Source organism: Antechinus flavipes, chromosome 6 (genome assembly GCF_016432865.1).
Source record: "Antechinus flavipes isolate AdamAnt ecotype Samford, QLD, Australia chromosome 6, AdamAnt_v2, whole genome shotgun sequence".
NCBI classification, from domain to species: Eukaryota; Metazoa; Chordata; class Mammalia; order Dasyuromorphia; family Dasyuridae; genus Antechinus; species Antechinus flavipes.
The window spans coordinates 170,151,557-170,439,914 of NC_067403.1; the positions used below are offsets into that span (position 1 = coordinate 170,151,557).

General features: G+C 37.1%; 5 protein-coding genes and 1 long non-coding RNA gene across 22 annotated transcripts in view; 2 read left to right on the forward strand and 4 right to left on the reverse strand.

Annotated features, from left to right (window-relative positions):
* Positions 1 to 42,848: 42,848 nt before the first annotated feature.
* GRSF1 (G-rich RNA sequence binding factor 1) lies at positions 42,849 to 58,954 on the forward strand. Its single transcript, XM_051964535.1, has 10 exons — positions 42,849 to 43,468; positions 45,267 to 45,420; positions 47,098 to 47,253; positions 48,273 to 48,416; positions 50,577 to 50,712; positions 52,595 to 52,776; positions 53,590 to 53,711; positions 54,774 to 54,909; positions 56,515 to 56,597; positions 57,583 to 58,954. The coding sequence occupies exons 1-9, from the start codon at positions 43,115 to 43,117 to the stop codon at positions 56,562 to 56,564; spliced, it is 1,434 nt and encodes a 477-aa protein (XP_051820495.1). The 5' UTR covers positions 42,849 to 43,114; the 3' UTR covers positions 56,565 to 56,597; positions 57,583 to 58,954.
* A 1,041-nt stretch (positions 58,955 to 59,995) lies between these two features.
* Positions 59,996 to 185,155, reverse strand: RUFY3 (RUN and FYVE domain containing 3). Of its 17 annotated transcripts, none has more exons than XM_051964526.1 (21): positions 166,383 to 166,614; positions 166,103 to 166,161; positions 165,798 to 165,985; positions 141,318 to 141,371; positions 109,675 to 109,848; positions 106,875 to 106,992; positions 102,597 to 102,698; positions 100,662 to 100,785; positions 96,490 to 96,551; positions 94,758 to 94,823; positions 91,746 to 91,815; positions 84,006 to 84,098; positions 83,206 to 83,289; positions 80,790 to 80,957; positions 79,091 to 79,188; positions 73,032 to 73,151; positions 71,484 to 71,583; positions 68,228 to 68,307; positions 65,633 to 65,660; positions 64,418 to 64,486; positions 59,996 to 63,022 (listed from the first exon to the last, which is right to left on the reverse strand). In XM_051964526.1, the coding sequence occupies exons 3-21, from the start codon at positions 165,973 to 165,975 to the stop codon at positions 62,879 to 62,881; spliced, it is 1,932 nt and encodes a 643-aa protein (XP_051820486.1). In that variant the 5' UTR covers positions 165,976 to 165,985; positions 166,103 to 166,161; positions 166,383 to 166,614; the 3' UTR covers positions 59,996 to 62,878. The 17 variants fall into 17 exon arrangements, 13 of the variants coding, with proteins under 13 accessions (XP_051820486.1, XP_051820485.1, XP_051820487.1 ...); XM_051964525.1 differs by having other exon boundaries at positions 166,350 to 166,614; XM_051964527.1 differs by lacking the exon at positions 166,103 to 166,161 and having other exon boundaries at positions 166,336 to 166,615.
* On the reverse strand, positions 159,009 to 162,214 carry LOC127540015 (uncharacterized). The gene is made up of 2 exons (XR_007948082.1): positions 160,166 to 162,214; positions 159,009 to 159,608 (listed from the first exon to the last, which is right to left on the reverse strand). It is a non-coding gene; the product is annotated as an uncharacterized LOC127540015 (long non-coding RNA).
* Positions 185,156 to 215,223: 30,068 nt separating the features above from the next.
* On the reverse strand, positions 215,224 to 216,855 carry UTP3 (UTP3 small subunit processome component). The gene has a single exon (XM_051964443.1). It carries the CDS (start codon positions 216,736 to 216,738, stop codon positions 215,293 to 215,295), a length of 1,446 nt encoding a protein of 481 aa, XP_051820403.1. The 5' UTR covers positions 216,739 to 216,855; the 3' UTR covers positions 215,224 to 215,292.
* Positions 216,856 to 246,128: 29,273 nt separating this feature from the next.
* On the forward strand, positions 246,129 to 259,961 carry JCHAIN (joining chain of multimeric IgA and IgM). Its single transcript, XM_051964604.1, has 4 exons — positions 246,129 to 246,242; positions 251,307 to 251,439; positions 257,490 to 257,570; positions 258,760 to 259,961. The coding sequence occupies exons 1-4, from the start codon at positions 246,179 to 246,181 to the stop codon at positions 258,962 to 258,964; spliced, it is 483 nt and encodes a 160-aa protein (XP_051820564.1). The 5' UTR covers positions 246,129 to 246,178; the 3' UTR covers positions 258,965 to 259,961.
* A 17,495-nt stretch (positions 259,962 to 277,456) lies between these two features.
* The window catches only part of ENAM (enamelin), a 17,095-nt gene continuing 6,193 nt past the window's right edge, over positions 277,457 to 288,358 (reverse strand). Inside the window, exons 4-8 of the mRNA XM_051966722.1 lie at positions 287,850 to 287,891; positions 286,231 to 286,524; positions 283,943 to 284,005; positions 281,516 to 281,566; positions 277,457 to 280,306 (exon numbers count right to left, since the gene is read on the reverse strand). Of these exons, the coding sequence (XP_051822682.1) occupies positions 277,457 to 280,306; positions 281,516 to 281,566; positions 283,943 to 284,005; positions 286,231 to 286,524; positions 287,850 to 287,891 (3,300 nt within the window). The remainder of the gene's footprint in view (positions 280,307 to 281,515; positions 281,567 to 283,942; positions 284,006 to 286,230; positions 286,525 to 287,849; positions 287,892 to 288,358) is intronic.

Sequence of the window (288,358 nt, forward strand, 5' to 3'; positions counted from 1 at the left end):
ATTTTATTTTTCAGAGAGCATAAGCCTGTCACTGGGTATGAAGAATAGCCAGTATTTACATAGGTAATAAAGCTTTGCAAATAGTAGTTGATTTGATTCTCTCCTTTTTCGAGGGAGATGCTGTCGTCCCCATTTTTCAGATGAGAAAATAGACAGGCAATAGTCCCACAGTCACACCACTGGTGAGTGTCAGGCAAAATTTGAACTCAGATCTCTGGGGCTCCATTCCGCCTAGGTTCTGAGGAATCATCAGGAACTTGTCCTTTTTTTTTTTTCCTTCAAATTATAAACGTCAGGGCTTAGAGAAACTTACGTGAACTGATGCTAAGTGAAATGAGCAGAACCAGGAGATCATTATACACTTCAACAACAATACTACATGAGGATCAATTCTGATGGAAGTGAATATCTTCAGCAATGAGAATATCTAATTCAGTTCCAATTGATTAGTGATGAACAGAACCAGCTACACCCAGAGAAAGAACACTAGTAAATAAATGTGGACTGCTTGTTTTTCTTCCCAATTTATTTTTAATTTTCTAAATCCGATTTTTCTTGTGCAACAAGAGAACTGTATAAATATGTATACATATATTGTATTTAAGATATACTTTAACATGTTTAACATGTATGAGACTGCCTGCCATCTAGGGGAGGGGGTGGAGGGAAGGAGGGGAAAAGTTGGAACAGAAGTGAGTGCAAAGGACAATGTTGAAAAATTACTCATGCATATTGTGTGGTTCAGAAATGGTGAGGAGTCCTCATTTAATTAAAAAAAGCTGGAGAGATCTCTAGAAGCAAAGCAAAGTTTATTATACATTCTCGCAAAAAAGGCATTCCACCCATTGAGTAGACAATCAAAAGGGAGGAACCACTTTCTGGGGGGCAGAGTCAACACTTTTAATCCCTAATGCAAATACCCCCTCCCACCACTGACCCTCATCCTCATTGGCTGAGGATCTTACATTCTAAACGCAGGAACTACCCAAGAAATTGAACTTGACCAAAAAGTACATAGTTGCCCATATTTGACTGAAATAGGGAGACACTGATGTCATGGCAGGATAGCAGGAAGGTGACTTAAATATGCCCTTGACTCAATGCTCAAAAGTCCTTCAGGCCTACTCAAACTCTGAAGTAGATGAAGCCTTACTCGATTTTCACAACTATCTTGAAAGATCTCACCTCATTTTGTTCAATATGTTCTGTCAATAAAAAGCTATAATTAAAAAAGAGATTGTTAATTCTGCAAGAAAAAAAATTAGAAACTCCATGGTTAACATAAAACAAATTACAGGAGTCCTCAAACTACGGCCTGCGGGCCAGATGCAGCAGCTAAGGACAATTATCCCCTTCACTCAGGGCTATGAAGTTTCTTTATTTAAAGGCCCACAAAAAAAAGTTTTTTTTTTCCTATAGTCTAGTCCTCCAACAGTCTGAGGGACAGTTGTACCAAAGTTCCCTTTTAATGTCGTGACCCAGTTTCTCCAATTGTCCTATTTAGTTATTCTGCCTCAGGTTATAATCTTTCCCTCTTAATGTTTGATGAGATAAAGGTTTTATATCTTTAGGTTATAGACATTCCGTCTTAATGTTTGACAGGACAAAGATTTATCCATTTTAGACACCATTAGAATATCAGTAACCTCCCTCCATTGTGTCATCCTAGGGGCCTCCCTCTATTAGGTTATCTCCACCCAGGTACCTCCCCCATTGTGCCAAAAGGCTTGCTCGCTGAGTACTTCAGGGCTGGACTCTTTGAGATGATAGTCTCTTCCAGCCCGTGACCAACCATAGATCCATTGGTCCCACTATTTCTCTCCATTTAATAAACTATTGAATTGGTTTCTAATCTCTTGTCTTGCTCAGTTTCTTCGATTTTACACAGTGAACTGGCCCCCTGAAATAGGAGTGAAATCTTACCCCAAGCCTTTCACCCTTCACAAAACAGAACCATTGGAATTAAGGAACCACAAAGAAAACATATGTTTTTGTTCCTGCAAGCTTGATCTGCCAGCTTTGGCTCTGACTTTCTGCCTTCTATCTTTCCCTGTCTTTAAAATATGCTTCTATGCAGCATCTATGCTCCTGCAGCAACATTTAATCGTTAGCATTCACATGTTTGCAAAAAACTTTATACAACCATTTATTATTATAACAACTCTTTATGAACACCTTACTAGATTCTAGCTGTTGATGATATAAAGACATTGAATCTTCTATTTCTTTGTGTGTGTGTGTGTGTGTGTGTGTGTGTGTGTGTGTGTGTGTGTGTTACCTGCCTGAATTCCATCCTTGGTCAGCTGTCTATCATCCCTAGGTAACTATAGTCCCCAAAATCCTAATTCCATTCTTAACTAACCGGTTATTTCCCAAACGAGTCTTTTTTCTTTTTTAAATTCTTTGTCTCTAGATGACATCATTGAAGAAAACAACCCATATATATTTCTTTCATGCTCAAGATTTTGTCATTGTCAGGGGTACAATTGGGATCTAGAGGTCCAGAAATTCTCCTCTTAGTCTCAGCTGGGTTAAGAGAGGACAACTGCTATTGTGTTTGTTGGCAGATCTCCATTTTCTGCTTCTTTATTCCCACTTCCACCCTCCCATGCTATATGCCAGTCTGGAAGTCCAAGGGACAGAAAACATGGGAAAAGGATAAAGAAATAGGAATATTCCAATATGAATCCATATGAATCTTGGTCTGCAAATCAAAAGCTAATCATAGTTACTGTGAGACAGTAAGAAAAATTCCCTGTCATTTCTGTAAGAGAGTAGGACAAAGATCAACATCTACCAAAGGTGCCTGATTCACAAAAGTGCACACCTTGTAATTGTGTCAAATTCATTGGGAAACTCATTAAACAGAGACCTCTCTAATGTTTCCCTGAATGTCCCTGTAATAGGGAAATAAAGGGCAAAAGTGACTAAAAATAGCATTCCTGGCATAGGGGATACCTAATACAAAGATACAGAAATGGAGGGTGAAGCTATATAATCTGGCACCATCTTCCTTTTAACATTAGTTGCAGCAACTTAGTGCCCATTCCTCCTTTGGACTGAATTCATATAAGCATGGGAGAAGACACAGACCATGGCACAAGAAAAAATGTGGAACAAGATTTTGCAAGGGTGAATGTTGAAAACTATCTTTGCATGTATTTTGAAAAATAAAAAGCTAATTATTATTTTAAAAAAAGACATGAAGAGCAGAAATTGAAGGAAAGAAAGGATGGAAAATGATGTAATTTAGCTAAAGTATGTAATGAGGAGAGTTGCACATGTTTAACATGTTGGATTACTTGCTGTGTAGGGGAGGGGAAAGGTAGGAAGGGAGAGAAAAAAATTTGGAACAAAAGGTTTTACTAGGGATAAATGTTGAAATTTATCTTTACATATATTTTGAAAAATAAAAAGATGTTATTATAAAGTATGTAGTGAGGGGGAGGGGGGCCACATTATAACGTTAGAATATATAATGTTAAAAGAAAGATGGTTCCAGATTTTACAGCTTCATCCTCCATTTCTGTACCTTTGTACTAGGTATTCCTCATGCCAAGAATGCTATTTCTACTCACTTTTGCCCTTTATTTCCCTAGTTTCCTTCAAAACTCAGTTTATACATATATTTAAACATTTTTAATGCATTGGACTACCTGCCATCTAGGGGAGGAAGAGGTGGGGGGAATGAGGGGAAAATTTGAAATAGTAGGTTTTTCAAGGGTCAATGTTGAAAATTTTCCCATGCATATGTTTTGTAAATAAAAAGCTTTAATAAAAAATTTTAATTTAATTAAAAAAAAAAAAAAGACTCAGCTTATAGCTCACCTTGGGGGAAAACTCCTCTTCCAACTTCTTCCAGCTTCCACTGCAGCATTCCTAACCCATTTTGTGTTCTATACCTTTTGGCAGTTGAAGACTATGGACTTTCTCGGAATGATGGTTCTAAATACATAAAATAGTTATCCAAAGAAACCAATTATATAGAAATATAATTACCAAAATATCTTTTAAAAAACAAGGTGACAATCCTAATTATATTCTAGTGCTTTTCCCTTCTCCCTTCTGAGATTACCTTCTTGTATGTGTCCCGTTTATTTATTTACATGTTGTCTCTCTGGTTATAATGTGAGCTCCTTGAAAACAGGAATTGTTTTTGTTTTTGTTTTTTTAATCTCTAGTACTTAACAAAGTGCCTGGCACATGGGAAGCATTTAAGCACTTTTTTGTTTATTTGCTTATTTTGTTTTACTGGATCATTGACATGCCTTTACTGATTGACACTTGCCATTTTGACTCGGTAAGGGAGCTATGGCCATCTGTAACAACTGTGAACTTTTGCTGAATATCCTTTCCATGCTATCGTTTAGCCAACTTCCTTTTATTAAAGGTTTAATCATCTACCAGCGTTTCATTTCATACCAACCCTGAGCCTGGTTGGACTGAATCAGGCTTGTTTCACCACCAGGGAACTTGGGAGGTTGAAGAACCAGTTTAAATAACAAGCATATGAGTCACCTGAACAAAGGCTTGGAGATCTTTCCTTTTGCCAAGCCGGTTAAATCAGTTAAGGGGACCCAGAAAGGGACCATCTTTTGTTCCTTTTGGGAGTTAACTATTCCTATCTGGCCCAGTTAGGATGGATTCCCTTTTCAGTCAGTTTCCTGATGGGGACCTCTAAGGGAGGGAGGGAAATTCCTGAAAGAAATAGGTTTGTGGGAGGGCTTTCCTTGGCCCCACCCTAGCTTTTCAGCCTGTATGACCAGTTGGCTTCAGGAGCAATTGGATTCCACTTGCTGGGTGGAGCCCCACTAGGATGGTCAGGGCTTAGCCACAAGCCTCCCTCACCACCCAGGCGTGGGCAGATCAGCGGGTGAAATGTGAGCTGGACATGGGGACAGCAGCTGCAGCAGTTAAAGGGATGAGATTCTGCTCTTGTCATCACCTTCAGTAGTAGGCAGTGAGTAAAAGCACCTTCTCTTGGAAGGAGGCTTTCTGGGGAGGGCTCCTGAAGCACAGACAGGGTAGAAAAGGAGATCAGTGAAATTGTACTGCATCATTCAGGATTAAGGGCCAAATATGGGCCCCTATAAATAACGCCTCCCCAAGCATGAGCTATCCATCCTCTAAAGCTCCGGGCCCACTTGGTGATCTGAAGCTATGGAGGAACTTCTGGGATGAATCTCCCTAGGGTGAAGTCTGTGGAGGGTGTGTGAGATGGAGTCCTGAGATCATATGTCCAAGTCACACTGACCTGAAAAAGGAAGGCTCACCAAATATAATAGAGCATCTAGAATATCAGAGGACCCCCAAGGAGTCTATCAGAGTTTAGGAGGCAGACTATTTGAAGTAATAGACATCTTTGCTCAGGGTAGAATCCAAGAAATGGATCAAAATGAGAAATTTGTGGTCCACTAATAGTTAACAAAAGGACATTTACTTAGCCCCAGCAGGGCTAAGCCATTCAAAATAAGGAAAGAATGTTCATTGAAGATACAATTGATTCTTCTAAGCCCAACTTTCTAGCTATCTGGTTTTCTCAAGTAGTTTAGACAAGATGATCATTCTTATATCCTCTGAAATCTGACCTCTTGCCACATCGTTCAACTGAAACTTCCATTTCCAAAGTTATAAATTCCTGGCTAAATCTAATTCCAATGACTTTTTCTTGTTCCTGATCCTTCTTGATATCTTTGTAGTAGTTGACACTGCTGATTGCCTTCTCTTTTTGAATACTTTCCCTTCTCTCTGTTTCCTTGACACTCCTGTTTACTGGTTCACCTCCTATCTAGCTAACCATTCCTTGATCTCCTTTGTTTAATCCTTCATCCATGTCATTCCCATTTATATCTCTGCCTCATTTTTTAGCTAGCCTTAATTACTTTATGGTCATTGCTTCAGTCAAACTGAGACCTGTTAAAGACGTTGGCTTAAAAAGGTCGGGGTCTCCACAAACCCACACACCCCAGCTTTTGGGATAAGAACTCACTATTTGGCAAAAACTGCTGGGAAAATTGGAAATTAGTATGGCAGAATTTTTTTTTTTTACTATTATAGGTCTCTATTCTGTAAAACTTGTGAACTTTTTAAAAAATATTTTATTTTATTTTATTTAATAATAACTTTATATTGACAGAATCCATGCCAGGATAATTTTTTTAACAACATTATCCCTTGCACTCGTTTCTGTTCCAATTTTTCCCCTCCCTCCCTCCACCCCCTCCCCTAGATGGCAAGCAGTCCTATATATGTTAGATATGTTGCAGTATATCCTAAATACAATATATGTGTGCAGAATCGAACAGTTCTCTTGTTGCACAGGGAGAATTGGATTCAAAAGGTAAAAATAACCCAGGAAGAAAAACAAAAATGCAAATAGTTCACATTGATTTCCCAGTATTCTTTCTTTGGATGTAGCTGCTTCTGTCCATTCACTGATCAGTTGGAACTGAGTTAGGTCTCTTTGTCAAAGAAATCCACTTCCATCAGAATACATCCTCATATAATATCGTTGTCGAAGTATATAATGATCTCCTGGTCCTGCTCATTTCACTTAGCATCAGTTCATGTAAGTCTCGCCAGTCCTCTCTGTATTCATCCTGCTGGTCATTTCTTACAGAACAATAATATTCCATAACATTCATATACCACAATTCATCCAGCCATTCTCCAATTGATGGGTATCCCAGTTTCTAACCACTACAAACAGGGCTGCCACAAACATTTTGGCACATTCCCTTTCCCTTCTTTAGTATCTCTTTGGGATATAATCCCAATAGAAACACTGCTGGATCAAAGGGTATGCACAATTTGATAATTTTTTGGGCATAATTCCAGATTGCTCTCTGGTTGGATTTGTTCACAACTCCACCAACAATGCCCCAGTTTTCCCGCACCCTCTCCAACATTCATCATTATTTTTTCCTGTCATCTTAGCCAATCTGACAGGTGTGTAATGGTATCTCAGAGTTGTCTTAATTTGCATTTCTCTGATCAATAGTGATTTGGAACACTCTTTCATATGAGTGGTAATAGTTTCAATTTCATCATCTGAAAATTGTCTGTTCATATCCTTTGACCATTTATCAATTGGAGAATGGCTTGATTTCTTATAAATTAGAGTCAGTTCTCTATATATTTTGGAAATGAGGCCTTTATCAGAACCTTTAATTGTAAAGATGTTTTCCCAGTTTGTTGCTTCCCTACTAATCTTGTTTGCATTTGTTCTGTTTGTACAAAGGCTTTTTAATTTGATATAATCAAAATTTTCTGTTTTGTGATCAGTAATGGTCTCTAGTTCATTTTTGGTCACAAATTTCTTTTTCCTCTACAAGTCTGAGAGATAAACTATCCTATGTTCCTCTAATTTATTTATAATCTCGTTCTTTATGCCTAGGTCATGGACCCATTTTGATCTTATCTTGGTATAGGGTATTAAGTGTGGGTCCATGCCTAATTTCTGCCGGAAATTAGTATGGCAGAAATTAAGCATTGACTCACATTTAACACCCTGTATCAAGATAAGATCAAAATAGATTTATGATTTAGGCAGAAAGAGTGATATAAGCAAATTAGAACAAACGATAGTTTATCTCTCATATCTGTGGAGAAGGAAGGAATTTGTGGCCAAAGAACTGGAGTGCGTTACTGAATACAAAATGGATAATTTTGATTATATTAAGTTAAAAAGCTTTTGTATAAAGAAAGCCAATGCAGACAAGATTAAAAGGGAAGCAATAAACTGGGGAGAAAAATTTACATAGGAAGGGGACATTTTGGGTTGGTGGGGCTTGAGAACACAGAACAGAAACAGGCCATGCTTGTTCAGTCCTAGTAATTAAAGCCCTAATACCACTTAAGTGATAGAAGGCCCCCACAACAGCAGTGTCCAACTTTTATCCAAGGCCATTGCCAGTCATGCTGATCTATATCTGGTACCCAGATGGCTCTGGAGGGCAAAGTGAGACAGGTGAACTTGCACAGTCCTCCCTCACTCAAATCCAATTCACTTGCATGTCATGGCATCCCTTCCTTTACATTATGGTCTTCTTCATGAACAAAGGACAAATAACAACAACAAGAGACCTCTATTCCTACATAAGGATCCTTTCAGGCTGCATATTGATTTAGTTTTTAAATGCAATGCTATCTCTGCTTTATTGTATTTTTTATTTTGTTAAATATTTTTATTTTATTTTTTTATTTAATTAATTAATTAAATTTAATTTAGTTTTTTATTTTTATTTTTATTTTTATTTTAAATATTTTCAAATTACATTTCCATCTGGTTTGGTCCTTGTAGGCCACCATGTTTTGACACCTCTACCCTACTAGGTTTTTACTAGGACTTTTCCTGTAAGAGATGGAAGGTAAGAAGCAACATCTAATTTGGTATGGGAATAAGATTGGGAAGCCTTCTTTTTCCCTGAAAAGACAAATCATTTTCCAGATTTAACTAGTCCAGGGGACTATGATTTGAATCATTAAACCATTCTCTTCTACTCAAATGCTGAACTTTCCCCCCCTCCTTTTTCTTTTTTTTTTCTTTTACTTTTTTCTCACTTAATAGTATTTTGTTTTGTTGAGTTACATATAAAGATAGTTTTCAACATTTACTTTTATAAGATTTGATTTCCAATTTTTCTTTTTTTTTTTCTGGTCACGTAAAGCATAATCAGCATGTATCCACATCCAAAGAACTATGGAGTCTAAATACAGATCAAAACATACTATTTTCACTTTTGATGTTGTTTTTTCTTTGTCATGATTTTCTCCTTTTCTTAAGGTTCTTCTTTCACAACATGACTAAAGTGGGAATATATTTAATGATTGTACATACACAAGCAATATTGTACATATTATACATATGATTGTATATATACAAAAGCAATCAGATTGCTTGCTGTCTTAGGAAGGAAGGGAGGGAAAAAAAAGAAAAATTGGAAATCAAAATCTTATAAAAGTAAATGTTGAAAACTATCTTTACATGTAACTCAACAAAACAAAATACTATTAAGTGAGAAAAAAGTAAAAGAAAAAAAAAGAAAAAGGAGGGGGGGAAAGTTCAGCATTTGAGTAGAAGGTATTCCTCAATTCTGACAAATTTCCCATTTCTGTAGAAATCAACATGCTTCCCACTTCCTTTTTTAAAAAAGCTTAAGAATAGTTTATTTCTTTAGAGATGTTAAAGATTTGGTTAAATAATTCCTATTACTGTTAAGACATTTATTAAGTCTTTTAACATAAACACCAAGAAATGGACTTTGTATTGTTGCATTTATTGCTGAACTTAAGATACCTTTTGACTTGAATCCTATTATGACAAGAATGGAAGCCAAGAGAACTACACTCAAATGGACAAATCCTGTACCTGCTGATTATTGTCTCCAAGGTACCGTGAAAAAATTTCCTTTTGTTATAAGTCTGCAAGTATCTCATTTCTTCCCAAGCCAGAGCTAAACCAGCAGATCAGCCTTAGTCAGGCCCAATCCCAGGGTTTCGAGTATCATTTTTATGCAGGTGGTTCCTACATGTATATATCTGGCTCTAGGCACTTTCTTGATCCTGTAACTAACTAATTATTGGGTATTTCCAACTAGATGTCCTTTAGGCATCTTAAACTTAATATATTTAAAACAGAAGTCATTAACTTTCTCTACAAAAGACAGATGGGTAAGACAGCGGGAATACGCTGGGCCTGGAGATCTGAGTTTAAATCAGCCTCAGACAGTTACAAGTTATGTGTACCTGGGCAATTTAATTAACTTCAGTTCTTTTCAGATGCAAAATAGGGATAATAAGAGCATCTGCCTTCCAGAGTTGTGGTGAGGATCAAATGAGAAGATAACTGTAAATCAGTTAATGGGGCATCTGGCACATACTAGGCACTAATAAAAGTTTGTTCCCTTCCCCTGACAAACATAATGTCTACCTCCCTAACTTCCTTATTTCTCTTGAAGGATCATCACCTTTCCAATCATTCAGGTATGGGACTTCAGAAAGGTATTCTCTACCCTTTGATGTTCCTTAGTTCCAATGCCAATCAATTACCAAGCTTTGTCAATTCGATCATTACATCTTTCACATTCATACCTTTTTCTCCATTCCCGAATCCTTTACCTGGTTCAGGCTTGGATCCCTTCTCCCCTTATTTATTAAAAGTCTCTGAATTAACCTCCATTCTTTCCCCTTTAATCTGTCCTTAATAGCTGGAAAATTATTAGGAATTCATCCACCCCATGCTTAAGGAATTTCCTCTCTATAAGATAAAATAGGAGCCCCTTTGTTTGGCCATTCAAGCCCTTTGCAACGTGTCCACTGGCCTTCCTTTCCAGGACCTTAATCTACCTCATCCACTTGAGTTCAACCAGATTGATCTTTTCGCTCTCCCTTACATTCAACATTCTCTCTCCCATCTCCAGGCTTTTGCCTAGGTTGTCTACCATATTTGCAATCTACTCCCTCCTCTTCCTTCCACTTGTGAAAATTCCTAGCTTCCTTCCAGGGTCAGGTAAGTGTCTCAGCCTAAGCAAGGCTTTATATAAGTTCAATAGTCAATGGATTTCCTTCCCCTCTCTCCACCATATCCTTTGTACAGTTTTTGTGAATTTGAATCATAGATGTTGTTTACATGTAATGCCGGAGAAACTGAGCAAGACAGAGATTAGAGACTGATTTAATAGTTTATTAAATGGAGAGATATACTGGGACCAAATGGATCCATGGTTGGTCCCAGGGCTGGATGAGACTATCATCTCAAAGAGTCCAGCAGTGAATATCAGATAATAAGGTTTTTTATAGGATAACAAGGACAATGACATAATGGGGGAGATACCTGGATGGGGGTAACCTAATGGGGGAAGGCACCTAGGATGACGAGCAGTTTTGTTTTTAACTTTGTATTTTTAGTAAGGACTTAATAAATTCTTAATAAATGAAAGAAGTCAGGGAGTCATCAGGGCTGGACATAAAGATTTTGAAATCATCTGGGAGAAATGAACACTGAAGTTGGGAGGGTGAGCAAGATTGCCAGTGGAATAATTTTAGAGAAGGGAGCTTTGGCGAACACATTGCAAATGGCCTATATTAAAGAGGCAGAGATTATGAAAAGAGGACTCAGAGAAGGAGCTGTTGGAGAGGTCGGAGGAAAAGTTGGCCCAGAGCAATAAATTCTGCAGAAACTAGGAATATCTCCCGCTACTCTGATATAACTGCTTTTCATTCAGGGCACAGCAATAGAGCATAAGAACTGTCTCAATGTGAAACTGAGCTGGAAGAACAAGAAAAAAGTGAATACCCCACAGACCCCCGCCTAAGGCCAGACAGCCACATTCACTCACTGGGTGCACCACGTGGGGCAGAATCTCCTCCTCGGGCTTGAATCTCTACATTTATCATGTTTTGTTTCTGCTCACCCCCACTTTGGCTCAGACTCCTGAGGAGAAGTGAGTAAGATTGTCTGGATACTTACCTGGAAGATGTGGAACCAAGAGGACGGGCAGGAACCTAGCTTGCACGATTTTAAAAAGTGCATAGGAAGGGAAGGGAAATCGTTTGAAAATCCATTTTCCTTGGCACCATGAAGCATCAGGGCAAATGAATGTATTAAATGTACTCACTGTTCCACTACTATGCCATTATTAAAGCTCTTGTTCTTACCGCCTTCCCCACAAGAGCAGTCCCGGGTCCCACATGGGCTGTGTTCCATCTCAGGGCTGAGCCGGCCTGGAGCTGTTAAGGTGATCTATAACTAGGGCGGCCACTAGGTGGCAATGCAAGCTTGTTACACCAGCTCACTTTTAGACTTGCCCAAATAATACTTGCAGAATATCCCTGTCATGAGCAGCTAGCTCCCGGACTCTGTGCATGTGCAGATCCCACCAGCCAACCCAGCCTTTACACATTCTCCAAGGCACGCAAGCAAGAGTTCTTCATCTAGACGCAGGGGTCCTCAAACTACGGCCGCGGGCCAGATGCAGCAGCTGAGGACGATTATCCCCCTCACCCAGGGCTATGAAGTTTCTTTATTTAAAGGCAAAGTTTTTGTTTTTACTATAGTCCGGCCCTCCACCAGTCTGAGGGACAGTGAACTGGCCCCCTATTTAAAAAGTTTGAGGACCCCTGCTAGAGTCTGTAGATATGTATTTCAGGAGATCTATTAGATGAGGAAAAAAATAATTTTCATTTCAATGTGATTGGTTGGGACTTTTTAAAAATCCTATGTATTGTCCTGCCATCTAGGGGAGGGGGTGGGGGGAAGGAGGGGAAAAATTGGAACAAAAGGTTTGGCAATTGTCAATGCTGAGAAATTACCCATGTATATAACTTGTAAACAAAAAGCTATTAAAAATTAAAAAAAACCCTATGTATTTTATTCTATGCATTTAAAGACATTCTGAGACAGGGCTTCTATATATATTTACCATACTGCCAAAGGGAGTACAAAAAAAAGCTTAAGAATCAATGGTCCAAGGAAAAGGATATTTCAAGAATAAATTATAAATTTCTCATAGGAAAAGAAGGAAGAAAGGAAGGAAAGAAGGAAGGAAGGAAATAAGAAAGGAAGGGAGGGAGGAAGGAAGGAAGGAAGGAAAGAAGGAAAGAAGGAAGGAAGGAAGGAAGGAAGGAAGGAAGGAAGGAAGGAAGGAAGGAAGGAAGGAAGGAAGGAAAGAAAAGGGCTTCTATTTTGGGAAATAGTAAGAAATAGTAGTAGAGATACTAAAGGGAAAAAAAGGATGGAAAGAGAATAACCACATAATGAATTATTTTAAAAAATAAACAGAAAAGAGAAGAATCAAGTTCAGAAAGTGACACAGACAATTAGTACTACTATACTAAATTTGAAAAAAATTTTAAACCCAAGTGATATGTAGCAGAGATTCACCATTTAAATGCACTCTTTTTTTTGGTTTCTTTTTGTATGAGGAATGTTCATGTGATTTGTCAAGTTCATAATAAAAATGAAAAACAAATAGTATCAGACTGGACCCTACAAAGACAATGCACTTACGTCACTCGTTGCCCAATGGCCTGATGAAGGAAGGCAGGAAACAAAAATATTTGTGCTATACTCACTAAGTGATAGGCACTGCACTAAGTGGAGATATGAAAATAAATGCAAAAAAGAAAGACAGTTCTATTCTCAAGGAGTTTACACTATAAATGGTGAAAGACAACACAAGCATGCGAAAGGGAGTTGAAAAGTTGGGTAAGAATGGGTCAAGGGAAAGGGAACAAATACAGAAACAAGGTCTATGTTAAGTGTTAAGTTTAACAATTCTTTTTTAGACCCAAAGAAGAGTTAAGAAAATGTTTTTCCATTTTCCTGGGGACAATGGGCATGTAATAATATATGATCTGACACAGCTAATTTAGTCATTTTGTTTTACTATGTCTTTTTAAACAATCTTTATTATAAGAGATGGCTTGTTGAATAGAGCAGAAGAAATGATATAATCAGAAATGAAAGTGATGTAAAAACAAGATATATACAATTTTACAACTCTACTAACAAGATATTAAAGAATCTATTTTCCCACAAGCCCTTCAGCATCTATAAGTTTCCACTTTTGTCAACATGGCCAATCTGGTGACTGTGAGATAATACCTCAGAGTTGTTTAATTTGCATTTATTTAATTATTAGCAATTTAGGACACTTTTCTACATGGTTTTTTTTCCTCTGAAGAAACCTATTCATATCCTTTTACTTTTATCAACTAAAGAATGACTTATTTTTATAAATTTAAGTTTCCTATATATTTTAGAATTTTTTTTTCAGAGAAATTTGCCACTTTTCCCTCATTTTCTTTTCTCCCAATTTTGCTATGTAGATTTTGCACAAGCAAACCTTTTTTTTGGAGGGGGTAAAAAATTATCTATTTTAATTCCAATGAATCTCTGTCTCTAGATGATAAGTTCCTTGAAGGTAGGAACTATGTTTTGCCTATTTTTAGAACTCTAGCACTTAGCACAGTAGCTAGCACATTTGTTATCACAGTTAGCCATGTCCAATTATTCATGACCCAATTTGGAATTTTTGCAAAGATACTAGAATGTTTTGCCATTTCCTTCTCCAGTCTATTATATGATGAGGAAACTGGGGCAAACAGGGTTAAATGACTTCTCTGGGTCACACAACAACTAGCAAGTGTATATGGCCAGATTTAAACTCAGCTTTTCTTGACTCCAGGCCTGCTGCTCTATCCACTGTATACTCTAGCTGCCCTTGCCTGGCACATAGATGCTTATTAAATGTTTATTGATTACTTGATCATGAACTCTTCCCCTATTCACAGATCTGAGATAATTTCTTTCATATTCCACTAATTTCTTTATGATATACCTTTATGTCTATATCATGTGTCCATTTCTGCCAGTCTACTTTCTAATTTTCCCAACACTTTTTGTCAAATAGTGAGTTCTTACACCAATAACTGGGCTCTTTGGATTTCTCAACCCCCAAGTTATTGAGATTTTTTGCTTCTGTAGATTATGTTCCTAATCTGTTCTACTGATCAAGATTTCTATTTTTTACTCAATATCAAATTGTTTTAACAATTATCTCTTTGTAGTAATGTTTGAAATCTAATACTACTAGTCTCCCTTTCTGGTTTTTTTTATTAATTCTTTGGATATTCTTGACATTTTCTTATAATTTTGATTTAGCTCTATAAAGTATTTCTTTATTTTTAAATAATAATAGCTTGTTATTTTCAAGATATATGCAAAGATAATTTTCATCATTCACCCTTGCAAAACCTTGTGTTCCAAATTTTTCTCCCAGGTCAGCTAGATGGTTCAATGAATAGAGAACTGATTCTGGAGTCAAGAGGACCTGAATTCAAATCCAACTTCATTAATCCTAATTGCTTCCCCAAAACAAAAAAAAAAATTGCCTCCCCAAAACAAACAAAAAACAAATTTGTCTCCCTCCCTTCTTCCAATCCTCAGACAGCAAGCAATCCATCTTACGTTAAACATGTGCTATTCTTTTATACATATTTCCACATTTATCATGCTGCACAAGAAAATCAGATCAAAAAGGGAAAAATGAGAAAAAAACAAAAATTGAGCAAACAATAATAAAAAGAGTGAAAATATATTGTGATTCACATTCTGTTCCCACTGTCCTCTCTCTGGGTGTAGATGGCTCTCTCCATCACAAGATCACTGGAATTGATCTGAATCACCTCATTATTGAAAAGAGTCACTATGTTCATCAGACCTGATCATCATATAATCTCACTGTTGCAGAGTACAGTGATCTTCTGGTTCTGCTCATTTCACTTAACATCAGTTCATGTAAGTCTCTCCAAGCCTCTCTGTATTCATCCTGCTGGTCATTTCTTACAGAACAATAATATTCCATAACATTTGTATACCACAATTTATCTTATTTAATTAACTTTTGTGCTGAGGCAATTGGGATTAAGCAACTTGCTCAGGGTTATACAGCTAGTAAGTGTTAAATATCTTATTTAATTAACTTTTGTGCTGAGGCAATTGGAATTAAGCAACTTGCTCAGGGTTACACAGCTAGTAAGTGTTAAGTATCAAGTGTCTGAGACCAGATTTGAACCCAGGTCCTCCTGATTTCAGGGCTGATGCTCTATCCATTGAGCCACCTAGCTTCCCCTTCATAACTTATGGTGGGATGCTACAGAACTATCTGTAGCCATTCTCCAATTGATGGGCATTCACTCAGTTTCCAATTCCTTGTCACTACAAACATTTTTGCACATGTGGATCCTTTTCCTTTTTTATGATCTTTTTGGGACATGGGTCCAGTAGAGACATTGTTGCATCAAAGGGTATGCAGAGTTTTTTACTCCTTTGGGTATAGTTCCAAATTGCTTTTCAGGATGGCTGGATCAGTTCACAACTCCAGCAACAATGTATTAATGTCCCATTTTCCCACATTCCCTCCTATATTTGTTATTATGTTTTCTAAATTATTTCTTTAGTAATTCATTTGGTATATTACTGAATAGGTAAATCAAGTTAAGTATTATTGTAATTTTTATGACATTAGCTTGGTGTACTCAAGAACAATGAATATTTCTTTAATATTTAGATGTCTATTTGTGTGAAGAGTGTTTTGTAGTTCATATAATTTCTGTTTGTGTTTCTTTTGCAGGTAAACTCCAAGTATTTTATACTATCTGCAGTTTTCCAAGTAAAATTTCTTCTTCTATCTCTTTCTGCTGAGTTTCGTTAGTAATAAAAAAAAATGCTAATAATTTGTTGGGGGGTTACTTTACATCCTTCAACTTTGCTGAAGTTATTAGTTGTTTCAATTAGTCTTTTAGTTGACTCTAGGATTTTCTAAATAAACATTTTTATTACCTGCAAAGAATAATAGTGGAGGTTTCTCATTGCCTGTGCTTATTTCTTCAATATTTTTTTCTTGTCTTATCGCTGTAGCTAGTATTTCTAGTACAATATTGAATAGTAATGGTGATAGTGTGAACATCTTTTTTTCAGCCTTGATCTTATTGGAAAAGTTTTTAGCTTATCCCTATTACAGATAATGCTTGTTCTTGGGTTTAGATAAATGCTGTTTATTACTTTAAAGAAAGATCCATTTATTCCTATGCCTTGTAATGTTTTTTAAGAATAGCTATTTTTTTGTCAAAAGTTTTTCTGTGTGTATTGAAATAATTATATGATTAGGGAGATAATGCTCAGACATACAAGTGAGGGAGTGCTGTGGAAAGTCACCAGTCTCAATTTCCCTTTCAAAATCATCTGGGTCCAGTGGCAAAATACAGATTAGAGTGATGGGAAAAGATGCAGGATACAGTGGGAGATCTTGGCTTTTTAAAGCTAAGATACTTAACTAATTTTTCATTCTTATCGATTTAATTAAAAGTTTGTATAATATATAAGGAATAAAAAAATTAAATTATTTAATAAATTTATTATTATATGAAACTCATGTTAAGTCTCAATTTGACTGAGGCAATGGCCAATCAGGGATTAAAGCCAGGTAAGAGAAAACAAACAAACAAATAAATGAAATAAAAAAAGAAATATCAAGCTCTGTATGTGTCATGGGGTCCTTGATAGTTCTGTAGCATCCCACCTAAAAGGACTTGCTGGTCTTTTGAAGTACTGATGTAGTAGAAATCCCAATAATGGTAGAGATCTCAATACTTCTCCAGACAGCCCAGGCCACCTGACCTTGGGAATGATATAATCCAGGCTTCAGACTGTCCCACCTTAGGAATGTAGCTACTGGGAGTGATGTGGCCCAACCTTGAAGAATATGTGTGAAAGAAAGGGAGTTGGGCTTGACATCTTTATTCCACTAAGATCCTTCAAGAATGTATGGGTGGTCATTCAAGTCTGGGCTGCTATCTTTTGCCTGGAGCCAGATAATGAACACTTTTTAGTTTCATGAAAAGGGAAAGGGGGTTGCTGTTAGTTCACCCCCACTACCAAACTTCCCACCAATCATGTGGACCCCAAATCCCATGGTCTCATTATCTACTCTGTTCTTTGTTTTGTACTCCCCAAATCTCTATACCTGTTTGTTCTCCGCTCTTTGCTATCTTCTGTTAAAATTTGGCCTGCTTTAATTCACATTACAATTATAATAAAACTTTGCCTCTTCACTTAGAAATTACCTAAACTTCCAAATTTTGGGGAGACTTCTGCAACCTTGGTCTGGAATTCCAATATATTTTAAGGATTCCCCTGCACCCCTGAACCCTATCATCTGTTAGTGTTCTCTATATGAAGGGGATATGTGACTCTTGATTTTCTAAGAAGCTTTAAGGAAAAACAGAAAGGAGAGAAAGTGAATGAGAGATGAGAGACTCCTGGTTCTCAGTGTCTGCACCCCCAGAGGCTTCTCAAAACAAATCTTGAATAAAAGTATTCTCTTCCTGGTCAAAATTTCATCTTCCTCCCAGTTCACATGGTTCTCCCCCATTCCCTTTATTCTTACATATTCTATTGCCTAACTACTACTTCCCTAGTTAATCTTTTACTTTATTACATTTGCTTGTGACTTATGATTGTTTTTGGCCCAAGCATTTGGTGGGAGAACAAAGCTAAATGTGATTATGATAATTGCTACCCTCCAAGTTTAAGAATGTCCTTCTCCTGTCCCCCAATGACTAGGGAAAGTAGCTTTTAACTTGAATTCCAAACTAGAATTATACTTTTTGAATATAAGTATCTGTTGTATAATAAGTAGATATTGTTCATGTCTGATTCTCCCTTGAATATACATCAAGGAAGTGATTTCTCAACCTTTACAATCATTCTACTCCCCACAAGGGCAGAATCTAGTCTCACTTATAGACTAAGTCCCAAGGTTATCACTTCCTATTTACCATGGCCCTCTTATTACAGTTTCCTGTCTGAAGGGTCTTGAGGGGTCCTAAGTGCTGACCTAAATCTAAGTCAGATTTATAAGAATAAGGCATTCTCCAAATGATAAATTATTAAAGGATATGAATATGCAGTTTTCAGAGAAAGAAATCTAAGCTATCAATATCCAAATAAAAATACTCTAAATCATTAATAATTAGAGAAATGCAACAACTCTGAGGTTCCACCTCATATCCATCAAATTGACAAATTGACAAAAAGGGAAAGTGACAAATTTGGAGAGGCTAGAGGAAAACAGATATATTAATGCATTGTGGGTGGAGAGCTAAACTGGTCCAACCATTCTGAAAATCATTTTGGAACTATGCTCCAAAAGGTATTAATCTGAGCACACCCATCCTTTGATTCAGAAATACTTCTACTAGGTCTATACCCTTAAAGGGATCAAAGAAAGAGTAAAACGACATAAACACACACACACACACACACATATCTCTCTCTGTGTGTCAGCTCTTTTGTGACTTTTTTTAAATAGCAAAGATTTGAAAACTAAGAGTACCTGTTAATTAAAGAATGATTGAATCAGTTATCATATATGTATGTGATGATCTATTGTACTATAAAGCATGATGAAGGGGATGATATCATAGAATCCTGATGAGAAGAATAATTTATACAATTAAAAAAAACATCAAAAAGACAAACAATTTTGAAAGATTTAGGAAGTGATCTACATAATGATTCAACATAACATGAAACAGTATCTGTCCCCAGAGAGAAAACTTCTGGACTCAGAGTAAAATTTAGGACATTTGTGTGTGTTAAGGAGTTTTAAACATCAAATAGATGATTTTATATGAGGTTCTGGAGGTAATGGGGAACTACTGGAATTTGTTGGGGAATTACATAGACACACTTGTTCTTTACAAAGAGCATTCTGATAGCAAAGTGGATAATAATCTGGAGTGGGGAGAAACTTAGTGGTGGGGCAGTAGCGAGTTCTGAGGAGGCAATCAAGGTAGCAAAATTCTAGTCATATAACAACTAGTTGAAGAAATTAGAATTGTTTAACTTGGAAAAGAAAAGACTTGGGGGGCTGGAGAAGGGGTCAGTTGGGGAGAGGAGATATATAATAATCGTTCTCAAGCAGCTGAAGGGGGGGTCATGTAGAATAAGAACAGGACTTGTTCTATTGGACCTCCGTGGGAAGAATAAAGCAATGGGTGAAAGGTGGAAAAAAGCTAATTTGGGCTCAATGTCAAGAACTTCCTAACAATTAGAATTATCCAAATGTGGAATGGATTACCCAGAGACATAGACTGAGGTCTTCAAACAAATAGAAGCAAAATGGCCACTTGCTAGACATGTGATGGTGGAGACTCCAGTTCTGTGTGGAAGAGACTAGAAGACCATTAAGGTTCCTTCCAAATTCAAATACTCTGATGTTATAAATCATACTGAATTCAAAATCTGTCTCTTTTTAAATTATCAATAGGACTTCTAGACTGGAGCATTTGTGATAGACCATTCTTATTCAATTATTAAAAAGATTAGGGGGGGAAAGTATTCTGGATTCCAACACAATGAGGAATCATGAGAAAATGGAGGCTCTGCTCAAGTTTTATTGACTAGTAATGGTTCATTGACTAATAATGGGAAAGAATCTGCCAGATGAAAAAGCATATAGGATATTTTCTTTCTTTCTTCCTTTCTTTTTTTTTTTTTTGCTGAGGCAATTGGGGTTAAGTGACTTGCCCAGGGGCACACAGCTAAGAAGTGTTGTTTCTGAGACCAGATTTGAACTTCAGGGTTGGTGCTCTATCCACTGTGTTACCTCTATATAGAACATTTTCAAAGGGTTTATTATCTCTTTCAAATATTAGGGTCTTAGAGGAAAGAAATCAATGATTTCTTAATAATTGTTGCTCTATGAGTGGAAAAAATTTGCCTCTCAAGTAGTGCTTTCCTTGTCTGCAGAAATGACTGTTCTAATATACACTCAGAAAACCTCAGGACAAAATTCAATTCTCTCCCACACTTTCCTTCAGAGCCTCAGATACTGAGCTAGCTCTGGCAATGAGTGTGTCAATCTCATTATCAATATGGACATCCCTGGAAACTATACTGCCAAGGTAAGAGAACTGATCCACAGCATTCAAAACTTCACCATTTCCTATAACTGATAGTTGTGTTCAGTATCTCTGATGCTCAGTCCTTTACGGGGTTGCTTTCCATCTTTGGTGTCCACCTGATCCACCCAATTCTCACCAATGGCTCCAAGAAGCTGTAACACAAACAGCAGTCACACCTTAGGCTAAAAAAAACCCTATTTGGTTGAAATGAGGGTAGAATTCATAAAACAATCAAGCTTGCCAAATGTGATGGTATTCGCAAAAGAAAGTCAGTTAATGATTAGCTGAGTTCTTATCTCCTAGAGAAAACTATCAATAAAAACTCTCTTAATGGTCCAGAACAATTAAAAACAAAGAAACAAACCTGAATGTTCTTTATCCCTGTTCAAGTTCAAACCCTCCCACCCATTAAACAATGTCACTTTCCCTTAAAAAAAAAATTGTCAGAGGCAGCTAGGTGGTACAGTGGGTTCAAATCTGGTCTCAGACACTTAACACTTCTTGGCTGTGTGACCCTGGGCAAGTCACTTAACCCCAATTGCCTCAGCAAAAAAAAAAAATTGTCACGATATTATAGTTAATATGAGGGTTCTTCACCAAAAATGGGTATTATATTTATCTGCTAATGACTATGTTACAGTATTAGCACCCCTGGACTCTACTCCAATATACAGTCAAAAGTAGGAATTCTGAAAGTGCTACTCTCAGGATTCTAGGGGAAACCCTCTGGGGCTTGGCTTCTAACACTGAATTCACACTGCTAGATTTCTCATTTGGAGGTATCATGATACCATGGAAAGGATACTGGTTATGTCATCAAGGATCTAAGTTCTGGTCTTGTTTCTGGAACTTATTAGCTCTATGATCATAGACAAGTCATTTAACATCCTTGTACCTCAGTTTTTCCATCTGTGAGCAATTAACAAATCGATTCATCAATTCTAATCAAAAACATTTATTCAAATGCTACAACAAGAAGAGTTAATATAAAATATTCTTCCTAAATATCTGAAGAGTAGGGCAGAGTGGAACTGACGCTCAGAGCACAATGACATTAAGATGCTTGGTTGGCAAACATACGTGGCCAAGGTAATGCTCAACCTTAGTACCTCAATGCCCTTTTTCTCTCCTCATGAAGTCCACTGTAGGGCATGTCTTGGATTGCTCTACTGCTAGGCTGGGCTGGCTCTTCACAAGGTTTCTTCTGGATTTACTCTTCAATAGGCCCCTGTGATCTCCACACCCCACCATACAACTTTGTCCTGTGCTAGCTCTCATGCTCTAGCAGCAACCCAGGATGGCCAGGAAGAGCTCTGCTCCCTCAGAGATGTGACTATGAAGTTTTTGTCATCTTGGGCAGAAAGTGGTGTTGTGCCAGAGGTCCCTTTTGATGTCCTGATCCAGTTTCCCTAATTGTCCTATTTAGTTATTCTGCCTCAGGTTATAACCTTTCCCTCTTAATGTTTGATGAGATAAAGATTTTGTATCTTTAGGTTATAGACATTCCTTCTTAATGTTTGACAGGAGAAAGGTTTATCCATTTTATATGTCATTACAATATCAGTAACCTCCCTCCATTGTGTCATCCTAGGTGCCTCCCTCCATTAGGTTATCCCCATCCAGGTACCTCCCCATTATGTCATTGCTCTTATTATCCTATAAAAAAGCTTGCCCTCTGATACTTCAGGGCTGGACTCTGAGATGATAGTCTCGTCTAGCCCTGGGACCAAACATGAATCCATTGGTCCCAGTATCTCTCTCCATTTAATAAACTATTGAATTGGTCTCTAATCTCTGTCTTGCTCAGTTTCTCCGGCATTACGTGAAAGAGGTATAATCACTCCTTTTCTAGTATTTTTTCTACTTTTGGGTTGGGTTCCCTTACTAAAGGACATCACTCTAACTTAAATTTTTTATTTTTTTTAAATTTTGAACACTAAAAAAAAATTTAGACACAAATGGAAGAATATAGAATATTTTCAATGAAACCATAATTCTTGATTTTATACCACTTTTTAAAAAATTATATAATTACTTCAACAATAATACTATATGATGATCAATTCTGATGGATCTGGCCCTCTTCAATAATGAGATGAACCAAATCAATTCCAATGGAGCAGTAATGAACCTAACCAGCTACACCCAGCGAAAGAACTCTGGGAGATGACTAAGAACCATTACATTGAATTCCCAATCCCTATATGTTTGCCTGCCTGCATTTTGGATTTCCTTCACAGGTTAATTGTATAATATTTCAGAGTCCGATTCTTTTTGTACAGCAAAATAACAGTTTGGTCATGTATACTTATTGTGAATCTAATTTATACTTTAATATATTTAGCATGTATTGGTCCATCCTGCCATCAGGGGGAGGGGATGGGAAAGAAGGGGAAAAATTGGAACAAAAGGTTTGGCAATTGTCAATGCAGTAAAATTACCCATGCATATAACTTGTAAATAAAAAGCTATGAAAAAAAACCCATGTAATATTTTAACATGTAAAACATATATTGGATTGCTTGCTATCTAGGGGAGGGGTGGGGGGAAGGAGGAGAAAATCTGAAACACAAGGCTATGCAAGAATTAATGCTGAAAAATTATCTGTATGTATGTTTTGAAAATAAAAAAGTTTATATATATGTGTGTGTGTGTGTGTGTGTGTGTGTGTGTGTGTGTGTGTATAAATGGGGCAGCTAGATGGCGCAGTGAATAGAGCACCAGCGCTGAAGTCAGGAGGACTTGAGTTCAAATTTGACCTCAGACACGTAACAAAACTTCCTGGCTGTGTGACCCTGGGCAAGTCATTTAACCCCAATTGAGGGGGTAGGGGGGGAACCATATAATGAAGTGATATTTTTGAAATTGTCCTACTTGTCTACGTTTCCTTATGGATGCACTTCTGTGCATTGAAAAAAAATGTTTCAAGGCAAGGATTATCTCCACTGAGATGGTCATAAAATGGTCCCTTCCTCATTATTGGGCAAGATAGGGTGGTCTGAAGGTTAAAAAAAAGTTGGGGGACTTTCTTCACCACAAGATATCCCACCCATGCTGGATTTGGTTATCAGCACTCTTGTGGTTAGGCAAGTGGTAAATAAATGCCCAAGTTTGAGACCCACTATAAGAAAGAACGTATCATATCAAATTATCGTTATGTAATTTATGTAAAACATGCATTAATACATGTAATTCTTATATAAATATTAGTTGATTAAGTGGACTAAATATAAGGTAATATGCTAACAATCATTGCTTTTTCTAATCCAAAACTGCATGAGATGTCAGCTAGAAGTCCAAAGATAGTAGTAAAGAGGGCCAATGGCTAGGCAATATGTTTGAATTGAGTTGAGAATTGAATTTGAAATGAGTGTTTCTCCTGCATTACGGAAAAGGCCATTTACAGTAGTTTTCCATTTAATTTCTTGTCCATTATAGAGTTTGGTGTGAAACTTGGGGAATTTTTGGAGTAGGTGTGTATAGATAAATGTCTGCCTCTTATTCAAGCAGCTATTAGTTAGACGAGCCCACCTTGTTTTACTGGTGGCCATCTGGTACGTTTCCCAAACAAATTTCTTTGATGTGCAAATGAATGGTTAAGCCAAAAATACTACACCCCAGAGGCAAGTTCATTATTTCTATTGGTCTTTTCCTAGAAAGTTAAGCTACCCAAACTTCAGCTCCTGAGTAACAGGGTTTCTTAAACTTTTTCCACTTATGACCTTTTTTTATCCGAGAAATTTTTACATGACCCTGGGTATGTAGGTGTATAAACAAATAAACTTTTTACTGATAATCATCAATTTGTGGCCCTCTACATTCAGTTATGCAAACTCATGAGATATTTCCCCCTATTTCTCATCCATATTCTTAAGTTTTTATATTATTTACATTTAGATGGAATTTCTCTTTCTATCCCTTGCTGCTGGGTTTTGTTGCTGCTATAACGAAAATCTTCTTATACTCTCCAACTTTGTTAAGGTTGTTAATTCAAGAAATGTTTAAAATTGATGCTCTAAGATTCTGTAAGTATACTATAATATCTGCAAATAGCGATAGTTTTGTTTTTTTTCATTGCTAATTCTAATTCCTTCATTTTCTTTTCTTTTCTTATTGCTATAGCTAACATTTCTAGTGATGTGGCTGACATAGCGCTAAATGTTGTTATTTGGAAACCAAATGACCGGCTTTAGGAGATGCACCAAAAGCTGGGGTATGGTCACGTGAAGAATTCACAATGGCCATTCTCTTTGGCAAAAGGCAGGTTTATTTAGGGAAAATATTACAAACAAAATGATCGAATACAATAGTCACCAGGAATAGTTAAATATGAAATAGAATGGGAGAGCATATGAAAGACAAGCTTTTCAGTAGAACTCAGTAAATTACCCAGTAAAAAAGGAGCCCTCCCATGAGGTTGGGATATGTTTTTGCTGGCAGGCTAAGCCTGAAAGGGACTTAGCACCCCAAGAGTTAGCTGTAAGGAGGGTGTGTGGTTCAGGAATGGTGAAGGGTCACCATTTAATAAAAAAAAGCTGGAGAGATCTCTAGAAGCAAAACAAAGTTTATTATACATTCTCTAGAGAAGGGGGTCCCACCCCTCAAGCAGACAATCAAAGGGAAGAAGTTCCTTCGGGAGGCAGGATCAACACTTTTAATCCTTAACGCAAATACCGACTCCCACCACTGACCCTCATCCTCATTGGCTGGGGATCTTACATTCTAAACGAGGGAACTACCCAAGAAATTGAACTTGACCAATAAGTACATAGTTGCCCATATTTGGCTGAAATAGGGAGAAAATGATGTCATGGGAAGATAGCAGGAAGGAGATTTAGGTATGCCCTTGATGTAATGTTCAAAGTCCTTCAGGCCTACTCAAACTCTGAAGTAGATGAAGCCTTACTCGATTTTCACAACTGTCTTGAAAGATCTCACCTCATCTCATTCAAGGGAAAATGGGATTGGGAAGCATGGTGGAGTTAGGAAAGATGCCATGTGGCTTGCAAGGGGCAGGGTAAAGGGGGTACAAGTGGCAGACTGACCCATTAGGGAAGCCATGGACCTTTAGTTGTTTTTTAGAGAAAATTTAAACTCGAGGACTTGACATAACTTGTATTTTGACTAGATTGCCTCCCGAGGGTGGGACCACAGAACTGATCTGGATTATCTGAGACTTCTTTTGCCTCCATCAGGGAATCATTTTTTTTTTTTTTTAGTTTCTCTCTTCCAACCACATCTATCACTCAGGACCTCATGATCAGTACCTTAATGAATAATAGTGGTGATAATGGGCAGTCTTGTTTCACTCTGATCTTATTGGGAATGCTTCTATCTTATCCCATTACAGATATTGTTTGTTGATGGGCAAACTCCCTTTATTCCCATGCTCTCCAGTGTTTTTATTAGGAATGGGGGCTGTGTTTTATCAAAAACTTTTTTTTTTTTTTTTTTTTGCTGAGGCAGTTGGGGTTAAGTGACTTGCCCAGAGTCACACAGCCAGGAAGTGTTAAATGTCTGGAAGGTCAGATTTGAATTCAGGTCCTCCTGACTTCAGGGCTTGTGCTCTGTCTACTACACCACTAACTGCCCCCATCAGAAGTTTTTAAAGCATCTTTTGAAATAATCATATGATTTTTGTTGGTTTTCTTATTGATATAGTCAATTGTGTTGCTGGTTTTACTAATATTGAACCCTGCATTCCTGGTATAAATCCCGCCTGCTCATAGTGTATAATCCATGCTGTAATCACCTTGCTTGTATTTTGTTCAAATTTTTTTGCATCAATATTCATCAGGGAAATTAGCCTATAATTTGCTTTCTCTATTTTTGTTCTTCCTGGTTTAGTTAAAAGCACTATATTTGTGTCATAAAAGGAATTTGGTAGGATTCCTTCTTTGCCTATTTTTCCAAATAGTTTATATAGCATTGAAACTAATTATTCTTTAAATGTTTGGTAGAATTTATCTGCTCCTGAAGATTTTTTCTCAGACTTTGTTAATGACTTGTTCAATTTCTTTTTCTAAAATGAGGTTATTTGGGCTATTTCCTAATCTGTTAATTTAGATAATTTACATTTTTGTAAATACCCATCAATTTTGCTCAGATTGTCATATTTGTTGGCATATAATTGGGAAAAATATTTCCTAATGATTGCTTTAATTTCTTCTTTATTGGTCATGATTTCACCTTTTTCATTTTTGATAATGGATATTCTTTTTTTTAAATCAAATTAACCATACATATCTTATTACTTTTTTCATAACTAGTTCCTAAATTTGTTTATTGGCTCAATAGTTTGTTTGTTTATTTATTTATTTATTAACATTTAATCTTATTGATCTCATCTTTGATTTTCAGGATTTCCAATTTGGTGTTCAAGTAGGAACTTTTAATTTGTCATTTTTCAAATTGCATGCCCAATTCATCGATCTGTTCTTTTTTTTCATTTTATTGATATAAGAATTTAAAGAAATACATTTTCCCCTAAGTACTTGTTTGGCCACATCCCATAAATTTTGGTATGTTGTCTCACTGTTGCCATTCCCTTTGATGAAATTATTGATTGTTTCTCTGATTTTTTTTTTGGCCCACTTATTGTTTATAATTAGATTATTTACTTTCCAATTAATTTTAATCTATCTTTCCTTTGTCTTTTATTGAATGTAGTTTTTATTGAGTTATGATCCAAAAAGAGTATGTTTTATATTTCTGTCTTTTTACATTTGATTTTAAAATTTTTGTCCTCTATCACATAATCTATTTTTGCATCGGTGCAATGTTTTACCAAAAAAAAGTATATTCCTTTTTAGTGTTCTGTAAAAAATGACCAGCAAGATGATTTCAGAGAGGCCTAGAGAGGCTTACATGAACTGATGCTAAGTGAAATGAGCAGAACCAGGAGATCATTGTACACGGCAACAAGACTATATGACAATCAATTCTGATGGACATGGCCCTCTTCAACAATGAGAGGATCCAAATCAGTTCCAATGGATCAGTGATGAACAGAACCAGCTGCACCCAGTGAAAGAACTCTGGGAAATGAGTGTAGAATACAACATAACATTTGCACTCTTTCTGTTATTGTTTGCTTGTATTTTTTTTCTTCCCAGATTATTTTTATCTTATTTCTAAATCTGATTTTTCTTGTGTAGCAAGACAATTGTATAAATATGTATGCATATATTGTATTTAACATATACTTTAACATATTTAACATGTATGGGCCTGCCTGCCATCTCGGGAGGGGAGGTACGGGGAAGGAAGGGAAAATTTGGAACAGCAGTTTTTGCAAGGGTCAGTGTTGAAAAATTACCCATGCATATGTTTTGTTAATAAAAAGCTATAATAAAAAACAAGCAAACAAATAAAAACAATAAACATAGTCAAGCAATATGACACACACACACAAAAAAGAATATATTCCTTTCTGTTTCCATTCAGTTTTCTCCAAAGGTCTGTGATATCTAAGTTTTCTAATATTCTATTTACCTCTTTAGCTGTTATCATTTTTTTGGTTAGATTTATCAAGTTCTGAAAAGGGATAGTTGAGGTCCCCTATTAATAAAGTTAAATGGAATTTCTCTTTGTAACTCTAACTGTTGGGTTTTGTTAGTGATATATAAGAATGCTGATGACTTATGTGGGTTTATTCTGTATCCTGCAACTTTGCTAAAGGTGTGGATTGTTTCTAATAACTTTTTAGTAGAATCTCTGGGGTTCTCTAAGTATACCATTATATCATCAGCAAAGAGTGATAATTTGGTTTCCTCATTGCCTACTCTTATTCCTTTAATCTCTTTCTCAACTCTTATTGCCAAAGCTAGCATTTCTAATACAATATTAAATAGTAACGGTGATAGTGGGCAACCTTGTTTCACTCCTGATCTTATTGGGAATGGTTGCAGTTTGTTCCTATTACCTATGATGCTTACCGCTGGTTTTAAATAGATGCTACTGATTATTTTAAGGAAAAGTCTATTTATTCCTATACTCTCAAGAGTTTTTAATAGAAATGGATGTTGGATTTTATCAACTGCTTTTTCTGCATCTATTAAGATGATCATATGGCTTTTGTTAATTTGATCATTAATATGGCCAATTATACTGAGAGTTTTCCTAATATTGAACCAGCCCTGCATTCCTGGTATAAATCCTACTTGATCGTGGTGTATTATCCTGGGGATGATTTTCTATAGTCTTTTTGCTAATATCTTATTTAAGATTTTAGCATCAATATTCATTAGGGAGATTGGTCTATATTTTTCTTTCTCTGTTTTCAACCTACCTGGTTTAGGTATTCAAAGGACAGTTTTCAAACACAATAAGGGAAGGATGGAAAAACAAGAATTTATCAGGCACCTGTTATGTGCCAAGCAAGCAGGCTGTGTCCTAAGGTTGGTACAACAGTACTCCTTTGCCCCAGGGATGACAACATCCTCTGGCAAAATGTATTATTTGGACCAACCTTAGGTATTCACTGAGGGATGTAACTTTCCTTATTTCCCAGGACCATTCATTACCCATTCACAGTCCTTGTTCCTTGTCGATGAAAGGCACTCTACTCCTATGCCCAGCTCTGTGTCCTACAGGGTGGCCACTGCTCCCCAAAACCTGAGACTATGACTGCTCCCACGGGACCAAAGAACAACTGTATTGTCCCAAGAAATACTAACCAGGAGAACTATCTCCAGATCTAAGAATGATTGGATTGTGGGCCAATGTATATAAGTGTATATAAGTTCATGTATATAAGTCGCCCCAGAATCTATAGTGTGAAGTCCTCCTCCTTAGGAGTTGGGCATCTGTCTGCTGATGATATTTTTTTCACTCTGAAATGAATTAAACTTCTCTTTGTGTCCTGACTGTCCTATCTTTAGCCTGCTTTGTGTGGCTTGGGACACCCATAAGTTAGAGACCAGCTTTGGGCCAGTTGACAAACCCTATGAAGTAGGAGCTATTACGATCCCCATTTCATCGTTGACAGAATTCAGCTTTGTCCATGGTCAAACAGCTGGCATGTCAGGTCTTCCTGATTCCAGGTCCAAGAAAAGGGAAAAGCTGCAGTGCATTATTCTCTATCAATTTGTTGGACTGTAACTTGGATTTTTTAAAATTGTTATTGTTTAAGGAGTTAAAATTCATATAAGGACCATTATTGGTCCTTATTGGATGGGGGCAGTTAGGTGTACTCTAGAGTCAAGAGTTCTTAAATTTGATCTGGCCTTAAACACTTACTAATTTCGTGTGACTCGGGGCAGGGCATTTAATACAGATTGCTTCCAAAAAAGAATATGGGATAATGAATTGAGACTCAGTTTTGCAACTAATAAAAAAGGAAAGGTTGAGGGAGATGGGGCGGATGAAAAGAGGAAAAAAACATAAAGTAAAAAAAAAGTGAGCAGCAAAGAACAAAAGAGCAACCTACAAGGAAACAAACCAACCAAAAAAATACCATTTCTTCTACTATTTATATCCTTTCTTGAACTGGAAATTTATTGTTATATATTTTGAAACCTCCCTGAGGCTCTGCTGGGCACATGACAATGTACTGTTTTGTTTTGCTTAATTTTCCTTTCCCTTTTTTTTTTTTTTAAATTTTTTTAAATACTGATTTGGTTAGAGCAGCCAAGAAAAAACAAACAGGAGAGGAGAGTCCATAGGGATGGGGGGGGGGGGGGGGGGGAGAATAGCAAGGAGCTGACAAGAGCTGGGTGAAGAAATTGGCAGTGGGAGAGTCAGCTAACAAGAAGTCTGGGCCTCTCGTCCCTGAGCAGCGGGATGAAGGCTGACCCTCAAAAGGGGCTTGCTGCTCTCTGCTGCCCTCCCTGGTGTCAGAAGAAGCAGTAGAAAGGCCTTTGCCACTGATTTGCTGGTGGACTGGCTGGTTGGCAGTTGATTGGACCGTTGGATTGCCTGGCTGAGAGCTGATTGGATGACGCAGGGCACTGCTGGAATTTCGAGATGAATTTGCATCATCCTGGGCTGGGAGTGTCCCTGAATGGGACCTTTTCTGCCTGCTTTCCTGGGTTAGGAATTATCCTGGAAACTTGAAGTTGTTGTCATTTGTATGCCTTTCTTCAACTTCTTCCCCACCTATGCTAAGCGCATATATGGGTGCATGTCACTCAGGTTTATATGTGGACACGAATGCACTGATTATTCCTGTTTTTACTTCATGCGAAATTCCGAAAATATATTTAATGCAGCTAGGTGGCACAGTGCATGCAGGGGTCCTCAAACTACGGCCCCGGGGCCAGATGCGGCAGATGAGGACGGTTATCCCCCTCACCCAGGGCTATTATTTAAAGGCCCACAAAACAAAGTTTTTGTTTTTACTATAGTCCGGCCCTCCAACAGTCTGAGGGACAGTGAACGGCCCCCTATTTAAAAAGTTTGAGGACCCCTGGATAGAGTATCAGGCCTGAGCCAAGGAAAGCTCATTTTTATGAGTTTAAATCTGATCTCAGACACTTTCTAGCTGTGTGACCCAGGGAAAATCACTTAAGGCCTGGAGGTCTTCTAGGGAGCACAGTGAATAGAGAGTCTGGGCTTAGAATCAAGAAAATTCATCCTCATGAGTTCAAATCTGCCTCAGACACTATTTGGATGATCCAGGACAAGTCACTTAACTCTATTTGCCTCAGTTTCCTCATCTGTAAAATGAGTTGAAGAAGGAAATGTCAAACCTCTCCAGTATCTTTGCCAAGAAAACTCCAGTTACAAAGAGTTGGACATGACTGAAAACAATTAAACAACAACATCATATTATGTCATGTATGAATGACATATTCATATAATAGGAATTATATTAAAATTATTCCTTATTATATATTCCTTATATAATATTCATTATTATATATTATATATATTATTTTTTATGGAAGGTTTTTATTTTCAAAACATATGCAAGGATAATTTTTCAACACTGATCCTTGCAAAATTTTGTATTCCGATTTTTTTCTCCTTTCCCCTTCACCCCCTTTCCTAGATGGGAAGTAATCCAATATATGTTAAACATGGTAAAAATATATTATATATATATTCATTGTTAAATTTTTTAGTAAATGGTTTTGCTGATGATCTAATGGTTTCACCATTATGAGTGGCTGATTGAATGTTAAGCAAAAAAAATGCTGGTGGAGTCTCAACTGCTATTGAAGTGATTAGGGAAAGTGTATTCACCTCTAGGAACTTGAAAGAGTTTGAATAGAGAGAGATGGTGGTTCTCCTCTGAGAATTAATACCTGCCAATGTGATGGGAAGGCTGGGATAAGAAGTCAGCCCAGAACGAGAGTGACCAAGGCCCCATTTGAGAGCTTATATTGTGGGGTTCCATTGTTAGAGGCATTCCTTATATCTGTTATATTGCTATTTTCCATCTTTCCTAGAATGGCAGCCATTCCATTATCATTTAACAACTGAGTGTATTCTTCAAAAATGGATGTAGATTTCACTAACATAGCTATTTCTTATTTTTCCTTAAATGACAGCCATGCTGTTATCATCATTGTCATTTAACAAGTATTGAGTTTATTCTTCAAAGATGAATGTGCATCAGCAACAAGATTATGTGATGATAAATTCTGATGGACTTGACTCTTTTCAATAGTAGCTAAAAAAAAAGACAAAAATAAATGAATAATCTTAGTTGAAGAAATTAAAACCATTTCTAGTCATATGAAAAAATACTCTAAATCACTATTGATCAGAGAAATGCATATTAAGATAACTAAGGTACTAATACAGAGCTCTCAGATTGGCTAAGATGATAGGAAAAAGATGATAAATATTGAGAGGGGATGTGGGAAAACTGGAACACTAATACTTTGTTGGTGGAGTTGTGAACTGATCCAACCACTCTAGAGAGCAATTTGGAACTATGCTCAAAGGGCTATCAAAGAGTTCATACCCTTTGATCGAACAGTATCTCTACTGGGCTTATATTCCAAAGAGATCATAAAATCATAAAGGAGGGAAAGGGACCCTCGTGTGCAAAAATATTTGTAGCAATTCTTTTTGTAGTGACAAGGAACTGGAAGCTGAGTGGCTGCCCATCAATTGAGGAATGGCTGAATAAGTTATGGTATATGAATGTTATGGAATATTATTGGTCTTTAAGAAATAATCAGCAGGATGATTTCAGAAAGACCTGGAGAGACTTACATGAACTGATGCTGAGTGAAGTGAGCAGAACCAGGAGATCATTATATATAGCAACAAAAAGATTATGTGATCATCAACTGTGAAGGACATGGCTCTTTTCAACAGGGAGGTGATTCAGGCCAGTTTCAATGATTTTGTGATTAAGAGAGCCATCTGTACACAGAACTAGGACTGTGGGGTTTGAATGTAGATCACAATATAGTATTTTTACTTTTTTATTGCTGTTTTTTGCTTGTTTTTTTTTCTTTTTCATTTTTTCCACTTTTGATCTGATTTTTCTTGTGTGGTATGATAATTGTGGAAATATGTATAGAAGAACTGAACATATTTAACATATATTGAATTATTTGCCATTTAGGAGAGGGAAAAAATTTGGAACATAAGGTTTTGCAAAAGTGAATGTTAAAAATTATCTATGAATGTTTTAAAAAGTTTTTTTTTAAAGGGGAAACCAATGTATTCCTGGTTCTGTTTGTTTTACTTAGCATCAATTCATGTAAATCTTTCCAAGACTTTCTAAAACCAGTGTGTTCATTATTTTTTATAGAACAATTGCATTGCATTATCTTCATATATCATAGCTTGTTTAGCCATTCCCCAATTGATGGGCATCTACTCATTTTCCAATTCTTTCCTACCACAAAAAGATTTGCATATATTTTGAAAATAAAAAGCTATTTAAAAAACTTATTAGAAAAAAAATAAAAATTTAAGTGCCTACCAAAAAAAAAGATGGGTATGGATTTCAAAGATGGGGATCATCTCTTTACTATCACATATTACAACCCTTCTTTGATATAGAAGATGGTAAATTACTATGACCAAAGAATCCCTCACCTAGGTGCCAGTTTGCTGGTAATGAGTCTCTTCAAAGCAGTTAGATTGGTTCTCCAACTACAGAGCTTTTAGAGGAATTCCACTCAAAGCCCTTCCACCTCAGGAAGCCCAACCAGGTTCTTATTCAGGATTACTTCTATATTTCAGAGTCTTGAGATACCACAGTAGGACTAGAGTAGAGGATTAACTTATAGCATGTTATACCTGTGTTGTGAGCACTGCTATTGAAATGAGAGACTGAAACACATGATTTCAGGGTTCACCATCTTTGGAATTTGTATTTCTGGGGCTGTGCTTTTGAAGGATTCTGAGGGAAAGAAGCTGGAAACTAGAATGAGGAGTCATTCTAATTCCGCAGTATTGGGAGAAATGGGCAGGATCAAGAAGGATGCCAGCCTTTGAGCATCCCTTCTTTACAGGCTTTACAAACCCATGAGGAGGAGCTACAGGCAACAGGAAATGGAAGGTAGGGGTCATTCACTGTCTAATCTTTCTCTTACAGCCCCTCCACCCTGAACCACGGTCTTATTCTTCTTCCTCTGAAGAGCCAAACCTTTCCCCAAATCTTTAGGCATATTAGCATTAATCACACAAATAAAGATGAACACTCACTAGATTTTCTTTTAAATAAAGGAGACAATAAAATGATAGCTATGAAAAGATAGTGAGCAATAGGAGGAATAGTTCATTGGGATGTAAACAAGTGGCTGCAGCAGCTAAAGAGGAATCATCTTTTTCTAAATCTTCCAAGAGAATTCTTTCACTAACTTCCAGACATAGGAACTGTGAGCCAATATCCTTCTAACATGCGAATGGAGGGGAATAAACAATTCCCCCTATCAAATGATATAGTCTCATGAATTCTCAACCTCTAGGGTGGGAGGAGAATGGCCTTTGATCCCCAGTTTTGGATTTCTGTAGTCTTTGGCTGAAGCTCGATGAGTTGTAGATGAAGGAGGAAGGAGTCCCAGCCCCAAGAACTTAGGTACCCTACTCAACCCTGCCCACTTTCGTGATGAAGAATCAAAGTCTTGCTCACCTTGTCTCCTCTCTTCCAGAAACCCTCTAAAAACAATCTGAGGAATCCAAGTTACAAACAGTGAACTCTGGAATAACATCAACATGAGTCTCTCAAACAGCTGGCAGTTTGGACACTACAAGTTACTCTTGAGAAACTATCTAAATGGGAAGATGGTAAAATTTAAAAATAATCACCATGAAACTAAAAGAATCCAAACCATAATAAATATATGAATACCCAATTATAAGCATTAAAAAACACATACTAATAATAACTAGTATTTACCTAGCACTTCAAGATTTTCTAAAGCATTTTACAACTATTATCTCATTTTGTCCTCACTATACTAGGTGGTTATTCTTATTTTACAGGTGAGTAAACTGAGGATGGAAGAGATTAAATGACTTGCCTAGGGACATGTAGATAGTATCTGAGGCAGGATTTGAATTGGGGTCTTTTAAAGGACACAGTGAATAGAATCTGGGTTTGGAATCAGAGAGACGCATCCTCATGACTTCAAATCTGCTTCAGACACTACCTGGGTGACCCAGAGCAAGTCACTTCATTCTGTTTGCCTTAGTTTCCTCATCTGTAAAATGAACTGGAGAAGGAAATGGCAAATTGCTGCAATGTCTTTGCCAAGAAAGTCTTAAATGGGATCACAAAGAGTCGGACATGATTAAAACAACTCAACAACAACCATTTCCTAATTTCAAGTCAGGTCCTCTTTTCCTTTTTCACCACATTAAAGATATTATGGGAGATAGGTCAGACTTGAGGTTTAGGAGCCTATCTCTGTCATTAATTACCTTGGTGACTCTGGATAAATCATGAAAACCTTTCTTGACTCAGTTTCAGGATGGTCCCTTTTGCCTCTAAATCTATGATCCCATAATTGAAGATTGCAAAATCAGATAGGTTAAACCCTCCCCAGGTTTATCCATTACATCTTCTCTGCTTGTTTCAAGTTTCTGTATAAAGAATATCGATCACAAAGGTCTGTGCCTCCGTGTTTTTAATTGTTAAAAGAGGCTAACACCATTTGCTAGTTTTCTATCTGGATAAAACCAAGACCGTAAGAGATAAATTCTTTAAATTACGTGCTCCAACAGCCTGGATGATTTAATCTTAAGTCTACCGTATCATAATTTAGGAATGGAAAGGAACTTTAGAAATCATTAGGCAAAATGAAAAGATTCCGTAATACATCCTCAAAATGCACATATTATATATATTTTTAAAAGAGAGAGTGAATATATAGATGCACTTCATCCCCATAGAGTTAAATTGTCATCTGTCAGAGAAATCTGACTAGGAAGGGAGAGCAACAAGGAGGAAAGAAGCTCCTCAATAACACAGGCTTAGGAGAGGACTTGAATAAGAGGCAGACTATGGAGGTGCTAAACAAAATCCTTGAGCTTGCAGCTTTGCTGGATCTGTCCGTTATCAGATAAAAAGAAGGAGGTTGTAACTAGGTAATAAAATTCAATTCTTTGTCTTCCCCCACCACAATTGGTCTCTTCATTCCCTTCACCCTAATCAACTTCTCTCTTTGATCTTGGCTGATGAATAGTATTGGAGACACCTTAAAGGCATGCAGGGATTCATTACCATTTCTTTATGGTACCAGCACTTCTGTTCCCTTTCCTCTGGCCATCCCTGGCCAGTGTTTTTCAGTTTCTTTCAAATGCAGAAGTGGTGGAATCTGGAACCTTTTAGGATAATTTATCCTATGAAAGAACTCTGTGGTTCTATGTACTTCTCCAAATCGTGCAATGAAAAAATAATTGATGTACTATCATTATCATTCAAGAGTCATCAAAAAATGATTTTACATGTCTAACTCTGCAGGACATAACTTCATGTTTTCTGGAGGTTTCTTTGGGTCATTTCTTCCCACAAAAATTAATTTCTCCATCCCACTCCTACCATTCCTACTCCCTCCTTCCATCCTTCCAGAAAGTCACAGATTTATGATATCTCTTGTCTCTGACCTTTGGGAGAAAGCTGAAAATATACCAAGTTTCCACTACTGGCATGACTACATACTAAATGCTAAAAGATTAATTCTGATGAAAAAAGTGATAAAGAAAAGTTGTAAGTAAATTAAAGGAAGTCTTTGGTTATAGGGCTGTGTTTTTTTTTTTTTTTTTTTTTTTTGATCCACAAAAAATAAAAATAAAAAAAAATAAAATAACTTGCCTCTGGGCTGAAAGTAAGAAACTGTAGATGCCTGAGGGAGAAATAGCTATAGACAAGGAAAGATAAAAAAGTGACAAGAAAAAAAATTTCCCCCCTTTGCTTTCTAAAATACAAATGATTTCTTTGCTAACTATCTGAAGGAAAAATCATGGAAAATAGTTTTCCTCTAAGCCATTACAGAAAGCAATTTGAACCTATTTCTACCAAAAATAAAGCAAAACAAAACTATTAAATTGTTTGTGCCTTTTGATCCAGAAGTACCACTGATAGATCTACATACACTCCAAGGAGATCAAAGAAAATGGAAAGTGACACATTTACGAAAAAAAATATATATTCTGCAAATCTGTTTAAGGGGCGAAGAACTGGAAAGTGAGAAACTGATGCAGAGTGAAGTGAACAGAACCAGGAGAACAATTTATATCATAACAACAATATTGTAAAAACAAAGTTGAGACTTCAAAACTTGGTTCAATACCTTGAATTCCAGAGGACTCATGATAAAACAGGCTACCCAATAAAAGAGGTGATGAATTTAGTTTTCAGATTGTTACAAAATTTTGAACATGACCAATGTGGGAATTTGTTTTGCTTCATTATATCTATTTGTAAGAGGGTTTTTTTTTTTTTTTTTTATTTTCTCAATGGGTGTGGGGAGGAAGGAATAAAAGGAAGAGAGGATCTTTAAGGTAAATTATTTTTTTAAAACTAAAATAAAAAAAGTGTTTTAAAAAAAGAAAATGGATTTGCAAAACATTTTCCTACAAGCAAAATAATAATGAACATTTATATAGTACTTTAAAGTTTGTAAAACAATTTACAAGTGTTATTTTATCTTCACCATAACCTAAGACATAGATGTTATTACTATCCTCATTTTGTAGATAAGAAAAGTAAGTTTCAGAATGATTGAGTGACTTGATCAGGGTCACATATCTAGTAAATTCTGATGCCAAATTTTAAGTTAGCTCTTCCTGATTTCTAGAAACAATGCTTTATCCACTGTGGCACCACCTTATTACCTGAATATTTTAATTGCACATAGGTGTTTCCTAAACCCTCATACACTAAAGCTAGACTCTTAAATATCTTTGTTTTCCCATTATTTTTGCTGTCAGAATTTATATAAATGGTTCTGAACGATGCAGCACTGTGTTTTACTTTCTCTAGGTTTTCATTACACTCCTCTCTCCTGATTCTCCAATTACCTTTCTGAGGGCTTCTCAATTTCTACTGGGTCTTCATCCAGGTCATGCCCACTAATGGTGTGTCCCTCAAAGTTCTATTCTAGATTTTCTTCCACTTCTATACTATCACCTTTCATGATCTCAGCAGTTCCCATTATTTATGCAGATGATACACGAGATTGATAAATCCAACCCTAACCTCTCTCCAGTCATAGTCCCACAAAACTAATTGCCTTTTTAACCAACTGGATAACCCATTGACATGTCCAACTGAACATGTCCAAAACAGAACTTATCATCTCCCCTCTTCCCCACTTTCCTGTTGCTTTCAAGGACACCATCATTCTTGCAATTATTAAGTCTCACAATTTTTATGTCACTTTTGACTCTTCACACTGCTCTCACACATCCAACCTGCAATCAAATTTTATTTCCACCTTCACAACATCTGTCATGCAAGTCACTTCTCTCCAGTCCTACAATCACAATACACTCTACTTCCAAATTTTTTCCCCTGGGCTTGTGAGTTCAGAATTGTGACTTCTATATCTTGTTCCTTCTTACCTTTCCAATCTTATTCTTTAGATACTCTGAACTTTTTTTTAAGTGTCCAATTCTTTATCATTATTATTAAAACTTTTCAAAACATTTTTCATTTTATTTTCAAAACATATGCATCGATAATTTTTCAACATTGACGCTTGCAAAACCTTGTATTCCAAATTTTCCCCTCTTTCTCCCCCCTAGATGGCAATCCAATATATGTTAAACATGTTAAAATATGTTAAATTCAATATATGTATACATATTTATACAATTATCTTGCTGCATAAAAAAAAAAACAAATCAAAAAGGAAAAAAATGAGGAAAAAAAACAAAATGCAAGCAAACAACAAAAAGAGTGAAAATGCTATATTGTGGTCCACATTAAGTTCCCACAGTCCTCTCTCTGGGTACAGATGACACTCTTCATCACAAAATCATTGGAACTGGCCTGAATCACCTGTTTTCTGAAAACAGCCATGTCCATCAGAATAGATCATTATATTAATCTTATTGTTGCCACGTACAGTGATCTCCTGGTTCTGCTCATGTCACTCAGCATCAGTTCATGTAAGTCTCTCCAGGCCTCTCTGAAATCATCCTGCTGGTCATTTCTTACAGAACAATAATATTTTATAACATTCATTTGCCATAACTTATTCGGCCATTCTCTAACTGATGGGAGTTTCCATTCATTTTCCAGTTTCTTGCCACTACAAACAGGGCTGCTACAAACATTTTTGCACATGTGGGTCTCTTTCCTTTCTTTAGTATCTCTTTGGGATATAAGCCCAGTAGAAACAATGCTGGATCAAAGGGTATGCACAGTTTGATAGCCCTTTGGCCATAGTTCCAAATCGTTCTCCAGAAGGGCTAAATCCTGAACTTCTTGTATAACAAACACATAAAACAATCTCCAGACTCTATGCATTTGCACTGAGTTTCCTCCAAGCCTGAAATGTTCTTTTTCCTCACCTCCATGCTTCCCTAATTTCTTTTAGGACTGTTTAAATCTCCCCTTTTGCAAGAGGCCTTTCCTGGTCTCCCCCTACTTTTCTTTTGCTATGAGATTACATCCTATTTTCACTTTTTATTACCATATTTATCCTTTGGTCATTTGGAGCATATATGACTTTTCTTGATCCTAATTGGAGTTTTCTCAGCAAAGATACTGAAGTGGTTTGCCATTTCCTTCTTCAGTTCATTTGACAGATGAGGAAACTGAGGCAGATTAGGTGATTTGCCCACAGTCACACAGCCATTTCCTGAGGTTGGGAATAGACGTTCCTATGGTACCTGTATATACTGTATAGGTACATAGGTATTTGCATGTTGTTATATTAGAAAGTGAGCAACAGGACAGGAGTTTTTGCTTTTATTTGTCTTCTCAGCATTTAAGATGGAGCCTGGTGTTTTAGTAAATGTTTGTTGGCTGACAGATAAGTTATGTAATACAGCTTACATTCATGGGACCAGCTTAGGTTCTCAGCTCAGGGGTACCCTTGAACACGAATTACTTCAAATTTCAGTTTCTTCACTTGTAAAAGGAGGGGGTTTGCCTTTTGGACTGCTAACTCTAATTGCAGTTCTAGATCTATGGCATTCTTCTATGTCTAGGAGACCTTCTCTCCTAATCTCTGTCTCCTGACTTTTTTCAAGTCTTAATTAAAATCTTACCTTCAACAAGAAAATTTTCCAAATCTCTCTTAATTCTAATGCCTTCTTCTGGTTATTTCATAGTTATCTTGTATAACATATGACTAAGTTGTTTATAGATTGTATTACACAATTAGATTGTGAGTTCTTTAAGAGTAGGATCTTTGTATCCTGAGCACTTAGCCTAGTCCTTGGCCCCTCAGTGATTTTTAATTGACTGTCAAGTCACTTAATCCATTGATTCATTTCCTCCTCTGCAAAATGAGCTGGAGAAGGGAAGGGTCACTCCTGTATCTTTGCAAGAAAACCACAAATGGTGCCATGAAAAGTCAGATATGACAGAAATTTTGAAAACCAAAATAATTTAAAGAAGATATTGTCAAGAACAACCTTTGTGAGATTGACCTACTGGGGATCCAACTAGAATTCATCTTCCTTCCTTCTAATCAATCTTTCCCTTTCTTCTGTCCACCTATGTTATTATAACCTTATCTGCTCTGGCTCTGCCCAAAGGAATGTAAATTTTTTTGATCACTGAAACTTCCCAAGATATCTTGGGGTTTACTGGCAAGATTTTATTCTTTAGGAGCTAACCTTAAACTCAAATCTCTCAGACTTTCATAGATTGGTCAACAATTAAGTCCTAAACCAAGTCCCACTTGGTGCCAGACTGACTCAGAAAAAATGTAACTCTCAATTGTGTCTGTTTTGGCCAAAAACCTTGAGGATCTGCCCCTCACAGATTGGATTTTTTTTTTTTTTCTTTTTGGACTAGGTAAAAAGAGGCCATTCTTTGCCTCAATTCTTACCTCGTCTTTATCACAAATAGATGTTGCCTCAGTTAAACAGACCTATTAAAGGCCAAGGTCTCCCACAGCAATCAGGGCCATGTAGAAGAGCCCAAATCAGTCAACAACTCTCCCCAAAAAGGGGAATTTTTTTTTTTACATTAATAGGGTTTTCTAGGAAAATGTGTGATCACTTCAGTATGAAAGATGGGCTCAGAGAACCAAAACAGAAGATAAAATATAATCTGAGTTATCTCATCTGTGGTTCTTTATCTAGATTCTTCTCTCTTATGTAATTCTTCACTTCAATCAGTCAATCAACAGATGCTTATTAAACTCCTATTTTGCACTACTCTGGCATGGTGTGATTCCCAGGGAAACAAGGACAAAGACAGCAACAATTTCTACTCACAAGCCCTTTACAATCTAATGAGGCAGACAGCAATGGCATAAACAGAATAAATAGGAGGAGGATTTTATGAGGGTCTGCTAGTCAATGGAGATACAAATACACATAAAGAACAAAGAAATTTGTATTTCCAAGGTGCTTGCATTTTAGGGGAAAACAAGTACATGTAAAAATTGATATGTTATAAATAAAAGTGGATAAAAACAAATATATACAAAGCATTTAAAGTTTTTTTGTTTTATTTTTTCTGGTTACATATGTATATTAACTTTTTTTTTGTAAAAAAAAAAAAAAAAAACAAACAAACAAAAAACCAACCTAAGACCAAGACCCATCCAGAGATCCTCCAGAAAAACCATGGAAAAAGGAAAAACTATGAGAAAAAACAAACAGAAAAAAGAAGTGAATATAGCATATGTTCATTTACATTCAATCTCTATAATTCTTTTTCTGAGTGCAGATGACATTTTGATTTACATTCAATTGCTATAGTTCTTTTTTCTGGGTGCAGATGACATTTTCTAGCCAAAGTTTCTTGGGATTGCCTTGAATATACAAACTATTTAAATCCAGGTTATTTTGAGAAGGGAAGTAAAGACTGAGGCAATCAGAAAAAATTTTCATTTACTTCCTTCTTGGCCTCTGTCAAATTTGGGGATTGCCCCCACTCTCATTCTCTACATTAATGTGAACTGGCCCTCTCTGTTCCCCTCTCAAGATATTCCATTTTTGCTTGGCTGATCTGTGTCCCCAAGAATCCCTCTCCTCTTTTAGGGTGTCCACTTCTGGCACAATCTTCTCTAATTGTTATAATTACTCTTTTTAAATTGCATTATAAGTAAACTACTTTGTGTATATGTACGTGTATATATTTGTATGTTCACATTTGCATTTATCTTACTGCTGGGTATAATTCTGGGCACGTTTTGGATCCCCTCTATCACACCCCCAGCGCTTGGCAGTCCTCAGCATACAGCAAGGGCTTAATAAAAGTTCCATCCATCCATTCATTCAAATATAGGATCCATTCAGTTAGGCATTGTTTCACTCTTTGGGTTTGGATCTTACTCGTCCTAGGGTTCAATAAACATTTTATTCATTCCATTTATCAGACTATAAGATTCTTGCAGGTAGGGACTTTTGTTTCCTTTTTGGGCTTGTACCCTCAGCGCCTAGCACTCCTTTGCACACAAAAAACGCCTAATAAATTCTTGCAGATTGGCTGGTTGCAGACAGGCAGAACCCCCCAAAGCTTGTTATTTTTCCTCACTCCCTCTAGCCACCTGCAGGAAAAGGGGAGGCCGGGAAAATGTTGCCCCTCCCATCTCCTCAAGCAGCTTTAAGATAAGCGGCCCGCTCCGTGCTTCGGCCCCTCCTTTTTCCACCCACCCCCTCCCGCCCTCGAGGCGGAGCTAAGACAAGTCAGGCCGCGAGCTCAGTCGCTCGCGCCAACTCCTCAAGCCCCGCCTCCTCCGTCATGGCTCCGCCTCCTCCATCATGGCCCCGTCCCCTGACGGAACCAGGGAAGTCTGCGCGCGCGCGCGTTGAGTACGCTGCTCTGTGTTCTCACCAGTTCCCCAAACCCGGTACCTCCGCCTCAAATCCCGCCCCCAGGCGGATACGGGGCGGGACCACGGCGATCCGGGGCGGGATCACGGCGATCCGTGCCGGCGCGCGCGCGCTGGGGCCGCCGCTCAGTCGCTTACGCCAGCTCCCCCTAGGTCCTGCAGCGCATGTGCCCGGCACTCTCTGCCCGGCCCTGGATTCCGCTCCCTCGCAGTTTCCGCTGCCGCCGCAGCCGCCCGTAGAGCCCGTGCCAGCCCCGCCGCCCATGGCCGGGACGCGCTGGGTGCTCGGGGCCCTGCTCCGGGGCTGCGGCTGCAACTGCAGCAGCTGCCGGCGCACGGGCGCCGCCTGCCTGCCACTCTATACGACCGCTGGCGCCTTCCCCGCGGGTGTGTCGGGCCGCCGCCGTCTCCTGCTGCTGCTCGGGGCTGCCGCCGCCGCAGCCGCCCAGACGCGGAACCTGCAGGCCGGCCGCCTGGTGGGGCCCTCGCCGCCTCTTCCGGCCAGTGGTGCCGTGGCCGCGGCCGCCGCCTCTTTCCAGACCCTGCGCGGCCCCCTGCTGTCTTCCGCTGTCCCCGCCGCCGCGCCTTCTCCCTCGGCAGGCCGCGGCTACAGCCAGGTATGCGGCCCGCGCCGGCTAGGCTGGGGGTGGGGTGGGGAACAGAGAGGAGCTCCGGCCTGGCGTGGGGGAGGGGGGGAGCTCTGTGCGCGCACCTCGTTCTCGAGGCTCCTCCGTCCCCTGAGCGCGCCGGGCGAGCCGCCGCGTGCGGCACCTCTCTTGTACCCCCATTCCAGCGCGCTCCCAGGGCTGCCCGGCGGGGGGCCGAAGGGGGAGGGGCAGCGGCGCGTGGAGTTGGGGCTAAGGTCACGGCCTACCCTTCCCTGCCTGAGGCCCCGAGCTGGGGCCGAATCTGTAAACCTTACGGGACAAAGGGCCCCACGGCTACCCGGAAGCTGCCAGATGAGGGTGCTGCCCATACCTCTAGGACCGGGGGTTCCCCACAATGCCCTGGAAGGTTTTTTAAATTTTTTTAAATTTTTGCTAAATTCCAGGTGCATCACACCCCGTAGGATCCTTTATTCTTTTTCTGGGCCTTTGGAGGTCCTCCTGACCCTGAGGTAGTTGTCATACCTTAGGGTGTAGCGTCCTGGCTCCTTCCAGGAAGGAACTCCAGAGATGCATCCAGCATGACCCCTACCTTGGGTCGTGAGGTCACAGGTCAGAGCTGGAAAGAACCCCAGAGATGCATCCAGCATGACCCCTGCTTAGGGTCATGAGGTCACAGGTCAAAGCTGAAAAGGCCCTATGTATCCAGCCTGAGCCCTTGCTTAAGGACATAGGGGCCCAGGAACTTCAGGGGTCATCTCCTTCATTTTACAAGTGAGAAAACAGTTAAGTGACTTGCTGAGATCATACAAGATGTTGAAGGTAGGATTTGAACCCAGGACCAGTGCCTTTTCTGCTATTTCAGGTGGCTTCACTTGACCCTTAAAGCTAAGCATGGGAGAGAACAAGCAAGCTTGTTGCCTGACTTGGGAATGAGGTTCAGACTTGGGGCCTCCCACCTCCAAATTCCTGCAGGACACCCCCCTGCTTCCTCCTCACTGCTTTGGCTCTTGCAGAAGGGTTAAAAGGCAAAACCAAAAAAGGAAGCCAAGCATGGAGGTTCATGGCCCTAGGAAGAGCAGGGGTTGCACTGGCAGTCCTGGCCTGCCAGGCCTATGATCAATTGGGTTCGAATCTCCTTGGCATTTTGCTGTTGGGTCTTGGTGGGCTGGTTTTCTCCCAAAATGCCTTTCTAAATTTCTGGGACTGCTCTTGTCTTGGTCACTGTGGTGTCCTTAAAGGTCAAGGACTGTGGCATAATTGTTTTTTTAAAATGGTCTGTTCAATAAATGATTGAAGCTTTGCTTCATCCCCACTCCTTTCATGGACAGGTCCTTTGCCCATCCCCAGCATTTATGTGCCTTAAAGGTCAAAAGTGAGGCATATTCCTGCCCTTCCAGTTTGTACCTATTTCCCTTAATTTGCTGAGGTGTCAGGACTGTCAGGAGTATGGAGGGACGGAGAGGGGAATATGGCAATGGAGTTTCGGGACTGGCCCATGCAGCTAGTGAGTGTCTGAGGTTAGATTTGAACTCAGGTTCTGCTGACTAATGCTGATTCCCCATTTGTTGTACCACCTAGATGGTTCAGGAATATGGTAAAGCTATTTATTCCAAAACAGTCTGAAGTGAAATTGAGGCCATGTGTGATTTCATATGCAACAAATAATGAAACGAGGGAGAGAGAGATGTCATCTGTGTTGCCATTTTGTTTCTTGACCATTAATTCCATCTGTGATCTTTGATTTCCAGAAATTTGAGTGTAAAAAGGTTACTCAGAAACACTATACATTTTTCCTTTCTCTTTGAAGGATTCCAATAGCTATCTGGAAGACATCCCACCACTCTCTGAGTATGACCTGGCTTCATCCAAGTTAGGAGAGGAGGAGGATGACGTATATCTCATTCGTGCCCAAGGATTGCCTTGGTCCTGCACTGTGGAAGATGTGCTTAAATTTTTCTCTGGTATATTTTTACACCTGTTTCAAAGACATAATTCTGTTTAATTAGGTAGCATCTACATTGAGTTTGTACCATTAAAAACTCATAAATCTCACATGCCTTGAGACATGCCATTAAGTATTAACAGTACATGGGGGAAGGTGGTTATTCTCTTTAATTATATGCAGTAATTAAGAATTATCTTGTGTGCTATATAGTCATCAATTTTCAGAGGATTAGATTATGATGAAATTCATTTAAACCTCAACCCACATTTAACACTTGGTAAGTGAGAGGATATTTGGAGCATTATACAGCTCTGCATAGCAAGAATATTTGACAAAACTATCTCATGTTTGTTTCTCTTGGCTCATTTCAGAGTTTTTGGTCCTTGTGGCTGGAGGAATATAATTTAACTTTTTTTAAAACACTTCAGAAGCTGCTTTTGTTTTTTCAACAGCATCAATGTAGATATCACGATCTCTTCGGAAGCTTGGAAGTATCCATTTAGAGTCATTTTAACAGTCCTTTTCCTTAAGTTGCTACATTAGAAAAAAAAAAACTTAAAAAAACCCCAAAACAATTTCTTTTGCAGGGAAGGGTGCAATCGGGGTTACTGGGATTGACCAGGATCACATAGCTGGATTTGAACTCAGGTCTTCCTGACTTCAGTAGAGCTTTGTGTTCTGTCCACTAACTGTCTCATTACAAAAAATTAGTAGGTTTTCTTGGTAAGAAGAGAAAGTAGGTAAATTATTTCCCTTATAATTTGAAAAGGATATGTGAAAATATTTGAGGAAAGGGAGAAAATGTTTGTGCTCCTTTTTAAAAAGTGATTGAGAATTAACTTTTGAAGTCAGGGTCAGCTAAGAAGGCATTTTCCTTTCCCCTCTGTTGGAGATGGTTCACACGAGTTTATTTGATCTCACTGAGTGCCTCTGAGACTCTGCACACTTTTAGTAACATGGTGTATGGCACAGGGCAGCCTCCCCTCACTAGGTACATGTATAGCTTGGGTTCGTGAAGGTCATGGTAGTTGAGTGTAGTCAGCTCTGGTCCATTGTGTCAGGAAATTAAGACCTTTATATTGGTAGAGGAGGGTACTTAAGGAATGTTTGTTGTGTATTATTGATTATTATTATTTATGTTGAGCAACTGTTTCTTGTACAAGGACCAGAGGGACACATTCTCCCCCCCGAGCCTCCCCAGAGTTGAGTTCTTTTGGTTACAATTAATGAAACTATTACCAAAGCAGAAGGTTGGAGGTGCTACCCACATGGTAGGACCTATAGGTTTTTTTTTTTTTTTTTTTGATTACATGAAATTCATTATTTTTTTTATTATAGCATGGGTAATTTTTCAGCATTGATAATTGCAAAACTTTTTGTTCCAATTTTTCCCCTCCTTCCCCCCACCTTCTTCCCTGTCTCATGGCAGGTTGACCAGTACATGTAAAATATGTTCAAGTATAATTTAAATACAATATATGTCCATACAGTTATTTTGCTGTACAAAAAAGAATCGACCCATAGGATTTTACTGTAAATACAATTCATGAGAGGAAGGTAATCATTATTTTGGCTAGATCTCATTTGGAGTTGCAATTGTGCATGGGAGATAGGGATTAGATATAGAGATGGAACAAATGGTAGATTATTTAAGATTTTTTTCTTAATTTATATTATTTGGTCTTACTTTTAGACTGTAGAATCCGAAATGGTGAACATGGAATCCATTTCCTCTTAAATAGAGATGGGAAACGCAGGGGAGATGCATTAGTTGAACTGGAGTCGGAACAAGATGTAAAGAAAGCCTTAGAAAAACACCACCTGTACATGGGTCAGCGCTATGTAGAAGGTAGGAGAGATGCAGAGCCATGGCTGTGTGTGAGAGTGAGTAAGGGGGGGGGGGGGGGGTTGGGGAGGGACAGGGGTCCTTTGAAAGTACCTTCAGAAACCCCTTCTCTTTTGATTTTCCCAAGTCCCTGGGTCACATGTCACTAAGACAAGCACTGTGTTGCTTGTCCTCCTGATGAAATCAGGAAGGTTGAATATCTTGCCCAGAGTCCCAAGGTGACCTTTGGTGGAACAGGCACCAGAACTGGTGTCTCATTTCTTTTTCAGGGATTTTACTATAATCCAGTAGTTGATTATAAAGGAAGAAGAAAAAAGGAAAGTTGAGCAGAAACTTGTAAGAGGATTTACTTTAAATAAGCCATTCATTCATTTTTAATATTGCTATGATGGCCCAAATACTAGTTTATTTTTGGAGTCCTAGATGACTTGTTTTATCATTTTCTCTCCTTCCCAATCAGACCTATATTTCCATTGGTAAAAGGGGACAATTCCTAATGAGGAAATTACCTTCAAGAACATTTTGCTCTGCTACTTTTTAGAGAGTTGTCCAGAGTCCTGCGACATTAGTGACCCAGAGTCATGTAGTTAGTCTATATCAGAAGTGGGCCCTGACCCTGGTTGTCTTTTAAGCTGTGTTTTTTGTCCCTTCCTTGAGGACTTTGGTTTGCTCTCTTAATTTAATGCCTTTGTCTTTATAAAACATTGAGAAAGTTGGAAATTTCTGAACATCATGAAAAAATATGACATTCCCCTTTGTTTGTTATACTTGTTTCTACATAAATAGGAGAAGTTAATGTATGAGGCAAATAATCTTGTCTTGATTATTGCTGAATTTTAGTTTAGTCTACTTTTTGAATCTTTAAAAGTGGGTGAGAACCTATAAGTCTCAGAGCAGCAGAAATTGAGAATGTCCGATTTGGAGTTCTCCTGTCTGTGATTTGAAGAGCACAGACTCAATGGCCTCTAGCTTTGTTGGTGCTGAGTGTTTCTGAATCTCTTGTGACATTTTTTCCTTTGTAGTTTATGAAATAAACAATGAAGATGTGGATGCCTTAATGAAGAGCCTGCAGGCCAAGTCAAACCCTGTGGTTAATGATGGCGTGGTTCGCCTGAGAGGACTTCCTTACAGCTGCAATGAGAAGGACATTGTGGATTTCTTTGCAGGTGCCTTGAGTCCTCTCACCTTGTATCTAGGGCCTTATCCTGGTCTCATTACCTGCCTTCTCTCTTCATTCTCCATCCTAGGCGTTTCCTAGATGAATAGCTTATTTTCAGTAGGAATAATCATATTTGGTATTTCAGTTGCTTTTAGAATATTGGTCAGTTTAATTTTCCTTTGGAAATATTATTTGTTCTCATTATAAAATTGGGGTTTTGAATTTGGTGTTACTGCTTTTCATTCTCTCTGTTCTCCTACTACATCCACATTAAGGGGAAAAAAAGTATAGTCACACAAAGCAAAATTATACACAAAATTATATAGCCTAAAATTGTGTCTCATACTGCGTGCACCTTCAGTCCATTACCCCTCTGCCAGAGGTGGGGAGCCTGAATCATCCTCAGTTTTCTGAAGATATAGATGGTGAACCAGGCATCATTCTCAAGTCTTCCTTTAACCACATTGTGGTCTTTACTAATGGTTCTGCTCAATTCACTTTGCATTCATTCATCTAATCCCTCCTGGGATTTTCTGAATCAACCTGTGGTACAGTAATATTTGGTTATTTTGACATATTTCAGTTTGGTTAGCCATTCCCTAATTGATAGGCACCCAAGTTTTTTTGTTTCAGTGACAAGTCCCGCTATAGATTCTTTTGTGCCTAGGGATCTTTTTTTGTTTTGCTCTCTTGGGGTATATGCTTATTAAGGGACATCCTGGGTCAGAGGTGTTTGTGTACATCTTGGTGATTTTCCTGAATTGCTTTCTAGGATGACCAGACAGATTTGCAACTCTTCTCGTAGTGTGTTGGTACTTGTCTTTCCATGGCTTAGCCACCAATTGTCATTTCCCTTTTTGATCCTCTTTGTTAGTCTGATGGAGAGATAGTCTGACCTCAACATTGTTTTAATTCTTGTAGAGTTGTTTCTTGTGTGTGGGGGGGTATTTTTCTGTTTGCTTCAATTAGAGAAGAAATTGTTTGCACTGAGTTCTCACATTTTCTAAAATTTTTTCCATTCCTTTAAAATTACTAACAATGTATCAGTAAAAATCTAATAACATCAAGATACAAGGAAGTTTCAGGAGGTACAAGAAAAATGAGCCTCAAAGGTTCATGTAGAACTTATTAATTTTTAACTATATTTTAAAAAAGAAGTCTGCTGTGAAAAGTTATGATTTGAGAGTCTGCTTGTGTTAGGCAGAAGACTGAGAACATATAGTGCCTGCCTGTGTCTTGATATTTTGTAATTCAGAAGTGGCCTGCCATGTTTTATTTTTACCTTATTTTTATTCAAGTATTGATCTTTAGTTTCTACCCTTGCTTATTTCCCATATAACTCTCACTTATTTGAATTGGGACAGCTGCTGTATCTCCCTGGCTATTGACAAGGGAGAGATGAGAAGGGGAGAGAAAGGACACATAATCTAGTGGAGTGGAAGGGCCTTGGAATTGGTTAGCTGCATCCCCTCATGTCACAAATGAAGTGACTTGCTCTGGGTTACAGAGCTGTGAAAGTGTCAGACCTGGGCTTCAGAGAGCAGGCCTTTGTTCTCATCCACAGGCTGGCCTGTGGAGCCGGGAAGAGACGGCAGGTGGCAGGCGCCACATCCCCAGCCCAGCTCAGTTTCTTACAGGAGAGGCTAGCTTTGGATCTTGTTTGTTTTTAGCTTAAATGATTTGTCTTGTGGTACTGTGAAGTCACTAAATTAAGCATTTCCATATATCAGAACAGAAAAAAAAAGATTATACATACAGCCATGAGAATATTAGGTACAGGTCCTTTTTTAAAAATTCAGTACTTTGGATTCAAAAACATCTTGTCCCATCTGTCCTTGTCTCTTTTTGAGTCCTGTTTTCTTTTGTCATCCTTTGACATGCTACAGTGACTCTTCTTTTTCACCCATATTTTGGATACTGCTGTTGTCATTCTCTCCACTAAAAAAAAAATTCTGTAACAAATGAGCACAGCCGAGTAAAACCAATCCCCACTGTGGCCTTGTGGTAAAACTGATGATGGCTGCCCAACTGCCTTTTGGGTCTCCTTCCTTCATTAGACCATCGCTAGTTTTTGCTAACTTGTCCAAAACTCTATCCCATAATTGTCCTATAAGGTAGATACACAGCAGGGGCTTAAAGTAGATTGGAATAATTTCTTGGTTCTCAGGTCTGAATATAGTTGACATAACATTTGTCATGGACCACCGAGGGAGAAGGAAAACGGGGGAAGCTTACGTGCAGTTTGAAGAACCAGAAATGGCCAACCAAGCTCTGTTGAAACACAAGGAAGAAATTGGGAACCGGTGAGTGAGTGGGTCATAACCAGATGGGGAGGATTAAATAAAGAGATTCTTGGGTTTGAAAAGACATCTGGCTTTTAGTTTTGTCTTCGCAAGCTTTAGTCTTGATCTAAATATATTCAGTTGGTTGTTGGCTTTTCAAACAGCTCTTCCAGAACAACAAAAAAATGTGTCAAAGTACAGAGCAAAAGGGCAACTGGACCTGTAGCCAGGAACTGGGCAAGACATTTAACCTTTGTCTGCTTTAGTTTCCTCATCTATGAAGTGGGAATAATAACCTCTACCTCCCACTATTGTGAGGATCCACTGCAATAATAAATACTGATTTTTTTCAAACCTTAAAATACTATATAAATGCCAGCTATTCAGGACAGTAGGACTGAGATTAAATTTCATACAATGTTTTGGTCATATGTGGCCTTTTGCTTTTTTTTTTTTTCCATTTTAACTTTTTTTTTCTTGTTCACTGAATTTTGTTGCAAACCTCAGAAGTGGCAGGACAAGTGGCTTCAGAGAGCCCTTTGCACTTTGCTGAAAGTAGAAAGCTTTTAGCTAGGTATAGGTATAACAAAGATTTGCAGCTGGACAGGACCTTAGAGATCATCCAAGTCCAACTTTACTCATCTTCCAGAAGAAGAAGCCAGGACCCAAAGGTTGATGAATTGTCTGGGCTTACCAACAAGCATGGGTTACGGGATGTATTAAAGCCAGGTCTTACTAGTCCTACTCTCTGCCCAATGCTGTGTGGCCTCTTGTAATTAGAAGTCCCCAAAACATCAGTGGTGAGAAGGGAGCTGCCATTAAAGTGTTAATATCTTATATATGTAATGTTCTTGGACTTTTCCTTCTTGTCCCAGGACTTGGGGAGATGGGCTGGTCCCAAACCCTCCCAGATTTTTTTGTTCTTCCTAGTCAAGAAAGTGAGGTCAGCTCTGGATGGGCAGAGGTGGGTAAGGGAGTTTGTGGGCAGTGACTAAACTTGAAGTGTCAGGACAGAGGAGATCTGCTGTAGCTGGGGAGCACAGCTTGGGGATGGGATCCTTGCCTGATGCTGAGCGGTACGTTCATTAGACAACTGCACTGTTTGGGTTTCTATATTTATTTAATGAATACTTAGAATTGCTCTTCAGGCACCTGAGCTCTACTGCTGCCCTGGGATCAGTGGCCTTCTCTCTCCTCACATCTACCCCCCACCAGCCAGAGTTCAATCTACCCTGTAATGCGGGACCAGCCCAACAGGCCATTCACAGGGCTATTGCACAGGCTGCTTTTCTTTCTATCCAGACCATGGTAGATTTTGTGGCCAGCCCTTCCCTACCTCGATGATTATACTAATTATCTCCTCGTCTTCAGTAATATTGAGGCTTCGCTGACTGGGTTTAGTTTATTATTTTATTCTTGCTTGTGTTTATATGTAGTGTGTGTCCCAAAAATGCCCCCAAAGTGCCAGGACTTCTGGGACACCCACCTCTTTTATAAAGTAATCAACAAAAGCAAATAATTAAACATACATATAACATGAGGAATAAAATCTACCATTTCACAAAGTTGAATCAAACAAGAGAGCAAACAAAAAATACCTCCCTGTGTCCCCTTTCCAGGGATGTACATGTGTATGGTGTGTTTATGTATGTATGTGTGTGTATAAATATAGCTACAGGCTATCATCATGGTCTTAGTCTTTTAAAACCCAAAGCCACACGGGCCTCAGGGCTGATAGATATGGCTTTCTGGTGGCTCTGGTCCTGTGACCTCCCTTTTTGTATAAATCTTTCCCCTGTTCTCCTGTGCTCCTTGTCTTCCCCAGCCCTGACTTCTGTCTCCACATTTCAGGTAAAGCATCTTTTTATTTAATTGTATGTGCTCCTGTGGACTTTTGCATCAGGTACATAGAAATCTTCCCAAGCAGAAGAAATGAAGTCCGAACCCATGTTGGGTCTCACAAAGGGAAGAAGGCAGTGCCTTCTATGGCCAAGTACGGGACTGAACCAGAATTGAACTTTGAAGAACATGATGGGAGTGAGGAACTTCGACCTATCACAACCTTTGAAAGTGAAAAGGAAATGGGTAAGCCTTAGGGATCTTTTGGGTCTCTAGTTTATACTTGGTTGTGACAAAATTTGTTGCTCATGTGTGCCCTCAAAGGGACGGAAACACTCAAGTGTTTGTTTTCGTGGTATTGTAAACCTGGGTTCTTTTGGGGGATGATGAAGAGAATCCCTGAGTCTTTTGTTACCTCATACTCTTTAGCTACCCTCTTTTGAGTTCTTTCTCTATAAAGTGAGCAGGAGAAACCTGGGGAAGGTAATAGGATTCAAGGTTACAGCCTTGCCTCGTGGCCATGCTGGGGATGCACAGGAGATATGGCTTGAGATAAGCATTTCACATCCCTTTTAAGGGTGAACTTACTCATTTTCTTGCTGCCACTTAATAGTTCTTTTTATCTGACTTTTTCTGTTGTTAATAAACCAGAAAGTGTTATCCGCCTTACTCTTAACTCAGAGATAGCGATCCTGTTCCCTGTCATATCCCTATTGGAGAGGTGATCCCAAAATGGCAGGCCTGTGCTGAGTTCATTGACTTATAGAAAGTGGTTGAACCTGAACCATCCTTGGCATTCCTATGGTTTTTGGCAGACTGGAACTTTGAGGTTGCCTGCATTTCCTTCCTGGTCCTCTGACCCTTTTATATATTTATGCTTAGCAGTATTGGGGATTTTTATGTGAAGTCTCACGTCTGGGTTTCTTCCAGATTTTAGGTCTATGGTCCTGGGATGCTCAGACGTAATCCATCCAGTTTGGGTTTTTATGTGAGGGAGGTAAAGAATGCCTTGCTGGTGTTCTTTTGTCCTGAAATGACTGGGGATTTGTTTCTCCCCAGAATTACCCAAGGAGGCACCTGAGAAGACTCCTGAAGCTGCTGATTTTGGAACCCTGCCTTCATTGCATTTTGTTCACATGAGAGGACTGCCTTTCCAAGCCAATGCGCAAGACATTATAAATGTATGTGACAGCAAGACCTTGTCAGACATTTATAGGATTGAGTAACAGTGTTTCTTGGGGTCTTTGTTAGTGAGAACATTGGGTGCTGCCGTTGGGGACACACAGGACTCCCAGGGCTGGGACTTTGTCTAATTTTCTGTAGTTGGAAAGTAGTTTTGCATGGTATGTTTTGGGGGAGGGCGAGGCTTCTTTCTGCTCCCATACTTTTTTCCTAACACCCATTTAAATGTGGGACAAATTCAGGGGAGGGCAGGAGTGAAGGTAAGGAAGTAAATGCTTGGTAATTGAACCATAAAGTAAGTGAGATTTCCATGGGAGAGAGAAAAAGGAGAGAAGGAGCCCACAGACACAAAACTTTTGGGATCTGGGCCTGGAGGAGGCTGAGAGCACATGATAGTGTCCTGAGGGCAAGGAAGATGGGACTGGACTGTCCAGAGAGGGAAGGTTGGCTGAAGTCCAGAGAAGTCACGGAAATGTAGTTATTACTAAGAAAGCTATTTGGTAGCAAAGCCCTACAGTTCTCTCACAACATACCCTCTCATCTCCCTCCATGAGGACCTCTTCACACATACAACACAGAAATCATTTGTCACATTCAGTTTGTATGTGTGGTTGTTTGGCATTTAACTGGTGTGTGTATATGTGTATTTTCTCCAAGGACATCACAACTTAAAAATGTTCTCTGGTTGTGCCTTTCTGCTAGTAGTTAAGATGGGGGAGATGGGGACTTCTTCCTTGCTGTTGAACTTGATATGGAGATTGACCTTGGGTTTTGGCTTCAAGCAGTGAGAAGAGAGGTGGTGGGTGAGATTATCCATGTTGTTGAAAAGAAATGTCAGGCAAATGCAGCCATTTTTAGCTTCTGTGATTCTCACCTATGCCCTGTAGTAAATCTTTCATAAAGGACATATCCCCCATGGTTAGGGAAAAGCAGAATTACTGTCAGGCACCCAAAGCATGGGGAGAGGTGTTGAGCAAGTGTATAGACAGGTGCTATGAAGGTCTATGGGAAGGATGGATAGATGGATGCTAGCCTTCTGGTATCTTGTTTTTTCTATGTAGTTTTTTGCTCCACTGAAGCCTGTTCGTATCACCATGGAATATAGCTCAAGTGGGAAAGCCACAGGTGAAGCTGATGTGCACTTCGAGACTCATGAGGATGCCATAGCAGCGATGAGCAAGGATCGATCCCACGTGCGTAAGTGATGCTCCTGTACACTCTGGCAGAGAGGCTCAGGAGGCTCTCAGACCTTCCTCGGATGCTTGTGTCTTTTTTAAACTGTCCTCTTGGTGATACAGCATGGTAATTGTGCTTTCAAAAGCTTCATTTAATGCTTATATGTACTGCAGGTCAAAATTATATTATAACATTCAATTGTTTAAAGCTTTAATAGCTCTTGAGATTTATTTAAATTTTTGTGGTGTTGATAATCTTTTTTATATGTCAGCATCCATTAAAATAGAAAATCCTTCCCTGCCATCTTCCCTGGTAACTAAGAATAGCGGTCCCTCCCACCTCCTAAGAGATACTCTGCTTTGTCAGGGAACAGGCCTCATATCATGTACCCGTAGTGATTCCCCCACCTCAATCATCACCAGTAAAAGGAGGACAAAGGTCACTTTTGTCTGTCTTCCTGACCAGCCAAGCTTAGTTATCATGAGCACATGGTGTTTGCTTTGGAGCGTGGCCCAGACTTGCTTGACTGCTGCAGTCTGCCTGTGCTTCCTCACTTTTTGGGCTCATTAGTATTCTGTTAGGGTCACATACTACCTACTGTAAATTTTTTTAAAAGCCATTTCTCAGTCAACTTTGTTCTTAGCCCTTTGCTATCCAAAAAAGTGCTGCAGTGAATATTTTGGGGCTTTTTTGACCTCCTTGGGATATATATGCTAAGTATATCTTTAGGTAACAGATTATGGAAACCATAGTCATTTTTTAGTATAATTCTCAATAACTTTCTAGATTGATCAATCTATTTCTACAGCTCTTCTAATATCATTAACAATTTTGGTAATCTTTGCTGAGTATAGAGTAAAAAGTTTTATTTTGATTTGTATTTCTTTTAGTAGAAATTTGGAATCATTGTTCACATGGTTAAGTTTATTCTTTAGAACTGTTTGTTCATATACTTTGATCATATTTAACCACTGGGGAATTGCTTTTAAAAGATTTATTTTTGAATCTATTGGCAATTGTGCATATGAGGTGAAAGAGTATCTTATGAATACAGAGTCATTACCAAATTGGGAAATTTTATATGCTGATTGATAATTTTTATTAACAATACTTACAATTATATTTTTGCATCAGAAAATTTTCATATTTAAGTCTTTCATTTACTAGATAGACTTCGATGGAAAAGAAACAGTATAGTCATTATTTATGGAATAAAAACCCAGTGGCATTTATTGTATTACAAAAAGACTTCTGGATACAGTCACATATGTTAGTATAGAAAGAACAAAGTCTGCTATTATTAATAGAAATAATTGGTGCCTAGAATATATAAGAATCACTAACTATTTAAGGAGCCTACGTTGTAGTTAGCGGAAGACAAGTAAATTTACATACATACATATATATATACACATATACATATACATATATATATATACACACATATATGTATATGTATATGTGTATATATATAAGTATAATGTAGTTGTTAGTCCAGGTTCTCGGGAAAAAAATGGAGACGTCTTAGGAAGGTCTGGGTTGGTGAATGAACAGTGGGAAATGCCAATCTATTTGTCTTCCCCTTTTAATCATTGCTTTATTATTATTTTTTTGGGTGCTCCTCAGAGCATAGGTATATTGAGCTGTTCCTGAATTCTTGTCCAAAAGGAAAATAAGAGTTGCCAGGAACACCACTGAATCCATAGAAGGTAAATTTAAGACAGCTAGTATAAGAATATTTTCTTTTGTAACATAATCACGTCCATAAATTTGCACCAAGGTAAAAAGTATTTCTTTTTGACGAGCTCAATTAATATTGATTATTAATAATGAGTTCTATAAAACATGATGTTAGGGCAGAATCTTAATCAAACACTTGGATGAATGGTTTGTTACCAGTTGTGTGAGGTTTAGTTCTATACCATATTAACAATGTGAATGCAAAACTTACTTTCTCTTGGCAACCTGGTAGGGAATATATTGTGTTTATGTCATGTCCATGGCTGGATCTGTGATCCCTGTAGTGTGAAGGCAACTTTCACAGATGGAAATTGCAACCATTTTTACCTTCTGTGATTCTCATCCATGCTTTTTTAAATCTTTCATAAAAGATGCATCCCCCATGGATAGGGAAAAGCAGAGTTAATGTTGGGCAGAAAGTTATTTCGCAGGCACTTAAGGCCAGGGAGAAGTGGTGAGTGAGTAGTTAGGAACTATAGCTGATGGGGCATGAATGTGTCTTCTGGACCCTCCATTGGAATGGCCTCTTGGGAGTGAAAACATGGGAGGCAAGAGCTGCTTGATTCTTCTGGGCATAGTCAGTGTGCCAGCCAAGTACACTTGGTTACAAGAGATTTTTGATTTTAAAATCTATTTAATCTCTTCTCCTCCCCCAAAATTGTATTTTATAGTGCTCATTTTTAGTGTTGTTTGCTAAAACTTCATAAGCTTAAATTTTAGTCAGTATAAAAAATCTTTTCTATAAAAATTTTCTCCAAGGGCTGTCTAATCTTATATCAGCCATCAGCAGTAATAATACTGTACTAAGCACTTTACAAATATTATCCTTACAACAGCTTTAAAAGGGAAGTGCCACTTAATCTACAGTTTTCAGTTTTATTGATAAAAGTTTTAAGCAGTGTTTCTTCAATTTAATAAAGATGCAAAATGTTTTTCTTTTGGTTTTACTTTTAGGATGAAGCAAGAAGCATTTCATTTGCACACCTATCTTGGACATGGAATCCCGAGTTTTATCAGCAGCTTTGTCTAGGAAAAGTTTTTTTGGTTTTTTTTTGGGAGGGGGGATTAATAGCTTTGAAGAAAAATTCCATAGCTGGCTGTTTAGAAAAGAGAAGATTCAGTTTGGGATTATGAAATAAACCACACATTTAAATTTTTGTTTATATTGTCTAGGATCTGATTGAAAATCTGATTTTTTTTTTAATGCCCACACAGCTTAATGGGGAGAATTAACCTAACCCAACTACTCTTCATTTTTATTCATTTAACCTTGTTTTTATAACTTAGACAAAGGTTTTTGTTCTCTATGAATGGGCAACCCAGATGCAAAACTCCTAGTTTGAAGGCTGTAGTTGTAGCAATGTATTGACGACTGCAACCAGTTCACCAAAGCAGGGAAAGAGTTCTGAACTTGGGGGATACAGGGTGATTTTCAGGTTTAACAATAACCAGCAAGGAGGGGTGGGAACCAAATTGAAAATGTACCTGATTTTTAGTGGCGGCTGGTGGTCTTAGTGTAAATGTTGTGGTCCCTTAAGCCTTATGATATCTAACATTGGTGCCTGGTGAATTTACATGGTCATTAAGCAGTACTATAGATAGATTAAGGGAATCTTAACTTCATCTTAAAGGTGCCTGAACTCTAAAAGCGCACACCCCTGGTGGGTTTAGTTTTGAACCAATTAAAATGAAAGAAGTTACAAGGCCAGACCTTGGAGGACAGCCACTTCAGGGGTAGCCAGGCAAGCGAGCCCACAGTCTTCTGCGGGCCAGGTAGCCCCTCCTGGGCAAGGCATGCTTTAGTGTTTGCTCCCGTCCATCTGTCCCTCCTTGGCTCTGCATGCACAGGTGCATGTGTGTGGTCTCGAAGCTAGAGGTGCATGTAGCACCTGGCTTAGGTGAAAGTCGGATTTGATTAGTCCTAGGAATGGCTGGTAGACAAAACTGTCCCTCACACTGGCAGTATTTTCTGGTTTAGTATTTTAAGTAGCTCCTTCACTTCATCAGTTCAAGCTGCCAACTCCAGTTGTGTGCTTCACCTAAGTTGATGTGCAGCTGTCCAAGTGAATCCAAGTGCTGTGTGCTGTCCCCTTCCCCTTGCTTGCACCACCTCTTCTCAGGATGACAGTCATGTAGTTTACCAGGAGATGCAATCAAGTTTCTTTTGCAAGCTAATTACCCCAAGACTGTGGGAGATGGTGTCTGGAAGAGGGGAGTTGTCTTCTCTCACATAATACATTACCATATGTAATTACCAGCTAAACTATCAAATCACTGTACTGTAAAGTTAGTCAATAAATGAAGGCTTATTTCAGGCTGAAGAGTATTTATTCGTGGTGTCTTTGGCATATATTCAGGTTTGTCAGCTGAAGAAATAAACGGGCCCCCTCTTTTGTTACAGACATCATACTGCTTGTCATCACTTTTTAGACATTCATTGATAAATACATCACTTTGGAACTTGAATTCTGAACACTCAACCTAGTTGTGGATGCCAGGAACGGGGATTGTGCTACATTGGACACGGAACCCATCCTCAGCCTCCCAAGGCCTGATTCTGGGGAAGGGACAGACTAGTCAGTTCTTTTAGGGAGAGCAGACCACCAAGAAGCTGCTGTGGTCACAAGTGGCCCAGTTCTCAGGTTAGAATGTGGTGGGAAAAATAGGGTCTCGGCTGTAAGTGCCCAGGCATTTAGGGAGGGACAGCATTAAGCCCAATCAGTGTTAAGTTACAGTAGTTCACACTATTCAAACTTACATGTAAAAAAGGATGGTAACTGGTCCCAGCCCAGTGAATGTGTGCTGTTTAACTATGCAGTACTTAATTATGTCAAACAAATTCACACCACTTGCAAACACGTTTATCAAAAGAATGAAGTCAAATAAGGGCCCAAACTGCATGAGAGAAATTGAGCCCATTGTCCTTTTCTATTCTGGTTATTTATTTTGAGCAAGTCTCCTGTGAGATAAATGTTATTAATTCAAAAAGGTAAGTAACCTGAGTAATCCTGTAACTTGCCCTGGCAGTCTCTTAGGATAAGTGACATAAAATATATTGGTGGAACAGTCTCTTTTGAGATAAGACCTATGTTTGGTCTAAAGATATGGTGGCCCAATAAGGGATTGTTCATACTAATCTGTCTTCAAAAATGAAATGGCTTTTCATCCTATTTATCCAAGGGCATTCTGAAGTTAAAATGATTATATAGATGAGTGAAGTGTGTGTTTGGAACATTTTACCTTCTGACCTTAGAAAAATAACAACAGTCGTATAGACTGATTCTGAAAACTCCATAGGAGGCAATTTGGTTAGCTGAGGCAGAAAAGTAACAAATGTAGCCGAAAAAAAGTCAGCCAGCCAGAAAACTTGTTCACCAAACAAATTTATTTAAGAACAAAACCCCTTCCACAATCTTCAAATGCAAGGTAGTTTAGGGGAACACGATGCCTATCCAGGACCTAAATGAATCCTCACTGTTGGGGACCTAAGATCTGACTAAGCTGAGAGTTAGGTGCCTTACTTTACATGCTGGATATACTAGACCCCAAGTGAAAACCACTCTGGAAAATTAAATGAGACTGGAATACTGAAGGGCTGAGTTCATTCTTTTAATATGCTTTAACAAATTTTTGCAGTGACACCTCTGCATTACTTCTGGCCTGGCACTGGTTTTAAAGCATTCCCCAAAATTCATCCTATTTGTACCTTAATAGATTCCTACTCTTTCTTTAGAGACCTATTATTCTAGGACCACAAAAGCCTGCTTTAATTTTTCAGGAACATTGAAAATTTTTGGATTTGCAGTCCTCAGCCAACATAATTGGTGACTGAAAAGAACAAAGCCAATTTGTTAGAAAAATATTTTTTAAAGTTTATTTTGTCAATGCAAATCTGATATTCCTAACAAACTCAGAAATAGTGGATTTAAGGGTTAGGAATAGGGCTGTTTGTAAGAATAAATAAAAATGAAACTTTTCTGCAAGAATGCACTGGAGAGATTTAATCTGGAAGAAAGTTTTTCTTTAGAAACTCGGTCAACAGGGGCAGCTAGGTAGCACAGTAGATAGAGCACCAGCCCTTTAGTCAGGAGGACCCAAGTTCATATCTGGCCTCAGACACAACACTTCCTGGCTGTGTGACCTTGGGCAAGTTACTTAACCCCAATTGCCTCGGCCAAAAAAAAAAAAAAAAAAAGTTGACTGCTTCTGTATACAAAAGCAGGAATTTTCATTTTCCTTAACTAACTCACTTGATTAGATTGTTTTAATGCATTAGCAGAGGCAGCAGCAGGTAATCTTGTACAAAATGGAACTCTTATCGGATCCATGGAGAGATGCAGGCCACCTGTTAAAAGTTACAATGGACCACAAGTTTCAGAAATGTTAGCCTTCAAGCATCTGTTGTAAATGTTAACTTGGGGGTTATTTGCTCCACAGGCAAAGGACACGACTAAACTACTATGTATTCATAATGAAAAGCAGTAATGTTAATAATCAACCAACTTCTGTTAGAAGCTTCATTTTTTGAAAAAGAAAAACCTCATTGAATAGAACCCTGAACAATGAGCTAACTGTCTCCTCTTTAGGGCCGACAGATCCCAAACACCTTGCCATTTTAAAATAACTTACTTCCCAAGAAGCCTAGACAGAAAAAGCAATCAGTAATAATCACCTAGAGAAAAAACTGCTGGGCCATAGTTTATCTTCCCTCAGGAATCTTGAATGATCAAGTAGCACTACTAATTTTCTGAGGGATTCTCTCAACAATCCTTAACACCTCACTCTTCTTCTCAGGCCCCATATTCTTTCTAGCAAACAAGCATTAAAAAAACAATTATCATTGGACTAAATTTCTTTCTCCAGAGTTTTAAGCCCAAACAGAATGTTTTGTCAGATTGCAGATGGGGCAAGAAAAACTATTCTGTCTCACAATTCTCCCATAGAGAATTTTTTATAGGGAAAACATTTCATACCTTACCTCCCTTTGCTTTTCTTTCCACCCAAGGATAGTCTCCATGTGACATGTCAAAGGGGTCTATCAATGCCAAATCCTTATTTCTGCTATTAAAACATATTTATGGTTCTAAACTAAGGGGCAGCTAGGTGGTGCAGTGGATAGAGCACCTGCCCTGAAGTCAGGAAGACCTGAGTTCAAATGTTGCCTCAAACACTTAACACTTCCTAGCTGTGTGACCCTGAGCAAGTCACTTAATCCCAACTGCCTCAGGAGGGAAAAAATACATCTAAATCTAAATTCCTGACCCCGCATAGAGAAATGGCTATTAAAACTTCACATCCCAGTAATTTCAGAGTCATTCATTCTCAGCTGTGGACTTTTGAGATCCAAGTTTAATTTATGCTTGGTTTAACCAAGACTCGTTCCCTATTCTCAAGCTAAAGTCCTTGTACTCTTGACTCTCCCTACAGTTTTTAAATTGACGCGTTTTCATTTCGCCATGGTTTCTGAACGATCCCTTTTTTACTGCCAGTCCTCTTTAACAATATTAAGAAAGAAAAGCCGGCAGTGACTGATAGTATGTGTGACACTTCACATTGAGTGAAGTTCACATCGAAGGACTTTGTATAATGTCTAACATAACAAGTGCTGAGGACACTGGAAGCAACTATTTTTTTAATCCGGGACTGACCTATTAAAATTTAAATGGGACTTCAGGGGGATGAAGTGTAGCCATGTCTCTAAAGTTATCCCCACTTTACTTTTGCTCTTGTGGCAGTTATTTAGGCCAAAAGCAGGAAGGTTTTGGTGCTAAAAGTAGATTAAATAAATTGCCACCTTGTGTTAAATACATTCAGAATATATGACTGGTATCCCTGAGGTCAAGTTCACAGTTTGAAAAGGATGGTTAGAGGAGATGGAAGAACCCAGCAGCATTATCGTTTGTTCTTCTTAGCCTGCCAATTCAACAGGTCCTAGAGGAAACTCGACTGAACGCACCCAGTTCTTTCATGGTCTGGACGTTTCCTCCGTGAAGCGGCCCTGCCTCTGTTCCTAAGCTTATCTGTCCATCTAAAGTCACCCTAGATGCTAAATAGGCTCTTGAAGGGAGGGCACTTGGAAGAGGAGACAAAGGTCAACTCAACGTTTATTTGCCATCACTTGGAAGGAGGAAAGGCAGCTCTGAGAACTTCCCTGCCTGCTCTCTGTGACTTCGGTGATTTCCCTCTCCCAACCCTGGCTGACTCGGGCCTGCCTTTGCAGGAAGAGCCTCCTCCTGTTCTGTCCCCGGCCTTACGAGGGGCTGACCGAGTACTGTCGGAGCAGGCGGTCGTGGCAAGGGTTGCAAACTCGCTCCGGGTGGATGCTGGAAGGCAGGGGCAGCTCGCGGGCTGAGCAGGCCCCGCAGAAGACACCCCCGCAGTTCTTGCACACATTCTGCAATGAAGAGGAGAGGGGTGAGTCAGGAGGCAGACAAACAGGCAGAGGGCCCCGGGGGGACTTGTGGCTCCCTGACGCCCACTCAGACCAGGAAACATTTTGTCTGGCCTAGACCTGCTACACTAGTAGTCTCAGTTGTGCCATCTGCCAATGAAAGATGCACATGTCCACCTGATAGGGATAGCAAGGAAACCCTTTATCAATTTAAAAATATGATACACGGAGGCCTTATGGATGAGTAGAAAGAGCAGTACCCCTAAGCCAGGGAGACCAGGATACGAGCCCTGCTTCTGACAGACACTGGCCATCTCTGTGACCGAAGGCAAATCATTTAACCTCTATTTCTATTTCATAAACCAAAGTTGAGCACAGATGGGCCTATCATCTAATTATTACTGATTATTTCATGTTATTTTTACTAATAGCACAGTATAAACAGGCAGTTTACCTTTTTAATTTGATATTTTAATTCATTATACCTACTTATCCCCCCTTCCATTGGGGGAATCTAATTAGGTTTATTTTTAGTTAATACTAAAATTAGTTTTCACTTCTGAGCATATCAACTAGAGGTAGGAAGAGTCAGCCTACTAGTAGGGAATGAAATATTTGCCAAGGACAATCCAGGTAAGAGTCATCATGATTGAAATATTCAATACTTTCTTCAATGATTTAAATGACATGGTGGTAAAAAAATCAACCTTCAAAAAAGACCTTCAACCTAGAACAAAGGATTGATTCTAATGAGATAAAATTTAATTGTGAAAGTCTTCCTGAATCCAATATAATGAAAATCCAATAAGCTTAACATTAATACTTGGTTTCAAAAAGTTAAAAAAAAAATCCCAAATCAATCCATGAGTACAAGTTAGGGGAACATTTGTATAAAAAGATCTGGGGTTTTATTAAATGTGAGATCGGTATCAACAGTGGTTTTGAGGCCAGCAAATTTGAGCCCCGAGCAGTAACGTAATCTCCTTGGTGTTGAGAATAGAGGTCTGGGAAGCTGGCTACGCATGGAGGGACACTCAGGGAAGCCATTAACAGGCTGGAAAAACGTCCAAGGGAGGAATGGACGAAGGACTGGGGATGCTTGAGGGCTGGAGAGCAGGTGAACACGGTCCTTGTCTTCGGGGCCTGCAGAGAAGGTTAGAGCTGTTCTTGGCAGTTGTCAGGGGAGGAGAGAGGGTGACGCAGGGCCAGATTTGGGCTTGGAGTAAGACAAATCCCAAGTATCTGATCGGCTCAACAGTGAAATGGTTTGGCCAGGAAACAGCGAGCTCCCTTTTCACAGGAAGGCTCCGAGCCACCTTCCCTCTGCGTGTCTGGGGCCTGGAGGAGCCCAGGTCGGGTGCGCATGGTGCCTTGCCCGCTGCTCTCCGAGTTTGTTACCTTGGCCGGGCTGCCCTCCTCGCGGCACAGCTGGCACCTCTGTGGCTTTCCCAACAGGGACGGCTGATCCTAAGGCACCAACACGGACAGGGGTTAGTTGTTCTTGGATCCAAGATCACATCCCTTCTCTGCCTGAGTCAACCATTCCTGCTTTGTGACGGGCTCCTATACTAGGCCTTCTCAGCCACCCAATGGGTTGCTATTAGGGGAGGCAAAGTGTATGTTAACTATTATTAACTGAGTTCATCAATCCTTTCCACTAATTAAAACAACAGGCAGGATTTCCATAGGAAAAATCTTTTAAATCAACTTGTAAACTGCACAATTCCAATTTTTAAATATTCACCTTTCCTTTTGGGTGGTATTGCCCTTTCTACAACCCCACCAGGAATGGAACCATTAAGAGACCATGATGTCTTTTATGTACTAATACTTCATAAATCCCTTGCAATATATCAGGCATGGCAGCCCCATCTCACTCTGGGGTACATGCTCCAGGTCAGAAATTGAATCAGGCCACATAGATCTATTCTTTTCTAAAGCAAAATGCATGATAACCGTTTTAATGACTTCTCATAATGGCAATATAACAAATCTCTCTCCATCATTCAAATAGGCAAGTAAATGACAATATAAAGCATTAAATGTTATGTGTTTATTATATTATTAATTTATTACTTTTCAGTTGCCTGACTTTGTGACTGTATTTGGGGGGTTTCTTGTCAGACACTGGACTGCTTTGCCATTTCCTTCTCCAACTCGTTTTATACGCAACCGTGGCAGACTGGGTTAAGTGACTTGCCAAGGGTCACACAGCTAGTGAGTGTCTTGAGGCCGGATTTGACCTCAGCATGAGTCTCCCTGACTCCGGGCCTGGCGCTCGATGCACTGCGCCACCTAGCTGCCCCCATATTATTTTTAAGTAAATAATTTAAATAGCAAATGCTAAATAGTAAGTGTTCAAGTGGCTCAAGTGGCACAAACCAGTGAAATCCTCAGGGTTAACGGGCCACTTCTAGCAGGTCTGAGAGAGGCATTTTGCTTCATTCGGCTAACGTCCCTGACGTGGGGCAGCGGCAGTGGTCCCCGTGGTGGGCTGCAGTCTGTGTCCCCCTCCCACCCTAGTTTGCCTCCTGGCTGGCTCTAGTCCAGCCCACTTCAGATTTTAGCCAGAGTTGTGAAGGGCTCTTCATGGTCAAGAAATAAATGGGTTACCTGCTGATCATCAGAGTGAGGCTGCAGTCTAGAAAGGAAGAAACCCAAAGGGGAGTTAGCGCAACTTTGTTCACAGCAAGATAGCAGAGAAAAGCTGAGAAATGAGATGCTCGAAATTCAGGAGACAGGACCATGGTTCCTTCAGGCTAACCTCACCCACAGAGAAGCAACACACACACCCATATTCCACCTTTCAATCTGAGTTAATGGCCTACTCCCTTTCTACTGGCAACAATTTTAATCTTATCTTTCTCTCCCAATGGCAAGTTTTCTGTAGAATCATGGAACATTAAACTGGGAGAGAGGTTAGAGATCATTTGCTCCAATTCCCCTGAGGCCAGAGCACTCCAATGATCTAGTTCCAGCCCAGTAGCCAATTAGTGGCAAAGCCAGGATTAGAATTTGAGGCTCCTAACTTGATTACTAAGATTCTAGATTAAGGGGACTGACTTTTTTTACTTCCCTGGGGAGGCAAACACAAGGTCCCACTGAACAAGTCATCTTGGATACTGTTTTTTTCTGTTGACAAAGGATATAGAAAAGAATGAGATCTAGCACCATAGATAAGAGGTGGGGGATAGAAGGAAGAAAGGAGAATATTGAAATAATTGGATAAAAAAAATGGAATTTTAGGGTGAATTACTTAATCTGAAAAGATGGTCATCAAATTTTCTATTACCAGCTATCCTATTCCTCCAACTTCCATCCTAAAAATGTCAATCCTAGTGCATCAGCATATAATTTTCTCTGAAATAAAAATTTTCATCCCACTAAAGCTATTTTATTTGCCTCATGAAGTGGGGGGGGGGTGGGTGGAGTGGGGGGAAGCAATGAAACAATCAACCCAACTTGGTCTTTGAGGGGATTCTTAAATCCCAGTTCTTCTAAGGTTAACAAATGCACTTTCAGAACAATAAGTGAAATCTCATCAAGACCCTTCCCAAGGTTTTTATGAAAACATTCTGATGTTGTCTAACCTCAAAAGAAAAAAATAGAAAGCATTTCATTAGAAAAGAACTGAAACCTTGCTCACCAATAATTTTAAGAACCAGTAATGGGGATGAACTTGGATTATAATCTTTGACCAACTCTAGTGGAAATTTAGAAAGTTTTAGCTTTTTCTAACTTGGCTAAATCTAAGGAGAACCAGCAACTCTATGAGTAATGCCAATTCCATTACCCCCAGGAAAACTGGGCAGGTTCTAGGATCACTGGGGCTAGAGGCAGGCCCCCAAACACTACCTAGCTGTGTGACCCGGGGCAAGTCATGGAACCTGCTTGCCTCAGTTTCCTCCATTGTAAAACGAGATAATAGTGTCTGCCCTTCAGGGTGGATGGGAATATCAAATGAGCTCCTATTGTAAAGAGCCTGGCCCGTAACAGGTGTTCAATGCTAGGTATTATGACTATTATTATTATTACTGAAGTTCTCAGCCAGATCGGACCTTAATATGGATATCCTTATCTTGGCCTTGGCCCCACTTTGAGTCCCCTTGGGATTCCAGATAGAATAAAGGCCTTTCTGAATTCCTTCTCAATTATGCACTCCTCATTGCTTCAGAGGACAGGGTAAGATGAAGCCAAAGAGACAGATTTGGGGCTAGTGTTAAGGACTCTAGAATCAGTCTGGGCTATGAGAGAACAAAGGATACTTGGAGAAACATCATGTGTTTGATTGATTATTCACACAATGAAATTCTACAGATTAAAGGGGAGGGAGGGAGGGAGGAAGGGAGAGAGAGAAAGAGGGAGAGAAAGAGGGAGAAGGAGAGGGAGAGGGAGAGGAGAGGGAGAGGGAGAGAGAGAGAGAGAGAGAGAGAAGGAATAAGGGAAGGAAAAAGAGAGAGGAAAGAAGAGAAGGAAGGAGACAGAATAAGTACCCTATAACTTTGTCCTGCCTTTTGCCTTGTTTTTATTTTCATGACTGGCCCAGGGGCTCCCAAAGCCCACTTACAGTTTCTAAGTTTTCTTATAGAACATAGAACAGTCATGAAAAGCTGCCCTTGCTCTCTCCTCCCCACCAAGAGAAAACGATTATGCCTTTTGGTTGAACTAGATGGAAAGCCAAGAAAACAGAAGCAGCCTAGACCTTCTAGAAAGCTAAAAAGGAGGTGGGGAAGGGGAGCCACAGCCCGAGCACTGGCCCGCTGACCACATTAGAGCAGCTGTGTGTCTCAGACGAATTCCTTCACCTAAAGGCACAAGTGTCAGGCTCGGAGATCTGTGACCCTGTGGGCCCCAAACGGTCCTGAGAAGTTCCATCCTGACACCAGCTGAAGGTCCTTGAAGAGTTCTTTGGGGATAGCATAAAAATAAGCCCAGAAGCAGGGGAGGGGGGGGGGGTAGCCAGGTGGCCTTCTTGTCTCTTACAACCACAAAGAGGTGGTTGGTATGAGTGAGTACTGAGGCCTGGGGACCAGCTCTCGCCATTCTCTTGAGTTTGTTATTTAATTCCCACATCTCCAAAATAATTTTCTGGCTTATAAACATCTGCAGAAAGGTCAGATCTCAGTTTATTGCAAGAAAAACTATGAATAGCCCCCGCCTTCCATCCCAAACCCCCATTAGACAAAAGTTTTATAATTTAGTCAATACTTGGTAGGGAGAATTGTGTGGCCTTCTTCCAAGGGCTTTTTTAGTTTATCATTTTCCTCTTGGATTTTATGCTTCCCGTCCTGCCAAAAGAAAATAGCCAGTTTACCAATTAATCAGGACAGTACACAGTGATGTCGCAGACCTCTTTTACTTGTCCCCTATGTCTTTTAATCTGAATGTGAATTCAATCATCTTAGGACAGAAATCCAAAATCCAAAAGTGAAATCTCCAGAGCAGAGAGCAACCTACACTTGAGTTCATCCGTGACTATATCCTGAGAAATGCTATCACAACACTGAACAATCAACCCTAACTGAGCTGCTGAATGGAGGGAGAAAATATGGACCATCCGAGGAGTAAAAGTATAAGGTAATTTACAAAGCAATGGGAGCTGGAGTGCAGAAAGAGGCAGGGCAAGTGGGGGGATTCGGCAAGGCCTCTTAGAGAAAGTGTCATTTGTCTGACATCATTCGACAGAGAGCTACAATTATTTGCCATCATCCTGCTTCCCTTTCCGTTCTTATACTTATATACCTGGGGTGGTTCCCTTTTGATAAATAGGAGGGCTCAGTAATAAAAAGTTCCAATTTTTTTTTTTTTTTCAAAAACACTGGGAGCATAAGTCAAGATGTACATGCCCGGGGGGAGCTTGCAGAACTTCTATGCTTTTGGATCCCTAAAGTTTATAGTTTTTTCTAACTTGTTAACAAATTCTTCAGCAAAATATATTTCAGAATCGACTATCCCAATCTGTGCTCTGAATTCTTCCCTTCTCTATCAGGAGGTGGGGTTAGTATGTTTAGTCATGAGTTCCCTGGAATCAGGGTTAGTCAATGTGCTACTCTGGCCTCTGAAACCTTTCTAAGTTGATCATCATCGCAGTATTTCTATTACTGGGCACAAGGTTCTCTTGGTTCTGCTTACTTTACTTTACATCCATTCATACAAGTCTTTCTAGGTTTCTGAAACTATCCCTTCATTTTTTTTTCCAGCACAAGAGTATTCTATCACCTTTATATACCATAATTTGTTCAGCCATTTCCTAAATCATGCACAGACTTTTAAGTCTTTACCGCCACACATACACACAAAAATCCGTTTTAATGTATTTTTGTCTCTTTATAATGTGAGATAATATTCACTTTTGCTGGTTAGTCATTGCTTGTTACAAGGCTATATCTTCTGCCTTGCCTGCAGATTCTAAGATATTTGAGTGATTTTCCTTTATGATTTCTTGAAAGAGGAAGTCTAGGTTCTTTTTTGTTTGGGCATAGCTGTCAAGTAGTCTAATGATTCATCAATTATCTAGCCTTGATTTATTTTCCAAATTAATTGTTTTGCTCTGAAATACCTTACATTTCCACGCTCTCTCTTTTTGTGTGTGTATGTGTGCTGAGGCAATTGAGTTAAGTGATTTGCCCAGGGTCACACAGCTAGGAAGAGTTAAGTATCTGAGGCTAGATTTGAACTCAGGTCCTCCTGACTTCAGGGCTGGTGCTCTATCCAGTGCCGTACCTAGCTGCCCCATTTCCCCTCTTTTTAAAAAAAGTCTTTTGACTTTGTTTAAATATTTCTCATTTCATGAAGTCATTAACTTCTCTTTGGCTCATTTTCATACTTAGGCAGTTTGCCATTCAGGGCAGATTTTGTATTTCTAGGGCCAAGCTTTTCCTCTTCTAATTTTTTCCCCATAACTCTCATTTCTTTTATTTTTCTCTAGCATTCTCATTTCATTAATAAAAAATTAAACTCTTTCAAAAAAATTCTCGCTTCTGATGGCATACTTAGAGATTCCCAGAGAAACAACTGAAAAACTACTAGAAACAATTCACATCTTTAGCAAAGTTGCAGGACACAAAATAAACCCACATAAATCATCAGCATTTCTATATGTTACCAACAAAGTCCAGCAGCAAGAAATACAAAAATAAATCTGTAGATTAAATAAAATATTTAGGAACCTACCTACCAAGACAAAGTCAGGAATTATATGAACACAATTACAAAACATTTTCCACACAAATAAAGTTAGATCTAATCAATTGGAAGAATATCAAGTGCTTGTGGGTTGGCCAAGTGTTATAATAAAAATGACAATTCTACTTAAATTAATCTACTTATTCAGTGCCATACCAATCAAACTGCCAAAAAATTACTTTATAGAGCTAGACAAAAAATAACAAAGTTTATCTGTTAGAACAAAAGGTCAAGAATTTCAAGGGAATTAATGAAAAAAAATGCAAATGAATATGGCCTAGAAATTATAATAATAAAGCAGCAGTAATCAAAGCCATTTGATACTGGCTAAGGAGAGTAGTCCAACAGTGGAATAAGTTAGGTTCATAAGACCCAACAGTCAATTACTATAGTAATCTAGTGTTTGATAAACCTAAGGATTCTAGCTTCTGGATAAGAACTTACTATTTGACAAAAATTGCTGGGAAAATTGGAAAATAATATGGCAGAAACTAGGCATAGTTTCTATGCCTGCTTAACACCATATACTAAGATAAAGTCAAAATGGATTCACGATTTAGACATAAAGAGTCTAATTAGCCTCTAATTAGAGCAAATAAAAATAGGATAGTCTACATTTCAGATCTGTGGAGAAGGAAGGAATTTGTAGCCACATTATGAAAAACAAAATGAATAATTTTGATTAAAAAAATTTTTGTACAAACAAAAGCAATGCAGACAAGTTTAGAAGAGAAGAAAACCAAGGGAAAATTTTTACATTCAATGTTTCTAACAAAGGCCTCATTTCTAAAATATAGAGAATTATCCGATGGCTTGGGGAAGGGAAAAAGAAGGAAGGGAAGGAAAAAAAATCTGGAACTCAAAAATCTTACCAAAGTGATTATTAAAAATTATCTTTATAAATGATTGGAAAAAAATATTATTAAGTAAATAAAAATGGATCACACTTTGGGGAGAAAAATAAATACTATATTTCTGAAGACACAGTTCTCTAAATGTCCCAAAGTTTGAAAGTTCCACAACATTCCTGGTTTCATGATAGAGAGAAAGAGAGGACCCAGATAGGAATGGGATAATTCTTCATGAAAAGATTCTGAAGGGTTGCCTTCATACTCACGGCAAGAAAAAAGTTGACGACCCTGACTAGACACGCTGTACTCTCAATTTCCCTTTCAACTCTCTGGACTCTCCTCATCCTCACAGAGAGATTGTTAAAAAAGGCTAAACTTACGTGTTTAGCTAAAAAGCTAAAACATGAAGCTATCACTACAGGGATTACCATTTTGGGTACTGGCTTTGGTGAGACTTTCTCTGGACAACGTTGACTACTTTGTAATCTTCTTTCTCTTTCCTGTTTCAGCTCTTGCTCAAGCTGGTTCCTGGTAGAAAAGGAGAAAAAGGTTAGGATAAGAAGACTGGGTTTCTGCAGCTCAACAAATCGTGTTCATTAAAAAAAAAAAAAAAAAAAAAAACCCAAAACCAAAACCTAAAGATCATATTCACCTAACAAACTACACTCCAATTTCTTCTTCCATCTTTTTTTTCTACAATGAAAAAGAGTCTTCCCCTTAACATTCACATAGTTTAAAAATGAATTCTCTCCTTAGAGGGAGAAATTTATTATTTAGAAATGATGTGTTGAGGGCATTGGAAATAAACAAATCCATTCAAGCGTATCCTAGGATTTAGACCAAAAAAAAAAAAATTCTTAGTGCTAAAAAAGTGTATTGATTCTTTCTCTCAAATTGTGATTAGTACAATGAGTTTGCCATTAGCTACTTTTGCCTAATCATAGATTCTAAGGAGGAAAAAGTGATCAGAGACATATTAATAAATTTGTGAGAAACTTCTATAACTAATAGGAAACAACAAAATATTTACTGAACATTTAATCTTTCTTTAATGATCCAAAAGCCATTTGAAGGATCTCAAAGGGTTTTAGGGCTGCCACTAAACATCACCATGGGATAAAAAATGCAGAAGGTAAAGAAGCTTATCACTCAAGGGTTTTTAACACTAAAAAGAATAGACATGTCATCTGATGCAAAAAAATATATAGTTTATTTGTGATAAAAATCTTCATCTCACTATCTTTACTTTCTTTGGATTCTTATGGATTAAAATAAAATGTGCTGTGTTAATAAATGAAACTCAGTCTTTTGAGATATTATTAAATTTTCAGTCTTTAGTGTTAAATGGTGAATACAACCTTTCAAATAAATTTAATTACTATATTTCATCATGACTGGTTTCTTTTGTTAACCTATATATTTGAATTTTATTATTTTTGCAATATTCTGAGGTCTACAGATTTAACCAAATCACTAAGTTGGAGAGTTGGAATCATGACAGACACACATACACAAATTTGAGGATAAGAGCATATCTTATATATAACAGCATGTAGACCTTTTGATAAGAAAATAGCATTTATATCACTAAAAATTTTTTTTCTTAAAGAAATTTCTCCCCAAGAATTATATATCAAATACCCCAAATTAATTGTGTAGTTTGTAGCCCTGACCACAGGCAAAAGCTGAGACTCCCACTGTATTCTCATGTACATCTGACATATTTTTGGTTCTAGGAATATAAATAATTTGGCCATTTTTTACCCTTGTTTTCTTATATCTTTGCTTTCCATCGCTGTTGGCTAGATGCTAGATGAACAAAGAATACTGAAATCTTCTGAACTTGGAGAAAGAGCCTCCATTGCTCCCCGAACTGGACTGCACCCTCCTTCCATCTTCCCCTGACTCCCACTACCTTACCACTGACCTCCCATGGACCACCCTTCCAACCCATGACTCCAGATCCCTCTCTTCACCGCTGCCTGAGGAGTGCCTCCACTTCCAGCTGCAAACTGTTGATCTTGTCCCCAAAGTCCTGCTTGAAAAGGCGGTTGTCCTCCTCAGCAGACTGGCGGCCTCGCTCAGCCTGGCGCAATCTGGATGTGAGCCACATGAACTTAGATAAAAAACAAAAGCCATGGTGGGGAGGAAGACCAAGCACAGACCACAAAATAAAAAAACAACCCAGAGAGAGGGAAGGAGAGAAACAGAGAGTAGAAAAGGACTAGAAAGAAAAGAGGAGGAAGGGAGAGGGAAGAGAGGAGAAAAAGAAAGAAAAATAGAGAGAGAAAAGGGAAGGGAGAAGGAGAGAGAAAAGAAGAGGAGGAAGAAGAGGAAAGAGAAAAAGACAGAGAAGGAAAGAGGAGAAAGAAATCAGGAAAGAGAAAGAAAGAAGAAGGGAGGAGGAGGGAGAAAGAGAGAAAAGAAAGACAGAACAAGGTCAGGAGTCACAGAAGGGAATAAAGGATAAGTTATGGGTAAAATGAAAATAAAACAATGGGGAAGACGAAAAAACATTCTGAAGAAAGCAAGATATAGGTGAACCAGGCAGAAGAGAAACTGATTTTCCAAGAATTTTTTTATTCTATTACTACATTTTACAGCCATTAGATGATCAACAACAAAACATCACTTTAAAAAAATCCATATCCAAAGCAAACCTCAAATACACAGTAAAGTCAAATCTAAATTTGTTGTTTTGTTAATTTATTGTCTATTATGGTTCTATGTTACATTTCAGCTTTACAAGTGTAGGTAGAACTTGCAACACTAGGCGGCCCTCCTTAGACACTCCCACACCTAGATCCCAATCATCACACCTGGGGTTAACTTTACTGGCCATTCTATGTCAAAAACCTATAGGGCTGAGAGATAATTATATAAAGAAAGGTTCCGTCAGGAAGCTTGTTCTTTCACTGAAAAGGAAAACCCTTTTTTCACCCCTTAGAGCCTCTCCAGACCCTCTGATGAAGGCTTTTATTCTCCATTGGCCACAACTTGGACCTGAAGGGCACTGACTGAGGAGAGGTATCAGAGAGCCTATGCAATGACTGACTGAGCCAAATGCCCATCACCTTGGAAGGTTCACATGAAATAGTCTGTACTTTCAATGCTTTCTCTTCCTTGACTCCACTCCCCCCAATACTATACACTTCAAACTGAAGCTAATTTAAATTCACCACAAAAGGCTGAAGAGGACAACTAAGGAAATGAGTTTTATTGTAGTATCTAACCACCCCCCAAAAAAAAACACCCCCAAAAAACCAAAAAAAAAAAAAAAACCCAAAACTACAGGGATGAAATAAAATAAACTCAAGACCAAAGGCTCTCTCCCCCCAGAGGATCCTTCCCTTTCAATTGATACAACCACAAGTTTATGCCCATGGAATAACCTATGGGCCAAAACACTGGGGCATAAAAGAGCCTTTTCCCAATCCCCAAAGGGAGTTGAAATGCCCCAGACAAGGACTTCTTTTGTATTCTAGCTCTGTACAGCTCTCACTTTACATTCAGCAAAATCGGGCCAAGAAAAAATGTCACCAATACCGGCTGAAGGAATAAAACACCTACAAAAAGCCCACCCTAGAACTCAAACCACATTTCTCAAAGCATTCTGTTTATAGGATTATTAGAAATAAAAAAAGGGCCTTGGTCTGTGATCTTTTTAACATCAGAAGAGATCTGTTAATGTTCTTTGTGGAAACCTACTGGGAGTGGGGAGATTCTCCCACCTCCATCCCTGGTTAATAAACTTGGAAAAATGCAGGTTAGTGTTAAAACTCTGCAATTCCTTTTTTTCCTGTGTTAACATCTGAAATGTTTGCCTAACAGGAACTTTTGTTAATTTGCCAGGAACCCTAGCAAATTTCTATTTTTAATAGGTGACAGAAATTCAAAAGCAAAAAAGTAAGAAATATCTGATTGAAAGGCAGCAATGTCATTTCCCCTATAATTTGCCAGCTACTCTGAGACAAGGACTGGTGGCTTAATGGCCCTTCTTGAGGCTACAGTGGTCCTCCTGAGCACAGGAGAAATAGCAGAGAGAGTCTGTAGCCTGCCCCTTTCCTGGAAGAGGAGAATTCTGGTAAAAAACCCCCTCCATGGGATTCCTAAAGAAAGGAAAAACTGCGGTATTTCTAGAGGGAAGAGAGGTAGAAGGTGAGGCAAAGGTAAGAAGGGACTTATTGAAATTTCCATGTTCACGTTACTCTAAGACACCTAAGCTATGACAGCTTGTCTCTAAGCATTGTAAAGGAATGTTAAGGATGCTCTCCTTTTGTTTGTTTGAAGTCACTAAGGCAAAAGAGTTGCGAGCAGTCTTAGTTATGGAGGACAGGACTGTGGTGAGATATCTTACTCTTACTTGATTAAAGGTGATAAACAAAAAGCAAAAGCATAATGATTTAGGACACACGCACACACACGCACACGCACACACACACAACTAGTCCCAGAAACACTCGAGGCTCCAAATTCTCTATCTCTTATTTCATGACAAATGATGGGATGGGAGAACAGAGAAGATGAGTCGGGTTGTCCATGACCTGGCCTACCGCTCCTGACATGAACGCTGCACCCAGGATCTGATAACATTAGAGACTGTGTTGTCGGTGAAGTGCATCAACAGTATACATACAGTCTCCAATTCCTTATGCCTTATTTTGTTGGTTTTTATTTTGGTGTGTTTATTTACTGGCCAACTCAGATGTCGTTTAACAAAGTTTATTGACAAATAATCAGGGAACTTATACCAAATTTTCTAGTTGTGGAAAAAAAAAAAAAAGAAGAGAAAGAAAACCCAACCCAAAAAATTTTTAAAAATTCGATAAATCCCAAGTCAAGTTTGGATGACATTTTTACATAGGAGCTCCAAGTTTAAACTTATAACAAATTCTCCAATTTCCCTCATTTGCAACTAAGTTGTGTTGTGAGAGTTGTGAGGTGACCAGCTGCAAAATCCCTAATGATGATGCTTTGGAATCAGCTTACTGGCTGCACAATTTAAGGTTTTTGCCTGTTTCACCAAATCCTTTTCACTGGATTAGGAACAAATCATAATGAAAATGGAAGAGAAAAGGGAATATGAAAACGGACAAAAAAAGGGAAGAGGAAAAAAGATCAAGTCAGCTTAGCATTAGATGGAAACTTTCTTGTTATTCAGCTTCATCTGCTACATACCAGACCAAAATTGATAGGATTCAATAATTCAAGGCTATAAGATACTAAAAAAAAAAAATCAATCTGGTTACAAATCATATCCAGAAGCATCTTGTTGGTGAGCATTCAATTCCAAAGGATTTTCTTGATCTTCATGCCACTCACATTATGTGTTTCAAATTTCTCTACCAATTTGGGACTATTAGTTAAATACCAATGCTATATAAATCAACGGTCTCCAAAGTGGGGACAAATAAGACAACCCACTACCATGTGGGAAAGAAAATGTTAGAGCTTCTATTTTTTTTTTAAATTTAAAAGGACAACTCCCCCTTATTATTATTATTCTATACAGATATTTAATAAATTGACCCTAGTGACACTTTCAGTTTGTATGTCAGATGGTCATGTTTCATAAATTTAGTATACAAGGTAATAGGTAGGAAGAGTGAGATTTCCATAAGCAAAAGGGATCACCAGTAGTTCATTTATTTGACTATAGCATACTCTTAACATACCAATAAACATTTTACAATGTGAGAGTTAATTCACTCCCACAAGAATAAGATGGATTTTTATAAAAATGGTAATTTGAATGGTTAGTTTGAAAAATCTATTCAGAGTGATGGCTTGAAAGAAACTGAGTAAACTTTCTATCGTGATTAATAAACAGCTGGAAAATAGAGAGAAAAGAAGATGGAGGCATTTTCTTTCCTGATAAAACTATATTTATCTTTATGTTTCTAAGATGATGAAAAAGAATCTTAAGAAATTTTATTTATTTAGTATCTTGAATGAATTGAATGGTGGAACTATTTCTAGAAGAAAGGAGAAATTATTTCCAGCAGTATTGGTAAGAAGTCACACTAGTGTGATCATTCTCATAACTACAACATTGTAAATATTTATCTTTGTAGCAATTACCTCATTAAAAATTATACAACTAGCAGTGTTAATATTTATGAATTCTTAAGAGATAATTTGATTTTTTGGGGTTTTTTTTTGATAGAGATATATAGCTGCTGACAGGAAAAGAAATTTCTCCAGTTTGTTAAATAAACCACAGTTAATTAACAAACTGGAATGGAAGCCCTAAACTAATCATTAATTGATGGAATTATTGCAATGTAGTAATGAATATGGTAATGACTCAAGTAGCAGGTGGTAATGAATAAAGCAGCACATTTTAAGAAGTCAGGAATTAAGAGGTGACTTACAAATGAATGTAGAGAATTTTGTAAACCACATTAAGTAGATTTATGGTATCAGACATATGAGAACAATGTTGATTAGGCAAGGTCAGACAAAATTTTGAAGATTATTTTAATTACAGTTTTATCAACATAATTGTTAATAATGAACCTCGTTATGAGATTATGATTTGAGATATTAATGATTGACAGAATGAAGCTATAATGATTAGAAAAATGCTTAAAAACTAAGCTATGTGATTAAAATGTATCACCTATAAAAATACTTCATAGATACACACTTAAAAATGTAAGAAAACCTAATCTTCTAACCAGTTTGTGTCTACAAAAAGGAGTAGATTTTGAACTTATTTGTTAAAAAATATATAGAAAAATGCCACACCTTCCAATTCGTTTGTGAAAACAACTAACACAAAAGGTGATAGAAATTAACTAACTAAATTTCAGCTAAAGCTTATGCATGATTAGGGGATTATATAACAAAATCAGCATCAGTTTAAGATGTGCTTCTTCCATTTAAATCTATGTTTTTGAGGTACGACTGTCTTTTTTTTTCCAACTATGATACCATTAAACCACAAGCTGAAATTACAACTAGACTATTAAACTTTCTGTATCACAAAAGACTTCCTATTCAACCACATTGCTCTAGCTAAAATATAATGACATTAATATTTTTCATGAGAATCATTCATGTTTAATTCATCTTTGTCTCATCCTTTTAAAGTTTATTTTTTGGGTATGTTTATAAGGTATGTATTTGCATAATAATGCCATGTATATTTATATATTTACAAATAAGCATACATTTAACTGAGGGGGTGTACACAAATTTTTAAGAAAAATTTTTTTATCAGAAATATTTGGAGACTACTGCTCTAGGCTTCAAGCTGGTGAGTTTTATTCAAAGAAATATAAAGAATCTTTAACAACCAGCTTTTTTACAATCTCTTTGCATATCACTATTAATGTATCTCAATGTCACAGAACTGGAGAGGCAGCAACACATGGCTCAGAACATGGGCCAGAAACTCATAACCAGCCCCTGACACATTCTGGCCAGCAAACATAGAATAGGTGATTTAGTTTCTTAAATTGAGCTGCTCATTGATTTAGTAAAAGGAGTTTTCTCATGGGAAGGTGCGACATACCACAAGCCATTTTGCAGTGTGAGAAGCGACTCACTCTCACAAACTAGATATTGTTGCCTATTTTTAAGAATTTCATATGAATATAAATAAACAGGTAGGTTTCAAACTTCTCTGAATATTAACCATCATTTTCATCACTATTAGAGAAACTTTGGTCCCTTGAAACAAGTAGAAGCACTAAGTGAAACTCATTCCACCAATTAATACTGCTATTAATTATAGTGTAGAAAACATCCATGGATACATTGTTTCTTAAGAATGTTTTCAACAAAACCTCTTGGAGAAGTCACAAATGAAGTTTAAGGTCATTATCTTAATTTGTTTCCTTTGATTTAATCATTTGACAAATGTTTGACTTAACAATCAACCAGAATTCTCACACTTGAAATAACTTGTTTTGTTACTTTCTCTAGATCTTTGGGAAAACAATGGCTGAGAAATCTGTTTAAGTTTACAACCCTTCATTAACATGACCAATGAGCCCAGAGTATTTTGTTTTAGAAAAATCACTTTTACCTCTGTTCCAGTTGTTTAATGGTAGCAGCCATCTGATTGGTCTTTTCCTCCAAGCGACTGTTCAATTCACTTTTTTGTTTGACTCCCAAATCTGAACTCTGTTAATTTGAAAAAGAAAAAGCATTTTAAAAAAAGCTCTAGGAAAAATAAAACACTAAAAAATAAATCAAATATGCCTTTTGTACCGAATAATTACAGGAAAAGAGGAGATTGGATCTCTTCTTATGAGTAGTAAATTTACCATACTAAATGGTCAATCAAATCCAGACTAAAATATTGATTAAAAAGTACTTTTTGCAGTGGCACAGGAGTGGAAACAAAGATGATGTATATTAACTGGGGAATGACTAAATGAATATGAATGTGAAAATATTCTTGCAATATAAAAAATGATAACAGGGTATATATAATGAAGCATCAGAAGACTTCTATGAACTGATTCAGGATGGACAAAGAACCAAAAATCTATATCCATAATGATTTCAACAACAGAATGCAAAGAATAAATAAAAAACAATGTAACTAAAATGACAATTTGACCCTAGAGAAGAAAGATATTTCTCATATTTTTAGAGGTGAGGGACAAATTGTGTGAAAGATGTTAAGATGTGCTGGTTAATAGTTTTCTCAAATGCCTTTTTTGCTTTATTACAAGGGATGGTTTTTTGGTGAAGGTTAGAGAGGGGTCTCTATGGAAATAAAAGTGATACACAAGCAAAAGATAAATCAAAAAGAAAAACCAAAGCAATAAAAAGTCACTATGTTAAGTACCTATTGGGTGGTAGTTGGCTCTCCTAGGCAAGGGAGATATGGGATGATTAGTTACATTATGAAATAGGAGAGGGACTGGCAACTGGGAAGATCAGGAAAAATTTTATTCAGGTGGTGGGACTTCAGTCCATCTTGAACCCTGAAGAAGAATAGGGATTCTCAGAGGAGGTTGAGAAGGAGACACATTCTAGAAATGGGAACAATTGGGCCAAAGACCCAGATGGAGCTCTGGGGCTGAGGAATAACAAGAAGATTGGATCAGTTGGCTCACCCTGTGAATGTACAGTAAGACTGGAAAGACGGGCTGTAACTGGATCAAGTAGAACCCAAGCAGTTTGTGTTTAATCCCGGAAACATCGAGATGTACCCCCTAGAATTTGCTGAGGAGGGAGTATGAGTGCTCAGATTTATGCTCTAGGAAAAGCAGCTATGTGGAGAATGAAGGGGCAGGAGGAATGTGAAAGATTTTGTGGAGGAAGAAGAGAAAGGTGCAGCAAAAAATCGAGATGAGGTTAGACAGGGTTTCCTTATCTATGTTTGGAAAGTGGTCATGCGAAAATAGAAATATGGTCAGAAGAACTGCACATATTTAACCTATATCGGATTGCTTCCTATCTAGAGGAAGGGAGAAGTATGAGGGTAGAAAAATTTAAAACACAAGGTTTTGCAAAGGTGAATACAAAGGTGAATAATGAAAACTATCTTTGCATATATTTGGAAAAATAAAAAGTTATTAAAAAAAAAAAAAGAAAGTGGTCATGACTCTTTTAAAGTAATACAGGACTTTTTGATAATTAGTAAAATTTCTAAAGGGCTGGTCTCCTAGTGAGAATCCAGGCTTTCCTTCATAATTTATAATAACAATTTGTAGAGATGACAGGTTTCTGTACAACTGATACCGCTGTTCCTCTCTGGCCCTCTCCCTCACCTGTAACTTAAAGGAAAGCTCATGTTTGAGAGCTCTGAGATCATCCAACTGTTGCCGCAGAGAGACAAGGGCATCTTGCTTCTCACACACATCCTTCTCAAGCATCTTCATAGCTAGTTCCATCTCCTGTCTCATGCTGATCTGCATCTCCAATTCCTTTTCCACATCCTGACCAAAAAGTAAAGGCATTAATCCCAAGGCAAATAAAAGGGCAAAATAAGCAAATAGGTCCAGTGCAAAGAAGAGTCAAATCCTTGAGGAAAAAAAAGTGAGATTACAGAATAAAAATACAATTTATACTAGACATTCATCTTGTGATAACTAAATAGAATCCAAAGAAACTGCTAGCTACAAGTTGGAGCACTTGAGCAAGCAGTCAAAGGAGACCTATTTTAAAAAATAATTTTCATTCTTGGTAGTGTTCCCAGTAAGACTATCCCAGCTCATCTCATTCCTCTGACTTAACTTTATAAAATCATGTTCTTTAAGAAGCTTTCTCAGGCCTCCACCAGGAACTGACCTCCTCCCACCCTGAACTTTCATACAACTCTATAGTTTTCTTTCTGCATTTTCACATTGCAGCCTAAATTATGAGTCACTAGTGGTTATCTCTTTTTTGCTAGATGGGAAACCCCAGGAACAGAAGGATCCTCTAGGAATTACATCCTACTAGTTCTAGTTACATGATAAGGACTCAGCAGGTATATGTGGAATTCAAATGAATTGACAAGTTTAAAAACTTATACTGAATTAAGGATTATGTTTTCTGAGAACAGAGTGTATCTTGATGAACAAGAATGGTTGTTCTAGTTAATTGAAAAACCTTTATCAACTGTGAATTTTTGCTTTACACAATTGAGCTGTTTATTATCTTTTGGCAAAAAATTCTTGCATATACATACTGTCTCTATATCACAATGTGACATATACATTTATATTTAAAACTATCTACATAGAGAAACATATACATAGTGTTCCAAAAAATTTAGTGCAGTTTTAATTATTAAAAGCTAAAAGGAAATTATTAAGTGTAATTAAAAGGTATATGTATATATAGGTATAATTAAAATAAGTTATAATTATTAAAACAGTATATTAAATATAAATTCTTAGTTGATATAATATACTAAAATATAAATATAATTATGTAAGTATAATTTAAAATTATAAGTAAAAGCTATCTTATGTGTGTGCATATATATATGTGTGTGTGGATATGTACAAACCTTATTTACATATATATTCAAGGAAAGAGATATATACACACATATACATATGCATGTGTGTATGTACACACAAGCATTTTTTGGCAACTATGTTTCAGGCCCTGTGCTGAGCTACTATTATCTCATTTGATTCTCAAAATATCCTGGGAAATAGGTGCTATTTTTATCATCATTTTACATAGGAGAGAACTAAGACAAATAAAGAATTAAGTGTTTTGCCCAAAATTATCTTATTTTTCTTTTATACTTAATATTCTGTAGACTGTAACACAAGTAAGAAAAAAATGACTTTTTGGTAACTGAATAAGATAAGATCATTATTGTTTTATGGTTGTTAACTTTTTGGGGGAGGAATTTAATAATGTTATTTAAAAGGCCAATAGGTTATTAAAAAGAATGGCCATTTGACCATTTCTTTTAGTCCAAAGACAAAGATTTCAAGGATTTCTTGGAACTTATGAGAGGAAGCAATGTAAAAGGGAAAATGGAAAAAATGGATAATGCTTGACAAAAATCAAAAAGGGCAGAAGTCTTTGATATATGGCTATTAATTCTGATATCAATATGAAAGTGAAATGAGATTTTCATCAATAATGAAAAATCTATTATGACATTCTTATCACATAGTTAAAATATGTATATTACAAAATACAATAAAATGTTTATAAAAAACTATAATAATTTATTAAATATAATAAAAGTTTAATTTCATTTCTTAAAAAGTATTTTGCCCATGTCCCATAGTCAAGTGTTCTGGACAGATTTGAACTAAGGCCTTCCTGATTCAACTACTTGCCACCTCTATAATACATCCATTATATGTTACATGAGTTATAAATTACAAAAACATATATATATGTGTGTGTGTGTGTGTGTGTGTGTGTGTGTGTGTGTGTGTGTGTGTACATGAAATTCTTGGATATATACATATTTGCATAAATGTATATACTATACGAATATATATAATGTTAACAGACATTAATAGACCTATAAATGTATATTACAGTCACATTTTCTTCTCCATTATACTGTATAGAAAACTGTAGTAGAAAAAAAGCAAAATATGAAAAATAATTTATAAAAACAGAATACATGTATGAGCTCCCAGATTTGGACCTATCCAAAAGGCCTCTTGATAAGCTGTCAGACATGAACACAAAACTGAAATCTAGCAATCAAGTTTAGTTTACCAGTCGTAATTGTGTCTCCTCTTTTAGATGTTTTCTAGCTTCACTCAGTGCCTGCCCATCTACAGTTCTATCTTGCTTGGTGCCCTTGAAATTAAAAAAAAAAAAAAGTCAATGAACCAGTAGACATTAAAAAAATAGCAAGCAGTCAGAACCTTAGATCAATAACTCAAAGCATACAGACAGGGGTCATCATTCTAATGATGACAAAGATCACACTCAGATTAATGAAACATTTTAGAGCAAAGCTACCTAAACTTTTTTATATAACTGATTGTATCTTTGGCAATCTGATCAAGTCTACAATTTCCATCTCAAAATAATACTTTTAAATATATAAAATATATAGTATTACAAAGGAAACCAATTCAAATATAATTCTCCCTCCCCTCCATATACATTTATATTTATATTTATAAGTTTATGATGACTTTTTAGAGTCCAGTAAAATGATATATTTAAAAGATGAAAAGTTTTCTGCCATACTAAGATCCAAGGATAATTTGTCAGAAAAAAAAGAATTTCCAAATCAGGCAGTGATGAGAATATGAGCTGACAGCAACCTCTTACTTATCTACCTGATGGCATCAATGACTGTCTACAACATAAGAGAGCCATTTATTAAGCATTTATTAAGCAACTAACATGTTTCAGGCACTAAGTCCTTACAGTTAAACATAAAATTTTTCTTCTACTTAAATTAATGCACATGTATTTTATTTAGATTGTTCAAGTTTAAGCACTGCTGAAGTCCTCGAGGAACTAGAATTCTTTGTACATTTTATAGGTACCATAATACTCACCTTCCTATTAGATTCCAATATGTAGGAACTTTCCTCTTTGACGCGTTCCATTTCTTCTTGTAGTGTGATAATCCTGTTGTTGGCAACTGCCAGCTGTGAATGAAATCAAACAATTGTCAGGTAGAACATAGGTTAATCTGATGGTGCTCCTAAAATCTCATGTGACTTTGGGTATTAAAATTTTAACCATTTATCACTGATAAGATTCCTGGAGTTTGGGGTATTCTTTTTTTTTTTTTTTAATTATAGCTTTTTATTTACAAGATATATGCATAGGTAATTTTTCAGCATTGACAACTGTAAAACCTTTGGTTCCAATTTTTCTCCTCTTTCCCCCGACCCCCTCTCCCAGATGGCAGATTGACCAATATGTGTTAAATATGTTAAAGTATAAGTTAAATACAATATAAATATACAATTATTTTGCTGTACAAAAAGAATCGGACTTTGAAATAGTGTACAATTAGCCTGTGAAGGAAATAAAAAATGCAGGTGGACAAAAATAGAGGGATTGGGAATTCTAGGTAGTGGTTCATCTCCCAGAGTTCTTTCACTGGGTGTAGCTGATTCAATTCATTACTGCTCTATTGGAACTGATTTGGTTCATCTCATTGTTGAAGAGGGCCATGACATTTTGGGGTATTCTTGCATTCTCCAGCTCAGTTTAATAGAAAACTGGGGCAAGAAGGGTTAAGCGACTTGCCCAGGAAAATACTCTATTCATATCAGGGCAACTGAAAGACCTTCACCTGGCTGCCTTCTAGGACACTCTTCCTACTTCCTACTCTTAAACTTTTGACATCAAAGGACATAGTCCTCTGGATGAGATCTGTCCAGAGCACAGTGGCTGGGCACCTTCCTTTTCTTGGAAGCTGACCTTTTTAATGCAGTACAAGATTGAATTAGTCTTTTTAAGCTGGCACATTACTCTGATGACTCACAGAACTTGGCAGTCTACTCAACCCCCCAGATTTTTGTTTGTTTGTTTTTCAGATAAGCTGCATCCTATTTATGCCTCTTCCATTTTATACTTATGAAGTTGACTTTCTGGGTACACAATAGGATATTTATCCCTATTGAATTTCATCACATTAGATTCAGTCCAATGTTCTGGGCAACCCAGGTCTTTCTGAATTCTGAAGGTCAATCTCTTCAGCAAAGAAAATGGCAAAAGAAAAACAAGACAAAAATCAAGGAACTTGGCCATTTCTCTATTACTGGTTAACACTGTCCTATCTACACCAAACAAAGATCGCTTCCCTTCTCTGCCCCCCCATTTTTTCCAAATGAAGATTTTAAAAAAGATTTTGTTGTCCTTTGCCAAACCCAGCTTATTGTTTGCTTAGCATATGTTACTATTTTAATGGAACGTTACATCCTCACACTTATTCTCTGTTATCTGACCTGGATTCCATTTCCTGTACATTTCTTTTTAAAAATATAAATTGTTTGGTGAGTTTCCTATGCAATCATATTGGTCTTCTCAGGCATATTTTATTTTTTCCTCAATGGAATGAAATTCATTTTGTGCTTTCAGAATATCACTCTTAAAATATCTCACATTCCTCTTGACCTGACTTCTGCAAAATATTCATCTATGGAATTCTTTCTATCCTTCTTCTAGAGTAGGGGTGGGGAACATCTGGCCCGTGGGGTCACATAAGGCTGGGGAAATCATTTGGCCTAGCCCTGCCAAGGAAACCACAGATGGTAATGAACTAAAAGCTAGGTACAATAACCTTCCACTGCTTGAGTTTTTAAGTTGATAATTCTGTATGACTAGTAAAAAGGGTTCCCCAACCTTGTTCTAGACCCTCTGAAATCTGCTTCCCCAAAACCTAGATTGAATGTCAGACTATGTTTGAACTTCATCTCCTCTATCATAAACTCTAAGAGATTGTAGTCACTTAATTGCAAGTATCTTATCATTTCCATTCCAGAAATTACTTCTTCCATATGAGTGAGAGTAAACTCAAAAGAGAAGCTTCCCTTTTTTGTTCCTCCATTTTTAAAGACTGAATTTATTTGTAAGACAAGACAGGACATTTTTAGCCACTATGCATGAGAACTCCAATATATTTGTAGATAATCTAATTACCCATTATTCTCCTATGATGTCATTTTGAAAAGCCTGTTATTTGGTTCTCAACCTGCTCATCTCTTCCATCCTTCTATCCAGGTAGCCTATAGTATATTTTAATCATTACTCTTTCTTCCTCCATTGGCGTTCATCTAAATGTCCTCTATACCTCCAGGTCTCTAGGAGTTCCTAAAGAATAGACCATCTTAGGAAATTAGAGTAATCATTAAGAGCTATTTTGCCCAAATTTATGCCAATAAATCTGATAATGTAAGTGAAATGGATGAATACTTAAAAAAATATAGATTGCTCAGATTAACAGAGGAGGAAATAAATTACTTAAATCGTCCCATTTTAGAAAAAGTAATTGAACAAGCTATTAATCAACTCCCTAAGATAAAAATCTCCAGGGTCAGATGGATTTGCAAGTGAATTTTACCCAACATTTAAAGAACAATTAATTCCAATACTATGCAAACTATTTGGAAAAATAGGGGGAAAAGACATCCTACCAAATTCTATGACACAGATATAGTGCTGATACCTAAACCAGGTAGAGTCCAAACAGAGAAAGAAAATTACAGACCAATTTCCCTAATCTTAATCTTAAATCTTAAATAATAAAAATAAAAAAAAAATAAATAAAATATTAGCAAAGAGATTACAGCAAGTTATCACCAGGATAATATACCATAAGCAAGCAGGATTTATATCAGGAATGCAGGGCTGATTCAGTATTAAGAAAACTATTAGCATAATTGACTATATCAATAACCAAACCAACAGAAATCATATAATTATATTAATAGATGCAGAAAAAGTACTTGACAAAATACAACACCTATTCCTATTAAAAACACTAGAGATCATAGGAATAAATGGACTTTTCCTTAAAATGATAAGCAGGATATACTTAAAACCATCAGCAAGTATAATATGTAATGGGGATAAACTAGAACCATTCCCAATAAGATCAGAGGTGAAGCAAGTTTGCCCATTATCACCATTACTAATCAATACTGTATTAGCTTTAGAAATGTTAGCTTTAGCAATAAGAGAGGAAAAAAATTAAACACATTAGAGTAGGTAATGAGGAAACCAAATTATCAAACTTTGTAGATGATATGGAGGTATACTTAGAGAATCCTAAAGAATTAACTAAAAAACTACCAGAAACATGATATTTTGGACTTAGAGAATGCTAGAGAATCAACTAAAAAACTACTAGGAATTCACAACTTTAGCAAAGTTGCAGGATAGAAAATAAATTCATATATTATATAACATGTATACATACATATATATACAACATATATATATGTATACATACATATATATGTATGTATGTATGTATATAGCATTTCTATATATTACAACAAAATCTAGTAGTAAGAGATACAAAGAGAAATTCCATTTAAAATAACTGTAGATGATAAATATAAAATATTTGCCAAGATAAAGTTGGGAACTATATGAACACAATTACAAAACACTTTTCACACAAATAAAGTCAGATCTAATCAATTGGAAGAATATTAAGTGCTCATGGGTAGGCTGGGCTAATATAATAAAAATGACAATTCAGGGCTATATCAATCAAACTGCCAAGAAATTATTTTATGGAGCTAGAATAATAACAAAGTTCATCTAGAAGAACAAAAGGTCAAGAAAAGGAATTAATGAAAAAATGCAAAAGAAGGTGGCCTAACTATACTGGACCTAAAACCATATATATTATTATAAAGCCACAGTCATCAAAACCATTTAGTCCTTGCTAAGGAGCAAAGTAGTCAATCACTAGAATAAGTTAGATTCACAAGACACAACAGTTAATGACTACAGTAATCTAGTGTCTGATAAACCCATAGACCTCAGCTACTGGGATAAGAATTCACTCTCTGACAAGAACAGCTTCTTAAAATACAATGTTACTCGCCACCTTAACATTTAGGCATTCTTGTTTCCTCTGAATAGGGTAACCCCTCATTCAGAGCCATATTTAATACACATTTCAGCTGACTAAATCCCAGCAATCCCTCATCTCTGCCCTCTTGCCTTAGAACTGCTGTTTTGATAACCATACTATGGGCATTTGTATGAACATTTGAGGCCAGAGGTTTTACTACTGGCTTCTTTTTGGGGGGGTTCTATCTTCTGTGAACATTTGGGTAACTTATTTGCTCCTTTCTTCTTTCTTTGTAGCCACTTATTATGATATCAGATTTGGAGTTCAGGATCATCAGCAAGATTATATGATGATCCAACTCTGATGGACGTGGCTCTTTTCAATAATGAGGTGATTCAGATCAGTTCTAATGATCTTATGATGAAGAGAGCCATCTGCACCCAGAGAGAGGACTGTGGGAACTGAGTGTGGACCACAACATAGTATTTTCACTCTTTTTGTTATTTGCTTGCATTTTATTTTCTTTCTCATTTTTCTTCCTTTTTGATCTGATTTTTCTTGTGCAGAGAATACATATGTATGTTTATATTTGATTTACACATATCTTTACCATGTTTAACATATACTGGATTACTTGCCATCTAGGGGAGGGATGGGAGGGAAGGAGGAGAAAATCTGAAACACAAGGGTCAATGTTGAAAAATTATACTTGCATATGTTTTGAAAATAAAAAGCTGCCTGAGGCAATCTTTTTCCCCTTCTTTATTAGTTTAAGGCCTTTTGGATAAGATTCACAAGATTCTAGAAAAATGTACTCCTGTCACACTTAGCAAGTAGACTATCTCCAGCCAAAAATATTCTGTCCTTTATACACACACACACACACACACACACACATATATATATTTTTGGATAATGAAAAGTTTATTATTAAAAAAAAAACTTTGCAGATTTCCCCCTCATATTGATATACAAGATGTACAGAATGCTTTAAATATGTTAAATAATTTGATGCTCTTTTATTTTAAATATTAAGATGGCTATCCCTATATTTTAAGGCACAGTTCAGAGGACCAAATCCCATTCTCAGACAACCTTTCATAGTTATTTCTGATTTTTCTCTCAATCCTTACCTTCAATGGGAAATAGTAAAAAAACAAAACAAAACAAAACATATCCTGTACCACTATAGTTTTCACTTTCTTGCCCCAAAATTCATAATCTTTAGCAATGCTTTTCATGTTTATTGATCGATTCTGGCAGTATTTCTTATGTCCCAGTTATTTTTGAGTTTGATACTTCTTGGGAAGTTCTCTGCTGTATCACACCTTGGGAAGAAAACAAAGTTCTCTACTGTTGCTCTGAGGTCTACAAAGAGCTGTCTTGGTATCTTGGCACCAATAATTGCTGATTCTTTTCTTTGATAATTACTAGGCTACCCCACTCCCATCTTTCCATCCCTACCTAAATAATTTTACTTCATTTTTACCTCTTGAGCCTTCCTTCTTAATCAACTTTCATTTTTATAAAGTCTTTAATGACTTTTATCAAGACCTAATGAATCAAGAGACTGATTAAACCTTGATTCTGTTCTTTCATAAGACCCAGAACTGGAATGTAGACCAGTCTCTGCATTAGGAGATTATTTTTATTCTCCATCAACTCTCCCTCCTCCACAGTTCGCCCTTCAAAATTACTAACACAATTTCTTTGTGTTTCTGCTCAAATTCTTCTCTCCTTTTCCATTTTTTCTCATAGAAGTTGAAGTAGAATTCTTAATAGCTGTCCTGATGTTAGAAAAACAGATCTTCACAGAAGATAATTGCTTTTTCCTTACAACATAGTGGAAAAATACTATTCGAGCCTACTTTGATGATTTGGGTTTACTCAACCCAATAAATAAATGATAGAGTCACTATGTTCTGGCATGCCTATGCATGAACATTGCACAGAATATCACCAGCCTGGAAGTGTCTCAAGAACAAGGGAAAACAGAAATATTTTCACTAAACAGGTTTAAATGGTGTGATCTGTTGGAGTATAACTTGTGTCTCTTAATTCTCTGCCCCATAGAAGTTCCTTACTCAGAATTTCTAAGAGCCAGTCTCTAACTAATCTAAATTCTTCTAGGAAGGAAAACTGGCTAAAGACAGAAGAATCTACAACTGGCTTAGAGGAGATAATGGAACAAAACCAATTTCCTTGTTTCTGCCCCAGGGCAGGGGAGGAGAAAAGGATTGGGGAACTTTTTCTTTCTTGCAATGTTTCTATGTTTGCTTTTATAAAGTTAATAAAAAAGATTATTTATAAAGTTTAAATACATTCTCAAAATATACTTAATTTATAATAAATTTCTTTCTACTTTTTCTCCTCATGAAGAAATACAACCTACAATATTAACTCTATGCTAGTTACTTATTTGTTTTGGGAAGTTTTAAAAGTTTTTTTTTTTCCCTAAATCTGCAAACCATGCTGTTTTCTCCTTTTGTTAAAGAAGTGAAAAACTCAGAATAGAAAGGGTTTCATCATTTCCAAAGACCTCAGATGAATTTTTGTTCTTAATCTGTTTTCTTTCCTCCTTCTCCAACAAATCATAAAGACCTAATGAGGAAATCAAAGCACCCAAAATAGCTTCCCATTTCATTGGATAATTATTCCACGCTAAGCCCAGGAACAGGGAACTAACTCTGAATTTGAAATATGTGTCTCGTTGCTTTAATTAATAAAGCATGGGGCTGGCCAAAATCTTGATTCAGTCTTCAAAATGAAGACTATTTATGTTTGAGTTTCATTTTCCACGCTTGGAAAGTACCACTTAGATTCCTCTTCTGTATAAAAAAGCACAGACAAAATCTGGCATAAGAGCTTTTTGCTGATTCTGCATCACTCTCTCAGTTCACATTGTTAAGGCTGGGAGTACTTCTCTACTGCTATTTGTGAAAGAAAGATGGTATCCTCAAGACTGTAAAGTCTGGTGTATGGCATAGTTGATGTCAACACACTTGAATAGATTTCACTGGGCAGCTCCAAGTTTTCTTGCCAAAGAGTTTTGATGATAAAGCCAATCAAGAGATCATATTTAAAAAGCATATTAAGGTTGCAAAGCACTTTCTACACATTTTCTCAAGGGATCTTCACAACAAAGTATGAATTTTATGTGAATAATTATTCCCAATTTGCAGATAAGATTTTCCCAGAGATTTAAGTCACCTTTCTAGGGGTACTTTATCTCATAAGCCTAAGATTGAGAGAGGTTTATGAGGTTTTCTTTGCTGGGTGTGTGGGATTAATGACTAAGTGACAGAAAAGCTTCTAAAGTTCACTGTCATGTACTTTTTATTATTCATGGTTTCTAAAGTTCAATGTCATATATATTCTTATTATTACTCATGTAAGTTCTGACCAAAAGCATTGATTCAGCAGAAACAATGTTAGATCTATCTTGCATGAAAGTCAAAATAAATTACTAGTACTTCTCTTCTTGGCATGAGTATAAATACAATCAGCAGCTTTCAAATTGACAAAACTATTACATGTTCCATTGAGCCCATACACATGTTCTTAGATTGAAAAATTAAAATTGAACAAAATCTTCCTTTTTAAGTTCCACAAACTCAAAATTGACAAAAGGAGCGTAAATCTAACTTGAACCCACAAGGAATCACCTATACCTAGTTATCACTACATACTAAGGTTCTGTGAAGGTTAGAAATGCTTCAACCCACCTGCCCCAGAAATGCCTCCACACACCTACCTCCTCCGTCAGCTTAGTGTTAGACTTTTCTAAGGCATCCACTTTGGCCTGTAGGTTGTTCACTGTTGCACTGTCAAACAGAAAAGCAAACAGACAAAGCACACTTGAATGCTATTATTTGAAAAAACTATCATAGACCAGAGAGCATCACTTTATCTCAACACTGAACTTTCCACCCAATATCTTTATCTCAACATTCCACCCAAGTCAATTACAATATAACCAACCCACATTAGGGAAGAATGATCAATAAAGTCATTCAAAAGATCATGCCTATGTTTTCTACTAATAACTATTATCATCTCTTAAAAGTAGTAATGATTATTTGTGAAAAATTTGTCTTGAAGGATAGTATTCTGGAAGAAGCACTAGTGGAGATCTAGGTCACTCCATTCTAGGACATAATCAAAGTTGAAACGGAGCTACTGAATCTATTACTAAATCAATGTCCTTTCATTTAACATATATGATGACTATGCATATTATAAGGAAGGTGATAAGAGGTTGGTCTCCACCCTCATAGAGAACATAATTTAGTAAGGGGACACAATGAAACTCTATTAGGACCCTTAATAATCCTTTGAAAAGGGCAGGAAAACCACATATTAATTGATTTGACAAACCTAGAACTAGGGTGAAACAACAATGCCAGAGGGACTAAGTTCCACAGATGCGATTATAAAAAAGAAATGATTAACACAACAGACATTTACTAAGTGCCCATCATGTATGAGGTACTAAAGATACAAAGGAAAAAAATTCAACAGTCCCTTTTAGGGGATTCTATTCTATCAGAACAGACAACCTGTACGTTTTAAAGTATATTCAAGTATATATATTCAAAAATGAACTAAACACAAGGTTATTTTGAGAGGGGAAAAATTTTTTTAAAAGTCAAGATTTTTCCCTCTTTTAGTCTCCTTTAGAAGCTGTTGAGTGAAGGCAGTCTTCCTGATGCCTTTCCCTCTAGAGTAAGGTTTCTACAGAACTTCGGCAGCCATTCCCCTTTGCCTTGTTCCTCAATCACTAATGTATCTCAGCCCTATGGAGATGGTTTTACATCTGAACTTGCCATTCATTACCCACAAGCACTCCACACCTCCTTCTTCATGACTGCAAAATGCTTTTATCTAATCATTATCTTTTACCATTTCACCTTTCCTTCTGACCTTTGAACCTACCCATGTTTATGGCACCAGGACTTTCTCTCCCAGACCACGAGCCCTGCATGGGTCCCCTCTCTCACCTCTCCTTTCTTGGGACTCCTTTGTTCCACCTCTCTCAGATGAGAACTTTTCCCTCCTCTCCCCTTCTTCCTCACCAGAGTCACATGCCCTCTACCCCCCAGATCTTCCTTCAGCCCATCTCCATCAAACAGGTGGCCTTTCTCCCCCCCAAGGCAGTAGAAAGGGGCAGCCCCCTTCTATGTGTGCCCGGGTCCCGGCTGCCCCCTTTAGCACCCTGTCTCATCTCTTACAAGCATGCTGTCTGCCCACCATCCTTAAAACCTCTCAGATCCAAGCACTGGACTACTCAAGATCTCATCCCTCTCTACCCTTTCACGGCTGCTCTCAGTGCACTCTCTCATCAGGGCATCTGCTTCTGTTCCTCTCCCCTCTTCTCGGTCCCCTACAATCCAGCTTCTGGCCTGCTCTCTCCCAAGTTGCCAACCACTGAATGACTGAACCACAGGTCTTTTCTCGATCCTCATCCTCAGAGCTGCCTACTGATCACTTCCTCTTCCCTAATATTCTCTTCCCTCTGAGCTTTCCTGCCATTGCTCTGCTCTTCAGTCTCCTTAAATGGGTCTTTGATCTTCACTGCTAACTGTAGGGTCCTCCAAGGGTCTTTCCCAGGCCCTCTCTTCTTCCTCCTTTGGAGGACTCATCTCTTCCTTGGAGAACTCATCAGATCCTGTTGTGTTTAATCATCGTCTCTTTGATCTGTTTATCTCAATTCACTTGTATTTTCACATCTCCCAATGGATATTCCATAGACATCTTATGCTCAATATTCCCCCCAAGAACTCAGTATTTCCTCTCAACCCCTTGCCTCATCTTTATTTCCTTGTAATTATCAAGGGCACCCTCCTGCTGTTCCTGAGTTCCCTGGGCTTCTAATCTCATGGTTACTCATGAAGCCTCTTTCACCTCATCCCACAGACCCAAATCTGATGGTTTGTACCTTCACAATACCTCCTGTAGCCCTCAACAGCTGGGATTACTGCAATATCCTTATGCTTATCTCCCCACTTATTAAGGCATGCATTTGACTATGTCACTGACCCTACTCCATGCATGTTACTGGTTTCCTGGTGCCTTAACAGTCAAATACGAAGTCCTCTCTGGCTCTAAAAGCTTTTCATGACCTGGCTCCTTCTCACCAAGCGCCCTACAATCCAGCTTTCCCTTCCACAGGCCACTCCTCCTTTCCAGTCTGTCTTTTCATAATCCATTCCCCATGGCTTCCTGTCTACCTTCTGGCTCCCGTCAAGTGATCAAGACTGCAGCCTACCTTCTGCAAGAGGTCTTTCTGGGTCTCCATGTCCAATGCCCTCCCTTTGAAAAGACCTTCTATTTTTTTTTTGGATCTCATCTTCCCTGTTAGAATACTCCTGAAAGTAAGAACTGTGGTTTTTGCCTCTTTTTGGAGGATAATCTCAGGGCCTAATACAGTTCCTGGTATACAACAGTTGCTTAATAAATACTTGTTGACTAAATTGACCTGTTTATAAAAAATACTTAACTATTCTTTGTGACAGTTAACTACCAAAAGAAAAAAAGACTTCACCTGGGCTGAGCTAGGGACTGTTCCATGTATAATGGAAGCACAATTAAATCAAGAGTTCTTTGGAGAAATTACCAACAATAGTGAGATGCTTTTGGCTGGAGCACCTTTAAATGAGGAATGATCCATCTCTAATACCTTTAAGTCACTTATCTTCCCTTTCCCTCTGTTCTCTTCCCTCCATTAAATTTTAGGTTAAGGTAATATTATGTATTCATTATTTACTTCAAATGTCTGTTGAGTTCTTCTACATAGTTCTTCTGATCCAAAATAGCAGTAATCTGGCCATCTCTGGGAAAGAAAGAATAATAATAATATCATAAATAGTACATATAATAAATACTTAAAAATACAAGAGTGATGATTCCCCTCCTTCCTTTTCACAAAACAAAAAAATCGGGGAACATGACACAGAAACAGGTCCATAAAAGGGAGCTGGGTATCAGAATGCAATGCCCCTGTAGGTCCAGTGAACTAGGAAACCATACGCCGTAACACAAAACCATTGGCAAGATCTGGATTCAAGTCCAGTCTCTGACATACTACGATCAGCCCTATGTTGACAAAAGGGAGTTTCCACACATACACATAGAGTGGCCACAATTCATAAAATCTTTGTATTGTTTTAAAAACCTGAACAGTGTGGGTAGTTGGTTGATACCAGGGAAATATTCTCTAATTCTTTAACTGAACTGCTTCCTCCTAGCAAATATGGACTTCCATCTTGACAGGCACAATTTAATTATAGTCCATTTCCCACTTGTAATAAGATCTATTCTATTTTGTCCAATCAATCCACAAACAGTAAATACTTTTGTGCTAGACACTCAGGTTTATGTGATTTTTTTTTCAAGATCATCATTTACTATAATAATATAATGATGGTTGTTGTCCTTTGTAATCAGAGAGAACCAAAATGATATTACTAGATTGGGGTTCAGGTATAGTGCATCCAACTATGGATGAGTAGACCAATTCAAGCTAGGAAGATTCTACCATAAATCTAACACAAATAGTTCCTGTGAATATTTGGAATGGAAGTGTTTTTAAATTTGCATTAATCTCATGTTTTAATGCCCAAATTTTAATTTAGGAAAAAAAGAGCATCGTATCACTTTCCAAAAACACACAATGACCATTACATAATTTTAGAACTTCAGGAAAGAGACTCCGGAAATTGGCCATCCATCCTTCCCCATTATAGGGATGGAAATCAGAAAGGTTAGATGATTTATAGAAGGTCATACCTGGGTCATAATCAGAACCAGACTGAGGCTTTTCTATTATGATGGAAATGCCTCTTAGTTCTGACAGGGAATACCACAATAAAGCAGTTATCCCAACCACAGTGAAAAACATTTGTATAACTGTTTCACACCTATTAATTTATGAACTGAACATGGAGCACCTATTTTTGGTCTATTTCTATGCTCAAAATGTATTATTTGAACATAAATTTCAGAAAGTACAATAGTCTTTAAAGTCTAGTAATAAACTTTTATTACACTTTAATAATAAAAGGGAGGAGGGCACTGTCTTCTGAAATTGAGAAACAATTACAATCTACTAAGTAAACATATCTTTTTAAATTAATGGTTCTTCAAGTATGGTCCAGAGGACTGGAAACCTTTTCAAAGACTCCTAAAGGTCAAAATTATTTTCATAATAATCCTAAAACATTTATATTTCTAATATGGTAAATATCAATAGCTATGATCCACAAAAGCTCTGGAGGATTCCTTAATAATTGCTATGAGCACAAAAAGGTCCCTGAGACCACAAAGTTTGGGAAAAATTACAATTTAAATAATGCCCTTTAAATAAGAATTTAGTCATGGTTGCCCTTTCAATGCCCACTATTTTGAAAATGATCTACCTACCATGCCTTTTATGATGGATTCCCAACAACCAAAAATATTAAGAACAGAAAAAGCAAACTTTTTCTTGTACTACTTACCCTTCACTACCTTTAGTGCTGTTCCCATCCTTAAGATACATTGAAAAATCTATAACTCCAACCTGCAACAATAATTTCCAAAAATATGAAATTAAGAGTTTCCTAAGATCTAAATCAAATTTTAGCCAGTCATTCACTCATTTGATCAGAAAGCATTTATTAAACATACTCTAAAAAATTAGACTAGGTACAAGGGATATAAAAACAAAGAGGAAGCTGTACCTACCCTCAGAGAGTTTATATTACATTGGGAGGAAAAAGCAGGAACACACCAGATCTAGATAAACAAGTAGGGTTGCCTTCCCTGAGTCCCAAAAGAACACAGGGATTCTGTGATGCTGCAGCAAGCAGAAATTAAATATTTCTGACAAAAGGGATGGTTTAGTAAAGACACATTAGTGGACACCTGGCTTAGTGGGCATAATCAGTCATGACATTTACAATAAGCTCAGAAAGGTAAGCAAGGAGTACCAGACTATGAAGGGCTTTAAAAGTCAATCACAATGGTAAGAATTGTACCTCTGGTCAATGGAGGGTAGCATGCTGGGTCCTACTACCCAGGAGTAAGGGGGATGAGAAGGAAAAAAAATCAGGCCAACATTTAATGTCACTTTTCAAGTTTGCAAAATGCTTTACAAGTATCTCGTGTTTGGTGGATGCCGACCAATTGGGGAATAGCTGAATAAGTTATGGTATATGAATGTTATGGAATATTATGGTTCTATAAGAAACAATCAGCAGGATGGTTTTAGAGAGGCCTGGAGAGACTTACATGAACTGATGCTGAGTGAAATGAGCAGAACCAGGAGATCATTGCACATGGCAACAACCAGATTATATGATGATCAATTCTGATGGTCATGACCCATGTCAACAATGAGATGATTATGGCCAATTCCAATGATCTTGTTATGAAGAGAGCCATCTATACTGGAGAAAGGACTGTGGAGACTGAATGTGGATCACAACATTCACTTTGTTGTCATTTGCTCGCTTGTTTTTTTCTTTTTCATTTTTTTTTCCCTTTTTGATCTGATTTTTCTTATGCAGCATGATAAATGTAGAAATGTTTAGAAGAATTGCACATATCTAGTATATGTTGGATTATGTGCTGTCTAAAAGAGGGAGAAGGTGGGGAGAAAATTGTTTTGCAAGGGTGAATGCTGAAAATTATACATGTATCTTGAAAAATAAAAAAACTTATTATAAAAAAATAATTTAAAAAACTCCCAAACACTTAAGTATCTCATATTTAAAAAGTGTTTCACAAATATCTCATCTTATTCTGATAACAAGCCTGATGCAGGCGTTACTATTAGCCCTATGTTACAAATGAGGAAACTGAGGCAAATAGCAGTAAAGTGAGTGGCCAGAGTCAGAAAACTTGTATCTCAGAGGGAATTTGAGTTTAGGTTTTCCTGACTCCAGGGGTAAGCTCTATTTACTACACTGTCAGGCATGAGGAAGACTGGTGATTTATGATGAAAAAGATGTTACCTACTAATGAAATTCAGTCTACTTAATCAGTCAGGACTTCTGTCCTGATATATATATATATATATTTGTATTTGTATCTACCTATAAACACTGTGAGACCTGATATTTGTATCTACCTATAAACACTGTGAGACCTGAGGGAGAAAAAAAGTTGGGTGAGGAAAACTGAAATTTTGTTTGACAGAGAGGTGACTTCTCTATATAAACTTTACAGATGAAAAAGAGAGGGCAAGGACAAGTCAGGAAGATTTGATCTTTGTTCAGTATTCTTCTTGGCTTATTTCTTGACAAGCTTGACCCCCCATTCCATATTTTTTAAGATTTCTGTTTTTTTTAAAATAACAATAGCTTTTTTATTTTTAAAAACACATGCAAGGATAGTTTTCAACATTCACCCTTGAAAAACTTTGTGTTCCAGATTTTCTTCCCCGATTCTTGACTTTCTCCCTCCCCTAGATGGCAAGTAATCCAATATAGATTAAACATATGCAATTCTTCTATACGTATTTCTACATTTATACTGCACAAGAAAAATCAGACCAAAAAGGAAAAAGAATGAGAAGAAAACAAAATGCAAGCAAACAACATCAAAAAGTGTGAAAATGATATGTTGTGATCCACATTCAATCTCCATAGATCTCTCTCTGGGTGCAGATGGCTCTCTTCATTCATCCAAGTCTATTGGAACTGACCTGAAGATTCTCATTTTCTGTGAAAGATGGTCTACTCACACCAGATCTCAAACTGTAGTTATAAAGGTTATTATTAAAACAATCTGGTACTGGCTAAGGAATACAGTGGTAGATCAGTGGAACAGATTAGGTACAGATTACATTATGGTAAATAATCATAATAATCTAGTATATGATAAACCCAAAGATCCAAGCTTTGGGAACAAAAACTCATTATATGACAAAAAACTGCTGGGAAAACTGGCAGAAGCTAGGTATAAGATCTCACATTATCTACCAAGATAAAGTTAAAATGAATACATGATTTAAAGATAAAGGGTGAAACCATAAACAAATTAAGAGAGCATGGAATAGTTTATCTGTCAGATTTATGAATAAGGGAAGAATTTAAGACCAAAGAAGATATAGAGAGTATTAGAAAATATAATAAATAAATTTGATTATATAAAACTAAAATTTTGCACAATTAAAACCAATACAACCAAAATTATAAGGAAAGAAGAAAACGGGGGGGAGGGGAGGATTTGAAACAAGTATCTTCATTTATCAAATACACAGAGAGAATCAAGTCAAATTTACAAAAAATACAATTCATTCCCCAATTGATAAATAATCAAACAGGCAGTTTTCAGATGAAGAAATCAAAGCTATTTATAATCATATGAAAAAATGCTTTAAATTACTATTGATCAGAGAAATGCAAATTAAAACAATTCTGAGGTACCACTCTCACATCTATCAGATTGACTAATAGGACAAGAAAGGAAAAGGTAGGATGTTGGAGGAGATGTAGGAAAAACTGAGACAGTAATTCATTGCTGGTGGAGTTGTAAACTGATCCAACCATTCTGAAGAGCAATTTGGAAAAATGTCCAAAAGATTACAAAACTATGAGTACCCTTTGATCCAGCTATAGCACTGTAGGACTATATCCCCAAAACATCCATCCACTGAAGGGGAGGACCTATTTATATAAAAATATGACAGTTTTTTCTGTAGTAGCTAAGAATTGGACATCCATCAATTGGCTCAACAAGTTATGGTATGTGATTGTAATGGAATATTACTGTGCTATAAGAAATGACAAATGATGATGATTTCACAAAATCTGAAAAGAATTACGTGATCTAAGGCACAGTGAAGTGAAAAGAATCAGGAGAATATTGTTCATAGTAATAGCAATACTGTCCAATGAAGAGCTGTGAATGACTTGGCTATTCTCAGCAAAACAATCCCAAAGGACTAATAAAGCATACTATCTTCTTTCAGAGAAAGAATTGATACTGATTGAATACAGACTGAAAGATGTTATTTTTCACTTTCCTTCATTTTTTTTCTTTTATTCGAATTTTCTTATACAAAGTGACTAATATGGAAATATTTTACATAATTGTACATGTATAACATAAAAATCTGATTGCTTACCATCTCAGACAGGAGATGGGGAGAAAGGGAGGGATGGACAGAATTTGGAACTCAAAACTTTAAACAAAAAATGTTAAAAATTGAAAATAAAATCTCATTTCCTTTTATCCTATTTCTTTCTTTCTTTTTTTTTAAATTCAGGTCAGAGAAGTACCCTGTCTTCACTTTTAAATACTACCTCATTTCCTTCCTCCTCCTTCAATCCTGAATTCTCCTTCCTTCATGGGGAAACTTGAAAGTGATTCATTTCTAGCATTTTATTTAGCAGAGAAGATTTGCAACAATTCGGTGTAAATTAGGAGAGAGAAGACCATTTATCAAATTCTGGCTTTTAGAAGGCACTTAAAAAAAAATAAAAAGAGCCTTTTTGGATTCTATGTAGGATCCTTTATCTTTTATATTCATAACAGAATTAATTAAAGGATTTCTAATTGTGACTTTTTTCTTTATAACTCTTATAACACTCTTCTTTAATTTGACTGATGGAACCATGTTGACCCAGATACTGAGAGCATCATTTAACCCAGAATGATGTATAGGCTGTCTGTAGCTGTATACCTGGGAGTCCAAATCTTCTCCTTTCATGCAGAAATTAGCATCGATGACATTCAGACCCACTAACAATCCAGCGATGATTGCCCCTTCCTCTTCCATCATCAGGGCATTGGGTTCATAGAATTCACTGCAAGACAAATCCAGAAGCTCACATACATAAACTTCTCAAGAACTCTAAAATCTTAATTAAACCTGAGGTGGAAAAAAAGCATGCTGTTGAATCTGAACACTTAATTTCACCTAATTGTTTTATTTGTATGGAAATAATCTGAACTGGCCTGGATCTGATTTTCTTCTCTCTCTGTTCATTTAGCTTAGTGATTCTCCTTTAGCAAGTTGGGAAATTTCTGAAATTTAGCAATGCAAAAAAAGGGAGAAGAAAACAAAGGAAGTAACAGAACTCTAAACTGAATAAACAAACAGCTCCCTACACCAGTGAAGGGGAAAGTTAGTTTTCATTCAGTATTAAATGAACATTCTGTTCTTCAAATAACTCTTTAAAACCTGAATGATCAATCTACACATTCAGAAGTGGAGGACACCAGCATTAGCATTCTTGCCTTCAAAAACTAAGAAATCTTGACTCTGTCCTAGCTAACTAACATTACTGTATAGAGACTTCTTTTTTTCCCCCCCAGAAAATACAATTAAAGAGAGCAGAAAAATATGGCCAAGCCAAGAATCTTGAGAAAAGATCATCTAGCTTGAAACTTACATAGTTCCAATGATGTTCCAAAGTCAAGAAACTAACCTCCTATCTGTCACTGCTGAGGGATCTGCTCTAGGCTCACATCCAATTTCTGAATTTCTACTGCATTTATGGTGTGTATCATACACTACCACTATCAATAGTTTTTGGTGGTTAAGTATTTCCTCCCTAATTATATGTAAGGTTTTTTTTGTTTTGTTTTTTTTTTTTTTGCAAAAACTAGGAAAGATCATTGTTTTTTATCCCTCAGTGATTAGCACACAATAGGCTTCTGTATAAATATCTGCCGACTCAGTAGGAGGAGAATTATCTTAGGTGAAAAAAAAGAGTAAAGAGGGTACAGGAGAAGCTTGTTTCTGGACACCTGTAGATGGATCCTCTTCCTGATTCAATTCAAGTCAATGTTCTCAGAATAGAATATTTCCATTTCTCTACTGAGTGGCAGGCAGGGTGCTGGCAAGTGGGCCTGGGTTGTCCAATCTCGGCCGAACTTTCTCTAGCTCTAAGCCCAGGTGGATCCCCCAGGTTCTGGGCCCACTAGTACTAGGCTGCTCTGTTCTCTGGCCTAAATAGATGTCTGCTCAGTTCCAGATGCTTCTCTAACATTCTCTCAGCTGCCTACTTTTCTCAGATTTCTGAAAATCTTATTATACTGCCACCTATATAATGAATAGTTCCAAAAGCCTTTCTTATTCTAAGGTGAGAAATTTGAGGTGGATAACTTTTTTTAAAAGTCATTTTAATTGACATTTTTGTTTTTTATACAGCCTTCAATTAAAAATATGTCCTTTTCTCTTCACTTGCATAGGGAAAATCTAGATGAGGAAAGGAAGAAAGAAGGAAAGGAGGAAGGGAGGGGAAAGAGAAAGAGAAAAAAGGGAAGGAGGAAAAAAGAAAGAATGAACAAAGTAATAACGAATAAAAAAGACAGCAAAAAAAAAAAAAAAAGCATTTTAGTAAAATCAATTAACACAGCAACACAACAACATACCAGAGTCCCCCAAGTCTGCTAAGAAGGATAGGAAATATACTTTCTTGAGTCTTCACCAGGGCTAAGTGGGTCATTATAATTATATAGTGTTCAGTTTTGTTTTAAACTGAACACCTTTCTGTCTAGAGATGTGCACTGAAGAATGCCAGGCATATTGTGAATGAAAAGTACTTATTTCTGTCTCTCAGGTATGAAGTACCCTCAAAAAGAGCAAAGCTCTCCAAGGTGTGACTCTCACCTGAGAAGCTCCTTCTTATTGATCAGGGCTTTCATATATTCCGAGAGCTTCTTCTGCATTAATGCCAAGCGGAGCCAGGCTCTCCCTCTGCCCACAGGAGTCCTAAAGAAGAGATAAAAACAAGGTGAGAGGTATGTTACCATTCAGTCACCTGGGAGCCTGACTTCAGCAACTCCATCCAGAAACCACTGGAGGATAAGCATTCTCTCTGCAGTGCACTTCTCTCTGGTTTCCACCAAATAACTTAGAGAAGAATATTCTTCCTCTTTCAGGGACTGAGGAAGAAGGATCCTCATTGTGGAGATGGAGACTAGATCTGTATAAAGAAACCATCTGGCTCCAAATGTCTGATCAGAAGTTACTAGGGGGAGCTAAGAAAATAGATCTGTGTCACCTTGGAAGGTCTTTCTACTATTTTCTACTTATTTTAAAACAAGATTCATCAACACTCTTTTTTCCTTTTTAATTTTCGATCACTGTCTGATCAAAACACACACACACACACGTACAAGCATGCTCTCTCTCCCCCTTCCTCCTTTTCTCTCTCTGTCTTTTACAGATGTTTTCCTTAATGATATTTTGGTCTTCTGCTTTTGGTCAATTCACTCTGTATCAATTCATAGAAGTCTTGCCAGATTTTTTTTTTAATTGAACTCATATCATTTTTTATAGTGGAAAAATGTGCCATTACATTTCATAAATGACAATTTGCTCAGTCGTTTTCCAAATAATGGGCACACTTCCTTAGTCTGGAGTTCTTGGACACAACAAAAAAGTTTTGCTATAGGTATTTTTGGACATGTGGGTCCTTTCCATTTTAATTCTTTGGGATAAAACCCTAAACTATGTGATGATTTTTTTGGGGACAGCTCCAAATTGCTTACAAGAATAGTTGAACTACTTCATAGTTCTTCAACAGCACTGGTGTGCATGTCCTGCTAAAGCTCTGCCAACAATTGTTATCTTCTATTTTTGATCATTTTTTTGTCAATCCAGTAAGGGTGAATCAAACCTCAAAGCTATCTTAATTTGCAGTATCTAATTACTAGAAATCACTGCCTATGAAACAAGTTCATAACCTGGTTTTATTTCTTTTCTCTCCCCCATCTTCCCTTTGGAGAACTGCCTGTTCATATTCTATGGTTATCTTTTGGAAGGGAATCTGTTTTTCTCTAATTCCATATATTTTGGCTCAATCTTAATCTGAGAAAATTGCTGCAAAGATGTTTTCATCTAATTTTCACTGCATTTTATTTCTGAGAAAACTTTGAAATTTTCAAAGAACTGCTCATTTAATCTCCTGTATCCATTTAATCGCTACCCTTTATTCAATCAAAAAATTTTTCCCTCTTTATTATTATGAGAGATAGCTTTCTTTCTCTTTTAATTTGTTTATGTGACATTTCATGTCTGGATCACGTATCTACTTGAAATTTATTTTATTACATAATTTAAGATAAAAGTATAAAGCCAAATTTTTGATACACTGTTTTTCAGCTCTAGACAGATTTTGAGTTCATTCTTGAATAGTCAAAATCCTTAGATTTACTGAACTAGGCTACTAAGTTCTATTGCTTCTCAATCTCATGTCCCTAATCTGCTTCTCACGATCAACTTTTCTATTTTAACTGGTATGAGCAAAAAGTTTTCATGATTACTGCTTAGTAACTGAATTTTAGATCTGGTATTGTACTTCATCCAAAATATTTTTTTTTAAAAAATATCTATTGATATAATTATATCATTTAAATTAGTTGGTTATTAATATGATTTGTTATGCTTATAATTTATCTAATAGTGAATCAATCCTTTATTCCTGAGATGACATTGGTTAGGAACTCTCTCTTAATAGTCTTGATTCAGTCTGGAAGGAAAAGTCTACAGAGAATAAATTACTACTTCTTCCCAGGTGATACTTCAGATAACTGAAAGGGGGAAGGGGAGAGAGAATGGACGATTTTCAAATACTATTATTTCTAGGTGGATTTTTCTAGGTCTGAAGCAATACACTGTGGTCATCTTCAATTGTTATAATTTTGGTGTCTATTTCTCCCTGTAATTTTATTGACTTTTCTTTTAAGCACTTAGCTATTATGATAGGTGCCATATGAGTACACACACATATACACATGTATATTAAATAGTGATATTATTTCATTATATACAGTATCTTCCTGAGGGGAGTGGGGGACAGGGCAAAACAAATGATGTTAGCTGACTTGCTCAGGATCACAATGTGTCAAATACTGAACATATTCAGATTCTTTAAGCATAAGTTAGCTTTTGTCCTTATCTTTTAATGCCTTCTATTTCTCTATTTTATGTTGACATTGTGAGAGAAAATGACTGCTTTTTAAAATTTCTCTTAGGCCTAATAAATTTGGTTCCAGTCCTTCAATTGATTGCTCTGAAATCTTTAGGTTGGTATTTCTTACCAACAATACTGACATTTCCTGTTTTATAACCAATTCTGTTCCCTTCTGTTTTATGGGTGCCCATCCCAATGAAATATATTGTTATTACTATTAATTATCTATTTCCCTCTATCATGAATTTCCTTTTCCCACAACAGCCATTTCCAAATAAGAGGGTAGAAAAAGACAAGAAATCTAATTAATACTTTGTTGTGGGCTGTTCGATTTTTCAGTCATGTCTAACTCTATGAGACTCTATGAACTCTGTTCATGGGATTTTCTTGGCAAAAATACTAGTTTGCCATTTCCTCTTCCAGTATGTCTCCAACTTTACAAATGAGGAACTGAAGCAAATAATTGTTATATAACTTGCCCAGGTTCATACAGTTAGTAAGTGTCTGAGGTGAAGTCAGATCTTCCTGAGTCTGGGCATGATACTCTATCCAATCAATAGTGACCCATAATTAGAGTGGACTGTTTCTATTTTTGAACTTTTTTTTCCCCACCAAGCCCAGATTCTAACCTTTGATTCTGGGTAAAGTAGTACTAACTTTTCTGTACGAGATTATTTATTCTCTTTTTAATTTGTTTCTTCCCCAACTCATTTCAATTGTAATTTTCTTTTGAAATCTCATTTATTTTCTTATGGCTACTCTTGTAGTTTTTGAAACTGGTTCGTTTTTTACTCTGAAGGTTTGCTAGTTGTGTGGTGACTTTTTCCTTCCTGAGTCTCTCTGCACCTACAGCATTTCTTCCTTGTTTCTTCTTTCCACGGGCATTTTCAGTCTCAGCTGAATGGGGCTATTGCACCCTATCCATGAGCTAACCTGTCTTCTCCTTGGCTCTCAGGCCAGCAAAGAGTGAACATTCCAGCTCACCTTTTCATTCAATGAGCCACAAGGACCCATGTTCTGACAGACCAGGGCAAGTCTGGGGCCTTTCTGAGGGCTTGAGAGTCCCGTGTGCGAGGCCTGGCTGATGGTCTACAATTCTATTTGCAAGAGATTTCAGGAGCATTACTGGCTCAGTTCCTCTCTCACCACCTGGGGCTTCCTCATTTACTTGAATTAGGGTTGGCTACCTGGTGCAATAGTTCTCCCTGGATCCGCTGTTTTTTGGGCACAGTTTTAGAGTAGATGCTCCAGCTCCAGCTTCATTCTATTTCTTTTAGGATTTCTTTATTCCCTGATAAGAGTCTTTCGGGGTTCTTCTTCAGTATTTGCTGGGAGAGCTATACTTCTCTATCATGTTTTCCATTCCTATCTTGCCTGGAAGTCCAGTCAAGAGAAAATTTTAGGGGTTTTTCTTGGAATGACTCAGAATTTTTTTAATTATAATTTTTCATGTTCTTAATTTTCTGCTTATTGATTCTTTCTTTTTTGGGGTGAATCAAAATTTAATTTTTTTTACTGAACTTATGTTTTACATATTTACTGTGTTTCTGTGTATTTGCGGCTAGATTTTTTTGGTAGTCTGCTATTAATTCTTGGGCACTTATTTCTTATTTTTTTCATTAACCAGAAAAATCACACTATAATTCCAATTTACTAAAACTCACTGTTATTAATCAACAATCCACCCTCAAAATAGAAGGGTATCAAAGGTTTGACATGAAGACAATCTACTTGAACTAGAATGTTACTTTTTCCTCAAAGGCAGCAATCTGGTATTAGTTGTGGACATTATCAATTCCCTCATCCCCTTCTTCTTCCCCAACTGTCTACTCATAACAAGCATTCAACACTTATGTAGGGGTAATGATTCTGGCTAATGGTGATTACCAGATACTATCTCACTTTACAGCTTGGGAGTGAACAATTATAGATTTAATCTGGGAAAGTTAACAATATGATATTTTACTTACTTAAGGCCTGGAAGATCTTTGACACTTGCTGTTATCTCTCCAGCTTCAGGAACAAGCTTTTCCACCAGTTCCAGTGGGCCCCAGAAGGATTTATTTTGCCCAAGAAAAGTTTTCTTAGCTAAGGCAAACAGACAAGAAAAAAGTTTTTCCCCCCCCAAACATGTATTTTTTTTCCTCTAAAACACTGTTCTCAGCTAATCCAAAAAGTGAGCTAGCTTTCTAAAATTACTCATGTTATTTTTATCAGAGATATGGGATGAAGGTTAACTCATTCAATAATTTATCTATATGGAAAAGGGGAAAAAGGAAAAAGGGAGAAAGATTAAAAGAGTAAAACAGAAACAAAAATATAAAGAGATTTAATCAGTGCCTGAGAGCAATGGTTGGAATCAGAAAACCCTGAATTCAAATCTGACTTCAGGACATTTACTAGATTACAAGTCATTTAGTCCTCATCTGCCTTGGCTTCCTTCTCTGTAAAATGGAGATAATGAAACCCATCTCCCCAAGTTTTGAGAGGGTCAAGTGAAATAATATTTGGAAAGCACTTAGTATATAAGTACTACCTATTATATTCATTATTGTCACAATTATTAACTGGTTTTTAGTAACTTTAGTCATCATCCTACTCAATCTTCTTCCTCATTTTTGGTCATTTCCATTATTTAGTTTACTGTCTCAAGTATTTTTAGTCCTGCCAACCTAGACCAAATAACTTTTCTTTCCTAGTATTTACACCTAAAAATCTTTTCTACTTGTAAATCATAAATGATCAAAAAAAGTTCTCTTTTGTTTTACATTTTAGTTTGGAAATCAAGTCATTCACTTTTAAGTTACAAAATAATTTGTGTGTGTGTGGTAACATGATGTTTCAAAAATGATTACTTAATTTTTAACATTAAAAAAGTGAGTTTCAATTTCTTTCCCACCTTTTACAACCCACCCTCTGAGAAGGCAAGCAATGCACTATCAATCATACAAATGAAATCAAGGCAATAAAAAATTTTAAAAGGAGCAATAGCTTTTGAAGGAACATCTCTGCTAAGATAGCCGTTTTGTGTTTTTAGAAGACTCACTTAAAATTCAGAACCATTAAACAATCCATCATTTTGAAAAAAAGAAATGTTAGTTGTTGTATTCTTAATGTTTGATTATTTTAGAAGGAGATACTTCTTGAAAGATATCAATCTGATATTAAGATAACAATTTCAAATCCTTTGAAAAGTTGTTTACTCCTCTATTTGGTAATAGATGAACAAGAGTTTTCTAGGGTTAGGATATATTTTAACCTGACAGATTATATTAAGATTATATATATGCGCGCGCACGCGCACGTGTGTGTGTGTGTGTGTGTGTTTATATTTATATATATATATATAAAACTTTGGGAATAAAAGGATCCATGTCTGAATCATAACTTAGCTTTAGTCTCTTTCAGTCATAACTCTATGATCCTACAAATTTTTTTATTCTACAACCGTAGAACAAAATTTTGTGGTGAGCTTCACTATATTATAAGCAAAGTCATACCACCCTACCCTTTTACTAAGCTGTAGAAGAGACATTAGTGGTCACCCTGCCTAATTTCCTCAGTGCTTATGCTGGGCTCAGTCTATGGTGCTCTTTAACATCTTTTAACTCAGAACTACAAAAAATTAAAGACTTGTTCTGTACAACAATTGATGCAGGAGACAGTGCTTATCTGATGATCAAGAAGTTTCTAATGGCCTCTAACCAAGACATTTGAACAGGGGAGAGTCAATCCTTCAAGTATTAAATTTGTCAGCATTCATGGCAAATTAAACCTATGTTTATGGGCATGTAGCTGGCACAGTGAACAGAGTACTAAGCCTGGAGTCAGAAAGAATTGAGTTCAAATCCAATTTCAGGCACTTCCTAACTGGATGATCTTGGGCAAGTCACTTAACCCTGTTTGTCTCAGTTGCTGTAAAATGAGGTGGAGAAGAAAATAGCAAAGAAATGCCAATAAAATCTAAAATGGGGTCATGATATACCAAATACAACTAAACAACAAAAAAGATTTCTACAGTATTTTAAGGCTTGCAAAGCTTTTTACGTATTTGATTTTATTTGATCATCATAATAATTCTACAAAAGAGGTGCTATTATTATTATTATTCCCATTTTACATATGAAGAAACTGAGGCACAGAGCAGCTAAGGGACTTAACCAGGGTAAAGAAGTATTGGAGCAGGATTTGAATTCAGGTTTTTTTCTGATTCCAAGTCCAGCAATTTATCCATCATGCCATATTATAGAAATGAGGGTATGGAAAGAATATTAGATTTAATCAGAGGATCTGGGTTCAAATCTCAGTTCTACTGCTTAGTAAATGTGTGATCCTGAATAAGTCCTCTGGGGTTTAGTTTGTCTAAAGTCCATGAAAGTATGTTCCCAAGGTACATTTTATGTAGCTAAAGACAGGGCTTCATTCCCCAAGAAACCTGAGCACTGAGCTTTAAAGCTGGTAATCATAAGTTGAGATTGCATTCATGTATGTATACACACATATGATATGGATATGTATATACATATATGGATGTGTATGTATTCATGTAGGTAGATATACATGAAGAGAGAGAGGGAGACAGAGAAAGAAAGAGTGGGGGGGAGAGGGGGAAGAGGGAGAAACAGAGACAGAGATAGAGACAGAGAGAGAGAGAGAGAGGATCCACAACCACAGAGATAACTGTCTAGGCAGGACTGTAGGACTTTCCCATCTCCCAGAATGTCCACTCGGTCTTTACAGAATGGAACTTCGGCTCTCTCCAGGCCCTACCTTTTAAGCCGTGCTTCAGACAGTGTTCCATGACCACAAAGAACTGCTGGAGAGGGGCGTAGTCTGAGTCCAAGGTTCTGCCCAGGTTCAGCGCCGACTCGATCAGCCCTTTTATACTCAACTTAGCCATGTTCATCAGGTTCATCCGTTCATTGGCCATCAGATAATTGGGATCTGTAAACAAAAGAAGGGACATAGGACTTGGTGATCTCAAAAATCATAAAAAGCCAGACACTCCAGCAAATGCCCATTTTTCAATGGGCTTGCTAGAAACATACAAATAACACTCACTTTGCTTCCTTAACATTTTCCCATAATGCTCTGAAATCCTTAAGCAGAAATAACATTTTGACTGACTGGCAATCTTGACAAGGCACACATGGGCTAGGTTTGACTCAGTCTGGTGTCCTCGTAGTTTATGTTTGATGTCAGAATGAAATGAGACATTTATCCAAACAGTTAATAAAAGATTGATTTAGGTGTGACAAGAAAAGGCTATGCAACAAGGACAAAGCATGACGATTAGGGAGCCAAATCCCTTGCCAGAATTGCCTGTCCTCAATTCTGGTGCTCCCCTGGATTGAATACTTCTAATTTATCTGGACTCTATCTTGTTATATGTGGCTGCCTCCCCCAATAGAAAAGGAGCAGAGACTGCCTTTTGCTTTCTTTGTATCTCCAGAGGTTAGAACAGTGCCTGGTACAAAGTAGGTGCTTAATAAATGCTTACTGACTAACTGGTCTGTCAAGGATCACAGTAAGTCTGGACCTCCTATCCTGTGCACTAAGAAGGCATGTCAACAATCTGAATCTTTTAGTCTCTGGGCCAATCAAGTTTCAGGGTCTATTATGTATCTGGTAAGGAAAAACTAATCTAAAAGGGGAAAGAAAGCTATTGTTCTGACTATAGCAGCTTTTCAGTAAAAATTCATTTTTTTTCAAGGTCAAAGAGTTCTAAGATTTGGACATATGTATTAAAAGCTGCCTAAGATGTATAGGTCAAATAAGGGGAAAAAAAAAAAAAGATTGTTAAACACATAGAAATATTTATATTTGAAAGTTCCAGAATATTTTAAAAACTATTATTAACATTAAACTTTTCAGCATGATTTTTACATATAGCACTTTTAGGTTTGCAAAGACAAAAATTTTACACTCATTTGGTTCTCATAACAACCCTGTGAAAAAGGAGTTATTATTATCCCAATTTTACAGATCAGTAAACTGAGACTGAAAGAATGAGTGACTTGCTCTGTCACACAGCTGATTAAAGTGAGGCAGAATTCAAACTCAGATCTTCCTGCAATTCATTTTACTTGCTATCTGTTTTCTCCCATAGATCATAACCCAACTGAGCAATTATTTACTAAACACCTACAACGTACAAAGCCAATGCCAAAATCCTGCTCTTCAACAGATGGAGATGATGTTGGATTCTCTAAGGTTATGGAAGAGCAGTACCATCAAGTGGGATGAGCTCTGGGTCTACCCCTACCTTAGGACCAGGCCAGCCAAGGATGGAAGGCACAAAATAAGCAATTGCTTACAAATGGCTGACCGCTTTGGCCACAGTAGCCAATGGAGTGAGCACAAATGGCCAACCTTCTGTCCTGGACAGCCACCTTACAGCTCCTCAGGGATGAGAACAGAAAGGCAGATCGGTGCAGAGAGGACAGAAGGAATCATTCCGTTTCCCATCAGCTACAGACATTCATTTAACTTCAAAGAGGAGCTCCTTATCCAGTGACCAGTAAATCGTCCACAGCTGGGTAGAGTGAAACAATCCAACTAGCAAAAATTCACTATACACCTGTTGTATGCCAAACACTATGATAAACGCCAAAGATAAAAAAGGGAAATGACAATCACTTCCCTCAAGGAGCTTGGAATCTAACTACTACATCAGCATTCTTGCTGTATGTAAAACCAGTAGACAAAGCAGTTAAAACGCCATCTACCAACCAACTAATCAACTGACAAGGAATAATTAAGTTCTGACTGGTTCTAGGTACCAGCAATACAAAGAATGAAGCAACCTTTACTTTCTAGGAGTTTACAACTTTTGGTGGAGAAGAGGATACAACAAGAAGACAGGGATACCTTAGATTATATAGAATACACATTTTAAAGAAGTAACTAAATATGAGACTGTTAAAAAAGGAAACACTTGCTGGTGGGGGGCAAGAATCAGGAAAGGCTTCAAGAGGAAGAAAGGAAGGTAGTAATTAAGTTTGTATCTTAAAGATCAGGTAAGGAGGGGTGTGCATTCCAAGCAGAGGGGGATGATCACTGCCAAGGCAAGAGGATGAGGTAAGGTGTGTTAAATCTGAAAGACAGAGAAGAGAGAAGGCCAATTTGATTGGATCACAACATATTGGCAGCAGTATGCAGGTTGGATTGTAGTAGGGAAAGAGTGAGGGAAGGAGACTAACTAGGAGACTGTCCAAATAATTTATTCCAGAGGTGCTAAGGTCCTAAACTAAAACTACTCACATTCAATAAGGTGTTAGTAGGATTGGTTTCATTATTCCCTTAAGACCAAGAACCATTCTCCAAAAGTTAAAAGGAAAGCAGTTTAAAAAAAAAAATTACAAAAGGCTATCAATAGCCATATGAAATACTGTTACAACTTATTATTTACAAAAGGAATTTAAATTGAAACACCTGGGATTTTATCTTATGTACAGCAAATGAGCAAAGTGACAAAAAATCAGGATAGGCAATATCTAAGAGGATGTGAGAATATACTACGGGTCAACTTCTCAAATACTCTATTCATTCTAGAAATTACTTTGGAAAAAAGTTAACAAACTATTAATATTTTTTGACTCAGCAATCTCATGATTATAGATATATAATTCAAGGAGGTTAAAAATAAAGGCAGATCATTTCTAAAATATAGAGAATTGACTCAAATTTTTAAAGAATACATGCCATTCTTCAAATCATAAATGGTCAAGAGATATGAAGAGACAATTTTCAGGCAAAAAAATTAAAGCCACTTCTAGTTATGAAAAATGCTCTGAATCACTGCTGATTAGGGAATGCAAATTAAGACAACTCTGAGCTACCACTTCACATCTCTCAGATTTGCTAAGATCACACACACACACACACACACACACACACACACAGATAAATGTTGAAGGGGATGTGGAAAGACTGGGACACTTCTACATTATTGGTCGAGTTGTGAATTGATCCAACTATTCAGGAGATTCATTTGGAACTATGCCCAAAGGACTATCAAACTGAGCATACCCTTTTATCCAGTAGTGTCTCTATTGGATCTGTATCCTAAAGAGATCTTAAAGGAGGGGAAGGGATCCACATATGCAAAAATGTTTGTGGCAGCCCCCCCCATCTTTTTTTTTTTAATAACTTTTTATTGCCAGAGCTCATGCCTGGGTAATTTTTTTTTTTACAACATTATCCCTTGCACTTACGCCTGTTCCGATGTTTCCCCTCCCACCCTCCCTCCACCCCTTCCCCCAGATGGCAGACAGTCCTATACAAGTTAAATATGTCATGGTGTATCCTAGATACAATATATGTGCGCAGAACTGAACAGTTCTCTTGTTGCACAGGGAGAATTGGATTCAGAAAGTAAAAATAACCTGGAAAAAAAACAAAAATGCAAGCAGTTTACATTCATTTCCCAGTGTACTTTCTTTGGGTGTAGCTGCTTCTATCCATCCTTGATCAATTGAAACCGAGTTAGATCTTCTCTTTGTCAAAGAAATCCACTTTCATTAGAATACATCCTCATACAGTATCTTTGTTGAGGTATATAATGAGCTCCTGGTTCTGCTCATTTCACTCAGCATCAGTTCATGTAAGTCTCTCCATGTCTCTCTGTATTCATCCTGCTGGTCATTTCTTACAGAACAATAATATTTTCATAACATTCATATACCACAATTTACCCAACCATTCTCCAATTGAAGGGCATCCATTCAATTTCCAGTTTCTAGCCACTACAAACAGGGCTGCCACAAACATTTTGGCACATACAGGTCTCTTTCCCTTCTTTAGTATCTCTTTGGGGAATAAGCCCAGTAGAAACACTGCTGGATCAAAGGGTATGCACAGTTTGATAACTTTTTGAGCATAGTTCCAAATTGCTCTCCAGAATCAGCTCTTTTTGTAGTGGCTAGAAACTAGAAACTGAGTGGATGCCCATCAATTGGAGAATGGCTGAATAAATTGTAGTATATGAATGTTATGGAATATTATTGTTCTGTAAGAAATGACCAGCAGGATGAATACAGAGAGGCTTGGAGAGACTTACATGAACTGATGCTGAGTGAAATGAGCAGAACCAGGAGATCATTATACACAACAACAAGATTATACGATACTCAATTCTGAGGGACATGGCTCTCTTCAACAATGAGGTAACTCAGGCCAATTCTAATAGACTTGTATTGGAGAGAGCCATCTGCACCTAGAGAGGACTGTAGGAACTGAATATGGATTACAACATAGTATTTTCATCTTTTTTGTTTGCTTTCTTTTTTTCTCTGTTTTTCTTTATTTTTGATCTAATTTTTCTTGCGCATGATAAATGTGAAAATCTGTTTTAAAAAACGGAACACGTCTAACCTACATTGCATTACTTGCTGTTTAGGGGAGGGGGGGAAATGGGAAGGAAGGAAGAAAATTTTGGAATACAAGGCTTGCAAGGATGAATGTCGAAAATTATCTTTGCATGTATTTTGAAAAATAAAAGGCTATTATTAAAAAAAAATAAAGGCAGAAAGGTCACAAAGCTCTCCAAAAAAAATATTTATAGTAATATATTTTGTGGTAGGAAAAAACTAGAAGCAAAAGTCCATCTATTGACAACTTGATAACCTGAAAATTAATAATTATTTTACAGTAAGAAATTGGAAACATAAGGAATTCTGGGGGGAAAGGGCAGATTTTTGAGTACTTATACAAAATAAAACAAGCAAAACCAGAAGAATGTATATCAAAAATATAAATAATTTTTAAAAAGTTAACTTTTTAAAGTGGGGGGGAACCAGCCCCAGAGTGTACAGAAAAATGGCTGAGTGCTTATACCATTAACCCCTAGAAAGATGAAGATCACCAAATTGACTAATAATTATTAAATCCAAGGAGAAAGATCAGTAAGTGCATTTTTTGCCCCAGATTCACAAAAAATCCATGGACATTAAGAAAAGACTTTGGGCCAGAAAACCTAGATCCAGAAGATTTAACACAGGGAAAACTCAGTCTATAAACTGGAAAACCTGGAGATTGCAGCTATGGACCCAGGGAAGGAATCTATTCTACTCCCCCTCCCTCAGCCTATCCCCTACCCCTCCAAAAAACCCCACACTGCCAGAGAGTGCAGCATAGGGAAGACTTCCAGGAAGTAGACCAAAAACTGGCTAGTGAAACCAGACATTTGCAGTAGGGTTCAAAAAGTCAGTATTTATTAAGAACCTACTATGTAACAAGCACCAGGCTAAGTGTTGGAATACAAGAATGCAAGTGAAAAGCTGCTGGAGATCCAACCCAGACCTGCAGAATGGATCTCCGTGTGAGAGCATGACACAAGGAGACTGAGAGGCCGTTGGGGTGTCTCACCTCCCTCCAATTTATTTTCCCAGTCCACAAGCAACACCCGTGTCAGCAAAGGCTGCCCGGCAGCTCCTTCAGACGGTATGACCCACAGCTGTGGAGGCTCTCGGAGAATTGACCTGTCCCTTAACAGGTGAGCACTAGGTATACAAGGAAAATCGAAATCCAGTCCCTACTCTCCAGGGGCTCACAATCTAATGGGGGAGACAATAAGCAAATAAATAAGGACAAGAAAGCTAATAGGGAGTATGAATAAAAGAGAAGACACTAGAACTAAGGGGCTTGGGGGAGGGTTTCTTATGGAAGGTTGGGATTTTAGTTGGGACTTTGGAGAGGCCAAGAGGCACAGATGAGGAGGGAGAGCATTCCAGGTATGGAGGGCGCTGACTAAGTGCATGGGAGGGGGAAGGGAGGAGAAAGGCCTGAGAAGACTTTAGAAAGGTCAGACAGGGAAAGGTAGGTCATAAAGGGCTTTAAAGGAGGAAAACTTTGTATTGATCATGGGAGAGAGAGGAACACTGGAAATCTGCAGTCCCTAGATTCTCCATGACCCTCTATAGTGCTCAGGAAGAGGAAGGGGAACCCCAAAGCCAATATGGCCTCTTGCCCGGCGTTGGCTTCCAGACGGGCCAGCCTCGGGGAGCCAATTGCCCCTTCTCTCGAGGAGGCCGTCTCCCCGCGGCGGCGGCGGCTACCTCCGGAGGGACCGGCCGCGCCTCAAGGCACCAAAAATCACAACGAAGACGCGCAGCCCTCCGATTCCTCTCCAAGGCCGCGAGCAGCCCCAAGTCCCGGGCAGGACCTAGCTGCCTAGCCGGCGGAGGAAAGGGAAGAAGAGAAATCCCTCCCCGAGAGCTCCGCGATACAAGCGAAGGGGAAAGCGCTCCAGTTTTCTCCCGCTCCCAATCTTTCCGGAAGTTCGACGTGAACATTCTCACGATCTCCCGTTTGCTCTGGGAACGAGTGGTGGAGAAGTGGTTAGAGAAAAATCTCTAAGGCAAACTTAGACTACAGGTCAAACAAGAGAAAACAGCAGGGCAGACAAGCCCCCAATTTCTGAGCAAAAAGGCATTCCTGAAAGGGACATTGCAGCATCAGCTGGAACACTTTTGTAAAAGAAACTTTTGTGGAAGCGCCGAGTTCTGCCAAGTCCGCCAAGTCTCTAGTGTGGTTTCTCGGCCCTTTCTTAGAGAAATGGACCGGAGTCCGACAAATTTAACAGCTGCGCAAGAGTCAAAGTCTCCCGAGGGTGTCAACTTCTAAATTCCTCCAGCAGATCGAGGCTAACAGGCCGAACAAAGCTCCGCACAACCAAGTAACAGACCGACCAAATCTATGTGCTGGTTCCTTGCCCACAGTCCTCAACTAGCAAGGAAGGAAAGTGGGTGCATTCTTGGATTTGTTTTGGAGGGGCAAGTTTGGCCATTTTAATTTCATGACATTACAATCTTATTTTTTCTTGTTCTTTCCATTTATATTAACGTACTGTGTTGATGACTTAATGAATAGAGCCCGGGCCTGGACTCAGGAGTTCAAATTCGGCCACAATTCCCTTAAAATAAGAAAAACAATTTGCACAAAAGATTTTTTTTTGTTGTTGAAAAAAGTAGCATCATCTCTCTTCATGTATCCTTGTTACCTGACACAAAAATTACCTCTCCCCTCTCCCCCTACCTTTGCATATGGCAGCTGTTACTTACATTTTAAAAATGAAATTTAAACAATAATTCTTAGAGTCAGGATTAAATAGTTTTGTCAAGAGAAATATTTGTGGGTCAGTTTATTCTATACCTGAAACTGTTGGAGAGTTCTGTATTTTTAAGGAAGATTTAAATTTTAGTCAACAATATTTAAGTCAGGTTCTCATGTGGGGTGCATGCATAGATACAATACTATACAAGCCATTAAATAAGATGGGGAGGGGCAAAAATCAACTTTATTCTCACTAACCTCCAACTGAAATTTAGCATTTCATTCTGTTATAAACAGAATGCTTTTTCTGAGAAAAAGCATATTTTATAGGGGATATGAGAGGTGAAAAGGGGGGAGAGGAGGTGGTTGCCAGAGATTCATGACACAAAAAATGATGATGAATCCCTTATTCAGAACCTTGTTACAGAGGGTGCTAAACTACAATAAGTGAATAACTGAAGACTACCAGGGAAGCTGATGATCCACATTTAACTGTTTAAAAAAAAAAAAAAAACTTCACAAAGAAAATCAATTATGTATCATTATGTAGTTAATAGAATGCTGTTCTATAAATTCTGGAATTTAAAGCTGGGTCCATATTTGTAATACTAGTATTCTGATCATTAAATTAAAATATTATATAATAGCAATTGGGAATTTACCTGTCAAAACACAAAGATTAACTATATGAACATCATTACAGAACACTTTTCACACAAATAAAGATAGATCTAAATAACTGCAGAAATATGATTTGCTCATGGGTAGGCTGAGTCATTAAATAAAAATTACAACACTAAATCAACTTGCTTAGTGCCAATCAAATTACCAAAGAATTATTTTAATGAGTTAGAAAAAAAATAATAAAATCCACCTGGAAGAATAAAAGATCAAGACAATCAGGAAATTAGTGATTAACTAAAACAACAGAAAAGGAAACTGACAAATGCTGGAGAGGATAATGGAGTTATAAATTAATCCAACCATTTTGGTTAACAATTTGTAACTACGCAAAGAGCTGAAACTGTGCATAGGATACTATGACCCATAAATCCCACTATTAGTTCTATGTTCCAAAGAAATCATAGAAAAAGGAAAAGGACCAAGATATACACAATTATTTAGAGTTGCAAAGTGAAGTGAGAATCAAGGCAACACTGAACACAGTAATAGCAATACTGTAATAATGATTAACTATGAAAGATTTAGCTACTCCACAAAATTACTGACAATTCCAAGGGGTTCATGATATAAAATACTATTCATGTCCATAGAAAGAACTAATGAACTGAGTGCAAAACATTTTCTTTCACTTTCCTTGTTTTCATGGCTGTGTAAGTGTTTTGCATGACTGCACATGTATAATGGGTATCATATATTGCTAGCCTTCTCAATTAGTAGAGGTGTGTTTGGAGGAAGGTACAGAACTTGGAAATGAATTTTTTTTATTATTTTGAAAGTAATTAACCAAAATTATGGCAACAAAAATTAAAATTTCATTTTCTACTTACTTGAGGAAGTACCTGGGATCTTCCCCAAGCCCACCCCGCTTTGATAAGTACTTTACTGATCATTTCATTTCCTTTTATTAAATTATTTAGTAGGTTCCAGACATTTTTATTTCTTCCCTTTTACTTTATTCAATTTTATTTTCTCTTCATCTCTTTAATGAAGTTAAAGATTTATCAATTTTGTTTAATTTTTCAAAGAACTAGTTTTAATTCTATCAGTTCTACACACTTCTAATTTACATATTTCTCCTTGTTTGTTAAAAATTTTCTCTTTTGCTTTTAAACTTGAAGTTTGACATTGTATTTTTTCCTAAGTTCCAGATTAATTCTTCTGTTTTGTTAATGCGTGTTTTTAGGGATCTAATTTTTCTTTTGAGAATTGTTTTAGCTATGTTGTATACATTTTTGTAGGCTGTCTCACGGTTATTCTCTCACATAGAGCTACTATTAACTTTTTTCTTCCATCCCCTAAGGATATCATATTAAATCTTCATCTTCTATCTTTTGCTTGTGTTCCTTGAATTGCCATTTTTATGGCTTCTTAGCTATACCTAGCATTTTAACTTCTTACATTTAAAATTTCTTCACACTCTAGCACATGGCCTTTTTTTTTCTTTTTTGTAAAGCTACTATGTGGTGCTCAATATGTATATTCTTTAATGTTTTCCTTTTAGTAATCACCATATTTCAGTTCTATATTCTTCAGTTATTTTAAGTCCTGCATGTCCCCTTTTGCTTAACTTTCTGTTGAGAATTCTAGATTCTCTGAGAGGAACACTGAAGTTTCTTTCTATTACTGTGTTATTTACCTATATCTTTTTTGGGTCTCATGAGAGATTTTGATATTGTCATTTGTTATATTTGCTTAGTGCTGATACTGGTTTATTGTGAATGGTTCTTTTATGTGTAAGATTCTCCTATACTATAGGAATTATTTCTATTGATATTGTAAATTTTTATTTTATTGCTGTAAGATCTATTGATGTGGTGAATTTTTATTTCTTACTTTGCCAGAGTATGATTACAATTCTTGTTTAGAATCATTTAATGTATACAACAAACTGGAGGGTTGTGTCCCCATTATCCAGACTATTACTCTTGTTAAATTTACCAAATTGTTTAATCCATCCATATTCATGGATATGATTGTTAGACTTCTATTTCTTCCCATTTGTTTATTTAGTATTGCTTTTTAAAAAATTCCTTTCTTCTTTTAAGTCAGTACTACAGGACTAAGTATCACTAAGATCCTTTGCCTCACGTATTCTGTAATTCTGTAAATGAGAATCATTTAGATGGATAGAAATAGTTCATTCTAGAGCAGGGCTTCTTAATCTAGTCCATGAACTTAATTTGCCTTTTTTTTTTCTTAATAACTATTTATATGTAACTGACTTCCTTTGAAATCCTGTCTTTTATTTTCTGCACTGATTTATTTATAACAATAGCTAATAAGAAACTGAGGCCACATTTGAATGTGCTATATCCATTGTACCATTTAGCTGACTCTTGTTTTTAAAAACATAATTCTAAGAAGGGATCTATATTATGAGATTGCCAGCTAGAGGGGATCAGGACATAAAAACACTTTGCTCTCTAGGCTGAAAGCCAACCTGCCTGGCATAGTGGACAAAGGAATAGCCTTAGAGGTAGGAGATCCCATGTTCCAGTTCTGCCTGACACATACTAGCTCTGTGATCCTTCCTCTTCAGTGCCCTAGGAAAACCTTCTAAGATTAAGTCTTCAGATTAAGTCTTTAAATTTATAATAATAGCTTTTTATTTTTCAAAATATATGCAAAAATAAGTTTTCAACATTCACTCTTAAAAAACCTCATATACCCATTTTTCTCCCTCCTTCCCCATGACAGCAAGTAATCCAAAACAGGTTAAACATGAGCAATTCTTCTAAATATATTTTCATATTTATCATGCTGAGCAAGAAAAATCAGAAGATCAAATCTTATGATAAAAGCATCAGAAATCCATCTTGATAATATGAGCTTCCACATTAGGCCTTTCCTACCCGGATGAAATCACAGAGCGATATAACCTCACCACCATCACCTCATCCAGTAATTTTGCTATGAAGCTTCTCTTCTTGAAGAAGAGTACAATTAGAATTCTCTGCCTAATTTTAAAATTAGGACATTGAGGTGGAGATAGAGCACCTCATCTTCCCAAGTTCAAAAGTGGCCTCCAACACTTCCTAGTTGTCACTTAATCTTGCTTATTACTTCAGTTTCTTCATCTATAAAATGAGGTAGAGAAAGAAATGACAAACTGTTCCAATATCTTTGCCAAGAAAACACCAAATAGAATCACAAAGAGTTGGATGTGACTGAAGAAATTGAATGATGGATGTTACAATTGCCCATTTGAAAATGTACATTTTGACACATTAGTTGCATGGGCAGGATGATTTTTCACATTATAGCAAGCCTGAACTACCCAAAAGATGAGTCAAGAGAGCTTCCATACAAAGGAATAGTGGGGTTTGGGTCATTTCCTGGGTTTTTGTGATAACTGATCAATGATGCTATAGTAAAAATTACTTTAATCAATTTTCTATAGAAATGCTTACAAAATGAAAGTTTTAAAAAGGTCTGACTTAGAAAGTTACTACAGATGGGGCAGCTAGGTGGCACAGTGGATAGAGCACCAGCCCTGAAGTCAGGAGGACCTGAGTTCAAATATGATCTCAGACATTTAACACTTCCTAACTGGGTGACCCTGGGCAAGTCACTTAACCCCAATTGTCTCAGCAAAAAATAAATAAATAAAATAAAGTTACTATAGAAACAGGTTCTTGAGAAGAGAGGAGATTAATGTCACCCTTCCAGATCACCATCAAAGTTCATGGGGCAAACTTGGTTTTGTTAAGAGAGAAAGGTAGCAGAATACTGGGGCTGTTCCAAGAGCCCTCCTAAAAGATTTGCTTGAATGGGGAAGTGGGGGGGGGGGGAGGAGAGAAGAGGAATAAGAACCACAATCATTTTGTGATATTTTGATTAACAACATAGAGATCCCTCCAGCCACTCAAACTGGGGACCTAGAGATAAAGTCCCCATCTGCTAAAGAAGAAGAAATATAATAGGCCATTGTCAAGGATACAGTTGCTGTAAAAATCAATTGTTATCCTTGGAAAAGAGACAATTGCAGTCTGCTCTAAAGAGTTATTCCAACTCTGCAATCTTGGTCAAAAGGACCTCTTTCATAATTCAAAAAGTACTGGTCACTGCCTCCTCCCCAGTCTCCTGCCCTTGAACAAGGATTATCTTCTTATTCTGATAGCAAACCATGTCAGCTGCAGGAAAAATGTTTCCCCAAAAGCTCCCCCTTTCTCCCTGGAATAATCTCCCCCTTTTTCTATCCCGGCCTCTCCCGTGAAGGAGAATGCTGCTAATTAATGATATACTCGAAGTAGGCCTGAAAGCTAGATTCGATAGAAGGAAGCTCTCTCTGTGTTCTGGACATGAATAAGATCAAGATCAGTACTGGGTAACAACCACTAAGCTACCTCCAAGCCCTTACAGAATGGTTCCATTCAAATTCTGTAGTGCCAGAGGTTGTAGGTGAGATGGTTACACAAAGCGTATCAACTAAGCCTCAAGAATTTTTTCTCTAATTCTGAAATTTTCTTAAAATGGTAGGAAAAAACTGATATTTTGTAATTTTTAATCAAAAATCCTGTGGTTCCTATAATAATATAGATGGTTCAGGAGACAGCACATTTGGAGTCAGGCAGACAGACCTGAGTTCAAATTTAGCCTCAGACACTTATTAGCTGGGTGACCCTCGACAGAGTGTGGCTGCTTCATCTGTAAAATGGAGTTATTTCCTTTTCAATGTTGTTATAATGATTAAATGAAATCAGACATAGACATAGTGCTATATATACATACACATATACCCATACACACATACATGCACATATATTAGGTAATATTTTATCAGCCAAATATATTATAATTAAAAGTTACAAATAACAGCATAGTATTATAAAAAAAAATTTTCCTGATAGAGTTGGCTAAAAGTGCCTCTATGGGTAGTGAACTCTCCAAACAGAGGAGAGATGTATGTCTACTTGTAAAAGAGATTACTGTTAATTAAGATACAGTTAGAGTTTGTTACTTTCCCCAGCACAGTCTAATCTTACATCATCACTTGAAACAGCTCAATCAATTGAAACAACCCCTCATCCTTACCCTATCTTCCAAGGGGTATGTGAAGAACACTGAAAAAATAAATCTTATGAATTCCCCTTTAAACAATAATAAAACCAAATAAACAATCACAGTCTTTGTAACTTTTCAAACAGGCCGGCATGTAAAGATTCCAATTTGAATAATGTATTCTAGGGAATATTTTGAGCATAAAGTGAATTTTCAACTTGCTTCTGCTCAATTTACTAAAAATCCCGAGAATTGAGAAAAGTGCTCCCTATAGAGTAACTCATGAGCTGCAACCTTGGCCACTCTGACTAGCAGATTTCAGGTCTTTATCTATGCAAAGCTGGTGCAGTAGTGGAGTGCCTAGAAGGCTGGGGATGCACACCACCTGTGCCCCTTCTGCTGTGATTTTCCTCCCGTGCTCAGAGTTGCCCTAGGGTATTACTGCTTAACCATTTAACATGTATAAAACCAGGTTTGCAATTTTATTAGGTTCCTACCTATTAGTGTCTGGGGGAAACTGGATGGTACAGTGACAGAGCATTAGGCTTGGAATCTGGAAGACCCGAGTTCAAATCTGAGCTCAGGCACTTCATAACCTGCTTGCCCCTGGACAAGTCACTTAACTCTGTTTTTCTGTTTCCTCCTCCATAAAATGAGCAGGAGAAGGAAATGGCAATCCACACCAGTATCTTTGCCAAAAAAACCTCAAGTGAGGTCACCAAGACTAAGATACAACTGAAACAACCCAGAAACCTTTTTTTTTTTTTTTTTTTTTTTGCTGAGGCAGTTGGGGTTAAGTGACTTGCCCAGGGTCACACAGCTAGGAAGTGTTAAGTGTCTGAGGCCACATTTGAACTCAAGTACTCCTGACTTCAGGGCTGGTGCTCTATCCACCCGGCCACCTAGCTGCTCTCCACCCAGCAACCTTTTTTATGTTTGTCACTGTTAAGAGTCTTTGAGCACTGTGCTCCTGACCCCATTTCCCCCATAAACTCTGTGGTTTTTAATTATGTGATTTGTATTATTTTTTTGAGAATGCATATGTCACGGTTACATCAGATATCTCTGTAATAATAAAGGGTAAAACAAGCATTAAGACTTTAGGGACATCCTGTATTAGAGGAAATGGAAGTTTTCACAGAAACCAAAAAGGGGGAGGGGGGAAGGTGGAGAGAGGGGAAACATCTTCAAATGAAACCAGACATTAGAGGGAAAGGAAAATCCAGTACTGGATTAGATATAAACACTCTGCTTGCTGAGCTGGCTTAATAAAGTTCTTCCAGCTCTTAAGAAGTTTATGGACTCAACAGAGCGGAAAAAGATGAAATCAAATGCCTGATATTCCTTCTGAGAAGGAAGAGTACAATCAAAAATTATTTAGTTTTATGGATAAGAACTTATTCTAATACAAGCCACTAACGTACTGTCCTTTTTTATACCCACAGATGAAGTCACTGACCTAATGTCAGCCAGATGTGTGCACTGAATTATTGTGGGCCTATTCATACTCTGGGAGGGCCCCTTTTGATCTTGTCTTCTGCGAGACTGAGTCTACTTATCAATTGTTCTACATCTCTATCTAGGTAGGTAGATGGATGGACAGATAGGTAGATAAAAGAAAGACAATCTCCATGGCTGCATTAGTGATTTTCTTGGCAGAGTCACCATTTCCTTCTTCAGCTCACTTTATAGATGAGGAAACTGAAGCAAACAGGAGTAAGTGACATGCCCAGGGTCACTCAGCCAGTATCTCACTCAGGCACATTTGAACTCAGGTCCTCCAGACTTCAGACCCACACTTTCTCCACTGTGCCACCTGGCTACTACCTCATTTTGTGCAACTACATTATGTTTATATGAAATAACCTGATTTTATACGCTGTCAACACTATCAACACTGAAAACAGTGAAAATAAGTTAGAGTTATTATTTTCCCCAGGACTGCAAGGTCTTTGAGGGCAGGATCTGTTATTCTTTTTTATTAACTGTATCTGCAGTATTCAGCCCAGTACCCACTGCATAAGAAGCACTTATTGGATTAGATCAATGTAAGGTAAACCCAAATAAAAAGAAAAAGGGGTTATGAAAAGCCCGGGTGGTAGGGAGCCAGGAGAACAATTTCTGCAAAGATTATGATAATGCATGAGGGGAGATAACTTTTGAAAGATAGCAGAACTCCAACCAAAGCCCAAATGATGATAGCAGCAATTCCTTCAGAAAACTGACAAACAAAAACTGTCTGGCTCCAGAAAGTTCCATCTTTTTCAGACAAACCTTTTACAGGTGTGGTTACACTATCACAGAGGGCAAATAAGCGGCACATGTTGTGTGGGCTGGCTATGACACATTACCAAAAAGGACTGAAGAATAATAGCCAATAGTATTTCTCTAAGGATAACAGTAATGGCTACCACTTATATAGAGCTTTTTAAAGGTTGCCAAGTACTTTACAAATTCCTCATTTGTTCTTTACAACAACAATAGAAGACAGGTGCAACGATACCCCATTTTATAGATGGAGAAACTGAGACAGAGGGTGACTTGCTGAAGGGTCACTCTGTGAAGACCGAGTAGCACCCTGGATACCTTAGAATCAGTGGGAGTCAGGATAAGCAAAAGTCCTTGGTCTTTATTCTTAGTCTTTAGGGGTAGAAGTGAATTGGATGGAAGCAGAATCTCCTTGACCTTACCTTCCTTCTTCGCCTCCTGCCCAGAGTGACCCTGGCTAGTCTTACTTCACCCCCTAGTCCCTCCCACAATTCTCTGTATACACCAATTATCAAGCCAGCTTAGAATAGTGGGAAGGGCCATTTTCCAAGCATATGCTAATAGAATATTGTCCAATCGATAATTAGCCTTAAGTGCTTGGTTGCGTTGTCCCACCCTCAATGCATCAACTGAAGAGTTTCAGCCCTTTACCTCACTCAGCTAGCCCCTCAGCAGGTTGAGTATACTATCTACAATGTTACCAAGCTGCAACATTCTTTCTAGATTTCAAGTAACCACAGGGTGTCCCAACCTTAGTTCAATTCTAAGCTATGTTATAGATTTACATAAGCTATTTAGGCTATATATATATACACACACATACATCTATATCTATTTGTTTATATGCTATTTAAGCCACATATAGAACACCTATATAATTATAAACAAACTATTTGCGTTACATAAACTTAAAGCTGCACTGAGACTTTGGGGATCATTCTGGATTTATTTTCATGGGGGGGAATTTTTATTGTATTATTATTATGAACAAATGAAAGGTCAATGGTTAACTATAGGAATTGGTTGTAACAGCAGATTTTTCTTTAAACTGTTTCAGATGTAATCTGTCAAGCTTAAGATGAAGAAAGAAATTTCTCGTCACAGCCTATGAAGGAATTGTGTTGTCTAACTATGTATATCCATTCCAAAGGTTTTTTTTTTTTTTTTTAAATTTAATGAAGGGGATAAGAGGAAGACAAAAACACTTGCTAACTGGAAAAAAAAGTGCAACATAAAATTAAAAACCCCTCAAAATACAAGCTACTTAGCAGACAATAATACACAGTATTATTGTGTGAATGCTGCTCCCTGTGATTTTGTTCACATCATACTTTTATTCACAAAAATCATTTAAGCCAGAAAAGTGATAAATGGACAGAATGAAATAATTACATTCTAAGTTAATTTGCCTCAAAATTAAGGGTTCACCAACTTTATAATAGCTTGAAGGACATTAATTCCAATTCTCTAAATTCTTCCCTTAAGTCTTGGTATACTTTCCAATTTAACACTCTTCAACATAATTTAAATTCAAAAGTTTAAATCAGAGGGATAGGAGGTTCACAGATCAGAATGTGCTGCCCCTATTTTAGGATTTTCCATTACATATATGTTATTTTAAGTCATGATACATATACCTAAGTCTTTGCATTAAATCAGTATGATTTCCTGAACTATTTCCTGAACTGATATATCAAAGATGTTGATAAAAGTTAACTACTTACACATTTGAGTCACTAAACACAGAAAAACAGCACTTACTGAAACTTTAAATATCTTATCCCTTTTTGCCTGAGTACCCAAACTTTTTATGATTATTAAAAATAATTATAACAGGATTATAAAAAACAATTATAAATTTCAATCCAGCTCTCTTTTTTCCCAGATGAACAAACCAAGGTCCAGAGAGGAGATAAAATGCAGAGGCAGGCCGTTTTCCAAACCAAGGTTTGAATCTAGCCTCTTTCTCATTATATACCATGATGCCTTCCCCTTCTGAAATGTTGCACTGGAGATGAGAGAACTAGTTTGAATTGTCAATAGTGCTGAACTGTGAGAGGTGGAAAGAAGGCCTAGTCTTCCTTTAAACTAGGTAGAGAGTATTAGTTTAAATCAATAGAATTGTTCATTTCTGCTATCATTAATGGGAACTGTCCATTTAGTTAATTAGGAATTACTGTTGACAATTATGCTAATTAAAAGATTTTTGTTTCTATCTCACCAGGTAGATGAGATTCAAGCTGGGAGAGTCAGTTTTGGGGTATGATCATTACATGTTACAATGTTAAATACTTTCTCCTTCATGAAAATTTTACTATTTGGTTACCATGGGCAAGACACAAATCCCAATGTGTTTTCATGGTGGTGATTACTGACCTAATAATCCTCCTTATGACAGAGCACACAGTCTGAGGTAGGGATCATGAGACAGGCAGAGCAATGGAATATTTTACAAGTTATCTAGGTGTTTGCATAGAATTTGACAGGATCTCTCTTGCTGTTCTTCCTAAATAGATGGGAGTATAATTAAGTTTGGAACAGGAAGTTGGATGGATGAACCCAAAGGATATTCATATTAAGTGACCTGATGTCAACCTTGGAAAAACTTTTCCAGTGGAATTGGGCATATTTTGCCTGAAGAAAATAGCTCCAAGAACCCTCTAATCATTGGAACCCTAGGGCAGAGGGTAGAGATAAGTTCAGGGCAGAGGAGATCTTGAAGGATTAAGTGGGTTCCAGATGAAGTATGAGACAGAGAAAAGTGTAGTCTAGTGGGGAAAAGAGGTGGTTGTCCTGGGGTTGTTTTCCTTAATTGGAAGTTTTAGAAGGAGCTCCCTGCTCTGCCCTCTAATCAGAGGTGTCCTCCTTAAAACTTCAAAATACAGACCCCAAACTATTTCACTGGATATTACCTAGTAATGGGTGTATTCCCATCTGTTTCTGATTTTGTTGTTAAGAAAGACCCATAGACAACTTGGATCAAAATATATTCATTAAGAGAAGACTGGCCGGCTCTGGGATGATTCTTCTTCTTTAGTGCTCTTTCATGGATTGTAGATTGAGAGAGCTTTCCTGAGAGTCAAGGGAGAAGGACTTTTGAAAAATTAGAAGGAAATTGTTCCCATGGAGGGTTAATGATAATAATAATAATAAACATTTACTGTGAGCCAGGTATTGTGTCAAGCACTTCATAATATTAAGCCCATTTGATCCTTGGAACAACCAGGAGGTTGTTATGATCCCCATTTTACAGAGGAGGAAATTAAGACAAGTCAGGGGTTCAGTGACTGAAGTCAAAATCAAAGGCTGGATTTGAATTCCCTCTACCTGGCTTTTTACCACCTGGATGACTCTTTTTCTGCTCTTTGTGCAAGGAAATGTTCATGTGTGCTGGCAAGGTCATAAACAAAAACCCTTAAATGAAGAACCGGAATGAAAGATTCTCGCCTAGAGACAGAGTCCCACTAGGGAAGTCTGCTGAGACCAGGTGTCTTATCATCTTAAGGAAAAGGGCTCTGAACTAAAAAGGGAGGGGGAGGGGACCCCCAGACAGCAGCAGGAGGCTCAGGGAAGCCAAATTCGCAGGAGAAAAAACTGAAGGAGGAGCCAGTTCCTTAGCCTCGGATCTATCCACAAATGCTCACACTAAAGCAACAAAATAATAACAAAAATCCTAGATGACCAATACAAGGAGGCACTTTCATCTCCTGAGTATTACTGACTTGTAGAAGGCTATATGTAATCCAGAAGAGGACTAAAGAGAAGGAGGAATGGGGTAGCACAGGATATTTCCCCTTCAATCAACTTTCCCAGGAGCCAATCTGCCCGTATTTCCTTGCCAAATGATCCTTTCAGGACCCCCTCAGCCATCCAGAGACAGGATAGATTTGTGCTTGGGGGTTTGATGACACCTGCTATTTGCCTTGGCCCTTTCACATTCAAGAATTTACCTTCCCCCCCCCCCCCCCCAATGCAATTCCTCTCTTTGGCTCCCTGGAAAATATACATTTATGTGGCTTGCATTATCAATAATTCTATAATCAGGGATTGTAGAAGGGAAATTGGGTGAAGGAGAAACAGAAGCTACTTTGGGAAACATATTATATTATAGCTGACATGAAACTGTAATGATGGATAACTTATGGGATTGAGAACACATGGTGAAGGTCACGGAGGAAGAAACAAAAGCAATTTTGTTTTCAGTATAGACTCCAGGTCACCTGGAAAAGAAAGAGTGATTAGATGAAAAAATCTGGCATAAAAAGTAGACCTAGTAGGGATAGGTGGCTTCAATTATCCAAGCATTTTGTTGAATTCTCCCTGGGTAAGAAGCAGATCATTTCTTGACTTGCCTTAGTCACAACTGTATCCATAAAAAAATTGTTTTTACTGTTCAGTCATTTCAGTTTGGTCCAATTCTTTGTGATCCCATTTAAGGGTTTTCTTGGCAGATACAAGAGTGGTTTGTCACCTCCTTCTTTAGCTTGTTTTACAGATGTGGAACCTGTTAAGTGACTTGCCCAGTGTCTGAACTTAGGAAGATGAGATTCCCTGACTCCAGGCCTGTACTCTATGCACTAAGCCACCAAAAGACAAGAGGAACTAAAAATGGAAATTTTATTCTAGATCTGATTCTTACTAACAAAGAGAAACAAATTGCTAGGGTGGGAATGATGAGAATCTCAGGAGGAAATGACTACACCCTCTTAGGTTTGTACCAAAGAACTTCAGAATTGGTTGTATGACCTGGGAGATACTGGCTCAGGACCTCTCATCCTGGAGAACCCTCATCAGAAAGGTGCTGTGCCCTATGAGCCAAGCAGAATTAAAGTAGCCCAAAAGAAATATGAGATGCACAAAGTTAGAGAAACCCCCAAATGTTCATAGGGACTATTTGTGCTCAACCTGTGGCAGAGCACTCTGAGCTTGTACTGGTCTGCTCAGCCATAGTTGGACACGCTGTAACTCAGTTCCAATACAGTGACGTCATTTGGTCCTCTTCGAGAATGAAGAACCACCACCAGCCAATAAAAGTGGTCCAGGCTGACAGTCTGACAAGCACCCCCAATTTGGAGGAAACATATTTCAGGGGTTTCAAAAGAAGGTTAAATAGGATTCCCGAAGCTAATACTCAACAAGGAAGTCAACCCAGGAGAGATGAAAGGTGCTCTAGAATGAAATTCTGGAGACACAGAAAGGAAACAATTCTACTCAAAATAAAAGGGTATTTTTCTTAAGAGACTGGTAAAAAATTATTGCGAGCTCATTAACTAACTTACAATTCTAAAAAGAGATATCCAAAATATGGAAGAAAGGTCAAGTAGCCAGATCCTGTAAAAAAAAAATTATCAAGAAATGTCAAAAATCAGAATGGGCTAGCAAGAGAAGATAAAAACCATAAAAAGTCATATTTAGCTATATTAGTATAAAAATCAAGGAAGGGATAAGACCATTTTCTGGAATGGTTCTAATGATAACTGAAAACAGAGAGAAGGCTGAGTTCAATAGTTTTGTTTTCTCTGTCAAGAGTAATGACACTTGTGCCTGAAATGAGAAGACAAAAAATACAAAAATTGGAGCGAATATCAATATGATGAATTCAAGTCACTTAGTCCAGATGAATTATATCTTTGGGGCCTGAAAGAACTGAGAGGCTGTGATTGCTAAATCAGTAATATCTAAAAGATTGTATAAAATAGGAAAATAACCAGGAGACTGAAGGGTAGATGTCCTAATTTTCAGAAAAGAGAAGAGAAAGGATTCTATCTGTAAGCTTGACTTTGATCACTTGGAAAATTGTACAATAGATCATTAAAGAGATTCTTTGAGTTAAAAATGCTAGTGAGTAAAAAATATAGAAAAGGCAAGTTAGCTTCCCCACAAACACTGCAGCAAAGATAGAAAAGGGACCTTGAAAAAAACAGTAATCTAGAAAACCAAAGAGCAATAGCAGGCTACACCATCTAGCATAAGGACTTTTATAAGAGGCCCAAGACCATTGTAATCTGCAATATCTGTGATGATGGGATCAATTGAGAACCATGCAAAGAGGAGTCAGAGAAGCAAAGAGGTCAACAGAGGAGGCAGAAACCAGGAATAGGTGAAGAGTGGGCCTGGACTGGTCCCAACCACCACATTCAGAATTACAATGGCAGCCAGAACTCAGATTTCAAAGGAAGCAGAACCAAACAGGGCTTACATACATAATTCCATCCAAGAGTAAAGAAGAAGTAAAGGCCTAACCCTAGTACAAATTCTCAATCTAGAAAGGGAGATAGGAAGAAACAGCAAATGCCAATTTTAAGAGAAACCCAAAAGGTAAATCCAGAAGAAAAAATGACTATACAAAAAAATACAAGTCTGAGAAAAGAATAGTTTAACATCCAGCCATTCTGGAGAGCAATTTGGAACTATGCTCAAAAAGTTATCAAACTGTGCATACTCTTTGATCCAGCAGTGTTACTACTGAGCTTATATCCCAAAGAGATCTTAAAGAGGGAAAGGGACCTGGATGTGCAAGAATATTTGTGGCAGCCTTCTTTGTCATGGCCAGAAACTGGAAACGGAGTGGATGCCCATCAGTTGGAGAATGGCTGAATAAATTGTGGTATATGAATGTTATGGAATATTATTGTTCTGTAAGAAATGACCAGCAGGATGATTTCAGAGAGGCTTGGAGAGACTTATATGAACTGTTGCTGAGTGAAAGGAGCAGAACCAGGAGATCATTATACACTTCAATACTATATGATGATCAATTCTGATGGACCTGGCCATCCTCAGCAATGAGATGAACCAAATCAGTTCCAATGGAGCAGTAATGAACTGAACCAGTTACACTCAGCAAAAGAACTTTGGGAGATGACTATGAACCACTACATAGAATTCCCAATCCCTTTATTTTTGTCCACCTGCATTTTGGATTTCCTTCACGGGCTAATAGTACACTATTTCAAAGTCCGATTCTTCTTGTGCAGCAAAATAACTGTTTGGACATGTATACTAATATTGTATTTAATTTCTACTTTAACATATTTAACATGTATTGGTCAACCTGCCATCTGGGGTAGGAGGTGGGGGGAAGGAGGGGAAAAATTGGAACAAAAGCTTTTGCAACTGTCAATGCTGAAAAATTACCTATGCATATATCTTGTAAATAAGAAGCTATAATAATAAAAAAAAAAAAAAGAATAGTTTAGTTACAAAGATTATGAGAGTGGCTAGAAAATATAAATCAAGATATAAAGAATATTCTTTCTCCCCCCCCCGAGGCAATTGGGGTTAAGTGACTTACCTAGGGTCACACATCTAGAAAGTGTTAAGAATGTGTCTGAGGCTAGATTTGAACTCAGATCCTCCTGACTTCAAGGCTGGTGCTCTATTTACTGCGCCACCTAGCCACCCCAGAATATTCTTTACAAAAATATAAAAAGTAATTGGAGAGATCTAACTGATCATAATTGGGCCATGCAAATATAATAAAAATAGTTTCCATGTTTTTTAATTATGACTAACTATGACTGTATTTGGGGTTTTCTTGGTAGATACTGCATTTATTATGTCCTCCCTCAGTTCATTTTATTGATGAGGAAAATGAGGCAAGTAGGGTTAACTGGCTTGCCCAGGGGACACAGGAAGTAACTGAGACCAGATTTGAAGTCAGAAAGAGTGTTCCTGACTCCAGGTTCTGGATTCTACCCACTATAACACCTAGTGTCCAAAAAATAATATTACTATGTAAATAAATTTCTAAATTTAGTGCAAGCCGAACCATAGTGGATTACTCTACAGAATTACACAAAATAGCAATAATTTCATCTGAATATAAGAAAAAATCTAAAGGAAAAAATACAAAACAGAGAAAGAAAGGAATATAACAGTATCAGATCTCTACATTACAAAGCAGAACTCATCAAACTATTTAGTACTTTCTGTTCTTTAAAATAAAGCTGATCAGAGGAACAGACCGACTATACAAGACTTAGAAGAATCGCACATGGTAGAATGCTCTCAAAAACGCAAACTGCTCTTGGATCTCATCAATTTCAGAATTTTCTTCCAAAAGCACATGCTGGTCCAAACTGAGACTCGTATCAGAGCCCTCACAGCTCCCGATAGGCTACAAGTCTTCCTTCTTTCCTCCCAGCAGTTATTCCTCCTCCTTGACATAAGAATCACAAAAAGACAAGGGCGCCATCCTTTAAGAGTGCTCACAGGACTGCCTGAGAGGAGGCGCCCATAAGGAAGCCAATTGGCCCTTCGTGCCTGCAGCCAGTAGCTCCTCCAACTCACAGCTCCTTCCTAGCTTCAGATTTCAGTCTGCTCTCACCTATCACTGCCTCATGTGCAACACTCAGCGATAGGTCTGTTAGGTGATGTCCCACAATTCAATGTCATGTAGTTATGGTGAAATAACAGTATTAAAAAGATGGCCAAGTAAACAGATCCATGAAAACAATGTATACAGTGACTACAACGCAACTAGAAAGAACAACAAAAATCAAACCTGAGTTTTGTCCATAATAACCAACCTTGGCCCCAAAACATAGGTAGAACATGGCACCTTCCCATGCTTCTTTATGGAGAAAGGGGACCACGGTACACTGACTACGACATCAGGTTATTCTGGGAGGTGATATATAGTATAGTTCTGCTGGACTCTTTTTACCCTCCTCTTCAGAAGCTGGGGCCAAAGAGTTTTACAATGTCCTGAAAGGATTCCTGTTCAACTCTGAGCTCACCCCATTTTCTATCTGTATTGTTTATTCTAGATATGTGTGTGTGTGTGTGTGTGTGTGTGTGTGTGTGTGTATTACAGATATATATGTCAGTGGAAAACTTCCATAGGACATCCATTCAAATGAATGTTGAAATTTAAGCAATGGACATTTTTCATCACTTGGTTTTTCCTATTATGAATGGACAAGCTAAACTCCTTTGGTGATTACAGATCTCTTCTAGAAAACCCTGTAACATTCTGGAGCTTGACTTAATCAGCAAAATGTCATCCCCAATTGGGAGCATCTGTACAAACTTACCACCCACGGAAATCTCTTTGACCTTGATTCTGTGCTGGATCTCCTCCATCATGGTAGCAAATACCTTTGGCAAGCATGTCTCCCTGTTTAAGTCTCACTTCAAGTTCATCAGCAGAGGGTCAACAAATGGGATTGTTTCTACTGTTACATCTTCAAAGGAATTTTTAATGATCTTGGTGGCAGGCAGATACTTTGTTATAAAAGAGCTGGTAAGCCCACATTCTGTTCTAAGTCAAATATTTTCTCATAATCAACAAACAATAAGTGCAACCAGACCTTATTTCTCTACATCTTTTGGGTAATTGTGAAAAAATAAAGAGGTGGTCCATTGTTGAATGTTGCTTTAAAAAAATCTGCATATTCCATATTAATACACTTATCAAGGCCTACACTTCAACTGGTGGAACTACTATGCTACACAGAGAAAAGTGATTATTGCTTATGAAAGTAATTTTTTCCAGTCTTTTCCTTTTTTCTTCCATTTGTAATCCTCCTATTTTCATCATTAAATGTCCTTGAAATGATTCTAAGTTGGATATTTGACATGCCTTAAGTTAGTTTTCCATTCCATTGTTTCTATTTTATTTAGAATGGTACTGCACATAATAGTCTATCTTCCTCCTAAAACTTTAAAGTTTATATTGTAAACTAATATTGCCATTGGCAGCCATCTTCTGCATCTGGCAAATAAGTTTCATGTTTGCTGACCAAGATGTTTTCTGGCCTCTTGGCTCCTTGGCTAACTTGGTTCCACCAGTTAGACTATATCATAGTTACAGTTGTATTTAAAGCTGCTCTAAATAATATAAAAGATGGAAAAGGTAGCAGCATTCTATGAAATAATTATATGGAGAAGGTGAATGATAAAGGTTATAAAATTGTGGGGGTATTAAGGGACTGATTTTTTAAAAGGAAGAGGAGAGGAAGATATCAAAGACATCAAAAAATCTCAAACCACATTTAAGAAAAAAAAAGTGACCAAAAGAACATTAATAATTACTGACTTATGCCTCCTTTCTCACCTATACAGAATCTTCATGAGAGTCTTAAATTGAAGGCCTTGATTACCCAATTACCCAAAAGATATGGTTCCTAGATATCAATTTTATACTGATTAAACTTCTGGATAAAATAAATATAATCAGCAACATTGCCATTTATGTTGTCCATTTTTCATTTTTATTTTAACTCTGATAAGTCAATAGCCTTCCCATACTTAAAGATAATTCCCACATTAAAAAAATAGCCTTTGCTTTTTCAATAGGTGGAGAAGAAAATTTTGAATTCAAAATTTAGAAAAAATGAATGCTAAAAATAATTTTATAAAAAATGAATTAACATTCGGTCAAAATCAATCAATTTTGTTCTTTATGGTGTTACTTTGTGCTTGCTAGATTCAGGGCTAAAGGATTCATGACAATGATAAGGAGGCTTCATGGCCTTCTGACTGCTTTCAATTCCTTTTTTATAAACAATATACTTTTCAAAATATACTTCCCCATTCTTATCTTTTCCCACCATTACAATGAAGTTACAAACTCTCAAGTCTATCAATTTGGCCTGGAGGTTTATTTTCAAACCGTTCATAGGAGTTTTCTATCACTTCATACTTAGCAACTGATACTAGAATGTAAGCTGCAATTATTTTCATTGAAGGTGTTTTAAAAAAAAAAAAAATAGGTAATAGTCAAATAGCCCATGAAATGATATTTTTTGATGAACTTCTGGAGTTATAATAAAACACAATCTGCCAAATCTTTTGCTTCTCCAAAAAGTACATGTGAGCCTTCCACTCACTGAGCTGCAAATTCTACCTTCATTAATAACAAGAATGTCAAAATGGATAAGATTCAGTACCTACAGCAACACACAACCTTCCATAAGACTGAGATCTCTTTTAGAGTATCAAAAATCAAACTGAATTTTACTGAGCATCTAACAACTGTGTGACTTTCATGTCGTGATACCACATATTTGTAGAAGCTAAAGGACATGTAGCCCAAAGGCCACATAGGACAAAAAGATTTTATTTATTTATGTATTTTTAAATTCCCATTTCTGAGTCACTGTGGCCAAGAAAAATTTATCAACTGACTAGACAACTGGAAGAGTGCCTCTCTGGGATGGTCCTCAGGAAATAGATTTGCTCTTTTATCAGGAATAAAGCCCTTGCAGACCACTAGAAACTGTTGGAGTCAATTTTTCTGTAAATATAGCCTTACAAGAAGCAAAGATCATCACATCATGATAAGAGAGGACACATCAAAAGGACTTTGTTGATGTACCATAAAGTATCTTAGGACACCAACTAGGAGAATGAAAAAAACTTTTTGACAGAAATTTCTGGGAAGAAGAAAGCATTCAACATCTTATATCATATACCACAATAAGCCCCAAAAGGCTACATCACCTAGATATAAAAAGTCATATCATAAAGAAATTACATATAAAAGATCACATCAAATATATCTTTCACAAAGACAGACTGAAAAGAGTTCTTGACCAAATAAATGACACAGGATCATAAAAGATAAAACAGACAATTTTTAATATATAAAACTTAAAAGCTTTTTTTGCACAAGCAAAATCAAAAGTTGAGTTAAAAAAGAAACACTGACTATAAAAAATAAAATAAATCTTTCCAGCAAGTTTCTCTGATAGCTAAAGCTTTGATGTCATTGATTCAAATACATAAGAACAAGAGCTATTCCCTAAAAGATAGGACATAAACAAGCAAAAATAAATAACCATTTTAAAAAAATGTATCAACTCATTAAAAAAATAAAATAAAGTAAAACAATTCTGAAGTTTAACTTCACACCTATCAGATTAGTGATGAAAACAGTATTTGTTGGAGAAACTTTAGGATGACAGCTACCCCTATCCTGTTGGAGTTTAGAAATGGATTTAGAATGGAATTTAGAAATATCCATTTCTAAATACAACAAGAATTCTACAAAAGCACTTTGGAACTACATTGCAAAAGTCACTTTAGTGTACATATATCACTTCTAAGCCTATATCCCCAAAATAATGAAGACAGAAAGAAGATATGGGTATAAAATATTCACAGCAGTACTTTTTGTCATATATAGAACAGGGAAAAACATGGGGAAAGGTAAGGGAAAGGTTAAACAAACTGGTGCCATGCAAAATAATTTTTAAAAAATGGATTCAAAGAAATTTGGGGAGACACTTATGAACTGATATTAAAGTGAACTGAGTACAAATGAGAACAAGGATGCAAAGAAAAATAATTTTCAAAGAATCAGATCAATCCAATGGCTCATTCTGACTTCAGTAGAGTGAAGAAACATGCTTCCTACCTAATGGAGAGAGAGGTGACAGAGTGGTGATGCAGTATCAGACATACTTGCCAGATAAAGAAAGTGATTTTTCTCTTACTTGACAAGTGGAAAGTTATCAAAAGACAAAAGAAAAGAATTTCAATGAATTCATATGGCTTCATCAGAAACAGGTCACATGTCATATTTTGCCTAACTATATGTACTTATAAAAGGATTTTTTTTTCTTGCTTTCTCAATTGGTGGGAAAGGGAGAAAGTGTAAAGGAGAAAATGCAGACATGAAAATAAAAATTTAATTAAAAAAAAAGTTTTATTAGAATGCTTCATTTTTTCCCCCCAAAAGAATTACTAAATCAGTAGGAGAGAGTAAATTTGTGGAGATGGTTTGCCTAGATTTTTGCAAAAAATATGGAAATACTTCATATTATTCTTGTGAAAAAGATGGAAAGTTGTGGGCTAAACAATAAAACAATCAAATAGATTTAGAGCTGTTTGGATAGCCAATCTCTCTCTTTTTTTTTTTTTAATAACTTTTTATTGATAGAACCCATGCCAGGTAATTTTTTACAGCATTATCCCTTGCATTCACTTGGATAGCCAATCTCAACCATTAATGAATGGGTTGCAGTCAACAAGGCAGGTTTCTAATGGAATACCCCAGGAAAGTGTGCTTTGCTTTGCAATCTTTACATTTTTAATCTATGACTTGGAAAAAGGCATGGATACCATGCTCACTAAATACTGATATGATACAAAGGTGGGAAGGCTAGCTCACATACTGACAGTCAGAAACCCATATAGTCTAGGCCATTGGACAGAATCCACCAACAAGAAATTCAATAGGGCAATAAGATATATAGGGTGCGTATAATTGCATATAGGGTGTTAAATTTAATTTGGCCAATACAAGATGAGGAAAGTATGGTTAGACAGGCAGTTCTTTGGGGAGCAACTTGCTCATTTTAGTGTGAGCAACAAGCTCAACTGAGTGGTGAGATGTGATAGTCACAAATGCCAAGGCAATCCTTAATGCAAAACATTAAGAGTCCTACTTATTCTTGACTTGGAGCCCTGTCTTCAATGCTGGGGGCACTATGTAAGAACAACACAGAGAAGCTGAAGAATTCAGAGGGAAGCAATCAGGATGGCTACAAGTGTTAGCTGAATGAAGCAGGGATGGTGAGCATGGAGGAGAGAAGATTTTGGGGAACAGGAGAGCTGCCTTTAAGTATCTGAAGCATTCTCAAGTGGAAAAGAAATTAGACTTCTATTTGGCCACAAGGGACAGAATTAGGAATAATGAAATCTTTTAAAAAGAGAAATTTAGACCAGAGCTATTGGGAAAGGTTATCTTGAAAGGTAATGAGTTTCATGAGTATAAAAATATGTGCAGTAGCAAAAAGCTCAAAACTAAAAAGTTGACAATCTACTGAGGAAACAACTACTCAAATTATGGTATATAAATATAATGGAATATTACTGTACCAGAAAAAATGATGAAACATGCAGTTTTGGACAAAACTGGAAGAACTATATGAACTGATGCAGAATAAAGTGAGCAGAACCAGAAGAACAATTTATGCATTATAAAGAAAAACATTTTTTAAATGATCAATGCAACAAAATGATATACCAAAAAACAATTCCAGAAGCCTAACAATAAAGCATGCTACTTGACCTAAAAAGAGATACAACGAGGTTCAAGGTACAAAACAACATATATAATGTGAGAATTTGTGTTGTCTGACTATGCATATTTGTTATGAGGATTTTTTCCCTTTCTTTAGTTGGTCAGGAAGGGAAAGGGAAATAAATGCTAGTTAATTAAAATAAATTAAAATTTTAATTAGGAGAGATGTTGGGTTTGCCCTCCTTGTAGATTTTCAAACATGGGCTGGATGACCATTTATTGGTTATGGTATTCTCAGGACTCCTTTTGTGTATGAGTTGGACTAGATCGCCATTGACTGATGTCCCTTCTAAGTCTCAAAATCTACGAAGTTACCTAATTAGCACCGTCCCTTTTTTTTTTAGAGATAAAGAAACTGAGACCCAAAGCACCTAAACTATTCATCAAGTTCATATAATTAAAGGAACTGAGGACTTAGACCTTTCAAATCCAGTATTTTCTCACTGTATCACATGATTTATATATACAAAGACCTTTGCACTACATGAAAAGTAAGCAAACAATATTCAGCAATGGCCAATATATTCTTTTGGCTTTTAGAAAACCCATTTTAAAAACTACTTTTCTCATCAGAGCAATTTTGGTCACCTTGTTTACTAAATTAAAAGAGATAAAACAAAAAAAAAATATTTTGCCTTTAGGAAACACAGTAAATGACTAGCTTAACATTTCATAAAGAACAGCTCTCAAGAGAAAAGACATAAAAAGAGAAAAGTTTCTGGCATGAATGAAGAGGTATAATCAGAGGCCCTGTGGTCAATTGAGATACACAGTTACTAGGAAGTTCAACCAAGAATACTTGGCTCTCTAGATCTAATCTTCCTAGTAGTGAGCCCACAAATACCCAGAGGGCCCAATATCATGGGGGACATGGAGAAGCATCGACATGGTAGCTGACAGTCTAGAAAATGAGACTACACTGTCCCACATGAAACTAGATAGTAAACCTGAAAAATTTCAGTGAGGTAGCAATAATAAAAATGATTTGCTATTGTGTTCAGCTGCTTCAGTCATGTCTGACTCTCTGTGACCCCATTGGAGTTTTCTTGGTAAAAATATTAAGAGTGGTTTGCCATTTCCTTCTCCAGCTCCTTTTACAAATGAGGAAATTGAAGTAAAGAGGGTTAACAGACTTGCCCAGGATCACATAGCTAGGAAGTGCTTGAGGTCATATTTGCCCTTAGGAAGGTCAGGCTTCCTGACTCTAGGCCTGCTACCTATTCACTATACCAAATGCATACAGTGTCTTATATATTTTGATTTCATTTGGCTCTCATAACAACATCGAGGCAGATAATCACCATTTCATAGATAAGGAAACTGAGGTAGAGAATGACTGAGTGACAATGATAGTGAGTTTCTGAATCAGAATTTGAACTCAGATCTTAACTGACTCCAAGCCCAGTGCTGCATCCAATAAGCCAGCTAACTGTTCCATCTAAAGGCTTCCAAAAAGAAGAGATCCCCATGGCCTAGAATAGGGAAAGATGGTTTAATGGAGGATATGGAACTTAGGCTAGACCTCAAAAGATGGACAGGGTGTGTAAATGGGGGAAGGCATGCCAGATGGGGCAAACACTACAAACAAGACACATGATGGGCATGAGCATTGCACGTGTGAAAAGACCAGCTTGATTGGAGCAGAGGATTTGTGCTGGGCCACCTTCAAAGAAAAGGCTGCCAGGATAGAGTCATTTCAGCTTCTTCAGCAAATACGGGAAGGATAGAGCTGAACTCCAGGCATTTTGTTTCTCTGTTTCTTAGTGTCTCAACAGAAATTAATTTGTAAGATCTGTGAGGAGTTTTGAGTTCCTCTTGATATGGCATCCAAATGCCAAGTTTTAATTCCTTAAGGGCAGGACCTTCCTGCTTTCATTCTCTCTTGGTATTATTACTACTTATCTCACCATTTATGGGCTTTGCACATATTTATCTGCTTGAATTGCTTGATAAAAAATATGACTTTCACATGGACAATGAAAAAATTTGCAAATTAGGGTACTAGAAGAGTGTTAGTCTAACCTCATTTTACAGTGACTTGCCCAAAGTCACAAAGCTGATGATTATGGTCTGAGGAGAAAAGGGCTAAGGAAAAATTAGGAAAATTTGATCTCAGGCTCTGAAAGCAGCACCCGTTTAAGACGGGACTTGGACATATATCCAAAAAGCAGTACTTCCCAAAGCTTTAAGGCCTCTCTTGGAAAGTAAGGAACAGACAAGAGCAGACAGGTTAGATAAGAACCCTGTGACCCAATCAGGCCGGCGGTGTGTATCAACAGCTCCACTGCCACTGGAAGCAACACCTAAGGCAAGGACGCCCTCCACTAGAAAATGAAACAACAGCTGGAAAGATGTTGGCTGTGGCACGCACCTTCTGTATCGCCACGTATTTGCTCCACCAACTCTGTCAAATCCTCCCAAGAGTCTTTGCAAACGGCAAAAAGAAAGGAAAAGAAAGATAAAATGTCATGCAAGCTGGGATTCAAAGAAAACTGCTTTAAAGAAAGAAAAAAAAAAGTCAAAGCCTGAAACTGGAAACTGAAACAGGAAGGTTCTCAAGACTCAAACTTCATTTTAGGTCTCCCATCACCAACTGTCTTCTAAAGGACTGAAAGTTTAATTTAAGAAGTCACATAAATCTAGAAATTAACATTGGTAGAGCTGTATATTGTGCATCTAAGAGAAATGTTTTTGATTCAAGGATTAATAAAAGAAAGGTTGCCCGTTTCTCCTAATAAGAAAAATCAAAACACAATTACATTTGTTTGGTTTAATAATGTCCTGTTAATTTAGAAGCATAGGATAGAATAACCTTGACCTTCAGGCATCATCTCTCTCAATTAATCCCAGAGGGAAGAAAAAATATAGGCAAAGTAGTTTTGGTGCCTGGGTCCAACACTGGAAAATGGGAAACCCCAGACCATTCCCCTATAAAAACCCACATATCTCCCCATCTTCTTAACCCACCTAAACAGAAGTAATTTTTAAAAAACAATGTTTTGGAGGCAACATACAGACTTTATCATTAATAAGCTTACTTTACAACAACCCATATTAATAATTAAATGAGATATTTGTACAAGTGCTTAGCAGAGTATCTGTCACAGAGTAGGCTCTATAGGAATACTGATTTTCTTTCCTTCCCTAATTTACAATTTTCTTTCAACCAAAGAACAATCTTTTCAGTTCAAGTAAAGCTAAAAAGAACACTTCATTTTTTCTTAATTTGGCATACAAAGTATTCAGGGCCACAATGGAATGAGTCCAAAGACAGGAAAGCTATTCAATTGCCTCAAAATGCAAAATAATATAATAGCTAACATTAATATAGCACTCACTGTGTAACAGGTGCTGTGCTAAGAGCTTAGTAATAATCTCATTTGATTCTCACAATTTTGGGAGGTATATGCTTTTATTGTCCCCATTTCATAACTAAGGAACCCAAGGCCCTGGGTCTTACAACTAGAATGTGACATTTGAACTCAGGTCTTCCTGCTGCCCCTGAACCATAAGTTCTTCATTTCTTTTGTATCCTGAAGCCATCTGGAGAATCCTACAGACCACTTTTCAGAATAAGGCATAAAATGCATAAAATATATATTTAAATTACTAGATGTCCCCTAAATTTTAATACAGTTTTAAATTTGCTAGGATTAAAATCTCAGTAAGACTTTGGGGATGCCTGACATATATACATATGCATAAAATAAAATGCATAGGGATTACAAAGTCTGTTAAGAGTGCAAGATGATTATTAAAATAAAAACAAGTTACACATCCCTGAATATTGATTCTTGACCACCTCCAGAATGTAAACAAAACTAGCCAACATGGCGTAAATGAGGTTAATTATCAAAGGTAATTTATCTTGAATGTCATGAATTTTGTTTTTTTAAATACTATTTTCCCAGAGTAAAGAGGAAGCTTTTAGAATAAGAAGTAGAAAATAAAGGGGTTTTTTTGTTTTGCTTTGTTTTTGTTTTTTTAAGGGAAGCAAACCTGCCTTCAACACTGGCCAAGCTGGGGATCTTGAGCCAGGAATAGAGTATAGCTTGTCTTGTTACTCAGAGCTTATTTTGCTGAAAAGCTTTTTTTCTTTCCTTTTCTTTCTTTCTTTTAAAACTCTTTTGTTAAAGGGGTTGGGGAAGGGACATATGTGGACATGAAATAAATGAAAGAAGAAAAAGACATTATTTATCTATATGTGTGTATATAGTATATGTATATGTGCGTATGCACACACACACACACACACACACACACACTTTGACAAGAAGCTGAAACTGACTCAAGCACCAGTTTAAGAAAAAACACTTGAATTCAGCAAGTGATTTGGCTCCACCCCAAGCCTCCCTCCCTTTTAGAATTGTATAAACAGGAAATCTGGAGTGATTTTAATCAGGCCATGATCTGCTTACTGAAAGCAGACCTAGATTGAAATGCCTGCCTATCACAGACTGGCAGGGAGACCCTACCCAAGTCACTAAACAAGCCACAGAGGTTGAAGGCAGGAAATCAGAGAAGATTTTAATCTGTCTCAGTGGCAGGACTTTCCTAGATTAATAAGATTATAAGTATAACTCCTCTCCCAATCCTTAATTAACCTGGAAGCAGGATAGTACCTGGCAGGCCTCTATCAAGAGACTATGCCCTTAGAACAAAGCTTCTTAAACTGAGGGTTGAGATACCACACCGGGTCTGAATTTGAGGGTGATGTAATTATGATCATCAGGAAATGTTTTGTTTCTCTATTTTACATGGAGTCACGTAAAAATTTCTGGGGCAAAAAGGGGTCACAAGTAGAAAAATTTTAACAAGCCCTGTTCTAGAGAATATGAAAATTAAAATAAATTCCAAATTCAGAGTAAAACAGGAGTAAAAAGTCAGGATAACAGGTCCTATGGTATACAATATCGCACTTCGGAAAGTGTCTATTTAGGGGCACAGCTCAGACTGCGAGGGCAGGCAAAGATGGAAGATCTATCATGTAACTACTAAAGCTTTGGAACTGCCACACTCCTTTAACCACTGATTTACTAAGCAGGTTACAACATTACAAAAAAGAAAAATAGAATTTAATTTCTGGCCTTTACTACATTGTTACATTAGTTTCCTCCTATGTACTGCGGCAACAATCATGCCTTTTACTTATCTGCAGTTTTTAAAAAGTACTTTCCCAGGGACCTGTATGCGCAAAAATGTTTGTGGCAGCCCTTTTCATAATAGGAAGAAACTGGATGTTGAAGGGATACCCATCAATTGGAGAATGGCTAAGTAAATTGTGGTATATGAATGTTATGGAATATTATTGTTCTATAAGAAATGACCAGCAGGATGATTTCAGAGAAACCTGGAGAAACTTACATGAAGTGATGCTGAGTGAAATGAGCAGGACCAGGAGATCATTGTACATGGCAACAATACTATATGAGGACCAATCCTGATGGACATGGCTCTCTTCAACAATGAGAGGATCCAAAACAGTTCCAACTGATCAGTGGTGAACAGAACCAGCTACACCCAGTGAAAGAACACTGGGAAATGAGTATGGATCACAATTTGCACTTTCTGTTGTTTGCTTGCATTTTTGTTTTTCTTCCCAGATTATTTTTACCTTCTTTCTAAATTTGATTTTTCTTGTGCAACAAGATAACTGTGTAAATATGTGTGTGCACATATATATATTGTATTTAACATATACTTTAACACATTTAACATGTATGGGACTACCTGCCATCTAGGGGAGGAGGTGGAAGGAGGGGAAAAGTTGGAACAGAAGTGTTTACAAAAGTCAATTTTGAAAAATTACCCATGCATATATTTTGTCAATAAAAAAGCTATATTAAAAAAAAAAGTATCTTCCCACATGGACAATAATTAACAAGCATGCTTCTGGCAGTGATTATGATGCCAATCACACTGAGCTGCCCCTGTCCCTTTTCCTCTTGGGTGTCCCCCTTCTCTTCATCTTTATATCACCCTTCGGGGCAGAAGAAGTGCTTCTTCTCCAAGAGCCCAGGGCCCTACAGGGCTGAGCTCCTCTGCCAGGCCCTTCATCCTCTGCTCTTGATTTTCCTCTAGTCTCTTGGTTCATTTTCAGCTGCCTACACACAAGTCCAAGTCTCCTCATCTTGTGCGGAAATTGCTGTGGTGGTTTCCCTCCACTAAGACCAAGCCCATCAGGAAGTGCTGACTTCAGAGAGCGAGGGCTGAGCAGCCACCAGCTATACTCCCTCCTCCAGAGCCATCTGGATCCAGGGGCCAGACACAGGCCAGAAAAGTGGAGATGGCTCTGGGTGCAGGGGGAGAGCTTGAACTTCCTTGACCCTCCCATCCATCTGTCCCCTCAAGCTATTATCCACTAACTTGCAAGATGTAAAACATGAGAGTCATCTGTAAAATGGGGATAACGACAGCACCCACTTCCCAGGGTTGTTGTAAGATTAAGATGAGATATTTGTAAAAAAAGCTTTGCAAACGTAAAGGTCTACATAAATGTTAGTGAGTCTAATGGCCAGCATTATTTTCCATCCCTTTTTCACAATCCAACTCCTTAGAAATGCCTCCTACTCTTGTTGCCCGTTTCATTTTTTCTCAATCCTTGGCAATTTAGTCCTAGTCTCCCCAAATGAAACAGCTCTCTATGAAGTTTCCAACAATTAATCTTTCTTTTTTTTGACCACTCTTCATCTCCCTGTCTATTCTTCCTCTCAGTATTATCATGACTCCTCTCCATTTAGATTCTCTTAACCATGTCTTTCCAATCTCCCATCCTGGATTGACATCCCAGTCCCTCTAGGAGACTTGGCTGCAGTCACAGACCTCATCATCTCCATCTGAAGGACTCCCACATCTCTATGTCCACCTCTAGTCTCCTGTACTCCAAATGTACCCTAAGATGCTTGGAAGGGGCATCCTTTAAGGACTTCAACACAGTATGTTCCACAATTGCTCCCTTTATATATACACTAGAGATTTCCAACTGTATCAAATACATAGTTCTCTGTCTGGCATTAAGAGCCCTTCAGTCTGACTCTAATCTACCCTTTTCCCTTTTACCATGTATCCAAATGACTGCCCTTTGTACTCTGGAGCCTTTGTCACCCCCTGCAGCTCATTTCCTATCTCCACACTATCTCAATGAGAGGACACAGGTTGTACCCCCATGCCTCTAATTCAAGCCATCCTCCCCTTCCTTACCTATGCCTGGAATCCCTGGTCTTTTGCAGTTTAACTCAAATTTCACCTTCCATGTGAGAATTTTGCTAATTCCCACACTTGGTAGTACCTCCCCTGTTCTAGTTATTTTGCATTTTATGTATTTTTGTAGACTTTTGCATCTGTATTTTTGTTTTCCTCACAGCAAGTAGGATGCTGATGGTTGGAGCCTGGTTTTTCTAATGCCAGAGCCTAGCAGAATGCCTTCTGATTAGCAGATTGAGTCCCGATAGCCTGGTGCATAAAGGACTGTACTTGTTCTACTCACAGAGTGAAATCACCATCTAATATTTTCCTAACATATTCAGTGAGGAATGCTTAGCATGCACCCTGAAACCTTAAGTGATTAAAAAAACAAACAAACATGTTTACTAGAAAAAGCTTCCTATGGCAAATTCTCCTTGAGGGCAGGATGTAGCATAATCTAAAATTATTTGATTGAAACATGAGATGATTTTTAACAGATCAAATTATCTGTCTAATTTGTTTACTTTTTGGGGGAGAGAGGAAGGGAGGAGAGTGGTGAAACAGACCTATGATTTATTGGCCCAGGAATGTCCAACGAGTAAAAATTCACGTTAGAGCTGAAGGCTGCCTCGTTTCTCTGTCTGGAGGACTGTGACTTGAGTGACTAGTCAAGGATCACACAACCAGCAGGTGTTATAGGCAAGACTTGAACCCAGCTTTTCCTGGCAATGAGACCAGCTTCTCTAATGGCCTCCGTTTTAGTTCTTTTATTTAAGTTTTTATTAATTTTTTAAAAAAAATTGTTACATAAACACTAATCACAGATAATGGATGGAAGAAATCAGCCTAAGAGCTGGTAAAACTACTTGGACTGGGATAAACAAAAGCTAAGGTTAATTCAAAAATGGGACAAGGGATAAAAATCTTTTTTTTCCTTGTACAGAAGTACAGATGAGGAAATTCCTTTTCAATGCAGATCCGCAGTGTTTTGCAACCTAGTTTTGGAAAGCTGCCTAGTACACTGAGATATGAAGTGACTTTGAACCTTTGCTTCCTAACCTTGTGGCCAGCTGTCCTTCTGCTAGGTCAATTCTCCCTACAGTATAAATGCAGTTGCAACAGCAGCTTAAGAAGATAACAGTACAACAAAAATGGCCATTTCCATGATGGAGCTAAATAGACTTAACAAGTCTGAATTAAACTGAATGCCAAGGCTAACCAGACAATTATATGTCAATTACATGGTAGCTGGGCCCACATTAAACATATTTCCTAAGAAAGAAATACATGTTTTAGTAGTCTAAAAAGTCAGGAATATAAGAAATATCTAATTTCTTTTTTTCTGACAGAGTTACATAACTGGTAAATTAGGGGACTGCTATATAGTTTACCAAGATTTTAGTATTAACATTTAACCATTTCCATGACACTCCTGGGAAGTGGAAAGAGCTGATAATTAGGTGGATTGTGAACTGGATGAAAGAATGGTCAATATTGACTTGAAATAAGGTCTCCAGGACAGTGTCCCAAAAGATCCAGACTTACCCCTAGGCCATTAAAAATTTCTAATAAAATGACAAAAGACACTGAAAGCATACACAAAAAATTTTCAGATGACACAAAGCTGGGAGGGGTAGCTAACAACTAGATGAAGGTCAAGATCCCAAAAGATCATGACATACCAGAGTCCTCGACTGCATCTAATGAGAATTTCAATAGAGCTAAAGGTATTGGAGAACAAAAAGATATTCAATTTCACAAGTACAAAATGGAGAATACCATTAGGCACTTAAGTGAAAAAGAACTTAATAGGAATCAGCACTGTAACATGAAATCTGTTAGCTATATAATATTCCTGCTAGATAAACAATCAGGATCATGACGGGTATTCATGCTATATATATTTAGGCTTGTCAAGAAAAGTCTTGAAAGGCATATGGATGTCCCTTGACACCCATTTAAAAGGAAGTTCCATAGAAATGGGGTTATATCTGTTCTTGGTCTTGGGTAAATCAAATATCTGTAATGCCAAGGAAGCAAATTTAGACTTGAGATGAGAAGGAACTTTTATTAGACTACTGGAGTGCTCAAAAAAGAGGCATAATAATACATAAAAATAAACAACAATGAAATAAAGCACTTGCTATGTTCCAGGCATAGGGGTAAGCTCTTTGTTATCATCATCTTACTTGATCCTCATAAGTCATAAAGAAATTGAAGCAAACAGGATTAAGTGACTTGCCCAGGGTCACAAAGCTAGTATTATTAAGTATCTGAAGCTCAGGTCTTTATGACTCAAAGCCCACTGCCAGTACAAAGGGACTCTGTAAAGTGTGTGTACTTAATTGAGGCTCCTTTCACATTTTCGAATTACTGTCTGATGGCAAGAGGTGACAAATACTAATTTTTTCCCTTTGGGCTTCTTTTAACATTATATAATACTGCACATTGGACAGATCTGGACTTTAGCAAAGCTTTTGCCAAGTCCCTAGTGCTGCACTTATAGAAAAAATTGAAAGCACAAACCCTACAATTAGGTAAATGCAGAATTTTAAATGCTTAAGAAATGAGTGTATCCAACAAATCAGATCTGGAATTCCACAAACCAATTTCCCTGCAAACATCATAGCAACCAACAGAACACAATTCATAGGATGAAAGAAAGCGATAATAAACAAAGAAAATAAAGGTACCATAAATAGCATTAACACCTGCAGCAGCTGAATTGCTCAAAATGATGCATAACATAATCAGGGATAGAAAATGCTGCAGCATTTCCGAGGATGGGAACAGAAAAACAGAGGGACACACTAGCTAGCCTCTTGCTCTTTCTGACAGTAAAGGGACACCATTCAATTCAATCCAACCAATATTTATAGGCTAGGTTACTTACCAACTGTCTGTCCCCTAGGGCTCTGCCCTGGTCCTTTCTCCTCCTCCTTCCTATACTATTTTACTTGGAAAGCTCATCAGCTCCCATGAATTCTGTTCTCATTTCTATGCTGATGATTCTCAAAATCCAGCTCCAACTCTATTTTTTTATTTCCAACTGTCTTTTAAACATTCCAAACTGGAAGTCTCATAATCACCTTTTTAAGGAATGTCCAAAATTCAACTGACATTTTCTCTTCCTAACTTCCCTATTAGCATCCTCCTGGATATACAAGCATACAAGCTAGCTGTCAGCCTCTACCCTCCCCCCACACTGTATCCAATCAGCTCCCAGATCTTGTTAATTCTACCTTCACAACATCTCCTGTATCCATCCGACTTCTTCCTGACTCTGCCACCATCTTCGTTTCATCATTATTCCAACAGCCTGTCCATCAGTCTCTGTGCCTAAAGCCTCAGCCCACTCCAGTCCACCATCTTCTTCAAGGGACCGTGTTAACATCTTACTCAGGATGTTGCTCCCTATTACCTCTGGATCCGATATAAAATTGTTTGCCTTTTAAAGCCCTTCCTTTCCAGGTTTTCCTACATGAGATCCCTGGTCTCCAAAGTCCAGCCACTTCCATGGGCAGGCTCTCATGCCTGGATTCTCTCCCTCCTCATCTTTGCCTCCTTTTAAACCCCAGCTCACATCCTATCTTCTCAAGAGGACTTTCCCGGGCCTCCTTAATCTTAGTGGTTTTCCTCTAAAACCACCTCCAATTCATCCGGTCTAAATCACGTCTATGACATTTATAATGACATGAATCTCATAAAAGAACTCCATGAAAACTGGAAGGGTTGGGTTTTTTGGGTGATTTGTATAGAAGATTACGAAGCCCTTACTAACTGACTGGGGTTCCTATTCTCTTGGGCTGCCACCTAACTCTATCCAAGCGGGGCTGTCACTCTTCTTAGTTCTGATATCAAGACACAAAGTTCAGTCCTGGCTTTCTCACTGGCTGAGTGACTTTGAGCAAATCACTAAATTCTGTAGGCCTCAGTTTCCTCATCTGTAAATGTAAAGGACCAGACAAGGTGACAGACCAGGGCCCTCTCAGCTCATGATCTGAGACCAACTTTTCTTTTTTTTCTCAAAATTATTTTGTTTTTTTTCAGTTACATGTAAAGGCAGTTTTCAACATCCTTTTTTGTCAGATTTTGAGTTCCAAATTTTTCTTCCTCCTTTCTTTACCTCCCCTTTTCCCAAGACAGCAAACAAAATGGAAGGAAAAAAAAAAAAACAAGAAAAAGCAAACAAAAGTAAAATGTGAAAGCAGTATGCTTCAATTCACAGTCTCCATAGTTCTCCCTCTGAAGGCAGATATCATTTTCTATCCTAAGTCTTTTGGAATTGTTTGACCAACTTTTCTAAAGGAAGGAACTGGAGGCCATCCCAGGAGCTCACTTTTTAAGGGAGCCTCCAGCCTAAATGGCAGGGAAACATATGTCTCCTCTCAAAAATACCAGTGACATAGGGGCTGGCTCTGCCCCTACTTGAGAGAGTGTCACTCAGTTCACAGTGGGATAAGACACAGTGAGAACTTCCAAGGCCTTTTTAAAGGAACACATCTGCAAAGACATTTTTTGGAAAGTTCTGGTTTAATTACAACATGGGTGACAGTCTGAAAGAACACTGGCCAAAACTCAATGACTAAAGAGTGGCCACCTTTAGGGGATTAGTGCCCTATTTAGCAACAATGAAAGAAGGGGGAAGCAGACCTCCTGATTGCTTCAGAGTTACAAAGCATTCTACATCCATTATTTTTGTTATTGTTCAGGCATGTCCAACTCTTTATAACCTCATTTGGAAGCAGCTTATCATTTCCTCCTCCAGCTTATTTTCCAGATGAGGAAACTGAGGCAGACAACCCAGTGTCTTGAGCAGGGTCATACAGATAAGGAAATATCTGAGGCCAGATTCCAACTTCTCCACTCCAGGTCCAGCACTCTCTCCACTATACCCTCTAGCTTCCCCATAATTATTTTTGTATTTATTAAAAACACTTTTCATTTTCAAAGCATTCTATATGCCTCAGTTCATTTGGCTCTCATAAAAATGCTATGAGCCAAGTACCACAAGTACTAGTTTAGGAATGAGGAAGCTGAGGCTAAGAAGGCATAAATGATTTGCATGACCTAACAAGCTTTAAGCTGGCTCTTTCTATTTTATTCTATTATCTATTTTTGACGAGATGAGACGCCTCTAAAAATAAATTACTTGTACACACTAGTTTCCCTTCAAAAAGGTAAAATTCAAGAGAAAGTAAAGGACAACTCAGTGTGTCTTACCATGTGTATTTCTATTATACACTAAATAATGAGTAATAATAAACTAAATATGGAAACATATTTTGCACAACTACTCATATACAATATCAACTGGGTTGCCTTTTCAAAGACAAAGGAGGATAGAAGAAGAATTTGGAACTCAGAATTTAAAAGAAAAGAATGTTAAAAATTGTTTTTACATATAATTAGAAAAAAATTTAAAATTTAAAAAAATAAGCTAGCATTTACATAGCACTTTTTAAGATCTGCAAAGTGCTTTACAAATATTATCTCATTTAATCCTTATCACAAGCCCTAGGAGGTAAATGCTGTTACTATCCCCATTTTATGGATGAGGAGATTGAGGCTATAAGAGGTTCTAAAGATTACAGAGCTAATAGTTTGTAGCTTTTTATGTACCTACACACATACACGTGTACACTCCCCCCCCCCCCACACACACACAACAATACCTCTCTGGGATGGGAAAGAGAAAGGATAAGGGAGTATTTCAGAGATCTAAAAAATTCCCAGCAGCCAGAGACATCAGTGAAGAAACTCAAGACTTAAAAAAAAAAAAGTCATTTAAAGCAAAGGTACAAAAAACAAAACAAAACCCACTTCTCAAAAAAAAAAATATTTGGCAGAAGGTAGAACCCTCTTGAAATGCTTATGAAAGAAAGGAATGGGCAAGGCAAAATTAGGCAAAGGAAGCATCTTTCAGTTATGCTTCTGCCCCCCTCCAATAAATATGCAATGCATATGTTTATACCTGCATATATAAACGTATGTATTCATAGACACACACACAATAATGCAGGCCCTGTTCTCAAGGACTTTACATTAAACAAACCTAATTCTTTGAGCATATAATAAAAACATGCGTTACTACCTAAAAAAGATATAGAGAAGCCATGTTGTAGTTTTATTTTTAATGAGAAAGTTAATAATGCCTCATGATAGAGTACCTTCCTGAGGATTACACGAATACAGATAACCCACTTAGCTGGAGAAAAATGAGTAGAAGGTTTTTCTTAAAGTAGATGAAAATCCATACTGGCTGGCCCAGATTCAACTTAGAAAGTCACAAATTAACATTCATTATGTTGTGATGTATTTTTATTTATTTTGCTAAATACTTCCGAAATTTCATTTTAATCTTGCTCAAATCTAGGATAAATTACTAACACTAGAGGTTGACAACCCCCCCCCCCCAAAGGGTATAGAAAAACACTGGCTTGTAATCCTAGATTTACAGGGGGGGGGGGAGAGAATAGTATAGATTTAGTTTTAATAAAAGTTCCTTTTTTCTATACTTACACAAAAAGCTAAAGACTGAAAGAAAGGGTGCAAGGTTTTTCTTATGTGACCAGATCAATTACAAATCACAAGTATTGGTCAGGCATCAATGGCAAGAAGAAAACAGGAATTAGGAGTGGGGCTAACAAGGGTCAATTTTAAGTGTTGCTGTTTACTAATCACTGAAACTTGTCCTAAGAAAGTCTTTTTAAAGGGATGATGAATAAATTTCAAAAGTTCATTTCAAAGTTTTTAACTGGGGATCCTTCTAGAATCCTCTTGTACCTGAGACTTCCCATCTTATTCCTGAGGCATGTTAATATGAGCAGGGGCAGCCAGGCTAGAAATGTCTCATGAAGATCCAGCAAGCAACAAGGAACACTACTCCCCAGGTTTTGCTAATGAAACAAGTACCTTACAAAGTCTAAAAGGCACTGAGAAGTATATGGTGAATATAGTATAACTCAACTAAAACTGCCAGGAGCCTGAAATCAGAACCCTTCTTAATATAGATAAAATGGCCTATGACCTTGAAACTCCCCCATCTTGGCTGGCAGTCCCACATATTCCAGGAACCCTATCTTGGGAAATTTAGAAAGATAAAGGTGACTTTATCCAGACTCACCCTCCCCAAGAAAACAATATTCCTGAGATATTATGAAGAAAGATCATAAAGGTTTATCTATTCTCCATTCCTTTTTCTCTTTCTCCCTTTAAATAAGGATTACCAAGACAGGGTTAGATTTTAATTCCTAAAGTATTTTTTTTTTCTCACAAGAACCTAATCCAAGGAATAAATAGTTGTAAAATCTGGTTTGGGTTCTGTCACCAGGCCAAATCGCTATTTTGTCTCTCTTTCCTGATCCAGGAGAGCAGGGATACCAAGAATCAAATTTTCCAATGTAAATAAAGCCACACCGTACCTCACTGTGCCCTGCTTTAATTAAGTTCTTCATACATAAAACAAATACCATGAATTATCTGCTTTATTCACTGAGTATTTCCTTTAATAATTCACTTAAAACTTCCTCTAAATAGCTTGTTTTTCCTGCTGCCATGGATTTTTACCTATAAAAATGTGGCCTATTATGGCAGCTACAAATTCTGATTATCAACATCATAATTAAATCGTATAGTTGGGCCAAATTGTCCTTGCTACTCCTTATACAAAATTCTCAGGGTCTTTGCACAAGCTACAGCCCCTCCCCACTTTCTTGGATGCAATGTCAGTCAGTCTACATTTATTGATGCTCCTATGTGTCAGGTACTGTGCTAATGGTGAGGCATTCCTTTCTCACGTCTTGGAACCCCATCTCTTAAAGACCTTTCCTGATAGCTCTACAATTATTTCCTAACCTCTCATCCTCAGGGAAAAAATTACTGTATCTTTTATACATTTTTGCTTTCATATGCATACATTAGTGAAAGAATGCAAGGTAATCAGTCTTTATCTTTAGATCCTTAATAGAGTGAAAGAGCTCAAATCTGGCCTCGAACACATCTGGTTGTGTAACCCTGGACAAGGTCACTTATTTGCCTCAGTTTCCTCATCTGCAAAATAGGTATAATAGCACCAAGGACAGCTAGGCAGCACAGTGGATAGGGTCAATCAGGAAGACTCGCCTGAGTTCAAATGTGTCCCCAGACACTTACCGTGTTTCCCCAATAATAAGACCTATCCTGAAAATAAGCCCTCTCTTTACTGCGTAAGATTCCTCTAAAATAAGCCCTCCCCCGAAAATAAGCCCTATTGAGATTGCTGCTGTAGTGAAGGTGATCCCCTGCGCTACACGCTACATTACGGTAACCTCTGTATGCAACGTCCGTCCCTCTCCCCCCGGTGAAACGCATGCCGCGCTCCGAGCTGCATCCAATCAGAGCTGCAGCAGTGAGCGCATCATCCTGTTCTTCCCCAGTGAATTGCTGGCGCCATTGAGAGCAGTGCCGCGGAGGAGAGCTGAGGCAGGACAACATAAAAACCCGGTATGTAAGCAGGAGTGAGGGAGCATGATGGAGGATAAAAGAACTCAGGGGGCATGATGGAGGATAAAAGGGGCATGATGGAGGATAAAAGAAGAACTTCCTTGCAGAGAGAAGAATAGATCAAGTAATGATTTCTGCAGGAATGACTGCCTATCTCCAGGCCCTTGATATTGCAATAAACAAGCCATTCAAGGACCGGTTGCACATGGAAGTCAATGACTACATTGAAAATAGAACGGAAAGAAATCAGCATGGAAACTTTGTGAAGGCCTGTCTGCAAGATGTCGTGACTTGGGTGAAGAAGTCATGGGATAAAATGACTGACAGCTGTGTCGCCAAGGCATTACGAGCAGGTTACCTGGACAAGACATGTTCATTTAAAGAGAGCTATATTGCTGGACATGACAGATTGGGTCTACTTCTTCTGAAGGAAACAGAGGCGCAAGACATCCAGGACGGAATTCAGGATATGGACACTTCTGATGATGTTGTTGAAGAAGATGACATGATCATTATTGAATAAAGGTACTTTTTTTGGTTCACATTTACCTGTTTATTAAAATTGCTGTCAATGTTCATTAAAATAAGCCCTCCCCTGAAAATAAGCCCTCTGGTGGGTTTTCTGTCCAAAAAAAATATAATAAGACAGCGTCTTATTATCGGGGAAACACGGTACTACCTTTATGTCCCTAGGCAAGTCACTTAGCTCTTTTTGCTTCAGTTCCTCATCTGTAAAATGAGTTGGAGGAGACGACAAACTACTCTGGTTACCTTTTCCAAGAAAACCTCAAATGGCGTCACAGAGAATAAGACACGACTGTAAAATGACAACAACAAATTGCACCTACCTGCTAGGGTGGATCAAAGAGGATAGATAATACCTACACAGAGGTTATTGTGCCTCTGTGTGCCTGGCACACAGCTATATAAATGCTAGCTATTATTATTGTCTAGCACTGTAGCCGATTTGCAGAGGCGGCATTTATTAAATGCTTGTTGTTTAATGCTCATGGCATGTCACAAAGCTCTGAATCTATTACATATAGTTCACTTTTACTATTAAGTATAAGTTCAATATTTACGTTCAAAGGCTTCCTGATGATTTTGCACTTATTTTCCTAATAATGGGAACTAGAGAATTCAAATGCTCATTTGAATGACAGGGATTTAAACGCCTTAGATTATGGGGGAGTCGGAACACTAGAATGGGAATCAGTTTTCAATTCCAACCTAGACTAACTACCCACCAGCTGAAGAACCTGAAGCAATCAAACAATAATTACTCCCCAAGTGCTAGTCACTTAGGGCTCTGGCTGAAATGGATCTTAAAATCCTAGACTTTAGGTTGCAGGTGGTTTTGATTTTATAGCCTTTCTTTGGAAGTGACTCTTGTAGATAAGAGTGGAAAAAGCCACAAATACCAGTTAATGGGAGCTGCAAATTAACAACGAGTGCTCATTAAAAACACTCATCCTTTCCTCTTGGCCTCATCAAACAGCAGCCCCCCACCCCTGAATGACTCATAATTTCCATTTCATCAAATGGAAGTTCAGACCTGCTTTTAACACCCTCCTTCCTTATTACAATACCTATGCTCAGGCCTCAGACCGGAGAGCATGGCCTCAGGTTAATCTTGCGTTTTATAATCTTGCTGTAGTATTATTATCTTAGTTCCTTAAGTAACTAAGTTTTTATAATAGAGTAAGAAAAGGATGGAGGAGGAAGAATCAAGAGCTAGCAAAGCTTAGCTGTAAGTCCTCAGTACCTTGCTTTCTTCCTCCCTCTTTAGCTCTTCCTCCTCCTCCCCTTCCCCCAAATCTAAACTGCAAAACCTACAGACATTGCTACAAACTAAAACATCTTTTACAGGTTTATTTATTTAAGCTCCTTCATTAAACTATTTAATAAAATCCTTGAGAGCAAGGATTGACTTTCTGAGAATCCTAAGAGTTGGGACTACAAAAGACTCTAGACTTTTATTTTAAAACAAGGAAATTGGCCTTGTAAGCAGTTTATCCAAATTCACCCAAGTAGTACCAAAGGTTGAAATGTGCATCTTCAGAGTTTGGGACTACCTTCACCAGATGGAAATTTCAAATGGATTTAAGCTAACTTCTTAAAAATTAAAGAGATTCTCCCAATGTGACTTCAACAGCTTTATAGACAGGTCTCCCTATTCTTGGAGGAGGGTCATTCCCCACTATTTCTGTGGATTTCTTTTTGGTAGAGGTTGGACCACCTGACTGTTGAGATATGATAAAATTCTGTGATTCTTTGACCACAACCCCAGTACTCTTTTTACATGTTCCTACTGGTAAGACTCAGGATCTTCAGGACACTGTTTATTCCCATTCACACTGGCATTCCTCTTTCTACATAGGTCAAACATGACATGACATGCTCATATTGGGCAACAGTCCCATAATTAAACTGAATTCCATTACCTATCCCATTTCAACACAGGGATGTTGGTGCCAGCATCACTGACTTTATTCAACAGTGTTTGTGTAAGCATGTTATCAATTCACATGTTTCCCAAAGCCATTCTGCTTATCTTAAGCCTGTATTACTAATAACAAAAACCATAGGTTTTTTTGAACAGAAGTGAGACATACAGAACAATGTAATTAAGATTATACACAGCACCACTGCAAGGAATGATTTAAATAAGGGAAGAGACTAGAGTTATGGAGAACTTTGAGTTCACTCAAAATTTAAGTATCACTAAATAATCAGGGTAAGAAATAACAAAGGCTAAGGAAAGAACAGTATGATGTAATGTTAGAGAAAGGAAAGAGTTGAAGGCCACATCAAGGTTTCAAGTGGAGGAAAATGGGGAGAAGCTTGTATCATTCATCAGAAACAACGGTGAATCTGGGAGAAAGAGGAAGAAAAGACGTTCAGTTTGAGGAACACTGACTTAAGGATGTTATAGAGACCTCCAAGTGGGGACACAGTCAATGGGAAATAAAAGGCTAAGGATCAGACTAGAAAGACAGATGTAGCAACTGACAGTATTAAGATGACAAGGCATTAATGAGTAGATGATACTTCCAAGGTAGAATCTGTAAAAAGAAGGGGGTCAAGAAAAAAACTGAGGATTGACCACTTTTAAGGAGAACAAATGAGGACCAATAGGATAAACATGCAACCCAATTTCTAACACTAAACCTTTTGAATGGAAGAACACAATATCTTTTGTCTTTTCAAAAGCCAATACAATTATTATCAATACCAAGATATTTCAGGATTTCCTTCTTTATAGCATCTTAAAAGAAATTTGAAAGAAAAAAAACAAAACAAAACAAAACAATTTAAGCTCCCCCCCAACATACAAATTGCCAATTAGAGCTAAAGGACTAATTGGGTGACTAAATCATTCTAATTGAAGTTTTCTGGTTTATCATTAGCTAACACAAAAGATCATACGACTATATGAAGAATGAATGAAAAGGCATTTTATTAAGCCTGTGGGGATACACATAGAAAAGGAAGGCAGTCCATGCTCTCCAGAAGTTCACATTCTTGTGGGAGGGAAGGGTGCAACTACAAGGCAGATAGTGGGGTCCCAGGCCCTTGAGAATGGTAGGAAAGAAGCCCCTCATGCCTCTGTTAACGTGCTTTTCACTGATAACAAGCTAACTATTTCCATTTAATGTTGGTGACTGTGGTAGGTAAGAATTCTTTTCAGGGTCTTCAGTAGCTGTGATTGAAACATTCACTGCTACTGGCAGTCCCCATCTCCATCAGGGTCCTGAACACGACTGGTGGGCACACTTGACCATCTGTGGCAGATGGTTTGTTGAGTGGGGGGAAGAGGTCAGCCTTCTCCCCAGTCCCTTCAAGTGATGGTTGCAGGGTCTGGGAAGAACTGCTATTCCCAAGGCTCTGGAGTTATCTCCTCTGGGTGTGAAGGGGAATGGTGCCAGGGGTTTGACTCAGCTGGCAGACACTACTTCCTTGGGGTGCCCTGCTGAAACTGGACAGGCTCGCCCTTGGCAGGAGTGACTAGCCCTGTTTCCTGGTATTAGAGAGAGAGCTGGAAGGAACCTCAGAGGTCATTTTGTCCAGTTCCTCATTTTACAGATGAGGAAATTGAGCTCCAGATGGGTTAAAGAGTCTTGACCAGATAGTCAAGTGGTATTGCCAGGATATGAACCCAGGCCTTCTAATTCTAAAACCAAGATTCTTCGTTCATTCACTACACCACTCTGACTCTGTTTTGGTAGAAATAATACCCAAAGCATCACTCACTATGAAATCCCAAGGATGAAGATTTCTTCCTCCACCCCCATGTTACACTGAGAAAATTTTACTCCAAGGAATTCAATTGAAAATCAGGTTCCAACTAGCAAAAAGTCATAAAAATTTCATTAATTCATGTTGAACTCAGTTTTAATCTCAGCAATGGTTTTACTACTATATTTATTGTATGGCTCTTTAAAGATCAAAATTTCCCCATTTTTCACATTCATAAAAACAAATAATAACAACAAAAATTCACAGACTATTTGGTAGTATCAAACAGGCCAGAGTTCAGATTAAAACATAATTGGAAAATATTTAACAAAACAAATAAAAATAAATGAAGATAAATAAAAATACACAGAATACATTAGAACAGAAATAACATTACATTTTAAAACTAAGTCAACATTTGCCCAAAGGGATTCTTATATAAACCAATTAGTGGCCCTTTTTCTTTCTATTTGAGTTTGAAACCAATGTTTCAGAAAACCACCAGCTGTTATTTCTACCCTGAAATTACAATATATCCCTATGTTCAAAAATTGTTTTCAAAATTTAGAAAAAGTATATATATATTTTTTTCTTTTGAATACATTGTAATGCAATCTGTTTAATTAGAAACATACATACATAATACTGTGATAAATTGGATATAATTCAAATTTCTCTTCTGAGTGGTATGAACTGATACCAAGAGGGACTTGGCCATCATGAATATGAAGTCCTGGGCAGATGTCACCAAAACCTAAGGAGAAAAGGTGATTTCATTGCTTCTAGCTGAAGGCTGGATTTAAGAAAGCAGCAACTGGGAACGAGACAGCTGCTTAAGGTGATGGTGTCAAAGAGAACAGGATCTGGAATGCAGGACCAGGGTTTAAGACACAAACATGATGGGTGCTTGAGCTGATATGAAACACCTCTCAAAGGGAACATCAAAAACATTTTTGCTTGAAGACTTGTAGATCAAAAGGGCTTTAACTTGAAAATGAAGCAGAAGAGAAAACCTCGGCCATAACAGTTTCTGAATAAGATAATCACATGGAACAGCAGGCATGAAATGGGAAGAAATGTGAGTGGAGGAGGCCAGGAATTCACAGAAGACAATATCCAGGAAAAGGGGCAATTATAATACTCATGGCCTCAGATTTCTATACGCATTCATGTAGAGAATACAAATGCGTATAGAAATCTGAGGGCATGCGTACTATTAACAATGAAAGCACATAACTGGTATAAAAAAAGTTGGTTATAAACCTGGTAAAAAAAAAAATCTGACAAACTTTATAAAAGAACAAATATTACCTCATAGATATAACTGCAACTTGGTAGCATCAGACCCACATCTGGAAAATTGCCATGGACAGTAAACCTTGTTCAAAAGGCGCAAATGAGAAAATGAATAGGATCGTTATGTCGACGAGATTTAAACTCCAGTGTGGAAATCCAAGCATCAGATTTTGGAGGACGCACAGAGAGGGAAAGAGAAGTAGCTCTCTAGTGACAGGGTAATTGTAGAATGTCCAGTCAGAAGGATTAGAATTGGGAGTAAATTCTAGGAGCAGACTGAGATCATGAAGCATTAGTATTGGGGAACTTGAACTATGAATTATCCATTGGAGGTTTTTCTATGCTCAAAAGAGTAGCTGAGGAGTCCTTGATCATTTCTCTTTGATTGCTTCATTTTTCTTCAAGCAAGGACCAGAGGTATCTGCAATTCCAGACTTGCTTGTGACTTGTATAAGATATGGTGGAAATTTTTGGGAAAACAATTATATATCCTTGGAGGCTACAACAGATAAGAAAGCAAGAGGCAGGCAGTCTGAGGTGCATCCTGGATTTGAGAGAAGCAATCTTAGAGATTGCAGTAGGCAAGAAAGGGAAAAGCCAGGCAGAGACGGAATGCCCTCTAGGATTGGGGAAAGCAGATTTCAGAAATCAAAAAAGGACTGGGAAAGATCCCAATGCAGACAATCTCATGCAGCATGTTAGCTCAGAAAATCACATATTATTAATCATTACCCCCTGAGGCCATCTATTTCCATTCCTAATGCAAACAAGAATTCCCTGGAGGTTGTTCAGAAAAGAAACCACTCTGAAGTGGCCGGATCTCAGGTCAGACTTCTCCTTGGATGGGGCAACCCTTCAAATGGGTCCATCTCTTCTTCAACTTCTACTCTAGTTTAAGTATCACCAGCATGACTAGCCAAAACCCCCTGAGGATTGCCCTTCTGGGAGACTGAACTCACCAGACTGGAGAGTTTCACCACACCAGATTGCGGAAGGAGGACTTCAAACTCTCCTATCAGGAAAAGTTAAAAAGAACTAGGAAGTTTTATAGATGAGGAAAAAAACCACATCAGGGCAGCAGGCAGCAGCAGTATGGGAGTGGGATAAAATTTGTTCTATTTCGCCAGAGAACATGCTGGAGCACTGGACTGCAGCAGAGAGGCAGGTCTGAGTAACTTGTTAATGGCAACAGCACTTTAATTAGGTTTACAAAACTCTTCAAAAATAGCTACTTCGTGAGGTAGGTACTATTATTATTCCCATTTTAATGAGAAGAAGGATCAGATGTGTGCCCAAAGTCACACAGTTAGTAGATATCTGAGGCAGGATTAGTATCTGAGCCAAACAAGGAAGTATTATTGCCGGGACAGAGGAAAAGTGTAGAATCTATAAAGTCGGGAATCAGAGTTGAGGATAGGTCTCACTTCCATTCAGTCAATCAACAATCAATTGAGTTAATGCTTACCAAAAGCCATGCCTTCCCCTCCTTAAGGTGCACAATCCAATGTCCAACAAACAAGAGTGCAGATAGTGTAAAATGCAAGGTAAGGGAAAGAAGGGACTGACAGATAAATCCTGGAGAAGGGCCGGGAAATCTGGAGGCAGAAGACAAAGAACAAGAGCAAACCCAGTTCTGAGAGACGACTGAGAAAAAGCCAGGTAGGAAAGGAAAGGTGGCTAAGAACATGAAGGGAGTCATGGATTAGGAGATGAGACAGAGAGAAAGAAAGGGGCCAGGTGGTAGAGGACTCTAAATGCCCAAGAGAGAATTTTACATTGACGCTTGAGGCAAAAGGGAACCAGGGGAGGTAAGTAATGTAAGTAAGTTCTAGGTCAGGGCTACACTAGTAAGATTACACAAAATTATCAGCCCATGGGTTGAAGGTATCTTTTATAACATCAGCTTACATCTACGTAGAACTGTAAGCCTTAGAAAAAGATTTACCTACTTGTGAAGAATGGTTATTTCCATTGTACAAATGAAGAAATGGAATAAATGGTAGCTCAAAAGTTCAGAGAATAGATTTGGAATCCAAGTATATGAGTTCAAATCCTAGCATGGCTACTTACCATCTGTGTGACTTTGGTCAAGTCATCTGACCTTCCTGGTCATCGGTTTCCCTGTCTGTAAAATGAAGGGAACAGCCTAGATCCCAGTTCTTAAACTGGCTCATAATCTCCACACAACCTCACACTGAATGTAAGGATCACAAAATGATGATTTATTATCAGTAAATGTTTGATTTGTATTCCTACTTTATATACCTACATACCCAGGGTCACATAAAAATTTCTTGGGTGAAAAGGGGTCATGAGTGGATTTAAAAACAAAACAAAACAAAAAACCCAGACCATCTCTAGGGTCCTTTTCTTGTTTTAAAGCCTTTAAAGCTTTGTTCACACAACTAGTAACTGATAAGTCCAGGGCTCTAATTAAGGTCTCAAAAGACTCCACATCCTCTCTCCACTACTCTACCTAAACAAATTCAATCTCACCTAGATGTATCAGTGCAGCCCTGGTCACATCTTCCCCTAACCAATAAATCAACTCTCTGGGTTGGGTTGAGCTCTGACATTAAGTTTTTAATAATATACCTCAGGGCAGCCTCATTCCAGGGTTGATAGGACCCCATCAAGGGGCCGAAATTTATAAACCCTTTTGAGAATGCCCCAACAGAGTTTAGGAAGAATTTCTGCTCAAAGAGAAAGGAAAAACATGTTACACCCAAATCCTTTCTCACTTTTCAGTAGTCCCTTTTCTATAATGTCTAAGTCATTTTTGCTATTTGTTTTTTCTCATTCCCCTTCATTTCTCTTGTAATATATGAAATAAAGGCTTCCTTTCTTATATTTATTAAGACAAAAATCCCAATTTCCCAACTACCCTTTTAGGGTACTTCCCCGTGCCCTACATGTCATTTTTCCATTCTCTTCACTTTGTTCTTCATTAGCTACTATTTCTGTAATTCAGAGCTCAGGCTATATGTAACTGTGACATGTCCTTCCGGTGGCGGGGAATAATTCCATGGATCTGTCCATGAGAAATCAAACAGTACTACTGTGAACCCATCACTTATATTGACTCTCCAATATATTTTTCAAAATCAAACAATGGTCACTAAATAAAAAGTATTTTGGCATAAACATTCAATAATGAGAGAAGACTGCCTAATGAGCCCAAATCAAGAATCTAGATTGGAGATACTGGATCAAAAAGGTAGTGGACAATCTGCTGAAAATAGAAAAATGACGTAAGCATTGAAAAAGAAACTAGATTTTCAGAACTCCTGAAAGCATGGTATAGTGTTAACAGACTAAAATATTGGCTCAGAAAACCTAAGCTTGAATTCTAGAATTGCTCCTACAATCCTGGGCAAACTGATTTCATCTCTGGGCCTCAGTTTCTCTATCTGTAAAAATAAGGTTGTTTGACTAGATCACAGATAACAAATATGTGGCTCACAATTCTCCTGGAATGCAACCTGAACCAGATTAAAATGTGACTAGGAAATACCTAACAAAATAATTGGCAAAAAAATATAGATAATATTACATTTTGAAACTAAATCAATAAACAGCCCGCAGGGATCACTCCTCACATAGCCCCTTAGAGGCCAACGTTCCTATGGACTAATTGCCCCTCGGAAGTCTCTGTAAATTCAAAATCCTATGACTCAACAAATCTGTACTTTGTGGTCATCTTGGTCACTTTCCAAAAGTGGAATCATTTGCTTCCCCAAATCTCTGGATAGTGTGTCTGAAAAGGATCCTGGAATTTCACAGGATTTTAAAATGGATAATGAACAATTCTGACATTTCTAAAAATAGACCAACTTTCTAAAATACCTACAAGGCATAAGATGAAGACTACAGCAGCAAGGCAGGTGTGGGATAATGGAGAGCACGCTGGTGCAATAAACAGTCAGGAAAACCCAGGTTCAAGTCATCTGACTTGCAGAAGTCACAGTCAATTAACTTTAGGCCTCAATAGAAGAATAAATGCCGACCTACATTGATTTAGGTGTACCCTGCCCCTAGAGAATTCTTTGCATCAGAGAAATCCAAAGTCTGCATTGCCTCCCCCCCTCCCAAAACAAAATTCTCCAAGACATTTTCCTCAAAAATGCTAACTAGAATTTAAGATATATAAATAAATAAATAAAGCAAACTCAGTATGGAGTAAGGGAGCACTCTTAAGCTTTATTCTCTCATTTCAGTTTTGGCCTGGCAGCACTTTCTACCAGAAAAGAGCAAACTATCAATGGGAATAATGCTAGAAATGAATTTTCTACTTAAATCAACAAATCTTGTTTTTTATCTTCAATTATGTTCAGTATAATTTGTAAAGAGATTAACAAAGGAAATTAAAAGCAGTTTTTTACTTAAGGAGGGAGCCTTGGGCAACAGAGAACAGAAGAGGAGAAATACCTTGTTGTTTATACAGACTTCCAAAGAATAGGAAAACAGGAAAGCAGAGAGGACAGAGCTGGCTGAAAGCCAGGAAGACATGGTTCAAGTGTTGCCTGCCAGTAACTCTAGCACTGGCCTCAAGGGTAAGAAAGACCTGGGTTAGAATTATTTACTTTAACCTCTCCGTGTTCTAGGGAACTCTTTAATACTCTTAAGTTGCAGTGGGAGTGCCAACGTGCATAGGTGTAGGGAATTTCCCCATCTGGGAGTTCCCTGTACCAATGACCTCTCTAATCAAGTCCCTTAATCCCTCCGAAAATTATATATGCCCAATTAAACAAACTAGCGGTGACTTTCACCAAGGGCCATTTTTAGCAGAAATTGTGGCTACTAATATCTGATGAAAATGAAATTGTTCAAAGAAATCACTGGGGTTTAATGATCACTATTACCAGTTGACCTTGACACATAAAAACATTATATATTTTTTAAAAACTCCACCATCACTAAATCTTCAACGTAAAACTGATCTCTCATTTAATTAGATCACATCATGCATAGTATTGATTTTAATGTACGATACTAGGCTATTGATTTAATATTAATTAAAGGCGGATTTTCAAAGTGGACTTTCTAGAAGTATACCAATTTAATTCTATTCATCTCACTTAAGAATTCATTGGAGGCTCCCTCCCTCCCTTTCCTCCAAGTGCCCTCTTAATTTATCCTATAGAATGCTAGTCTTTGTGATGCTGACACCATATAGTGTCTAGCCCTATTTATACAAATCACTGATTGCTAAGTGACATTAATATGTGAGATATTTATCAAATTCGTTGGGAGATTAATAAACTTGGATATCAAAAGCCCCTAAATAGGCACCAACTTGGAAAGAGATGTCTTACAGGGAAAAGGATAAGAAAAATTCCAGTAAGAATGTTAATATTACACTGGATTGCTTGCCCTCTAAGAGAAGGGGTGGGCGGAAGAGAGGGAGAAAAAAATTTTGGAACTTAAGATTTCGCAAGGGTAAAATGTTTGGAAAATAAAAATCTTTAAAATAAAAAAAAGAGAATCTGTTAATACCGGATGTAAGAAGGGATTAGAATGGAGGGGAGGGGGGAGAATGTAGCCGGTGGAGCCCTTTTCTCTCTTCCCTTTCCTACCTCACCTTCACTTCTTTAACAATGGTGGGGGTGGGGGTGGGGAACTGCGAGGGCGGGGGTAGGGGCCATACCTTCATGGGTAGGTTCTGGGTCTGGTGTAAGGGAGATGTCATCCAGCTCCCTGAGACATAGCCACTCTCCATCCATGGACACCCGAAATTTGCAAAGGTAGATGGTCTCCATGGCCGCCTGTGTGATCTTGTCTGTGGTAGGGGTTGGCATATCGGTCGGAGGTGTCAGGGCGGACATGATGACTCAGCTGGGACCACAACACACAGAGGAAAAATAAAAATAAAAAAAAACCCACCCCCCCACCAAAAAAAAAAAATCCAAACCCAAGCACCCAAAACCAACCCCACCCAAATTCAAAGCTCACTAGAATAGGGCTTCCAGGTGCAGCAAAGAAGGAACACCCTGGAGTCTAAAACTGGATTCCTAGAAATAAACAATGCCAAGCTAGCTTTTCTTCTCTGAACTCGCCCCTACCACACAGCCAAAAAGCAAAGGATGCTCCTCTCCTCCCGCCTGCCTTCCGCGCTCTCCTTCCCCTCCCAGCTCCCGAGGCTTTCCCGGGCGGGCTACAATCCCGCTGGGCCGCGGCCACCCTGCCTGGCTTCAGAAACCTGGCCTCTGCTCAGGATGGCGAAAAATCGGACCGGAGGACAGGGGTAGCAGGGCCCCCAAAAAAGCGTTTGGGGTTTTTTTCGGCCTCCGAAAAGTAACGAGTCCCAGGCTCGCGGGTCAAGGTGGGCCTCTGCTCGTGGAAGCCCAGGTACCGGGAGTACGCAACAGCGGCGGCTAGGCTGCGAGCAAGGGTGTTGACCAAGATGGCTGACTAATGAGCTGGCCTGAAAATCCGGGCTCATGTGACCGGCGGCTGCTCCCAGAGAGCGAGCGAGCGCACGCAGGATAAGCACCTCCCAGGATGCTGGATGGATGGATAGATGCTGATGATGCAGGATGCTCTCCCCCGCCTCTGCCCGCCCACCGCCCGCCAGGCTTGCTAGTCAATCTGGCCTCGGAACAGGATCCTCCTCATTACCCACCACCCCCACGCCGGGATCGAGGGGAGGGGGGACGGTGGGATTCCAAATATGCAGGGAATCAGCCCCAGCTTTACACAGGCGGCGTCTATTTAAAAACCGCCGAGCAGGGCGCTGGAGGCTGAGCAGAGATTTCCATTCTCTCCGGGCTATTTCTGTCTCCACCAACTTCCTTTTACGAGCTGTCTAAATCTGCCTTCTCGGTCTGGGCAGGAGCAACATGAATAAAAGAAAACTCTTTGGAGGGGACATTAGCAGGAGCCACTTTTTTAAAAAACCCCTAAGCATTCTCACTTTTAAAAAGAAGTATTCAAGAAAGAACCATCCCATAAATGAATGCAAGAATGTGGTCTGTGGGAGGAACAAGGGCCCAAGGTGGTCCTCTCTCTCTATAGAAGGGGTCTGATTCTAAGGAATAGTATTTTTATCTTAAGATCTGTAAAAACAGATTTTTGCTTTTAAGATTTTGGTTCTACTTCATAGTTTCCATTTTAACCATATGCTTTGCATGACTATGGAAGGAAAGGGATTTATAGGTCTTAGAGGATCCCATAAATATGGGCAGTTATTACCCCCACTTACTATAAATAATATTAAAAGGCTACATAAAAGAGAAGCAGGCTCAAGACTATCCCCAAACTTTTCTAATTAAGGATGCATAATAAGTTCAATTTTTCTAGGTAGCCTTTTCACCATATGAAATTATTCTTGTGTAAAATAATATACAATTATAAAATAACTTGATCTCTGGGGAAGAAAAAAACATGCCATTCAAATTCGGGTCCTTTAACTTACATTATAATTTTGTCTCTTAACTTCCTTTTATAAACTACCTAATCCTGTCTCCCAGACAATAATATGAGAAAAAGCCCCAGAGCTTTCTTTAAAGGGCCATTAAGCAACAGCCTCTTAAAACACGTCCCAAGCCCCCAACACTGTACAATCTAAAAGAAGGAATATAGAAGGCACTTAAATATATTTGCAAACTTTAAAGTGCTATAAAAATTACTATTTTTATCATTTCCTCCTTGTTATTAAGTAGAGGTGAATGCAAATGGACAATCAGATAAGCAGACCACTATGAGTATTGAGCTCTAGATCTGGGGTACCTAAATGAAATTAGGATTTAGTTGAGGTTTAGTGCCAGGTTCGGGGTACAGGGAGTCAAAGAGAGCTCCCCTGCAACCCCCTTGGATTCGGAACAAGGATACGGCGGTAAAAGAGGTCTAGTAGCGGTGCGAGTCCCCACTAAAGGCATTTATTGGCCCAAGAGCTAGATTTATAAAAGAGATTTATTATTGGGTTTGGAAGTAAGGAGATAGGTGAAGGTAGAGATAAAGAGGGCACCAGAGGGTCCTCACATGGCTAGCATGTTTGGAATCTCTGCAAAGATGGGGTTCCCAGCGTCTCCCTTTTATAATGGGAGATTTAGCTCGAGGGGCTTTTGGGTGTAGCCCCAAAGTTGGCTCAGATCCGGGTGGGGCTGGGACAGGTGCGGATCTTCTACTGGAATTCAAAAAGGGTAATTACATTAACTGGGGGGGGAGGGGTTGGGGGTTGGGAATCAAAGATAGGAATCTTTCCCACATCATGAGTACTATCATATACTCTGGATAAGTCACTTACCCTAGCTGACCATCCATTTCTCCTCTGTAAAAAGATCCAAAACTAAATGACCCGTATCCCCGGTAACATCTAAAAGGTAATTTCTAAATTTAAATAAAGCAAGAAAGCCATAATTAAAGAAAATCCGCTATGAATTCTTATGAAAACTGAAAAACATAAAACAAAACCTTTCATTTTTGTTGTTAGGGCTCATCCAACTCTTCATGACCCCATTTGGGGTTTTCTTGGCAAAGACATTAGAGTGGTTGACCATTTCCTTCTCCGATTCATTTTAAAGATGAGGAAATTGAGGCAAACAAGGTTAAGTAACTTGCGGATGGCACACCTCATATTTGACCTCGAAAATAGTGTATAAGGCCAAATTTTGACCTTGCATTTTTTTGTCTTTGGCAGTGCTCTATCCACTATCAGACTTGAACCCAAGCTCTCTTACCCCAAACTCATATTACAACAATAGTTCAGACGCCTCGATTTATCAATGGACATCCCAACTTAAATAAACAAAACAAAACAACCCAACAATAACAAATGTACAGCAGTAGTACTCTGGGAATGTGGATTAGGAAAGGAAGAGCAAGGAATAATAATCTGAATGAAAAGTGACTTTTTAAAAAAAAGAAACATTTTATTAATTTTAAATTGCATAAATAGTAGACTTTGAACGCTTTTAAGAAGCCATCCTTTATCTAAGGATAAGTATTCATTATCTGCCATAATGTTGATTGTAATCTTTCTATGATTAATACACTTAGGTCAGAGATAACAAATCCACTATCCTGTAACCAGCAGGCCCTCTTCCTTTCTTAGCTAGGTAGGCCGGTCTTGGGATGACAGAAATGGAGTTCCCATCATTAGATCTCTACTAAAAACCTTTCATATAGAAATTGCCCCTAAAAGATTAGAAAACACTTTCAGACTAAAAGAGAAACACTGAAATGAGAAACATAAAAGTCACTTTTTTTTTAGAGCTAGAATTTTTGTTTGAATAGTGAATGTGATCATAGTCACTTCCATTTTTTTTTTAAGGTAAAGCGCCATCTCTTCCCTATTTTTTAAAACTGCTTTTTTTTCTTTTCTTTTTTTCTTTGCTCTGAACTTTGCAAATGAAAACATTTCATCATACAATATCATAAAATAACACTCAAACAACCCACACCAGAGCCACAGGTAGAAACTCCTATCTCCTAAGCACCAGGGGTGTGGCAGAAGAGCTATTTACATACTACTAAATGGATGACATCCATTTGGAGCCTCTACAGGGAGGAAATATCCTAGCTCAGGCCAACAACGCAAATGGAGCCACCAGGAGACAGAGGCAGAAGCCAGGGAGGGATTCCTGTATAAGGCAGGGCACAGGGAAGCTAGCCTGAGCCAAAACTTTTGGAAGGCTGCCAGGGCTATGCTTAGGGGGAAACTATATCCCTCTCCAACAAAGCAGAGAGATAACAAATCACTGATGGGGCTAATAACCAAAAAGATTAGAAAAACAACAAATCAAAACACAAATAATGAAACACAAAACAGACATTCTGAAACATCAGAGGAGATAAAACTGGCAACAACAAAAATTAAGTAAATTAGTAGATAAAAATAACATCTTTAAAAAAATTAAACCATTAGTTAATCTGATGAAAAGAGGAAATTAAATTGCCAAAACCAAAAAAAGTACTAATAATTTAAGTAAAGGAAAGCAAAGCCAACAGGCCATAAAGCAAATCCTCATGAAAAAAATTAACTCAGGGCCAGATGGATTTACAAGTAAATTAAATATATCAATCTTTCAAAAGATAATCACACCAATATTTTAAGATTTACTTGCAAAAACAGAAAAAGAAAGGAATCCTATAAAACTTCTTCTAAGACACAATATGAGAATAGAAGCACATGCATGTAATCCTTACCCAACCACTAGGGAGATTGAGTATGGCAGATTTCTTTTGCTCAAAAACTATAAGTTGCAGAGGACTATGTGTGGTTTGGAATCAATATAATGAGTTGTGGGTATATTGAGAATGGAGGGAAGAATCAGTTTCCTAGGAAGAGGCAAAAAGCTCAGATCAAAAAGAAAGTTGGTCAAAATTCTTCTGCCTATTAGTACTAGTTTGGGTGCATAAATAGTCCTACACTTCTATTCTGGAGGATATAGGGAGATCCAGTCTTTAAATACTGTGTGTGTGTGTGTGTGTGTCTGTGTGTGTAGTTGTCCTGATAACTAAACCAGGGAGAGATAAAGAAGAAAAAGATCAGTTTCTAAAGAATATTGATATAAAAATATTTAGTAAGACATTAACAAAGATAATGAAATATGCTTTAAAAGATTATATATTATGACCAACTTAGATTTATATACCAGGAATGCAGGGTTTTATCGTAGAAAAACTATAAATATAATATATATCATATTAAAATTATATCATTAGGCACAGAAAAGCTTTTAATACAACTTTTTAAAATAAAGTCTAAAATGGACTAAAAAAATGGACTAGACTTATAAAAAGTCTAAAATGGACTAAAAAGCCCTTTCCTTGATATGGTAATAATAACAGCATTCTCTGTAATGGAGAAACATTAAAGGTCTTTCTAACAAGGGTAAAGGTGAAGCAAGTATTTATAATATAAATTATTTGGTATAACTTTTTTGATATCAGTAATATCAATTATTTTATATAATTCTAGAAAAGGTAGCTAATAGCAATTAGACAAGGAAAAGAAATTGATGTAATAACCAGACAAAAAGGAAAGACAATTTTGTAGATGACATTAATTTACTAAGAGAATTTTTAAAATTCAATTTAGAAATTAATTGAATTAATTAGAAATAGGATTTTAAAAAACAACTCACAAATATCAGCCTTTCTATAAAATATCAACAAAAGTCAAAGAAATTTCATTCAAAATAACTAGAAAACATATAAAAGAGAATTTAGTTACCAAAAATGCAAGTTATATAAACAAAACTATAAAAAACTCCACAGAAATAAAGACTTGAATAACTGGAGAATTATTAAGTACTCATGGTTAATCTGTGCCAATATGACAAAAATGAAAATATTACCTAAATTAATTCACAGCTTCAATAGGACAGGTTTACCTTACAGAGGTATACAAAATAACAAAATTAAGAGAAATGTAAAACAAAAAAAAAAGCCCTCTGGGCCTAGCAATACCAAATGTCAAAATATTTAGTAAACAGGAATAATCAAAACAATATGATATGTTTGCAAAAAGAGAGGTTTATCAATCGAGTGAGTTAGATACAAAAATTACAGAAGCAAGTCAACATAGTAGCAGTGTATTGGATGGTATAATAATTCACTATTCAACAATGGCTGGGAAAACTTAAAATACTCCCTAAGAAGTGAAATTTACATCAAGTTTCATAATAGGCACTAAGATAAGCTCTCAATGGATATATGAACTAGATACAAAAGGTCACATAATTATAAAGAAAGAGTTCATGACCACAGAAACGATAGAAAAGTTTATAGAAGATTAAATGACCAGTTCTGATTACATAAAACTGAAAAGATTTTTACAAACAGAGTTAATAGTTAAAATCAGAAGTGACAAGAGTTAAATGGGGAAAAATTTTTTTAAAGAGAAACTTCTTTGATTAAGGTCTGATATATAAGACATATAAAAACTGATTTAAAGATAAAAGTCATTCCCCAGTAGATAATCATAGGAAATAAGCAGGTGATTTTTAAAAGGAGATATCCATGTGATCAAAACCATATGGAAAAATGCTCCAGATCACTAATATTTAGAAAATCTAAATTAAAAAAAAAAAAAAAAACCTTATGTTACATCTCACATCTATCAGAACAGTAAATATGATGGAAAATAATAATTGGGAGGATGGTGCCCCCACTCTGAAGCTAAAAACTAGTCCAATATTCTGAAAAACACTTTGGAAAGTCCTTCTAAAGTCACTAAATTAGGTATATCCTTTGACAAAGAGGTATCATACTACTAGTTCAAAGAAGGAGGAGGAAAAAAACTATGTACAAAAATATTCAAAGAAGCATTTTTTCTTGTAGAAAAGAAATGGAAAAAAAGCAAATGGTTCCTCTATTGGGGAATAACTTAACAGATTATGATTTATACATGTATGAAATAAGGTTGTGCTGTAAGAAATGATGGAAGGGATGGAGATGGTTTCAGAGAAACCTGGGAAAACATGTATGATCTGATGCAGAATGAAGTATTCAGAACTAAGAAAATGAAGTATACAATGACAACAAAGGAAAGAAAAAAAATTCTGAATGACTTAATTCTCATCAATGTAATAACCAACCAGAGAACAGATGAATAAGCTAACATTTACATAGCGATTTAAAGTATGCAAAATGCTTTACAAATATATTTTTTTAAATTCTCATAAGGTAGATGCTATTATTTCCCTGATTTTACAGATAAGGAAACTGAGAAATCCAGGTATTAAGTGTTGGAGGCAGGGATTTGAATTCTAGTTCCTAACTCCAAGTCTGGTGTTGTATCCACTGTAGATACAAGACATCTGAGCTTAAAATATAGAATGAAATATTTCCAGAAATGGCAAATGTTCATTTGTTGACTATGTTTATTTGCTATGGGCAAAGGGGGGAATTCTTTAGTTCCAGATAAAAAAACAGAAAACGTGAACAATGAAACATATTATTATTAGATATACATCATTGAAAAGCAAACATACATGACAGCATAGTATAATAACATCCATAATATCAAATATTCTATTCCAACTAGGTGGGGAGGTGGGGGAGGGAAGGACTATGTAAGATAAACTGCTGGGAAAAATTTCAGGCTGTCTGTAAGAATTATGCCCTAGACCACAATCAGCAATTGAATACATGACCTAAGTCACATCATCAACAAATATAGAGAAGGAAAGGAAAGATCTTTCACAACCCTAGATCCGGAAAAAGTTCTTGATCAAACAGAGAGAGGATCACAAGAGATAAGATGGTCACTGTTTATTACCTAAATAAGTTTAAGAGCTTAAGACTTCTAGAACACCCTAAAGACAACAGTACAGGGCCAAGCTAAGTTGTAAATTTTACTCTAATATTGTCCATTAGTCGACATAAATAGAATCATGTTAAAAAGAAATAGGAGATGTGGTCCCTCAACATATGCTATAAACTTCCCTTGAACTGAATGGAAGAAGGTGGAAGTTTAAGGAAGTTCTTCCAACCTAAATAGGAATTTATAAAATACAATTCTTTTTCTCACCTCTACCTCTTGAAATCATTAGCTGCTGTTTTTCGAGGCTCAGGTTAGGGCCACCTACTTCAAGGGGTCTTTCTTCATCCCATTGTACACCTCAAATTATCTGGATTTTATGATCAGATATCTGTAGTTTTCCAGATAAACTGTAAGCTCCCTGAAGGCAGGGAAACCGTTTCATTTTTGGCTTCATATCCCCAGCAGCTAAACAGTACTGGGTTTATAGTGAGTATTTAATAAATGTTTGTTGACTAATGAGGCAGAATATTAAAAAATGTCAATGGATGAGCACAATATTGCCTTGTATACTTTATGTGAGATAAGAGCTAAAAATGTCAGCTAAACTATTCACATTTTTTGTGGGTACGAATTGTTCTATAGTTGGGAAGCATGGCTAAACTGTGGCAGCCAGATTTCATTTTATATGAATAATTCTCAGAGTTAAAATAAAAATAAATTTAAAAAGTGGGGAAGCCTTATTGCTGGCTATTTGAAAAGGCAAAATATGTTTTGGTATTTCAGAGACAGCACAAATAGGCATCATTGATCAAAACAATCCCCCCCCAAAAAAACCCCAAAAACAAAACAAAACACAAAATCATGAAGGTACACAAAAGCAGATTTTTAACAGAAAAAAAAGTTCTGAACATTGGGTGAGAAATAATTTTAGTGGTTTTTTTGAGGGTCTTTTTTTTTTGTTTTGTTAAACAGAGGTAGATACAGGTCTACAAGCTAGGGAACTGTATTTACTTTTTTAAAAATAAAAACATTTATTGGGGCAGTTAGGTGGCACAGTGGAAAAAGCACCGTCCCTGGAGTCAGGTGGGCCTAAATTCAAATTCGATCTCAGACACTTGATAATTCCTAGCTGTGTAATTTATACAACTAGTAAAACCTTGTGTTACTTAACCCCAATTGCCTCCCCCATCTTCCCCCAAATCTGGATCCAGAGAGTTTGATTATGACTGAAACAACTGAAAGTACATACCTTACCATTGGATTGGATATTGGAGGGTGAATGAATTGATGATGACCCCTTGGTTGTTGATCTCAAATAGTAGTGCCCTTAACAGTAATAGCAAAGTTAGGAAGGGGAAGAGGTGTTCTTAATTTGTTTTCTGGAAGGGTGATTATGAATTCAACTCTGGATACATTGAATGTCCCAAAAAGTCAGATTGTGATGTAAGAATGGAGTTTAAGAAAGAGGTCAGGGCTGGATATAGCCTTGCATATCACCTGCATAAAGACAATCAACTCCATGGAAGCTGGTAAGATCCCCAAGAGAGATCACATAGAACTATATGTCTAAGACAGACTTTGGGGAACACTCATAGTTAGGGAGCATGGCCTGGGTGAATCCAATCAAGGAGACCAAGGAATGGTCACACAAATAGGAGAACAACCAAGAGAAGAACGTAGTAAAAATCTAGACAGGAAGAAAATGTGATCAATAGTCTCCAAGATTCCAGAGAGCGGTAGAGGAATTCTTTGATCTGACACCAGAATGTCCTCTCTGCTCATAGGAATATCCATCTCCTGACCTCCATCCAGCACTGATTCCAAACACATTCCCTTCAAAGCCAACTGGCCCAATACACTATCTGGAAGACTTCTGCCTAACTTTTTCCTTGGTTCTAGGCACTGAACCAAGTTTTTTTGAAATTGGAGAAACATTAAATAGCTTGGTTTCCCCATGACTAATAACAACAAGTCAAACCTATTCTCTACTTCCATGCACTTCTCATCACCAACCCATCTCCCTGGTCCAGATTTCTTCCCATCCAGCAATTCTGACTTTGGAGCTCTGCTAGGGAAAGCCTTATATAACCCTAAAGTTCTATCTATAAGTAGGACTTCATTACTATTCTCATCAAGGTTCACCATCCCACTATCCTCCATGGGACTAGAACAATGCTCTGATGAGCTCAGATACTTCCTGGAATTAACCCATTTACATTGGATTATACTTCATCTAAGATCTCCCCCAAATTTAGTCTGATTTCAGAGTGAGGCATTACTTCACCTAATAGTCTGCCCAAAGTAAAAGTTTCATCTCAAATCTGGTTGCTTATTTTCTTTAATTTATAATCCTTTGCAGCAGGGACTTGATAATCATTACTTGAGTTAAGCACTGGTTCTTAAATAGACTAGGTGGATGACTAACCACAGTTGTCTTAAAATAACAAACAGCATTTTAACTTATGCCCTTATCTGTGGCGAAGTACTGGGCATCCAGATACAATACAAGCCAAGAGGGCAGTTCCTACCTATAGAGAGAAGTCCCAGGATTTGAGTCTGTGGGGAAGTGAGGGTGGAGCTGAGTCCAGGTTAAAGATTTAACGATGAGGCAGAGGATGAGGTGCCATAACCAAGGGTGAGAGCGCAAAGAAAGACCCAGAGAATGAGTCCCCAATCATCATAGAAAGGAGTGAGCATGGCTGGGATCTCTCAGGAAATGGTAGTGGTTTGCTCTGAACACAATAGGGTCAAGGAGTACTTACTTTTTTTTATTAAAGCTTTTTATTTTCAAAACATATGCATGAATAATTTTCAACATTCACCCTTGCAAAACCTTGTGTACCAAATTTTTTCCCTTCCTTTCCTCCTACCTCCTCCTCTGGATGGCAGATAATTCAATATATATTAAACATGTGCAATTCTTCTAAAAATATTCCTGCAATTATCGTGCTGCACAAAAAAAATCAGATCAAAAAGGGAAAAAATGAGAAAAAAACAAAATGAAAGCAAACAATAACAAAAGAAGTGAAAACTCAAGATTGATTCAGGAAGCCCAGAAGCAAACCTCCCCTGGCTATTCCCAGTTTTGGAGTTCTTCCAACATCTATAATAGTCTGAAAAATTATTTGTATGTTTTTTTTAGAGTCACATAGCTAAAAAATATTAAGTGTCTGAGGCTGGATTTGAACTCTATCCACTGTGCCATCTATAGTTGCCTCTCCCCCCTCACCTTTTTTTGGAAGAATTATTTTTAAAACCGGTTATTTTTAGTACCAAGAATGAAAACCAAGGTGGAGAGAGAAAAGGTATTGTAAACCACAGGACCACAATCAAAGTCTGATCTGCTGAGTCTTTAGAGATGAAGGACGGTATTCCCAGATGCAGAATTCCATATAAATGAATTTGTGTGAGACAAAGTATACCACGGTGGGTCATGCAGAACTCCCGTTTTCATCCCATATCCCAGGGGAGTTGGGAGGAGAGTTGGCAGAAGATAGGAGTCATGGCTCCTTGTAAATGGAGCTCCAAAGGGGTCCTGGTATAAGTACAGAGAGCTAATCCAGGTTCAAGTCCTACCCGGACACATCCTGGCAGAGTACGGAGGGACAACTCATGCAGGAGAGTTGTCTCAAATGGTAGGGACTTTAGAAAACAGGTGCTGGTTTATGCATCACAGGGAATTTACATATTTGGAAGGTTCTCCTAAAGCAATGAAAGCACATGTCTGTACGTGTGTGTGTATATAAAAAACCATAATATGAATTACATGTATGTAACACATACATTATACACAACCCAGTTATTGTATACACATACATATGACATATGTACATACACAGCGTACCATAAAGTCTATGTGGAGCTCATATACACATATTATATATGTGTACATAATACATTCATAATGTATACATGTATATATGTACACACCTAAAATAATCTCTATAGAGCTCATACACATATACTATTCATAGGCACATATATAGCTATATACGCATATGTGTATGCTATACACACACATAATCTATATGGAATACATACATACATATATATATATATACACACACATACACACACAAACAAATATAGCACACACATATTATATACATACCCATACATATAATCTATACAGAGCTCAAATTTATCAATTTGACCTCATTTTTACCATGAAATAATTCCAACCAAGTTAGGAGCCTGAAGGTTTTACTCTGTCAACTGAAAAGTCACCCATTACATAACAAGATAGCCTAGTCAAACCAAAAAAGAAAAAAGTCCAAATTTAGAAAAGACACTTCCTCTTCAGAATATTCCCACCCCCTCTTGATGTCCCATGTACTTATTACACAATTCTGAGATCAGTGCCCAATCATAACCCTAATTTCTTCCTCAAGATAAAACTTGAGCATTGAATTTAAAAACAAAATAATCCAAACTCAAATGGCTAATTTAAAAACATTCACTCCTCTTCATTAACAGAGCTAACACGGTCTATTGAACTCCCTGCCTGAGTCCAAGGGTTAACTTTAAAAAAAAAAATTTTGCTAACTACATTTCCATAGAATTATTTTCCTTTTTTGATCTCAAGTTTTACTTTATGCATTTAAAAACATTTTTTTCTGATAAAAAGGCCTCACTGGACTGCCAAAAGGATCCATAATAAGTAAAGAACCCTTTTTCTGCTCTCCTTCCATTCCAAAGCCACTTCCTAAAATGTAGGATTAGGTCACAACTATCCTCTGTCAGTGTCACATGGCTCTAGGATTAAATACAAGATTCTCCTTTGGTTCATGAAATCACCCAACATAAACGGATTTTTTGGGAAAGATTCAAAGTTAAATAGCCCACAGAAATTTTTGAGATTTCATATTATTCCCTCTGAAGACCAGCAGAGCACAAGGTTTTGCATTTACTTCACTGATTTAGGAGGACTGAATATTTAATGGAGGTTAAAACCATCCAGGTCATATCCCCAGAGATGACCGCTGTCATCTACTTCTTCTTTCACATCCAGTAAGTACACAAGGTACACATGTGGCTGCTGGAAGGTCATGATCTGCCTCTGCTGTTCTCATACAAGATTCATTTTCTTGAGTTATTTTTAGGTACCGCTAAACAATTAAAATACAGCCGCTCCAAAAGCATACCTAAGATTGTCTACTTTGGGGCCGATCGGGATCTAAGCTAAAAAGCTCTTTACTTCCCCATCTCCCTCAATATGTCTATCTCTTCTGAGGTTTTCTTGGCAAAGATACTGGTATGTTTTCTCCAGCTCACTTTACAGAAGAACGGTAAGCCAGTTTGCTGGCTTAAGTGACCTGCCCAGAATAACACATCTAGTTAAGTGTCTGATATTGGATTTGAACTCAGGAAGGTGAGCCTGCAGTTTTGGGCAAATATCAACCTCTTTTTCAAATCTGCCCAAACCACTTGAGCCAACCTAAACTTGTATTTGTACATATTATTTGCGAAAAGCACACAAAATCTTTGGGAACAGGAGCTGTTTTTGCTTTGCATCTGCAAAGCCCAGCATAAGTATTTAATAAATTCCTGTCAATTGATTTATAGATTTACTCTATCCTGGCATCGGAAAAATCATATTACAAAATGGTCACCTTTAACAAGGGCCACAAAGTGCTATATCCCCCTCAATATCCCTTTGTATCCTATAGGTATACTGACCAAGTTAGTGAAACCCAGCATTTCAGCCCTGACAATCTGCTTGGAACAGTCCAATATTCAATTTCCCGTCCCCTTTCCAACTCCTTCCCCCCCCCCCATCCCCTCCCATACACACACCTTTTCCCTTTAACTGTCCCTCCTAGGCCTAGCCCTAGGAAACTTGACCAGCTGGCTGGCTCCTGTTGTCCTAATAAGGAGATTTCACTGGCAACAAATAGGGGGAAGAGCAATGTTTGAAAGGCCCAATCAGGTGCTGTCCTGGCCAGCACGAAGAATACAGGAATTTGGTTCTCCAAAAGAGCAGCTGCTTCCTAGGGGATTGGGGGGGGGGGGGGGGGAAGAGGGGAGAGAGAAGGGGGAACAAATAAGGGGGTGTCAGGTTCCTGCAGGGAGTGCTGCTCTTTCCCTAGTCTGCAAAACAAGAGCTTGTGGGGGCAAGTTCGAGGAGAAGGGAAAGGAGGGCTCCCTCCCTCCTGAAACAGTAATGGCCATAGGCAAGAACAGGACTGGGAAAACCAGAGAGGGAAGTTTCTGGCTTTTTCTGAGCAGAGTGCAGAGACCAGGGTGCATGAGAATTGAGAGGTCTGGAGAGATTTAAGACTTCCGTTTCCTATAAGATTTCCTCCACAGCATAATTCTTACAGAAGGATTTGTTAAACGATCTTCCTATAGCTGAAAACCTAATTCTAGGGGGCAAGGAAACCAGCACTCACCAATCCTGCTCTCCTGGGAAGTTGATTGAGCAATGACAACTCCAAAGGGAATGGGAAATATTTGTCTGTCAGCCCTCCACCTCTTCCCAGTGAGTTACCTTTGCTGGAGAGGGAAGGGTTTTGTGGGCAGCATTGATTCTTTTCTATCTCAAATATTTTCTGAGGTGGGTATAATGATAATAATAGCTATCTCACATCCAAATGGAACACTGAGGGACACTGCAGGAATTGGGATCCTTCTTTTCTGTTTGAAGAAAAAAATTTAAAGGGCAATAAACAAACTTTTATTTTAGAGATTTTTTTTCCTGGAAAAAATTCCAGGTGCAGAGTGGAGGCAAGAGAAAAGAAACTGGCCCTCTGGAGTCAACTCCCAGGATTAAGTCCAGAATCCTAGGCCAAAGGGGTTATTATTCTTGGGGCCCCACTAGGATATCCCTCGGGGCCTCTACCTGGACCATGGAAGGAGATTAAGAAAGGACACAGGAAGCAGCATCAAAGAAATCCTATCCTAGGCTCTATCTTGAGTCCCCTTCTCTGTAACATCTCCCCAGTTTTCATGGATTCAATTCTCATCTCTCATCTATGCATTGTTATACAGATCGGAATCTCCAACCCTAATCTCTTAGCTGAACTCCATTCTCAATTCAACTGCCTTCTGAACATAACCAACACAACCTCCTGGAGGTACCTCAAAACCCAATATACTCTTTCCCCCAAAGCTCCTCTCTACCAATCCTCCATAGTATTATCAAGGGTACTCACATCCACCAGGTTCACAATCTTGCCATCATATTCCATGCTATTCCCAATTCATTCTCATGTCAAATCTGTCTCAACTCTTATCTTCTACCATGGGCCTTTCTCATCCCTCCCCATCCCCCAGCCTTGAATCCAAATTACCTGCCACTTAAACTATAAACATTAGGAAGTACAATATTTTGCAAGTTGTCTTCCTTCTTAGACAGGTGGGGTCCTAGAGGACGGGGCCTATATTTTTTGTTATTCGTATTCCCACAAGTTAGGTCAGTGCCTAGTCCAAAATAAGCATTTAGTAAATGCTTGTTGATTGAAGAGACACTGGTGCATGTACAATTTCTGCCTTTTGTGGGAAAAAAAAAGCAATCCTCAATTTTTTGGTTTAAGGATCTCCTTTACACTCTTTAAGAGTCCTTCTCCCAAGAGCTTCTGTTTATGTGGCTTGTATCTATTAATATTCACCCTATTAAAAACTAAAATATCTTATAAAAAGTTTTAATTTGAATCAGCCTTCCCTAAAATGGAGTCCTCAGAACACTTTTGAGAATTGAACAGCTACCTTAAAAAATAATATGCTCTCCACTCAAGCATCCATTGTTTTTGTTTTTTCTTCTTCAATCCTTCCTTATTCCATGCTCACACCTGAATTTAAAAGGCCTAACCCACCCAGAATAGAACTGTAAGACTGTTATGGATTATCCTATCAAGCACCTGCAGTAAGCTTTGAGAGATGGCAGGAAGCCAGAAGCCAGGATAGTTTACCCCTGACTTAGCAGTACAGAGGTTAGCTTCCATTTAACAATAGCAATCCATTAATAGGGGCAGTCATTCTCCAATTGATAATCAAAGGATATGATGACAATTTTCAGATGAAGAAATTAAAATCATTTCCAGTCATATGAAAAGGGGCTCTAAATCACTACTGATCAGAGGAATGAAAATTAAAATAACTCTGAGATACCACTACACCTCTCAGATTGGCTAACAAATCTTGGAGGAAAACTGGGACACCAATACATTGTTGGTGGAACTGTGAACGAATCCAACCATTCCAACAGTTTGGAACTATGCTCAAAAAGTTATCAAACTATGCATCCCTTTGATCCAGCAGTGTTTCTACTGGGCTTATACCCCAAAGAGATACTAAAGAAGGGAAAAGGACCCACATGTGCAAAAATGTTTGTGGCAGCTCTTTTTGTAGTGGCTAGAAACTGGAAACTGAGTGGATGCCCATCAATTGGAGAATGGCTAAATAAGTTATGGTATACGAATGTTATGGAATATTACTGTTCTGTAAGAAACGATCAGTGGGATGATTTCAGAGAGGCCTACGTGGACTGATGAAATGAAAATGAAAATGGCGAAATGAGCAGAACCAGTAGCTCATCATATACGGCAACAAGATGACTATACTATGATCAATTCTGATGGATGTGGCTCTTATCAACAATGAGATGAGTGAGGAGAGTTCCAATGATCTTGTGATAAAGAGAGCCATCTACACCCAGAAAGAGGACTGTGGGAACTGATCCACAACATAGCATTTTCACTTTTTGTTATTGTTTACTTGCATTTACTTTCTAATTTTTTTTCCTTTTTGATTTTTCTTGTGCAGCATGATAATTGTATAAATATGTATGCATATATTGGATTTAACATATATTTTTACCATGTTTAACATATATTGATTACTTGCCATCTAGGGGAGGGAGTGGGAAGAAGGGGAGGAATCGAAACACGTTTTGCAAGGGTTTATGTTGAAAAATTATCCCCATGCATGTTTTGAAAATAAAAAACTTTAATAAAAAAAAAATTAGGGGCAGCTAGGTGGCTCAGTGAATAGAGTACTGGACCTGGAGCCAGGAAGACCTGAATTCAAATGGGGCCTCAATCACTTACTAGCTGTCTGATCCTGCTAGTCACTTAACTCTGTTATCCAATGAGAAAGAAATGGTCAAGTTAAGTATTCCAGTATATTTGCCAAGAAAACCCTACTGACAGTATGGTCCATGGGGGATGAAAAGTTAGACCTAAATGAAGGCCTAAACAACAAATTCAATAATTATTGGCACTGATAGATGCTAGGATTCAGAGGCAAAAAACAAATAGTTCCTGTTCTCCAAGGAGCTTATATTCCAGTGGGATGATGAAACAAGAGGATACTATAACTATGAACAGAGGCTATAACCTGAGGTGAGGGAAGAAGGAGAGGAGGAGAAAAAAAGGGAGACTGAGAGGAAGAGAAGGAGAAAGGATAAGACAAGAAAAGAGAAAAGCAGAAAAAGGATAAAGGAGGGATAGAGAAACAAAAATGAAGAAACTAACTTTTTGGGGGATCAGAGAAGGCTGTTCAACGGTAGGTACCTGAAGCTTAAAGGAAGATGAGATTTCTAAGAAGTAGAGATGAAGGGGGACAGCTTGTATGTGAATAAATGGGGGTGGGAGGTGGAAGACGCTAGTGTGCTTAGAGCTGGTGAAAAGGAAGTAATAAATATCGCTGAAAGGTAGGTTGAAACCAGATTGTGGAAAGCCTTAAATTCCAAGTGGAGGAATCTGTGTGTCTGTCTTAGGGCCCCTTTCCTTGTTTAGCTTATTATATCACTGTTTGGCAAGCTAGAGAGCACTCCAAACTCCTACGGTACTATCTGTACTACGCACTTGGCACATCACACACTGCCTGGTATTATGACATACACAAAGATCAAACTGAGTGTCTCCAAGGACGGTAATCAGTGGCATCCACCCAGACCTCCGGATTTATCTACAGCGAGGAGGTCCAATCTTGGGGGCTTCCAGAAAATTCCTCTCTCTTTGATTTATCTGCCCACATCCAGGGTCTCTCCTGGGGGCATCCAAGGTCTGCTCCAGTACACAGAAGGCACTCAGCTACCATTCAAGCACCTAGTTTGGCAATACAATGAATACATTATTTCCCATGACAGAAAATGCCAAACACAAACAGCTTTGCCCTTGGATTTCTGGCTGACTTTTGCCCTCCAGATAATGCCTCACAGAAGCAGTTTGAGTCTCAACTATCTTTGTGTATCCATGCGTTTAGACACAAACTGCTTTTAATAAGTGTTCACAGATTTCAAAGTTTCAGTAGGCAGTAAGCGGGGAGGCTTGGGGATCTCTTCACATTTCCCTGTGAGGAAATGTGGACTGAGGCTGGACTTGTGATTTCCCTGATAGAGGGAATTTCCAGATGAGGAGACCATCAGCCCCTTAGAAGGTAGAGTGCACACAGAGGGCCCAGAGTCAGGGCTAGGACCAAGGGCCCCCTGACTCCCCAAAGTCCGGTCAGCCCCTACACACCACACTGTTCGCGAGCTGCAGGCCTAGTGTCGGCATAAGAGTCATTGATAGGGCTAGGACCCAGGCCCCCCCTGACACCCCCAAGTCCCTTCAGCCTCTTCATCTACTGCACCACACTGCCTGCTCGGGAGTCCAAGTCTCTGCACCGGGCCCACTAGGCCCCACTCACTGCCTATCGGCTGGGAATAATGTCACCCTTACTGTGGCGGGGTCTCCGTCGCCTCCCCGTCCTAACCACCACTCACAGGGCTCGGAAACACTCCCTTTAGCATCGGGGAACATACGCCCCTGACTTTTACCGGGGCATTTGTGGCAGGGAACTTTGATTTGGACGGACCTAACAAAAGCAAGTATAAGGGATGACTTCGGAAGAATGCAAACTTGGAGGCGGGCGGGAGGTCGCCAAACGCGAGGGAGTTGGGAGATGCCGACCAGGAGCAGTCCTGCCTGGATGGGAGGCCGGGGGTGCCTCCCCTGGAGAGAGCTGCTCCCCGCTCCACTCCCTGAAAGGAAGGCACTGACAGCGGGCCGGCCTCGGGCTACCTCGTGGACCCCTGGAGTGAGCGGAGTGTGTGGAGGGCCGCAGCTGGGAAGGGGTGCGGGGAAGGGGGGGGAGGGGCAGTCCCGCCTGGAAAAAGGGATTGGCTTCAGCCTCCTCTAGGAGGGGCGAGGGGATAGAAGTGGGGCGTGTATAGGGAAGATGAGGGTGGCTTTAGCCCCACCTAGAAAGCAGTACGGGGGGAGTGGTCGGGAGTCGGGTAGCCCCAGCTGGAGCTCAGAAAGGGGAGGTGTCCTCAGTGCTCAGCTAGGAAGGAGTGGGGGCGGGGGTCCGGCTTCGACGGCAGCACCTCGGGGAGCGACATGAGCCCGTGGAAGCTGAGCCCCTTCCCCTCCCGCCCTCCCCCATTCCGTACTCACGGGGTTTGGTGCCGCCGGGCGCCGGGGAGCTCAGCAGCAGGAATGGTAGCGGCGAGCCCGGGGACGGCGGTGTCCTCCAGCCCCAAGGCGGGGGCTGCGGCTGCAGGGGCGGCTGGTGGTGGAGCCGCGCCCCCGAGCCCGCACCGCCATCGCCCGGATACAGCAGGAAGAAGGGCGCGGGCTCGGGCGATCCGGGCTCGGGGCTGCTGCCGGCCGGGGACTGCTGTGGCTCCCCAGCGCCCTCGGCCCGCGCCGCTGTCGCCGCCTGAGCAGGAGCCGGCCCCGGAGCCGGAGCTGGAGCAGAAGACTCTGCCATCGTGGCCGCTTAGAGTGCCGACCCGCCACGACCAGCCCAGCCTAGCCCAGCTCCGGGCAAGCGAACTAGCTAGCCGAGGAGCTAGCTGCCCGGCCTCCCCCACCGGGGGCGGGGCGGGGCGGGGCAGGGAAAAAAAAATAGGGGGAGGGAAAAATCTGGGGAGGTACGAAATGGAGGGGAAGGAGGAGGAGGAGCTATCTCTGCTGCCCCGCCCGGAGCCTTTTCTCCACCCTTCCCCTCGAGGCCTGGTCCCTCCCTCCCAGAGCGATAGGGGGAAGGGACTGAGGGAGGAGACCCCCTTCCTAAGAGAACTGAGCTGAACCCCCTCCGCCGCTCAAAGGCTGCTCCCCTTTTCTTCTCCCCTCCCCCCTCTCCTTTCCTCCACCCGAGTTTCTCCCCTCCCTTTCTCCAAGAAAAGGGACACGCCCCGCCTCCCCACGTGGGATGGCACCCTCTCTTCCTCTTCTGGACCCTGCCTCTGCTTCTAAGTCTCTATACACCTGGTTTAGGAAAGACAGCACCCCTCTACCTCTAAAATTCACCTTTGTGTTGTAGACCTAATAACTTCATCTGCTTGAAAGAACGAGTGGGAAAACCTTCCCTCCTGTGGTTTCGTTTTAAATGAAATCTTTTAACCTGGGGTTTGGGAGGGGTTGGTCCTGATGTTAGGTAAAGGTGGTGTCCTCCCATCCCCTCCTTTTGTTCCCTGGAAGTCACGTGATACCCTGGTCAATAGGATTACTTTCACAACACAAGAAATTGCCTATTTAGTTTGTAGTCATCGAGCGTTTATTAAGCGTTGTTGATAGACCAGTCACTGTGCTAAACTCTGGGACTTAGGACGAAGAGGCAAAACCAGAATTTTTTTTAAAAATAAATTTTTAAAAATCATTTTTTATTGATCTGTAATGTCAGGTTATTAACGCAGGCTTCACGTTAAGTATTTCTCTGAAAATTTCATCTTTTGCCAATTATATGGGCTTTAAACATACCAGGTTGGTTTTTTTTTTTTTTTTTTGGGGGGGGGGCATGGATTCCATCCATGACAAAAAAAAAAGTCCAAAATGTCCATACGGACTAACGGGAGGGAAACTCACCTTTGCTATATCCTCCTCTCCCCCGCTCCCCCTCCCCCCACAATGTGCTCTCATTTAAAACGCTTTTGTATTGTTGCAGCGTCCATGTGTAGGGAGGCGACGTAGGTTTCTCTGGAGAATGGATATAAAATGTCCACATGCCCTTCTTGTTTCAAAGGCAACCAGAGCACCCCGCGAGTTCGTTCAAATCTATAAGTAATGATGATTAACAATTGCAGAGGTGCTCTACTGATGATGCTCAATCTTTTGATGATGCTGTGCAGTGGAACCCATGGAAGGGTGAACACCAAGGCAGCCTGGTGTAGAGTAGGGATTCCGAGTACAGAAGAACCCAGTTCAGATACTGATTCAAGCTTTGACTGGGGCAAGTTAACCTCTGCCTCAAAAACTGAACTCCATGGCCTTTCCAATTTGAAAGTCTAGAAATAATAAAAGCTCATTATCTGGGCAAGACCAAATATAAAATCCTGCTTTCAGAAAGTCCTTATGACTTCAAAGTTCCTACCTCATACCTTAATCTCCTCACATGACACCTTAAGGGTATATTATCCTCCCCACTGGAATTAATAAAAATACATGATAAAGATTCAGTCTCCACCTCCTCTTGGGGGTATTTTCTCTGTCCTCCATACCTCCTCATTTCTCTCCTAGCTTCTTTGAAATCTCACCTTTTATATGAAGTCTTTTCCTAGCTCCATTAATGGTGCTTTCTCTCTCTTGATTAATCATATGCAATTTGTCCTGTCTTGTTTGCACATAGTTATTTGCATGTGATTTCTCTGCCTCTTCCCTCCTCCTGCCATTAGTCTGGGAGCTGCTTAAAAACAGCATATTTGAGTATATTCACTACAGAGATTATTTTCCTGGAAAAGATAAAGGCAGAAAAGAGAGATGCAAAAATATCTTACTATGAAGTTATTTTCATCCATCGGAAAACTTTGAAGAACCTTTATCATTTTGAGAGAAACTAGTTTTTTCAGAGAAGTTAAAAATTACTGGAGATTTAGACAACTTTTGAACAGGGATGACCCAAATCTTGCTCCAGTAGAAGAGTTTATTAAATTTTCAGTGGGAGAGACCTCAAAAATCAGTAAAAGCTATAAACCAGGGCTTGTTTTATTGATGGTAAATTTTAAGCTCCTTGAGGGCAGAGATTGTCTTTTGCCTTTTTTTTTTTTTTTTTTTTTTGATCCTTTACTCTTAGCCCGGTCCCTGGCACATAGTATTTATTTAATAAATGCTTATTGTCTAGACTTAAAAAAAAAATAATGCTGTTATTTTGTAGGTATATTTTTCCCTCTCAAAAAGCTGGTAAAATTATCTGTACACCACAGGTTTGAGGTAATTAGGGTATTTTGCACAATAAAAATATTGAAAATAATTATCCATGCCTTTATTAATTTGTTATATTGTATAAGGTGGTCATTCCTCCTTGCCTCTACTCTCATTCTGAATGCTTACTTCTCCAATCTACCCCTGATGGCAGATTGCAGCTTCCTAGCAGGAAAAATTGCTATAATTCTCTACATTCTAAGAGTAACTGATGGATAGACATGATATCTTCAGTATCAGGTATGGTTAGCAGAGGAATTGATAAAAATTAACCCTTAAGCAGTAAGAAGGCTGATAATAAGAGATCTGTTTTAGTCCCACCCTCTAAAGATAATCCAGTCAGAAATCCAAATTATGTCAAGAGCCTGAGGCTAAATTCTCCCTCTAAAATAATTTATGGCCCATGGCTTTGCTGCTACCTTTCTTTGAGTCAGCACCTCATCTTGTGGTGTTTTTCCCCTTTCCTTTGCCCCATGCCATGTGGTATCTCCCTTAACTCCACTATGTTCCCAACCCCACTTCTCCTTACAGCTAACTAACTCTTTTAGGGTGCTAAGTCCCTTCAGGATTTAGCCTGCCAGCTAAGGGTATAACCTAACCTCATGGGGTGCTCCTTTTCTACTAGATAAATTGTGAGTTCCACTGAGGAACTTGTCTTTCATATGCTTTCCCACTCTATTTCATATTTATCATTCCTGGTGTCTATTGTATTCCTTCATTTTGTCTATAACCTATTTTCCTAAATAAAGCTATCTTTTGCCAAAGAGAAGGGCCATTGTGAATTCTTCACATGATCGAATCCCAACTTTTGGTGCCAAACCCCACATCATAGATCACATCAGATATTCTTACAACTAAAGTGTCTGAGTCCCTACCAGTGTGTTGCTCATTAACAAGAGTCATTTAACTTCTTTAGAAAAAAATTTTCTGCATTAATTTTTAACAACAACAAAAAAAAACGCAGAACAGAGAGTGATTGTGTATAAAATCTCAAATCTCTAGTACACATATACACATAATTTGCTTTTTGAAAAGTATATAATAAACTTTTATTTTATTATATGTTACTTTCATATAACATGTTACTTTCAAAGCTATCTTGCAAGGTAATACTTTCTGAATTTTCTTCTCTTTTGTATTTTTTTTTTTTTACCAAACAGAATATTTAATGATGTGTATCCAACTATGTATGTCTTTTTAAACCACCAATTTCTTTTTTTTCTGAGATTTTTAATAGTATTTTTCTAATTATCTGTAAAAACAAAATTTTTATTACAATATTTTGATTTCCAAATTCTTTTCCCTCTCCCACATTACCTCAAGGCACTAAACAATTAAAATCATGTAAAATATTTCCATATTAGTCCTGTTATTAAAAAAAAGAAATAGAATAAAAGGGAGAGAAAAAGCCTTAAAAAGTGAAAAAATATGCTTTGATTTGCATCCAGACTTCATCAGTTTGTTTTTTTTCCCTCAGATATGAATAATTATTTCTTCATGAGACCTTTCAAATTATCTTGGATTTCTATATTGCTGGAATTGCAGCCAAGTCATTCATAGCTGATCAATATAAAACATTGCTATTACTATGTACAAAGTTATTCTCAGTCCGTTAATTTTGGCCAGGATCATTTCATGTAAATCTTTTCAGATTTTACTGAAATCCACCTGCTTGCTATTTTTTACAGTATGATGATATTTCACTTTCATTCAAAGCCATCTCCATCATCTCGATCTCTATATGGCTACTGGACCTAAATAATTCGGGAAGACAAAGACTGGTGAATTTACACTTCCTTCCATCACTCAAATCCAGTTTATTGCATGATATAGTATTACCTACCTACCTCCCTCCCACCCTCAGAGGCTTCCCTTCTTTCCTCAATTCCTTGGAATTCACAGGCTAGATTTCTTTAAGGACTGTGCCTTAAACCCAAACTCTGCCTCTTACTGATTTGCCAACAACAGGTCACAGCCCAAGACCCCTAGGCCTCTGCTTTGGCTCTGATTGCCTCAGTGAGAATGTAAATAGAAACGGTTTGCTGTTTGGACTTGGGCTCATAGGTTCTTCCCCTCTCAGATAGATATTTTGTTATTGTTACTAATTAAGTAAAGAGGACATTTTCTGCCTCATTTCAAGACCTAGACTTAGTTACTGAATGGGTAGTTGCCTCGGTCACACTGAGATCTATTAAAGCTTTTTGCTTAAAAAGACATAGGTCTCCTACTGTCTCCAGGACCATCTCCAGGCACTTTGATCTATATCAGGTCCCTGGACCCAGATGCTTCCAGAGGAGAAAGCCCTCCCTCACTAAAATCTAGTTCATTTGCATGTTAGGTATCACCTTCCTGAAGTCATTAAAGCACCAATTTCTCTCTATATATATTTTTTTACTTTATTATAGCTTTTTATTTTTCTAAATGCATGCAGAGATAGTTTTTAACATTCACCTTTGCAAAAACCTTGTATTCCAAATTTTTCTCCCTCCTTTCCCCCAAATCCATCTCAAAGACAGCAAGCAATCCAATATAGGTTAAATATGTGTGCATATTCTTTTAAATGCTTCAATTACCCTTTTTCTTTTCTTTTTTTGCAGTTATTACCAGCCCTCTTTCCTTCATCTCAATTTTCACTTGCATTTGGAAAAAAAAAAAAGGAAAACCCAAGCAACAAGTATAAACATTGGTCATGCTCAACATGTATGTCTCATTCAGCAACTTAAAATTCTCTGTCACCTTTCTGCCAGGAAGCAGAAATTAAGTTTAGAACAACATCTCACACCATATGCACACAATATGCTTCAAATTCATGTCATAGACTGAAAGAAGAAAGTTGTTTTATGATGATTTTCCTTATTTGCTTCAATTTAAATCTAAATCTTGCAAAAAAAAAAAAAAAAAAACTTATGATTTGAGACACAATCAGCTCCAGGTCTTGTTTTTAACTTATGTATAGAATTTCTCCACTTTTGATTGCAAAGATAGTCTTACTTCCACATTGGCCATCTGGTGATATACATGTAGAGAGTCACCTTTGGGGTTTTTGAAAAGGAGTGATTTTTATGACATGTGTCTTGACAAAATTCTATTAATATCTGCACTCTTCATTTTGTACTCCAAGGCCAAACTTGGAGTTTATTCCAATTACCTTTTGATTTCCTACTTTAGCTTTCAAATTCCCTTGATGAATGTGACATCTTTTTTTGGGATGTCATTTCAAGCAGATGATGTATATCTTCATAGAAGTACTCAACTTTAGCCTCTGTGGCATCAGTAGTTGGAGCAAAGACTTGTATTACTGTGGTGTTGAATGGCATGCCTTCAATTTGAAAACATATCTTTCTGTCATTTTTGAGATTATGCTTCAACACTGCTTTTCTCAACCTTTTATTGACTCCTTTTTTTTTTTTAAAGGATTCTTGTCCACAGTGATATATATATATATATAAATAAAATGATGACCTGAATTAAGTTTACCCATTTTTGTCCATTTAACTTCTGACAGCCAATGTGTCAACGTATAAACTTTCTATATTTAACCATATCCAGCTTACTTTCGTTTATTTCCAAGTTCCTATGCTATATTGATCTTTACAGCATTGGACTTTCCTTTTGTCAACAGATGTCTGAGCAGCTGAACTTCCTTTCACTCTAGAACTGGTACAAATATTGGTACTACTTGTCATTATCCTTTGCTTTTCCTCAGTAGCATATTGAATACCTTCTGACCTGAGGGGCTCATCTTCCAGCATTATCTATTTTATCACTCTAGTACTAGAGTGTTTTCTTGGCAAAAATACAGCAGTGGTTTGCATTTCCTTCTCCAGTAGATCACCTTGTGTCAGAATTCTCCACTATACCTGCATGATATGTCGAGTGTCACTGAACTATCAAGCCCTTCCATCATAACAAAATAGTGGTCGAGTTGGGAGGAGGCACCTGATAATAAAATAAACACAAATTAAAACAATTCTGAGGCTCCATCTCACACTTACCAGATCAGCAAAGATCTGAAAATAAGCTTAGGACAATTGTTGGAGGGGCACTAGGAGACAGGAATACTAACGTGTTGTTAGTGGTTCTATGAATTGATCCAACTATTCTAAAAAGCAATTTGAAATTATACCCAAAAGGCCACTAAATTGTATGTGCCCTTTGAGCCACTAATACCAATATCAAACATATACGGAAAGATCAAAGAAAAAGGGAAAGAATGCACCAATATGCATATACACATACAAAGCTATACCAACACTTTTGTTAAAACAAAAAATCTAGAAACAAAGGGGGTTTTCTAATTAATCATATCTAAGCAAATTATGTCATAAGAATTCAATGAAATCTCATTTCATAAGTATATTTCTTATATTCATAAGAAACAATGAAAGGGATAGAGACCTAGGTGGGACACACATATCAGAATTTGTACAATGACCACACACGATAAAGGAGAAAATTGTAAAAGACTTAAAAATTATGATCGTTGTGTAATTCTAGGTATTTCTGATAAAGAGAATTTCTTTTTAATGAATAGATTTAATGAATAATAATGAAAATAAATAATGAAATATAATATAAATAACATAAAATAAGTAATGAAAATAAAGAAAATTTCTCTTTAATGAATAATAATGAAATTCTTCAGGCTGTAATGAAACCTCTTGGCTTGACAGGCTTCTCCTTAAGAAATGAGATACACAGGTAGAAGTGACTGGATAGAATTCATTTTCTTGTAAGAATTTTTAAACTGTCACCGACAAGATAGCATGGGAAATTTGTGTTCAGTTTTGCTTTGATTTGGGAATTCTTTTAAAGATTTTAGGGAAGAGAGAAAGAGAGAGAGAGAGAGAGAGAGAGAGAGAGAGAGAGAGAGAGAGAGAGAGAAATGAGAGAGTAGGAGAGAAACAGGGAATTAAGATAGAAGAGGGTAAGGACCTCTGTCTGTCAGGTCTCTGAGGAATAGTGTAGCTGGAGCTGATAATGCAGAAATTTTCTTTTTGGAAAAATGGATAAAGTATAGTGACTTGTTTTATCTTTGTCTTCTAAGTGAGCAGATGTTTACTATGAAGTTTTCCTGTTCTTAGAATTTATTTAGACTTTCTTTTAATTAATAGCATCACTGAACCTGTTTTGATCAGTGTATTTCATCATTGATGAATGGGGAATTGCAAAATCAGAGTTGGCAAAGTGTGAGAAACAAATAAAAGAGTTGGAAGTTCAGACCCTTAGTCTAAGTCTACAAGATTCCATCCTGGCTAGGGACTCATGAGATAAGTGAGAGATAATCTTGCTAATCTTGATTTTAAAAAATAGATTATTATTAATAGCCCCAATGCAAATTACTAGCTATATTCAGAATGAGGTGTGGTTACATTGGCTTTCCTGGTTGGTTCCTTTCATGGTTATAAAGACCCTGTTTGCAGGGGTGGAACTAAAGACAATTATTAAAGAGTAAGTCATAAATGGTGATAGGAAAAGGAGACTCTAGAGGAATTATGATAAATGTCACTCTTTAATAAGTGATAATCTAAAAATACAGAATTAGATATGTTTTCAGATGTAACCAATTGTAGATATGCTTTGCATAAATATATTTATTTGCCACAGGAGGTCTTTTAATTTCTCTTTTGGGTAATCAGGGGTAGCGATCATAATAGTTTTAATAAGAAGAAAAGAAAGAAAAAAAACGATCAATGAACATTTTTGAAAAACAAGTTAGTTCAGAAGAGGATACAGTCAAGCAAGGAACTATTGGAAAATTTTTAAAAGAAATTTAAAATTTTTTTTTAATGAATAATAATGAAATTCTTCAGGCTGTAATGAAACCTCTTGGCTTGACAGGCTTCTCCTTAAGAAATGAGATACACAGGTAGAAGTGACTGGATAGAATTCATTTTCTTGTAAGAATTTTTAAACTGTCACCGGCAAGATAGCATGGGAAATTTGTGTTCAGTTTTGCTTTGATTTGGGAATTCTTTTAAAGATTTTAGGGAAGAGAGAAAGAGAGAGAGAGAGAGAGAGAGAGAGAGAAATGAGAGAGTAGGAGAGAAACAGGGAATTAAGATAGAAGAGGGTAAGGACCTCTGTCTGTCAGGTCTCTGAGGAATAGTGTAGCTGGAGCTGATAATGCAGAAATTTTCTTTTTGGAAAAATGGATAAAGTATAGTGACTTGTTTTATCTTTGTCTTCTAAGTGAGCAGATGTTTACTATGAAGTTTTCCTGTTCTTAGAATTTATTTAGACTTTCTTTTAATTAATAGCATCACTGAACCTGTTTTGATCAGTGTATTTCATCATTGATGAATGGGGAATTGCAAAATCAGAGTTGGCAAAGTGTGAGAAACAAATAAAAGAGTTGGAAGTTCAGACCCTTAGTCTAAGTCTACAAGATTCCATCCTGGCTAGGGACTCATGAGATAAGTGAGAGATAATCTTGCTAATCTTGATTTTAAAAAATAGATTATTATTAATAGCCCCAATGCAAATTACTAGCTATATTCAGAATGAGGTGTGGTTACATTGGCTTTCCTGGTTGGTTCCTTTCATGGTTATAAAGACCCTGTTTGCAGGGGTGGAACTAAAGACAATTATTAAAGAGTAAGTCATAAATGGTGATAGGAAAAGGAGACTCTAGAGGAATTATGATAAATGTCACTCTTTAATAAGTGATAATCTAAAAATACAGAATTAGATATGTTTTCAGATGTAACCAATTGTAGATATGCTTTGCATAAATATATTTATTTGCCACAGGAGGTCTTTTAATTTCTCTTTTGGGTAATCAGGGGTAGCGATCATAATAGTTTTAATAAGAAGAAAAGAAAGAAAAAAAACGATCAATGAACATTTTTGAAAAACAAGTTAGTTCAGAAGAGGATACAGTCAAGCAAGGAACTATTGGAAAATTTTTAAAAGAAATTTAAAATTTTTTTTTAAAAATCCAAAATTTGTTCATAGTGAAAAAACACTCCTGTATAAAATGGAAGGTATTTTATATAAAATTCCCTTTTCAATCTGCATATTGCCATGTTCGTATTTATTGATTTTTTAAGTTCACAATTTAAAATGACTTTTAAAAATGCTATTAATCTGTCAAGTTGCAGGCTTTAAAATTATCATTTCCATTTTAAAAAATCAACTTTTGGCAATTACTTGATTTGAAATGAAGGAAACTTGTGAATATCTGAGGCCAGATTTGAGCTCAGATTTTTCTGGCTCCTATCCAGCATTCTATACACCTGGTCACCAGGCTAACTCCAAGGATTTCAAAGAAAGGTTGAGGGAGGAGAGAGGCACAGAGACACAGACACAGAGAGACAAAGACCCTATTCCTCCAGCACCTCTCATTGGGTTGGATGAAACTGCTCCTAACCCAGACATGAATTCTGGTTCTGAACTGGTTTGCTATTTTACACAAAAATCTCTAAGGTATGTTACTGAATTTCCTCAGTCAACTTTCTTGAAAGCATCATTCTATTTTATGGCCCTTTGAAAGACTTTTTTCACCTAGGCTAATGGCTGTTAATTTAAGTGGAGTGGCAGTGATTAATTGATTTAATAGAATTGTTTAGACTTTTTGGAACATCAAGGTGGCACAATGGATAAAGAGTCCTGGAGCTGGAACATCTGACTGCCTCAGACGCTTCTAGTTTCAGAACCCTGAGCAAATCACTTAGGAAAGGGCAAAGCACTCTAGTATCTTTGTCAAGTGGGGTCATGAAGAGTCAGATATGACTGAACAGTGAATAATAACAAAAGACCTTTTTCATAGCTAATTCATACTTCTGATTAATAGGTATTGAACAGTCTAGGTAATCCCCAACCTTAGAGATAAAGCCAAAACAAAATAAATGCACACACATACACACAAAAACACAAAATTTTAAGTCATTTTAGATGATTATTCTAGTGGTTGACATCACACTGTCCAAGTAGTACACAACATTTTTGTCTTGACAAAAGAGTAAGAATTCAATAAACCAATCATAAAAACAAACCTTTTCCTAAGGGAAATCCTCCTTAAAATATACACAAATATGTATAAATATGTGCATACATATACATATATATATATACACACATATGTGTAGTTCTTCCTGAGTCATTTCAGTTGTGTATTACTCGCTGTGACCCCACTTGGGATTTTCTTGGCAAAGCTCATTTTACAGACCAGGAACTGAGGTTAACAAGGTTAAATGACTTATCAAGATACAGCCACTAAGTGTCTGAGACTAGGTTTGAATTTACATCCTTTCCATTCCAGACCCAGCATTCTATCTATTGAGTCACCTAGTTCCTTTCCTTTGCAAAGAAATATCAGGAAAGTTGTGTTTTGTAACTCTTTTTGGGGGTCACTTGACAACTTTAATCAGTTTTTATTAAGTCAGTATTTATTGTCAAGGCACAGTTTTAATTACCGTTTCCATTTATGTTGTTTTGGTTCTTGGGTATAATGTTTTTCTGAATCTTATAGGAAAATTATATTTAATTGCATTCCTTTACCATGACTTGTTTAGCCATTTCCCAATGAATGGCTATCTATTTTGTTTACAATTCTTTGCTGCTATGAAAAAGTGTTGCTATAAATATTTAGGAATATATGTTGGAGCTTTTTTTTTCTGACTCTGTCCTCTTTGGGGTCTATGTTTATAGCAGTACCATCTCAGAATCAAAGGGGCATTTTAGTCACCTATAATTCCAATTGCTTTTCAGAATGGTTGAACCAATTCAAAGTTCCATTAATTGGTGCATGTGTACCCATTTTTCCACATTGACTCCCAGATGGAGTATTCACATTTTTTATCATCTTTGCCAATTTAATGGATGTGAAGTGAAACTTCAAAACTATTTGATGAGCATTTCTCTTATTAGTAGTGATTTGGAATATCCTTTTATGTGGTTATTAATAATTTGCAAGTCTTTTGATAAGTTCCTTTCTTTCCTAAGTATCTAATAGGGAATGGCTTTGGGCGTTATTTCTATTAGTTTCCTATTTTAGATATCACATATGTTCAACACAAAAATTTTTTTCAGTCAATGCTTTCCCTTATTTTTGTCTTGCTAAAGCAGTCTGATTTTGAGTAATTATAATTAGCTATCTTTTATGTTTGCTTTTTTATCTTTTTCTGTTAAGAACTCACTTTCTTAGTTGTGAAATGATCCAACCATTCTGGAGAGCAATTTGGAATTATGCCCAGAAGGCTAACAAACTGCATTTATCCTTTGCTCTACAGTGTCTCTCCTGGGTCTGTATCCCGAAAATATCATAAAAGAGGAAAAAGGACTCACATGTGCAAAAATGTTTGTAGCAGCTCTTTTTATAGTGGCAAAGAACTGGAAATTAAGTGGGTGATGATTAGTTGGGGAATGGTTGAATAAGTTATAGTATATGAATGTTATGGAATATTATTATTCTATAAGAAATGTTGAGCAGAATGATTTCAAAAAAGCCTGGAAAGACTTACCTGAACTGATGCTGAGTGAAGTGAGCAAAACCAAGGGAACATTGTATATTGTAACATACAAATAGATTATGATCAATTGTGATGAACTTGGCTCTTTTCAATAATGTGGTGTTTCAAGACAATTCCAATAAACTTGTGATGGAGAGAGCTATCCATCTGCAACCAAGAAGAGAACTATGGAGAGTGAATGTGGATCAAAGCATAGTATTTTCATTTTGTTGTTGTTTGCTTGCTTATTATGATTTTTAAATTTCTTGTAGTTTTTTCTCTTTTAATCCGTTTTTTTGTGTGTGTGGGGCAGCATGATGAATATGGAAATGTTTAGAATAATTAAATATGTTTTACCTAATCAGATTATTTGCTATCTTGGGAGGGGGCAGAGAGGGAGAGAGGAAGAAAAATTTAGAACACAAGGTTTTGTAAAGGTGAATGATGAAAACTGTCTTTGCATGTATTTGGAAAAATAGAATGCTATTTTTAAAAAGGGAAAAAAAAATTAAAGAAAAATTCACCCTTGACATTTGCATTACATTTGCAGTACTCTGAAGAACCAGAAATCTTTACAATTAGGAGAAGAAGAGAAGTTAAATGACCTGGACAGAGCTATATAATAAGAGAGAGACTGAGAGTAGTGAGAATATACTTCATTACAAGTGAAATTTGAACTAAGCAAAAGCTGCTTAATAAGTAAGGACAAGCAGAAGATTGGGAAAAGTTTGCCCACTCCAAACTAAGAAATGCTATTTTTCTATATATACTCTTTCCCAAAGAATTTACATAGAGGGCAGTTAAATGGCCCAGTGGATAGAGCACCAGCCCTGAAGTCAGAAGGACCTGAATTCATATGTGACATATTAGCATGCTATAGTATTTGAAAGTCTAATGGTGTCTTCAAACTTCAGAAAGCAGTTTTATCTATGTATCTGTATATATCTATCTATCCTTTGTCATCAAGAGGAGCGTAATGAGACAGAAAAATCAGCTGGATTTGGATTAAGATCCAAAGGCAAAGTTGTAACTAAACTATTTCTTTAAAGAACATTGGAAATTGAGGCGATGTCTACCAATCAGATAGGGCTGAACAAATTGTGGTATATGATTATGATGGAATACTATTGTGCTATAAGAAATAATAAGTAGGATGTTCTCAGAAAAACTTGGTAACACTTATATGAACTGAAAGTATGCAGAACCAAGAAAATATTGTACAGAGTGTTAACAACACAGCACTATGATGATTTACTTATTCTTAGCAATATAATGATCTAAGACAAATCTAAAAGACTCATGATTTAAAAAAAAATACTGTCTACTTTCAGTGGAAGAACTGATGGAATCTTCAGATTGAAGCATATTGATTTTTTTCTCTTTTTTTTATTATAACTTTTTATTGATAGAACATATGCCTGGGTAATTTTTTTTACAACATTATCCCTTGCACTCACTTCTGTTCCGACTTTTCCCTTCCCTTCCTCCATCCGCTTCCCTAGATAGCAAGCAGTCTTATACATGTTAAAATATGTTATAGTATAACCTAGATGTAATATATGTGTGTAGAACTGAACAGTTCTCTTGTTGCACAGGGAAAATTGGATTCAGAAGGTAAAAATAACCTGAGAAAAAGAACAAAAAGAAGCATATTGATTTTTAACTTTATTTTTCTATTTTTAGTCTGTGTTTTCTTTCAGAACATGACTAATAAATATATTTTGTATGGCTGCACATGAAATAAACTATCATTCTGCATGCCTTCTACGTAATGGGGAAGAGGGAATTTAGAATTCAAGATTGTAAAAACAAAAACAAAACAAAACAAACTCCAAAAGTTAACTATTTTTACATATACTTGGGGAAAAATAAAATATTAAAATACAAATATATATATATAATTGGGAATTATTTAATAAAATAAAAATATAATCGAGAAAAAAAGAAAAACTTTAGATGTTTAAAGCAAAAGCTTTCAAAAGAAATAGTGTTATTTCTTTTTGAAACTGAATTGATAATTATCCTCTCCATGTTCCTTTTATTGAAAAAACGTAATGGATCATAATTAAAAAGCCAAGTAATTGCTCCAATTATAATAGCTAACATTTTGTTCTAGAGTGTCCTGAAATTCCATCTTAATGTATGCTTTTAGTACTGTCAACAAAAATCCAGCTTTTCTGAGACTCTATGGGAAAGTTAGATATGAATATTTGAAGCTATTTTAGTTAGCATCAGGGAAGATAAGATGAGTAGTTTCATGTTCTTTCATCAAATGTCCCCAATGGGACTATCAAAAGAATATCAGAGTAGAACTACAGATCCATCTATCTCTACAAAGTAATTAGTCTTATTTATTTTAGCACTAAAAGCTTTAAGTTGTGTGGTACCACTTTTCTTCTAGTCATTCAGGCCAAAAAGCTCAGTCATATTTCTCCTTGACACCTCATCTTAAAAGTTGCCAAGTTTTGTTGATTCCACTTCCATGATAAACATGTTTAAATTTCTCCATTTATGTAATGTACTGTCCCTTTCATATATGAAAAATTCAGTTGCTGATAGGGGTAGAAAAAGACATCTTATGTAAGTAAAAAGTAAAAATCTATTTGGAAAGAAACACAATTTCTCAGATAAAATGTAAAAGACAGACACAGACTGAGAAAGAATGTAAAGAGAACTTACTCTCAGAAGAATAAATCAAAAGGACTTTTTTTTGAAGGAAGAAATGACTGGAGTAACAGTGATTGAAGGCTATTTGTTCTTCAGCTCATTCCCACGTGAGTACTTTTAAGAGTTGTAAAAGTTATAACTGACAAATCAAATGACTGTTTGGGGACTGAGGGAAGATTAAGTGAAGACTGATTTCATAACTGACTGAAAGGTAGATTTTACCTTATTTTACTTAACAATAAGTCACTGACCATTAGGAGGCTCTGATCTGAGGCATTGGTGTTTCAAAAAAGTTGGCTTTGAAGGCGGCTATGGGGGAAAAAATAAGCAAGAGAATACAAGACAAATATAAGGCAATAAGACAATGCAAGACACAAAGTTTTCAATTGCTGTTCTGAGAACCAGCCAATCGGGAGAGAACCATTGCTTTCCTAATTGACTGGTGAAAGGTTTGAAGCTCATTGAAAGAGAGCTAGATTCTAAAGCTATTTGGACTCATCCTATGGCCCAATTTGCAGCGGAGGAGAGGGAAACTTCTCAAAGAAATCTGGTTGCTTTCAAATTCACTTTCTGGTGTGACACAGAGAAAAAGAAGGGAAGAGAGAGACTCTTAACTACTTTGCTATAAGAAGAAACTTGGTACTCATTAGACAATGCACAGTCCTGTTGAGGAAAGAGCTAGTTGAGCTCGTCTGCATTATCCATCCAGAGTCAACCAGAGAACTTTTTGATTTGCTATTCTGTATGAAGAAACTTAGAGATGAATGGACAAGACATTCTATTTGCAGACCAAAGGAACTTTTCTCTGGATTAAGGAAACTGCTTGTCACAGAAAGGACAAAAACAGACTTTTTTTTTTTTTTTTTTTTTTTTTTTTTTTTTTAAAGAAGTGGCTACATTGTGATTGGTAATGGTCTCTAGTTCATCTTTGGTCACAAATTTCTTTCTCCTCCACAAGTCTGAGAGGTAAACTATCCTATGTTCCTCTAATTTATTTATAATCTCGTTCTTTATGCCTAGGTCATGGACCCATTTTGATCTTATCTTGGTATGTGGTGTTAAGTGTGGGTCCTTGCCTAATTTCTGCCATACTAATTTCCAGTTATCCCAGCAGTTTTTATCAAATAATGAAATCTTATCCCAAAATTTAGAATCTTTGGGTTTGTCAAACACTAGATTGCTATAGTTGACTATTCTGTCTTGTGAACCTAACCTTTTCCACTGATCAACTAATCTATTTCTAAGCCAATACCAGATGGTTTTGGTGACTGCTGCTTTATAATATAATTTTAGATCAGGTACAGCTAGACCACCTTCATTTGATTTTTTTTTCATTAATTCCCTTGAGATTCTCGACTTTTTATTGTTCCATATGAATTTTGTTGTTATTTTTTCTAAATCATTAAAATATTTTCTTGGAAGTCTGATTGGTATAGCACTAAATAAATAGATTAGTTTAGGGAGTATTGTCATCTTTATTATATTTGCTCGGCCTATCCAAGAGCACTTAATATTTTTCCAATTATTTAAGTCTGACTTTATTTGTGTGAAAACTTTTTTGTAATTTTGCTCATATAATTCCTGACTTTCCTTTGGTAGGTAGATTCCCAAATATTTTATGCTATCAACAGTTATTTTGAATGGAATTTCTCTTTGGGCTTATACCCCAAAGAGATACTAAAAAAGGGAAGGGGACCTGTATGTGCCAAAATGTTTGTAGCAGCCCTGTTTGTAGTGGCTAGAAACTGGAAAATGAATGGATGCCCATCAATTGGAGAATGGCTGGGTAAATTGTGGTATATGAATGTTATGGAATATTATTGCTCTGTAAGGAATGACCAGCAGGATGAATACAGAGAGGCTTGGAGAGACCTACATGGACTGATGCTAAGTGAGATGAGCAGAACCAGGAGATCATTATACACTTCGACAACGATATTGTATGAGGATGTATTCTGATGGAAGTGGATTTCTCTGACAAAGAGACTTAACTGAGTTTCATTGGAGAAATGATGGACAGAAACAGCTACACCCAAAGAAGGAATACTGGGAAATGAATGTGAACTATTTGCATTTTTGATTTTCTTCCCGAGTTATTTTTACCTTCTGAATCCAATTCTCCCTGTGCAACAAGAGAACTGTTTGGTTCTGCAAATATGTATTGTATCTAGGATATACTGCAACATGTTTAGCATATATAGGACTGCTTGCCATCCTGGGGGGGGGGGGGGGGGGGGGGGGAGGGGGAAAAAACGAAACATAAGTGATTGCAAGGGATAATGTCGTGTAGAAATTATCCTGGCATGGATTCTGTCAATGCGAAGTTATTATTAAATAAAATAAAATTTAAAAAAAAAAAAAAAAAAAAAAAAAAAGAGAAAGAAAAAAAAAAAAAAAAAAAATAAAGAAGTGGCTACAACAGAAAGTGTTTTTCATTGTTTCTCTGGCTGGAGAATAGTGAGATTTTGTGTAGCCAGGGACTAGTGAAGACCAGAAGGGAATTATTTAGGAGAGATTCATCTTCCTGTAGGCCAGATTGTTCCTGAAGGGATTAAGGATTAAGGATCAAGGCTTGCAGTCTGAAATTATAAATTGCCCTAAACTCATGGTTTTCCCCACTCACAGTGTTGCCAAGCTAGGTAAATATAGTACCTTTTCCTCCATGAATATGAACTAGGCTTATGGGTGGACTGTGATATTTGAATTATTCCTGAATTTGATTTTATGTTGAGGAACTATTAATTCTTGCTTTTTCTTCATTCTTCTCCAGGCTCTACTAGGATTTCCCTCAGACCTTGTACCTCCCAGTACCTCTTTTTAAGGAGGTCTAGTTTCCATGCTAAAAACACCCACTCTGGGTTGATTTCCTCTACCAAGTCCTCAGGCTGGGTACCTTTGGCTTCTTTTTCTTCCCTTCCCCCTCTCTCTTTCAGCTTTCTTTTAAGTATCTTCTTTCCCCATTAGAATATAAGTTCTTTGAGGACAGATACTATCTTTTTAAAATTTATTTATTTATAAATTAATAATTTTATTTATTTTTATTTATACTCCTGGGCCTTTAAACCAGTTGGTACCTAGTAAGCACTTAACAGATGCTAATAGTTGACTTATGATTAAATAAATGCTCAAGAGTTAATAGTGTACTCATGCATATAACTTCTAAATAAAAAGCTATTAAAAACAAAAAGAGTTAATGGTGTCATGTTTTGCAAAGTGCCTGGTACAAAGATACTTAATAAATGCTTATTGAATATTATATAAATGAGAAACACATAGGAGGTCTACTAGTAAGTGTAGTCCAATCATTTCAGTTGCATACAACTCTTTGTGAACCCATTTGGCATTTTCTTAACAAAGATATTGATGTGGTTTGTTATTCCATCTTCTGATAATTTTGTAGTTGAGGAAACTGAGGTCAGCAAGATTATGTGACCTACTCAGGATCACAAAGCTAGTATTTAAGATTAGATTTTAATTCAAGTCTTTTTGACTCCAGGTCTGATGCTCTATTCACTGTACACTTACTGTTATCCCTAAGGAACCCTGAGAATTTTAGTCATAACCATATGGTGGTGATCCATTTCAAGGAATCCTAGATCTGTAGGCATAATTTATGGTAGGCAAGTAAACCCAGAAAGTAAGTATAAGGATGACCATGTTCCATGCAGATGTTGTAATATTATTTATTTCAGAATTTAAGCTTACCATATAAGAAGTCTGTTTTTTCCCCTTGGATTTTTAATCAGAGAAGCAGAATATTGTAGTGGAAAGAGTTGAAATCAAAAGACTTGGATTCAATCCAACTTTTCTATCACAATAGAATTTTGAGGAATTTCATTTCTTAAAATATTATAGATTTAGGTGGAAAAAACCTTAAAGATCATCTTGTCCAGATTGTGAAGTTGAATAGAAAAGGATCATTGTTTGGTATAGAATCAGAGAAAGCTAGGATGAAGTGGGTATATGTTTGGTAAGGAGAAGGAGAGGGGTTGGGATAGGAAGGGGATAGCAATTATTTTAATTTTGTAGAAATATAGAATATGTAGGAGTACAAAATCAAGTCATCAGACAGTACCAGATTTGCATGATCTTAAATGCTCAGAAAAGGAATCTTTTACTCATTGGGTAAGCAGTAACTTAGCCAGTGCTGTGCATAGGGAAGGAAGATTAGTTTGTTAGTGTTATGAAGGATGGCATATAGGAAGGAGAGGAGATGGGAAGACCATTGAGAGGCTGCTGTGGGTCGTCAGACATGTACCAGAGTGATGGCAGAGGAAATACAGAGGATGAGAAAGATGATAGAGGTAGAATGAATGGGAGGAGGTAACTGGCTAGGAAAACATTTTGTACTTAGGAGATTGGGTGAATGGTGATTCCACTTAAATAATAAAGTGAGGAGGAAGAGCAGATTTCTGTGAAAAATTTTAAGTTTTGGACATGTTGTATTGGAGTTACTGGCAGGAGACTTCCTGTAGGAAATCAAGTGCGAAGATACTTGCACAGCAAATTGGATTAGATTGGATTAGGTTGGATTAGATGGCCTCTAAAGTCTTTTCTGTTTTTGTGATTTGGAGACAGGGCAGGGCAGGAAAAATACATCTGGGAGTTAAATTATACAATGAAATCACCCAAGTAATATGAAAATGACTAAGATTGAAAGAAAAGTTATAGATAGGAGGAAAAACCCAGGAGTGTGGTATCTCAGATGTCATACTTCTCATTTGAAACTGCCCATTTCAAATATCCCAGAGAAGAAGGGAATTACAAAAGGATATTAATTTAGCCTGTTCTAAACAAAATTAAAGCTTTTCATTTTTAATTCATACTAATTCTATTCTAACTCCCATTATATTGTTAAATTCCATATAAAATAATTTCCCTAAAGAGAGCCAGCAATGGGTCTATCAGAAATTACCCCTAGACATTTTTTCCCATCATGTAATAAAAACACAATTCCCTTTCTTGAAATTAATATCACCAATATGACTATATATGACCATATTATTGTCCCTATAGACTAAGGGGGCTATTTATTATTCAGATAGTTTGGGGTATACCTCATGGAGTGCACCCTGGCAACTTCCAGAGCTGAAGGACTATTATCCCCTTGTTTTCCTTTGAACTGGAAAGGCCTCTGACTTAGTGGACTTTAAAAGGAAAGTGATCCTATTCCTTTTCTCTTTTCTACGACTTTAAAAGGAAAGTGATCCTATTCCTTTTCTCTTTTCTATGGAATGCAATAAAAATCTGTTCCAAAGCTTCCCTGGGTTTATTTAAAATTTATATTTTTACGTTGCTTTTTGCCTACTTACTCTTCAAGCAGGTACTAAGGTAAAAATATTGTTAATCTAAGCAATGATTAGTCTGTACATATTTCTTTTGTTTAAGTATTGTGCTGAATGAATTTATGGGTCTCTTTATATGGCATTAGGGACCCATGAGACCTTTTAGGAATCTTTTATTGAAAAGGTCTAGGGAAGGAATTTGAAAGAACAATACACAAGCTTCAGCAGGACCCTAGGAAACTTTCCAGAACTGGAAAGAGACAAATGCACCAGGTGTATATCTTACTTTATTTGCTAAAGACAGTAAGTGTTTAACTGGGGGGAAATGTGGTAGGCAATGATAGTCTGGTTTGTGGCATGCGGATCTTGTGACCTGGACACTTCCAGGAAAATACAGGTTGACTGGTAGCAAAGGGGGTTTCTACATGGTAAGAAAGACCACTAATAAGGGGAAAAGCTAGTCTGGCTTGCTAGAAGACATGTACTTAGAAGGTATTATTTGGACAATGCAGAGCTAAGATGAAAAGTAGAAGGCCTGTTCAGAAGACCAACAAAGTGAATCATATCTTGATGGATCACTCTCTTCTCAAACAAAGAACTGGAAACTGAGGGGATGCTCATCAATTGGAGAATGGCTGTATGATTGTCATAGAATATTGCTGTTCTATGGGAAGTAATGAGTAGAAGCTCTTAGGGGAAAAAAAAAAAACCCTGGAAAGTCCTCCAAGAACTCAAAGTGAAACGTACTATATACAAAGTAATAGCAATGTTCTGAAATGACCAGCTATTCTTAGGAGTACAATGATCCATAACTACTCTGAAGGACTTAATATGAAAAATCCTGTTCTTATCTAGAGCAGAAACTGATTGTGGCTGAATACATATTGAATCATACTCTTTTTCTTTTTAACTTTATTTTTCTTGAGTTTTAAAAAACTTTTTAGGAAAATGTTTTTGCATGGGTGGGGATAAGGGAGAATTTGGAACTCAAAAGTTTTTGGGTTTAATATCAAAAATTTGTTTTAAATGTAACTAGCAAAATATTAATTGAATAAGAAATTAATATCTTGATGTATCAGTCTTATGTGAGAGTCTTATTTGCTTTTAAAATTGTTTAATTTGTACTTATGTGCCTTTGTGTTTAGCATTTCTTTTGTGTAGAAAAATTAAATAGTTGTCCCAAACCTGTTATTTAATTATTTTTCTGTAATACTTCTGTAATGTAATACTTACATTAAGTATTTTTCTGCTCCCTATCATTTTGCATCATTTACATATGAACCACATGGAAAACTTTAAATAATTTTCTCAGGGGCTCTGAAGTATGGAATGTAAAAGGTCAAAAAGTGTGAGAAAAGAAGGTTAGCCCCTCTTTCATTAAAAGACAGAAGTGAATCTAGTCACTATATACATAGATCCAGAGGAGGGGCTCCTTAGTGAAAAGGGAAAGGGTAAAGTTGAGCCCAACAGTAGGTCTTATTGGTATATAAATGCTAATTAATATAATTCACTTATCTCTTATGGAACAAAATAGAACATATTTCCAGTTTGTGAATCTTGTCCTCCAGTATTTTCTTCTTTTTGATTATTTTACAAATTTTGGTCTTTGCAGATACTTATCGTACAAATCATCACATTTAGTCCAAAAAGAAGTTCTAATAACTTTTTTCAATGATGAAAAACCAAAAGCCAAACTAAAGCAAAACTTCAATGAGGCATACTTTTTCAGTTTCAAAGATATATTGTGAATCTAAAGTGATTCTGGGGCACCATCTACAGTATGGACAGTGGTAGTATGTACATTTTCATTCTGAGAGGGTTCATTGCTTTATATCCTCTAAGGAAGGAGTTCTAGGCTTTAAAGATCTGGGGATGGGGGATGGAGAGGAGGAGAGGATGAGGAGGGAAAGGGAGCATCGGGGGTCTGTGTGTGTGTGTGTGTGTTTTTTTGTGAAGGTGACCCTAAAGGAGGAGTTAGGTTTCTCATCCTCTGAGTTTGCCTCTGGTCCACAGATTTACTCTGGGAAAATATCTAAGTGCTTTAATGGAGACCTAAATGTGCTTCATGTCTAGAATATCCTCACAATGTGTATAATATGGTATCTTTTAGAAACGTTACTCAGTTTATAATATGGATGTCCTATCTTTTATATTTCAGTTGAGAAATGAGATCAAAAGTCATCTTATAAAAGAACTAACTACCTTTGCTGAATATCCATTCTATGCTATTGTTAATTAAACTTTTGTTAAGTGCTATATGGTCTAGGAGTGTCTTATTTCATTCCAAATGCAAGCCAAACTCAGTAAACCTATCTGAATCAGGCCTACTTGGGAACACACCTCTCCACCCTTATTGAAAATTTAAAAACAATAAAATATCCATAAAGGAAAAGAGGGCCAAAAGATAAATACAGTCACTTTTAAAAATGCAGAAAAGCAAAACTATAAGATACATGCTTTAATAACTACAATTTAATCAAAATTATATTAAAAGATATTTAAATAGAAATTTCCAGATCAAAAAGGAGTCTTATTTAATCTTCAAGAATTGGTAGAAGAAACACAATCATAAAAAGTTAGTAATTTCATCCAAGAAAATTTATAATGATGAAACAATATACCAAGCTTTTGGGAAACAGCCAAAGCAGTCCTTAATGGAAAGTTTATAGCTCTCAATACTATCAAAGGGAGAAGAGAGAAAGGGAGAAAAAACAGATTAATGAACTAGGCATTCAACTATAACCAAAACCAGACAATAATACTATGATCTCACATAAGTCAATAACAAATATGGACATGGTTAGAAAAACAAACAAGCTATACTAAATATGATAAAAAACATAGCTAAAGAGATTATAGTAATGCTTAATATAGCAATGCATAGAATAACCTAGTATTTAAGTACTTTAAGGAAAAGTTAACTGAATTACAGGAAGAAATGAATGGTAAAGCTATAACAAATGGAGATATCAGTATATCCCTTTCAGACCTAGACAAATTTAACCAAAAGGAAAACAAAAAGTATATAAATAGGACTTTAGAATTATATAAATATAACATTCTTGTGATTTCTGATTGAGAACAGAAAGGCATATTCATCCACTCTAACATGGAACTTTCTTTCATGTGCTGTCTCTTATAATTAGAGAATAAGCTTCGTGAGAGCAGGGACTATCTTACTTTTTCTTAGCAGTGCTGAGCACATAATATATACTTAATAAATATATTTTTATTCATTCTTCTATTTAGGATATAAGAGTATGATGAAGTATGAATGAGACTCTGGCATGGAGGATATACAGGGATAAGAAATTTCTGAACACAAAACATTTCCTTATATTTCTTCAAGAAGGAAAGCTTAGTAGTTAGCATTACCTTCCTATATAGGCAATATGGGTCAAAAGAAAACTGCAAATGTCAGATACAGAACTAAAAAATATTATTAAGAGATCTAATTTGAAGTTTTATTTATCATAAAACACATTCACAAAATAAAGGAAAGTGATAAAAGAGTGACTAGCTTAAAATATTTTTCTCTAGAAAACTATATAAAGAAATTGCATGAAAATTGTCTTTGATTTTCCATGCTGCCCCCTTTCTATATGTACTGTTTGACCACTGGACCCAGATGACTCCAGAGGAGAAAGTGAGGTCTTAAACCCAAATTACTGTGTCTTTCATTTATTGGCCAACAGAAGGTCCCAGGTCAAGCCCATTTGGGCTTTGTTTGGATCCAGATTTTCTCAGAGTGAATGTGAATAGAAATAGTTTCTGTTTTGACCAAAAACCTGTAATCTTCCCTTCCCAGATTACTTTTATTATTTTTTACTACATAAAAAAGTCATTCTTTACCTCATTTTTTTTTTCTTACCTAGCCCTAATCATTGAATGAGTAGGTAAAACTGACCTGTTAAAGACCTTAGTTTACAAAGGTGCAGAAAATTGGCCTTTTTGCTGCTCCTTACAGAAACATGTCTTGATATATTTTCACTGGCTCTCCCCCAGACTAGAATCCTCTCCCTTCTTTCTTATAACTCCTGGTTTCCTGACATTCTTCTAGTATTAGCTAAAATCTCACCATCAATAAGATACCTTTTCTGGTCTTCCTTAAAGATAATGCCATTAACCTGTTTTTCTCTCTTATGTACAGAATCATTTGCAGTTTAGATTTTAGGGCAGGGTCAGTTTCTTCCTCTTTCCTCTTCCCCCAAATCCCATTTTTTGAATCTACAATACTTAGCACCATACCTGGCACACAGTAAGCACTTAATACTTACCGACAATAATCAATAAAATGAGCTTTTCAAATTACTTGTATCTGAAATTATATTATGATCAACTTGCTTTTCTTTTAAAAGTATATAATAAATCCAGTATGTTATTTTCAAAGCTGTCCTGCTTATCTGTTTTCTACTGACCTTCATTCTGTTCAAAGAGCTTAAATTCTGAAGAGGTGGCACTATATAAATATAACTAGGATGAATATAAATAAAAAAGTACAAATAAATATAAAGTATCTAAAAGTTATTTTGAGAAGGAGGGTATCAGCAGTTGGTTGGAGAATCAGGAAAGGTTTCTCGTATAAGGTGGCAGTTGAGATGCATCTTGGATGAACATTCCAGAATTGAAAAAAAAAAGTGAAAAAGTGTGGAGGTGGGAGATGAATGCCAGTTTGGTTAAACTGAAGAGTACAGGAAAAGAAGTAACAGTTATATTCAAGGAAGATAGAAAAGTAGTTTGGAGTCAGGATGTCAAGGGCTTTAAAAACTAAATAATGTTGCTTCTATTTAGTTCTGGAGGCAATAGGGAGCTGTTGTTCTTTCTTAGTTCCTGAAGAGGACCAATGACATCATGAGAGTGATGTTTTTGACTTTCAAGTGAATTGGATTCAACTGAGATAGAGCTGTGCAAAGTCATCAGCCTTATTCTCTCCTCCAGAGTCAGTCCTGTAGCAAGACAAAAGTCAAAATGACTGGCAATGGCCTAGCCAATAGAGTTGATTAAAGGAATGACATGATTAGATATGGACAGGAAAATAATTTTGGCAGTGCTATAGAAAATGGACTAGAATGTGGAGTGGATTTGAGTTAGGAAGACCAATTAAAAGGGCACTTCAATAGTTTGGGCCAGAGGTCATAAAGGTTTGAACTATGGTGATGGTTGTGAGTAGAGTATGGGGTCAGATGAAAAGGTTATGGGAGTTAGCAATGAAAAGGTTTGGCAATTGGGACTTGCTTGGTAAAGGAGAATGAGTCAGAGTAACAATATAGTTATTAAACTGCAATCATCTGGTTCCACAGATTAAAAAAAAAGTTTGGAAGAGGTGATTCTGGGGAGAAAGATGTCACATTTTAGACATGTTGAATTTGGATGTTTCTAGACATCTAGTTAGTGTCCGATAGTCAGTGATATGAGACTGAAGCTTGAGGAAGACTGGGGATAGATATAGATTTGTGTATCATCTGCATGAACTCATGGGAGATGATATTACTGAGAGTATATAAAAAGGCGAGAACCCTGACAATTGTGGGGTTATACATAGATGATGATCCAACAAAGGAGGCTGAGAAATGGTTAAATATATAGGAGAACCATTGAGAGAACATATGGTTGATGGTTCTGGTGACATTGAGTATTGATGGGTAGGAGAACTAGGAAAGAAAGGGTGAGGAAAGGATGGCCCAAGAAACCAATCAAACAGAGAAATAAAAAAGGATAAAAATTTAAAAAGCAACCAAAAAAATACGGATTTGATAATAAAGAGATCATTGATAACTCAGGAGAAAGCAATTTCAGTTTACTAATGAGATCAGAAACCAGACTGAAAAAGTTGAGAAGTGAGAATAGAAAGTGGAGGTAATGAAGTTTTTTTTTTTTTTTTCCAGGCGTTTTGCTAAGAAAAGGAGGGAAAATTATATGATTGATAGTTGGGGAGAAAGACGGATCTAGTGAATAGTTATTTAAGAGAAGAATGAATGGCTTGCCTTGCTGCAACAAGAGTTCAGGGTGCATGATTTTCTCCAATTTTTGCACAGCAACATGTGAGTAGTTGAAGAAGGAATAATGTATAGCTGAAGTTTGGCAAAGGATGAGCTGCCACAGGGTAAAGGGTTGAGGAATTCAAGAGTAGATGACAATGCAGATTAAGCTAGTTTAAGGGAGTTTCACAATGAATGTTTCCTAGGAGCAAGCTTTCTCAAATCCCATCTTGTTTTAACCCCACCCCCTGCCCTTTCACACATTCCTATCCTCTACCCCAACAAGAACACTGGTCACAGAGGAGGGGGTGAAGGGGCAGCCAGTACTACAGAGGACTGCTGACTAGTAGAGTCTGAGGGAAATTAGGTTTTAGTAAAAGCAGATGGAAGAAGTTCAGAATGAATAGAAATGTGTTCACTATGGAATAGGAATTTTAGGAGGTATAATGGAAGAGCTGGGCCGGGCAGGATTGGAGTGAGAAATTAACAGGATAGAACTGGCCTGGGAAAGATGGGGTTAGAATAAGGTGGGGATTAGAGAACTACTTGCTTTTCGATAATGGGAGTGGGTGGCCAAAGAATTAAAATGCTACAAATCAGGAAGGATGAAATTGCCATAAATTGGGATCCACTGGAAATTCCAGGCGTCCTCAAACTAGGGCTTGAGGGCCAGATGCGGCAGCTGAGGACCATTATCCCTCTCATCCAGGGCTATGAAGTTTCTTTATTTAAAGGCCCACAAACAAAAGTTTTTGTTTTTACTACAGTCCGGCCCTCCAACAATCTGAGGGACAGTGAACTGGCCCCCTATTTAAAAAGTTTGAGAACCCCTGCGACTGGATCATAGTATGAATTATAATTTTTTCCCATAATTCCAAATTTTTATCTACAACAGTTGGACAAATTCAGCTTCACCAGAACATAGGCCTTTCTCTCATAAATCTTCAACATTGACTATCTTAATTTTTTTTTTACCATTTTTGGCAACTTGATATAAGGCAGTGTCACAATAGTGTTTAATTGATCTTTTGTTTTTACCTGCCAATTATCTTTGTTTTCAATTCATTTAATGTCAAACATTTCTTATATGTCTAACACATTCAAGGTATTAGGAATATATAAAGACAAACTTCAAAACACTCCTTGCCCATATGGAGCTTTTTTTTTTTTTTTTTTTTTTACTGGGATGAGGGATAGATCATGTATACAAAATAAATTCAAAACAAGATAAATTTAGACAATAGAACAATCTAGGAGGAAAAAAAACCCTCAAGCATTTATTAAACATCTACTATGTGCCAGACATTGTGCTAATATCTACAAATATCTCATTTGATACTCACAACTGAGGTGGGGGGAGGTGCTATTATTAGCCCCATTTTATAGTTGAGGAAACTGACAGATTAACTAATTTGCCTTGGATCATATAGCTAGTGTAACTTGAAGTGACATTTGAATTCAGGTCTTCCTCACTCCAGGCTAGCAATATCCTTCCCTACGAGAACCAAGGAAGGTTTGAAGTAGTGCCTTATAGGAAAATAAAGATCCCAAAATATGAGAAAAGAATGCCCTCTAGAAATGGGAGATGTCTTAAGCAAATAAAACAGGGATTCCTGGATGTTAATTTCAGAGGACAGAAAAGTTAAGGTAGAAAACCAAGTAGGTCCAGGGGAATAGAATGAAAAAGAACTGGAAAGGGAAGGAGACACTAGATAGTGGAGGGTCTTGCATAGAATTTTACTTTTTTCTATAAGCAATAGAGAGCAAAAGAGTTTTTGAACAGGGGAATGACCTTGAGTAGTAGCTATACATTAAGAGGAGACAATTCTAAGAGATGTGCAGAGGCAGAATGAAAAGTTGTCAACTAATGTGTTAACATAAAGGAGAGCCAAGAATCAAGGACTAGATCATCTGGTAATTTTCTAAGACTGTTAGCATATTTTAAAATATGAAGTTCCAGAAATATAAACAATCTTAAAGAAAACTGTGGTTAAAATGTAGACTAATAAAAAAATACAAACAAAAACTGTCAAGGCCTACTGGGATTACATACCTAGGTGTTTGGGAGCTGGGAGTACGCTCAATAGAAATCTTGGCTAAAGCAGAAAAAAAAAAATGACTGTTTTGGAAAGTTGGAGATACCACAGAATGTCCAGGAGATATTTAAGGATATTTGGGTATATGCAAAGAAAAATAGTATGATTGAATCCATGAGCAGAAATTAGCAAGGGAAGAAAACATATATGGAGAAAACAATTCTCGATCAAGATATCCATTGTGAGATGGGATGAAAACCTGGCACAAAAGCTTGATAAAATATGGTGAGACAGGTGGGAAGATATCAAGTTACAGAAACCAGGAAAGAGTATTCAGAAAATGGGGATAGTGGTGGTGATACCATCAAATGTCATAAAAGCTAATGGGTTTATTAGCAGAGCTATCAAGGAAAAGGATAAATAATGCTTAAAAGATGAGACAGACCTAATTATGTTTATTGATAATGAGAAAAGAGCTAGCAAAGAAAAACAGAAAATGAGAGGAGTGATAGAAAATAAAGGTTCCATCTTTTCTTTATGGTCCTTCAAGTATAATAATGGATACTTCTTTTAAGTCTTTTTAATGGGAATTTTGGCTGAGGACAACACAACTGACCTCACATTATTGCATTCCTCCTCTTACTGCACACCTCCCAAATTCCCCACATCCGCTGTTGAATGTTGGGAGAGAGTGGTACAGAATAAAGAATACTGCATTTGCTGCCAGAGGATGAATTGGCATTTTCCCTCCGAAATTTACTACCTGTAGGATTTTAGTCCCTCAATTTCTCTAGACTTGGGTTTCTTATCTGAAAAGGTAGCTGGATAAGATATCCTTCAAGGGTCCTTACAGCTAAAAATCTGAAATCTTATTACCTTTTTGCTAAACTTTTTCTGGGTATGTAGTGATTTCATTCACTTAGTATTTTCACATGCAATAATTTTCTTTTATCCTCATATCCCTGAGATGAGCAAACTAGTTGGTACATAGGGCCAAAAATGACTAAATCATTTCCCTTCTTTTAAAAACATTCTCATTTGAACATCCCAAATCAAACTCAAAGTACATTCACTAGAACTATTATTATGTGTGCCCTATCTTTTTGTTTTCAAAACACATGGATAATTTTCAACATTGACTCATGCAAAACCTTGTGTTCCAAATTTTTTCCCTTCCTTCCCCCCATCCTCTTCCATAGAGGTCAAGTAATCCAATACATGTTAAAGATGTGCAATTGTTCTATACATATTTCCACAATTATGCTCCACATGAAAAATCAGATCAAAAAGGAAAAAAAAATGCAAACAACAAAGAGTGAGAATGCTATGTATCCAATCCTCTCTCTGGGTGCAGATGGATCTCTTTATCACAAGACCATTGGAACTGTGTGCCCCATGTTTATGTAAGTTAATGGATAACAGAACATTTCAATCAATTTTGAACTCCTCTCCCTCCTTATTCGGTAAACTAGTCTACCTTTCAAGTAAATGCCCACATCTCTTCCTTTTCCCTCAATTCTATCCTAAGGTATAAGTACTAAAGTAAATTAAATCAGTTTTTCTCCTACTCATTAAACATTTTCCTACCCAAAGTGAGTAGTTACTTGTGCAAGTACAGCTTTTGGAGGATCTCAATTTTAGGCATACCTTGTCAAATTAGTTCATAAATTATGATCCTGCTTATTTTTAAAATGAAACCATCTCTAAACTACCTTTGTAAACTTTTTCAGGATTAAAACCATGCTATTATGTAGGCAAAGCTTTAGCCAAAGAACCTTCGTTCTGTCCTGATTCCACAAAAAGAAAATCTGATGTAACCTAATTTAGCATACGGCAAACCCAATTTTCAATATTTGCATTTGAAGACATTGAATACCTGGAGTGGAATATAATCATCTTAAAGAAGTCAAATGATGAAATTTTAGGCAAGGCAAAAATTTTGGAGATATTTTAAAAATTTCACATCCTCCCCTTTTTGCAGGGGTAAGATTGTTGCCCTTTAAGATCATTAAATGGCCAGGGAACCAATTATGAAATAGATATGGGAAAACCTGATAAAAATCCCTTGATCATGCATAAAACACCATTATCATCTTATCCCTTAAGCAAAGTTATATAAGGAATTATAGGCCTTACTGCAATAAACTTGCACAAATAACTACAAACTTAACTTTCAAAAACTAGGTCCTAAATAAATTTTTCTTTCTTGGAAACAACCTGGGCAGATAAAAAGTTTAACAATAATCAGAAAATTACTTAGTAAAGTTTAAAAATGTTTTACAAAACTACACACCCTAGAAAATTAAAAAGAAAATCAACTTGTAGCTGGATTGAAAATTTTATTATTTCAAAATATACTGCTTAGAGTTTAAACGAAGTACATTAACTTTATTTCAACTTAATACTCTTTTTGACTCCAGCACGAATGCCAGACAATTCACCAGAATATTTGTATTCTTCTGTGCGAACTTGAGGGACCTGACCTCTTCTGCGAATTTTGGCTCTCCTGAACTTCTCACGATGTTTAACTCTAGGATTCCTATCAATTTTCTTCCTTCGGGGTGTAAGTCCCTTATTTTTGGCAATTTGGTAGGTAATAGCTCTCTTTGCATTTGAATCTGCCAGTTCAGCCTCCTCCTCTTCTTCCTCCCCCTTTGCTTCTTCTTCTTTCTTTCTTTTTAATTTCAGTCTCTCTTCCATTTCTTTATAGTGTTTCAGCGCAGCTTCTTCATCTAAATCAGAGTCCTCTGCAGGGCTCATGACAGCAGAGACATCGAGAGTCTTGGGAAGGGATTTTGGTTTGGGCCTTGTGGGAGGTTTCTTTAGCTTTGCAGCTACTTTTCCATCACCATCAATCTGTGAAAGAAGACAACGGATTTCAGGTGACAGTCTCTGGTCCACGACGGCCAGCTTATTGATTAAGTTTCGATAGGTGACCAGTCTCTCTATGACAGGGTGCCCATGAATGGGGACACGCCTGGCTTTGAGCACCAAGTAGAAACTGATGTTGGAGCAATAGTTGAGATAGAGGCTGTACTTGGTCTTCAGGTAGCGGCTACCCTTCCCGGGGGGGATGATCCCCTTTTCCACCATGTGCAGCAGTGGCTCCAGCTCATCTTTCACCTCTGTCAGCTTGGCTTTCAGGTCCTCGATCAGCTCCAGCAGCTCCGGGGACTCCTTCCGAAGCATCTTGAGTTTCTCCTTTGTCGGCACTTTGTCCAGGTCCTTCACCACGCGGGTCTGGGCCTCCTCAGGCACAGGCTGCGCTGACTTGCCGAACGCCTGCACCCAGCTCAGCCCGAAGTCGTCCTCCTGCAGGGCCTGGGTCAGGCGCCGCTGGATGAGCTGGGCCTCCTCCTCCTCCTCCCGCTCCTCCTCGTCGGCTTCCTGCTGGCTCTTACCCTTGGAGGCCCGGTAGTCCGTGTTGTAGTACAGGTTTTTCCTCTGGCCCCATGACAGGCTGGGGTCGGCTTCGGCGTCATCTGCATCACTGAGTACGGAGCTGCCCCCTACACTGCCCGCATCCTCCTCCTCTTCCTCCTCCTCGTCTTCTTCTCCCGCCTCCTCCTCCTCCTCTTCTTCTTCCTCGTGCTCATCCAGACCTAGCACCTCTTCCTCCTCGTCTGCGTCCTCTGCCCCGCTCTCCCCATCGCTCCACAAGGGAGCCAGAGCCGCCTGCGACCGCGCCTCATGGAAGGCTTCTACCTGGTCCTGAAAGTAACTGGGGTCCCCCGGGGAGGGCGGCGGTCCCTGCTCTTCCTCCTCCTCCTCCTCCTGTTCCTGGATCCGAGCCGGCCGACGGATCCCGACCCCACGCTTCCGAGCCTTACCCATCGCGGCAGCAGCTCCGGGACCAACTCAAGATTCAGGAGCAGCCAGTTCCGCGCTTCTAACGACCGCGCGGTGCCGAAACCGGTAGTTCGGGAGCGAGGTTCCTCCTCTTCCGGTTCCCAGCATTCCAAGGCGCGAGAGTATCTAGAGTACTTCCGTTAACAGCGTTTTTTGACGTAATCTCCGTCCACGTACACTTGAACGTTACGGCCTTCCAGCGCGCTCCTAATCACGCTCCACATGGGCCTGGCGGAGAAGCCAGATCCGCTTCTTGCGCGAGCGCGCACAGCCACGTCAGGAGGTTGGGGTGGGACATCTCGAGAGACCGGGGCTGCGTCACAGCGCGGAGAGGGTTTGATAGGAGACTTCCACCCCTGCTCAGCGTCTCCACACCATTGGACTATTCGGCTGTCGATTAGCTAGCGGTACTGGACTGTCCACCGGGAGCCCTGCGGGCTTCTGGAAAAAACCCCCGATCTTTAAGTGGACAGGACCATCGCTCTCTGCCGACTCAGACCTCATATTTCCGGGATATTTTGGGCTTTGGAAGAGAAAGCCACATAAGGAACGAGTCCTGCGCCTGGCGAGTCACTAGTAGTTAACCGAAACTTTTTATGTGCCTATTCTGTGCCACGCATGTGCTAAAGCCACTGGACGTACCTAGAAAGGTCAGAGTCAGATCCTACCTTCAGGAAGCTTACAGTCTAATGGGGAAAATAACGAGCAAACTGTTATGTACAAACAAGCACAAAGCAGGTTTTAACCGGAAATAATCAGGGGTCTTCCAGCAGAAGGTGAGATTTTAGTTGAGACTTGGGGGAAATAAGTAGAAGGTGAGGAGGACAAGTTCTAAAGTCTCTTCACCGGTGCAGATTGCCGCCTCTCCTACGATGCATGCTGGGGAGGTGAGGTGACCTACTCTCAGTGATCCAAAATTAGAGAGACAAAGCTCTTCCCTCTTCCTAGTTTTGAACTAGCATCATGATAAACTGTCCTCTCATAGTCTCTTTTTTTAATATTTAAAATTTTGCTTTTTAAAATTCTGAACTTAAGACCTATTTTCCCCCTATTAGAACAGAAAAGAAGATTGCACTTGAAATACTAATCTATTTTGCTTACGGCTTTCTTTTAAAAGCATTTAGGGTGTCCCAAAAGTCTTTTTAATTTTTATTTATTTTTAACACACATTGTTTTATAAAACATATTGGGAGAGAGAAATTGGAGCAAAAGGGAAAACCATGGGAAGGATTAAAAAAAAAAGTAAATAAGTGAACATAGCATATGTTGATTGACATTCAGTCTCCTTAGTTCTTTTTCTGGATGCAGACGGTGGGATATTCTGTCCATAGTCTATTGGGATTTCTTTGAATCCCCTAAGTCTTAGTGATGTTATAAGCTTTAATAGTGTAAGAAAGACATATGATATCTTAATTTTTTTTAGTTTAAAAGTCTTATTGAATCACCTGACTTTGTGACCCTATTTGGGGTTTACTTGGCAAGGATACCAGAGTGGTTTGTCATGGATGCTGAAGTGGTTTGTCATCTCCTTTTTCAGTTCATTTTCGGGTGAAGCGACTTGCCAGGAGTTACACAACTACTGTCTGATGGCAGATTTGTACTCAGGTCTTCTTGACCGCAGAGCTAGTACTTTATCCATTGTGCCATCTGCATTAAAAGTTTTCAGTTTTAATAATAAATCCTCGTACAGTTGTAAGCTTTAATAGCATTTAAAACTGCTCTGACTTGGGTCATGCTGTACACTCACTATGTATATCATCTCCATATTATCTAAATTGTTCTGTTCCTACTGACCTTGTTTCTGTTCTCTAGTACATAGTCATTATTAATTTTTTTTTTTTTTAATCAGCAACCTCTATTCACTGTGACATGGTACAGTGAAGATCTCACATACTATTGTAACAAATACTTGCTGTCCTTGGATAATAGACTGTCTAAAAAGACTGCTTTCATATTTGTAAAAGTTTATCTTTTTTTTAACCCTTTCCCCCCTGCTTTTGAACAGGGAATTTTTTTTTTAATGCTGATAATAAATTCTGCTACGTGCACTCCAAATATTCATCTTTTTTCCTTTGGCTATTTCTTTTTTTCCCTCTCCTGATCCTATAAAATGATTTACATCCTGCTGCAAAATGCTGCTGATTGTGTATTCTAAGCTGTCAGTGAAAGCAGATTCCTTAGCATTCTGATAAATCTGAGTTCGGCTTCTTGTTTTTGACCTAACATCATCAATACCTCTCCCAAGATGTTGAGAGAATTCCTCAAACTATTGATGTATTAATTTGCAAATTTTCCTAGGCCTTTTATATAGCATATAATACTATTGATCACACCAATCTGTTAAGACACTTTCTCCCCTCCCCCATATTTTTTACAAATATTTTTAGTTTTTCTCATATCAAAGGCTCCATCTTCAGTTCTCTTCACTTTTCTTTAGTGACTTAATTAGCACTTGGATTCAATATCATCTATATTGAATTATATTGATGGTTCCCAGGTTTATACAGCTAGTTCCTTTTGAATTTAATTTCCTGAATCATCAACTCTTTATTGGACATTGAATACTCCAATTAAATATGAACATAATGGAATTTATTATCTCTCCTTTGCCTCTGGCAAACCACCCCTCTTCTCTGTTTCTGTTGAGGCCATTTCCATCATAATCTTGGTGCCATCTTCAATACTTGCTGTTCTTTTATCCTATTGTGCAATCATTTGCCAAGTCTTGTAGTGTCTCATGTCGTCGTCTTCTTCACATGGCTACCAGTCTGGTGATCACCTTTCAAGCCTCCCCTGTGGTATAATAAATTATATAGTCTGTCTTCACTCCAATTCATTTTCCTGTATCTCATATGTGACCATCTCACCCTAATGCTCAAAAAGATTTAGTCTTTCTGCTTGCTTCTAAAAATTTAATAAAACTCCATCAGTTTGAATTTTAAAACTCTTCACAATCTTGTTTGAGTTTACTTTTTTCCCCCCTGGCCAAAAAACAGACAGAGAAGAGGCTATTTTGTTTTTATCTTTGTATTTTTTAGTGCCTAGCATAATTAGCAGACCTAGTGAGTATGTGTGAAATAAAATGGAATGTTTTAGATGCTTTAAAGTCTTTACAAGGTAAATTCTGGAAAGATTTCCAATGGGCATGGGGTAAATAAAAAAAAAAGTTTTCACTACAGAAGAATTGATATTACACATTAATCCTTTTATGCACTCTTCTGATCCCTCATTCATCTAACCAAATTCCCTTAATTGTTGTTCTCACACATGGCATTCCTTCTGTTTCTGTGTCTGCCTCAGCAGTCCTGAAGGAATATTCCCTGTTCTGAGTAAGCTCACTTGTCCTTTAATTGACTTCTCAAGGAAAGTTCACTTTGACTTCTCAAAGAATGTATCATGTATGCGTTGGCTGCTTATCTATGTTGAAGAAACTAGCTCCTCCTGAAACTCAAGGACAGTACTTGGGAGATATGGCTAATCTTCCATGTATCTCATTTATTAATTACAACCTTGCTGCCCCTCATGATTATCTCCTTGATGAGCTAACACATCTGTATTCCCATGGTTAATAGCCAAGAAGATGGACCGAAGCCCAAAGCCCCTGGCCCATCCATATTCCAAATCCCTGGCCCAAAGCCACTTTGTCTGAAACCCCATAAAAGCCCCTGCTCTGAAATGGCTCATTGGAGTCTCATCTATGATGAGGACGCTCTTCCTTGGAACCATTCCCAGTTTGGGACTCATAGGCTGAACACAGTACTCCCTAGCCACAGTGAATCAGAGTCAGTGCTCCCCTGAATTGGTGATGTTTTCTCTCTCTTTTTCTTCTATTCTGATTATTATATTAATAATTGTAATGTGTTTAGTTATTATGCTTATATGCTGGTTTTATTATTGCAAAAGATCTATTCTTTGCTGCGTTTAGATATTATTAAAGTTCTTTTATATTTGGCTTCTAAAACACATGTATCATTTGTGATAGCGAATTTGAACTTTAAAATCTTTTAAGTCCCCAGTACTTGGAATGCATTTAATTCTCTTGGTTGCTTCTGAGGTCCCTTGGTTCCTTCAAAGCCCAGCTTAGGTACCTCCCTTCCCCCAACTATTAATGCCTCTGCATTGCTTCTAAAAAGTTTGTATTTACCTTGTTATATTAAATGTTTAACTTATTTCTCTAGATCTGTTGGAGAGTACAAATTCTTTGAGTGCAGAGATTATTTCTTTAGTGGTTTTTTTTTTGGGGGGGGTCTTAGCAGTGTCTGGCACAAATGCTTATTGATTCATTAACAATGAAGACTAAATATTTTGCCTTTCTTCGATACTGTGAGTTATATAGACTATTCGAGTCTGGAGGGAGTCACTTTTCCCATAGATCCTGAATTCTTTGATATTGGGGGGAGGGAGAAGTTCAATTCTGTGGTGGCATTTTTAATCTGGAGTGACTGTGGAGGCATTTGAGAAAGATGGGACTCACTATGATTGATTGTAGAAACTTTTTGTTATTGTTCAATTAATTTTCAGTTGTATTTGACTCTTTGTGACCCCATTTAGGATTTTCTTGGCAAAGAGACCATTGTGGTTTGCCATTTCCTTCTCCAGCTTGTTTTACAGCTGAGGAAATTGAGGCAAAGAGGTCAAGTGACTTGTCCAGGGTCACATAGCCAGCAAGTGTCTGAACCCAGGTTTGAACCCAGGAAGATGAGTCTTTCTGACTCCAGATCAGGTATGCTATCCACTGTGTCACAAGCTGACTCTTACCTAGTAATCCTTAATTTTCCTACTTGATGGGGCTAGTTGAGGCTTAATTACAGAGCAATACCATAAATCTGAAGGGTTGTATTGGTCCCTTGGGGGAAGGCAGGGCCTATTACAGATAGAAAGATTGATATATAATTTGTTGACTGACTAACCACTAAGTGCTGAGAATACAGATATTTACAAAAAAGACAGTCCTTATCCTCAAGGAGTTTACATTCTAATGGATGAAGGGGGAATAGCACATAAAGAGGATCCAGAAAGTTGAGAGGGAGATAGCTGTGAAAAGCCAGGCTGCTGCTAAGAAGATGAAACAGTATAGAATAAGGAGTGAAGTGAATGTGGCTTGTGCATTGTTAAATGGTGATTTGAATTGGGGGCTTAACAGAATAGGGGACTTCAGAGTAGTGCTATCACCAGGAAGGGAAGTTGCTGGTGAGAGTAGGGAAGGATGTCTAGAGAATGAGGAAAAAAGTGGATGGAAAGGGGAATTTTCTTTCTTCATTCATTTGATGTAATAAATTTGCTTCTTTCTGTATTTAGCGTAGCACCTGGTACATAGGTGCTTAATAAATGTATGTTTATTGATTGATTATTGTATTAATGTTTGTTTTAATAAATTTGTTCCTATGACTTTAGTGCTTACAAGGAATTTGAAAACTGCAAAAAAAAAAAAAAAAAAAAGCTGCCAAGGCCAGATGTTTCTGGAGGACATACTCTCTTGTTGCAGATCTGAGCCATGATAGTGTTGCTGATAAATTCTCAAATACATAGTCATTCTGTCCTTGACTGATATCTGGGTTACATTTTGATGCCATTTCCTGGTGCAAATTAAGGAGATGGGGAGAAGAAAGTCCTTCTATTCTCTCCTAGTTGCCATCACTGTCTCCTCCAGATACATAGATTGTTTTATCTTCTTCAGTTTTTTATGTTACTGGCCTTCCCCTCCCAATCCTCATCACTGAATCTTATGAGGACAGACAGACTTTATTTTTCCAGTTTTTTTTTCTTCAAATGAAAAGAAGAGAGAAGCATTTTCTATAGAACCAGAAACATTGGCTAGTTATAATTCAATGAATCAGTTCACTTTTTTAAAAAAATATTTTATTTCATTTTATTTAATAATAACTTTATATTGACAGAATCCATGTCAGGGTAATTTTGTCAGTTCACTTTTAATGATTAAATTTGACCAACTACATGGCTAAAGTCAGTAAAATATATAGAAATTGGTAAGAAATGAATGTGATAAATGTCCTTAAGATGTTACTAACCATAAATATGTATAATTATTCCTTGCCAGAATATTTACTCTTATATAAACAATAACTTTTACTACATTTCTTTTCCAGAGAGTGTGCCTATTGCCAAGTTTAAAAAAGAGACTCTTAAGAGTTATTCTTTTTTTTGGGGGGGAAACAACATTGACTGGATTATAAAATTGGTTTTCTTTGATGATATCAGTGGACTTGAGGAGTTATAATTCCCACTTCCCTTTTTTCTTCCTTTCTTTGAGTATGTGGACTGCCCTATACCTTCAGTGCTAATATTTCAGAGAAGCAACCTTAGATAAAAAGTGGTTATGAATTATTGTGTTCCTACAGGTAAATTTTACATATCAATGAATATGTAATGTGATTGGAAAGATACTTTAAAGGTCATATAATCTAAGCAATCAAAGCCAGGACTAGAATCCAGAACTTAAGACTTCCCCTCCACTCTTCAACCAAGGTATCCCTGTCTCTGCCAGGCATGCTCAGGTGAAATGTCTGAAGAGTTTTCATCTTGGACTTCAGTCACTGATAATAGGTAATAATTTTGATGACAGTAATATATCATGATCCAGTCACATTCTATGAGTTCCCCAAGATGCAAATTGTGCTTTTTTATTGCTGTAGCCTGTGCTTTGCTTCTGGGACCAGCCACTGGGGGTCACTGAGGCCTTGAATCTGTCTGCCTAGCCCAAGTTAACATTTGGAGGGAGCAAACTTGTGGTTGCATGCTGCTCAATTCTTGATTATATCCCATTATATGGATTAGCCTCCCTTGTTCGCTGATGTATTCTCTCATCATTGTTCCCTCTTTCCTGAATGTCTTCCTTCTTTTTCTGTAATTCTGCCATGGTCTGTATAGTCAGGCACTATTTGAGGGCTAACAGTTTCTTTACTCTCTGTAATAGAGTAAAAGTAAAAAAGAGTAAAAAACAGAAAAGTTTTTCTGTTATTACCTTTGAGAATATTCCTCAAGGTATTTTGTCATCCCTTCCTTAAACTTCCTCACTTAATTACAAAGAAAGTAAGAGATTTAACAAATGCTTATGACTTTCATATATCTAGCCCCTTACTGACTCATTTTAGTCATGGGAGCAAAGAGTCATATATGTTTACAGTCCCCTTCAGAGGTCACACATGGCTTCTGATAACTTCTTTCTTGCTAAATCAAGATCATCTGGTCTGTAATGACTTAGTGTCTATAGAGAATCCCATATTAGGTCTTTCTTGCCATCAATTAATAATTAGGATACCTTCTCTGGTTCTTTCCATGGCCATCATTGCTTCTTTTCCTTGATGGTCTCATCTTCCTCCCTTATTCTTGAGATAATATGTGCATTAGTATATTAATTTTTTCCCCCATTTTTTAAATTTTTAGTTTTTATTGTCACATTTAGTTTTTATATTTTCATTTCCAAGTATAATCTTTTCTTCTTAGTGAGCTTTCTGTCATGATAAAGGAAAAAAAAAATCAGTTCAGCAAAACCACATCAACTAAGTCTGAAAATATATGAAATATTCGAATGTATAATTACCCCATCTTGTAACAATATATAACAAACATGGATAAACATGAACATTTCACTTTAAAAAGACATAAAAGAGGATTGTATATGAAATAGAAATTGGACTTTAAGAAGAGTTACTCTATTTGTTCTTTTTCTCTGCTGCTGTCTCTGTGACTTTACTGCAGTCTTTCATTTTATTTTTGTGTGTCTCTGACTGTCTGTCTCTCCTCTCATCCTCTTTATTTCCACCTTCACCTCTTTATTTTCCCTCCCTCCCTCCCAGTTTTTTAAAAGAGTATTTTACTTGATATCCAGGCACTATCTCTCAAACTTCCAACAAGGTGAGAAGGGGGAAACACCTCCTTGCCCCCCATCCCAGCAGCAATATCAATTATATACATATGTTAGGGAGAGCATGGACTTGCCTAGCCCTTGACTACTTTTAAATTTTTCTTTCTTTCTTTTTTTTATTAAAGCTTTTCATTTTCTTTTTGTTTTCAAAAAAATCTTTACTAGAAAATATACTTTTTTAATTATAGCTTTTTATTGACAAAACATATTGCATGGGTAATTTTTCAACATTGACTTTTGCAAAAACTTCTGTTCCAACTTTTCCCTCCCTCCTCCTAGATAGCAGGCAGTCCCATACATGTTAAACATTAACAAAGTATATGTTAGATACAATATATGTATACATATTTATACAGTTGTTGCACAAGAAAAATCATATTTAGAAAGAAGATAAAAATAACCTGGGAAGAAAAACAAAAACGTAAGTAAACAACAGCAGAAAAAGTGCAAATGCTGTGTTGTGGTCCACACTCATTTCCCAGTGTTCTTTCACTGGGTGTAGCTGGTTCTGTTCATGACGGATCAATTGGAACTGATTTGGATCCTCTCATTGCTGAAGATAGCCATGCCCATCAGAATTGATCCTCATATAGTATTGTTGTTGAAGTGTATAATGATCTCCTGGTTCTGCTCATTTCACTTAGCATCAGTTCATGCAAGTCTCTACAAGCCTCTCTGTAATCATCCTGCTGGTCATTTCTTACAGAACAATAATATTCTAAAACATTCATATACCACAATTTACTCAGCCATTCTCCAGTTGATGGGCATCCATTCAATAAAGCTTTTCATTTTTAAAACGCATGTGTAAACAATTTTTCAATGTTAACCCCTACAAAGCCCCTTGTTCCAATCTTCCCTCCCCTTCCCCCATCTTCTCCCTTAGATGGCAAGCAATCCAATATATGTTAAACATGGTAGAAATATATGCTAAATCCAGTATATGCATACATATTTATACAATTACCTTGCTGCACAAGAAAAATCAAATTAAACAGGAAAAAATGAGAAAGAAAAAATGTAAACAAATAACAAAAAGAGTGAAAATGCTGTCTTGTGATTCACACTCAGTTCCCATAATCCTCTCTCTGGGTATAGATGACTCTCTTCATCACAAGATCATTGGAACTGGCTGGAATTATCTCATTGTTAAAAAGAGCCATGTCCATCAGAATTGATCATCATATAATCTTATTGTTGCCATGTACCATGATCTCCTGGTTCTGCTCATTTCATTTAGCCTCAGTTCATGTAAGTCTCTTCAAGCCACTCTGAAATCATCCTGATAGTCATTTCTTCTTGTTATTCCATAACATTCATATACCATAACTTATTCAGCCATTCTCCACCTGATGGGCATCCACTTAATTTCCAGTTTCTTGCTACTACAAAAAGGGCTGCCACAAACATTTTTGCACATGTGAATCTCTTTCCCTCCTTTAAGATCTCTTCGGGATTTAAGCTCAGTAGGAACATATGCACAGTTTGATAATTTTTTGAGCATAGTTCCAAATTGCTCTCCAGAATGGTTGGACTCATTCATAGTTCCACCAATGTCCCAGTTTTCCCACATCCCCTCCAACATTTGTCATTTTCTTTTCCTACCATCTTAGCCAATCTGAGAGGTGTGTAGTGGTGTCTCCCTGACTGCTTTTTGAAAAGTTTAAATGTTGATAACAAAAGATAATTGCATCATTAGATTTTGAGAACTGAACGAGACCTTGAAGTTAAGAAAACGGATCTTACACATTTATCAGAGGATAAATGATAGTGAGTTACTGTTGTTAAAGTTTTATTGGAGAACACATAAATTGCACCTTACCCTCAAAAGAAAAAACCGATTTTAATACTTGATAAATTTATAATTGCTGGTGTGGATGCCGAGATTTCTTTTTTGTTCATAGAACAAGTGAATTAAATCCAGAGCTTTGTTCTCATGAGAACTACTAGAGAGAACATACTAGGGAACATACTACAATACTAGATAGTAATTATCTTTTGATTAAAGCAGGCTATTTTTGTCTTATGAATTTAAATGAGGAGCTCTTCAAGAGTTTGGATATGAAGACATAGACTAGGATTTAGGGCTTGTTTTCCTGGTTTAGGTCCTTCCCTTTGAAGCCATAAATTTAGAAAAGAAATATTCAAAAAATAAGATAATTCTGTCATACTATACAATAAACAGCAAAGTTAGGGATGCATCATTAACTAATTTGCCAGTTTAAATTTTGTAACTATTTTCAAATTATGTCTTATCTGGTTTACTGACTGCTAATTTGGCCATCACCTCACATATTTCCTGGGACCTATTCCTGCACTCTGCTTAGATAAAGCTTTTGCTTTATCTTGTCCAAGCCTGAACCCCCTCCATGACTTGTATCTGGTTCCACTTCCATGCCACAGGGCTTCACACTTCCATTTCCCCTTATATGGTTCTTGAAGGCAAGTCATGTCTTACTTCTTTGTACTGTATCTATAGGCCCTTAGCACAGTCCTTGGCATTTGGTAATAACTGAAAAATATTTTAAAAATTATTATATTCAAATAATATAATATTAAAAGAATAAATGCCTTAACTACAATTTAGCAATGAGTTTTGTTTCCTTTTATTTAAAAGGAGATTATTTTCTAGAGACTTTATTTATAGAAAGTGATATATGATAGATAAATAGCCAATTAATATTAGAAATACTATTTTTGTTTTCTAAATTCAATCGTATTTTCAGTTTCAAATTCTATCTCTCTTGTCTTTTTCTCACCTATCGAGAAGGGGACATATTTTAAATGATTAAGTGACAAAAGCCATATTATGAAATATTTTTGGTGTTTTACTAATTAGTAATTAGTTTTTTTTTTTAATAAGATGCACAACAGCTATTTTTACATGGCTCACTTTGGCATTCTTTAAGAAGAGTTTTATTCTCTTAAGTTGACATTGGCCAAACAAGAAACTCTATTGGAATGTCAATCAGATGACTGAGGTTATTAGAATATTTGCCAGTTGAATATATTTCATACAAACCTAATGAACATTTTTTCCCAAAATTAACTTGGCTAATTCCCTCTTCTTTTCCATTCTTGGTTCTTTGATACTCATGTCTGACATTTTTTTTTTTTTTTTTGCATAGATGTACTGTTGGGATTATTAGCAAACTCATGCAAGTCATAGGTAATATCTACATGGTTTAGCTCCATGATTATGATTGTGGCAGCAGTTCAGGTGTCAGAAAATATTCCCCTTTATCTCTCCTGATGCTTGCTGGCTGAAAGCAAAAAGATAACCCCTGAATCCACGGAGATAAAATGTCTAACCCCCCCCCTTTTTAAAAAAAGAATTCTCAAGATTGTAGTCTTTCAGATGGGAGGAAAACTATCTGTCTTTTAAAAACTTACAATCTCTGGCTAGAATGACAGGGAAAGATAATGCGGAATGTTGGAGGGGATGTGGGAAAACTGGGACACTGATACATTGTTGGTGGAATTGTGAATACATCCAGCCATTCTAGAGAGCGATTTGGAACAAAAAGTTATCAAACTGTGCATACCATTTGATCCAGCAGTGTTTCTACTGGGTTTATATCCCAAAGAGATCTTAAAGAAGGGAAAGGGACCTGTATGTGCAAGAATGTTTGTGGCAGCCCTCTTTGTAGTATCCAGAAACTGGAAATTGAGTAGATGCCCATCAATTGGAGAATGGCTGAATAAATTGTGGTATATGAATGTTATGGAATATTATTGTTCTGTAAGAAATGATCAACAGGATGATCTCAGAAAGGCCTGGAGAGACTTACATGAACAGATGCTGAGTGAAATAAACAGGACCAGGAGATCATTATATACTTCAACAACAATACTATATGATGATCAATTCTGATGGACATGGCCCTCTTCAACAATGAGATGAACCAAATCAGTTCCAATGGAGCAGTAATGAATTGAACCAGCTACACCCAGCGAAAGTACTCTGGGAAATGAGTATGAACCACTATATATAATTCCCAATCCCTCTATTTTTGTCTGCCTGCATTTTTGATTTTCTTCACAAGTTAAATGTACACCATTTCAAAGTCCAATTCTTTTTGTACAGCAAAATAACTATGGACATGTATACATTTATTATATTTAACTTATACTTTAACATATTTAACATGTATTGGTCAACCTGCCATCTGGGGAGGGGGTGGGGGGAAGGAGGGGAAAAATTGGAACAAAAATTTTTGCAATTGTCAATGCTGAAAAATTACCCATGCATATATCTTGTAAATAAAAAACCATAATAAAAGATAATATAAAAATTAAAACTTTCAATCTCTTTTGAATTCACAATTTATACTAGTTCTTATCTTGGCCCAATGCTCCTTACCTACATATGGCTTTGGCAGTGGTAAGTACTAGGATAACCAATCTTTTAGTATCATGATAATGTCTCCAGTCTTTCCTTTAGTTCTCTGTCTCCTCCCTACAGAAAAGCTTTCTTTCATAATAAATATAATCATGTAACATAAATGCACACATTGATTGTGTCTAAAATTGTATGACTTATTTGATACCTCTAGTTCATTGATTGTCTGCCAGAAGTGGGATTCATCATCAGTCTTAGGAGTTATGGTTTGTCATTCATCACAAATTTTGAAGTTTTTTAGTTTTCTTTTATAAAAATGCAATTATTGTGTCATTATTTTGGTTCTGCCCATTGTGCAACACTTCATATACATCTTCCAATGTTTCTCTAAATTCATTTCTTTTGTCATTTCTTATGGCACAATAATATTCCATTATATTTAAGAATTTCTTAACTCCTTCCCCAATTGACGACTACCTAGTAGAAATACTGTTAATTCAGAGCTGGACATGGAATCAGGAAGATTTGAGTTCAAGTCCTACTTTAAAAACTAGGAATATGTTGATCAATTCATTTAAACAATGCTTGTCTATTTCCCCATCTATATAATGGAGATAGTAATAGCTTCTACTTTCAGGATTGTTAGGTTCAATTGTTGGTGGAATTGTGAACACATCCAGCCATTCTGGAGAGCAATTTGGAACTATGCTCAAAAAGTTATCAAACTGTGCATACCCTTTGATCCAGCAGTGTTTCTACTGGGCTTATACCTCAAAGAGATACTAAAGAAAGGAAAGGGACCTGTATGTGCCAAAATGTTTGTGGCAGCCCTGTTTGTAGTGACTAGAAGCTGGAAAATGAAAGGATGCCCATCAATTGGAGAATGGTTGAGTAAATTGTGGTATATGAATGTTATGGAATATTATTGTTCTGTAAGGAATGACCAGCAGGATGAATCCAGAGAGGACTGGCGAGACTTACATGAACTGATGCTAAGTGAAATGAGCAGAACCAGGAGGTCATTATATACCTCAACAACGATACTGTTTGAGGATGTATTCTGATGGAAGTGGATCTCTTCGATAAAGAGAACTTTAATTGATCAAAGATGGACAGAAGCAGCTACACCCAAAGAAAGAACACTGGGAAATGAATATAAACTGCTTGCATTTTTGTTTTTCTTTCCAGGTTATTTATACCTTCTGAATTCAATTCTCCCTGTGCAACAAGAAAACTGTTCGGTTCTGCACACATATTTTGTATCTAGGATATACTATAACCTATTCAACATGTAAAGAACTGCTTGCCATCTAGGGGAGGGGGTAGAGAGAGGGAGGGGAAAAATCGGAACAGAAGTGAATGCAAGGGATAATGCTGTAAAAAATTACCCTGGCATGGGTTCTATCAATAAAAAGTTATTTAAAAAAAAAAAAAGGATTGTTAGGTTCAAATGAGATTTATAAAGTCCTTTTCATACCTTAAAATACTAAAGATATGTATAATTTAGTCACTTTCAGGGTATTGTTAGAAATTGTTTCCCAGAATGATTAGATCACTTCATTAGTCCTACCAATAGTGCTTTATGGTGCTAGTCCTTCCACTTACAACAAATTACATTTTCACTTTTGCCATCTTTGCCAGTCTGAGTGGTTGTGAACTGGACAGCTGTGTCCATCAGCATGTGCCCACAGAAGTTCTTTTTGTTTTTTTTCCTTTTGCTTTTGGTTATTTGGGAGCAAAGTCTTCATAAACATTATTTCATTTTATCCTCACAAACATCTTGGGAGATAGGGTCTATTGTTATTCCCATCTTATAGAAGAGGCAGTTGAAACTTAAAAGGATTTGCCCTGGGTCACACAATTAGGGAGTCTCTGAGACTGAATTTGAACTCAGGTTCATTCTGACAAGATATATGCAATGGTAATAGCTTTGGGTTCACTAAAATATTAAAAAGATTATAGAGCTATAAACAGACATATCTGGACCTTCATCCCCAGATAACCTATCCATCTGTCTAGACAAGCCTAAATAAGATAGCTTTAGGGACACAGCTTCACTATTTAGTTATATCTAGATATGTAGATAGTCTAACGAAAGATTTGAATTAAAATTTCTCTTAACTCTTATTCTTGCATTTCTCAGGCTTCCTAGGGAACACAAGGAGATGGGAGCTGCAGGGATACAGATTTATTCCTAGCTACTTTCCCATTTTTCACTTTCATCTTAAATGCTAGATGAATTAACAATCCTTTATTCAAGACAAAATGGGAAGGGCAAGTAGGGAATTGCACCACATGAGTTTTTCTATAGATTTCTTCCACTAGCACTTGACACTGGGGATTTCACTTACCTCTTTGGTGGTATGTATAAACTATATAGCAATTTTGAAAATGGGAAAAAAACTTTTTTTTAACTCTTTTTTTTCTCCTTTGTTTATTTCTTGTGTTTTGTCCTTAATACTGTGTAGTAACTGGAAACTTTGTTTTTAGGGTTAATAATAGATAGAAATTGATTTAGGTGACTTTTTTGTTTTACAGTCACAGAAACTCTCTGTATTATTTTTAGGTGCAAGAAAGAAAGAGGAAGAGATGAAGTGCGATTTTTACACATCTGTTTAATTTTAAACTAGAAACCACTTTGAAACTTCTGCCACTTCCAAGTTTCTTGTTGTAAACTAAGTTGTTGTCTCTTAAAAAAAATGTGGCTCACAAGTAAAATATTGATAAATGTTTTAAATGTTTAAATAAGCAAAATAAATGCATCTATGAAAATATAGAAACAGGACAAACTCTTGAAGCTATTAATTGATAGTGATACAATAGCATAGTCCTTATTTTAAAAGGAGTAAAAATTTTGTCTCTGACAAAATTATAGCACTGTCTCCTTTCCCAAACCACTGGTAAAAAGTATAATGTCATTTTTTAAACAAGAGCCATACATATTTGAATCTTATCTTGTTCCATACTATGTAAACTATTAAACATATAAGTTTTTAATCATGCTCCAAAGTGTATTAATGCTTAATAAATAAGATTTAATGAATTTGCTGATCATGTTTTTTAAAACATGAGATCAGAATACTATTAGTGATTGTATCTTTGAAAAAAAAATTCTAACAACCTGGGTATTGAGTATCAAAGGAGATAATTTATGTAAACCTCCTTGAAAACTTTAAATATCAGCTGCTGTTTCAAACATTTTGCAGAGAAATAATTAGTTAGCAGCCATAATTATTTGATGTAATAGCTGTAGAGAGAAGATCTTGGAAGATCAATCAAGAGGAAATTAATACATTTCAGCAAAGAAGTAAGCACAACTCAAGTGCTTAGCCCAAGTCAATGAAACAAATCGTTAGTCCACAAAAATCAATTAAATGACAATAGATAAATCATTAAACTATCTTCTTTTTCTAAAGGCATTCATTAAAGCTTATTTGCATATTCCTTAAACATAGTTACTATGTCTATGTCTCCATGGTTTATGCAAAAGATGAGGCAACTGGATCAAAATTTAAAACCTATCACTATGACTACTGCTATCGTGTTGCTTAAAGATGTTTAAGAGAGATGAACCATTGAGTTTGGAAGGGATAAATATTCTTAGAGCATGAGATACATTATATATATATATATATATATATATATATAATATATATATATATATATATTATATATATATATTACATATTGGTGATGGAGAGAATTTAAGCCCATCTTGCTTGAATCACTTCATACATGTTAATTATTTTATTTATCTGTACCCATTAAATGACTGATTTTTGAAGTGCTGAAGAAATATGATAGAAAAACCAAACAATTGTTATGTCTCGAAAGACTTTGTTAATGTACACATGTGTCTTATGAATTGAAAGGGAGAGAGGACCTTGAAGTATGGGAGGTACCTACTGCCTTTTTCTGATAGTATATCAATATAACAAGTCAATTGGATAGTTTAATTACCACTTTTGATGACCTGGACATAAGGGAAAGGGGAAATTGGAGTGAAGGGCAGGAATTGAGGAATGTATGGGATACTGACTAAAGCCCCAAGATGTGGCTCTTAGAACTCAGTACAGTATATTACTGTTATTGCCTATTCATTGCAATGAAACCAGGAAGGAAAAGAGAACATGGTTTTGTCACTGGTGCATTTTATAGGTATGATCTGCTCTGGTCAGATGGCATGATGTGGTAAGTGATCCAGAAATAGTCACAGTGTAATTTTGGATGCTCCAAAGTCATGTAGGGGAATGCATCATGTTGAATGTATTCATAAGGGTGGGGTTCTCATTGACATATCCTGTTATACAAAGCTCCTTCTCCACCTCTTTCCAAACTTTTTGACATTAAAAATTGTTTTATTCTTTGTAACTATACCCCTACTGCTTAGCACAGTGTCTGGTATAAAGTAGGTGCTTAATAAATGCTTGTTGATTGATATCTTCCTTCCATGGATTATTTTCTATTTATCCTGTCTATAGCTAGTTTGTATGTAGATTCTTGAATGTTGTCTTTCCCATTGAACTTTGTGCTTCTCAATATCCTCAAGGGCAAGGACTGTTTTGTTTTTCTTTGTATCCCTAGCTTAGCATAATGCCTTTAACACAGCAGGCATTTAATAAATGTTTATTAACTTACTAACTGCTGTCATAAAATTTACCATACTGGATCCATGAAAAATCTGCTGTTTCAATTCTCTATCAGAATGTTTATAGGACATATTATCATACTTTTATAATAACCCAATCAAATCTAATTGGGGAGAGAAATCATATAGTTGTAATATGAGATGATGATAATGGTAATAATAAAAATAATTAACTTTTATATAGAGGTTACTATGTGCCAGCAATTTGTTAAATGCAGTATAATTATTATTTCATTTGACCCTCATGATAACCGGGGAAGGATGCCCTTTTTTCAGATGGGGAAAGTGAGGCAATAGAGATGAAGTGACTTGCCCAGGATCACACAGCTAATAGATGTTTGAAGTCAAATGAATTCTGCACTTAAAACAGTCTGGGTCTGGCCTTCTATCTGCTGTGCTATGTAGCTGTCCCTATTTATAAATTATTTCAATATAGTAACAATAAATGAACATTGTGAATTGTGTCTTTGAAATATAAGAACTAGGAAGAAATTTCAAGTATTTTGGATAAATTTTTTGGGAAGATTTATAAGAAATAGATGAGATTTGGATAACAGAACTATTTACTCATTTCAACATATCAAGAAATGCAAAGTAAAAATAATAATAGCTGGCAAAAAAAGGTTTATGAAGCATATTATTTAAAATATTTCCTTTCATCCTCAATTCTGTGAGGCAGGTGCTAAATGTATTACCTCCTTTATACAGAGGGGAAAAATGAGGCCTGAGAAACTCAGTGATTTCTTGATAGTCACACATCTAGTAAATATCACAAATATGCATTTGAAACTATGTCTTTTTTATATTCAAATCCAATAATCTGTCTGCTGTACTATGCTGTATGTGGTATAAACCAAATATTTATGTAATATTCCACTTAGATTTCTTTCAGTTTCATCTTGGCAGACCAGTCCAATGGTTCACTTTACTCCTAGACATATAAGGAACATTTGAATTTCCTGGCAAAAACATTTAATTAAAATGGGAATCAACGCAAATAATAAGCAATGAACATTCTCTGCATCCATATACAAAGGAATGCAAATCTCCTGCATCCTGAGTAACATAATGTAATTCCTTTTCATTTCTCTAATTCTCCTGTGTAATAGGAGAATGCAGTTACTTTGAACTCAGAGTGCTAGGGATGAATATTTAACGCGTAGTTTAGCCTGCTTTTTTGGAATCTTTCCCATGAGTCATTTGGGGCCAACTGAAGAATGGCTGACAGTTTTCACGTTGGTTCTATAATCATGATGCTAATGGATACCTTGACCATTGCCCCATGTGGCCATTTTTTCTTTTTCTCTTCCTAACCATAGCCCCACATTTAGCCATTTATTTCTATGACTTTTCTATCCTCCTTTTAAAACCTCCCTTCTGAATCTTCTCATGATTAGTCTCCTTGCCTAGTTATTAGACAGGTTCTTCCATCTACGGCTAGTTCAAAATGATTTTTTCACTTAATAGTATTTTGTTTAATTATGTAAATGTATTCCTACATAAAGACTGTTTTGAACATTCATTTTGGGGTAAGATTTTTCTAACTTCCCTCTCCCCAAGATAGTAAGCAATATGATATAGATTATACATGTACAATCATGTTAAACATATTTCCATATAATTATATTCTATTGCACATGTTTATTATATATTGGATTACTTGCTGTCTGGGAGAGAGAGCCGGGGAAAGAGAGGGAGAGAAAATTTGGAACATAAGGTTTTATAAGGGTGAATGTTGAAAACTATCTTTGTATATATTTTGAAAAAAACCTATTATTTTAAAAAATAATTATATTCCAAACAAGCATTATATTGAATATTATCTTGTTGCCTTCTTTATAAAACATTAAATATTTGAGTATTTAACAGTGTTCATAAGGGTATTGGTGCTTAATAATCTAATCTATACATTGTAGAAAATGAAGTCCTAACTTGATTTCCCTTAGATATGCACATTTGAATATAGAATAAATTAATATTCTATCAGATTTCTTAGGGAAAGATTCCTAGGAATTATAAATCACATCTTGGAAGAGGTTATGACTGTGGATGGACTTAGAAGGAGATGGACATTCTGGGGTGAAAAAAATGTCAAGGACAGAAATATAGCATTGGGAATTAGAGTTGCACACATCAGAAGGTAAAATGGATTGGTTTATTTGAACCAGGTTTGAAAATGAAAACTGAGTTTTTGGGAGCCTGAGTTGAGTGAGCATCCTTAGGGGTTTTGGTTAAATGTGATAGTTGATAGTAGGGAAAGGAGTTCCCAGTTAGAAGGATGATTTTTCTTGCATTAGATGAAAGAGCATCAGAGACAAGGAGACCAGCCATCAGGTTGTTAATATGTCAAAAGTTTTCAGATTAGCTGCCAATTTGGATCATTCATATCAAATTTTCCTTCCATTAGGATAATTAAAAGTCAGCTTTGTATGAAATTCAACTTCTTGCATAGGGTGTGAAAACAATAACTATCAGAATATGAAAAGATAATGATCAAATGGATTTGTGTTTATAAGACCTAAACTCAGAAACTGAGTGAAAGCTTTGTTACAGTGACAAGGATAAAAAAATTTTATGTTGCTTTGTGCCTTCCATGTATCTACGCTACCTTCCCTCTGGGTGAGCAGATTAGGCAGTTGCTTATGTGATTTCCTTGGTGCTTCAAGTTACCTGATTAAAAAAAATGTCCTTCTTCCAACCTCCCCCCACCCCCCAATCTCTTAATGTCTTAAATTCTACCTTTAATCTGACTCTTTAATTTCAAGTCTGTTGCATTTTAGAGTAAATCAACATGCCAAGAAACATTAAGTATCAGGCTTTGTGCTAAGCAACGAAGATATAAAGAAAGGCACAAGACCTAGTAATTGTCGTTCTAAAGGAGATGAAGGGCAAACAACCATGTACAAACATGGTATGGGAGGGATAAATGGAAGATAATCTCAAATTAATAAGCACAAATGCCTCTGAGTGGAATAATTCTTTAAAATGAAGAAAGTACCAAAGACCCCTGAGATTTTTAATTTGCATAATTTGGTGAATGGCAGGACCATTGACTGAATTAGAGAAGTTAGACAGGAGAGCTGGTCAGATTGGATAATTACACATCCTAAATCCCTATCAGATTTATGATTAACCTAAGAATCCAAGCAACACTTGTAACATTTATTATACGGGCAAACATTTTGAATTCTAAGCAACTGAATTATAAATGAACTTCTTGAACATAACCTCTTTGAAAATTGGGGCCTTCCTAGATAATTAAGTGATGATAATTTGGCATATGGTGATTATAAATGGTTGGAAGTTTAATGTGTTGTCTGAACAACTGTTATGTGTATTGAATAACAGTTTTATGAAAACAACTGCAGGTGTGAGTTTATTTAAAAGCAGACCACAACACAGGTGCTGCTGTCCTCATAAATATTTAACCGCAAAATGAAACTTTAAAAGGCCTGTTTGGAAAATAGATGGGAAAAAGGCAGTTTAGCTTTTAGGATGATCTGATAGTCTTCAGTTAATCTTTGTGTCTTTGTTTTTAATTAATATATGTTTAGCTTAGTGAGTTTGAGATAGAATTCCTCCTTTTGAAGTAATTTCCTCTTCCATTTATTTCTGGTATGGAATCTAAAAATAGTTTCAAATTCACTCAAATGACCTAATATAAAGCAATCTTTGGTAAAGTCTTGAAAAGAACAGGTTTAAGATATAAAAACATAATTATAGTATAATGTTGAATAACAATACCATTCCCATGAAGCTCTGGTATAGTGTATTCAGGAGACCTGGATTATAATTCTATATTTATCACTAATTAGCTGTGTACCACAGAGGCATCATTTAATTTCTCTTAACATCAGTTCTCTCATCTGTAAAATGAGATCTCTGAAGCTTCTTCTAGGTATAAAATTCTATAATTCTACAATTAGTAAAACAAAAAATCCAAAATGATAAGACACTAGGACTAGGTAAAAGTTCTTATTTTAAGGTACATGAATATTACCATTACAGATTCAATAATAACTACCTCTGCTAAGTCCAGTGTCTGGGGAGTTTTACCCTCCTTTTTACATTAATGGGACCCTCTCAGATCTGTACACAGACCTTGTTCATGCCAGGGGAATAGGCCTTTACTTGCACTCTTTGACTCTTTATACCTTGGACTTCTGGGAAAATTACTTACAATTTAAGTTTTATCTCATGTCTAGGGTCTCTGTATGGGGGTAATGGTCTTAGAAAAGTACTCCATGTATAATGTAGCTCAAGTATAGAGTAACTATTTCCTTTACATATAAAAAACAACAAAGAAAAAAAAGACTCATAATACATTAACTAAAGAAATCTTTAAAACACAGTGCAATTTGAAGGCTCATTTCTTCACAGTTCTGAGTCAACTAAACTTCCCTCCAGAGCTGGGTCTTTTGACAAGCCAGGTCATATGTTGAGCTCCTCTCTTTATTGATGATCATCTTCTCTGGTGCAAGAACTTTCTCCTGAAGTTGGTTAATTTTGGTTTGACTGAGCACCAAGCAAAAGTTCATTGCTCTTTCTTGGTTCTATAATATGGCACATCCCCATTGATTATTTGCAGTTAAAATGAGGAAAATTGTTGGTCATTCTCAAAGATTTGTCCTATTTAAAATATTTTCATCTGTGTGCTGGAGTCTGACTATGGGTATGAGTCTTAAGTGACATGGAAGAAGGAAAGCTAGAGAAAGAAAATCTGTTTGCGTAATCCTGCAATTAATGCAACTTTAATATAAGGAAGTTAGGCTACATGTAATATTTCTGAGGTGCTTTCAAATTATGTGATTCTGTAATTTAGTGATATGTAGATTGATTCAGCTTTGTATCTATATGACATGTTAGAAATTTTCTGCACCACTTGGAATCAGAGAGTGAAGCAAGGTTTGCACAACAAAACCCTTCCTACAGACACTTAACCCCAATTGTCTCAGCAAAAAAAAAAAAAAAAAAAAAAGAAAAAAGAAAATCTCTGTGTATCAGTTTCCTCTTCTGTAAAATTGGACTTCATGACCCTCTAAGATCCTTTCTAGCTCTAAATCTATGATCTTACAATCCAAATTAGATTTCAGAGTTGGACCTTTGCCTGAAGAAGAGGTTTTTAACCTGGGATCCATGAACGTTTTAAATTTTTTTTCCATGAATATGTTTTTTAAAAGTATGTTGACAAATATATTTCAACATAATTGTGATCCAATATATTTTTTAATTCTCTGTGTTTTATATTATGCATTTAAATATTTTTCTGAGAAGGGGACCACTGGCTTCATCAGATTGCTGTATGATACAGAAAAAAGCTATGAAGTTGTGCTCTCCAGCCATCTAAAGAGCTCCTTCTTCTCCTGGAAGTGGGCACACATGTGCATGCCTCCTTGTTTGGAGGCCCCACAACACCTATCTTCTTGGTTCCTGGTGTGTGAGAGTCAAGGGGATAGGCTTAGGAATTATCCAAGTCGTGAGCTATAAAATTGTTCCTTAGTGGGCACAAGCTCACTTACTCTCCAAAATTCTCTCTTGGTCTTTATATTCTTATCTGTTTTCATGTTGTGTCACTCCAGGAGAATGTATGCTCTTTGAGGGCAGGTTCTGACTTTCATTTTGTATTTGGGAGGCTCCTGGCATAAAGCTGTGTGCGTGGTAGTTGTGTAATAAATGCCTTGTTGATGTACTTTAGAGATTACTTCTTCCTGGACAACAATGTGCAATTTCAATAACTGCCACAAGGTGTCTGTGGCATGTTAGTTATGGTATCCCAAAGTCCAAGGATGGTCCAGCTCATGGTAATATTTCTTTTTTTTTTTTTTTTTTTAATTTTTTTATTTAATAATTACATTATATTTACACTCATTTCTGTTCCGATTTTTTTTCCCCTCCCTCCCTCCACCCCCTCCCCTAGATGGCAAGCAGTCCTTTATATGTTGGATATGTTGCAGTATATCCTAGATACAATATATGTTTGCAGAACCGAACAGTTCTCTTGTTGCGTAGGGAGAATTGGATTCAGAAGGTATAAATAATCCGGGAAGAGAAACAAAAATGCAGATAGTTCACATTCGTTTCCCAGTGTTCTTTCTTTGGGTGTAGCTGCTTTTGTCCGTCATTTATCAATTGAAACTCAGGTCTCTTTGTCAAAGAAATCCACTTCCATCAAAATATGTCCTCATACAATATCGTTGTCGAAGTGTATAATGATCTCCTGGTTCTGCTCATTTCACTTAGCATCAGTTCATGTAGGTCTCTCCAAGCCTCTCTGTATTCATCCTGCTGGTCATTTCTTACAGAACAATAATATTCCATAACATTCATATACCACAATTTACCCAGCCATTCTCCAATTGATGGGCATCCATTCATTTTCCAGTTTCTAGCCACTACAAACAGGGCTGCTACAAACATTTTGGCACATACAGGTCCCTTTCCCTTCTTTAGTATTTCTTTGGGATATAAGCCCAATAGAAACACTGCTGGATCAAAGGATATGCACATTTTGATAATTTTTTGGGCATAATTCCAGATTGCTCTCCAGAATGGTTGGATTCGTTCACAACTCCACCAACAATGCATTAGTGTCCCAGTTTTCCCGCATCCCCTCCAACATTCATCATTATTTTTTCCTGTCATCTTAGCCAATCTGACAGGTGTGTAGTGGTATCTCAGAGTTGTCTTAATTTGCATTTCTCTGATCAATAATGATTTGGAACACTCTTTCATATGAGTGGTAATAGTTTCAATCTCATCCTCTGAAAATTGTCTGTTCATATCCTTTGACCATTTATCAATTGGAGAATGGCTTGATTTCTTATAAATTTGAGTCAGTTCTCTATATATTTTGGAAATGAGGCCTTTATCAGAACCTTTAACTGTGAAAATGTTTTCCCAGTTTGTTGCTTCCCTTCTAATCTTGTTTGCATTAGTTTTATTTGTACAAAGGCTTTTTAATTTGATGTAATCGAAATTTTCTATTCTGTGGTGTAATATTTCTTAAGGAAGAAAATGTTTACACACTTGAACACTTGAACTTGAACTTTGGAACGCTTTATTAAAATAATTTTCTTATCTATAGAAGAAATCATTGTTGACACATTAACGACACCCTTAAGGATGGGAGAGGTACTGATGAGAAGCAGATAGAGTAGATAGAGAAAAGACTTGCCTCTGACATATAATAAGGTGCATGAAACTGGGCAAGTCACTACATTCAGGCTCAAATGATATTTAATCAAATTAGCAAACATTTTAAGAGCATCTTCTATATGGTACACTTTTTTTTGGGTCAGTCAACAGGCAAATGTTGACCCTACTATATGTTAGGTTCTATGCTAAGACCTGGGGATACAAAGAAAGGCAAAAACAAAACAAAAACCATGCTCCTTGTTTTTTAAAGAACTCACATTCTAACAGAGAAAAAATATAAATAAGTACATGCATAAAAGATATCTACCAAGAAGCTAGAAGGTAATCTCAAAGGGAAGATATCATCAGTGAGGGCACCAAGAAAGTCCTGTAGAAGATGGGATTTTAGATGATTTTTTTAATTTTAAAATTTTTATTCAATAAACAGGAATTCATTCTACTTCCTCTACCCTCTCTTCTGAGAAAAATCCCCAAACCAAACCAGACATTCATAACAGCTACAAATAGTCAAGAAAATGAATTCTTACATTGGTTATGTAGAAAAATGTGTGTTTCATTCTGCATCTTGAATTCATCCCTCTCTTAGAAGGTGGGTAACATTCTTTGTCCTCAAGCCTCTGAAATCATGATTATCTGTGCATAGTACTTTCTTTTTTTATTTTTTATTTTAGTAAAGCTTTTTCTTTTCTGAGGCACTTGGGGTTAAGTGACTTGCCTGGGGCCACACATTTAGGAAGTGTTGTGTCTGAGATCAGATTTGAACTCCCATCCTCCTGACTTCAAGGCTAGTGCTCTATCCACTGCTCCACCTAGCTGCCTTCTTGATACGTTTTCTTTTCTTTTTCTTTTTCTTTTTAATTTTCTTTATAGCTTTTTATTTACAAGTTATCTGCATGGGTAATTTTACAGCATTGACAATTGCCAAACCTTTTGTTCCAATTTTTCCCCTCCTCCCCACCACCTTCCCTAGAAGGCAGGATGAGCAGTAGATGTTAAATATATTAAAGTATAAATTAAATACACAATAAATATACATGACCAAACCGTTATTTGGCTGTACAAAAAGAATCGGACTCTGAAATATTGTACAATTAGCTGTGAAGGAAATCCAAAATGCAGGAAGGCAAAAATATAGGGATTGGGAATTCAATGTAATTGGTTCTTAGTCATCTCCCAGAGTTCTTTCGCTGGGTGTAGCAGTTCAGTTCATTACTGCTCCATTGGAACTGATTTGGTTCATCTCATTGCTGAAGATGGCCAGGTCCATCAGAATTGATCATCATATAGTATTGTTGTTGAAGTATATAATGATTTCCTGGCCTTGCTCGTTTCACTCAGCATAAGTTCGTGTATGTCTCTCCAGGCCTTTCTGAAATCATCTTGTTGATCATTTCTTTCTGAACAATAATATTCCATAATAGTTATATACCACAATTTATTCAGCCATTCTCCAATTGATGGGCATCTATTCAGTTTCCAGTTTCCGGCCACTACAAAGAGGGCTGCCACAAACATTCTTGCACATACAGGTCCCTTTCCCTTCTTTATGATCTCTTTGGGATATAAGCTAAGTGATGCTTTTTATTTTCAAAACACACGTGTAGATAATTTTCAACATTCATCCTTGCAAAACCTTGTGTTCTAAATTTTTTTTCCCTCCTCTCCCCTCCCCTAGAGGCAAGTAATTAAATATATATTAAACATGTATAATTATTCTATACATATTTTCACAATTATTATGCTGTGCATAACACTTTCTAAGAGCCATGATTGCTTAAGCTCATGGCCTTACTCTTGTGACTGAAACTATGGAGACAACAGTAGATGTGGTTTAGGACTACACCAGCTTGTCAGAAGACAGGAACGTTATCAGGAATTGTAAACAGCTACTATCAAAGACTGAAAGTTTTGGGCTGATAATTTGTCAAATAGTTACATCATGCTGAGTATGTGATCTCTTGATCCACGCTGATCTCCTGGCTCAAAATGTCATAGTTACAAAGTCTTTGTATTTGATTCTGGCTCTGGAAGAAACCCTATAACTCACCTTATTTGGTCTTCTTATTGATGCTTCTGCAGAACTCATTATTTAAAACTTGTCTGTTCTTATAGATTTACTTCTCTCCATACTTGCTTTTGAACCTCAAATATTTATTTACTAATTTTTTTGGAGACCCTGGAGGAGCAAAGTTAATAATTAGATTATGAACTTCTCAAGAGTAGACTATCATTTGCCTTTCTTTGTATCCAGGGTGCTTAGCACATAGGAGGTGCTCAATTGTATACAGCTAAAAAGACCTTGAAGAGAAGAACAAGTCCTATTGCTTTTAAATTTAATTAGCATTCTCAAAATCAACATTATTAAAGAGTAACTTTTCAACTTGCTACTTCCTTCTATGACTTTTTAGGTTTCCTGGGATATAGAACTGAAAACAACCATAGGGATCATATAATTGAAAACCCTTATTTTTTCAAAGAAAGAAACTGAATCATCAAGAGGTGAAATAATTTAGGCATGTAATCCTCAGAGCCGGGGATCTAAGGGAACAAGATCATAATTCAGACTCCTTCCCACCTCTACCATTACCACTACCACCAGATTAATAAGTTTCCTTCACCATGTATGTCTAGTTAGTTATCAAATCATATCATTGTTACCTCCAGAGCATCTCTGATATCTGATCTCCTCCCTCTACTCGTGCAGTCCATCACTTTCAGGATCTAAAACATCCCAATAGTCTTTTATTGCATCTCCATGCTACAAGTTTCTCCCTCCTTCTATCCATCCCGCTGCTTCCAAGTGGCTTTTCCCCAAGCATAATCTGATGATATCACTTCCTTAATAAGATCTAGTAAAGCCATTGGCTCTAGGATGCAACATTAATTTTTCATTTCACTTTGAAAGCCCCTTACAACCTGGCACTATACTATCTTTTCAGCTTCTCTCTCTGGACATATAACTCCCTCTCATACTGTAATAACATCCAAATTGGTCTTCCCACAATTTCTAGTGCTCTCTCTTACTTAGTTGAATTTATTCTCTTTATACTTATTCTATATACATATGTACTTATTATTTCTTCCAATATGGTGAAATCTCCTTAGAGTAGAGATAGTTTCATTCTTTGAAGTTGTACTTCCAGCCCTCAGCAAAGTAGTTGACACATAGGTAACTTTTAATAAGTGCTGGTTGATTTCTGATTAATTGACGTCTCCATGTTTACCTTAATATAGACATGTGGATCTGATCTCCTGGGCGCCAAACTCAATGTATAGGAACGCCATATCCTCCCATGTGAGGATGATCATCCATATCTATGAAGACCATCACAAGTGTAGGAGATTCCTTAATGGTATCACTCCCTGTCTCTTTCCTCTTTAGTCAACTCCAATGAATCCCTCTTATCTCTGGATTGGATCAAATGCAAATTCCTTTATTTGACATTAAAAGTCCTTACAATGTGATACCCGCCTAACCTTCCAAGCCAATAATAAATTATTTTTCTTTGTGCACTTTGTGGTCCAGTCCGTCTGGTTTTATTATCATTTTTCACACAAACTTTGTATAGACAGATTCCCATATCTGGAACGCAATCTCTCCAAATCTCTGCTTCTCTCATTACAAATTTCCTTAAAAATTCATCTCCAGGATCAACTCCTAAACTAGTTTTTCCCTTACTCCATCAATTACTAGGGTCTCCTTGCTGAAAATGCCTTGTATTTGTGTCATTCATGGTTTTCATAAACTTATCTGTGTAAATATTGTCTTCCTTCTAAAATGTATCCTTGAGGACAGTTAGTGCTGCATTTTTGTCATTGTTATCACCAACGCCTAGCACTGTGCCTGGTACTAATAAAATACTTGGTGTTATTTGAATTTTCAACCTATAAATCTACATCTGTTGTACAGTAGTAGTACAAAGATTTATTTTGGTGTTCCAACAGCTGTCATTCTCAGGCCTGGAAATGGTGAGATTCAGGGACTGACAGCCATTTCTATGCCTTTGCTCTGTAAGTTTTGTTCTTTAAGGTGATAAAATGCCCTTGTTTTTAGTTATGATAACTGATACTTATATAGTGATTTATACTTCCATGAGGTAAATATTATGGTCATTATTCTCATTTTATATATGAGGAGGCTGAAGCTCACAGATATTCAGTGACTTGCCCATGATCACACAGATATTATGTGTCTGTGACAGAATTTGAACTCGTTTCCTTCTGACTACAATTCCACCACTCTTTCCATTTTCTCTAAGAATTCTGTATGAGAAAGTTGTGATGTTTTGGTCAGTTAGGTAGCACAAAGCTCCAGGCAGGAGTCAGGAAGACTCTGAGTTAATATCTGGCCTCAGATCCTTACTAGCTGTGTGACCCTGAGCAAGTCATTTAAATCTGCTTGCTTCAGTTTCCTCATCTGTCAAATGAGCTGGAGAAGGAAATGGCAAACTACTTCCAGTATTTCTGCCAAGAAAACTCCAAATGGAGTCATAAAGAGTCAGATATGATTGAATAACAACAGGTAAAAATAATTAAAAAATAAGTTTTATGTAATATGTAGTTAAGTGTTACTTATTCAATACTTTAGTACCCCATAACCATGTTGGTTTAAATGTTTACTCTCTAACACAGAGAGTGCTCCCTCATTCCCTAATAGAGTATCTTTTGGATTGCTGTGGGTTGAAAAGTTTATCATACTATAGATCTTTTCTGAACTTTGTCCCTCAAGCTAGTAGTATGTGATTCCTGAAGACTTTGTTGCTAAGTAGGACCAGGCAGATCTTGGACTTTGCTGACATAGATTTAAATACTTCAGGGTTATTTCTGAACTCCACTGAAGAATCTATTTAATAACCAATTTCTTTTCTCTCCTTTCTTGGTTCCTAAAGTAACAAAACAAATTATTTGAAATTTTAAAAAACTTTCCCCCTTTTTTCTTAATTTTTCCATTTTTGTTATTCCATATTTCACAAACATCATCAAACATGAATATTTTCAAATACAGAGAAACCTTTGTTCTTTTCCTTCAAAATTTTGACATTTTGGTTAAAGAATTTAGAATTCTGAGCTTGCCATTCTGAGTACAACTATCCTTTTTACTTGCAATTCTTCCTCTTCTTGCTTCTGTTTTACTAATATATGATAGATGTATAAAAAAATTACAGTAAATGTTATCCTCTTGGGACTGCTTGAGAGAAGTTACTTTTAGTGTAGCATCAAAATTTTTTCCAAAGAAGCACTTGGGTTTCAGTAGTCGAACCACACTTGCCCCTATTTCTAGTTTGGGTTGTTATTTTAGGAAACCAGAAGCTCTATCATTTGCACATCCCTTATAGCTTTGACAACTTCAAACTGTCCTGTAATTTCAAATCTTTCAAAAGACAGACGAGGCAAGATGAAGAGAGCTTTGCTCCTCTTTGGGCTTCTGGCTGGGCTTTGTGGGGCTATTCTTGTGGCAGGTAAGTACTTCTGTATGAGTTTCCTTGGCTAACAAGCTAGCTAGATGCATATTTCTAACATGTTTATACTTTTAATGCAACGATCCTTATAGCAGATAAACATGTATATATCACTATCTATATATGCTGATCCTATAGATTTTTTTTTTTGAAAGAGGTAAACTGGAGAGACAACTATAATTTGATGGATTTCATAGAATTTCTAGTTGGAAAGGGCTTTAGAAATCATTGCATGTTACTCATCTATAAATTATATAATAAATATAATATATATTATATATAATAAATAATATAAAGATGCCTTTTAGCTTCAGATCCTCTGACCTAATTATCATAAAATTTGACATTCTTTAGCACAATCCTTTATTTTTTTAAAACAGAGGTTTAAAATTTTTTTCAACCATAAAAATGTTGGTGGTAAGATGATTTTCTCTTGATGTGTCTAAATGGAGAATAATTTTATATTTTTTAGGCAAGTTAAAAAAGTTAGACTCATATATCTCTTGCTAACTCTGATTATTTAAATGAATCGAGATCTCTTTGGTTCACGACAATAATTATTGCCAGTATGTGAATTTAACAATTTTGGTGAATTGGAGTTCTCTTAAATTTTTTTGCCAGTATTATAAAGGCTCAATTAGTGTGTTCAGATAACATTTGCCTTCAAGAATCTCACTTGAGCTGATATAATTATTCTGATTATAATGGAACAACAAACAGCATCCTCTAATTAATGAATTTTAAAAATAGTTCCTTGTACTGACAATAATTATTAGATAAATGGGTTTTAGGAAAAAATATTTAGGAGAAAAAAAATCAAGGATTAAAAGAATTGACATTACTTTTAGATATTTTAGGAAAATCAGGGGTTTTATCTATGGAGGGAACTCCTAGTATGGAAACTCCCTCTGCTGATGCAAAGTGGCAGTCCATTTTTCCTGGGGCATTAAATGGTTAAATTACTAGCCCAGGACCACAAAGCCAGAATGCATAGAGGGAGCAGACCTCAAACTCAGGTCTTCTGACTTCAAGACTTCTCTTTGTGTCTTTTTCTGGGTCTTTTATTTTTATATTTTATTCTGAATTGGTTTCATGACATTTCTCTTGAAGTCAAGATGATCAGAGTTTGAATCTCTCCTTAGATACTTCCTTGCTATATGATTTTGGGCAAATCACTTAGCCCCTCTCAGCCTTAGTTTCCTTACTTGTAAAATGGGAAGAATAATATGACCTACTTCCTAAGATTCTTGACTGAATCAATTGAGATAATATTTGTGAGATGCTTTAAATATCTTAAACAGCTATATGACTACTAGGCATTTTTATTATTTTAATTATGCTACATAGTCTTTTACCAGAAGATTTATTGTTTTAAATAATGACACAATAATGTAAATAATTCAAACATAGGCATTAAAGAACTAGATGAATGCAAATAACACTTGTTTTTTTAATATTACTATCAATGTCTACAATGAATACCATCATAAAAAGATGTTTAAAAAAACCCAGACAAACCTCTTTTCCTCTTCCTTATCTTCTCTCTTTTCTTGAGCCTTTTCAGACAAGGCTATAGCCTCAGTTTCTTATACAGGGGTAGGTATTTATTTTTACTGTTTCATTGTTCACATACTTAATTAGCCCTTTATCTTATTAGTTGTAGAATAGGAGAATTTTTTTCAGCATTAGTATGTATGTGTGTGTGTATATATATATATATATATATATATATATATATATATATAATCTATACACACATTTGTAAACATATATACATACATACACATATGCATACATATATACACATATACATATACAATAATACATATACATATAAAACTAACTTAGTGGTCTTCTTCCAAATGTACTAAACTTTTTAGTTACTTTCAGGGAATAGCATATTAACATGGAAAACAAAATTCATTATAGTATAATGGAATAATTTTATGCATATTTAAATGGACATGATAAACTATCTCTTAAATATACATACTTTTCCTAAAGCCACTTTATCATAGGATATGAGATTAATAAAATAGTTAATATGAGTATACAAAATTTCCAAATAATCTACTAAATTTGCCCAGACATGAAATTATTTCCTAGTATTTCTATGGGCTTTTAGGAGTCACAAGGACTCTTTTAGATCATAAGAATACATTTAGAACAGAACTTTCTTTCTTTTCTTCTAATGGAGAAAGATATTTAATGAAGGCTTGCAAGCATATGAATCTTTGGGCAAATTTTTAGCATTAAAATTTGCATAACTATCAAAAAAACTTCTACAACTTAAGAGATAGATTTTTGCTTTATGAAAATAAAAACTTCTCAATAATGAAGGTGGAAATCTTCAAGGATAGTATTTTTGGGAAGATATTTTGATTGGTTCTGCTTTGCCAAAGATCTTCAGTTGGAGGCTGGGAAAGTTGCAAAGTGTATTCTTGGTGAGATGAGCTTGAATTAGAAGACTGTTAAGGTTCCTTCCAACTTGAAGATGCTTGTAATTCCTGAAAATAATTCTAAAGATATTCAGAAGCAAATATTTCTCTAGATAGGATGAAATTAATCAACTTCTCCAAAGTCTAGCTAGGACCTTAGCAAATGGCCTTGAAGACTTTCCAACTTAATTTTTTATTTTTATTAGAGCTTTTTATTGACAGAGCAGATGCATGGGTAATTTTTCAACATTGACCCTTGCAAATACTTCTAGAACAGAACTTTCTAAAGTGGTCTAAGGACCTAATTACTACTCCAATGTAGACCTATGACTTCAATATGATTTCATAAATGTAGGTAACTTCCCCACTAATTCTTATTCAAACTTTCCTCTACATTAGTAGTTAGTCTTTATGACTAACTTTATGACTAACCCTCCCTCCCCAATTTTTTGGTAGTTAGCCTTCTGTTGATTAGTCAGTCAATCAACAAGAACTTATTAAGAACTCACTAGGTGTCAAGCACTGTGCTAAACTTTAGGGTTTAAAGAAATACAAAAATAGTTACTGCCCTCAAGAAGTTTATATTCTAATGGGGATCATTTAGTTGTTTCTGTCGTTTCCATTTTACTCTGAATTTGTGACCTCATTTGTGGTTTTCTTGTCAAGGATCCTGGAATAGTTTAACATTTCCTTCTCTAGCTCATTTTATCCTTGAGGAATTGGTGAAGTGACTTGCCCAGAGTCATACAGCTTAATAAGTGCCTGATTCTAGAGTTGAACTCAGGAAGTTGTGTCAAGACTCCAGTTTCAATGCTCTGTCCACCACACACCACCTATCTGCCTCTCTAATGGGAGAGGCAATATGTAACTACATAAATACAAACAGAATGGGAAATAGATTCATTTGGCTAAGGTGATCAGACAAAAACTGTTGCCAGATCTATACTTGAAGCCTTTCCTACTTGGTAGAACTTATCATAGCCCAGGCTTTGTTATCCTAGTTTTTAAAGAATTATTCCTATACTACATGAGGACAGGACAGGAGCTGGAGAAAACCAAGCAAAGCTTTTCAATCTTTTAATCAATATATTAGTCAGTGAACAATATGAACAAATAGCTACTAATGCATGCCCAAGTCCAACAATGTTCATGTATTACAGCTGCTATAACCTCTGGATAATTCTCCAAACCTTATCTCCTCTGGCATATTGAGTCCCTTTTAGGTTGCTAGAAGACCCTGAGGTTTTTAGGGGTGTTTTTTTCTAGAATTATATGTGATTCATAAGTTCCAACTATTTTGGTTCCTCCATTGATTATCAATTGATATCAATTAGCTAGCCAAAGTTAAATTAGTATTTAGAAGTGGGTTTTGCTAAGTGGTATAATAACAATAGGTAGTACAAAATACAAATAATTTTATAGATTGAGAAATAGGAAGAAAACTTTGGATAGCTAGATTAATTTTGTTGGCAATAGTGGCATTCATTTCTTCAATGCCACATCAAAACGATGGAGTAAATTAGGGAAAAATGAGTCTCCTATTCCTATCATTTTGTCTGCAAGAAATTAAATAATTCATTAGACTAATTTCCCCACTACCACAATAAACTTGCTATTTGAGCATCATATAAACATAGCCTTAATGTTTTATTAAAGACTAGATCTCAAGGGAAGATATGAATTGATGGAGAAATTAAAATATGAGTGAAGAAATGTAATGTAACAATTGATGATATAGAATGATGGATTGAAGGAACTGAACATATTTAGATTGAAGAAAAGAAGACTTGGGAAATTCTTCAAGGAATTTACAGTCTGGTTGGGGAGGCAAAGCTAATACATCTTGAACAATTGGAAGGCAAATCAGATACTTGTGAGGAATTTATAGAAGGGAGAGATTAGTGTGGTCTGGAATAAAGAGATAGTTTCCTAATGGAGGAAGTATGACTTCAGAGGATGGAGAGGATTTGGATGGAAAAGGACTTCTAGATACATGGACAGATAAGTGATGAGGAGTATTGCATTTGGAGAAAACTAAAAAGAACAACTTCACTGGAACAGTGAAATTGTGCTGGAGAACAGTGGGAGAAAAGATTGGAAAGGTAGAAAGGGTTTTTATTGATCTAATAGGAAAAGCACTCATTGATCCTAGCCTTGCTTTTTTGGTTAACCACTACTGACAAAATAGGTCTTTGTATGACAATAAGCTGATAGGATTCTCTTTACCTTGGTTCATTTGGACTAAACCTAGGAGAACATTTCTGATTCTTGTTATTTGTAGAGAACTCAGTTGTTTTTCTCCAAAATAATTCCTGGAATCCCCTTTTCCTGCCCCAAAGTATTTTCTTTCATGTTAGCTTTCCTAGATTGAAGCAAAGAATAGAGGGAGAAAGCCCAAACTGGCCAAGGATCATTTCATTCTTTATATTAGAATTCCCACCAAGACCATAGTGACAAGACCATAGAGCCAGTGATCATAGTTTCACATAGTAGGGGTTTAATAAATGCTTGGTAATCAATTATTTGACCAGTTCCTCCTTCTATTTGAAATCAATTCAATAGCAAATGTTCATTAGATTTGCTTTTTTTCCTCTTTGTTTTCCCTTTTCTTATTTTCTATTTCTAGCTCAGTTTGAAGATGAAGATGAAGGAAGAATTCTTGTTGACAACAAGTGTCAGTGTGTCCGAGTAACTTCCAGACTAGTTCCTTCTAAAGATAATCCAGAAGAGGAAGTTGTGGAGAGAAACATTCGACTCATGTATGCAATTTCCCACATATTAAATGAGATAATGTTAAATCAACTAATAATTATATATACTTAATATATAGTGTAAATAACTAAACAGGAGCAATAATGGTAAAATTCCTGTTATACTACCTGGCACATTATACATATTATGTAAACATTAATTATTATTATTTTCTTTGCAATTTACTTTATGTCAAGGGGTAGTAGTATTATGACATAAGTGGGTCACTGTCCAGCATATTGGCCTGGGAATAAAAAAAATCCAAACTTAATTTTTGTTCTGGTATTTACTAACATCATAATATGGTCTTTAATTGACAATGTAGAACTAAAGGCTGGGAATTGTTATTGTTCAGTCATATCTGACCCTTTGTAACACTATTTAGGATTTTCTTAGCAAGATAATTGGAATGGTTTGCAAATTTCTTCTCTAGCTCATTTTATAGATGAGGAAACTGAAGCAAATATGGTGAAGTGACTTGCCCAGGATAACTGTTACTAAGTGTCTGAGGCAGAATTTGAACTCAAGATGAGTCTTCTTCTGATTCTAGGCCTGGTACTCTATCTATTATGCCACCTAATAGAGTTAATGATGTAGGGCAGGAGTTTGTCACAATTTTTAAAAATCCCTATGCCCTCTCTTTTTCACTAATAATCCCACCTTTCTCTATTCAATATCAATAAAAAGAAATTCTAGCATTTACTATGCATATATTCACAAGAAATAAAACAGATTAATTTCAATAGCATCATAAAGTTATTCATCATAAGTTCCCTGTTCTCACTGATTAGCTTTTTGTATCATCTCTAGTTGGGGATCTCTGATTTGGGAGCCTAAGAATAGAAGTTTTAATCCAGGACACTCAATAAGCTCCTATACATAGCATCCTGTAAAACTAGAAAGTTTTGTGTCTGTGTCAGGTTAGTCCTGGAGAAAACAGAAAGTCACTGTATTAATGATTTGAAAGCCTCTGGGCTCATTGCCAAATAACAGTGAGAAAAAATGTTTTCTTCCATCACAGATCAGTTTAGTAAGCAACTGAAAATTCTGATCTAGTCCAGTCAATTCGTCTGTCCTGCCCATATAAGGCTAATTGAACCTGAACTAGAGTTTTCTGTGGTTTGTGTACAATGCCAACTGAAACTTTAGATTGATGCCTCGTGAAAACTGGAGATGGAGCATTTTGCTGTGCATAAGCCAGTGAAAGTTTTGGCTCTCACCCAAGAATTAATCTGCATTCATTTCTCTGTTCAGGTCAAATTGGAGCCCCAAATCCCCTTTGATATGATGATGCTTTTGTAGACACTCTTCTAGATGTTCCATATCCCTTGCAGGGCCAGAACGTGTGGTGTCAGGTTCTTATTTATGTAGCCCCCCATTTATGAACCCCGAAGCCCATTGATATGGGATTCTCTCCTCACTGATTATGGCCACTGCCTTGTGCCTAAATGATGGCTGGAGCAGAGTGGGTGAGGAGGCAAGGGAAGGAGCAAAAGAGAGACAGACAAATTCAGAGAAAGGAAGAGAGAGGGAGTAAGGGCAAAGGAAAGAAAGAGACAGAGTGTAACAGAGAGGAAAAGTGTGAGAGAGAAAAGAAAGAGTAAAAGACAGAGAGAGAGAAGGAACAAACTAAAGATGAAAGGGCTCAAGAGAGAAAGAAGAAGAATAAGAATAAGAAGAGAATAAGAAGAGAAAGAAGAGAGAAAAAGAGAGAGGAGAGAGACAGAAAGAAAAAGAGGGAGAGAGACAGAGACACAGAGAGAGAGAGACGGGGGCGGGGTGGAGAGGGAGAGGTAAAAGGGAGGAAGGGGGAGAAAGAGAGAGAGATAGAAAAAGAGAGAGAGCCAGAGAGAGCCAGAAACACACAGACACACACACACACACACACACACACACACACACACACACACACACACACACACCAGATAGAGACAGAGAAGGGAGGAGGAGAAGAAAAAGAGAAGAGATGAGAAATAAGGAGGGAGAAGAGGAGAGATTTTGGTTCTTCTGGCTTCTAATTTTGATAGATAAGATAAATCTAAGGCCAATCTTTCTTTAAGTATTGAAGAGAGAAGAACTCAGAGAAGAAAATGCCATGAACTGACAGGTTTTTGAGCATGAAAATTTTTGCTAACTAGACAGAAAACATGAGGTCAAGGACTATCTGAATCTGTATTTGCTGAATTGAATTTATTATTGATGCCTAGTCACGCCCATGATGCCATAAATACTTCCTTGTGGAAGGGAGTAGTTTTTCATTCAGATGCACAGGTCTTGTTTAATGCCCAAAATGGCATTCCTTCTTTCATGTTTGTTAGGGTGACCTTGCTCTTATACAATGTATATAGTACATGCTTTGATTTATGCAATTGTAATTTCTGAAAAATAGCATTTGTCAAAATCAGGTTTCACTATCCTGTTACTTTCTCATGTTACGATTTTTTTTAGATTAAAAAAATTATTTAACATTTTATTTCTCCCAATTATGTATAAAAACACATTTTAACATTTGTTTAAAAAAGTTGACTTCTAAATTCTTTCCTTTCTTCCCTTTCCCCTTCACTGAGAAGGCAAGCAATTTGATACAGTTTAAACATGAGCAGTCAAGCAAAATATATTTCCATTTTGTCAATGCAGACAAACAACCCCCAAGAAAAATAAAGAAAATTGAAAAAAGTATTCTTTGATCGGCATTCAGACTCTATCAGTTCTTTCTCTGGAGGGGAATGACATTTTTCATCCTAAATCCTTTAGAATTGTCTTAGATTGCTGAGAAAAGCTAACCTTTCGTAGCTGATCATTATATAATATTTCTGTCACTGTGTACAATATTCTTTTGGTTCATTTCACTTTGCATCAGTTCATGTAAATCTTTCTAGATTTTTCTGGGGACATCCTAATCATTATTACTTACAGCATAATAGTATTTCATCATAGTCATATATGATAATTTGTTCAGCCATTACCTAATTGATAGACATCATTTCAATTCTTTGCCACTACTAAAAGAACTATTATAAGTATTTTTATGCATATAGCTCCTGTTTTTTTTTTCCTCTTTGGGTTATAGACCTTGTAGTGATATTACTGGGTCAAAGGATATATATGGTTTTATAGCCCTTTGGTCATAGTTCCAAATTGCTGCCCAGAATTGTTGAATCAGTTCGCAAGTCCATCAATAATGCATTAATGCCTTAATTTTCCAAATTCTTTCCAACATTCATCATTTTCCTTTTGTGTCATATTCACTAATATAATAAGGGTGGGTAGTACCTCAGATTGTTTTAATTTGCATTTCTCTAATCAATAGCAATTTAGTGCAGTAGTGATTTAGACATATATAACATTGATACTTTAACCACTTATCAATTGTGGAATGCCTCTTATTTATTTATTTTGTATTATTTGACTCAGTTCTCTTTATATTTGAGAAATGAGAACTTCATCAGATAAACTTACAATAATTTTTTCACAGTTATGATTACTAATTTGTTTTTCCTTCCATCCCATTTCCCCCATTTACCTATTCTCAAAAATGTTTTGCTTCTAACTACCTCCTTTCACAGTTTATCCTCCTTTTTGTTAGCCATCCCACTTCCATTCTCTTATCCCATCCTCTCCTACTTTCCTGTAAGATAAGGGAGATTTCTATACTTGACTGAGCCAATTCTAGTAAATAGTTTACATAATCTCCCCACCTCCCCTGTTTTCTTCTTTTATATGAGACAATTTGCCCTATTCTACTTTTCCCATTTGCCTTTTCCTGGTGCAGTTTTCTTTCCCATCTCTTAATTTTATTTTTTTCAGATAATCATGCCATCATATTCAACTAGCACCTGTGCCCTTTGTCAATGTATACTTCTTCTGTCCTAATAATGAGAAAGTTCTTAGCAGTTACATATATCATCTTCCTTTGTAGGAATGTAAACAATTTAACCTTAGTGAATCCCTTATGATTTATTTCTCTTTTCTGTTTACCTTTTTATGCTTCTTTTGAGTCTTGTATTTTCTAGTCAACTGTTTTTTTTTTCCCCAGAAATTTCAAGCAGGAACACCTGAAAGTTTTCTATTTCATTGAATAGCCATTTCACCCCTTGAAGGATTCTACTTAGTTTTTCTTGATTCTTGATTGTAATCTTTTGCCCTCTGAAAGATCATACTCCAGGAACTCTAATTCTTTAATGTAGAAGCAGCCAAATCTTATGTTATTTTGACTGTGGTTCCACAATTTGAGTTGTTACTTTCTGGCTGCTTGCAATATTTTCTCTTTGACTTTGGAGTTCTGGAATTTGGCTATAATATTATTGGGAGTTTTCTTTTATAATTTTTTGGAAGATGATATCTAGGCTTTTTCTTAAATCATGACTTTCAGATAGTCTAATACTTCTTAAATGATCTCTCTTGGATCTATTTTCCAGTAAGATATTTCATACTTTCTTCTACTTTTTTTCATTCTTTTGATTTTGTTTTATTGCTTCTTGATATCTTATGAATTCTTGTATATCTTTTTTCCATTTGGTTAGTCCTACTTTTTAAGACTTTTTTTCTTCATTGAATTTTTGTGTCTCTTTTACCATTTGGGCTCTTCTGTTTTTTATGTTGCTGAATTCTTAAGTACTTTTTTTTGCCTTCTTTAACCAAGTTGTTGACTCTTGATTTTCTTGCATCACTGTCACTTCCTTTCCCAATTTTTCTTTCTACCTCTCTTATTTGATTTTTAAAATCCTTTTTGAAGTCTTCCAGGAATTCTTTTTGGCTACTTTGAAACTTTGGTAGCAGTTTTGACTTTGTTGTCGTTTTGAGTTCCCTTGTTATCATAGTAATATTCTATGGTCAGGACCTTTCTTTCTTTCCTTTTTTCTTTTTTTCTTTTTTTCTTTCTTTCTTTCCTTCCTTCTCCTTCCTTCCTTCCTTCCTTCCTTCTTTCCTTCCTTCCTTCCTTCTTTCCTTCCTTCCTTCCTTCCTTCCTTCCTTCCTTCCTTCCTTCCTTCCTTCCTTCCTTCCTTCCTTCCTTCCTTCCTTCCTTCCTTCCTTCCTTCCTTCCTTCCTTCCTTCCTCTCTTTCTTTTTCTCTCTCTCTCTCTCTCTTTCTTTTCTCATTTTTTCCTACCAATTTCTTGATTTTTAAGTTAGCCTCTGTTCCAGGGTGAAAGATGTGTTGTCCTAAGTTTCAGTTTTTTTGTGCATCAAGTTTTGGAGGTTTCTAAGCTTTCAGTTCTTCCAAGGTGGTACCTAAAGAAAAGTCTGTGCTTTGGTCTGTGAATGGCCACAAGTATTCTGAAAAGAATATTCTGTTCTGGTACTGTGATAGGATCCTTACTCCTCTAGGATCAGAAACTCTGGAATGTTAGTATTTTTCCTTGCCCTGGGACTATAACTGAGGACTGTGTCCTAGATCTGAATATGGGCAATACAATACAGTCCCATACCCAGTGCCAGCAAAGGGACACTTGTAATCTCTTGACCAATTATATGGCCCCCTTACCATTTGTAGACTGAGAGTTCTGGAAGCAGCCACTACCACTTGATTCAGTCACTTCCAAAGTTGCTGCTGGTTTAATAGGGCACAGCCTATGCTGGCATAATTTACTTTAGTCTTATCCCAGGGTGATAGACCTTTTCTCCTGGCTTTCTAAGTTGTCTTGGGCTGGAAAATTGCTTCACCCCATTCTTTTGTGCATTCTTCCACTCCAGAATTTGTTTTGAGGTATTATTTAAAGTTGCTTAGAGGGGAATTTGGGCTATCTCAGGTGAGTTCCTGCCTTTTCTCCACCATTTTGGTTCTACCCTGGAATTATTTTAAAATATTTCTAATAGAAATACAAATGTAGCATTTGAATAAGACATAGAGGATAACACATTATAAGTGTCAAGTAAATTTATTTTATTAGTGGATCAAGAAAATATGTAATTTTTTATGTGAGCTCATTCACATTATTTCAATTATCATCATTTTAATTTATCCTATAATGTGCTAATTAATTGGTATCTAGGTGCTGAACAGGAACATATTTTTCTTATGTTAGTGACTTTGGACAATGTCCCTCCTTCTTTTTTAGAGTACCATTGAAGAACAGAGAGAATATCTCTGATCCCAGTTCTCCTGTGAGAACCAACTTCGTATACCGGCTTTCTAACCTGTAAGAGCATTTCTTTTATATTAATTTAGAGGCTGAAATTTGTGAAAAAGAAAGATTAGAAATAAAAAAGAATAAATAGAATATTTCTAGGAAAAAATGTTGACATGTAGGTAATGAAAACATAATAGTTCCTTTCCTTGCCTTGTTTATAATGCACCCATGTGCCTTTGTCTCAGACTAAAAAACACATTAAATAAATAATTATGACTCCTCACTGCAGAGGTGGAAAGAGTTGCTGCCAGTGAAGAAAGAGCAAATCTGAGTGTCTGAAGAATTTGACTTTAAATACAAAATGTAGGCAAATTTGTGGGTAGTTTTTTTTTTTTTTTTTGGTGAGAACTATATAACCTAATGTGCATAGTAGTACATACTTGAAATCCTGGCTACTTATTGGGGATACTGAAGCTGTTGGATCGCTAGAGTTTGAGTTCTGAGTTGCATTAGGGATAAAACCAATCAGATATCCACACTAAGTCAGGCAACAACCTGGTGAACCCTGGGAGCCTGAAGTCACTGAAATGCCTAAAAAGGGGTTAACTGGCCCCAGTCAAAAATGGAGCAAATTAAAATTCCCATGCAGATCAGGGCTGACAGCATACCTGCACTTCCACCATTAGGAGGAAAGGGAGATCCAGTTTCAAGAAAATTATTATTATTTTTTTAAAACCACATAACCTCAAATATTAACAGCCAGTATCATGTCATTTGACTTTGAGTTTCTCTGTGTTTTGAGGATAATTGGAAATGACTCATTCAAACTGTACCTAGTCAGTTCAGTAATTTAGTGTGGGAAAAGAATAAATCAAGTTAATTACTTGTGACTTGTAGACAAAAAAAGCTTACTGAAATTTTATTTTCCATTTGGTTATTTTGATATTATGAAGATGTAGGCATAGATGAAACAGTGATGCTAAATAAATGCCTACTACAGTGTCTAGTTTATGGTTGGTGCTTAATAAATGCTTGTTATTTATTTAAATAAATCATAAATTGGTTGTACTTCATCATGATGATGCAGAAAGATGGAAGTTTGCCTTTGCTTATTATAAGTTTCTGCTCAGAGTTGTAAGATCCAGTAAAACTTTGATGCGAAAATGCAATTAGGGACAGCTACAAATGACTATTTACTCTCCTCCATGATGAGATTTCACTGAATGGCCAGTATTTAATGCATGTATTTACTTTTCAGCTGTAAAAAGCGTGACCCCATTGAACTGGAGCTGGGCAATGAGATTGTTACTGCCACCCAGAGTAATAACTGGGATGAAAGCTGTGATACCTGTTACACTTATGACAGAAACAAGTGTTACACATCGACTGCCTCGCTTTATTTGGGAGGGAAGAGCACAACGGTGACAACAGCATTGACCCCAGAATCTTGCTATTCTGACTAATTGAAAACCTCCACTGACCAAAATGTCTCTCTGCATGGTATAGAGCTCTCTGTCTCCATCTTAAAACTGCACATTTTTATGTTCAACAAGCATATAGCCACAACTATTGTTAGTAGAATGTTCCACATCCTATTTTTTCCCATTCCATTAGAATGATGTAATTACTATCCTCCTTGAGAAGAAATTCTCTAGAAGAAATCCCTCCAGGTCTGCATCCATTGAGATCAATTCTTCCTTGTACCCACTGTCTAACCTAATGTCTAGAAACATGGGGCATGAATTTCCTCAAATATGTTAATCACACAGATAAAAATAGAGCTGATGACATCACCTTCAAGACAGACCAATTGGAAGATACAAGTAAATGTTGATCCTCTCTCTCTCTCTCTTCTTTGCTTTGCATGTGCCAATTTATTTTTCCCCCAAAAGACTGCATCTTTGTGCTATTGAGGAAATAGATATGCAAATATGATTCCATCTGATGGTATTATTAGCAATACACTAATTGGTAAGCCTTAATACATTTAAAAGTATTTATTGATATGAAAATAATATAAAACAAGAAACACAATATCACATGGAGCAAAGATGGACATATTTTTCACCAAAATAAAGTGGTTGGCAGTTACATTGAATAATCAATTTTTAAAATGATTCATTTTAAGATTAGTAATTCAGGTGTCTCTAAGACCTATTTTTATCCTGTAAAAAATAAAAAAATTCTAATTTAATAAAAAAACTAACATTAGAATGCTGAAATCCCTACATTGCCATCTGTTATATCTTGCATCTTGCTTTCATCTAGAGACTGCCGTGGATAATGCAGAATTGTTATCTTCTTTTTTTTTGAGTGAAAAATGTTTAAAGGATCCTCAAGTTATTTAAAAAATTCTGATCTGGAGTAATCTGTGTTTGATTAATTAATCTTTAAAAATATATATTTCTAAAAATGCATCCTCTAGCACTGTGTTAAGAATTAAAACATTTCAGAAGCATATACCTTGTGTGAAACTTTTCTTTTTTCCTCTCTCTATGTTTTTTAAAAAAATTATTAAAACTTTTGAGTTTTTAAAACATATGCATGGATAATTTTTAACATTCACCTCTCAAAACCTTGTGTTCCAATTTTTTCCTTCCCCTCCACCCCTCCTTTAGATAGCAAATAATTTCAATATATGTTAAACATACAATTCTTCTATACATATTTGCACAATTATCATGCTGCACAAGAAATACCAGATCAAAAAGGAAAAAAGGAGAAAGAAAACAAAATGCAAAAAAACAACAAAAAAGTGAAAATGCTATGTTGTGATACATACTTGGTTCCCATAGTCCTCTCTCTGGGTACAAATGGCTCTCTTTATCATAAAATCACTGTGACTAGCCTGAACATTAAAACAATCATCTCATTGTGAAACTTTTCTTTTAGGGAAGAATAAATTAAACTTCTTTAATCTTTATTGTATCATACCCAGATCTTTTGGCTCTTACCACTCAGCTTTTCCTTAAAGACCTACAATGAGAAACTTACCACTAACTAAAGCAGCTTCTTCCACTTGTGGTTAGCTCGAGTTGTCAAAAACATTTCCTTGACATTGAGCCTAAAATGGAATTTTTCTAATTTCCACAAAATAGTAAAAGCAAAAACAAACAAACAAAAAAATGTAAGTAGCTAGTGCTGCTGTGGATAGCACTTGGGCCTTGCCAAAAATTTCAAGTGTGATATCATACACTTAACAGCTATGTAATTCTGGGCAAAGCATTCTTTATTTAACTTTATTCAACTGTAATTAAAGATAGTAACAGTGCCTACCTGCCAAGGTTATTGGGAGGATCAAATGAGATGAGATTTTTCAAAGTACTTAGAATAATGCCCGGCACATAGTAGGTATTTTATAAATAATTATTGTTCCCTTCTCCTTTCTTTCTCTTTCTTCCTTTTTTCTCCTCTAGAGTCAAACAGAGCCTTCTCTCCCTGATAGCCATACCAAGAATAAATGAGCATATGCTTTATTATAAGAGACAGTAGAGTTTTGTTTATGGCAAAATATTGCATCTCCTCTCCTATTTTTTTTTAAATCATGGATGCCTGGTACATGGTAGACACTTAATAAATTCTTGTTTATTGATTGATTAGTGCCCTTTGATTCAATTAGAGGATTTAAAAATGTTGTGTATGATATCATACTTAGAAAACTATTAGTGAAAACGAGAAAAGGAATTCAAACTTCATGTGTGTTGATCATACTTAGAAAACTATTAGTGAAAATGAGAAAAGGAATTCAAACTTCATGTGTGTTGATGGGTGTCCCTGACTTGAGGGGGCAACAGCAACAACCTATTCTGACTTATGTTCTGACTTTCATAAGCCTGCAGAAAGACAGGCAAGATGACAGACACTTTTAATTTCTGTTAATGGAGAGGCTCAGGCTAGTAGATCACTTTATCTAAGGGATTCTCAGTTGTAGCATGGCTAAAATCTGATTGGATGCCTACACTAGGTCTGCCATCAAGATGGTAAGTCCCAAAGAGTGGGTGGGTCATCTGAAGAAGGGTGAGTTGGTCCAGGTTGGAAACAGAACACATCTCCTATATCAAGATTGTTTGTTGTCTTGGGGAGGAGGGAGAAAAAAATTTGAAATTCAAAATCTTACAAAAATGAATGCTGAAAACTCTCTTTACATGTAAATACTTTTAAGAAAATGGATCAAGTCAAAGTTTACATGAAATTAGCAGTGGAAGGAGGCCCTTGAGAAGCTGCCCTATTTCTTTCCAGCCTGAATGAATTAGGAAGACCTAATCTCAAAAAAAAAATCTTACTATGAACTAGAAATGGACTGCAATTGATTATTTTGGCTTTAGGTGTTTTGTACTCCAGCCACTAGTCTAGTGGTCCCTTTAGTGTTTTGCTGAGATATGCACATAAAAATTCTCTAAGTACCTAAAACTTCACATGTCCCAAAATGAGTTTATTGCCTGATTCATTGAAATTGCATCTAATCTGGCCATTGACTTTTTCTTCTCATGTTTGGAAACCTTTGTGTTGTTAATAATTAATCATCAGTGAATAAGCATTTATTTTTGTTTTCTCTCTTCCTCACCGATTTGTCATCAAAGTCATGGAATTTGAGTGTTGGAAGGTACCTCAGTAGCAATAAAGGACATTTCATATCTATAATATTATACCTAACAAATGGTCATTTAGTCTTTGCTTGAAAATCTCCATGGAGAGAAAACCCGTTGCTCCCTCACGGAGCAACTCACTTGTGATCAGTTGTAGCTGTTAAGATTTTCTTGATGTTGAGTCTAAATCTGACTTTTTTTTTGCAGCTTCTACTTGTAGCTCTTTGTTTTGCTCTTTCAGACCAAATGGGAAGAAGAACAATGCCTTCTTTATACAACAGCCTTGCAAATATTTGAACATAGCCATCATGTTTCCTTTGAGTTTCTTTGCTTCCAGATGTAGCATACCAAATTCCTTCCATTGATATGACCCAGAGTCACAGTCCTCCACTATCTTGGTTTTCCTCTCTAATTGCTCTCCAGCTAATCAGTGTCCTTCCTAAATAGCAGCTTCCCAAACAATATTCAGGTTGTAGAGTGACTAGGGAGAAATTATGTCTCTCTTAAAGCAGTCCCAGATCAAACTACCTTTAACCTCTCTCCCAGATCTCCCCTCACCTACTGCTCCCCTAAATTACTCTCTTCTGCAAGAGACCTTTCCGAATCCTCCTTCCCCTGTTTTCCACTCCTACTTTCTGAGATTATTTTCAATTCATCCTGTATATGTTTTGTGTGTTCTTAGTTGGTTACATCTTGTTCCTCCATATGAATGTGAGCTCTTTGAGGTTAGGAAGGTTTTTTGTTTTATTATTCTCTGTATTCTCACTGCTTAGCGTAGGGCTTGGAAATAGTAATCACTTAATAAAATCTCATTTATTTGACTACCTTATTGGTTACTACATTCTGCTGCTGACTCACATTCTGGACCTGTTTTCAAACAAATTGCCATCTAATCCAGTTTCTCCCATTATATACTTATAAAATTGATTTTTTTTGGAATGTGTACAGTAAGAACAATATTTATAAAAGCCATGACACAGAGCTATGTGTCCTATTTATCTCATGCATTCCATAAAAGGTATTAATATGATTCTGGAGACTTAGCTGGTCTAGGGCACCAAGGCTGGAGTCACTGATGTAGCTTCTTGCTGGAACTTGAGCCAGAACATGAGGAGTCAAAGGCTCCTTCCTTGGGCTTGATTTGGATGCACCAGCACAGCCAACTCAGAGACAGAAGAGAAATTATACTCAGCTGAATCACTGCTATATCCTTACTGAATAGCCTTTCCATGCTATTACTGAGTCAATCTTCATTTATTAACTGATGAGACAAGCTATGAATATCTCATTTTGTGCAACTGGGGAATCTAGGTAGTGCAATGGTCAGAGACTGTGGTTAGAAAGACCTGAATTCTAATGCAATCTCAGACAGTTACTAGCTTTTTGACTCTGGGAAGGCATTTAACTTTTGTCTCAGTTCTCTCATTTGTAAAATGGAGATAGTAATAGCATCTACCTCTCAGGATTATTGTAAGGATCAAATGAGATAATAATTACAAGATGCTTCGTATATTGCCTGGCCCACAGTAAGCTCTAGATAAATGTTAGTTATTATTTTAAAATTTTTATTCTTGTGTCTGAATCACCAGGCTGGTCTGAATTGGGCCTGCCTTACTACTGCAATAAGACTTCACATTTATTCTGGTCAAAATTTAGGAACTGGTCAATTCTCTTCACTGACTTACAATTTACAGACTTTATTTCTATCTTTTCTATTTTCAAAAATCAACATTTTTGAAATTGTGTTCTCTTGCCTCTTCCTTGTTGGCTGAATGATTAGCCTCAAGAATTAGTTGTTAATGAGTCAATGTCAAGTTGGAACTATGTATGGACTTATGTCATCTTGCATTATTATCAATGACTTGGAAAAAAGCCTAATGTCAACAGTCTCTTGAGGTTCAATGTTAGGATGAAATGAGATATTCAGAAGTCATTGAGAAGTTAATAGGAGATTTATTTTGCTCTAATGCAGCAAAGATATGCAACAAGGATATAATGACAGAACCTATCTAGAAATAGCAATCCAATTTGTCTCCATGTAGAAACATGTCTGGTTAGCAGGGCAGAGTATAATAACTTGTGTGGTCTGCAGAAATTCACCATCAGACCCTGACAATACATGGACCTAATTTTTATGCTCTTGGGTGAAATAATGGTAAAAATATACAAAGAAATGGGAAAAAGAAAGCATGGTTTTCAGTTCATTAAAAATAAAATTAATTAAAATTTGAATTTTAAGAAAAGAAATATAGTCCATTGCATATGTAGATATAGCCCTTGAAATAATTATAACAATCTTATTATTTCACTGTGGCATTTCAAACATATGGTTCCTAAACATGCAGTTGTACTCAAATAGAAAACTATAATAGAGAACGATTATACAAAAATTCTAGAAAGATAAATTCTGTTACCCAACTAAGAATAGGGACATGTTACAAAGAGTCAATGACTAGGGACAATTGACTGCAGAGCAGTTCTCATGAGAAAAATTCTTGGGATAAGAAGGAAAAATACTTAGAATAGGAAAGGAAATCTCAATAAGAAGAAAATCTTTGCCTCAAATACCTCTGAAAAATGTCATGAAGAGATTGTAAGACGTGCAGGGAATTAACTCGAAAATATAAGAGTGAGTTATTTCTTAATACATTACTGAATCAAGGATATGAACAAATAGTTTTTAAAAGAACTGTCTGATTTGAAATAATATACCCTTCAAATACTTAGAAAGAACTACCATATTCCTTTAATCTTCTACAAACTTTCTTGGGTGACCAGGACATTGTATCAGGGATTACTATGGCTATTCAAACTTCAGGGAAAAAGAAAAGAAAAACCCAAATCCTTATAGCAAATATATGTAATCAGGCAAAATTTTATGAAATGTATTTTAATGGACCTCTAGAAAAGCAGTGACAATGCGTAATGTAGGACTGGATTTCTCTTCAGTCTGAGAGGAAATCAAATCTTTTTTTTTTAATTTTTAAAATATATTTTCTTTTATTTTATAATAACTTTATATTGACAGAATCCATGCCAGGGTAATTTTTTTTACAACATTATCCCTTGCACTCACTTCCTATTTTCCCCCTCCCTCCCTCCACCCCCTCCGCTAGATGGCAAGCAGTCCTATATATGTTAGATATGTTGCAGTATATCCTAGATACAATATATGTTTGCAGAACCGAACAGTTCTCTTGTTGCACAGGGAGAATTGGATTCAGAAGGTAAAAATAACCCGGGAAGAAAATCAAAAATGCAAATAGTTCACATTCGTTTCCCAGTGTTCTTTCTTTGGGTGTAGCTGCTTCTGTCCATCATTTATCCATTGAAACTCAGGTCTCTTTGTCAAAGAAATCCACTTCCATCAGAATACATCCTCATACAATATCGTTGTTGAAGTGTATAATGATCTCCTGGTTCTGCTCAAGGAAATCAAATCTTAATAGAAGATGGAAACTTGTGGTCCCCATGGTTTGAAGTCAGTCATCGGGCATTTATTAAGTACTTACTTTTTATCAAGCTCTGTGATAAGCATTAGGAATACAAAGAAGGATCAAAGACAGTACTTGGCCTTGTGGAGCTCACAATTCAATGGGAGAGAAACATGCAAACAACTATGTATAAATAAGCTATACATAGATTAAAAGAATTAACAGAAGGAATACAGTAGAATTAAGGGGGATTGAGAAAGACTTCCTTAGAAAGTGGAATTTTTTTTCTGTAGCATTTTCTTTTTCTTTAAAAAATTTTTTTTATTATTACAGATTTTTATTTACAAAACATATGCATGGGTAATTCTTCAACATTGAACCTTGCAAAATCTTCTGTTCCAAATTTTCCCCTCCTTCCACCTTCTCCCCTAGATGGCAGGTAGTCCATTACATGTTAAATATGTTAAAATATATGTTAAATCCAATATATGTATACATATTTATACAGTTATCTTGCTAACATTTTATTTTTCCAAATACATGTAAAATAGTTTTCGACATTTATTTTTGTAAGAGTTTATGTTCCAATTTTTAACCTTTCTTCCCTTACTCCTCCCCACCCAAGACAAATTCATATAGATTACATATGTGCTCTCCTTTTAAACACATTAACATATTTGTTAAATTGTGTAAGAAAAATCAGACCAAAAGGTCAAAAACCATGAGAAAGAAAACAAACACAAAAAGGAAAAATACTATTCTTCTATCTATATTCAATCTTCATAGTTCTCTCTCTGGATGTGATTGACATTTTTCATCCCAAGTCTATTAGAATCACTTTGAATCATCACATTGTGAAGAAGAGACAAGTCCATCACAGTTTGTTATCATATAATCTTCTTGTTACTGTGTACAATGATCTTCTGTTTCTGTTCACTTCACTCAGCATCAGTTCAAGTAGGTCTTTCCAGACTTTTTTGAAATCAGCCTGCTCATCATTTCTTACAGAAGAATAATATTCTATTACATTCATATATCATAGCTTCTTTTCCATAATAATAGATTTTTATTTTCAAAAAACATGCAAAAAGGGTTTTCAACATTCACCCTTGCAAAACCTTGTCTTCCAAATTTTTCTCCCTCCCTTCCCTCTACTCCCTGTCCCTTAGAAGCTAGCAATCTGATATAGATTAAACATGTGCAAGTCTTCTAAAGGCATTTCCACATTAATCATGCTACGCAAGAAAAATCAGATCAAAAAAGGAAAAAATGAGAAAGAAAAAAAGCAAGCAAATAACAACAAAGAAGGTGAAAATACTATCCACATTCAGTCCCCACAGTCTCTTTCTGGATGCAGACGGAGCTCTCCATCACAAGTCAATTGGAACTGGCCTGAATTGCCTCATTGTTGAAAAGAGCCATGTCCATCAGACATGATCATTGTATAATCTTGTTGACGTGTATAATGTTCTTTTGTTTCTACTCACTTCACTTAGCATCAGTTCACATAGGTCTCTCCAGACCTTTCTGAAATCATTCTGCTGATCGTTTCTTACAGAACAATAGCATTCCATAACATTCATACATCATAACTTATTCAGCCATTGTCCAATTGATGGGCATCCACTCAGTTTCCAGTTTCTGGCCACTACAAAGAGAACTGCCACAAACATTCCTACACATGTGGATTCCTTTTCCCTCCTTTAAGATCTCTTTGGGATGCAAGCCCACTAGTAACACTGCTGAATCAAAGAGTATGCACAGTTTGATAGCCCTTTGAACATAGCTTCAAATTACTCTCCAGAATGGTTGGATCAGTTTACAACTCCACCAACAATGGATTAATGTCCCAGTTTTCTTACATCCCTCCAACATTTATCATCTTTTCCTGTCATCCTAGTCAATCTTAGAGATGTGAAGTAGTACCTCAGAATTGTCTTAATTTGCATTTCTTAATTGATAATGATTTAGAGCATCTTTTCATGTCACTAGAAATCGACTGTTCTGAAAATTGTCTGTTCATATTCTTTGACCATTTATCAGTTTATGAACTTGTTTTCTCGTAAATTTGATTCAGTTATCTATATATTTTAGACATGAAGCCTTTATCAGAAACATTGGCTGAAAATTTTTTCTCAACTTTCAGAACGTAGGATTTTGACTGGGACTTGGATGAAGCCATGGGAATCAGGAGATAAACATGGGCAGGGAAAACCTTCCAGGTATGGAGCTAGGGTTTGGAAAATAGATTAAAGTGTAAAAAACTGGGAAGGTATTTACTGAATGATATATCAAAAGAACAGTGTTCATCCTTCAGTTTTCATTATCAAAATTACCAAATAATTATCATTATCAAATAATCTTTGAATCAGAAGATGAGGAAGAATAGATTAATGTGGAAATGCCTTTAGAAGACTTGCACATGTTTAATCTATATTGTAGATTGAGGAAGAATGTAATACTCCCTCAAACTCAGGTTTTCATGCATTTTATGCATCATAACATTTTAATATAAATGTCTATTTTGGTGTCTCTCCAGACTTCATTCTTGGGCTTTTCCCATGATGCCCCTGAAATATTCTCAACTTGAAAACTCACTCCCCCCTTGCCTGGATTTTACATAATGGAAATATCCTTTTCCCCTAGGACCTCCCTTCTGATTAGCTTATTCTTCTCAGATTTTTCATTTTAATGAGGACACACAGGTCAGCTATGTCTTTATTCTCCTCCAAGTTGTCCTCCTGACTCTCTGAGACTTTCTCTACAATGCTCCATTGGTGGGCATCTTCATTCAAGGTAATTTTTTGGAAAGATCTAACCATCAGGGATGATTAGAAAAGTCCTGATGGAAAAGGTAGTATTTGAACTCATCTTGGAACACTATGAAGACAATAACAGATAAGCTTGTATCAATAGAGATTTGGTATTGGTAAAGAAGAATCTAGGGTAGTTAGCACAGTGGACAGAACACTGGCCTCAGATACCCAAAAATTTGTGAACCTGGGCAAGTAACTTAACTCTGCCTAACTTTCCTCATTTGTAAAATGAGTTGGAGAAGGAAATAGCAAACTACTCTAGTGTCTTTGCCAAAAAACCCTAAAGAAGCAGAAAGTTGGGGGAAATTTTTTATAGCCAGTGTTTCTGATAAAGGTCTCATTTTTAAAATATATAAAGAAATGATTCAAACTTATAAGAATATAAGTCATTCCTCAATTGATAAGTGGTCAAAGGATATGAAAAGATAATTTTCAGGTGAAGAAATTAAAGCTATTTCTAATCATATGAAAAGATGCTCTAAATCATTATTGACTAGAGAAATGCAAATTAAGACAACTCTGAGGTTACTATACACCTCTCAGATTGACTAAGATGACAGGAAAAGATAATGATGAATGTTGGAGGGGATGTGGGAAAACTGGGACACTAATGCATTATTGCTGGAGTTGTGAATGGATCCAACCATTCTAAAGAGTAATTTGGAACTATGCCTAAAGGGCTATCAAACTGTGCATACCTTTTGATTCAGCAAGTTCACTACTGATCTATATCCCAAAGAGATCATGAAAAAGGGAAAAGGGCCTACATGGGCAAAAATGTTTGTAGCAGCCCTTTTTTTGGTGGCAAAGAACTGGAAATTAAGTGGATGTCCAGCTATTGGGGAATGGCTGAATAAGTTATGATATATAAATATTATGAAATATTATTGTTCTATCAGAAACGATCAGCAGGATGATTTCTCCAATAAAGCTGGAGAGACTTATATGAACTGATGCTAAGTAAAATGAGTGGAACCAAGAAGACATTGTACATAGTAACAACAAGAATATATAAATATTAATATAAATATATAAATAGAATATATAAATTGTGATGGACTTGGATTTTTTCAACAATGTAATGATTCAAGGCTGTTCTAAAGACTTGGGATGTAAAGTGCCATCTGCATCCAAAGAGAGAAATATGAAGACTGAATGTCAGTTGCAGCTTAGTATTTTCAACTTTTTGTTGTTTTTTTCTTTCCTGTTTTTTTTCCTCTTTTAATCTGATTTTTCTTGCATAACATGACAAATATGGAAATATATTTAAAAGAAATGCACATGATTAACCTATATTGAATTGCTTGCTACCTTGGGGAGGTGGAAGATGAGGGAGGAAAGGAGAAAAATCTGCAACATAAGTTTTCGTAAAGGTGAATGTTGAAAACTATCTTTGCATGTATTTGGAAAAATAAAATACAATGAAAAAAAAAAAAGAAAACCCCAAAATGGGTCATGAAGAGTTGAACATGACTGAAATGACTAAACATCAGGCATCTATGAAGCAAGATCTACCTTCAGTAAGCTCAGTGATGAACTGTTTGAATATCTTTGAAGAACCACCTCAAAAAGCCTAGCCCTTGATAAAGTTTAGAGTTAGTTTCTCCTCACTGCCATTGAATTCTTTAGCAACATAAGCTAATGTTGCTTTCTAGATCTTGTTGGTTACAAATTCATAGACATAGAAGAAAATGAAAATGTGGAAAAAGGAGAAGAAAGAAGTTAAGGAACTTCCATCTTGAATCTACTAGGCAAAAAAGTTGAATCTTGTTGTGCAACAAGTCATAATTAGTCATTACCCCATCAAACTTGCTTTCTGATTAATGTCAGCTGTGGCAGTTGATCTGAGTCACCATGAAACCTTTTGTGGCTATGTAAAGAAGGAAGGAGCAGGGTTATTATTATTCAAGTTGCAATTTCTTTTCCTCTTTCTGGTCTCCTAAGATGAACTTGGATCAAAAGGCTAAGCTTACATAGTTCTGGGTAGCAGGAGTTCTTTCTTTCTTTTTCTTAATAGCTTTTTATTTACAAGATATATGCATGGATAATTTTTCAGCATTGACAACTGCAAAACCATTTGTTCCAATTTTTCCCCTCCTTCCCCCCACCCCCTTCCCCAGATGACAGTTTGACCAATACATGTTAAATATGTTAAAGTGTAAGTTAAGTACTATATATATACACATGTCCATACAGTTGTTTTGTTGCACAAGAAGAATTGGATCTTAAAATAATGTACAATTAACCTGTGAAGGAAATCAAAAATGCAGGCGGACAAAAACAGGGATTGGGAATTTATGTAGTGGTTCACACTCATTTCCCAGAGTTCTTTCACTGGGTGTAGCTAGTTCTCTTCATTATTGAACAAATGGAACTGATTTGGTTCATTTCATTGTTGAAGAGGGCCGCGTCCATCAGAATTGATCATCATATAGTCTTGTTGTTGCCATGTATAATGATCTCCTGGTCCTGCTCATTTCACTCAGCATCAGTTTATGTAAGTCTCTCCAGGCCTTTCTGAAATCCTGCAGGAGTTATTTCTTGAAGAGCAGGTGGAGGGGGAAATAAAAGCATCCTAAAGGGCTTGCCTCCAGTCAAAGAAACCTTGAACTTTAAAGCTGAATAGAACCTTGGGGCTAATTCATTTCAGTGCCTTCCTTTTTTAGACAGAAAAATGAGGAAACTGAATGTCAGAGACAGGAAGTGATTTACCAAAGATTTTATAGCTAACTAGCCAATGATTTGGATAGCTAGATAGGGCAATGGATACAGTGTTGAACATGGAGTCAGAAAGATTCATATTCTTTTTTTTTTCTGAGGCAACCAGGGCTAAGTGACTTGCCCAGGGTCAAACAGCTAGGAAGTGTTAAGTGTCTGAGGCCAGATTTGAACTCAGATCCTCCTGACTTCAGGGCTGGTGCTCTATCCACTGCACCACCACATTGCCCCAAGATTCATATTCTTGAATTAAAATCTGACCTCAGACACTTGTTAGCTATGTGACCTTGGACAAGTTACTTATTCTTATTTACCAAAGTTTCCCATCTGTAAAATGAGCTGGAGAAGGAAATGGCAAACCCCTTTAGTATCTTTGCCAAGAAAACCCCAAATGGAATCATGAAAAGTTGGGCAAGACTGAAACAACAGAATAACATCAATGAATCAGGATCAAAATGCAGAACTCTTGATTTTCAGTCTGATGTTCTTTTGAGGGGTAAAGGTAAGATTGATCAAATTACTAGATCAGAGCATTCTATTCCACTTAAAATAAATGACAATATGATCTGCTTTCTTAACCATAAAAGCATTCAGTCACTATCATAGATTTATATTAAATCTATGAAATTGGTGTTTTATACAAAAGTTGTATTCAGATAAATTGAGGAACCTTGGACATGTCTTGTGGGGTGCCTATAAAATTATCAACCTCATTAGAACATGAATCCTTTGAGAGTTTGGAATAACTGTGATATTCAAGTAAAACAATTGAGGAAGAGTTACTAGGGACTGTGGCAGAGGTATTTTTCTCTCTCCCTCACTTTGGCTAGAGGAGAATCTGTGAGTTCCAGAGTCTGGAGGATTTTGGACTCCCCAACTTTGTTCACATAAGGAACCTGTTATCTTTGTTTATTTTGTGTTCATTCTTCCCTAGTTTTAGGCAGATGAGCAACTAAGGATGATGTATCCAGGATAGTGGTAACCTTCTGAGTTTGAAAAGTTCTAAGTTCTTATCAGAGATTGGATATAAATGGTGGTAATAATGGTAAACACTAGAAGCACTCATGTGTTTTTTAAAAAGACCAACAAATCAAGGACTGGTAAAATAGTTCTTAAAGTTTTAATAGCAGAATTGTTAGAATAGTACTAAGCTGAAGCAAATGGTCCTAGGTGATTGAAAGGGAACAATGCTAGGGGATATTGTCCAAAGAAGAGAGTAGCAGACACCAAAACTGTAATTAGTTGTTCTAGTACTTGGGATAAATTTCACTGGGCAAGTAGTGATTCAGAGGACAATTTGATTGTAGGTGATAAGAGTTGGAGTAGCTCATTCCAGAGATGATCTTAAGTAAGTTGTGGGGGAAAGTAGCCCAGAAAGGGAATGTCATGACTGTCCATCTTTGAGCAGTGGAGAACTGATAAGTAAAGAATGTGATCTGCTGTCACTGTGAGATGGAGATGCTTCTTCTCCCTGACAAATGCCATCCCTCATCTTAGCACCTTGGACAAAGCCCCATTTACTCAGTGTAGTTACAGCTCTGGTAGACCTGAAGACAAACATTATTAGTTCAGTTTTGCTTAGTTAGCCCTGACCCTGATGAGAGATGCTGTTATTTCAGAAGGATGATGATAATTCTGGACATTTAGATAGTATACTACATTTAGTATTTTTTTGATCTTCCCAGCAGTTCTGGGAGGTGTGTTCTTTTTGGGTGTGAATGTAATTCCACTACCAGAGGTGAAATTAGTTGATCTCTTGATGAACAAATTCCCTGTATCAGTGCAGACCACTATCTTCACTGTCATTTATATTAGAAAATCACCTAAAGCACAACTTGTCCATGGTCATGTAACTGGAATGTCTCAGAAGCAGAATTTGAACTCAAATCTTCCTGACCCTAAGGAAGAGTCTTGCTCCGTGAACATTATAAGTGTTTAAAAAACTTTTTGACTTCCCTTGCCTTGCCTCTGGGAGTATGTAATGTTTGTATTATTCCCATTTTATAAAAGAGTAAACAGGTTTGAAAGAATGAAGGGTCAAAACTGTGGTAACAGGCTTGTGAATATCAGAGGCAGGACTTCAGCCCAGATCTCTATAAGTCTGGTTCTCTTTCTCCTGCACCATGTTATCTTATTCCAGAGGCATAAAATCCCGAGATACATAACAACAGAAACACTCTATAAAATTATTTTTCAATTTCTCTCTTCCCTGTCATGGTTACCAATCTTTTCTAACAGGAAGTCAATCAGTCAGTCAACAAGCATTTATTAAGTACCTACTATGTATCAAGCACTGTGCTAAGCACTGGGGGTTCAAAGAAAATTAGAAAAAAAGAGCAACTGTTATCAGTGAGCTTTGTAATGGGGCAGACAACATGCATACAATTACATACTGATGAGCAATATATGGGATAAATTAGAGAAAATCATTAGAAGGAAGCACTAGAATTAGGGAACATTGGAAAAGGCTTTCTGTAGAAGATAGGATTTTACTTAGACCGCTAGATGGTACAGTCAAGTCAGTAAGACCCAAGATAAAATCCAGCCTCAGATATTTACTAGTTGTATGACTTTGGTTAAGTAAAGCCCATCTATTTCAGTTTCCATATTTCTAAAATGCAGATAATAATGATGGCTTCATCCCAGGGTTGTTGTGATGATACCGTGAATTGACATATATATGACATATATAAATGGTAGCTATTGTTACCATCACTACCATCATCATCATTATTGTTCTTCCTGATAATTGGAACTTGATGGAAGCCAGGGAAGTGTGGAGACAGAGATGAGAAGGGAGAGAATTTCAGGTATGATGGAGATATCTAGGGAAGCGGTTGGCAGAATATATTGGGAGTAAGCAAGATGTAGACCAGAAAGGGAGATGTAGACATTTAGATACATCTCCACTCCAAATGTTCATGTGGGCTATTTGTATATGACCTGTGGTAAAGACTTCTGAGCTCATATTGGTCTGATCAGCCACAGTTTATCCAACTGTACCTTGACTTCAATATAGTGATGTCATTTCGGTCCTCTGAGAATGAAGGACAACAACCAGCCTTGAATAATGTAAACAAAAGTAACTCTAAGAAGCAACCAGACTCAGATTAATTGCAATAACTAATCTTGTTCACTGGGAAGAGATGAAGAGCAGTGGAGAACAGATAAGTAAAGAATATGATCTGCTGCCACCGTGAGGAGCATCCTCTCCCTGAGAAACGCTATTCCTCATCCTATTTAGCACCTTGGACAAAGCCCCATTTACTCATGGGAAGCAGAGTTACAGATAGGGAACATTGGATATGTTCTCCTACATGATGGTGGTTGTGTCAATTGGTTTATTGAACTATTTTTCTTGGTTACAAATTATGTTGCTGGTGGTAGGTATATGGGGAGATATACAATGGAATAAAAAAAGACATTCATAAATTGAAAAAAAAAAGCTTAATAGGATCCTGTTTTCTAACTATGCATACATTTATAGCAAATCACTTGACTTTTCATGTGGTTGCATATACATTTTTTGTTTAAGTAAAAAATGAATGAACATATTTATTACAAAATATTTAAAATATCACTTATAAAGAAATTTTGTAAAAAAGAAAATAGTGAAAGAGAACATTATTTTCCTGGGGTAATTCTTAGAGATGAGTAACAACCAAAGCAGAGAAGATTGTTCCTAGAAAATAAATCTAAGGATAAGGGGTGCTATACACAGCTCATAAAGATTTACTTGAAATATTCATTAAGTTTTTAGTGAGCATTTACATATCAGACACTGGTCAATGTTACCAATCAGAGTTTGCTTTATTATTTTGTTAATTGTTTGGAATTAAGAAAGTGATTGAGAAAATGTTAATGTAAATTAATCTTGAATGTATTGAACATTATTTTTCTCCTTTCAGAGAGTCATTTGTTAAACATTTACTAGCATATCCCTGGTCTGTAAGGAACCTTAAAAATCAGCAGGTTCCATCATTTAGTGGAGAAATCTTAGGCTGAGAGATTAAGAGATTTGTACAGGGTCACACAGTTAGTAAGTGAATGAAGCAAAATTTGAAACCAGGTCCTCTAGCCTTCAAATCATAGCTCTATTGTTTCACTTCATTAATGTTTTTCTATGCATGTAATGATCAAAAAACCATATTAAGTGTTGTCAAACAGTGTAGTCTTGATCAGTGGGATTTGTTACCTAAAGAATATAATATGAACACTTCCTAGCTGTGTGACCTTGGGCCAGTCACTTAACCCCAATTGCCTCAACAACAACAAAAAAGAATACAATATGGTTTGAAAGAAGATTTTCAATCAATCAATTAACCAATCAATATTTATTGAACACCTACTATGTGCGAGGCTATATATATATACTATATATATATATATACGTATATACATATATAGTATACATATATATACATATATACATATATATATATATGATATAAGACAAAATCCCTGTCCCAAAGAGGTTACAATTCTAGTACTGTACAAATGCAAAGATGGAGATATTGATATTTCCAGAATAAAATGACATTTCCCAATCTATCATGAATCTAATATTATGCTTTTACAAAAGGTGTAGAAGAAAGAAGCATTTATTAAGAACCTACTATTATAGGCACTGGGCTAATGCTTTACAAATATGATCTCATAATAGCTTGAGCTTGCCCAGAGAAATTAATGCAGATGAGGTCTTTTTTTTCTAATGATTAGCTTTTTTGGGATCATGTTTAAAATTAAATAACTCTTTAATTCAGATAACAGTTGCTCTTTGGTAATTCACATATTTCCATAGCTCTTTTAGGCCAGAAGGATCTTGTCCATTAATCTCAATATCCAGAACATCTAAATAAAATTGAATAGAAATGCCTATCAGACATCAAACTTTTATACAGCCAGCAGAATAAGATAGTGTGCCTGGAAATAATTGTTCTACACAAAGGGAGGCTATCCTTTATGTTACTAGTATCATAATTTGATCCCCACAGAGCCATTTATTCTGTGACAGGGTATTATCTGTTTTTTCTCAGACCGTGTTTCCCAAACTGTGTGCTCCAGAATCCTTAAGACTATGAGTGAATAGGTTGGAGAGCACATCTCTGAAGATTATGACCTTGATTTTTGGATGTTTGAATCCCCAAATGGCAGCCTTTTCAATCCTTTGTTCCTCTCCCAACTAAGCCTGGCCAGAGTGTTTCTTTGAAGCTGCTCAGCTCATCTGCTCTATAGAAAGAAAGAACTGCTACTTTTGGAAAGAATCTATTTCCTCTCCACCTTTTTTCCATGACTTTTTTGAAGATTCTACTTTAAAGAGGTGATAGCAAAACTGAAAGAAAAGACAGGAGTCTGTGTCTACCTTTTCCTGAATTCTACTCAATTATGAAGTTTATTTTAAGCTACTGACTATTAAGGTAGCAGCAATTGAGCAGGGGGAAAATGAGAGAGAGGAAGAGATTTTTTTAAAAAGAGCATGAAGATGTAGAGATTTGTGAATGGGATGAATAGAGAAGAATGGGGTCATAGCGGAGAGAGACAAACTGGGGCAGAAAGAGACAGAATGCAATTTATGAAATAGTAGCTCAGAGAGAAAAGGCCATAAAAGAAGATGAGAGTTCATGAGGTGAGAGAATGAATTCAATATGACAGTAGAAAGTATTGTGAAGTTATGCTACATAGGAGGAAAAATGGTGGGGAGGAAATTAGAAACAGGAGAAAGAAAGATAAATTAAAGAAGACAGAGGAGAAAAATATCAGAAACTCCTCCTATTAATGTAGAAGGTTAGCACCTTCTCTGTAACTTATAGCCTTAGAGAATTGCTTAGCTAGTACAGAAAACTTGCCCAGAGCTTCAATCTTAATGAACCAGGATCAGGTTCATGTCTTCCTGAATTTAAGACCAGATCTTTATCCACCATGCAGCATTGCCTTTCCTGCCACAAAGAGAATCTTAAATAGAGAGAAACAGGAAAAAATTTCAACAAAAAACCAAATCAGAAAAAATTAAAAGTGCACAGATCAGATTGTACTGGGCAGAAAATTCCAAACTGAAATAGAGAGTTCCTGAGGCTTCCAATTCTTGCAGAAATACTGCATCTTCAGAGAAATGGGATGTGTCAGCAAGCAAAGGGTAGCTAAGATAGGTAAGATGGCCTCTCTAAGCTTTATGGTATCCCTGTAATTTGTCACGCAGATATAAGATCCACCTTCCCTTGGTCTTCTATGAGCAGCCTGACTGGCTAGGGATTTTCCCCAGCACCATCAAGGCTGTTGTGACCAGGAAACTTGGAGTATATGGAGAGGGTGTCAGTCATCAGATATGTTCTGATCCTAAAGGAGTCCTAGCAATGAAAAGTTAGTTTGGGGACCACTGCCATTTGTCTTCCCTCAGAGGATCCCTAGCTCTGAAGCAGTAGGCAGTCTGGCATCTGAAGCTCTGCATTTCTTGGAATCTCTTTGGGAAAAGATGGAAAGGAAAGAGGCGGCTCCGAGGAGATGAATGGGTCAATATTGGTACCACTAAGTTGCTCCCTGGCTGCCAATCCATTCAATGTGCTGCTGGGCTGGGCAGAGACCATTTCTGGCTCTCCCTCTGATGGGTCTGGTCTTCTCTTGTCAAGTGGAGGACCCGTACTGGAAGGGAAATGCTTTTCCAGTTTGGAGTGGAGACATGGTACCTGTTGGATAATCGGCACTCCTTTCTGTTTCACACGACCCTCATTTCCTCCCCCTTCACTTTGGATGTTTTCTGGCCTGGGGCTTTCTTTAGGAGCCTCGAGCTCCTCAGGAATAAGATTATTTGTTCTTTCATTGAACTGGCCTGTGCCAAAGATTTTTGCCAGGACATTGTTTCCATCGCCTCTGAAGTTACTTTTGCGGCAGGGTGTGTTTGCTTGGAGGGAGTCAGCTTCAGAAAAAACCCTACTTCCCGTCTGTTCTACTTCGTTCCTTTTAGAACACGGAGTGTTTTTTTTCAAGGTGACGGTATCATCCCTGAAGGCATCTGGATTTTCTTCTTTTTCAGGTAGATTTTTCTCTGAACTATTTCGTTGGTTGGATTGGATGCCTGGGGGATAGATGATATGTCTAGCATGCTTAGTATGACTGCCTTCTGCATAAAATGAATTTCTTTCTCCTGAGACAAGACCGAAGGGTGGAAAGTAGTCCAGTGGTACAAGAGGGCTATCTTTGAACCCTGCTGGATCACCAGCGCAGCAGGGATATCTTTGGCTGGCTGGGGGATATGAATTTACTTCTTCTTGATTTATTGGGCTGTTGGGAATCATAGATTCTGTGACAGCAAGCTGTCCCTTCTCTGATAAATTTACCCTGTTAATTTGCTCGCTGCCATAGTTGAGGCTTTCTCCTTCTTGGTACGTTGGGTTTCCTCTAAGCCCAACTGGAAAATTGCTGGAGAGGGGCTGATCTTCTCTTTGACTCAGGGAATTTGCTGTGGATTTGTGTAAACTGGTGGCCAGACCCCAGAAATTTCTACTGTAATATGGCACTCTTTCTTTCTGTGCTGGGACATAATTCTTTTGATCCCAAGATTCTCTCTCTTCCTGTTCAAAGGCATTAGCAGGATAATAATACCCATTGTTTTCTCTTGGTGGGGTTAGGGGAGGAGCCATATTGTATGATGGAACATGTTCTGGGTGCCAGGGATAATATTCACCATGAGGAGAATTTCTTTGTTTCAATAAATTATCTGTGGAATGTTGGGGGTAGTCCTTTGGCACAGATGGATGACCTGAGGCATACAGGTATTTTTGACGGTACCTAACTTGACTTTCTTTGAAATTGGATTCCTTCCCCCATGCATTGGGCCCCCGGTAAATCTCATCACCCGTTTGGTCAATTGGATCATCCTCATTATTAGTTGATGGACGTCTCTGACTTGGAGGAGTGTTCGGGGAGTACGATGGGTTTCCTGCTTGTCCTGTTGGTCTGAAAGTACCGGGAAAGTCATCTCGCTCGTCCCACATACTACCTCTAGCATAAGGAGAGTTCCCTCTGGGATCATAGGGAATGTATTCAGGGTAGGGAATATTTCCTCTTACTCCAAGGGCTGGATAAAGTAAAGGTCCTTCCTGCCTCAGAGGTTCATCCTCAAAAACTGGAGCTCCTTGTTGGGGGTTCCATGTGTTAGCTGCAGGAAAAAAGGGTTCTCTTGGAAGATAGGGGCCTTCCTCAGCATATGTAGACTGGTGGGTTCCTTGTTTCATTTCTGGTGGGTTAATTTCAGCATCAGATGGCTCTTTTCTTGGTTCTGAAATGATTCCCTTAGGAAAATTGGGTGTTTGTATGCCAGCTGGAAATCTCCTGGAATCGATTCTTGGATAATAAGAATTTTCATGTTGGTCAACTGAATTGACACTTGGTAGTGGAGAGTTGCCCTCTTGAGGAGGTAATTTATAATTTGATTTGTTAGTTTCATAAGCCTGTGAGTTTCTCCAGGTACTGGTGGGAATTCTTGTTGGAAAGGTTGTTCTTTCTTTCTGGGTCACTGGATTCTCTCTTGGGTTTTGAGTCTGCTCATCTCTATGGACAGTGTCATGCGTGGGATCTGCTGACCCACCATTTGTTTCTTCAGGGTTTTTGGTTGGGCTCTGGGGTTTTTTCCTGTTATTTGCTGCATTTGATACATGATTGGGAGAATTGTTCTTAGAAATGGCAGGATAAACTTTTCGGTAAGCTGTGTTTCCTGGGCGAGCTATTTGTTTGCTTACATAGGCTAAATTATGCCATGGATAAATCCGTTGATTGGGATAATTTCTATAAAAAGGGCCATTAATTCTAGGCCCCAAAGGGAGTCCTGTTTGGCTCCATTGTCTGTTCACAGGGAAACTTCTAAAATTAGGATTTGGAGAGTTTTCAAAAACATTTGGCTGATTTGAGACCTGAGGAATCTGGTTTCCTGGTACATCATAACCTGAGGCATTAACAGTAGGAGTCAAGTTAACTCCAGGATATACTCCTTGGTTGTTCCCAGGGTTCTGAGCTTGAGCTTCTTTTCCTGTTGGGCTGGTATCATTCCCACCTTGACTCCCTCCTGGGCTGGGTACAGTTGGTTGAGTCGAATTATTCTCCAGGACTGTGGTGTTAGCAGGAGGGGCTGAGGTCGTGCTCTCCACTTTGGGTGGATCTTCCTCTTTCGGTTGTTCAAAATCTTGTTCAAACATCTCTTCTGAATAATATGGGTTTCGCCCTCCAAATCCGTGATACCCAAAATAGCCAAAATAAGGATTCTGGGGAGAAAAAGAACTAAATCAGAAATTTCTCTATTGCTCACTATTTCTTTGGAAACTTTTAATGTGAAGAGAGAATCCCATTAGTTACTCTCTGAATTTAATATCATATTAGCCTTGGTGAGACCAGTCCCAAGCAGAATTGTGTAGTAGGCAGAATTTGTCTTAGCATCCACAGCCTACTTTTTGTGTATCCTCTCTCCCATTCTCAGCATCTTCCCATATCTTTTAAGTCCCAATTTCTCCACTCCCAGGAAACCCACTTGAGAAAGGAGCCAATACTATTAACTAACACTTTGGCATCAATTTTTTTGTACACTACCTTTCCTAAGGGCATCTGTTTTTAAAATCTTGCTCTTAATTGTCTCCTCTCGGAGAAATTCTAAGCACTGGTGAGCATGGAAGGGGGAAGTACTCTGGTAAACAAAGAATCTTCCTGAGTTCCTACAATCACATCAGGTAGGCAGCTAGCTGCCCACTCTGTGTAAAACTGTCTCTGATTTATTAATGTTTTTGGTCAGAGATATTTCTGTTTAATATTAATTTAACACTTGATGCTTTCAGCAGGGAATAGAATCATACACTCACAGAATCCCAGAATGAAAGGATCTTTGAGTTTACCTAATGTAAATGAAGTTAGACTAATTCTCAGAGCAATCCCTAATATTCATAATAATAGAAATAGCCAGAACTGGAAATTTGGTTTCCTTGTGTATGCATATATTTGATTTTAGTCAGAAAGCTGAGCTACAATTCTATTTATTGCTGTAAAAATATTTTGGGAAGGGATAGATTTATTCCCATTATATATAGATAGGGAAAAATAAAACAGACAGGTGGACCACAGAGGAAATTATGGGTATACTATAGATTTTCCAGTTTGGTCTAAGCATAACCTCAGGTTTTTCTGTCATTAAAAATAATAATATTTATAATTATAATAAAATAAAATATAGCTTGAATGTATATAGTGCCTCCTATATACCAGGCATTTTACAAATAAGATCTCATTTGATCTTTATAACAAACTTGTAAGGTAGTTGCTATTATTCTTCTTCTTTTACAGCTGAAGAAACTAAGGCAAGTGGCAGTTAAATGACTTGCCTATAGTCACACTGCTGGATAAGTGTCTGAGGGCCCTTGAACATGAGGAGAATACTAGCAAAAAGGTTATTTCTAATGATGATCTATGTTTTGAATTGTACTTACCCCACCTTCCTCATTGCTAACTGGTGGACGTCCAAATCCTGGGGGAATACGCTGAAAGGGCAAAAAACATGGTCAAGTCAACTAAAAGAAATTCAGTAAAAACCAAAGAGAACTACTAGCAGATTCCTAGCACTGACCACTTTTGGAGGAATTGCACTCTTTCTGATAGCCCCAAGCAGTGGGTTTAGGAGTAAGTACATCAGGTATCATTGCTTTATATTCCTGGATCTACCAAGTCTATTTTATCTGACACTGTTAAACAAGCACAATAAAAGAATAATCAGAGCCCGGACAAAGAGCCCAGTCCTGACTGAGCAGGCACAAACTCTTTGGCTGATGAGGACCAGTCTTCCATGATCATATTCAACATATGGGTTGGGAATTGAGCCTGTGGTTTCATTGATGTAGGGAAATTCAGATGACAAAAACTTCCCCTACCAAGGCAGACTGGCATCTACACTGCCATTTATGGTCTTAGAGTACTAAGTAGTCAGAGGATTTCCCCAAGATCATGTAATACACATATGACAAAAGTGAGACCTGAATTTAGGCTTTCCTGACTCCAAGTCCATCCACTGGAACATATTACTTAATTAAGTACAACAAAGAAGAAAAACTGAAAAAATTCTTACTCCATGAAATGGGTGGTTTGGTGGTGATGGAAATGCTCCTGGATTATACATCTGTCAGTGAGAAAAAACAGTACCACGATTTATAAAAAAGTCACATTAATTTGACTCTTACTTTTTACTTACTTCTTGAGACATGATCAACAAGTTTCCTTTGTTGAACTTATTATTCTTTCTATTACATTTTCTGGTTCTCAGAGTTTCAATGGCACGTTTTAAAATTTCAGTGATGCAAAACCAAATTACAATGGGAGGAATATATATATATATATATATTTGTGTGAAGGTCACTGGGAATTCAAATCAATGTTATTTTTGCAAAATGATTTTATGGTATTTTATTAATATATTTACCTAATCAAATATATAATTCTACATTCTAACATGTTTCTAATATGTATTTAGAAATATATTTGTACACTTCTAGTTCTATATTATCATATATTATATATCTTTAACATAATTATTCAAAAATATTGTAATATAGAATTCTATAGTTTAAAATATATTTCTAATATGGAAAACTATTTTAATATATGTCACATATTTCTCACATATAATTCTATATTCTATTTATAATTTTATAATCTAATATATATTTTATTTCTAATATGTCTGTATCCCAATGTATGTTATATTTTTCATATATAATTATATATTTGAATATATTTGTATATTTCTAACATACAATTCCATGTTCTAATATAGTTCAACATATGATTCTATATTTTGATATATTTCTAATATATAATCCTATGTGCTAATTGATTTCTAATATATAATTCTATATTTTATATATTTATATAGCACTACATTTCTAATATATAATTTTATATTCTAATACATAAAATATTTCTGTATTTCCAATATATAATTTTGTTGTCCTTTCTAGCCTACTTGTGTCTTCACACTTCCCTCCTCCTAATCCCTACCCAATGTTGTCTCTGTTGGTCAGTTTTCTCACATGAATTCAGTTTCTTTGGCTATTTGGCTATTCTAAGTCTAGAATACTGTCCTTCATCTCTTAGTTACTCTCTACTTTATATGTTATGTAGATAATCTAGTTATGTGCACATTTTCTCCCTTATTAGGTTTCCCCCCACTTTCTTTGTTCCTAATATATGTCACAGAGAGGGCTTACTATGCTAGTTGACTGACTGACTGACTCTTAGTGTTCTAGGCAACTTTCTTAAGATCACAAATTTTAGAGCAGATAATGACCTACATTGGAAGAGAGAATTTCCTCATCTGGGAGTGTTTTTTCCTTCTGCCAGATGTGAGCTTCTTTTCTATTTGTATTCTTAGGGTTTGCAAATAAAATGTTCATTCATTTGTTCACTGAACCTTATCCATGTCCCTGGTAAAATTTATGTTATGTCTATTTACCCAATAGTAATTCCCATGTACCTGCTTTAGTATTACAAAGCTCTTAATTGTGAGAATTATTACTGTTTGGGAAGCTGAAGCTTAGCTCAGAAAAAGTCCCTTGCCTAAGTCACATACCCAGTACCAGAGCCTGGATCTGAACTCAGTTTTCTCCTGACCCCAAGTCCAGGCCCTTCTTCTATCTGTTGCTTTTATATGATGTCAATTCAATTAGCTGAAAGTTCAGGAAACTAATACTTAAAAAAAATCTATATGGTGCCAGGTATCTGACTTGATAATTTTTGGCTAAATTGCTGACTATCCTGAGGGTCATGTTTCTATTAAGATGTTTGAATTGTCTGAGAAGCTCATGTTAACTTAAAAAGCAAAATGCTAATCTTCCTTAATAAGAGTTTAAAAAAATGGGACTCACCTGTGGATATTGCCAGGGTGGTTGGTGAAAAGGAAACATTCCATTACCAAATGGGGGATAGTGCTAGAGAAAGAGTTTGAGAAAAATAAAAGATTAAAATGGTCAATGAAAAAAACATCAATGAATGAATCTATAATTCTATTCATTTACTTTTTATCAATTTGATCATTTATTTATTCACCTATTTGCTTATTCATTTATCTTCCATTTATTTACTGATTTATGTTTATCTCTCTGCATATCACTTAGTTATTGACATTTTTATTTATTTCTTTATCATTTGTCATCTTCATTTATTTATTTACTTTTTTTTACTGTCTTACTCTTCTGTTTGTTTACTTATCTATTCATTTATCTTGCTATGATTTATTCATTTACTTTTTCATTAATCTATTTCTTTGTGTATCACTTATCACTATTTATTTTTCTTTTTGTCTTTATCTTATCTGTTCTATTCATATGTCTAGATATCTATTTATATTTCTGTCTGTCTGTCTATCCTGTTTATTAATCTGTTTTTCTTTCTATCCTGTATGTTTTCCTATATGACTATTATGTTTATGTATCTACCTATCTATGACTTACCTATTTTATGATTTAATAAACAATACAAATCTCCTGTAATCTTAGTGTCAGCTAGATGTTTCAATGGATAGAGTGCTGGGCCTGGACTCAAGAAGACCTGAATTTGAATATGGCTTTAGACATTTGCTAGCTGTGTGTCTCTGGGCAATTTATTTCATCTCTGTCTGCCTCAGTTTCTCAATTATAAAATGGAAATTATAGTAGCACCTGCCTCTCAGGTTTGTTTTGAGGATCAAAGGAAATAGTATTTATAAAATGTTCAGCATGGTTTCTGGCACAAAGTGTTTAATAAATCCTGATTTCCTTTCATGCATCTTAGAGAATTTCCCATGTAATGGGAAGTAAGGTAACTTGCTCAATGGCACACAGTCAGTATGTGTCAGAAGCAGGATTTGAATTCAGGTCTTCCTGACTTAAAGGTCTCTATTTATTATTTGCTACGGAAGCCCATACTCTACCTAACTCATAATTTCAGACCCTCCTCCCTCTCCAATCTTTTTACTTTATTTTCCTACCTTTAGTCAGAACCCCACTCAAATGATATGGCATATTGCCCTTTTCCATGCCTTGCAAGTTGAACTTCTAAGACATAATTCTAGGTTTAATGGTTTTAACTCATAGGATTTTAGAATTATGGGGAAACTTAGAGATCATGATGGCCAATTCTTATTTTTACTAATGAGGAAACTTAGTCATAGGTCATTCAAGTAACAAGACACAGCAGAGTCAGCAGTCGAGATCTCTGAAATTTTAGAACAATACGACAAGCAAATTTACATTTAAAAGAATAAATTTTTTTGATTAATGAAAATTCACCTTTTCTCCCTCTTACTACTGAGAAAGAAAGAACAAAATCTTCATTGTAAATCTCTATTACCAAGCAAGACAAATTCCTGCATAATTCTATATTTTTTAAAAGATAAAGAGGCATCTTTGAATCACTATAATTTCATTTGAGTAGCATGATTCTAAATAGTAAATGGTTTGACTTGTTGAATAAATAAGTGACTTCAGTACTACTTTTAGTAGTGTAGAAAGTTTAGGACACTTCTAGGGTGAGTAGCTAAGTGGCATAGTAGATAAAGTGCTGGACCTGGAGTCAGGAAGACTTTTCCTAAGTTCAAATCTGATTGGAGATAGTTGCCAGTATGTCTCTAAGCAAGTCACTTAACCCTGTTTGCCTCAATTTCTTCATCTGCAAAATGAGCTGGAGAAGAAGATGGCAAACTCCAGTAACTTTGCCAAGAAAACTCCAAATGAGGTCACAAAGAATTGAAAATGACAGAAATAGGATAGAACTCTGATCCTGTAGCTAGAAAGATCTGAGTTCAAATCCTGATTCAGACACTAGTTGTGTGATGCTGAACAAATGACTTCAGGGGTCTCCTTAATTTTCTCATCTGTAAAATGGGGACAATAATAGCATCTACCTCACAGGATTGTTGTGAAGGTCAAGTGATATTATATATATATATATATATGTATATGTATGTATATATAAAGCACTTTGCAAGCCTTACAATGCTATATAAATGCTATTAATAATTATAAAATAGTAATTGTTATTATTTAAAGATGTGGTAATTTAGACATTATATATAGTATAGAAGGAGCATTAGAGTGAATAAGGGACAATGAAGTTTCCTCATTCCCTCTAAAGATCTCTTAACATTCAATTAATGACTAAAATAGTAAATATTTACTGGAGGCTGTTCATCCTCTTCTTTTGGCCGAGGAGGACTCTCAGGGGGCTTCTTCACAGTCGACTTTGTCGGTGAAATTGTTGGGCCCATCGGTTTTGTTGGCAGTGGCTGACTGGGCGTTGAAGTTTCTTGGCCCTCCCCAGCCTTCATCTGTGGTCTTGGTATATTTGGCGGCATGGGCTGCTGGGGAAGCCATGTGTTTGGTGGTGGCTGGGGCCACACTGGCATCTGGAGCTGTGGAAACTGCTGGGCAAGTCGTATGTTGTATCCATACAGAGGACCGAGGTGTGCCATCTAGGAGTGTAAAAACAGCAGTGAGGGATGTGGGAGGGATATGGTGCTGAAGATGAAGATTCCTAACAGTTAGATCATCATGACATCTGGTGACCTCGAAGAGTGTAGAGAACAAATCCCCATTCCCTAGTATGTCAACCCCCCCCAAACCTGAATAGGGAGAGAGAAGCTACCAGAAAGCCTCGTGCTTTCAGTTGAGAAGTCTTTGCAGGAGACTGCCATGTGAGAGTTTCACTTCAGCCGTTAAGGAACAAAAAGGGGGGGAAAGAAAAAAAAGAGAAGAGGGGGTAAGAATGAGAGATTTTCTGTTGTGGTTGGTGGTTTTACCAGCTGGTTTCATTTGCTTCAAGCTCTGTAATTAAGATTGCACGAGGAATTTGTGCTGAGTTAATATTATACAATAGAATGTCTATAAAATATAGATTAAGGAGAAAGGCAATAAAGGGGAAGAGATTAAAAGACTGAGTAAATAGGGATTTTTCTTTCTCTTAAATAAGCCTGTGTTTTCATTGGTAATGAAATGACTATTGAAGTGATCAAAAACCAACAACAGGGAAAAAAGGGGTTAAGACTGAGTATCCTGAGAAAATTAGACTGAGTACTTGAAAAATCATAGCCTCCTAGATCCCACCTTGCCATCTGGTTTGTAACTTCCAGTTTTATAGTTTCTTTGACTAACAAGTTGTAGCCATGATGTCTCAGGGGCAGGACTTGAATCCATCTCCTTCTGACTCAGAGACAAGATTTCTATTTATGTCTGGCCAATAATCAGGGTATATCTATTCTCTTTGTATTGTGCCTACTTTAATAAATGTTTATGGATTATGAGGAAGAAGAGTAGGAAGCTAGGAAAAAGAAAGATGAGACATTAAGTAAGTGGGGCAAAGTTATTCTTTTGTGATCCCTGTACAGAGCAGAACTAAGGTAGGTTAATCAGGGATTTGTCCCAAAGTGGCAACACTTGGGAGCACATTTTGTCCCTTTTGTCTTTTGTCATTTTCTGCAATCTTTTAGGTCTTCTCCTTGCTCTGTACCATGTGGTACCACAGTGGTCCTGCTCTTCTTCCTTGCATATACCTGTCCTTTCTCCCCCGGGCTCTCTTCTTGCAGATTACTTGGTAAGATTGCCTTCCATATACCTAATTTGAGAAAATTGAACTTTCTACCAGTTTCCAATTAAATTTGCTTCAGGGGCAAGAATTTCTAGTTGCAACTTGGTGTATGTATTACCATTAAAAACAGGTAGGCAGGAAGAGAAGGGCTTCCTAAAGAAGAATATAAACACAAAGAGAAGATGGTCAAAGACATTTCAAAAGAAAAGTTACCTGTGGTGTGTTCATGAAGTTGTACTGTCCATATCGCATCATCTGTTAGCAAAGAGATCTGTTAGTGGCCCAATGCAAATTTTTTCTTTTTTTTCTAACTAGCCACCCAATTTCCCCATTCTACCAGGACAGTGACTTCAAGATATGACCATCAGCATTTTGTGAAAATGGCAGGATTAAAAAAAATGAAATCAAAGAATTCCAGAAGCACTGGGAGACAGAATCTTATCTCTACAAGGATTGTCATAAATAACTTTATGGAAAGAGAGAAAGGGAATAAACATTTATTAAGCATAATTTACTATGTACTAGGCACTCACTGTTATCCCCTACTTTACAGTTGAGAAAACTGAGACAAAGAGTTGAAGTATATTCCTAGTTATTGTCTGAAGCTAAAGGTGAACTTGCATCTTCCTGACTCCAAAGCATTTTATCCATTGTGTTAATTAGAACAAAAATTCTTTAAAGGGTCTATGAACTTTAAATTTTTAAAAAAAATTAATTAAAAA

Coding starts and splice junctions, on each gene's coding strand:
- JCHAIN (XM_051964604.1), top strand. CDS start 246,179: ATGAAGAGAGCTTTGCTCCTCTTTGGGCTTCTGGCTGGGCTTTGTGGG. Junction 246,243..251,306: donor TGGGGCTATTCTTGTGGCAG/GTAAGTACTTCT, acceptor TTCTATTTCTAG/CTCAGTTTGAAGATGAAGAT. Junction 257,571..258,759: donor GTATACCGGCTTTCTAACCT/GTAAGAGCATTT, acceptor TTTACTTTTCAG/CTGTAAAAAGCGTGACCCCA.
- RUFY3 (XM_051964521.1), bottom strand. CDS start 185,057: ATGGCAGAGTCTTCTGCTCCAGCTCCGGCTCCGGGGCCGGCTCCTGCT. Junction 96,552..100,661: donor GAGAAGATTTGGACTCCCAG/GTATACAGCTAC, acceptor TTATTGTTGCAG/GTTGGAGTTATAGATTTTTC. Junction 79,189..80,789: donor AGCTTTCCTTTAAGTTACAG/GTGAGGGAGAGG, acceptor TCAAATTAACAG/AGTTCAGATTTGGGAGTCAA.
- GRSF1 (XM_051964535.1), top strand. CDS start 43,115: ATGGCCGGGACGCGCTGGGTGCTCGGGGCCCTGCTCCGGGGCTGCGGC. Junction 45,421..47,097: donor TGTGCTTAAATTTTTCTCTG/GTATATTTTTAC, acceptor TCTTACTTTTAG/ACTGTAGAATCCGAAATGGT. Junction 50,713..52,594: donor AAGGAAGAAATTGGGAACCG/GTGAGTGAGTGG, acceptor CTTTTGCATCAG/GTACATAGAAATCTTCCCAA.
- UTP3 (XM_051964443.1), bottom strand. CDS start 216,738: ATGGGTAAGGCTCGGAAGCGTGGGGTCGGGATCCGTCGGCCGGCTCGG.